This window comes from Phyllobates terribilis, unplaced genomic scaffold (genome assembly GCF_046119375.1).
Source record: "Phyllobates terribilis strain yellow unplaced genomic scaffold, ASM4611937v1 Scaffold_11__3_contigs__length_659146591, whole genome shotgun sequence".
NCBI classification, from domain to species: Eukaryota; Metazoa; Chordata; class Amphibia; order Anura; family Dendrobatidae; genus Phyllobates; species Phyllobates terribilis.
In genome coordinates this window covers 503,660,398-503,913,856 of record NW_027362771.1, presented here as the reverse complement: position 1 = coordinate 503,913,856, position 253,459 = coordinate 503,660,398, and the positions used below count along the sequence as shown (strand labels likewise).

The 253,459-nt window shown below is 44.1% G+C and overlaps 3 protein-coding genes across 3 annotated transcripts in view; 2 read left to right on the top strand and 1 right to left on the bottom strand.

Annotated features, from left to right (window-relative positions):
- The first annotated feature begins 44,130 nt into the window (after positions 1 to 44,130).
- Positions 44,131 to 170,815, top strand: SLC4A5 (solute carrier family 4 member 5). Its single transcript, XM_073653579.1, has 24 exons — positions 44,131 to 44,509; positions 64,769 to 64,898; positions 87,796 to 87,956; positions 88,108 to 88,263; positions 90,931 to 91,026; positions 91,663 to 91,718; positions 94,218 to 94,375; positions 96,856 to 96,943; positions 98,714 to 98,868; positions 99,067 to 99,210; positions 100,697 to 100,871; positions 102,593 to 102,726; positions 115,718 to 115,989; positions 119,789 to 119,850; positions 122,039 to 122,239; positions 137,886 to 137,999; positions 140,363 to 140,524; positions 142,330 to 142,508; positions 144,272 to 144,344; positions 147,352 to 147,420; positions 148,138 to 148,311; positions 161,956 to 162,111; positions 165,068 to 165,135; positions 168,805 to 170,815. The coding sequence occupies exons 1-24, from the start codon at positions 44,491 to 44,493 to the stop codon at positions 168,968 to 168,970; spliced, it is 3,168 nt and encodes a 1,055-aa protein (XP_073509680.1). The 5' UTR covers positions 44,131 to 44,490; the 3' UTR covers positions 168,971 to 170,815.
- Positions 170,816 to 199,103: 28,288 nt separating this feature from the next.
- MTHFD2 (methylenetetrahydrofolate dehydrogenase (NADP+ dependent) 2, methenyltetrahydrofolate cyclohydrolase) lies at positions 199,104 to 214,248 on the bottom strand. Its single transcript, XM_073653577.1, has 8 exons — positions 214,079 to 214,248; positions 204,233 to 204,417; positions 202,801 to 202,923; positions 202,231 to 202,383; positions 202,031 to 202,138; positions 201,423 to 201,515; positions 201,169 to 201,294; positions 199,104 to 200,548 (listed from the first exon to the last, which is right to left on the bottom strand). Exons 1-8 carry the CDS (start codon positions 214,156 to 214,158, stop codon positions 200,397 to 200,399), a joined length of 1,020 nt encoding a protein of 339 aa, XP_073509678.1. The 5' UTR covers positions 214,159 to 214,248; the 3' UTR covers positions 199,104 to 200,396.
- A 22,484-nt stretch (positions 214,249 to 236,732) lies between these two features.
- Positions 236,733 to 253,459, top strand: part of MOB1A (MOB kinase activator 1A) — a 40,086-nt gene continuing 23,359 nt past the window's right edge. Inside the window, exons 1-4 of the mRNA XM_073653574.1 lie at positions 236,733 to 236,899; positions 237,413 to 237,579; positions 246,497 to 246,590; positions 250,003 to 250,136. Coding sequence (XP_073509675.1) covers positions 236,886 to 236,899; positions 237,413 to 237,579; positions 246,497 to 246,590; positions 250,003 to 250,136 — 409 coding nt within the window. The 5' untranslated portion in view covers positions 236,733 to 236,885. The remainder of the gene's footprint in view (positions 236,900 to 237,412; positions 237,580 to 246,496; positions 246,591 to 250,002; positions 250,137 to 253,459) is intronic.

The following is a 253,459-nucleotide window of genomic DNA, read 5'->3' as shown; positions in this document are numbered from 1 at the left end:
GTGTGTGATGTCCCCACACGTTGGAACTCTACCCTCCACATGTTGCAAAGGATTTGTGAGCAGAAGAGAGCAGTTGTGGAGTACCAGCTGCAACAAGGCCGTCGATATTCAGGTCAGACTCCACACATAAGACCTCAGGAGTGGACCTGGATGTCTGACATATGTACCATCCTGACAAACTTTGAGGAGGCCACCAAGATGGCGAGTGGCGATGACGCCATCATTAGTGTCAGCATCCCACTTGTCTGTCTTTTGCAACGCTCTCTGCAGAGAATTAAAGAGGAGGCATTGCAGCCAGAGTATGATGAGATGGATCAAGAAGCCGTAGCAGGCGATTACACACACCCCAGCCTCATCTCATCCCAACGTGCATTGGGGGACAATGAGGGAGAGGAGGAGGAGGAGGAGGAAGAACAGGAGCTGCTATCATGCATTGTAGACGGTAGTACCTGTACAAGTGTCATACCGTCGGTTCAGCGTGGGTAGCCTGAGGACAGGGGGGAGGAGGAAAAGGAGGAGGAGGACAGCATGGTCAGTCGTCATCTTGGTGAGGACACGGAAATCTTGCCCGTTACCAGTCTGGCACGCATGGCTGACTTTATGTTACGCTGCCTTAACCGTGACCCTCGCGTTGTCAAAATGTTGGGTGACAGTCATTACTGGTTGGTGACACTTGTAGACGCCCGCTACAAGGAGAACTTTCACTCTCTTATTCCTGAGGTGGAGAGGTCTACAAAAATGGGGCAGTACCAGAAGGCCCTTGCTGCAGAACTCTTAAAAAAATTCCCATCTGAACACGCTAGCGGCAGAGGTCACAGTTCGTTGCCCAACCAAGGCGTAAGGCGAGAGAGATGCAACTCCAATCCAGCAGAGGCAGGGGAACACTGTCAACGTTCTGGGACAGTTTTCTGACACCCGCCCAGCTTACAGGCCCTGAGGCGCAGGGTACTCTCACAAGGAGTGGAAAGTTTCAAAAGATGGTGAGGGAGTACCTTGCCGACCGTACCAGCGTCCTCCGTGATTCCTCTGTGCCTTTTAATTATTGGGTATCCAAGCTGGACACTTGGAATGAACTCGCTCTGTACGCCTTGGAGGTCCTGGCCTGCCCTGCCGCTAGCGTGTTATCGGAGCGTGGTTTTAGTGCCGCTGGGGGAATTATAATTGATAAGCGCACTCGCCTGTCAACTGACAATGCTGACAAGCTGACCCTTATCAAAATGAACAAGGGCTGGATTGGGCCAGACTTCTCATCACCACCAAATGACAGCAGAGTAACATAAAGTCAAATTCACTGTGTTATTTCGGGAGGTGTATTCACATGCACCGCTTCACACCCACACATGGGTATACGCTTCCTCATTTCGGCTGTTTTATCTTCTTCTCCTTATCCTCAGTCTCCACCACCACTATACCACCAGGGTGCCAGCATTGCAAGTTCCTCCGTCCTTATTTTTGGCAGCTTTTGCTTGTAAGGCATAAGCAAATACTATGGGACACCCACTCCCCAATATTGGGACTTATGTTTGTAATATGCTGTACTGCATGGCTCTTGTAAGGGGCATTGCAAGTTGCTCCGTCCTAATTTTTGGTAGCTTTTGCTTGCAAGGCATAAGCAAATACTATGGGACACCCACTCCCCAATAATGGGACTTATGTTTGTAATATGCTATACTGCATGGCTCTTGTAAGGGGCATTGCAAGTTGCTCCGTCCTAATTTTTGGCAGCTTTTGCTTGGAAAGCATAAGCAAATACTATGGGAGACCCACTCCCCAATAATGGGACTTATGTTTGTAATATGCTGTACTGCATGGCTCTTGTAAGGGGCATTGCAAGTTGCTCCGTCCTAATTTTTGGCAGCTTTTGCTTGCAAGGCATCAGCAAATACTATGGGACACCCACTCCCCAATAATGGGACTTATGTTTGTAATATGCTGTACTGCATGGCTCTTGTAAGGGGCATTGCAAGTTGCTCCGTCCTAATTTTTGGTAGCTTTTGCTTGCAAGGCATAAGCAAATACTATGGGACACCCACTCCCCAATAATGGGACTTATGTTTGTAATATGCTGTACTGCATGGCTCTTGTAAGGGGCATTGCAAGTTGCTCCGTCCTAATTTTTGGCAGCTTTTGCTTGGAAAGCATAAGCAAATACTATGGGAGACCCACTCCCCAATAATGGGACTTATGTTTGTAATATGCTGTACTGCATGGCTCTTGTAAGGGGCATTGCAAGTTGCTCCGTCCTAATTTTTGGCAGCTTTTGCTTGCAAGGCATAAGCAAATACTATGGGAGACCCACTCCCCAATAATGGGACTTATGTTTGTAATATGCTGTACTGCATGGCTCTTGTAAGGGGCATTGCAAGTTGCTCCGTCCTAATTTTTGGCAGCTTTTGCTTGCAAGGCATAAGCAAATACTATGGGAGACCCACTCCCCAATAATGGGACTTATGTTTGTAATATGCTGTACTGCATGGCTCTTGTAAGGGGCATTGCAAATTGCTCCATCCTAATTTTTGGCAGCTTTTGCTTGCAAGGCATAAGCAAATACTATGGGAGACCCACTCCCCAATAATGGGACTTATGTTTGTAATAAGCTGTACTGCATGGCTCTTGTAAGGGGCATTGCAAGTTGCTCCGTCCTAATTTTTGGCAGCTTTTGCTTGCAAGGCATAAGCAAATACTATGGGAGACCCACTCCCCAATAATGGGACTTATGTTTGCAATATGCTGTACTGCATGGCTCTTGTAAGGGGCATTGCAAGTTGCTCCGTCCTAATTTTTGGCAGCTTTTGCTTGCAAGGCATAAGCAAATACTATGGGAGACCCACTCCCCAATAATGGGACTTATGTTTGTAATATGCTGTACTGCATGGCTCTTGTAAGGGGCATTGCAAGTTGCTCCGTCCTAATTTTTGGCAGCTTTTGCTTGCGAGGCATAAGCAAATACTATGGGACACCCACTCCCCAATAATGGGACTTATGTTTGTAATATGCTGCACTGCATGGCTCTTGTAAGGGGCATTGCAAGTTGCTCCGTCCTAATTTTTGGCAGCTTTTGCTTGCAAGGCATAAGCAAATACTATGGGAGACCCACTCCCCAATAATGGGACTTATGTTTGTAATATGCTGTACTGCATGGCTCTTGTAAGGGGCATTGCAAGTTGCTCCATCCTAATTTTTGGCAGCTTTTGCTTGCAAGGCATAAGCAAATACTATGGGAGACCCACTCCCCAATAATGGGACTTATGTTTGTAATATGCTGTACTGCATGTGACGCGCCCCCTGGGCCGTGTGTACACGTGTGTGGGATACCCGGTGCCGGGTCTCTGGGATCTGTAGTCTCCGTGGCGGTGACCCGGTCCCGTGGCTCAGGCTGGTCAAACCAGTGGCAGTCTTTCTTAGGTTTTGAGGTTAATTGTCCGACTGCGCCACCCGTGGATTGCGGTCAGGGAGTACCACCGCTGCGAGGCAGACCGCTGAGGCTGGTGTTGTGTGCGCAGCAGAGAATGGGATAACTCCCCACGGGAGGAGTATAGCCTCAGGGCAGTGAGTGTGGATGATGGGGGTGATGGTGCACGAGCGCAGCAGGAACGACTCAGAGTCTTTGCAGTGCAGTTCAGGGTCTTTACTGATGATTATAAGGTAGACCCTCCCGGGAGTACTGGCTAGCATAAGAGGCCTGGTCAGTCTGTGAGCAAGCAAGAGTTCCCCTGGCCAGGTGGAGTTGTAGACCTCCCCGTCTGTCTGCACTCTTCCTGGCTACCTTGCTGTAAGCGGGTAGAAGTAGCCCACGTCCCTGAGTGTACCGTGTAGTGCTCACCCGTATGGCTGGTGACTTGGGGCCTTCTGTTAGCCTCCGCTCCACGACGGCGGTGCTGGTCCCTTGCTTGTGACTGAGCCTCCGGGCTTCTATGGCCAGAGGACCTGAAATCCCCTGCCGGCTGGTTTCTGCTGCTGGATATATAAGTCCTCACAGCCTCGGACTCCTGTGTCCGGTTCCTATTGTCTTCTGCCAGGGCGAGCTCTGCTCAGCTTCCAGCCCCTGGTCTTTAGCTCCTAGCTCCTACAGAGCTCCTTGCTGTTACTTTCCCTTGCTCTCACTCTGACTCTCACTGTTCTCTGTTCTCTGACTCACTCAACCCCGCCCCAGATCCAGTTTATAAGGGCAGAATTCTCCCCTCCCAGGACTGGGGCAGGAGGATGTTGCATGTTTAAGGGATCCTGACCAGGAAACCTCCCACTTGCTCTCCGACGTAATATCTCTATTACTGTGGTGACCAGACCCCTGGGGTGCCACACATGGCTCTTGTAAGGGGCATTGCAGTTCCTCATAATTTTTGGAAAGCCTTCCATTCACTGCTTAGGCCAACAGTGCACAGGAGACCTAGTTGCTATAAATGGAAAATAAGGTTTAGTTAACGCCCTCTGACCTCCATGTCATTTCCAAGGGGCACTGGAGTGCCTCAAAATTTTTGGTAGGCATTGCACTCACTGTATGCCCTATAACTGTGTAGCCGAACCGCTCCTTTTGTTACAGAAACATATCCTACAAGACATATCTGGTTGACTGGCCTGATATTGATGTGAATGGTCCCTGTTCCTCCTGCTCTTTCTCCTTTGCCACTACCTCATCCATCATTATTCACCTGAAGCTTTGTTTTAACGGGAGTCATAGAATTTGGATAGTAGCAGGAAAACATCCAGAAATCCTCGGAGGAGGTAGGATATGCGCCAAAACGCTGACCACCTCAGGCCTAGCCGCTACTACATACATGCGCTTGCATTGCAACAAAACAAAGCAGATGCTAACTTCTATCATCCTCATCATGCTCCTTACCTTGGCACTCTCAACTCCAGTGATGGAGAAGCCAGGGCCCACCGGAGGAGTCTGATAGTCCGGTGGGCTCGGCCAATGCTGCCCTAAAGCTGGCCAGGCTAAGAAAAGTGTGGGAAAGGTTACCGGGACAAATAGGGGTGGCTGGGGACCGAGTATGGACACCCGGCCACCCCCTGGAGGCTGGGGAGCAAGCGGGGACACCCGGCCACCAGGCGGCTGCGGACTGAGTATGGATACCAGGCCGCCGACACAGCCATGGCGTGGTGGCCAGATTCCGCCTCCACATGCCTAAAATGCCCAATTTAAAGTGCAAGCAAGCAGTATGGTATTGCAGCCTGGGGGTGGGTGGGTGGCAGGCTGCATACTTGCGCTTGCATTGCAAGGAATGGGAGAGGTACAATTGAACACTGGCCTGGGACAAGGACTTGAATGGGGATAGTTGCAAGTCTGCAACGACAGGTGCAAGGTGGGAGGCATCTTCGCATGTACCATGAACAGGGGTTTGGCATGCACACACTACAGCGGAATAGGCTCTCCTTCCCACTAAATGCACTGGGGAGGGCACAGGTAATGTTTTGGTATACGCGCTTAATATTATGTATAAGGCACACCAGGACAAATAGGGGCGGCTGGGGACTGAGTATGGATACCTTGCTGCCGAAGCAGCCATGAGGTAGTGGCCAGCTTCGGCCTCCTCCAAACTAAAAGGCCCCATTTCAAGTGCAAGCTAGCAGTATGGAATTGCAGTCTGGGGGTGGGTGGGTGGCAGGCTGCACACTTACACTTGCATTAAAAGAAAACATAGCAGATGCTAACTTCTGTCATCATCATCATTCTCCTCACCTTGGCACTCTCAACTCCACCGATGGAGAAGTCAGGGCCCACCGGAGGAGTCTGGTTCTCTGGTGGGCTCGTCCAATGCTGCCTAAAGCAGGCCGGGCTAAGAAAAGTGTGTGGGGGGGATGTTCCAAGGAGAAATAGGGGCGGCTGGGGACCATTTATGGACACCCGGCTGCCCCCAGGCGGCTGGGGACCGTGTGTGGACACCCGGCCGTGGGGCGGCTGGGGACCAAGTATGGACACCGGGCCGCCGGGCGGCTGGGGACTGAGTATGGATTCCAGGCTGCCAACACAGCCATGATGTGGTGGCCAGATTCCACCTCCACATGCCTAAAAGGCCCAATTTCAAGTTCAAGCAAGCAAGCAGTATGGTATTGCAGCCTGGGGGTGAGTGGGTGGCAGGCTGCATACTTGCGCTTGTGTTGCAAGGAATGGGGGAGGTACAATTGAACACTGCCCTGGGACTAGAACTTGCATGGGGATAGTTGCAAGTCTGCATCTTCTGATGCGGCAAGGATCACTTATGATGGGCACACTTTTAGACAGTGACCTGGGAGTCAGAGATGCTTCCAGGGGTCTTCCCCATGCTGTTCCCATGTCTTTTCAGCACTTTATGCATGTGTCACACAGCACATGGCCAGATAAGGTTGTAAAATGTTAAAATGACATTTCCCGGTGAATGCATTTGTCATAGTTGAAAGCAATACAAAAGTGCAAAAACGCATAAAAAATGCTACTTGTGAACATAGCCGAAGGTGTGGAGGAGTATTTTTGTTTTTGGTGATTTATTTTAACTTATACACAAGTCTTTTCCCTGGAAAGGAACTTCCTTAACATATTTCACAGGAAAAAAGTTTCACTTTCGTTTTTGAACGTTTTATTGTGAGCCCGTAAAAGTGGCTTAATACCTCTGACCACGTTGTTGACAGCAGTGACCTGGGGGTCAGAAATGCTTCCTGGGGCGATCCCCATGCTGTCCCCATGTCATTTGAGCACTGTCACTATCGTTTTGGGCACTTGTTAGGCTTTTTAAAGACTGCCGGGGGTGCCACCGCAAAAATGCTCGAGTCTCCCATAGACTAACATTGGGCTCGTTGCTCGGGTCGAGCACCCGAGTATCACGGCGAGCTCGGCCCGAGCTTCGAGCACCCGAGCATTTTAGTGCTCGCTCAACACTATTCCTTACTAAAGAGTATTTGCTCATTTTGTTTTCATCTTAGGTTCTGCTTATTAAATGGCCACTGTGTGAATGCGCACTTATTGCACTTCTACCAACATGTGCTCTGGCTCAATTTTTTTAGGTTTAGGAGAGCAACACCATAAATAAAGGTAATTTTCGAATAATCGTCGCTGCAGGTATAAGTTCACCTCTGTAACAAATTTCTGTCATGAGTAAAGGATGAACATTTTACCTGATGCAACTTTCTTACATTAACTCACCTCTGAAGAATTTCTATTAGTCACTCTATTGAGCATTGCCTTAAAGGGGTGGTCTGAAACTAATACTGATTTAATTCTAAATCTTTCTCTATTTAACGTAATAATCTAATTGCTTTTCTAATATACTTTCATTAAAAATTCCCTACCATTCCCTCTCTACACTCTCTGTTTTTTTTAATCTACTTCCGTTTGGATGAAGTTTCATTTGAGAATCCCTAGTGCATCCCCAGTGCCGCCGCCTCTGCCCTAAGCCTCTGCCTTCACCCTGAGACAAAGTGTCATCAGTGATGTCAGTTTAAGGGGCTGGGTTAGTCCCTGCTCTACTGAGCATGTGTTGGTTGTCAATTCCGATGTATGCTCAGTAGGTTCTTGTCACTGTGCCCTATTCTTTTTAATGCACAGTGACAGTTCGCTCCCTAGCTGGCTCTTATGAGATATAATGAGCCAGCAAGAGAGCGCACTGGCAGAATGTATTGTAAGGAGATTACATTCAGGAAAAGCAAAGACCAGCCTCATCCCCGAAAGTGATGTCAATTGCGAGGGGGTAGTCTCTGCTCACCGGGTTATCGCCATACAATGCATACTGACAGTGCGCTTTGTTGGAACCGGCCCAACAAAGAACCAGAAGATCATCCCATGGTGCTAAGTAGAGATGAGCGTTGTTCTACTCGAACTGTTCGCCAATCTCAAATTCGAGCTGTTTTGGGCGGTGTTCGAGCCGTTCGGCGAACACGAACAATTTGAGAAAAATTCGGCTGTTCGAGGTTATGTTCGATAACTGTTCGTGCACCAAAATCATAACTGGATTTTTTCTCAGTAATGATGAAAATTAATGTTAATACGCAGTTTGAGTGTACAGCGGGGCGGGGGGAGGGGCAGGGGATGGATCTCTGCAGGAACAATGAAGATCTCCATTTTTTTTTCTCTTTCCCGCATTTGCAGTGGGGAGGTGCAATCTGTCAGCCTATCAGCAGCGCACACACGGAGCGAAGTGCTTTTTTTCACACAAGCAAGGGCATGTGTCATTGGCAGTGTATGTCACATGTCCTTGCCCTATAAGACCAAGCCATTTTCCCCGTCGCCACCATTTTCTCACTGCTGCAGCTGCGTGTTAGACGGCACCGCTGTTGCTGTGTGCGCTATACCTTGTTAATTTCAAGCCAATTTTCGCACAAATATACAGATAGCTTGGGAGTAGGGAATAGTTGTGATTGCAGTCCTTTTAAGGACTAGGTTACAGCATTTCCTACGACTTTTATCAGGGAGGTCTGTGCTCTTAAATAGATAGGTTGTGGGAGTAAAGACTAATTGTAATTGGGGTCCTTTTCAGGACTAGGTTACATGAGTTCCTATCAGTTTTTGCCAGGCAGGTCTGTGCCAGTGCTGTGCAAGTTTTTTTCACAGCATTTGGCTGAATCTAGCAAAGCTAATCCTTTTTGGCCTATTGCAGAGTGTGTTAGTCAGTGGAGTAGCCTATCTGTGTTGCAAGATATAACACCTGTGTATAGAATACCAATTTTTTTACTGCACCTAGTGAAGTAAAATCTTTTGGGCATAGCATCATTCTATTAGTCCATCTATACTGACCTCCATCAGGTTGCAAACTGAATATAATTTTTTTCTGCATCTAGCTCTGAAAAAATATTTGGGCTTCTAGCGGTGTGTGGGACTTGGTCTATTAGTCCATCTATACTGACCTCCATCAGGTTGCAAATTAAAAATAATTTTTTTCTGCATCTAGCTCTGAAAAAATATTTGGGCTTCTAGCAGTGTGTGGGACTTGGTCTATTAGTCCATCTATACTGACCTCCATCAGGTTGCAAATTAAAAATAATTTTTTTCTGCATCTAGCTCTGAAAAAATATTTGGGCTTCTAGCGGTGTGTGGGACTTGGTCTATTAGTCCATCTATACTGACCTCCATCAGGTTGCAAATTAAAAATAATTTTTTTCTGCATCTAGCTCTGAAAAAATATTTGGGCTTCTAGCAGTGTGTGGGACTTGGTCTATTAGTCCATCTATACTGACCTCCATCAGGTTGCAAATTAAAAATATTTTTTTTCTGCATCTAGCTCTGAAAAAATATTTGGGCTTCTAGCAGTGTGTGGGACTTGGTCTATTAGTCCATCTATACTGACCTCCATCAGGTTGCAAATTAAAAATAATTTTTTTCTGCATCTAGCTCTGAAAAAATATTTGGGCTTCTAGCAGTGTGTGGGACTTGGTCTATTAGTCCATCTATACTGACCTCCATCAGGTTGCAAATTAAAAATAATTTTTTTCTTCATTTAGCTCTGAAAAAATATTTGGGCTTTTAGCAGTGTGTGGGACTTGTTCTATTAGTCCTTCTATACTGACCTCCAGCAGGTTGCAAATTGAATATAATTTTTTTCTGCATCTAGCTCTGAAAAAATAGTTGGGCTTCTAGCGGTGTGTGGGACTTGGTCTATTAGTCCATCTATACTGACCTCCATCAGGTTGCAAATTAAAAATAATTTTTTTCTGCATCTAGCTCTGAAAAAATATTTGGGCTTCTAGCAGTGTGTGGGACTTGGTCTATTAGTCCATCTATACTGACCTCCATCAGGTTGCAAATTAAAAATAATTTTTTTCTGCATCTAGCTCTGAAAAAATATTTGGGCTTCTAGCGGTGTGTGGGACTTGGTCTATTAGTCCATCTATACTGACCTCCATCAGGTTGCAAATTAAAAATAATTTTTATCTGCATCTAGCTCTGAAAAAATATTTGGCCTTCTAGCAGTGTGTGGGACTTTCTCTATTAGTCCATCTATACTGACCTCCATCAGGTTGCAAATTGAATATAATTTTTTTCTGCATCTAACCCAGCCAATAGTTTTGGCCTAATACCACAGTTTGGCCACTCAGCTCTGCTCGGTTCCCATCCATTGTTTTTTTGTGCAAACAACTCCAGAATTGTTAATTAGTTAACCACCAAAATGAGTGGAAAAAGGCCTGCTGCTGGTGGAAAGGGGAATAGGCGTGTTGGGAAGGGGAAAAAAGGTTGTGTCCGTGGGGTAGGTGTTAAAGCAACAGTAACATCTGCAGAAGAAAGACCATCTTCCAGCCAAACTAAAATGTCTACTTCTTTTAGTGGACAATGTGATAAGATCCCTTTCTTACGGCCACGCCAATCGCTACAAATTCCAGATGAGGCACAAAAACAGCAGGTGCTTCAACGGATATCAAGTGCTCCTTTAAGTGGGCTCTCCTCCACATCAACTTCAACATCACAAATACTCCAGTCCTCAAAGGTGTCACCCAAATCGCACTTGCTTCCTCACAGCTCCCAAATCTCCAGCTGCCCGTCTGAGTATGAGGTAGAACAGATGGTTGAGTCTGCAGAGCTGTTTACTCATACTATAGCCTGGGAATCAGAGGTCGACTCCAGCGCTTCTGTGAATCCAGACGAGGAAATGATCTGCACTGATGCCCAGAATCTTTATGAGTCGGATCCAGGACCAGACGCAGAAGGTTCTGACCATAATGTAGACCCTCATTCCCAAACTGTAACTCCTGTTGGTGGAGACAATGAGGAAGACGATGATAAGACTCAAATACCTGATTGGAGCGACAACTTTAGTTTTTTGTCAGGGCAGGAACAGGTTGGCTCTGAGGACGACGGGTGTGATAACGCACAGGGTGATGATGATGAGGTCGGAGATCCCACTTACTGTCAACCCACAGTCAGCCAAGAGATGAGGTCAGCAGAGGAGGTGGAGGAAGATGCTAGTGACGACGAGGTCAGGTTGCGCCTTCCTGGACAGAGACGTAGTACTGGAAGCACGTCAACAACTGCATCCTCAAACACAACTCTGCCTCTCACCACAAGTCGTGGTGGCTCTTCAGGTCGCATGGGTGCTAAGCCTTGCATAGCCTGGGCATTTTTTCAGATCGATAAAGATGACCCAACTCGTGTTATCTGTAACATTTGTCAGCAAAAGCTAAGTAGAGGCCAAAAAATACATAGTTTGAGTACTTCATGCATGAACCGGCACATGGACATGAAGCATAAGTTGCAGTGGGAAGCTCAGTGTGCTACAATGCGGCCTAGCCGGCCGGGCCAATCACCGTCTGCCATATCTTGTGCATCCGCGGCCTCTTCATCCTCTGTGACTGGGGGGACAGCAGTCACACCTGTTTTGGGGCGCAGACCTGCCACCTCTTTACCCGCAACAGCCAGCGTGATTGGCAGGTCATCATTTTCTTTGGAGGTGGTAACACCAGCTGGTGTTGAGCGCTGTCCGACATCGATAGCACCACCTTTGGATCAAGGCAACCTAACATGTCCGCCTGCATCTTCCTCACAGACCGGCAGTTTGCCGGGGACACCCTTATCAACCCCGTCTAAGCACAATAGCCAGCCCTCGGTCCCTCAGATGTGGACAAGTAAAAGACCATTTCCTCCTAGCCATGAGAAAGCTAAGAGGTTGAATTTCACCATCTGCAAGCTCTTGGCTACAGAAATGCTGCCTTTCCGCCTGGTGGACACAGAGGATTTTCGAGACCTTATGTCCGTCGCAGTGCCCCAGTACCAGATGCCCAGTCGGCACTACTTCTCAAAGAAAGGTGTGCCTGCGCTCCACCAGCATGTCGCACACAACATCACCGCTTCTTTGAGAAACTCTGTGTGTGACAGGGTGCATTTCACCACAGACACTTGGACGAGTAGGCATGGACAGGAGCGTTACATGTCGCTGACTGGGCACTGGGTAACTATGGTGACAGCAGGACAAGGGGCTGCTGTCCAAGTCTTGCCGTCCCCACGAGTTGTGCGTCAATCCTCTTTATGTCAAAGTTCCTCCACTGCTTCTGCCTCCTCAACCTCCTCTCGGTCTTCCACCTGCACCCAAAGCCTGTCTGGTCATGCCACAAGCTTTCTAACTGCGCAGAAGGGATCCTGCACACCTCCTTACTATGCTGGCAGTAGGGCTCAACGTCATCAGGCGGTTTTTACATTGAAATGTCTGGGAAATGTGAGTCACACAGCTGAGGAGTTGTGGTCAGCTCTGGAGAACCAATTTCATGAATGGTTGTCTCCACTGGATCTGAAACCAGGGAAGGCCGTGTGCGACAATGCTGCAAACCTGGGTGCGGCCCTTCGCCGGGGCAATGTCACACACGTGCCTTGTATGGCTCACGTGTTGAACCTGGTTGTCCAGCAATTTTTAGCCCACTATCCCAGACTAGATGGCCTTCTGCAGAGGGCACGGTCGCTGTGTGCTCACTTCCGCCGTTCGCATCCCGCAGCTCAAAGACTTACATCTCTACAGAAGTCGTTGGGCCTGCCACTTCACCGGCTAAAATGCGATGTGCCTACCCGGTGGAATTCAACTCTGCACATGTTGCAGCGACTGTGGCAGCACCGACAAGCCCTGGTGCAATACGTTCTGACGTATAGCCTGGGCCAACGAGATTCAGAGGTGGGGCAAATCACGCTGGAGGAGTGGTCTCAGATCAGGGACCTATGCACCCTTCTGCACAGTTTTGAAATGGCGACGAAGATGTTTAGTGCTGACGATGCCATTATCAGCATGACTATTCCGGTGATTTACATGCTGGAGCACAGAATTCGGAGTCAGGTGGTGGCACAAGAGGAGGTGGAGGAAGTAGAGGATGAGGAGTTGTATGCGGAAGGGCTAACATCTGCAAGGTCCAGACGGTCGGCAGCACCAAGGCGGCAGGCATGTGAGGGTGGGGGAGATGGTTTTACCAGGGCGCATGGTAGCAGCCAAACTAGTGAGGAAGGTGCAGGAGCCCAGGAAGAAGTGGAGGACGAACTGATGGAAGACTCATCAGATGAGGGAGACCTTGATCACATTTCTGTTGTGCGAGGTTGGGGGGAGAGGACAGAGGAAGGAAGCATGATTGTTACCTCGCCACCAACACAACAGGGACTTGGTGTTCCTGGATGCGCAACACACATGAGTGCCTTCTTGCTGCACTACCTGCAACATGACCCTCGAATTGTGAGAATTAGAAATAATCCTGACTACTGGGTTGCCACACTGTTAGATCCCCGGTACAAAAGTAAATTTGCAGAAATTATTCCTGCCATAGAAAGGGATGCACGCATGCAGGAGTATCAGCAGAGACTCTTGCAGAATCTTACATGTGCTTTTCCACAAAATACCAGTGGTGCACGTAGTGAATCTCACAGTTCCAACTTGCCAACCGTGGGACCGTCAAGTGTTCAGCACTCAAACCGTAACAGAACCACAGTATCTGCTGGTAACATCAATTTTGCGGAATCATTTCACCACTTTTTTAGCCCATCCTTTGCAAGGCCACAGGAGACAAGAAGTCTGACACATAGTCAACGCCTAGAGACGATGGTACAGGAGTATCTCCAAGTAAACATTGAAGCCACGACTGTGTCACTGGACCCTTGCTCTTTTTGGGCTTCCAATCTGGATAAATGACCGGAGCTAGCCACTTACGCCTTGGAGATCTTGTCATGCCCCGCAGCCAGCGTTCTGTCTGAACGTGTGTTCAGCGCTGCTGGTGGTGTGCTGACAGATAAGCGCACGCGGCTCTCCACTGATAATGTAGACAGACTCACGTTCATAAAGATGAACAAATCATGGATCCGAAACGACTTTTTTACCCCTGTGTCATCCTGGGGAGAGTAAAAGCTTGATGATTGGTTAAAATCACCCTACCAACCGTTTTAAGCTTTCAAATTACTAATCATGTTTATCTGTATCTTGACTGGAAAATAATTTGGGCTTTGTAGCAGTGTGCAGCACTGATCCTATTAGGCCATCTATACTAAAGCTTCACCAGATTTAAAATTAAAAATAATTTTTAGCTGCATCTAGCCCGGAAAATAATTTTGGGGCTCCGAGATGCGCAAGGCACATAAGTGCCTTCTTGCTGCACTACCTGCAGCATGACCCTCATATTGTCAGAATTCGAAGTAATCATGACTACTGGGTTGCCACACTCTTAGATCCCCCAAACTTTTCGATCAACCTTTTCATTTTAATAAAGACCAAAAAAATGGTCATTTTTGAAATTATAAGCATTAGCAGGTTGTTAGAAACTGAAATCAAACAGTTTTCAACTCAAAACTTTATTCTAGGTGATGTTACATTTTCACATAGGACCCCTTGTTCGAAAGGAGCTTCTGAACTCTCTCGTCCATTGAATTTGTCAGGTTTTGGATGGTTTCTGCTTCAATTGTTTTGCATGAGGACAGAATACCCTCCCAGAGCTGTTGCTTAGATGTGAACTGCCTCCCGCCATCATAGACACTCCTTTTAATGATGCTCCAAAGGTTCTGAATGGGGTAGAGGTCAGGGGAGCATGGGGGTCACACCATAAGTTTGTCCCCTTTTATGCCCATATCAGCCAGAGATGCAGATGTTTTATGTGCAGCATGAGATGGTGCATTATCATGCAGAAAAATGATCTTGCTGTGAAATACACGGTTCTTCTTCTTGAACCATGGCAGAAAGTGCTGTTTGAGAAAATCCACATACATTATGGAGTTCATCTTTAGCGCCTTCAGGGATCCTAAAAGGGCCGACAATCTCTCTCCCCATGATTCCAGCCCAAAACATTACTCCACCTCCTCCTTGTTGGCGCTGTAGCCGTGTTTGCGTGGGGTGTCCATCAACCAGCCATCCTCCACTCCATCCATTTGGACCATCGAGCGCTGCACGGTACTCATCCGTGAACAAAACAGTTTTGAAATCAGTCTTCATGTAATGTTTGGCCCACTGGAGCCGTTTCTGCTTGTGTGAAGTGGATAGAGGAGGTCGACAGGATGGCGCATGCACAGCTGCAAACCTCTGAAGGACCCTGCATCTTGTTGTTCGGGGGACATTGGAGGCACAAGCAGCTTCAAAAACTTGTCTGCTGCTATGACAAGGCTTTTTTGCCGCTGCTCTTTCAACCTGACGTAATTGCCTGTAGGAAAGAGTCCTCAATTTGCCCTTATCAGCACGCACACGTGTGTACTGTGAATCAGCTACATACTTCTTGATTGCCAAGACACTTCATCCTGATCATCGCACAATGTTGATTGTAGTCATGCCTTGACCTAAACACTCCACAATTTGTTGCTTCTCAGCAGCCGACACATCCTTTTTCTTTCCCATTTTGGCAGAAAATGTAGGCTGCTTAATAATGTGAGAGAGCCTTCTTAAGTAGTCTTGCCTTTCATTGGACACACCTGCCAAACTAATTAGCACAGGTGTCTGCAATTGCTTACAGTGATATAAAGAGCCCTGACACACATCACCATCAATGAGTTTAACTGACAAACAAACAAATTCTTCCCTTATCACTCCTAAACACTTTTTGTATAATAATTTGGAACGCAGTGTACATGTGCTTTTCCACAAAACACCAGTGGTTCACGTAGTGAATCTTACAGTTCTAACTTGCCAACCGTGGTCTGTATGGAGTTGTTCAATAAAGGGCCCAAAATTAAGATAACATAGATGGGAGAGGTCTCTATGAATAGGAATTCCTAAGTATTTGATACCCTGTGAGGGCCAGGCAAAGGGAAAGTTGGACTGGATGGAATCCTATATGGATTTGGGGAGGGAGACATCGAGGGCCTCAGACTTCGCTGCATTGATTTTAAAATTTTACCATGTAACAAAGTGATCTATTTCAGCCATAACAGCATGGATGGATATATGTGATTGAGTGATATATACTAGGACATCATCAGCAAATAGAGAGCACTTGTACTCGGTGCCTCCCACCTCAATCCACCTAATATTGGGGTTATGGCGAATTGATGAGAGCAGGTGCTCCGTCACTAGGATGTATAAGAGAGGGGACAGAGGACATCACTGCCTTGTCCCATTGGTGATTGTGAAAGGTGATGAAAATGTTCTGACGCACCCCCTGGGCCTTGGGACACCCGGAGCCGGACCCTTTTTGGTGGATGCTGGTGGTTGTAGTCTTCGTGGCGGCGACCCAGTTCCGTGGCTCAGGGCGGTCAAACCAGTGGCGGAACTATTTATGTGGTTTTCATGTTTAAATGTCCGACTACGCCACCCGTGGATTGCGGTCAGAGTGAACCGCCGCTACAGGGCAGACCACTGAGGCTGGTGTTGTGGGTGCAGCAGAGCGTAGCATAACTCCCCACGGGAGGAGTATAGCCTCAGGGCAGTGTATGCGGAGGATGGGGGTGATGGTGCAGGGCAGCAGCAGTAACGACACGGAGTCAGTGATGCAGTCCAGGGCCTTTACTCACAGTTCTTATTATCCAGACCACGTCTGCAGGTAACGGCTGCCCACGTCGTACTGTGCTCACCAGGTGAGGGGCTCAGACAACTCCCAGATAACTTTGGAGCACTTCACAGGACCCCCTTTGTGTGTCCTTTGTCTGGCCTTTCTTACCAACACTTCTGTCCGGCTGCCTCGGGCCTCCTCTTGGTAAACTTGGCGCCAGTTTCCCTGACCCTATGTGGTGCCTTCCTAGCGGGTGTAGCGAGGGGCTGCGCCACATAAAATGTCAGAGCCTCCGGTTTCTAGCTGAGGGTCGTTTCCTGCCTCCACTAGTTCGGGGACCGGTCTCCCCCTTTGGCCTGACCCCTCCACGCAGGTGGATTCGGGCGTGCGGTGGCGACTCGCCCGTCCGCACCCCTGGGATCCCTTCATTCCTCGTTCCTGGAGCCTTCTCCGCTCCTCTTCCTTCCTTCTCCCTCTTCCAGGCCTGGGCCTCTGTTACTAGGCCCGCCTCCGGAGCAGAGCTCATGCAGAGCCCCTGCTCCCTGCCACTTCTGCTCAGACTTCTCTGCACTGAACTAAGATGGTGCCCACCTTTTATACTCCCTTCTCAATGCACCCAGGAACTGCTTCCTCCCTGCTCCTGCACTACAGGGTTCCCCTTCCTCAGTGTTCCCTCCCCCCACTCCAGCCAGGGACAGGGACTGTCGTGCCCATCTCAGGGGCATATTGGTCGCCCTGCCCCACGGCAATGTGGTGTAATGCATGCAGGTGTCGGGTCCTGATCCACACTCCATCCTTACCTGAGAGTGAGATATCACAACTCTGGGTGAGGTGCAATACGTCTGTAGCAACCGAGCCCTCAGGGTGCTACAGTTCCATTTATCTTCAGCCTAGGTGACGTATTGCGATACAGGGCCGTGATTTTGGCTATAAAAGGGTCCCCTAGACCCCTACCCCAAGCTTTTTAAGAGAATCATATATGGCGTGCCAGGAGACTCTATGGAATGCTTTCTCAGCATCCAACGAGAGTATCTAATTACAAATTTTTAACTGCATCTAGCCCAGGAAATACTTTGTGCCTAGTAGCAGTGTCTGCTAGTGAGCGGATTATCCCGGCTGTTAAGCAAGCTGCACCACCTGTAGTTTAGACACTTAATTTTTTCAAAGGAAATGCTTCGGGACCATGGGATACTTAGTGAAGAGCATCAGGAGGCACCCCAAGGCATAGGGGCTGGGACTGGCAGTAGGATGCCTTGCGGTGGACAGCCGAGCTCGATCCTTATAAAAGCTTTTTAACTGCAGCAGCTTTAGTGGACGCTACTGGAGCTGGAATTACCGCGGCTGCTGGCATGAGACTTGCCCTCCAATAGATCCTTGTAAATGGATTTAAAGTGTATTCATTCAAATTAGAGAGACAATTTAAATTAAAAAGCTTAGAGCTGCCTCCACCACAGGGGGGCTCGCTCGACCCACCAGCGGACAGGCACCAGTATTGGGAGAGGGGGGCTGGCCGTCAGGGTTCACCGCGGCTCTGGCACAAACCCGGCGACACGGAGGTGGCACGGGCAGGAGCGGACTGGCCGTGTCGGCTTCTCACTTTTTGGATTTTAGAAGGGCATGACATGCCTATATCTGTGTCTCCCCCTCCTTTTACTCCTCCACCTCTTTTATTTTCGCATGACTATATGTACTTGTCACTTTTCCATGTGTTAGTTGTGTCTTCTGAGCAGTTTGTCAGCTTTTGGACACCTTTGAAGGTGTTTTCTATGTGTTTCTATGTGTTTTTGTTTGCCTGCCATTGGTTTTAACGGTGTTCGAAGGTGTTCGACGAACAGTTCGACGAACAGTTCGGCGAACACACGGGTGTTCGACGAACCGAACCGAACTCGAACACTACGGGGGTGGCTCAACACTAGTGCTAAGCTCTGACCAAAAAATTGACCTCAAAGGCGCAGCTAGAAACAAGGTTTTATTTTTAAGTTAAAATATATGAAATGACTCCTATGACATGCATCTCCCATACAATAAAAAATGTCTTATTATTATTAAGGGCAATATTTAGGGCAGCAGTTTCCTGTTATTAAAATTTGACAGAGTGAACAGACTGCAGTTCAAGTGCAGGATGCAACAATGTTACATCATTATTTCTGTAAAGCGCTGTGGAATTAAAGAAGCTAAATAAGCAATACATAATAAATAAAATATAAAAATATAGTACAACATTGCTGAAAGAAACCGGATGTTCTTTGGATCTTGAGTATAAGTGCCTTGGAAGACAACAAGATCTGATATTGACCTATTATAGGGATTCTTCATGAGGGTAATTTTTTCTTAAGATGTCCGTTATGGTAAACAGCCTGAGAATTACTGATATAATGTATAATATGATGTTGGTTGTAAAATAATTGCAACCATATACTGTAGAATGTGTGAATTGATACATATTAGACTTTGGTGTGCAACCAGTGCCATCTTGTGGTAGATCTTGATACTACAGTTAAAAAAAAAAATACAAATAAAATATAGCACTGCAGCACCATGTGTGATATTCCTTGGTGACAGAAGCCTCCTATGAACTTTAGATAGCTGTCGGCCGAAACGATGGTTCAGCCAATTGTTCTGCTGGCAGCTATCTCTCCCGACTCGCTCTCTATACAACGGAGCACTCGCTCTGCTAAGCGCTCCTGTGCTTCTACCAGGGAGCCGCTATCAGATTCCTCGGTGATGGCTTATGTCTTTAAGAGAAAAAAGGATTGGCATCCAAAATAAGACATGTCGGATCCTTCTGTCCCTCAACAAGCAATTGTATTTCACTTTTCTCACCATGCACATTTGGAGAAGTAACTTAGTCAATTTGGTAGAAGGTGCGATGTAGCGGGAGGGTGCGTTATTTCTCTTTAAATGCCAAACTGAACAGGTGCATCTTAAATTATCATTTTAATGTGTCCAGGGATGAGATCTCTGATTGATCCATGTAATGATTTACAGACAGTGTGGACTGTGTATCAAACGGCTCTTCCTCCAAATGTTGTAAGCTGGATCCTGGGTCTTCAAGGAATGTAGGTCCATCAAATAACTGGGGCGTAAGTTGTTTGTGACTTTAAAGGTCATAAGGCAAATTTTATAGTGCTTCTCCATTTTACTAGCAGCCGTTGCAGCATGCAGAGGATTGGTGTTATTGGAGTATGACGAGGTTGATTGGTTATTAACCTAGCTGCGGCATTTTTGACTAACTGAAGTTGGTGTGTTGCTTTGTCTGGGAACCCCACATATAGGGCATGACAATAGCACAGCCGTGAGGTTATGAGAACATACAGTGGCAAGTAAAAACCCTGGTCAATATTCCTTTGCATTTTAGGCAAAAAAATATATATATTTTCATTTTTTACATTTTAAAAATTGCAAAATGGAAAATGGGCCAGTGCAAAAGTTTGGGCACCCTTGGAGATTTGTGTGCTCAGATAACTTTAACCAAGGTTTCAGACCTTAATTAGCCTGCTAGGATTATGGCTCATTCACTATCATCGGTAGGAAAGGCCAGGTATTGCAAATTTCTCAGCTTTAAAAAAAAAAACAACCTTCTCTAACCTTGTGCCCAAACTTTTACATGCCACTGTAATTCTTCTCATTTAAACCAAAGAAAGTTTTATCTAGCTTGTCGATGTGATCTTTAGCAAACTGCAGACAGGCCCGCAAAGAAAGCAGTGCCTTTCTCCTTGTAATCCTGTTGTGCACGCTATTCAGTGGCCTAACTAGAGTCCGATGGGTCCTGTCCCAATTCAAAATTTGAACCTGAGCCCCCACTTGCATATCAGATGTATGGGCTTTTGTAACAAACTAGATACAATAAAGATACGTGTTTGCCCCCTTTTTTGTAATAATGTCTCCCATCCTGTAATAACGTCACCGATCCTGACCTCTTCCTGTAATAAATGTCCACCATCATGGGCCCCTTTCTGGTATAATGTCCCCCATCCTGGGCCCCTTCCTGTATTAATGTCCTTAGTTCTTCTCCATCACATTTTAAACAAAAATAACCAATTCTTCTTACCTTCCCCTGCTCCCACAATGCGCGGCATAGTCTTATATAGCTGGTGCAGAGGACAGAAGTTGATATCATCATGCCCACCATGGGCGGCGCATGATATCACTGCCATTATGTTATGCGCCGTTTGGATCCTCAGACACACGTCCAGTGGAAATAGGCACTGGCATTGATTGGCCTCCCTCCCACACTATCCGTGTTCAGTGTCCTGCTGAAGGTGGACTCATGAACATTAATATTAGTTAATGTGAAATTGGCCTTTAGTTGCTTAGAGGTTACCTTGGGTTTCTTTGTGACCTTGCAGATTATTATCTACCTTGCTTTTTTCATTTAAAAACTTGTTTTATTTTGTTTTCTTTTTCTACTCATAGGAGAAAATCGGATGTAGTCTTAGGTCAAATTTAAGCAGAAATATGGAAAATTCTGAATGGTTCATAAACATCAATGCCAGATTATCAAATAAGTGTCATATTACATACAAACACACAAATGCAGCAGACATTGAATATGTAGCACCCTGAGGACTCGGTTGCTACAGGGGTATTGCACCTCGAACCAGAGGTGTGGTATTCCACTCCCGGGTAAGGATGGAGTGTGGAACGGAGCTCAGTTAGCTGCATACACTACACTCACCCCATTTCCGGGGGACAGATCAACGATACTCCCACCAGATAGATGTGCAGGTACGACAGCGTCTGTCCCCGGCTGGAGTGGGGAGGGGGGAGGAATATCCCTGTGGTGTAGGAGCAGACAGGGGAGGGACTCTGGGCATAGGTAGGAGCCCATTGGGTGCTGGTCACCTGGGCTCACACATAGAGGGAGGTATATAAGGTGGGCACCATCTTAGTTCAGGGTTCAGTTCAGGCAGGAGGAGAAGAGGAGAGGAGCTCAGCCAGAGAGGGCTGACGGGGAGCTGTGGCTCAGTCTGGGCCCAGCTCCAGAGGCAAGCCTAAAGTGAGACCTGAGACAGAGAGAGAGAAGGAACAGAAACACAAGGAAAGGCCCAGAGACGCAAGCACAGAGGGAACCCTGAGATCCCACAAGATACCGGGTGAAGGGTTGGCAGAACAGGGTGCCGGATCCCAAACTGGTGGAGGCCAATTATCCTTAGCCAGGAACCGGAGGTCGTGGTCAAGTTTTGGCGCGACCCCTCGCCACATCCACCAGGAAGGCATACCATATAGGGTCAGGGAAACCGGGAAAGGTTTCACCACCAGAAGGCCCGAGGGAGCCGGACAAAGGTGGGTCCCTGGTGGGGACGGCCAGTAGGAAGGAAGAGAGGGGAGCTCTGGACCACGCTCCGGAATTGCCTGGGAGTTAACCGAGTCCCTCACCTGGTGGGCGCGGCACGGCTCGGGTGGTCCTTACTGCGCACAAGTGACCTGATAAAGAACTGTGAGTAAAGCTGTGAAAACTGCAACCGCACGTCTCAGTGATTCCTTGTCACACCACCACTACCACCATCATTCCTCCCTGCCTCATTACCTGCCCTGAGGCTATACCCCTCCCGTTGGGGGTTATACCATCCACGCTGCACCACCGTACCACCGGCCTCAGCGGTCTGCCCTGCAGCGGCGGCTTCATAGCCGCAATCAACGGGTGGCGTAGTCGAACTCTATAACATCTTAATGCCGAGCACTGCCACTTAGTTTGACCACCCTGGGCACGGACCGGGTCACCGCCACGAGGACTACCACCCCCAACAGATCCGGCTCCGGGTATTCCCCGCGTGCGCAACGCTACAGAACATGGCCCAGGGGGCGCGTCAAATACATAAATTTTGAACTGTATCACTGCTATATAGGTAATACTTATAAAATGTAGGTACTTAGCATATAAGTGGGCCAATTTCATGTGTGCCCACCAACCACAACAGGCACCATTGTTGATGGGAACTTACTCTATCAGATTCAATTCTCCGGAGACCTAGAAATGTAAATGACTGGTTAGGATTTAGCACTAAGCAAAAACAGCCTAAAGGTATGTGCACAGAGCATCATTTAGATGCCTGCGCAGCCACTGCGTTTTCCTAGACAAAGTCAGCAGTCATTTTCCTGAGGTGGCTTTGCCAGCAGCTGTGCGCTCGTTCAGTCAGCGGCTCTCACTCTATTCTGTTTAGGTAGCAGGTGGTTTCCCAACAGAAGCCGCTCAAATAATTGGCATGAAACAGTTACAAGAACTGACATAAGACAGAATCTTACACTTTGTATTGACGAGATGCACTACCCCGAAACACAGTGTCTGCAAATTGAGATTTTGGTTTTGGCTATTATGCTACGTCATGTGACAAGGCTCATTAGAGAGTCGATATTGACTTTTAGAATTGCTACTGCCTGTAGGTAGCACTAGAGTTTTCGTCCTCTTCCTCTCTGAAGAGACAATTTGCATATTTCCCAGAGGAGCATAGCGTCTTAAAAGTCTCCTCACCTTGACATGTGAGGCTTGATATGTCACTCTCCGCAAGGAGAAACTTTACCCCTTGGATCCTGGTCAGACGCCTCTCCCCCACTGTTATCCTAAGTCATGTGACAAGGCTCATTAGAGAGTCGATATTGACTTTTAGGATTGCTGCTTCCTATAGGTGGCACTAAAGTTCTAGTCCACTTCCTCTCTGAAGAGACAATTTACATATTTCCCAATGGAGCATTGCGGCTTAAAAGTCTCCTCACCTTGCCTTGTCAGGCTTGACGTGTCAATCTCTGCAAGGAGAAACGGTACCCCTTGGATCCCAAATAAGCTTGAAAAACTCTTCAAAACCTCAGGAGACAAAAAACACCTCAATAAACGCCCAAAGGCTTTGTGGAAAAGCACCCCGTAACATGAACATAGTGCACAGCAATCTCAAGATGACATTGCTGTGCACATGTTCCGTATTATGTCTCTTCAATGGACGTCTTCAAACAGAGGCTGGACAGACATCTGTCTGAGATGGTTTAGTGAATCCTGCATTGAGCAGGGGGTTGGACCAGATGACCCTGGGGGTCCCTTCCAATTCTAACATTCTATGATTCTATGATTCTTCTGGTAACTGCTTCAGCGTTTCTGAAACCTGAAATCGTTAAAAGAATAGACATGCTTATTCACTGTATACAGTAAAAGAATGACAGTAAGACCATTGGTGAAGCTGCTTCAGAACAGCTACCGCCAGCACTTTCCTGAAGCTGCTTCGCCCTGAAAAACTTGGCGACTGCTCCGGTGTCTTAAGGATGCCATGTACACAATAGCCAAAGACAGAGGGTTTCCTGCAGTGGTTTCCACTATTAAACATGTTATTTTTGACCACCTCATAAAAAAACCTCTGTGTTCATATAGCCTTATGATATGTACACGCAACATCTTTTTTCTCAGGCAGGTACGCTCCATAACACGACTGAAAAAGCTCTACATAAACGTTATGAACATATGCAGTACAATGTTATAACGACTTGTTGTGCCTACGTTCGGTGTTTTGTGCTTCTTTCCACTACTTCAGGTTTCCAAAGAAGTTAAAAGGCTAAAAGAAGTAACCTGACCACTCTTCAGGTGGAAACACTTACTAGCTTATTTAATATAAGTAAAAAAAGGTGACAGTCAAAGATGTCTCAAAAAGGATCATAAAAAACGCCAATAAAGACGCTTCAGGACAAAAACACCATAATGTCTTCAAGCGTCTTCCTCCTGAAAAGCTTTCTTGGTTCATACATGTGTAAAAGACATCATGGGCACATACCCTTAGACTGATGTGTGGAGTGCTCAACTAACCGTGCAGGCAGTCACTATTTCCAATTGTATACTACAAAATATATATAAGCACAGTATATGGAGAAAAGTATTGGGACACTCCTCATAATCACTGAATTCATTCAGCCCTATTACCAGATACAGTGGGTACGGAAAGTATTCAGACCCCTTTAAATTTTTCACTCTTTGTTTCATTGCAGCCATTTGGTAAATTTTAAAAAGTTCATTATTTTTTCTCATTAAAGTACACTCTGCACCCCATCTTGACTGAAAAAAAAACATAAGTGTAGAAATTTTTGCAAATTTATTAAAAAAGAAAAACTGAAATATCACATGGTCATAAGTATTCAGACCCTTTGCTCAGACACTCATATTTAAGTCACATGTTGTCCATTTCCTTGTGATCCTCCTTGAAATTGTTCTACTCTTTCATTGGAGTCCACCTGTAACTGATAGGACACCTGTCTATATAAGACCTCACAGCTCACAGTGCATGTCAGACGAAATGAGAATCATGAGCTCAAAGGAACTGCCCAAGAAACTCAGAGACAGAATTGTGGCAAGGCACAGATCTGGCCAAGGTTACAAAAGAATTTCTGCATTACTCAAGGTTTCTAAGAACACAGTAGCCTCAATAATCCTTAAATAGAAGAAGTTTGGGACCACCAGAAGTCTTCCTAGACCTGGCCATCCGGCCAAACTGAGCAATCGTGGGAGAAGAGCCTTGGTGAGAGAGTTAAAGAAGAACCCCAAGATCACTGTGGCTGAGCTCCAGAGATGCAGTAGGGAGATGGGAGAAAGTTCCTCAAAGTCAACTATCACTGCAGCCTCCCACCAGTCGGGCCTTTATGACAGAGTGGCCCGACGGAAGCCTCTCCTCAGTGCAAGACATATGAAAGCCCGCATAGAGTTTGCTCAAAAACACATGAAGGACTCCCAGACTATGAGAAATAAGATTCTCTGGTCTGATGAGACGAAGATAAAACTTTTTGGTGATAATTCTAAGCGGTATGTGTGGAGAAAACCAGGCACTGCTCATCACCTGCCCAATACAATCCAACAGTGAAACATGGTGGTGGCAGCATCATGCTATGGGGATGTTTTTCAGCTGCAGGGACAGGACAACTGGCTGCAATTGAAGGAAACATGAATCCTGGATGAAAACCTCTTCCAGGGTGCTCTGGACCTCAGACTTGGCCGAAGGTTCACCTTCCAACAAGACAATGACCCTAAGCACACAGCTAAAATAGCAAAGGAGTGGCTTCAGAACAACTCTGTGACAATTCTTGACTAGCCCAGCCAGAGCCCTGACCTAAACCCAATTGAGCATCTCTGGAGAGACCTAAAAATGGCTGTCCACCAACATTCACCATCCAACCTAACGGAACTGGAGAGGATCTGCAAGGAAGAATGGCAGAGGATTCCCAAATCCAGGTGTGAAAAACTTGTTGCATCATTCCCAAGAAGACTCATGGCTGTTCTAGCTCAAAAGGGTGCTTCTACTCAATACGGAGCAAAGGGTCTGAATACTTATGACCATGTGATATTTCAGTTTTTCTTTTTTAATAAATTTGCAAAAATGTCTACATTTCTCTATTTTTCAGTCAAGATGGGGTGCAGAGTGTACTTTAATGAGAAAAAAAAAGAACTTTTTAGAATTTACCAAATGGCTGCAATGAAACAAAGAGTGAAATATTTAAAGGGGTCTGAATACTTTCTGTACCCACTGTATGTATAAAGTCCAGCCCCTCACCATGAATCTGCCTTCACTAACATTGTGGCTTCTTCTATAGAGCTCACTGATAACAGCGCTGTCCTGTAATGGCACTGCCCCATAGTAAAACATTGGTCCGAGTGCTATCCGATAGAACATCACATAGCACTTGGCCATGTTATATGCTCGTGTGAGCGAGCCCTAACTAGTAAGTTCATGACATTTCTGACTACTGTGGCAAGACGACTCCCTCGGCTCTCCGGAGGCAGACACAAAACACATGGTTTGGGTAAGCTTCCTGCGGGTTTATTGTGCGGCATAAACTTCAGCAGCATCCCAATAAAATAAACAGTCCCACTTGGGGTTAACGGGGAAACAAAAGATGAAAATATAACAGAGTCCTCTTAGCCAGCAAGGCCTTTGCCAGCTGCAGGTAGTCCTGTGAAGTGTCTGCAACACCAGTCCTCTGGTATTGCTTTCTGGTGAGAAATCACGGCCTAGTATGATGGGATTTATCAGGTCCTTAACCACCCCGACTTTGTGGGATTGGGCACCCCAGTTTGTTCCCACTGTCGCTGTGGCCACGGGATAGTCCTTGGCGTCGCCATGGATGCACCGAACGTCCACATTTTTGGAAGAGATCAACTTGTGGGGAAGGGTAGCTCTGATTAAGGTCTCCAGACTCCAAGAGTCTAACAGTCCAAGCATTTTCACTCCATTAATGGATATGGCACACGCCTGCAGCCCTTCGCCGGGTCGACAGTCCACACTGTAGGTTGGGTAAGCATAATAGGAGACCCGTCTGCCTAGGCTACAGTCCATGGGCTCAAGAGACATATAACACCTGGCGGATATGTGTCCAGGGTTGTGACACTGCCAACAGACTGTGTCCTTAACCCCAGTTCTTGTGGCACATTCAGTGGGAGTGGGACGCCCCCCAGTGGTGGCTCTAGACCCCTTCCATGTTGAACCGGCCCACTTTTGGGTATCCAAGTACGGAGAAGTAACTTTATCCTGTTTCCCGAGGGATTTCTCAACCACCTGGTACCTCTATCGGGTCGATGAAGTCATCTGCGTTCTGAGTATCACCTTGGGCAACCCAGATCTGTACTGGTTTGGGAAGGAAATGCACGAATCTGTCAATCACCACCCGCTCAACCTTCTGGGCCGGAGTGGAGGATTCTGGTTGCAACCACTTCTGAAAGAGATGCTGTAGGTCAAACATCTGTGAGTGAGGGGGTTTGTCGCTGGCATACGCCCAGTGACGAACTCGTTGGGCTCTCACTGCCATATTCACTCCCAGGCGTGCTAAGATCTCTGTCTTTAGTTTGGCATATCCCTTGGCATCCTGCAGTGCCAAGTCGTAATATGCCTTTTGAGGTTAACCAGACAAATATGGCGCCAGAACCTCTGCCCATTGTTCTGGTGGAAGTCTCTCCCGATCAGCCACCCGCTCAAAGACAGTCAAAAATGCTTCTACATCATCCCCAGGGGTCATTTTCTGCATGGCCCATCTTACCGCCTTTCTGACGTAGGAATCATCAGTTGGCCCTGGTGGTGGGCGGTCGCCCTGCCTTGAACGGCGTCCGCCAGAAGCTGTATCTGCTGTTGCGCCTCCTGCTGCTGCTGCGCCTTTTGTTACACTGGATCTGCTGAAGCAACAGTTTGGTCGTTTCCTGGTGCTGCTGCTGACTTTGCAAGTGTTGCTGGTGCATCTGTTGTTGGCTCTGCACCAAGTGCTTAATGAGCTCCTCCATGCTACCAGTCTTCTCTGGCTGGGTGTCGGCCTACACCCAGGACATCCACCGTTTCTTATAACAGGCACACGTGCTCCTGGGATCTTGCCCACATTCTCCACCAACTGTGGCAAGACGACTCCCTCTGCTCTCTGGAGGCAGACACAGGACACATGGTTTGGGTAAGCTTCCTGCGGGTTTATTGTGCAGCATGAACTCCAGCAGGGTCCCAATAAAATAAACAGTCCCTCTTGGGGTTAACGGAGAAATAAAAGATGAAAATATAACAGAGTCCTCTTAGCCAGCAAGGCCTTTGCCATCTGCAGGTAGTCCTGTGAAGTGTCCGCAACACCAGTCCTCCGGTGTTGCTCTCTGGTGTCAGCCACAAACAGCCTGGAGACCTCAATCTCCAGACCACACACTCGACCAGGAAACAAACTGACTGAACACTTATACCCTGTTCAGCCACACCCTGAGGGGAGGTATGTGGAATGACTTCCCTCCCATCTCTTCGTCATTCCCATAAAACCACATCCTTTTAAAGAGGTAACCCCCAGCATATAATATGCTGGCAGAAAATCTATTGGTTTCAATTTACACAGGCCAGCAACCTGCGTGACACATATCTCCCCTCGCATATAATACCAGTGATTCTGTCACACCTCCTAAATATTTTATAATCAACAGTGAGTGATATTAATGAACAGTTGAGAGAACTACAGCAGCTCAGCCATGAAGTAGACATTATGTAAAGTTACAGAAAGGGGTCACTGGGTGCTGAGGGACATAGTAAATAAAAGTCACCATTGGTCTACCGACCAAATAAACTGCAGACCGCAAATCTCCTCTGCGATTAATATCAGTACAAAAACTGGAGCTTTGTGAGCTTCATGTCATAGATTCCATGGCTGAGCAGCTGCATCCAAGCACAATACCAAGTGTCTGATGGATTGGTGGAAAGCATGACACAACTGGACTCTGGAGCATTGGAAATGTGTTCTATGGAATGAAAAAACACGCTTATCTATCTGGCAGTCTGATAGATCAATTTGAGTTTGGGGAATGCTAGGAGAACATTACCTGCCTGAGTATATTGTGCCAACTGTAATGTTTGGTGGTGAAGGGATAAAGTTATGGGGTTGTTCTTCAGGGTTTGGTCAAGGCCCTTTAGTTCCAGTGAAAGGAAATATTTATACTTCAGCATACCAAGACATTTTACACAGTTGTAGCTTCCAACTTTGTGGGAACAGTTTGGAGAATTGGAGAAAGCTTTTTTCTGTTTCAGCATGACTGTGCTCCAGTATCCTGACTATAATCCCATTGAATACCTTTGAGATGAACTAGAAGATTGTGAGCTTGGTCCTCTCATCCAACATCAGTGTCTGATCTCACACATGGTCTTTTGGATGAATGGGCAAAATTCCCACAGACACTTCCAAAATCTTGTAGAAATTCTTTCCAGAAGAGTGGGAGCTGTTATCTGTAAAATGAGGGACCCCGTATTAATGGCTATAGATTGACAATGAGTAGTCATCAAAGCTCCTGTAGGTGTAATGTGTAGTAATCTAGCAGAAATGTTTAGATCTCATAATATTTTCAGTGCTCTAAAATGCAAACTTGGTAACTAATCTTATTTTCTCACCGGCCCAGACAATGGACACGTTAGGTGATGACATCAAGGATATGATACCCAGTTTTGGAGTCATGGAGGTTTCCCTCACCATTCTCCTACTATGTATAAGAGCCTCTTGCTTTTTTATAGTCTCTCTAAATGCGATGCTGCCCAGAGGCATGACGGGATATGTTCTGAAAGTCAATGCCCCAAAACCAAATTGTAATCTGGGCAGTGACAGACCTTTGGCATCAGCAGTCAATTCTCACACTGCCTGAATCTATTGTCACCAGGCTTCCAACAAGTCCCTGCTCCACATGCCCAGAGCATCCAAACTCTCGGTGCCAGTGTTGTGATCGTCTGTTCCTCCCTACAGCGGGCACTGAGGTAAGTGATCACTGCTTTACATATAAAGATGCTCTACTTTATACTCTAAATGTAGATTTTCACTATTAATATACTTATCTGTCAGTGAACGAGCAATATCTTCTCAGAGACAGATATGAGCCTGGAGGGAATGGTGGAGAACAAGCTTGTCGGGATTATACGCGTGTTACATTGTAGCCATGGAATTTCCTTAAAGTTTCATCATTTACATTCATGAAGGAAATCTATTTATCTATGTTATTCTCTGAATATGTTAGATCCTAAAGCAGATTATTTATTTATCTACTATGATTAATCTCTGGGAAGGTCAATAATGGAGAGATTTACACACTCATAGTATAACAGGTTATAGTAGGAATTGGGAAATCAGTAAATAATGGCGCTGGTGTTCTGGTGTAATACCCTGCCGATATCATGTTACCGACACTTAATTGACAGGAATGAATCTTAAAGGCACATCTAAAGTCTTATGTATCTCCGTTTACTACGCGGAAGAATGCAGTCTGTTATTCTCTGTTATCAGTCATTTCTAGCTGGAGGGAGGCTATATCAATTTTTCCTGATGTGACGCAGGTGGAAATTCAATCATAGAGGTCATTTTGCCTTTTTGACCCTAAAGGGTTATATGATGTCTCCTTACAATTTTGCAAACTATGTTACAGCGACATAATGGCCAGGAAATCCCAGTCTCCAGAACTTCTACTTTGTTTCCTATTTTTAAAAAAATAATCCACAAAACTTTACATACTTGTGCAACAGATATTGGCAATTCTTTGAGGAATGTTATGGGCAAGAGTAGCTTTTTAGGTGGTGTTTAGAAACTTTTGGACACGTACTGGTTAAACCATCATCCCAGATGTGATTTACACTGTGTTCCAAATTATTATGCAAATAATATTTTCTCAGATTTTCTCAAATTACCTATATGAATTGCAGTCATTGTAATTTTCCAGTCAAATAACTATTAGAGTACAATTGAAAGGTTTTTGTACAAACTGCCTATGATAACAGTATATTTTTAAAAAAATTAAAAACTCAAACTGCACTCAAAATGCATGTTCCAAATTATTATGCACAGCAGAGTTTTCAACCTTTTCATTTTAATAAAGAACAAAAAAATGGTCATTTTTGAAATTCTAAGCATTAGCAGGTTATTACAAACTGAAATCAAACAGTTTTCAACTCAAAACTTTATTCTAGGTGATGTTACATTTGCACATAGGACCCCTTGTTCGAAAGGAGCTTCTGAACTCTCTCGTCCATTGAATTTGTCAGGTTTTGGATGGTTTCTGCTTCAATTGTTTTGCATGAGGACAGAATACCCTCCCAGAGCTGTTGCTTAGATGTGAACTGCCTCCCGCCATCATAGACACTCCTTTTGATGATGCTCCAGAGGTTCTCAATGGGGTTGAGGCCAGGGGAGCATGGGTGCCACACCATAAGTTTGTCCCCTTTTATGCCCATAGCAGCCAGAGATGCAGATGTGTTATGTGCAGCATGAGACGGGGCATTATCATGCATGAAATGATCTCGATGGTCCAGATGGATGGAGTGGAGGATGGCTAGTTGATGGACACTCCATGCAAACACGGCTACGGCGCTAACAAGGAGGAGGTGGAGTAGTGTTTTGGGCTGGAATCATGGGGAGAGAGATTGTCGGCCCTTTTAGGATCCCTGAAGGGGTAAAGATGAACTCCATAATGTATGTTGAGTTTCTCAAACAGCACTTCCTTCCATGGTTCAAGAAGAAGAACCGTGCATTCCACAGCAAGATCATTTTCATGCATGATAATGCCCCGTCTCATGCTGCACATAACACATCTGCATGTCTGGCTGCTATGGGCATAAAAGGGGACAAACTTATGGTGTGGCACCCATGCTCCCCTGACCTCAACCCCATTGAGAACCTCTGGAGCATCATCAAAAGGAGTGTCTATGATGGCAGGAGGCAGTTCACATCTAAGCAACAGCTCTGGGAGGGTATTCTGTCCTCATGCAATACAATTAAAGCAGGAACCATCCAAAACCTGACAAATTCAATGGACGAGAGAGTTCAGAAGCTCATTTCGAACAATGGGTCCTATGTGCAAATGTAACATCACCTAGAATAAAGTTTTGAGTTGAAAACTGTTTGATTTCAGTTTGTAATAACCTGCTAATGCTTATAATTTCACAAATGACCATTTTTTTGTTCTTTATTAAAATGAAAAGGTTGAAAACTCTGCTGTGCATAATAATTTGGAACATGCATTTTGAGTGCAGTTTGAGTTTTTAATTTTTTTAAAAATATACTGTTATCATAGGCAGTTTGTACAAAAACCTTTCAATTGTACTCTAATAGTTATTTGACTGGAAAATTACAATGACTGCAATTCATATAGGTAATTTGGGAAAATCTGAGAAAATATTATTTGCATAATAATTTGGAACACAGTGTATAATAATATCTGACTTTTTTAGTTGGTTAAAAAGTCCTGTAAAATTTGATATAGTTTTTAGGGTGTATTCACATGCGTCAAATTTGGTATAAAAAGTACTGTGACAGTTTCATTGTATAAATCCATGCACATGCTGCAGAAACAATCACATTCAGATGCATAGAATAGATATTTGGGTTGCAAAAACGTGTGTAATTAATCCTGTGTAGTGTTGAGCGAACATGCTCGGATAACGTGCTATCCAAGAATGCTCAGTCTTATCTGAGTGTCTTCAGCATGCTCTTTTAGTATGTTTGACTCCTTGCGGCTGCATGTTTTGTGGCGGTAGACAGTCACAACACATGCGGGGATTGGCTAACAAACAGGCAATCCCCGCATGTGTTTTGTCTGTCTACCGCCGCAAAACATGCAGCCGCAGGGAGTCAAACAGATTATCCGAGCACGCCGAAAATACTCGGATAAGACTGAGCATGCTTGGATAGCACGTTATCCAAGCATGTTCGCTCAACACTAATCCTGTGTCCTCAATTACTTTGCTGTAGGACGATCTTAAAAATACAGCCAGTGTCATTAAAGAGGTTGTCTACTACTTTAGCATCGATGAGCTATCCCGTAGGATAGGTCATCAATGTCAGATTGGTCGGGGTCCGACACACGGCACCCCCCATCGATCAGCAGTTATCGGTGTCGGCGAGCACTGGCCGGAGCTACTCTATTGCGTAGCTGGCCATCTTCTGATAGTGGCCGAGGCTTGGTACTACACATCCGCCTTCTATTCACATCAAAATAAGGCAGATGTGTAGTACCCTAGGATGTCATTGATGACTTGACCTGTGTGTAATGATAAGAACCAAGATTACAATGCACTGATAATGGATGTGAGCATGTTCTGCATAGATGGAAAATGGACGCTGATAATTATTTCCTTTAGTAAGCCCAAAGAACCCCATCCAACATTGCAAGGGACCTATGGCTCTTTTTTTATCTCCATCTGTTCTGATCTGTGTCTGTTACCTGTCCAAGAACATGCACTGCTCCATTATATTGCCGACCACTCCTTATTGTGCTTTTGGATTACCGGTCTGTCCTCTGGTCAGCGATCTCTATTCGAGATTTCTGAGAACTCCAAACTGGGGATTCACAGCATACTTGTATAGCAAAAACAATACCTACTTTTCCTCTCCAACAATTCAAGCCTTGAAGCCAAATACAATGGCATCCAAGCTATCTTGTCCACTACCAAAATAATGTTTCATTGCACAACAGTTATTTTTATGAAGATTATTAGTAGAGCGGCCGTCATCATTAGTTAACGACTTCCATCAATTCTAATCGCAGTCCAAATTGGAAGAATTGGAGAATTTCAAATTTCATAAAAATGGCATAAAAACCTGTCAGTAGACACACATCAGCCTGTTTCAATGTTTCTCTCTAACCCCAAACAAAATTTGTTTGCAAATTAATGATTTTGCAAATCTAATGTAATAATCACCTAATGAAATATTAAGGAAATTCTCAATACATGACCCCTTAGCTATTATAGAGAACCATGTGCTTGCATGACCTCTTTCAAATTTGGGTACATTCACACTCATTTTTATGAGGATTTAGAAGCAAATTTACTGCAAGATCCATGTTAAAAAATTGCTTTAAAATACTTTTTGACTAAGCTTCCAATTGATTTTTACTGGGAGATATTCAAAATAACATGTGAAAAAACAGCACTAAGCCAACTATAAGTGCTTTTACACATTAAAATCAGCCAGAAGCTTATTCAAAGAGTATTTGAAGTGTTTTTTGACGTGATTTCAAAATCCTTTGTGTGAACGTACCATTAGAGTGCTGACTGCTAGAGGTAAGAGTCCTGTAAGTAGAATTTGTACCAATCAGTTCTTAACGAGGTATTTCCATCTCCAAGATCCTATCCCAATATGTAGTAGGTGTAATAATAATAATAATAATAATAATATTAACTAATACCTCCATTTAGAAATGTAATATAGTTTTCCTGATAACCTGTCACTTACCCCATGTGCAGGGCATTGCAGCAGCTTAGGTATCCATGGTTTCAACCACTAGGAACTAACTGTCACTATATGAGTGGTCGTAACCATGGATACCTAAGCTACTGTAATGCCCTGCACATGAGGTAAGTGACATAGGTTATCAGGAGAACTACAGTATACTACATTTCCAAATAGAAGTATTTGCTAATATTATTATTATTATTATTACGTCTACTACATATCGGGATAGGATCTTGGAGATGGGAATACCCCTTTAACGGTATATACTTTTGATATGCCATAAATATCAGTGAAGGCAATACCCTCTTTAACTTTTAGTGCAGCCTTTAGGCTTGGCTCAGTATGTCAATGTGGCCATTGGACCAAAAGAGATTGTGCAGCCCTGGTCTGGACTCTGGAGCATGGAGTCCAGTTTGCAATCTGCTGATGGAGCATAGCACAGAGTATAGATATACATAGTTTACGATATCTAGCATATTTTGTGGATATACAGTAGTTTCTCGGACTGATTAAAAGCTATAGAAACACATAGACGTGATGGTTTTAATGGAGAGCAACCAAGTAAGGGAAATATGTTGTTTGGTACAGGTAACCATATATAGGTTAACGTGACTTATAAAAGTCATTCATGAGTTGTTCAGAAGCCTTTCTCACGTTCATTCATCCTCCCTCTTCAGGATCGGATTCTTCTGTGTTCCTCCGACTTCAATGAACACGTGAATTTTCTTTCAATGAAGACAGAATGTGATTGAAAATAAAAGCATGTGATGTCCGGCAGACAGGAACCCTTCAATGTCACCCTCAGGGACATTGATTGTGGTGCCGCAGCTAGTCAGCGTTATATACTGGCAGCCATGTGTGAAGGTCAATATACATTTTCCAGAATCTAATTACAAGTCCTGGTGAAATAAATAGGCAATGTACCAGTGTGGAAATCTGGATTGATTTTTACAGTACTACGTTCATGTACTTGGATTTCCTATATTACGTATGCACTTTGTTAACCCTTTTGTTTTAGTAAGTCGAGGAACACATCACACATTTGTGTGCATTTTCTTCTAACATTTCTATGAGAACATTTACTACGAGTCATTACATAGCGTAGGGCATCATCTTGCACAATCATGGTCATCACAAGATGTGTCAGAAGTCAGGCTCACCTGGGGCAGTAATGCTAAGAGCACAAATGACTTGTCTGTAGCTATAAAAAAAATGCTGCTCCTGTGGATACATCCAAGATCACCAATGGCCCAATTAGTTTGTAGATGCACCGTTGAAGAAAATAGAGATAGATGGATATCGCCATCTCAGACATGTATGGCATGTCCACAGGCACGCTCAGCAATTTGTTGATGGAGAGAACTGCATTTACTGCATTCTTTCCATTTTTAGTAGAGCACTACAGGTATCTTCTTGAGATAAACCAAAGAAATTATCCAAAATATATGTAGGTGTAAGTGCAATGATGTAGGAGCACATTCACACTGTGGTCATTTAACAGACAAAACCTAAGGTAAAAACAAAATGAGCAAATACCCTTTAGTAATAAAATGAGTAAATGCTAACAGTACATGTAAATAACATAAGGTACTTGGTTAACACTATTTGGATTAAAAATAAAGCGTAAAAGCCATCCCAACATGACAAGGTGTACCCAATTGAGATAATCTCTAACTTTTGTAGTTTGAAGAGCCACCGTTGAAGAAAATCAGAGATAGATGGACATCACCATCTTAGACATGTTGTCATGTAGTGACTAGGGACGGTGGGTGCCCACTTGATCCCTCAACTAGGTGGCACCCTATTCTATCTTTGTTCCCCGGATTACCCAAGAAGGTGGAGATGCCGGGATCATATACCTTGCTATTCTCCTATCTTAAACCTTATCTGCTCTCTCCCCCACCCAGGGAGGTGTGAGGCTGAAGTGTATAGAATTACAGTAACCAGATAGGCAAGGAAAGATAGACAGGGATGAAAGAAAACTACAATCATACAAATATACTCCCAAAACAACAGAATGGAACACAGTTGTGGGATAGGTAGGAGAAACCAAATATGAGAGGATGAGGATATGCATGCAAACCAACTCCATGCAGAAATCTCTTGAACAACTCTCCAACCGCCTACTCCAAAAACTGAATTTCTCCTCGAACACCTAACCAGGAAGTAAGAACTATCACTGGCAATTCCCAAGTGCCAGTGGTGAGCATATATACCAGAGGGGAGTGGCTAACACAGACATCTGAGGCAATTCAGGATGGAGAGCTCCAGGAGATCAACTGAACTGATTAACCCTTGCACTTATAGAGCAAGGAAAACCTTCACTGTTTAATAGGATGTTGAAGCAGTTCTAATCAGTGAGGGATTTCGTGTGACCAGATGCTGCAATCTTCTGGCCCCTCTCTGTCACAGTATCCCCATGACAGTACCTCCTAGGAGGGACCTCCAGAACCTCAGAACCAGGTTTATCTGGATGTGACACGTGAAAAGATAGGACCAACCTGATCGCATGAACGTCAATTACTGGTACCCACATTCTCTCTTCAGGACTGAAACCCTTCCAATGTACCAAATATTGAAGAGATCGGCGTACAAAGCGAGAATTGATCATTTTCGCTACCTGGAATCCCACATTCTCAGCAACAATGACTGGGGAAGGTGGTGGTGGAGATGGTTCAGAGGAAGCAATGTACTTTTTGATAAGTGATCGGTGAAACACATTATGAATCTTAAAAGTGAGTGGCAAAGCAAGGCCAAATGCTACTGGATTAACAACAGCAACTAGCTTATAGGGGTGATGAACCTGGGTCCTAGTTCCCATAAGACTAAGGATGAAAAAAAAACGGATGAGAATGAAGGAGGAATCCCCCAGCGAGCACAAAATGCTTTCTAAAATTTGGAAATAAATTGAACCCCCCTGGTCAGAAAAAATAACAAATGGAATCCCATGTAATTTCACGATTTCTTTAATAAAAATTTCCACCAAAATCTTGGCATTCGGTAAAACATGTAGAGCAATGAAAAGAGTCATCTTGCTGAATCTGTCCACCACCACCAATATCACAGTGTTACCTGCTGAGAAGGGTAGATTAGTGATAAAATCTACAGATAAATGAGTCCATGGTCTACAGGTAATCGCCAAAGATTGAAGACTGAAGAGCCCCAGACAGACGAGTATGCGGGATCTTATAACGTGCACAAATACTGCTGGCAGCTACATACTCCTGAACATCCTGGTGCACCCCAGATCACCAAAAACGACGAGTAAGAAGTGTGGAGGCTTTACTACCAGGATGTACAGCCAAGACCAAATCATGATGTTCACTCAAAATTTTAAGACACAAACAGTTTACCTAAAAGACAGGCAGCAGGGGCATCCCCCTGAGCCTCTATGATCTCCTTCTCCAGATCAGAAGATATAGTAGCAATAATTACCCCTTTTTGTAATATAGGAACCAGCTTAAAATGACTTCCTCCGCCGGAGAACAGCAAGATAAAGCATCCGGCTTAATGTTCTTATCCCCCGGCCTATATGTCACAAAAAAGTTGAATCCAGTAAAGAATAATGACCATCTTGCCTGTCTGAGTGTCAGACGTTTTGAAGATTCCAAATACAACAGATTTTTATGATCAGTGATTACCATGACCGGATGAAAAAAAAATGAAACCACTCTTCAAAAGCCCACTTTATTGCCAAGAGTTCCCTATTACCAATGTCATAGTTTTTCTTGGCAGACAACAGTTTCTTGGAAAAGTATGCACACGGATGTTATTTACTAGGCGATGAACCCTGCGACAATACAGCCCTAACCCACACCTCTGATGCATCAAGCTCTGCAAAGAATCTACAGCGATTATAGGTATAGGTCTAGACAATTTAGGACGTCAATAAGAATAAACCCCGCCCCACTGCACAAATTGACTGAAATAACCACTTTATTACTTTATTTACAATATTACTTTATTTACTTTATTTTCGCCAAAGTGGATCTCAGCCAGTAAAAAGAATTTTGACCTACCCACAGAGGAAATATGTACACCCAGGTTGCTAACCTTACCGCAACCCGGGCTCCTTAGTTTTCTGGCAGCTGTTTGCGGTTATGTATGGATGGAAAAGTACCCACAAAATGACCCTTCTTACCACAGAAAAAACACACTCCCTCTTTGCGCCGAACTGCAGGAAGACCGATAAAACGAGTCGTCCACCCCAACTGCATGGGTTCCTAGGTAGACTCAGCCCCAGTTTGCATTGACCCCTGACCCACCAAAAATTGAGGTGTCTCTTTATGTCTCTGATGTAGATGGTGGTTCACGAGGATAGTTAGAGACATGGCCGCCTCGAGAAAAAACGGGGTCTCATACAGAGCAAAGGCATCCTTTAACCTCTCCGAAAGCCCCTGACAGAACTGACTACAGAGGGCAGGGTCATTCCAACTAGTATCCTTAGATCTCCTACGAAACTCGGAGCAATACTCCTCCGCTAGCCGGTCTCCGGGCTGAAGCTGACATAGTTTAGACTCAGCCAGAGAGACATGGTCGGAGTCATCATAGATAAGACCTAGCCTGAAAAAATTCCTTATCCGTCTGAAGCGACTGGGAGTCAAATGGGAGAGAAAATGCTCAGGCTTTAGGGTCACCCTAGAGAAGAGAGATTATGATCCCCACCCGTTGCTCCTCTGGGAGTGAGGACGCAACCTAAAATAAAGTTTGCAGGCCTCCCTGAAAGTCACAAACATATCCGACCCCGAGAAAAACCTATCCAGCAGAGATATCTTGGGCTCAACCAGGGGTTGCCTGGGAGCCACAGGCCCTAAGCCTGGAGTTAATGGGCGCTGTAAAGCCACTGAGCGCAACTCTGCAACCTACAAGCTGAGTTGTTGTAGCTGCCCTGCCAGAGCAGTCACAGGATCCATAATGGATCCAAAAAAGTACGGCCAGTGATAATGTCACGTAGTGACTAGGGACGGGGGGCACCTACCTGATCCCTCAAACTAGAGGGCACCCTAGTTTATCCCTGTCCCCTGGATTACCAAGGAAGGTGGAGATGCCAGGATCACTTACCTTGCTATTCTATCTAAAACCTTATCTGTTCCCTCCCCCACTCAAGGAGGTGTGAGGCTGAAGTGTATAGGATTACACTAACCAGACAGACAAGGATGAAAGAAAACTACAATGATACAAATATACAGTTGTGCTCAAAAGTTTACATACCCGACATTAAGATTTAAAAAGAGAAAACACAGTAGTTTGACAATTAATGGCTTCACCCAACCAATAACCATGAGTGGGGAAAAAGTTTTTTTGTTATCATTCATATTCTCTGAAACAAGGCCAAGAAAGCAAAAATTCTGCTGGGGTATGTAAACTTTTGAGCACAACTGTACTCACAAAACAACAGAGTGGCACACAGGGAAGGGATTGGTAGGAGAAACCAAATAGGAGAGTATGAAGATAAGAATGCAAACCAACTCCACGCAGAAATCTCTTGAACAACTCAATCGCCTACTGTTACTTACTAATGAACTTCACCATCACGTGTCTCATCAGATTGAAATTTTCATTGTATACTTTTTTTTCAGAAATGTTGAGTTTTTTCCACATACTTTTCAAACTGTTTACTAGTGATTGGAGAACTTCGACAACTTCCAAAACATCGATTTCCACGTTTTGCTCACTTTGTGTAATCTGAGCCGCACTGTTCCCCAAAATTGTGCAATGAATGATCTTTCAAGACATCACAGCTTGATGAGAATACCTCTAGCTTCTGCTCAAGTTCCTAATTTTTGGGTTTCATTACTTCTGAGGTATTTTAGAGCATGTATGATGGCAGGAGATATGTAGAAGTCAAGCGATATGAGCATAATGAATCACTTGGAATCACTATTGTAACGTCAAATATGGAATTTTCCTTTAACCCCTTCAGGACATATGACATACATATGTCATGTCCCTGCCTTTGGTGCGGGCTCGCTAATCAGCCATCATGTGCCTTTAACAGCCGTGGGTGGAGCTGAGCTCCACCTGCAGCTGTTAACCTGCTAAATCCTGCTGTCAATCTCTAACAGCAGGATTTAACACGCGCCGGCAGGGAGTGCATCATTCCACTCTCCCATTGGAGCATCCGTAATTATGATCCTCCTGTGAATGCTGGCCCGTGATACATAACAGTGCTGATGGCCTGCTATTTATGGCACAGGGGGTCAGACAATTGCAGCTTCAAGACCCCTAAGAGGACCATTAAATACAGTGAAAAGTAAAAAAAAAAAGTTTTTAAAAATATGAAAAAAATAAAAAAACACAAAAGTTCATATCACCTTTTGCCCCATTGAAAATAAAACTAACAAAAAAATACACATATTTGGTATCGCTGCATTCAAAAATGTCTGATTTATCAAAATATAATATGAATTAATCCGATTGGTAACGAAAAAAAAATTAAAAACGCCAGAATTATGTTTTTTGGCTTCTGCAATGTTGCAATAAAATGCAATAAGAGGCGATCAAAACATCGTATCTACCCCAAAATGGTATCAATACAAATGTCATCTCATGGTGCAAAAAAATAAGCCCTCACACATCCCCAGATCCCGAAAAGTGAAAACACTATGAGTCTCGGAAAATGACAACAAAAGCTAAATTTTTTTTTCTTCCAAATTTCCGAATTTCTTTTCACCACTTAAATAAATAAAAAAAAAATAACTATATGTTTCATATCTTCGCATTCATATTAACCTGGAGAATCATATTGCCATGTCAGTTTTATCATACAGTGAACATAGTAAATAAAAAACGCCCCAAAAAATTGTAAAATTGCATTTTTTTTTCCATTTCACCGCACTTGGAATTTTTTCCCCGTTTGGTAGAATGAATGGTGTCATTCAAAAGTACAACTCATCCCACAAAAAAACAAGCTCTCATACGGCTATATTGACAAAAAAAATAAAAAAGTTATGACTTTTGGAAAAAGGGGAGGAAAAAACAAAAATAAACAGAAAACTTCCAGGGGTTGAAGGTGTTAACACACGGTTTACTTTGAGTGTGTAAGAGAGAAATAGCAAATGCCTTTTGCCTACGACTGAGTCCGGCAGTATAAGCTGTAGAGATGGGCAACGGAAATGTACTGCTCAATTTTTTTTTTTAAAAAAAGCATTTTATATGGCCTTTTCAAAATAACACTGAAATATTTGGAAATATTTGGTTGTTATTCCTCCTGTATATACACACCCCTGACTGATGTGCCCTAGGTCATGGCCTAGGTTGACCCTGAATGAGACAAAGTTCACTTCTGCTGTACTGTGTTAGTTCTGATCTCCCTGCACAGCTGTGTGTGATTATGAGAGCAGTCAGTCATTACCTGTCTCACACTGATAACTCCACCTGTCATTTAAAATAATCTCTGGAGGCAGACTCTCATGCAGATCAGTGCCCAGCCTATAAATCCTAGCTCATTTACATATAAGAGAAATTTGAATTTCTCTGGAATAAGACATCAGATCACAGATTTAAAGGTATCATTTTATTCCGTTTCCTATTACCTACATGCCCATATAGACGGCTTACTAGAGCTGATCCTACTGACAAATTCCCTTTAAGCGTGATGTGAAGTTCTTTGACTGACCACTGCATCTATAGTTCTCAACATTGCCCGTTTCTTGGTGCATCTTAGAAAGAACTTTAACTGTACATCTTGAAACCCCAGCCTGCTTTGAAATCCTTTCCTGGGAGAGACCTTGCTGATGCAGTATAACTACCTTGTGTCTTGTTGATGTGATCAGTCTTGCCATGGTGTATGACCTGGGACATGAAACTGTCATTCACAACCTAACCTTTGAAACAGACTATTGCTCACCCAGTATTAGGCCTCCAACACAGCGGTTTCTGTTTTCATTAATGTCTGTATTTAAACCTATATATTAAAATGATGATCATTTTCACCAGTTTGATATAATTCATTACTCATTCATCTGACTATAATCCTACAAAACCCCTGACTTTGTGTAAGTACACCTAGAAGAATTGATGCTGTTTTGAAGTCAAAGTCAAATATTAATTTCATTTAAATTTCTCTTTTGTTCACTCACTTTTGCATTTCATTAATTAATAAAAATAAGTTAGTATCAATCCTATTTGTTAAAGTATTCTTACTTTGCTGCATTTTTTCCAAACCTGTCTAAAGCTTTTGCACAGGACTGTATGTACTTTGTATTCTGCAATCTGGTAACAGATCTGCTTTCAGGTAATTTCTTACCTAGAAAATGCTTCTTTTGTTGCTTTTCCCAATTTGGTTACCACTATAATCTTCAAATCATAAAAACTCCCTTATTATACTATGCAAATTTAAACACTGTAACAAAACAAAAGTTAATAATATGATTCTGAAGCACATCCATCAGTCGGCTATGATGCCATAACTGCACATTTAGTGGTTTTTTATTCATACTCGTAGCAATTTAGTTTAGAAATAAACCCATCATACTTCATGTGTTTTCATTTTTAGCTTTTTGGATACAATGGATGATGATATCAGCAGCTCCAGGAAGAGATATGAAGATGAAGAGGGTATGAATACAGAATATTAGCCATTTAGTAAATGGTATATTGATGGCTGCTGAAGGTGATTTACATTCTTGCTCTGGCATCTCTCCAGATTACCACTCTATCTACATCGGAGTGCCAGCTCCAAGGAGCTACAGAAGAAAGAGACGTCGGAGAAGGTCTTTATCCAGCCGGGAAAGGAGCAGTGAAAATGAGAAGAGCTATAGCATGGATGAGCATTTAGATACAGATGAAGGAGGAAGACTCAACTATGACAATGAGAATTATAACATCAGTAGAACCAGTAAGTGACTAAATGTAGGAACGGAAATGTATCAGAATAAAATAGTCAAGTGTGGCTTCAACATAAGGCTAGCTTTACGTTGGATGGTTCCCTATGTTATGGCCTCTGTTGTTCCTACCCCCAATGTGGTGCCCAAATTACAGAGCCATAAATTATCCAAATACCTCTTCACTTCAGTGCCTAATTAAAGCTCTACTCCAGTGGGGTGTTTTTAATTTTACCGCTGGAGTGGTGCTTCTAATCTAAGTTCCTTGACCCTACTCTCATACTTACCTGCTATCATCTAAACCTTCTATCACCATCGCTCCTGTCAGTCTCAGGCAGTTTGTGACGTGCCGGATGGCTCCAGGGTTTCATGGAGCAAGCCGGAGGTCACTCTCCAATGCAAGTCTATGAGGGTCTTGTTCTGGCCTCATCCTGGCTTTCATAGACTTACATTGAGATTTTGTGACGTGACTTGAGACTTCCGGCTAGTCAGAATTTGCGGTTACAAAATGGTGCCGCGGGATCGGAGCGGCGCCAATAAAAGGTGAAGATGCCGGAGGATGAGTATAAGAGTAGGGGAAGGGACTTTAGATTAGCATGACCACTCCAGTGCTTAGAAAAAAAAACGCTGGAGTGGTGCTTTAACAATACTATATAGTGCTGCAGCCGTCACAATCCCTATAAAAATAATCTACAGTGCCTAAAGAGGCATTTGCACTGGAAGATAATTCTGAACGAGCGTTGTTAAAAATTCTCATTTCGCAAATATGTTTGCAAGTAAACAAGCTGCTGATCACCTGATGAATGAGCAAAACGCTCGCTCGTCAGGTGAAATGATCTTTTGTGCAGCATGAAAGATCATCTTTCTCGGCGGTGCATTCTCCTGTGTAACCAGGACTCTAGCTGCCAAGGACCATGGCAGCCTGTGTACACTAAGCGGTGTAGTCAGTGCGCATGGTTTACTTTGTTCTGCCTGTGGAAACTGGCATTTAATGTCCACCAATGGGTAAAACTTTACTGATGGAAGGTCGTATCATGCAGCCAGTCTGTCCACGATATAACAGGGTCAGACAAAGCTTTATGATTGCCATACACCTTTAATACCTGTCACCCCAAAACAATTATTTGCCTGACAACTTTCCCTTACAACACCCCACACACATGAATTCTCAGTTTGGCCGGACATGTCAGACTGTAGTCCCACCAGACGGAGCATGGTGACATTGCAGCCTCACCCATTGAGCTTAGACCATGCCCACATGTTTAGAAATTACTTCAATTTTACTTTTATTAACAACTGGGTGTTAGACCTGCAGGTACACTGGGATAATGGGCACTGAAGGCTGATTTTATCGTAGTACGGATCAACCTATAATGGCACAATACTTATCAGTTTCAGTTTAAAAACACATTTTATTCAGATAAAAGAGGACAACAAGAAGATTACATGTTCATTATTACATTGGTGCATAGAGAACGCTGAGCGGCTTTAAATTAGGCTCAGGTCGTATCACCTCTGGATACTGGATTTTGTGACCTCACACTATGAAAACCCCTGTCCATGGTAAAGCACTTGAAACGTTCTGTAATCTGCTCACTAAGCCGTAGCTGAAGTAGAGAAACTTCAGCCACTAGAGAAGAGGACGGCGGGCAGCATGCAGGTACCACCTCCAGGTAAGACCTGGGACCTTACATGGGGGCACGCTTCATTGCCACAGAGGCATGAGGCTGCGACATTACAGCTCACGTCACAACCATTCATTCTGTCTACATTCACCGCCATGTTCTGTAATCAGGAATTTAAAGTAAAGCGTTTAATCCTATCATCTATCTATCATCTATCTATCATCTATCTATCATCTATCTATATATCACCTATCTCTCATAGATCTATCATCTATCTATATATCATCTATCATCTATCTATCTGTATATCTATCTATCATCTACCTATCTATCATCTATATATCATCTATCTATCTATCAGCTATCATCTATTTATCATCTATTTATCTATTATCTATCTATCTAAAATCTGTCTCATATCTATGTATCTATCTATGCATATATCTATCAATCTATGTGTCTATCTATCCATCTATCTATCTCATATTTATCTATCTATATATCTCCTATCTATATTTCTATCTATCTCATAGCTATCTATCTATATATCTCATATCTATCTATCCATATCTATCTATCTATCTATCTATCTATCTCATATCTATCTATCTATATATTTCATATCTATATTTCTATATATCTATCTCATATCTATCTATCTATCTATCTATCTTATATCTATCTATCTATATATCTCATATATATCTATCTATCTTATATCTATCTATCTATCTCATATCTATATATCTATCTCATATCTATCTATTCATATCTATCTTTTATCTATTTTATCTCATTTCTATCTAATATATATCTGTCTGTCTGTTTATCTATCTCCATCCCACACCTATCTATCTATCTCATATCTATCTATCTATGTATCTAGCATAAATGTATTTAATATAACAAAAGTGACGTTTCTTTATGGAGAAAATTAAGCATTTAGAATAATGCACTAAATGGGACAGTATGTTCAACCCTAACATTGCATAACTTAAATGTGCACTAAAATTCTTTACAATTAGAGGGGTCCTACAGAAAATAACATATATGAAATAATGAAAAATGCATTAGAAATAAATTGTAAAATTCTTTTGAGTTTTCTATTTGTACCCTTTTTGTTTTGGGGCAATGGTTTCTGATAGAATAGTTACTAATAGTCCTAAATACAAAGTAGGACGGGTTGTGTCAGTACAGAGAGCCCCAGACCCTTGTGAGTCCTGACTGCTCTGTCAGTAAGGATATGTTCCCATAGAGTTTTTTTTTAACGTGGATTTTTATGTCTAAAAAATCCACTCTCAAAAATAAGCTTAATAAACAATGTTTTTTTTAGTATTTTTTGGTGTATTTTTTATGCCATTTTTAAGTATATGAAGTTTTTTTATACAATAGTAAAACGCCTCAAGAACTGACATGTTGCTTCTTTTTCAATGTGTAAATAAACCATGTGAACCATAGACCTGTTTTCCCATGGAAAAGAGTAGGACGCCTATTCAAAGAGTCCTTGAAGTGGTTTTTCGTGTAGATTTTGAAGCCGGAACCTCTCAAAAATTCAAGTCAAAAAACCATATGAACATAGCATTGTATATAGAGAGAGACAGAAGCCTCCTGACTGGAGTAATGTGTGAGTCTTGTCCCCTTCTACTCACAACTTCTGATGTGTCTGCCGGTGCCCCATTTGTGAATGTTATCTAATCTGTGATGTGATGTTCTCTCCTGTTGTGTTGGTTTTAAGGTAAGAAGCATGGCAAAAGTCCAATGGGAAAGCTGGAAAACAATAGCGCAACATAGGATTTTACCCAGTAGAAAATAGATAAACAAGAGGTGCAGGGATTTGCTCATCTGGCAGGGTTCTGAGACCACAACACCATATTAGCAGAAAAAACATCGGCTGCTCAGATCCACAAGCCAGATCGCACACTTCTTCATCAGGTGGTTGGTCCTGATGAAGAAGTCTATTAACTTTGAAAAGCGTAGACAATCAAACCGTAATTCTCTACATTTCACCTCCTGGATTCTTCCATCACTAGCTGTGGAAACCATTATTGGTGTCTTCGGCAGCGCAAAAAGAGGTCCATTTTTCCATTTCATCCTCTTCCAAGAGAAAGCAAAAGGGCTCACAGAGTTCTGGCTCTCTTTATTGACACAGTCCGTCCTGCTCTGTGTTTAGGAGGAATTTTCTGTTTACTAGAGATGAGCGATTCGATTCTGTGAGAATCAATTTTGGTGCACATTTTTTAGACAATGCAAATCTGAATAATTCTAGATTCCTCACTAGCGAATTTCCTAAACTAGCCGTCACTATGTTACAGATAGCATAAGACAGAGAAGAATGATTGCATTACCTCAGGCACTTCCCCATAATGCCTTGCATCAGGCACTCCACCCTATAGCACAGCAAATCACATAGGACTCTAGGTATGAGGTTCATAATAACTGCTAGCCACTAAGAGCCTAACCAGGAGCAGCTGCCTTTTTGTGGAGAATGTGGATAAGAGAGAGGACTCAATCTTTGCATCATGTGTCTGTGTGTGCCACACTAAGCATGGAAAACAGAAAGAGGAGAAGAAAACTGTCTGAGGACTTGAGAACCAAAATTGTTGAAAAATATATCAAAAATCTCAAGATTACATGTCCATCTCCAGAGATCTTGATGTTCCTTTGTCCACGGTGCGCAACATATAAAAGAAGTTTACAACCCATGGCACTGTAGCTAATGTCTCTGGACAATTAATGAAATTTGCAATGCAGAATAGTCCAGATGGTGGATAAGTAACCCCAATCAAGTTCCAAAGAAATTGAAGCTGTCCTGCAGGCATAGGGTGCATCAGTGTCAGCGCAAATTATCTGTTGACATTTGAGTGAAATGAAACGCTATCGCAGAAGACCCAAGAGGACCCCACTGCTGATACGGAGACATATAAGAGCTATACTGCAGTTTGCCAAAATGTACGTGCGTAAGCTAAAATTCTTCTAGGAAAGCGTCTTGTGGATACATGAGACCAAGATAGAGCTTTCTGGTACAGTTCATCATTCTACAGTTTACCAGAAACAGAATGAGGCCTACAAAGAAAAGAACACAATACCTACAGTCAAAAATGTTAGAGGTTCAAAAATATTTTGGGTTTGTTTTGCTGTCTCTGATACTGTGTGCCTTGACTGTGTGCAAGGCATCATCAAATCTGACTATTACCAAAGGATTTTTGGTCACAATGTAGTGCCCAGTGTTAGAAAGCTGAATTTGCGTCCTAGGTCATGAGTCTTCCAGCAGGATAATGACCCCAAATATACTTCAAGAAGCACCTAGAAGTGGATGGAAACAAACCGTTGGAGAGTTCTAAAGTGGCCAGCAATGAGTCCGGATTTAATTCCCATTGAACAATTGTGGAGAGGTCTTAAAATTGCTGTTAGGAGAAGGTGCCTTCAAATATGAGAGACCTGGAGCAGTTTGCAAAAGAAGAGTTGTTCAAAATTCCAGTTGAGTTGAGAGGTGTAAGAAGCTTGTTGATGGTTATAGGAAACGATTGATTGCAGTTATTTCTTCCAAAGGGTGTGCAACCAAATATTAAGTTGAGGGTGCCAACAATTTTGTCCAGCCTATTTATGGGGATTTGTGTGAATTCATGTCCAATTTGCCTTTTTTTCTCAGTTTTTTTGTGTTGTTCCATACACACAAAGGAAATAAACATGTGTAATTTCAATAATTTTCTGGGAGAAATACTTCATTTTCTGGGACAATTTCAAGGGTGCCAACACTTTTGGCAATGACTGTACAATACTATGCAAATCTTTTAGGCTGGTGTGGAAAGATGCTTCAAATTGAGAAAGCTTTCAAAAATAGAAGTGTTAATATTAATATTTTTTCAATAAACAAAGACCAAAGTAAATGAACAAAAGAGAAATTGAAATCAATATTTGGTGTTACACAACCCTTTGCCTTCAAAATTGCAATAATTCTAGGTACATTTGTAAAAAGTCAGGAATTTTATAGGATTATAGTCAGGCATATGAGTAACTAATTATACTAAACATGCGATAATGATCATCATGAAAAAGAAACAGCTGTCTAAGAAACTTAAAACTGGGTGAGAAATAGCTAAACTCTGTTACAAAGGTGAGGTTGTGGAAGACAGTTTCATGTCATAGACAATCGCAAGACTGAGCATGGCAACAAGACACAAGGTAGTTATACTGCATCAGAAAAGTCTTTCCCAGGCAAAGATTTAAAAGTAGTCTGGGGTTTTGAGATGTGCAGTTCAAGCTCTTTTTAAGATGCACCAAGAGATGGGCCATGTTGAGGATCATATACGCAGTGAACAGCCAAGGAAGTGTGGCGCCCCTGAGGGTTCGACCGCCACAGGGATGCTGCACTTCTCTAATGGAGTGTAGTGTTCCTCCTCTGAGGTAAGAACAGTGTGATAGTCGTGACCCAACATTTGCATCCAACACCACATTTCTCCACCAGAGGGGGCTAGTATGCACTAGGTTCTGCCCTCCTGGTTACAGGGAGACTGGGGAACCAAGAGTTAGGGGAACCAGTTAGTGGGTGTGGGTGGAGGACTTACAAGTTAGTTACACTTTAAATTTCATCTTTAAAGACCAAAAGGACCAAGCCATCTTTGGTCTTGGTCCTTTTGAGTCTAGTCTTTGGCAGTTAGTCTGTCCTTAGTAATGGTTCTTTGACTGCCTTCAATCGCTCTTTGACGGTCTCTATGCTGTCAATTGCTGAGTAGACTGTGATCCCCCACCCTAACGCGGATCCTGTGTGGGCCCGCACCGGATGGAGACACAGCCCTCGTGCCCCGGCCTTGGGACGAGGGGTAGGTTGTAGACAAGGAATGTCTCAACCCGGTCAAGGACCAGGACCAAGAAGGCGCGGAGCTTAAGAGTGTGGCTCCACAGCAAATGGATCCCAGGCAGGATGCAGACGGAGCGGTGTACGCCACCTGTCCTCGCCATGCTGATATATTCAGAGGGAGTCCGGCTGCAAAAGGGGTACCGGCCCCCGACACCCGACCTTGCTACTCCATGTCCTGGTCGGGAAAGCCCGGTAGGCCCTGAGGATCCCACCGGGTATCGGACGGAGCGGAGCTGCCACCCGTGCCCTTGTCCTGAGAGGAGCTCAGAGGGAGACCCGGCCTATTCCGCACCCACACACGGACAGGAAAGGATTCGGTCTGTAGTTCAGGAACACACTGGTGTAGGGTCCCGACTGAATGCTGGACTTACTCGGAGGTTGTCGGACCCCCGTCTCTGGTGACCGCAGGACTCCACGGGGAGCAGGGAGTCGCCTTCCTTCTGCCATCTATGTGAGTAAAGCCTTGGAAGTTCACCCCTATGGCCCCCGGACTGTTTATTCTGCGCCACTCCTCGCGACGCGGTGCCCGTACTCCTCTACTACTACCCCCTCCATCCTGTCCCTCTGACCTGAGGCCCTGCTCCGCCTGTGGGGAGTAGTAAGAACTTTGGCCGCCATAACACCATGCCTCAGCGGACTGCGGCGGTGCTGGTGGCCTTCACCAGGTGCCACAGGTGGCGTAGTCGTAAATCAGCCACTCAACCCGGACAAGCCCACACCATCTCTTTCAATGTGACGGCCCTGAGCACGGGTCGGGTCCGGGCCATGGCTGCACCCCATCTCTCCATCACTGGACTCGACTCCGAGTCCCCCATCTCCCAGGGTAAAGAAAAGGGCTTTTCGAGAAGAGGCGTCACAGAAGCTTGGTGCAGCAGATGAAAAGACACATCGTGCTTACTTCCCTATGAAATTAGAAATTGTCCAGCAGTGCCACCAGCTCAAAACTTTCAGCAACCAGTGGGATCCAGCTATATACCCATCTACTGTTCGGAGAAGTTTGGCCAGAAGTGATCTTCATGGAAGAATTGCAGCCATGGAAACAATGCTCAACTATGCATGAAAACATAGGAACTGGGGTGTAGAAAAATGGCAACAAGTGCTCTGGAGTGATGAATCAAAATGATACGTATTTGGTTAACAGGTCAACATCAGTGACTGTCTCACATCGTGTATGGGACACTTATAACTGGTAGGTCAAGCCTATATCACTGATACTTGGCTCCAGGGTCCTGATCATAGAAAACTCTCATAGATCATCATATTTTGTACTGTTAATATTCGGAAAACAAATACAAGATATGTCAAAGGACTAGGATCAAAGCGATAATTAATTTAATAGAATTGTAAAAGGTTATTAAATGCAAAATGTAAAAAAAAAATGACATACAAAAAATTCCAACATACAGACACAGAGACAAATTGGTGGACGAGCCACTGCGGCTACTCCAATAATAAAAGGTCCCAGTCGTAAATAAAGTATATATCAGGTAGATAATTAAGAATAAATCACAAATATATCAATGATTAAGATGTGATCATAGCTTAATTATAAGCATATAATAATAGGGATTGGGAACCTAAGTGACATCAATCTCGCAGGGAAAGTCCAAGAATAGTAAAAGAGCAAAGTGTAGTTGATATGAAGGAGCTCAGCCACCAAATATCCGACGCACGTTTCACAAAAGCTTCATCAGGAGTTAATATTCAGCACACTCACATGTGATATTAAGATATTAGATTGTCATGGATGACATTCTCAGTACAGCATTGCAGAACATGTTGCTTCTATATAATCAGCAGGAAATAAATACATAAATGCACATTGAGTTATAGTAGTTATGCATGAAAACTTCCTAGTAATATGTAGAAACCTGCTTTAAAGAGTAACCATCTTTTTCTTTTCACAATACAATAGTACACATGAAAATGAACCACTTTGTAATATATCACGTAAGATAAATTAGCTTCCTTCTCCTGGATTGATGTGCCACTCTCAGTTCATGGCTGAAATTTGTAAAATCTGTTTTCATTGAAGATAGATTTTCCCATTACTGAGATAGGAGGTGACAGTTGGTGCTTTTCAAACTCTATGGCTAGGGGAGGAGGAGCTAGAGGCAGACACAGGCATCATGCTGCAAGTGCTCCTGAAACAACCATTACAGTTCTTCACAGAACTTTATGAGCACCGAGTGTCATCTCCTATCTCAATAATGGGAAATTCAATGTTCACTGAGGACAGATTTTACCCATGAATTGAGAATTTTGAGAATGTATGATCAGTCCTGGGGGAGAAAGAAGCAGATTTATCTGATGACATATACAACATACAGTGGGTACGGAAAGTATTCAGACCCCTTTACATTTTTCACTCTTTGTTTCATTGCAGCCATTTGGTAAATTCTAAAAAGTTATTTTTTTTATCATTAAAGTACACTCTGCACCCCATCTTGACTGAAAAAAACAGAAATGTAGAAATTTTTACAAATTTATTAAAAAAGAAAAACTGAAATATCACATGGTCATAAGTATTCAGACCCTTTGCTCAGACACTCATATTTAAGTCACATGCTGTCCATTTCCTTGTGATCCTCCTTGAGATGGTTCTACTCCTTCATTGGAGTCCAGCTGTTTTTAATAAAACTCATAGGACTTGATTTGGAAAGGCACACACCTGTCTATATAAGACCCCACAGTACTTTAGCACCTGTACTTTAATGAGAAAAAAATGAACTTTTTAGAATTTACCAAATGGCTGCAGTGAAACAAAGAGTGAAAAATTTAAAGGAGTCTGAATACTTTCCATATCCACTGTAGTTTAGTATTTTCATGTGTAATATTGATGTATGGAAAAAAAATGATGGTTACTCTTTAATATATGACATGTAAAGTATTAAAGCGGTTTCCATTCAGATTCTCCTCAGAAATAACGCAGCTAGCCATTCTCGAATTTGTCCCTCTGAATGGGGACTTGCGGCAGGTTAAACTGCATACAGTATATCAAGTATCAAGAGAAAGAAAGGAGTTATATATGACTAAAACAATTAACTTTTTATTGAAATAACATTTAAAAGTACATTAAATAGTTAAAAACATATGAGATGACAAATACCAGCACGTTGGCGACCTGGTAATGCATATATATGAACTGGGATAAGTACATACAGGTTTATCAAATTTGCCTATTTCTATAATATAACATTTTCAGCACATTGACAGGTAATGATAAATATATGCAGTGCTGCTCACCATTATTGCCACCTCTTCATTTTTTTCATAGATTGTACAATATATTCAGAAATAAATGGAAAAGTACCAAAGTTATATCCTCAGGATTTTTAATTAGTAGTCCAAACTAATACAACAATAAAACCTTGTTTTTCTACTTCCATGTTGCAATTTCAAAGAAGAAACAGAATAAACAGCATGTGCAACAATAAAGCCACTCCTAATTAATACTTGGTTGCACACCCTTTGGCATTGCTGACAGCCTCCAAATGTTTCTTGTAGCCATCTATAAGCTTCTTGCACTTCTCAGCTGGAATTTTCTCCCACTCTTCCTTTGCAATTTGTTGAAGCTCTTGAATGTTTGCAGGTTCTTTTCCCAATGGCAGATCTCAGCTCGCCCCAAAGATTTTCAAGGGGATTGAGGTCAGGACTCATTTCTGGCCATTTCAAAACAGTCCATTTTTTCTTTTTCAACCATTCCTGAGTACTTTTGGATGTGTGCTTTGGGTCATTGTCTTGCTGGAGGACCAATGATCTTCGACTCAAACCAAGTTTCTTACACTGGGTAGGACATTTCACTCTAAAATCTCTTGATAATTTACTGATTTCATGATTCCTGTGATATGGTCAGGACCTCCAGTACCAGACGCAGAAAAGCAACCCCACAGCATTATGGATCCTCTACCATGCTTAACTGTTAGTAAGGTGTTCTTTTCTTATAAGCTTCATTGCGCCATCTGTAAACAAACTGTTGCATTGCATTACCAAAAAGCTCTATTTTTGTTTCATCTGTCCACAAAACATTTTCCCAGAAGGATTGTGGTTTGTTAAGGTACTCTTTGGCAAAGATCATTCGTTCCTTTTAATGTCTTTTCTTCAGCAATGGTTTCTTCCATGGCCTTTGCCCATAAAGTTCTGCTTGGTTTAGTGTACTGCTTATGGTACTCGTTGAAACTATGACCCCAGACCGTTTCAGGTTGGCCTTCAGGTCTTTGGATGTTTGACGTGGTGTTTTTTCCACCATTCGCACTATCCTTTGAAGACATCTGTAGTCAATTTTCCTCTTTTCCCCACGTCGAGGGAGGTTCTTGACGGTTCCATGCTTGGCAAACTTCTAAATAACATTGCGCACTGTTGAAACTGGGATACCAAGGTCTTTGGAAATGGCTTTATACCCTTTGGAAGTCCTATGTTTGCTAATAATAGCAGTTCTGATGTCCTCAGACAGCTCCTTTGTCTTCACCATTGTGACAAAGGAACAGGGCCTACCATGTGTCATTTTAAAACACTGAAGTCATCATTCATTGGCTAATTCATGTCACATGGGCACCGACAATTAATCACAAGAGAATCTCTTTTGTGATTTACCACAGGCGAGTCAAAATGTGTTTCCATACTAAATTAATGTAAAGGGAGCCAATCCCAGTGTCACAGTAAGCTTTAGGTTTTTATATCCCCCCCCCCCCCATTGTTTTTTGTTTTTCATTATTGTTTAGCATTTGCTCTTTTGTATTTAACACGAGTGCTCTATACAGAAAAACTGTTTCACTTGATTCATTTTTTTCAAGAGATATTCCACATTATGTACAGGACTCATTATGTAACAATGAGCAGGACTGTAGGCACAAGAAAACAACACATGGGGGAATGTACAAATTCCAAGTAATAGACATAATGGTCAGAACACTGATGGACACAGACAGAAAAGGGCCCCTGTGCAAGAATAATAAATGGGCCCTTTGCAGCCCAAGAGCTCCTAAAAATGCAAAATTGCACCTGCTTTGGAGGTATAAATGGGCCCCCTTACCTCTTGGGCCTCAGTGAAGCCACACAGGTTGCACCAATGATATGTCCGCCCCTGGGTCAGAAGAGACTACATCCCCATCATGTACCAGTTCACATGTATATGGCTGAAAAGCCACCTTTACCCATATAATGCACCTAGTCTGGTCACCAGAGATATATGCTCCCCAACTCACGTTTCGCATGTAGTAATCTTGCTTCCTCAGGGGGACAATACACTAAACTGGACCACAGTTCCTTATATATATCCTAAAGCATGCAATCACATGATTGCCCAGTAGCCAATGAGATCCGAGGTATCGGCACATGCACACAGCGCCGTGCGCCAACCACACATGTGGTTTGTGCATAGTCAGAGAGGAGGGACGCGTAAACTGCATGTATGCAGAAAATCCTAAGGGTCAGCCTCAAATTTCTGCCATGGTTTCTAGAGTGAATGCATGGTAAATTTTTGCACATGTACAAGGAACATTCAATGTGAACATTCCCTGAGAGAATTCTGAGAAAACAAAGTGTTCCCCTGTTCAGGCTAAGCGCTGGCACCAGTAATCAACACAAGGGGGGAGGTATTGGGGAGGGTTTAACGATGTATGCCGGTGCACTCATCTGGCGTTGGACCATCCACATAGTAATTGTAACCTAATTTGCACAAAGAATAAAACGTCAAGATGAATTACAATAAAGGTGTCTTAACAAATGTCTTTAGGTACACTACTCGGCACTGGCGTTAGTTCAGTAGTGTGACTCCATATACCTTCTGCCTCTGCACATTCGGAGGGTTCTCTCGTCATTTACAGTTTACAATTAGAGGGTCCCAGCTGTTTCGAGCTTATTTTAATGAGACTCTTGTAACAATAAGTGATTGTACAAAGTGAGCTCCCTCTTTAGGAGAAGCGACTTTCTTGTATGTCCTGCAGTTACATTCCGTATTGTTTTCTGGGTGAGTTGTGGCCACGTTCCCTTCAGCACATGATTAGTTACCAAGTGCTAGAATTTCAGGTGCCCCGGCGGGTACTGGATACATATCTGCCATCTCTGATTCTTTTTGTACAAATGAGCATTATTAGATTTTCCCTTCTGTTGTCAGTGTTTGGTGATTAAACCGCTCCAGAATGTAGGTATAAAACGAAGAGGAATTCTTCTGCAGAAATAATGTGGGATTAACTTTTGACATACAATGCGTGAAAACGGCATTTCTGAGTAAAGCCATCCAGAGAAACAAAGAGGAGACTGTTAGGTTTGTTCTTAATGGTTCTTTGAAATAATATGACCCCTGCTGGGAGTATGTTAGTTTTGTTTTTCTCGCAGACCTAGTGCCACCTACTGTGAGCAAATCATTCTGCAGTGGAGGGATTACTGCCAACATCCAGGAGTGGATCATACAGAGAAAAACTATCATTGAAAGATTGACACCTGTTCTGTGTTTTGGAAACATTTCGGGATTTGGAATGCAAATACTGATGAATTATTGATCAAAAATAGTGATGTGTGAATAAAGTCTTAGGGAAGAGTCAGACGTATAACTCGGACAAGGATCACAACGCAATGCTCGGACGGGCCTGCGGTTCTCCCGATCCGAACATAACAGCTGCATAGAGATACATGCTGTCACACTCAGGTTAGGAGAGCAGACACCCAGTCCAAGCATTGCGTTGTGATCCTCATCCAAGTTATACAGCTGTCTGACTTTTCCCTTAGGACACCTTTTTCTGCATGCGCAACTGGTGTTGAAAGAAATAGAACAATGTGAGTTTACTTTTGTGATTCTTCCATATTACGATGAAGTTTTAATCTCGGTCACATGGTACGGAGATGGAACACAAAAATTGATATGTGTGGTTTCATTGACCATCAAAAAGTATAGCAAAACTGAAATTCTACAATATTTGACAGATTTAGACGATCGTAAATAATTATTACAATTAGATGAATTCTTTACACTATTGCAGAGTATAAGGCATCATTCGGGTACATTGCCATGGAGCTTTTCCCAGTATATAGCAGTTAGAGTGTACCAATAGTGGTCTAAAGAAGGACAACCTGATGACCTTCAACATGGTAATGAGAGTCCAAGACACATGAGGCGTAGAGATGACCCAAAAGATCAGCAAGAAGTGAGATGAGAAAAAATAATCTTTTTGCTCCTCTCTAATGAGGTTTAGCCTGTAGGCTCTGATTCCACAGAAGAGCTAATATATAACAAATTGCTGAAATGCCTCAATGCGTCATTGCTGAAGTGAAGGCACAAGGGGAACCTACACAATATTAGGTACGTGGTTGTAATGTCATGGGGGAATTAAAAGAAGAGTGCATTAAAATGTTGCTTTTACCAGTTTTGCAGCAATTTTTGTTAGTTTATTTTTGCAAAAATGACAAAGAAGACAAATCATAGAGTTCAGGATAAAGTAAACTCTGGCCCTCATCAAACACTTAACCAGAGCCGGCTCCAGGTTTTTGTGGGCCCCGGGCGAAAGAGTCTCAGTGGGCCCCTTTAACACATACCACGATTCATGATGCACAGATACAGCTGAGAAATATAGGTATACAACATACGGCCCAGCCTGCCCCCTCATCTTTCACATATGCAAACATGCACACATGCACAGTAGGCAGACATGCACACACACACACAGCACACAGACATGCACACAGTACGCAGATATGCACGCACACAGTACACAGACATGCACACATACAGTACTCAGACATGCACACAGACACAGTACTCAGACATGCATGCGCACAGTACGCAGACATGCACGCACACAGTACACAGATATGCACGCACACAGTACGCAGACATGCACACACACACTACGCAGACATGCACACAGCATGCAGACATGCACGCACAGTATGCAGACATTCACACGCACAGTATGCAGACATTCACACACACAGTACGCAGACATGCACACACACATTATGCTGACATGCACACACACAGTACACAGACATGCACACACAGTACGCAGACATGCACACACACAGTACACACACATGCACGCACACAAGGTATGCAGACATGCACGCACACATGGTGCGCAGACATGCACACACATAGTACGCAGACATGCACACACTGTACACAGACATGCACACACACGGTACGCAGACATGCATGCACACAGTGCAGACATGCACACACACATAGTACACAGACATGCACATGCGCACAGTACGCAGACATGCGCACACACATGGTACACAGACATGCACACACACAGTACGCAGACATGCACGCACACTTGGTACACAGACATGCACACACACAGTACGCAGACAAGCATGCACACACGCACATGGTATGCAGACATGCACACACACAGTACGCAGACATGCACACACATACACACATGCACATGGTACAAAGATATGCACACATGCAATACGCAGACATGCACGTACACAAGGTATGCAGACATGCACGTACATACAGAACGCAGACATGCACACACACAGTACGCAGACATGCACACAGTACGCAGACATACACACACAGTACGTAGACATGCACGCACACACGGTACGCAGACATGCATGCACACAGTGCAGACATGCACACACACATAGTACACAGACATGCACATGCGCACAGTACGCAGACATGCACACACACACAGTACGCAGACATGCACACAGACACGGTACACAGACAGGCACACACAGTACGAAGACTTGCATGCACACACATACATAGTATGCAGACATGCACACACATACACACATGCACATGGTGCAAAGTTATGCACACATGCAATACGCAGACATGCACATACACAGATACGTACACATACAGACATACGTACATATTTGAACCCAAATTCTTAAAAAAAGGACATATATATATATATATATATATATATATATACAGTGCAGACCAAAAGTTTGGACACACCTTCTCATTTAAGATTTTTCTGTATTTTCATGACTATGAAAATTATATATTCACACTGAAGGCATCAAAACTATGAATTAACACATGTGGAATTATATACTTAACAAAAAAAGTGTGAAACAACTGAAAATATGTCTTATTTTCTAGGTTCTTCAAAGTAGTCACCTTTTGCTTTGATGACTGCTCTGCACAATCTTGGCATTCTCTTGATGAGCTTCAAGAGGTAGTCACCGGAAATGGTCTTCCAACAATCTTGAAGGAGTTCCCAGAGATGCTTAGCACTTGCTGACCCTTTTGCTTTCACTCTGCGGTCCAGCTCACCCCAAACCATCTCGATTGGGTTCAGGTCTGGTGACTGTGAAGGCCAGGTCATCTGGCGTAGCACCCCATCACTCTCCTTCTTGGTCAAATAGCCCTTACACAGCCTGGAGGTGTGTTTGGGGTCATTGTCCTGTTGAAAAATAAATGATGGTCCAATAAAATGCAAACCGGATGGAATAGCATGCCGCTGCAAGATGCTGTGGTAGCCATGCTGGTTCAGTATGCCTTCAATTTTGAATAAATCCCCAACAGTGTCACCAGCAAAGCAGCCCCACACCATCACACCTCCTCCTCCATGCTTCACGGTGGGAACCAGGCATGTAGAGTCCATCCGTTCACCTTTTCTGCATCGCACAAAGACACGGTGTTTGGAACCAAAGATCTCAAATTTGGACTCATCAGACCAAAGCACAGATTTCCACTGGTCTAATGTCCATTCCTTGTGTTCTTTAGCCCAAACAAGTCTCTTCTGCTTGTTGCCTGTCCTTAGCAGTGGTTTCCTAGCAGTTATTTTACCATGAAGGCCTGCTGCACAAAGTCTCCTCTTAACAGTTGTTGAAGAGATGTGTCTGCTGCTAGAACTCTGTGTGGCATTGACCTGGTCTCTAATCTGAGCTGCTGTTAACCTGCGATTTCTGAGGCTGGTGACTCGGATAAACTTATCCTCAGAAGCAGAGGTGACTCTTGGTCTTCCTTTCCTGGGGCGGTCCTCACGTGAGCCAGTTTCTTTGTAGCGCTTGATAGTTTTTGCAACTGCACTTGGGGACACTTTCAAAGTTTTCCCAATTTTTCGCACTGACTGACCTTCATTTCTTAAAGTAATGATGGCCACTCGTTTTTCTTTACTTAGCTGCTTTTTTCTTGCCATAATACAAATTCTAACAGTCTATTCAGTAGGACAATCAGCTGTCACCAGACTTCTGCACAACACAACTGATGGCCCCAACCCCATTTATAAGGCAAGAAATCCCACTTATTAAACCTGACAGGGCACACCTGTGAAGTGAAAACCATTTCCAGTGACTACCTCTTGAAGCTCATCAAGAGAATGCCAAGAGTGTGCAAAGCAGTCATCAAAGCAAAAGGTGGCTACTTTGAAGAATCAAGAATATAAGACATATTTTCAGTTGTTTCACACTTTTTGTTAAGTATATAATTCTACATGTGTTAATTCATAGTTTTGATGCCTTCAGTGTGAATGTACAATTTTCATAGTCATAAAAATACCGAAAAATCTTTAAATGAGAAGGTCTGTCCAAACTTTTGGTCTGTACTGTATATACAGTCAAACACACTGACATACACAGATATTCACATCATACATGCACACAGACACACACAGAGACACATTAGAAATATTTTTAATATGGGGTTTGGAGAAGTTGGCTACAAGCCTCGCTCACCTGCCCCCGGTCTGTGTCCCGTCCAGCTCCTCAGGCATTTGGCTGTGCAGGGCCCCTGGCGTGTCTTTGATAGCCATCACAGACATGGCCCTGGACCATCAGGGGGGCCCACTTGCCGTTGGGGCCCGAGCTGCTCCTCTAGGATCTGTACAGGACTTCTGGTGCTGCTTGATTGCCGGCATTTCACCAGACATGGCAACGCGACACACAAGCACAAGTAAAGGCGCAGTGCCGACCCTGTCGTGTGATTACTACCAGACACAGCCGCACAGCACACTGTGCGTGGCCATGTCTGGTGAAGTGCTGGCAGTCAAGCAGCACCGTCGGCCCTGCACAGATCCTGGGTGAGCGGCCCGGGCCCCAACGGCAAATGAGCCCTGCTGATGGTCCAGGGCCCTGGCACTTGCCCGGGTGTTGCTGCCGGCTCTGCGCTTAACTATATTAATAAGTTTGTCCCACAATTGCAACCTAAAAGGGTGGTCCAGGACTAAAATATTGATAACCTATCCTTACGATTGATCACCAATATCAGATTAATTGGGGTCCAACACCCGGCACCTTCTGTGATCAGAACACTGACAATGACTGACTGACACTGACACTCTCTGGATTTGAGGATTTTTATTTAACTTAAAGGGAGTACCTCCTCCAATTTATGTTGCTACATTGATTCTAGAACAGTTTTTCTTTTCTTTCTGTGCCCCTCCTTTCAAAGTTATGTCCACAGGAAATAATGGTGCATATTTTACCTACAGTCAACTTCTCTGTGGGCATTTGCTTTTTCTCGTCTGATTCTGGCCAATCAAAATACAGCCACGCCCACAGAAAAGTTCTGTGGTCTACGCCCAGTTGCTTGAAGGGAAAATTTGCATCATTATTACCAGGAGTGCATAACTTTCGAATGGAGGCGCACAGAAAAAAAAAAAAAACTGTTCCAGAATCAGTGGAGCAGTGCCAATTGGAGGACGTACTTGGTTGATATTGAAAAGAATCCTGTGAAAAGTCCTCTTTAAGTGGATACCGAGCAGCAAAACCAGAGAATTACAATAGTAATCTGATAAAGAAGAGTTATGCTAAGGATAAGTCATCAATATCATAGTCTAGGACACACATGGCTCGCGGGCCAATCTGGCCCGCAGAGCGGTTATATTTGGCCATCGACACCAGAACCACTACCCCTATATGGGGCCATCTGTATGGAGGACTATGTGGGGCCTATTATTCTGTATGGAGGACTATGTGGGGCCCATTATTCTGTATGGAGGACTATGTGGGGCAATTATTCTGTATGGAGGACTATGTGGGGCAATTATTCTGTATGGAGGATTATGAGAGGCCCATTATTCTGTATGGCGGACCATGTGGGGCCCATTATACTGTATGGAGGACTATGTGGGGCGTATTATTCTGTATGGAGGACTATGTGGGGCAATTATTCTGTATGGAGGCCTATGTGAGGCCCATTATTCTGTATGGAGGACTATGTGAGGCCCATTATACTGTATGGAGGATTATGTGGGGCAATTATTCTGTATGGAGGACTATGTGAGGCCCATTATTCTGTATGGAGGACTATGTGGGGCCCATTATACTGTATGGAGGACTATGTGGGACCTATTATTCTGTATGGAGGACTATGTGGGGCCCATTATTCTGTATGGAGGACTATGTGGGGTCTATTATTCTGTATGGAGGACTATGGGGGGCCATTATTCTGTATGGAGGACTATGTGGGGCTCATTATACTGAATACTGTTTGGTCTGCGACTTTGTCCAAGTTTTTCATTTTGGCACACTGTGCGTTTTAGTTTGACATCCCTGATCTAGGAAAACTGATTGGATCAATGAGGCTCCTTGTGTACATAAAGTAGTGATCACATATGCCACTTTATTAATTTCAGGAGACTATCTCCACTAGTCCTATAATAATCAATATAATAATAATCATTTAATCAATAGAGCGCCAGCTTGCGTGCGTAAGCCCCACTTCATTCAAATGGGGGAACACTGGAACCTCATTCATGATGCATCATTTTGGCTTGATAGAAATCTCTATTTTGATAGCACCTCTATTTTGGATGTGTTAATAAACGTGGATGCATGTATATCGTCACAGCTATTTATGTAACGGCTGTTTTGCCAGAATTTGAGATTTTTGGACTGTTGGTCCTATCATATGTATCTTCTTTCTTGCCGTGTCTAGAAGTGTGCTGCTGACAACTACATTAAAAGTAGCTCCCCTGACAACAGTGTGGTACTTTTCCTCCTGCCCATGTACAATTTATGATAATCAGAAGGAGAGTTAAAGAAAATACAATTATTCCTGTTTTAAGGATATAGTAAAATGTCAATGTATTTAAATTTGTTGCATATGTAATACACATGAACCAACATCGTCCTCCGTGTATGAGCAGTGAAGTGCCATACACAGCCATGCGGATCAGCCAGGCACTTGTGATACATTCTGTTACGTGCCCACAAAAGTGGATCCACATTCTGCGCTCACGATAAAGAGCAGAACGCTTAATCTTTTACAATCTGGATAATTCAAGGAATGTGGTAAATCCTGAGATTACACCATTCATCAATTCAGATACACAGAGTGTTACACTATAAGAATCTTTTGTAGATTGAATACAGAAAACATTATTCACATTTTCACTCAACTTTCTCCTCTAAGCTTTTTATCAGAACATTTATGTATACAGACCTAGGGATTCTTGGACCTATTGGAGAATTTGATCTTTTCATGTATACAGAACTCAAGCATGTATATTTTAGTTGCATCATAAACTTTGCTGCAATCATTACACACAGGCCCAGAGGTGTAACTTTGAATGTGGCACCATTCAAATCAGTAACAACCCTCCTCCCTACCGTATGCTATTTATAATATTGGTATATCATACCCCTAAACTTTTATGGAAAAGAAAGAGGGACAAATCATGTGGTGAGTAGCATGCAGCAGCATATTCTGACCATGACATTAGCCACACGCCATGTCGCACCCATTTACAATTTCTTTCTACCTTGGCAGGAGGAGATGTCAGAGGGGCAGCGATTATTGCTTTTTTGCTGCATTTTTTATGCCTTTTTCCCATTATTTTTTGTTTGTTTATTATGATTTTCATTATTTTTGGTAATTTTATAGGAAGAAAAAAATCTGACTTTTTATTTACTTCTAGAATATAGGTACAGAGAAATACACTGCTACATACAATGTATCTCTATGTTACAGTATAATATACTTGTGGGTTCAGAACCTGCAATTCAGCTTCAATTATACAAAACTCTCCCTGTTTTGTCAGGCTAGGCTATGGCTCATAGCTTTGTTGCCGCCTGCAATGACAGAGGTTGTGGGTCTGTTTTCCAAGGAGACCAGATAACAAGAGGATAAAATAGCATTTTTGTAATTGTTTTTCATTATTTTTTAGTAACTCTGATTTATTTTTATTTTCCCTCTAGAATACAGGGACATAGAAATACACTGCTATGTACAGATGTATTTGTATGTATCAGTATAACCTCACTATGGTTTCAGAGCCTGCAATGCAGCTTCAAGTATACAAAATTCTCTCATGTTGATGATTGTAGGCTGTGGTTCATATCTTTAGCAGCTGCCTGCAATGGTAGAGTTTGTGGGTTCAATTCCCAGGAAGAGCAGATCATAAGGAGAATTGTTAATTTAATTAATGCAAGTGTTTGCAGAGAAGAGATGCCGGCATCACCCCCAAGGAAGAAGAGCTACAGAGTGATAAACAACGCGTGAGTGTAAGTTGGGACAAAGCCCTGACCTGCCGGGAGAGCGGAACTGACCCCTCATATCGGGAGAGTCCCGCAGAATCTGGGACGGTTGAGGACTATGGTATCTTCCTGGCATAGGAATCTTTATGCCAGGTCCTAGTTTCTACTCTGCACCCTCCATGCCTCTGAACATGATGTATCATTAATCATCAAGGTCTAATAAGTTATTGGTGAATCCACCCATAAAGAATAAAACTTAGTTGTAAGTGACTTGCTCCAAAGTCGCCTTGAAATAGGGTATTCAGGACTGCTGAACCCTTTGGGTCCATTATTTTGTTAGAGCCCTTGCCCACTAAAAGATTACTTAGTACTCTGGTGGGCAAATAACTAATGTTCTTTTAGTGGGAGAGGGCTCAACTAAATATCAATTCTTGATAGCATACTAGTAGCACAATGCATTGGCACTATATGAAGGTGCTGTTAGCACTGATATGGGGCATTATAGCTGGTAATGTTATGGAGTATTGTGCCTGTGTCTGTAATGGTGGCAGTGTTGCAAGAAGTCTTAATGGGTTGTTTATATGGGGCAAAGTGGATTGTTGTTCTCCTTACACTATGGGTAGAAAAGATAAGGTAAGCTATGGAACCCAAAGAAAGGCCACTGGAAAAATGCTAAGATGTACTTTTATCCCCGTTTCAGATTGACAAAGGTGAAGAGGTCTAGTTACTTATGTGGGTAATGGTGGTGTGATATGGCAACTTCTTGGGTGTTATTTTTCTTTAATAAGCAACCCTTTATTTTGTGCTCTTACAAAAGAGTTCATATAACTTTAAAATATCACTCTAGGGTTTCAACATGGTGAAAACTTTTGGAATCTCCCCGTTGGATACCCTACCATAAAGACAATCCTTATCCATTATCCGAACGATAAGATGAATGATATTTTCTTGTATAATAATCCTGTTATGATTTCAGATCACATTGCAATAACTGATAATTCACAGAACAAGTCCATGGATTTTATGTTCTAATGATCAATGCATGTCACCCTTAGTGTCCCCGGCGGCTGAACGTCTGCGATATATTCTGGGAGAAGATGATGAAGTGCCAAATCCCACGTTATTTACAGAGATGGACACTCTGCAGCATGATGGTGATGAGCTGGAGTGGAAGGAAACTGCAAGGTAGTTCTCTATACACTATATCTATATCACCAATTCTAGAGAATTTACTGTCCCCTGGGCTGCCATTGCAATGACATGGACATACTGTATTTGAAGTACGATAGTATACAGTATACATTGAGGCCTTCATCATTCCACAGTTTGTAGGTATACATGAGGCTCTCCTGGGAATGTGGCCTAGATGTTGGGTGCTATTACACATCATCTATTTTGGTGGGACATGTTGGACTATATTAGGTATATAGAGTGTTTCAACATTCCCTTGATGGCAGATGTCAGGGGGAAATGGTATGAAGCATGTTTGATTTCAGTATGTCTGATCCTTTCTTCTTTCGAGAGATAAGCCCTATCAAAATGGAGACTTTGGTGAGTCTAGCATGCATGTACAAGTGCTTCTCACTAAATTAGAATATCATCAAAAAGTTAATTTATTTCAGTTTTTCAATACAAAAAGTGAAACTCATATATTATATAGAGTCATTACAAACAGATTGATTTATTTTTTATTTCTGTTAATGTTGATGATTATGGCTTACAGCCAATGAAAACACAAAAGTCATTATCTCAGTAAATGAGAATAATTAACAAAAAACACCCGCAAAGGCTTCCTAAGCGTTTAAAAAGGTCCCTTAGTCTGTTTCAGTAGGCTCCACAATCATGGGGAAGACCGCTGACTTGACAGATGTCCAGAAGGCAGTCATTGACACACTCCACAAGAAGGGTAAGCCACAGAAGGTCATTGCTCAATGGTTTTCCGCAGCCACCCACAAAGATGGCCACACACTTTACCTCATCTTCACCCGCTTCTGTTCCCTATCTAACCTTTCCAACTCACCTCTCCCTCTATCTGACCACAATCTACTCACATTCTCTTCCCTCTCCTCCCCAGGTGCACAGTCCCCACTGCACAAACTTGCATACCCTCGCAGAAATCTCAAACACCTCGACCTACACTCACTCTCTGAATCCCTTCTCCCTCTTACAGACATAAGTTCCTTACAAGATGCAGATGCTGCTGCTTTATATAACACCACGACAGCTGCAGCCCTCAATTCGGTTGCCCCACTCACACATACCAAAGCTCGCACAATCAACAGACAACCATGGCATACCAGCCTGACCAAAGAACTGAGACGGGCCTTCAGGGTTGCTGAGCGGAGATAGAAAAAGTTCCACTCCAATGAGCATTTCATCGCATTCAAACAGTCCCTCACTACTTTCAAGTCCACGCTCACTGCAGCAAGACAAACCTACTTCTCATCTCTCATATCCTCCCTGTCACACAACCTTAAACAGCTATTCAATACTTTCAATTCTCTCCTCCATCCCCCAGTGCCTCCTCCTCTCCTCTCATCTCACTTTGCCTCATTCTTCAAGCAGAAGACTGATAGCATCAGACAAAGCTTTTGCCTAAAGTCCCCACAGCCCCTCCTCATATCTACTCAATCCTTCTCCTCCAAAACCAGCTTCTCCGCCATTACGGAAGATCAACTTTCCTACTTACTCTCCAAGTCACACCTCACCACCTGTGAACTTGACCCTATCCCATCCCACCTCATCCCTAACCTTACTACAGTCTTCAGCCCAACCCAAACCCACCTCTTCAACCTGTCACTAACAACTAGTGTCTTCCCCTCATGCTTCAAACATGCCAAGATCACAACTATCCTCAAAAAACCCTCCCCTGACCCATCCTCTCTGACTAGCTATCGCTCCATATCACTTCTCCCCTATGCCTCAAAACTACTCGAACTACACATCTATTTTGAACTGTCCTCCCACCTCTCCTCTTGCTCCCTCTTTGACCACTTACAATCTGGCTTCTGACTGCACCATTCTACTGAAACTGCCCTGACTAAAGTCACTAACGACCTACTGACCACCAAATCCAAGCGACACTCTTCTGTCCTCCTCCCCCTGGACCTGTCATCTGCCTTTGACACAGTGGACCATTCTCTCTTACTACAGACTTTCTCATCTCTTGGTATCGAAGACTTGACCCTATTTTGGATCTCTTCATACTTAACAGACCAGACAATCAGTGTCTCCCTCATCTCGCCCCCTATCTATCTGTCGGTGTCCCCTAAGGTTCAGTCCTAGGACCCCTGCTCTTCTGTATCTACACCTTCGGCCAGGGAAAGCTCATAGAGTCCCACTGCTTTCAGTATCATTTCTATGCTGACGACACACAGATTTACCTCTCTGGGCCTCATATCACCATTTTACTAACTAGAATTACGCACACTGTCTGCCCGCTATGTCATCCTTTTTCTCTGCTAGATTTCTAAAACTTAACATGGATAAAACAGAATTCATCATCTTTCCCCATCTCACTCAGCCCCCCCATCTGACCTGTCCATCAAAATCAATGTCTGTCCACTTTCCCCAGTCCCACAAGTTCGCTGCCTCGGGGTAACCTGGACTCTAACCTCTCCATCAACCACATATCCAAGCCCTTTCCACTTCCTGCTGACTCCAACTCAATAACATCTCCCGGATCCGCACATTCCTCAACCACAAATCTGCAAAAACACTAGTGCACGCCCTCATCATCTCCCGCCTCGACTACTGAAACCTCCTGCTCTGTGGCTTCCCCTCTAACACTCTCGCACCCCCCAATATATCCTAAACTCTGCTGCCTGACTAATCCACCTTGTTCCCCCGCTATTCTCCGGCCTCTCATCTCTGTCAAACGCTTCACTGGCTCCCCGTTGCCCAGAGACTCCAGTGCAAAAACCTAACCATGGCATACAAAGCCATTCACAACCTGTCTCCTCCATATATCTCTGACCTAGTCTCCCGGTACACACCTACACGCAAACTACGATCCTCACAAGATCTCCTTCTCTACTCCCCTCTTATCTCCTCTTTCCACAATCACATACAAGATTTCTCCCATGCATCCCCCCTACTCTGCAACTCTCTACCCCAAAGCATCAGACTCTCGCCTACCTTGGAAACCTTCAAAAGGAACCTGAAGACCCACCTCTTCCGACAAGCCTACAACCTGCAGTAACCATCGCTCCACCACACCGCTGCACGACCAGCTCTACCCTCACCTACTGTATCCTCACCCATCCCTTGCAGACTGTGAGCTCTTGCAGGCAGGATCCTCTCTCCTCCTGTACCAGTTTACCGCTGCGTTTTTGTTCAAGATATTTGTAATTGTTTTTGCTATGGATGCACCCTTCTTCACATGTAAAGCGCTATAGAACTAATGGCGCTATAATAATAAATAATAATAATAATTGCTAAAGAAGCTGGCTGTTCACAGAGTGATCCAAGCATATTAATGGAAAGTTGAGTTGAAGGAAAAAGTGTGGTAGAAAAAGGTGCACAAGCAACTGGGATAACTGCAGCCTTGAAAGGATTGTTAAGAAAAGGCCATTCAAAAATTTGGGGGAGATTCACAAGGAGTGGACTGCTGCTGGAGTCATTGCTTCAAGAGCCACCACACACAGATGTATCCAGGACATGGGCTACAAGTGTCACATTACTTGTGTCAAGCCACTCATGACCAATAGACAACGCCAGAAGCGTCTTACCTGGGCCAAGAAGAAAAAGACCTGGACTGATGCTCAGTGGTCCAAGGAGTTGTTTTCAGATGTAAGTATATTTTGCATTTCATTTGGAAATCAAGGTCCCAAGTCTGGAGGAAGAGTGGAGAGGCCACAATTCAAGTAGAGGTCTAGTGTGAAGTTTCCACAATCAGTGATGGTTTGGGGAGCCATGTCATCTGCTGGTGTAGGTCCACTGTGTTTTATCAAGACCAAAGTCAGCGCAGCCGTCTACCAGGAAATTTTAGAGCACTTCATGCTTCCCTCTGCCGACAAGCTTTTTGGAGATGGAAATTTCATTTTCAGCAGGACTTGTCACCTGTCCACACTGCCAAAAGTACCAATACCTGGTTTATAAACAACAGTATCACTGTGCTTGATTGGCCAGCAAACTCGCCTGACATTAACCCCATAGAGAATCTATGGGGTATTGTCAAGAGGAAGATGAGAGACCCCAGACCCAACAATGCTGACAAGCTGAAGCCTGCTATCAAAGCAACCTGGTCTTCTATAACACCTCAGCAGTGCCACAGGCTGATCACCTCCATGCCACGCCGCATTGATGCAGTAATTGATGCAAAAGGAGCCCGACCAAGTATTGAGGGCATTTACTGAACATACATTTCAGTAGGACAATATTCCGGATTTTAAAAACATTTTTCAAGTTGTTGTTATAAAGTATTCTAATTTACTGAGATAATGACTTTTGTGTTTTCATTGGCTGTAAGCCATAATCACCAACATTAACAGAAATAAACACTTGAAATAGATCACTCTGTTTGTAATGACTCTATATAATATATGAGTTTCACTTTTTCTATTGAAGAACTGAAATAAATTAACTTTTTGATGATATTCTAATTTAGTGAAAAGCACTTGTATACGGGGATAGTAATTGTCAGGAGGAAAAGTTGTCATCGTAACAAGCATTGAGCCAACAGCTATCTAAGATGTGTGGAATGAATTTTCACCTTTGTTTGTTTACCCCAGTCCACCCTTATGCCCCTGGGATCCTGTCTGCTAGTTATGGATTTCAGGTGCTGTCCAGTGAGGTCTGTTGTGTGTCCCACTGCCCCCCTTAGCCCTACGCCTGTGCTGCCAGTGTGAGCATGTCAGCTGTGTTCCTTTATGCCTGCTCCCCTTGCCCTTGTGGTACATTTTGTCGGGGGCAACAGGGAGACAATTTGTGGTTACACCATGGTCCTAGTAACTTGTGCTGGGTCACTATGGAGGCAGGCAGACCGCATCATACTGTGCTGTAACGACATGTACACTGTGCTCTACTGCCCACGTGTCCCTGAAGTCCTGCCTTTTCCACATTATTCTTCCTCTGACTTTTATCTGCGACAGTGACAAATAGAGCAAGATTATGAATTATGTCCCATTCCACCATAACAACCACGAGCAATTGTTGTAGAGATAGAAAGGTTATGATCTTTATAGTTGGCACTCCATCGGTTATTACCGCTCCACTTTCTCGACTGTTCCACAGAAAGTGTGCCCTCTCCTCAAAAAAACCCTTTAACATAGTCCCTCGGCATGCTACTCTTGGTCTATGCATACACCAGGAAGGCCATTTATTTTACCTCTGGATATGTGGGATGTAGGATGGCCCCTTTAGCCACTGGGATCCAAAACAACTGCCCTGTTACCCTGGTAGTTACACCCTTGAGAAGTGGGAGCTATTTACTGTTAAATGAAATACTTTATGTGTACATGATATCAGGCACAGACTGGCCCACAGTGGGACTGGTAAATCCTCCGGTAGGCCTCTATGCAGAAGTGGGCCCCCAACCCCCTCATTCTACATGAGTAGTCCTTGGCACAGAACACTTGATGCACTGTATGCATATAGAGGCAGACTACAGCATCTTATCGTTTATTATTATTATTATTATTATTATTATTATATAGATGCATAAGCTGATATGACAAAATAGAGCAGTAGCAGACCACTCAATATCCACACTCCATCTTGCAGCCTCTTGTTGTTGCTTAAAGGAGTTATCGAGGACTAATATTAGGGCCTATCAGTAGCATAGGTCCTCAATATCAGGCCAATTGGAGTCTGACTGATCAGTTGTTCCCGTTGCCCAAAGTGCACACTATACTGAGCCAGAACAGTACGGCCGTGTATACTGTGCAATGGCTGTTCCTAGGTACTGCAGTTCCGCAAATTAAAGTGAATAGGAGCTGAACTTCCTTAACCCAAAATGGCCATTACACCGCTTACAGAGCTGTGCTATTCTGGTTCTGTACACTGTACAGCTGCCACCAGACTTGCTAATGACTCAGGAGTTCAGTTTTTTATTAAAACTGCTGTCGAATTACAATTACAACACCGATCCTTTAGTTAGTACCAGTGTTGTCTGCCATCAGCTTACCACTCTCTCCCTACTTAATGGAAGTAAACGCTTGGCTGAGCCGAGAGTCGATGTGTATTGGAAGTTATTGGAAAAGATTGATGTCGGCTGAACCAGCTAATGGCCAACTATTATCTAAGGTGTAGGGTACGGATTGTAGTGATAATCATTACACATAGTTCCCATCATCTGACCTCCAAACCATGGGACATTTAAGGCCAAAGTTCTGATCCCTGAGTCAATCAGTGTTGGGACTTAAAATGTCCCACAGACACTCCAGGAAAACTCCAAAAACATGAACCATGTGTTTTATCGTTCTGAATAAAAGTTTCACATTATGTTTCCACCTCCTTCTGAAGCTGAGAAAAACGAGATTTAGACAAAACCTCAACAAAACCTAATTTTACATACTTATATAGCGCCATTATTTTGTGGCACCCCGGGGTCCGGTTGCCACAGTGGCATTGCCTCCCTCACAAGAGGTGATGCCATGCCTGGAAGCAAGCAGGGGTCCCCTAGTCAGGTATACCAGCATACAACACTTTCCTGGCTCCAGACCAGCAAGGGGAGCTCCTCCCCTTAGCAACTGGAATATGGAGGCGGGGTTAGTTAGAGTTAGTGAGAGGAGATGAAGTCAGGACAGCGAAGAGGAAAGACCTGGGGAGTGGAGCTGCACGGCAGCTCACCCCAGAGAGGAGCGTAGAAGAACTGGACACCGGAATCCGAGGTTGTGGGGCACTGAAGGCCCAGCAGCAGAAATTGGAGGGCAGAAGACTGCAGGTCTCATGGCCCCATCAGACGCCCGGAGGCTCAGCAGCACATAGGGCCCAGCACCGCCACGTGGGAGCGACACTCCAGAAAGACCCGAGCTGCCTGCCATATGGGTGAGCACAGAGATGTTTTACTCAGGGACGAGGGCCACAGCACAGCTATAAGCAGCAGGGCCAAAGAGATTAGCGCAAAGGGAGGGCCTACAACATCATCTGGCGAGGTGGATTCCCAATTTGCTTCCAGGCCGCCCGGACCTCTACTACAAGCTAGTACCCGTGCCCCGGTCTGCCTAACCACCGCAAATAAAGATAAGAGGAAACCGCCATTAAGTTGTGGACTGGTTATTATCTGTGCCATCCCCTGCACTACGCTGCACAGCAACATCTATAACATCACCATTTCCTGCCCTGGAGCTAAGCTCTGCCTGTGGAGAGCTGTCCCAACTCTGCTGTATCACCATCAGCTCCAGAGGATCTGCACCGCAGCGGCAGCTCCATATAGCCGCATACCACAGGTGGCGTCACGAACATTAAACTATAAAAACTATAATCCCCTTTTATTGACCGTCCTGGGTCACGGACCGGGTCACTGCCACTGTGACATCCCCTGCACCGACCGGCCCGGCACCGAGTACCCCACGGCCCAGGGGGCGCGTCAACTTGGCGTCACGAACAGGATTAACGAAGCCTGGTATAATCGGGTACAGGGTGCCATAGACTTTACTGAACTGAGTCATCACGTCATTTGCCGTCCGCCGAGGGGAAGCAGGAGGCCCCGATCTGGAACCGCCGGGTAAGTGATCCTTCCCACCTGCAGAGCAGCATACTGGCACGTCAGCAGAAACCCAGGACCTGGCTGAGGTTCACTAGGGGGGAGGAAGATGCCCAACCTGGGAGAGGATTCGGCCGCGGGCACAGCCGCCACTGTAATGCCGTTATCAATGCCATATATACCAAGGGCGGCGTGGTTGCCCCAGTACTCAGGGGAGTCGCACACCCTGACCGACTTTGAGGAGAGGCTGCGCAGTTTGTTTAAAGTGTACCCCCTGTCTGAGGAGCAAAAATTCAGCATCCTCATAGGCCAGCTAATTGGTGCAGCCCAGAGAGAGGTGAAGTCCTGGCCGGGCAGAGACAAAGGTACTGTTAAGGAAATACTGGCCCAGTTGAAAGATACCTTTGACACACACACCGCGGAAGAAATTATAATGAAGTTCTACAGGTGCAAACAAAGGGTGCCGGACAGTGTACGGGACTATGCTCTAAACCTGCAGGAGGCGCTGTGGGCCATTAAAAAGGTAGACCCCGACAGTGTGCGAGATGAGGACAGATTGCTAACTGAGCAGTTTATTGAGGGACTCCTGTCTAACACTCACCGGACACAGTTGCGCATTATGGCTCTGCAAAACCCTGATCTGGACTTTGCACAATTTAAAGACCGAGCCATCCGGGTGCTACGAGAACCAACCCCAGGTGGCACTGCATCCCTCCGGCGTCCAGCTATCACCTACCACCAGGAGGTGGCGTCCTTTTCCCCAGCACCTGTGGAGGCTGACGCGCGGACCCTAAATAATGACCTGTCTGCAGACCTACGCCTTCAGGTCCAGGAGCTGACCAAAAGTGTGGCTACACTAACCAAAACTGTGCAGGCCATGCAAGTGTCTCCAAAGGAAAAGATCCAGCTGGCTTCCAGTCCAGATGAAGTCCAGTGGCGACGACAGAGAAGAATTCCACCAACCAGAAGGAGGAACAGCGATTGCTACGACCAGGATGGACAACCCATCTGCCGCCGCTGTCACAAGGCGGGGCACTACGCAAGATTCTGTAATTTAAACGAGGAACCCCTGGGGCAGAGGGCCAACCCCGAGGAGTAAGATGACCAGGCCCACAAAGCTGGAGAGACAAGTACTTGGGAGGACGACCGGTCCTACCTGTCGTGCTTGATGGCATCCCGATGAACGCACTGATGGACACTGGGTCCCAGGTGACAACGATGCCATATATCCTTTATAAACAATACTGGACTGATTCAGACATTACTCGCGAGGTGACCATAAAAGTTGGCCGAGTAGAATTGCCATCACAAGGAATGATTATTGTTGATATAGATCGCCGAGAAAGTCATCCTATGATAACTATAGGCACCAATGTGATAGAGAATTGTCTTGGGGAAATTATTCTTTTGTTGCAACAGGTCGCAGAGACTGCCAGTTCCAGTCAGCAGCGAGTTCTGCAGAAGAAAATCAGAGCCCTGATGAAAAGGCAACAGGTAGAGCTGTCTGGAGGAGAAGTTACATAGTTACATAGTTTATAAGTTGGCAGTGTCAGAATGAGTGATCCATTCCCCATTGCAATGCCCCCTAGGAGTGAAATGTTAATATGGTGTCGGGCAGCAATCGGTCTCAGGGGTCAAGATTATCAGGCCCTGGTAGAACCCGTGTACTCTAATAGTAGGCCCACCATCTTGACAGCCAGGGAGGTAGTCAATGTCCGCAAGGGGAGAGTACCGATACGCATCCTGAATTGTGGGGAGAAGGGGTCCATTTACCCCGGTATGCTACCCTTGCTAAGCTATTCACTGTCAGTAACAACGCAATAAAGACAGTGGAACCCTTGCCTCCATCCAAACCGGCAGAGGATAATGGCTCCAAGGGGCAGATGGAGGATTTGTGTCAGAAGCTACAAGTGGGCACTGACTCCACCCCTTTGCACCAAAAGCATAGAGTATACCGGGTGGTCCAAGAATATGAGCGAGTCTTCAGCAAACACCCACTAGATTTTGGGCAGGTAAAAGGGGTCCAACATCACATCCCCACAGGAGATCATCCGCCTATTAAAGAGAGGTACCGGCCTGTACCCCCAGCTCACTATCAATGTGCCAAAGGAATGTTACGGGAGATGAAGGAGGTAGGGGTGATCAGAGATAGTTGTAGCCCCTGGGCAGCTCCATTAGTTCTCTTTAGAAAGAAAGATGGTACAATGAAGATGTGTGTTGATTACAGGCAGATTAACCGCATTACACATAAGGATGCCTACCCATTACCCAGGATTGAGGAATCATTAGCAGCATTGAGATCAGCTAACTATTTCTCCACTTTGGATTTCACCAGTGGGTACTGGCAGGTTCCTGTGGCAGAGGCGGACAGAGAAAATGCCACGTCTGCAATACCAATGGCAATGGGCCTCAGCGAGTTCAACTGCATGCCATTTGGGCTCTGCAACGCCCCGGGAACCTTCCAGCGGTTAATGGAGTGTTGCCTAGGACACAAAAACTTCAAAACCGTCCTGCTGTACCTAGACGATGTAATCGTATACTCAAAGACATATGAAGACCACCTGGAGCACCTGGCCGAGGTGTTCGAAGCCCTATCTGGTTATGGCCTGAAAGTAAAGCCGTCCAAGTGCCACCTGTTAAAGCCCAAGGTGCAGTACCTAGGTCATGTAGTAAGCGCCGAAGGTGTAGCACCAGACCCTGAAAAAGTCACTGTGATCAAGGACGGGCCAAGATCCTCCACTATCAAGGAAGTGCGGCAGTTCCTCGGGCTCGTAGGCTACTACAGGAGATTCATCAAGGGTTTCACCAAGATAGTGGCACCCATACAGGACCTCTTAGTGGGCCAGTCCAAGAAGGCCAATAACCCGAAACCTCCGTTCAAATGGGGTAAACCAGAAGACGATTCTTTCACTCGACTGAAAATGGCTCTTACTGGAGACGAAATCCTGGCCTACCCCGACTATGGCCAACCCTTTGTACTTCATACGGATGCCAGAAACGTGGGATTGGAAGCGGTGCTGTCCCAGGTACAGCAGGGCAGAGAGAGAGTGATTGCCTATGCCAGCAGGAAGCTCCGTCCTATGGAAAGGAACCCCGACAACTATAGTTCCTTCAAGTTGGAGTTTTTAGCCATAGTCTGGGCTGTAACAGAGCGCTTCAAGCACTACCTCGCCTCCTCCAGATTTACAATCTTCACAGACAACAACCCGCTGACGCACCTGGAGACTGCGAATCTTGGTGCCCTAGAGCAACGATGGATGGCCCGACAGTCTAGCTATGAGTTTACCATCAAGTATCAGATGGAGCATAAAAACACTAATGCTGATACGCTGTCCAGGATGCCCAACTTGCCAGATGGGGGAGAAGGCCCGGAAGATCTGAAGGAGATAGAGCTACCTGTTTTCCATCGTCACAGGGTGATCCAGTGCTCCCACTGTGTGAGGGACAAGCGCTCCACCAACAGTGAGGCCACGTTCAACCCATTGTCCCACCGTGGATGGGCAGAGACGCAGGATAGCGACCTGGCTGTCCGCCTGGTAAAGGAGTTGCTGACACAAGCTGATTCGCAGCCTGATCCAGATGCTCCACAGGAGGCCCAACAGTTGTGGAAGGAGAATGGCAAACTGTTCATCTACGAGGGAAAGCTGTGTCGAAGAAGTATCAACTCCCGGACACACAAACTGGTTTGGCAGGTGGTAGTCCCGAGGCGGGATACGCCAATGGTCTTAGAAGCATACCATGATGGAGCAGGACACTTTGGGTGGAAGAAGTTGGAAGTCCTGCTACGTGAGCGATTCTACTGGGTTGGCATGAGGAAAACAATCGAGAGATGGTGTCAAGAATGTGGTCCATGCAACCTGAGATGGAAAGACCGGGACAGCCAGAGGGCTCCCCTGCAGCCCATAATTACCAAACAACCACTTGAACTGGTAGTCTTGGACCATGTGAAGCTAGCCCCAAGCCGGTCAGGCTATGTCTACTCTCTCACCATAGTAGAACACTACTCCAGGTTCTTGGTTGTAGTGCTAGTGGAAGATCAGATGGCTCAGACGGCAGCCAAAGCTTTTCAACAACACTTTTGTCGCCCGCACAGTTACCCTGAACGAGTGCTAACCGACCATGATCCAGCCTTTGAAGCAGAAGTGTGTCAAGAATTCTGTAACTTGTACGGCAAGAAAATAAGGATGACGCCGTATCATCCCCAGACCAATGGGTTGTGCGAGAAAATGAACCAGGTGGTAATAGACCTGTTGAAGACGTTGCCCCTTGAAGAACGTAGCCTGTGGCCTGAGAAGTTACCAGATTTGGTGGACCTAAATAACCACATCCCGGTGAACTCCACCAACTGTACACCCGCTTACCTGATGAAAGAAAGACCTGGCAAGTTACCCATTGACTTAGACAGGGAGTCTTAACACCAGAGACGACATCACCAGATGCAGATTAGGATACAGAACGGCAGCAACAATACCGCAAGGTGCAAGAATGTGTGGAGAGAAGTTTGTCCCAGATGAGACAGAAGCAGGAGAAAACTTACAATCAGCACGCACCTGCAGTTCCCTTGTCACCTGGAGAACAGGTACTCAAGAGAAAGAGACGAGTCCATAAATTAGATGATCAGTGGGAGGTTGAGCCATACACCGTCCTACCCTCGAATTACAATAACACCAAAGTGTGCCTCATCAGTAAAGATGGAGGGGAAACTTCAGCGGCAGTCTCAAGACACCACCTGAAGATATGCCCTGAACAGGTGAAACACAAAGAAGAAGACGAAGACAGCCCTCAGCCCATAGAAAACGTGGAGGAAATCGTCCAGACAGTCCTTGGAGCATTTCGCCAGTCTTGGACGCAGGTGAACAGAGCAATTGTGGTACCGGTCCTGACCTTTCTCCAAGCTGCCTCACCAGAAGCTACAGAGGCTCCAGAACAGCAGAGAGACAAATCGGCCCCAGAGACAGATGCTTCATCAGGAGCAGATCAGGAGAATCTACCCTCTGCTAGCAGTGAACCTGTCGTACTCAGGGTGAGCCAAAGAATTCGTAGGAGATTACCCAGCCTACCGGTGTTACCAGCCAAATTTCAATTATCCGGAAAAAGACAATCCCCGGATTGTGGCTTAAAGACTAAGCGCCGCAGTGACTGCTATAAATTTTTGGTTGGGTTTTTTGTAATTTTTGACTTTGTAAACTATTTGTAATGTGAATTGTTATTATTGTTGATTGTTAATTCAAAAAGGTATCCTCAGTCCGGGAGTACTGAATTTAACTAGAGGAGAATGTGGCACCCAAGGGGTCCGGTTGCAACAGTGGCATTGCCTCCCTCACAAGAGGTGATGCCATGCCTGGAAGCAAGCAAGGGTCCCCTAGTCAGGTATACTAGCATGCAACACTTTCCTGGCTCCAGACCAGCAAGGGGAGCTCCTCCCCTTAGCAACTTGAATCTGGAGGCAGGGTTAGTTAGAGTTAGTGAGAGGAGTTGAAGTCAGGACAGCGAAGAGGAAAGACCTGGGGAGTGGAGCTGCACAGCAGCTCACCCCAGAGAGGAGCATAGAAGAACCGGACACCGGAGTCCGAGGTTGTGGGGCACTGAAGGCCCAGCAACAGAAACCGGAGGGCAGGAGACTGCAGGTCTCCTGGCCCCACCAGACGCCCGGAGGCTCAGCAGCACATAGGGCCCAGCACCGCCACGTGGGAGCGACACTCCAGGAAGGCCCGAGCTGCCTGCCATACGGGTGAGCACAGAGATGTTTTACTCAGGGATGAGGGCCACAGCATAACTATAAGCAGCAGGGCCAAAGAGATTAGCGCAAAGGGAAGGCCTCCAACATCACCTGGTGAGGTGGATTCCCAACTTGCTTCCAGGCCGCCCGGACCTCTACTACAAGCTAGTACCCGTGCCCCGGTCTGCCTAACCACCGCAAGTAAAGATAAGAGGAAACCGCCATTAAGTTGTGGACTGGTTATTATCTGCGCCATCCCCTGCACTACACTGCACAGCAACATCTATAACATCACCATTTCCTGCCCTGGAGCTAAGCTCTGCCTGTGGAGAGCTGTCCCAACTCAGCTGCGTCACCACCAGCTCCAGAGGATCTGCACCGCAGCGGCGGCTCCATATAGCATACCACAGGTGGCGTCACGAACATTAAACTATAAAAACTATAATCTCCTTTTATTGACCGCCCTGGGTCACGGACCGGGTCACTGCCACTGTGACATCCCTGGCACCGAGTACCCCACGGCCCAGGGGGTGTGTCAATTTCTTAACTGATTTCCAGATATTTTCATCACTGTTCCCATTGGGCTCACAATTTAGATCCCCTATCAGCATGTCTTTGGCAAAGTCTGCAGCTTTGGACTCCATTTGTCCTTTTTCCCCCACTCTGCCTGACTTTTATGTTCGAAGCACTAGTGCAGTAGACTACGCTATTGTGTCCGGCATAAAAGACTCACCAAACGTATGTTGCCCAATAATATTTTTGACATTTGCCGCCATTGCATAGTTGGCATCCTCATGGGCAATTATTGTTTTAAAGCTTCGGAGGTTCTCTATCATTAAATTTTAATTGACCTAATGTATATTTTTACTTCTGACCATGCTAAATTGATTGATGATTGATGTTATCGCTGCAATTATGTCATTTAAATTGTTATTGGAAAAGCATCGGGAAAATCTTTTATGGGAAAATGAAGGGATTCATTTTGCTAATGTGAGCATATTAATATTGCCACCTTCATAGTCATATTTTTTGGCCTTTGTGGGTAAAAATCTGAAGAAACGAGGTTTAGAGCTTTTAATTTAGACAGTATCAGCATTTAGGGTTGTTTTAATTACTGGTGTGTAATCATGGAAGGAGTGACATCAGTAAGTAATATGTGTCAACCTGAAACAAATTAGCGCACTAATGAAACAACCGCATGCATTCTTATTAGGAGAGCACAAACAAATCCCGCTTTAAAGTCTAATGAAAGAATTACATGAGCCCGGAGAAATGAAACTTATTAAAGTGAGGCGATTAACAAGTCAGAAGCTAAAATCCACAAGGAATTTTCTCTCTAGGCCACATATCCACATAGGGCCTTATTGTGCTCACATAGTCCTTCGACAATCCCACCCAATGCCGGACAAAAATAAACTTACCTATTGAACTACATTCATATTATTATATTTCCCATAAGTATATGGCTTCACTTTTTTTCACCTCTAGTCAAAGCAAAGATAACATGTGGGGTCAATAGCCAATTCCATCATCTTGAGCCACGGGGGTAGGATTAAGTGTCAGGTGGTGTGCAGGATAGGCATCAACCAGGGCAAGTTAGTAAAACCAATTATCACATGGCTATAAAATTGGAGTGAGCCTATAAAACCATGTATTACCGTAATCTCTCCATTTGCATCCAGATAATAGGAATTTTGGAAAAAAAAGATAATCTACTAAGAATTTTGATATCTCAGAGTTACCTATCATATCATTCTTTACATGATAGGTACTACCCAAAATATGTAGCAAATCGTTGGGGGTCTGGTTCCTGTGAACCCCATCGATTGCTCAAAAAGCCACTCTGGTGTGCTCTACTTGGAGTAAGGGCTCCTAGACTTTCTATTAAAGCTCACAGATTCAGCATGAGTAGCACGCAACAGAGCAACTTTTTAAGTGATTGGTGGGGATCTCAAGACTTGGAGCCTGGATTTGCTAGACACTAGGTAATACTTTTCAGGAAAAAAAGTATTTTACATGATAGGTACTCTTTAAGACCGGGTCACAGGACCCCCACCGATTATTCAAAAAGCTGCTCAATAGCTCTCAGAGATTCAGAGCAACTTTTTAAGTGATCAGTGGGGATTGCAAGACCTGGAACCTGGATCTTCTACACGTTAGGTATAACTTTCATTAAAAAAATAATTTACATGATAGGTACTCCTTAAAGCTGGGTTCAGATGAGCATATTAAAAATTGTCCATTGGTCATCTACAAGGAAAAAAAAGCAAAGGATTTTTCTCCAGTATTATTCATTACGACCGTTTTTCATACCATATGTCATCCGAATGTCCATTTTTTGCATTCGATTTAATATTCGCAATTTTAAAAAAAAGAATAAAAAGCCTAATTTTGTTTCTTAGGTGTTTTTTGCTATGGATCCATTAAAAACAAATGCCATAAGGGTGGTGACTGTATGGCATCCATATTTTGTGCACATATTCAATTCTAAGGGTGAGTCTCTGCAGAAAAACGGAAAGGACTAGCGAATGCTGCGGTTTTTTTGCACAACTACTTGGTTTGTGTGGAGAAAAACTAGTCCATTCACTTTGCCAAAAAGAGCCGCTTGCCGGGGTAGAGAGTAGACAGATTTGGAGCTATCGGTTGGGTACTATGCTAGCTTGATTTTAAAGAGGGGTTGCTTTATGATCTAACCCCTTAAACTTTGGATAGTTACTTTTTATTAGAAGGGTCTCCAAAGGTAAGCTCAGGAGTATTTTATTGCTCAAAACTTTTAAAAATCAGATGTAATCTGCCAAAAAACTTTACACAAGTGATTGATCTTCAGGGAAAATAAAGAATTGAAATCTGAAATAGGTATCTTTTGATATTTCACAAAAGTCCTTTTTCCTGTAGTCTGGTGTGTAGCTTCCACACTCTTCCTCCTCATCTATTGTAAGGCTACTCACTCGTAAAGATGAGGATGGCAAGCAATGCAGGCCTGAAAGGTTAAGGAAGCTTAGGATTACGAGGCTTGTTTGATTGTACATCTGCTTAACAATAATTTTTTTCTAAGAAAATCAAACTCTTAAGAGAGTTTCTTAAAGCCTCCCCTTGTTTTAGCTGTAATCCATAATACAAGTCATGCAACTTTTAGTAAATGAAGGAAGAGGAAAACAAACTGAGCAGGATTAGCTTAGTGGGCAGAAACGTAACATATGAACATTCTTTGGTTTCTCGTTTTTTGTAATTTACCAGGCTTAGAATAAGTCCACAATGCGTCTGTACAATTAGCTGAATGTATACAATGGAAAAACTCAGATCATACATGTTAATGTTTTCAGTAGCCCCATTCACCAGATGGAGGCCAAAAGAATGACCTTTAAATCTCTCCATGTTTCGGCATAAAAGACATTGGAAGGGGAGAACAAGCAATCATAATCATCATGGGGTAGTTTCCAGGATGGGGAAGAGATGCATTAACATTAGCCCACTTTGGTGTAGGGACTAGGGATGAGCGGACCCGTGGATGTTTGGGTTCTGGTGCTCGACCTGAACTTTATTCCAAAGTTCAATTCGAGTTCCAGAACTGTACCCAAACTTGAATCAGAACCTGAACCATATTGAAAACAATGGGGACCCAAACTTGTGAGCCGGAAAATTCTCTACCTCTCAGACTTCCCCTGGAACTCCGAACATTGCAATGGACTTCCGGGAGAAGTCGGTGTTTGGCATTTAGCGCCGGACACTAACTCATCTCTAATAGGGACCCATTTTCAATTCATTAGACCCTCAAATTGTAATATTAATTTGTTTATTTCAGTAACATAGGACCTACTGATTGGTTATATCTATCCCAATATTTACTAGAGAAATGCCTACTATGGCTGGAACTTCCTGCCCGTCACATGCACCACGGATCGACCCTGCCTCTGGCCATGTATATTGAATGCACTGATGGCCCAGATCCAAGAACATTGTAAGCCGAGAATATTGTAATCTAAGGCCATTGTTATTTGTAGCCATCGATTTATACTACAAGGCCTGCTATCCCCACAAAGACGTCAGCTTTCTGCTGCATGCATGATGAATAAAGGAAAGGTCTAAAGGAAAGGGTTGTTTTACATATTCCAATGAAGATCACATGTAGACTTGTTAATGTATTTTATTCACATAATAGTATGACAAAAGGTTTGGACATCTTATTGCCATGTCACTCTGCCAATTATGTGACACACAAATCTTTTGATGGGAGAGAATTTATGAACTGCAAAACAAAATAGGTTATCGAAAAGACCACAAGTATCTTTGGAAAATAATATATAGGGAAGACTGTGAGTTCAGAAGAAGAGTGAGAAGCACATTGGGGACATCACTAATTCCAGTGATACACCTATTGCTCGGCATGTGATCAATGCCCATGAGGGGAATACTCTTAATGGGCACTGATGTTGTGAAATCACCTAGAAGAGGTGGAGATTTGGACTAGAAATTTCTAAAAAAAAGAAGCATGGTGGATATTTACTTCAGTGTCAACAGATGGCCTTAATTATAGCTGCTTCATATAGGCCAGTGGCCATCATGAAGTCCACTTATCGTTCCCGTCCCTTCTTCTCTCACCAGCTACTCTTCTAGTAAGACATATTATTGTTTCCTCCATGATCTGGCCCAATTCAGTCATATTTTTGGTCTGGTCCCTCTATGGTTCTCTGCATAAAATATGTTCCTTATTATACTTATCCATGCCACCATCTATAGCTGCGCTAGATATAGTCCAGCATGTATTATCTGCTGTTCCTATATAGTGCTGATATGCGGTACTTTGTACGCTGACGTTACTAATGTGATATAGTTGAACAACGCACTGCTCCTCTTTATATCCTATTGCTTCTAGATGTGTTTTATACGACTACCATTACTGCTCTGTGTCTGGCTCAGCAGATCAGAATCTACTGAGTAATGGCTCTTTGTATATTGATATCACTATGGCGACACTTTTGCAAATCACACTGCTCTTCTCCCGAGTCCGGCTGTATAGAGCTATGATTCTAATTCCAGTTCACATCTGACATCATATACTAAAAGTGAGAAAGTGGTGCTCATAGTCCCGTGTTCAAACACTCCCTCGCTGCTAGTGAGACACGCACCATTCTTATGCTGCTCAGTATGTACCACCATGCTGAGTTACTGATTCCTCATATTGTTTATTAATTTTGCTGAGATGCGTTAGATCGAGAGGTGGGGGTTATTCCGCCTAAGTTAGTACTACACTTGGGTACTGCCCATTTCAGGGCGAGAGTCTTTCCAGGACCACAACAAGGGTAGTGTTAGGAATCAGCACTGTCATGCTTACCCCACAAGTGATGACCTGGTTCTATGGTGCACTATTATCAATTTTATATTGACTTATATGGATCTCATACCAGTTTTTTGGTGACAGTATTACCAGGTTTGGTTTGGGCAAATTACTGTATACTAAGACTCATAGACTATTTTACTATTTCATTACTAAAACTTCATATAATCCAGTTGTTGGAGAGCATTAACTGGATTTTCGCCTGTATTACTATGTGTAGTGTGGAACAAGTACAGTATATGGACCATTTGAACTTACTATTCACTTACTTCTATAGCTCATAGGCATTTTAGCAGATTCAATATCGCATCATATTCTATGCCATCAGTTACAGTGTATGAACCCCCTTTTTTAGAGATATGTCAGCAAACTTTAATATAATCATTAAAAGTCAAATTTTAATAGTTTGCCTCCTTAAAAAAGCACTCCCATCAAAGTTTTTATCCTCTTAATATATTGCAGTCATTATATTATATACAGTGCTGGCCAAAGGTATTGGCACCCCTGCAATTCTGTCAGATAATACTCAGTTTCTTCCTGAAAATGATTGCAATCACAAATTCTTTGGTATTATTCTCTTCATTTAATTTGTCTTCAATGAAAAAAAACACAAAAAGAATTGTCCTAAAGCCAAATTGGATATAATTCCACACTAAACCTAAAAAAGGGGGTGGACAAAAGTATTGGCACCCTTTGAAAAATCATGTGATGCTTCTCTAATTCGTGTAATTAACAGCACCTGTAACTTACCTGTGGCACCTAACAGGTGTTGGCAATAACTAAATCACACTTGCAGCCAGTTAACATGGATTAAAGTTGACTCAACCTCTGTCCTGTGTCCTTGTGTGTACCACATTGAGCATGGAGAAAAGAAGGAAGACCAAAGAACTATCTGAGGACTTGAGAAACCAAATTGTGAGGAAGCATGAGCAATCTCAAGGCTACAAGTCCATCTCCAAAGACCTGAATGTTCCTGTGTCTTCCGTGCGCAGTGTCATCAAGAAGTTTAAAGCCCATGGCACTGTGGCTTACCTCCCTAGATGTGGACGGAAAAGAAAAATTGACAAGAGATTTCAACGCAAGATTGTGCGGATGGTGGATAAAGAACCTCGACTAACATCCAAACAAGTTCAAGCTGCCCTGCAGTCCGAGGGTAAAACAGTGTCAACCCGTACTATCCGTCGACGTCTGAATAAAAAGGGACTGTATGGTAGGACACCCAGGAAGACCCCACTTTTTACCCCGAGACATAAAAAAGCCAGGCTGGAGTTTGCCAAAACTTACCTGAGAAAGTCTAAAAAGTTTTGGAAGAATGTTCTCTGGTCAGATGAGACAAAAGTAGAGCTTTTTGGGAAAAAGCATCAACATAGAGTGTACAGGAAAAAAAAGAGGCATTCAAAGAAAAGAACATGGTCCCTACAGTCAAACATGACGGAGGTTCCCTGATGTTTTGGGGTTGCTTTGCTGCCTCTGGCACTGGACTGCTTGATCGTGTGCATGGCATTATGAAGTCTGAAGACTACCAACAAATTTTGCAGCATAATGTAGGGCCCAGTGTGAGAAAGCTGTGTCTCCCTCAGAGGTCATGGGTCTTCCAGCAGGACAATGACCAAAAACATACTTCCAAAAGCACTATAAAATGGTTTGAGAGAAAGCACTGGAGACTTCTAAGGTGGCCAGCAATGAGTCCAGACCTGAATCCCACAGAACACCTGTGGAGAGATCTCAAAATGGCAGTTTGGAGAAGGCACCCTTCAAATATCAGGGACCTGGAGCAGTTTGTCAAAGAAGAATGGTCTACAATTCCAGCAGAGCATTGTAAGAAACTCATTGATGGTTACCGGAAGCGGTTGTTCGCAGTTATTTTGGCTAAAGGTTGTGCAACCAAGTATTAGGCTGAGGGTGCCAATACTTTTGTCCGGCCCTTTTTTTGGAGTTTTGTGTGAAATGATCAATGATTTGATTTTTGCTTCATTCTCTTTTGTGTTTTTTTCCTTGCAAGCAAATTAAATGAAGAGAATAATACCAAAGAATTTGTGATTGCAATCATTTTCAGGAAGAAACTGAGTATTATCTGACAGAATTGCAGGGGTGCCAATACTTTTGGCCAACACTGTAGCACTGTGTACTTATAATTGCTCATTTTGCCTTCTACCCAGTTAATTATTTTCTTTCCATTAGGTCTATGACATCACATGATTAAAAACTGACTAGCTGAATCCTTCTAAGCTCCATGTAGAAACAGGAAGTCTCTTGTCCCTGCATGAGTCATCCCCCTGTTCAACTCCTCACCCAGCTGCTCCCTCCTCCCCCTGACTTCTTATTTCTACATAAAGCTTAGAAGTTTTTAATCACGTGATGAGCAATTGTAAGTACACAGTGCTATATAATATGATGACTGCAATATATTAAGAGTATACAAATTTTGATGGGAGGAGGAGTGCTTCATTATTATTGCCTCTCTCCTACTAAATTCATCATAACTATTGAAAGTGTTCTTAGAACCTTTATATACAGTGCCTACAAGTAGTATTCAACCCCCTGCAGATTTAGCTGGTTGACACATGCGGAATTAACTTGGCATTGTGACATTTGTACTGTAGATCAGCCTGGAAGTGGGAAATGCACTGCAGCAAATATTGTTTTTTTTTTGTTGTTTTTTTTTTTTTTTTAAAACGTGAAAAGTTAATTCAGAGTGTCATTTATTATTCAACCCCTCAAACCACAAGAATTCTGTTTGGTCCCCCTAAAGTATTAAGAAGTAGTTCAGGCACCAAGAATAATGAGCTTCACATGTGTGGATTAAAGATCTCTTTTGCCAGCCTTTTCTGACTATTTAAGACCCTCCCCAAACTTGTGAACAGCACTCAGACATGGTCAACATGAGAAAGACAAAGGAGCATTCCAAGGCCATCAGAGACAAGATCGTGGAGGGTCACAAGGCTGGCAAGGGGTACAAAACCCTTTCCAAGGAGTTGGGCCTACCTGTCTCCACTGTTGGGAGCATCATCCGTAAGTGGAAGGCTTATGGAACTACTGTTAGCCTTCCACGGCCTGGACAGCCTTTGAAAGTGTCCTCCCGTGCCGAGGCCAGGCTTGTCCGAAGAGTCAAGGCTAACCCAAGGACAACAAGGAAGGAGCTCTGGGAAGATCTCATGGCAGTGGGGACATTGGTTTCAGTCAATACCATAAGTAACGTACTCCACCGCAATGGTTTCCGTTCCAGACGAGCCCGTAAGGTACCTTTACTTTCAAAGCGTCATGGCAAGGCTCATCTACAGTTTGCTCATGATCACTTGGAGGACTCTGAGACAGACTGGTTCAAGGTTCTATGGTCTGATGAGACCAAGATCGAGATCTTTGGTGCCAACCACACACGTGACGTTTGGAGACTGGATGGCACTGCATACGACCCCAAGAATACCATCCCTACAGTCAAGCATGGTGGTGGCAGCATCATGCTGTGGGGCTGTTTCTCTGCCAAGGGGCCTGGCCATCTGGTCCGCATCCATGGGAAGATGGATAGCACGGCCTACCTGGAGATTTTGGCCAAGAACCTGCGCTCCTCCATCAAGGATCTTAAGATGGGTCGTAATTTCATCTTCCAACAAGACAACGACCCAAAGCACACAGCCAAGAAAACCAAGGCATGGTTCAAGAGGGAAAAAGTCAAGGTGTTGGAGTGGCCTAGTCAGTCTCCTGACCTTAACCCAATTGAAAACTTGTGGAAGGAGCTCAAGAATAAAGTCCACATGAGACACCCAAAGAACCTAGATAACTTGGAGAAGATCTGCATGGAGGAGTGGGCCAAGATAACTCCACAGACCTGTGCCGGCCTGATCAGGTCTTATAAAAGACGATTATTAGCTGTAATTGCAAACAAGGGTTATTCCACAAAATATTAAACATTGGGGTTGTATAATAATTGACCCACACTTTTATGTTTAAAATTTAATAAAATTCAACTGAGCAACATAACTTTTTGGTTTGTAAGATTTATGCTTCTGTTCATAAAACCTACTCTCGTTTGCAGTTTGAAGGCTCTAACTTATTTGCATCTTATCAAACCAGCTAAATCTGCAGGGGGTTGATTACTACTTGTAGGCACTGTAAGTAAGGGTTACTAACATTGTTATTTCCATGTTATTCTGTGTATAAGATTTACTGTGCATGAAAACAGTCTCAAAGTGATCATAACTTTCGTACAGTCCAGTTGACCTGCCATTTATTTACGTTAAGGACAAAGATTTAGTTACTGGAATTAGTAGACAGGAAACCTGCTGCCTATGTGAATATCTTTCCTCTGATTGCAAGATTCATGGTAATACCCTTATGGAAAGTTATCAATTGTACCATTATTTTTTTTTGTTGCTTTCATTAGGTGGATAAAATTTGAAGAGAAAGTAGAAGAAGGTGGAGAGAGGTGGAGTAAGCCACATGTGTCAACACTGACCCTACACAGCCTATTCGAGCTGAGGACATGTCTCCAGACGGGAACTGTGTTGCTGGATTTAGATGGTTATTCCCTCCCACAGATCATAGGTACAAAATATTCACTTGTTCATAGAAAAGTCTTGGTTGGGAAATGTATTGGCAAACTGAAAGTGGCCCTTGGTGCCAGGTTCAAGGTGACAATACAAGACAAATAAAATGTTTTGTGCCATCATGAAATTAATAATTTTTCTTTCTACAGATGACATAATTGAAAAGCAGGTAGAAGATGGGATACTCATGCCTGACCTCAGGGAGAAAGTTAGTTTTGTTCTATTAAGGAAACATAGGCACCAAACCAAGAAACCCATTCACCGATCTTTGGTGGACATTGGAAAATCTGTCTCCACCACTACCAGTAGGTTGAAGAGATTGTTCATGAATACAGCTTGGAATATTCCTTTTTTATCTTTTTTTGTTGTTTATTAGTTTTTTTTTTGGGGGGGGGTTCCTTAGAGAAGATATGTGTGAGTAAAGGATCATGATCATGAGTATTACACACAGTAAGGTTCTGCAGATCAAGGGAGAACAAACTTGATTAATATAGAATCTACTTTTGTTGAGCATGAGTTATGGTAGGTGATTAAATAAAAAACTAGAGATTGGTACATGTTCACATGGAGGATCCATTACTGTATGCCCCATAGTGGTGTACATATGGCATAGCTCCCAACTGTCCCGGATCCAGTCTTGCTTTGTGGGAGCTGTCCCGGAAGTTCAGGGCTACATCTGTGTCTGCAACGTCAGGAATGCCGGAGTTTTAAAGCTTTTCATATATTTTTTTCATGCATTTTTTCAGGCTCCCCATAAAAAGCAAAAGAAAAGCAAAGGAACCAAAACTATACAGTATGTATGTCAATCTCTGACAGCGGCATTTAACTCATGCAAGCCGGAAGCGCCTCATAAGACACGCCCATTGGCACCCCTGTCACGTGATCACGGGGTGCAGATGGGTAGTCATGACAGCCAGGGGTCTGCAGAAGACCCCCGTGCCTGTCACTGTAAATCTCCTCGGGCCGGCGTTCATAGACCCTGCTATGTGTAGCACAGGCAATCAGACGATCTACATAGGCAATCCTAAGGGGACTATTGAAGTAAAAAAAAATATTTTAAAAAAATTTAAAAAACATAAAAGATCAAATCGACCCACGTTTCCCCCATTCAAAATAAAACGTTAAAAAAAAGAATTTACTCATATTTAAATAAATTAACTTAAATTAAAAAGAACCTATACATGTTTGGTATCTGCACACTTGTACTGACCTCAGGAATCATATTGCCAGGTCAGTATTAGCATTTAGTGAACACGGTAAATAAAAAAAAACAAAAAACAATTGTGGAATTGCACTTTTTTTTGCAATTTTACTGCACTTGGATGTTTTTTTCCCCTTTTTCCAGTACACTGTATGGTAAAATTAATGGTGTCAATCAAAAGTACAACTTATCCGGCAAAAAATGAGTCCTCATATGGCTATATTGACAGAAAAATGAAAACATTATGGCTCTGGGAAGAAAGGGAGCTAAAAACAAAAGGAACATATAACTGTTCAATCTCCTTGCTTCCTGGTTTCTGGCAGGGTGGGCCCTCCTCTTTAAGTGACAGTTCTGGTGAGTAGTAGAGCTATAGTATTAGTAGAAGTATAAAACTAAGCGCAAGTTCTGCTATAACACATTCAGCTATGAGTGGTTTGCTCTGGAGTGTACACTGTTATCAATACATTTACACATAGAGATAACAGGGCATTTGAACAAGCACACTGGTCTGGACAGTGAGAGTCATGATTAAGAGAACTGCTTCTGAACCAGCCAATGCTGGGGGCTGGTGATTTTGCAAAATTTATAACAGCAGCTTGTCTGGAGCTGTGAGGGGGATGCAGCTAAGCAGTTAACTGCTGTAATTAAAGAGATAGCTGACTGGGATGTTAGGAATTAACTTCTTTCCTGGAATGTAACAATTTTTCACTGTAGGCCAGGGTATGGGCAGGCAGTAGTAGTCAAGCTCCATGGAGACTAGCTGTACACTATTCTTACAGTAGGATGACAGGAGAAAGAAAAAGCAATTCAGTTGCAAACTTGCTTATTCTCATACTGTCTAACAAACTTAAGCAATGTAATCACATAAAAATACCCCTTTAACTGGCATTGTAATCTGGTCTCTGGGGATAATGTGCATGAAAAAAGCTCTTCATAAAAAAAAAAAATATATATATGGTTCTAAAATAGCCTCAGTGCCCAGTGTGAAAATTGCAAAATAACTAATTTTGTTGTTTTGTTTTTTTTAATAAAGACTGTGATATGAAAAAATGCCAACATACATACATACAAAATGCATGTAACACAAAAACTTGATTTAATCAATAAGTCATTTCTAATGACACATTATTTTTAAATTCCTCATGGTAGGGTTTTTCTTCCCTCTTGAGATTTCAAACAGTGTGAACGCGATCCTAGAAGGCAGGTATTGTAGTAGAATATTGGGGTCCACTAGTGATATGGCAATACTTTTGAAAATGATCAGTGGTCATCAATTATTCCCATGGACGATGCTATAGTAACAGGTAGAGAAGACCACAGTGAGAACAGTGCCATCCACACATTTGTCACTTCTTTTCCACCTTGAATTGGTTGAGTGCAACTGGTAATTAACCCTTGGTACTGGTTGAATGCACCTCCGTGGACCTCCTTTTCCTTCTTTCTTATGTTTCTAGTAATACATTTGTAGAACATGTTATGTAATTAAATATAGGGGAAAATAATTTGGTAGGGGTATTGCAGGGATTTACTGTTAAAATCATACCAGGTAGGTAGAAGATCCCTTTAACTACAACCAAAAACTATGGTTAGAGATACAGACTTTCTCTATCACCCAAGTTTTTCTGCTATATTATAAAAAACCCTAAATGAGGCCATAGAAACACATTTCTACTTACATTTCTGTTTTTATGATTCTCGTTTAGAATATATTGTATCTATGTATATTTTGTCACAGATTTCATCTGTATAAATTTCTCTTAATCTCCTGTAGATCGAATTCCTGCCCCAAGTGCCCCTGCCGGTAATCATCTCCATCGCTCTACGGAGGATCTGAGAATGAGACAGAACTGTAACTATGGAAGATTGCGTAGGTTTCCTCTTCTTTATATGCATGTATGTAATGTATGGGGCTGTGTTCTGGGCAGAGCACATCGTAAACCACTGAGGGGTTCTGAAGGCAGAAAGCTGAACTATTTCCTAATAACACACAACGTGACTTCATCATCTTCAGCAAGGATTGTGTTATCCCTGTGATAAATGCTTCCGCCTTGTGCATTTAGACTTTTAGATATCTAATTTTCCATCTTGTGTTTCTTATATTTGCTTTGTAGACTTTTTTCTTGTATCCACTATTTGAATGTAGTTTTGGATCATTGCGACCTGTACTTTTCATTTTCTAGTTTAACACGGTCTAGTATATACATTGATCCAATTTAATTTCCACTTGATATCAGGAGAGAATTTTTCTTCTTTTAGGGCAGATTGGCTCATGCCTTAGATATTTTTTTTTTTTGCCTTCCTCTGGATTAATGAAGAGAAACAAAGTTTCCTTTCTCCCTTCATCCACTATGGCGGATGGACATGTTTTTGTTTCCAAAAAGCTATATAATTTTTTACTATGAAAAGAAATAATGTTCAAAAATTAAAAAGGTTGTGATGCTGAATGGTGAAAATAAAATGGTATTTCAGGTTTTTACCAATCTGTATGTGGTCTACATCCTAGGTCATGCACAAAGCAGAAGTATGAATGACATCTCTGAGACCCCAAGTTCTGACCAGGTATTGAGCTGTGATTATTTCCTTACTGATTAATTATTGAGCAGTCATAGAATCCAGACAATCAAGTTCCACTATATGTAGACATATGGTATGTATGTATGCAGAATACTGTACATACATACTCACCAAATATAGGATAGCCAGATAGACAGATGATAGTTCAATACCATTACACGTCAGCTTTTATATACTTTATTTTCACTGCCTGATTATCTACAGAGGAAGAGTATCTGAAAAAAGGTAAAAATATTGAAATATGCATGCATAGTTAAAGAGAATCTGACACCAGGTCAGAAGTGATCAGTTTTTGCTCTTATTTTATTCTCGCTGCTCCCCTGAGTATTCCGGGTTTTTTTCGTTTTGTTTTAGAACCATATGGTTCTAGAGATAAGGGCCCTTTTATTTACTCCTAATTTTATGTTCTTTTCCTAGGGGGTGTGACTCAGGATTCTCAGGGGAATGTCTTTAGGCTGCTCTGCATTATTACACTTTAAGTCACACCCCCTTGAAAGATTCTGAAAAGTTAGGACTAAATAAAAAGGCTCGTATCTCTGGAACGGTGTGGTGGATTAAAAAAGAAATGAAAAAAAAAACTGCATATGTAATGCAGGTGCCAGAATGCAACTCACAGAGACACAAGGCAAGGACAGTCGGAGATGATTATAAACAGTTTATGTATATATAAAACAGGTATTTTGAACAAGGGGATAACAACAAGGGTATTGAACAGTAATTTGAAATATTAGCAAAATATGAAGTCTCTCAAAGTAATGTGGTGCACCCAGTCAGGGGAGTCACCACGTCAGTTCTTTATCTCTGTATATGGCTCTAGCGGGGGTCACCGGTTATTCCCGCTAGGCCGCAAGTCTTTTCCGGACAAAATCAATTAGAGCAAGTTTAGCTTCTTTCGCCCCAACTGCTCCTCTCCCAACCTGAGTATCTAAACCCAACTGGCCCCGGTACCGTGAGTGAACAGTAGAAGTGACGGCCCTATTCACGTATGCAGCTCTTCTGCTTTCGCTGGCATGACTTTCTTGGCTCAGTAGTCTCTCAACTCCTCTTTTCTTGGCCGTTGGAGGCAGTCTCTCAAGCCATAGATAGGGGGGTCCAGACCTCGTCTGTCGGCGGGCGACGTCGGGTTCCGCAAACTCACTCAGCACCGCAAGCAGGTTCCGACTCTCTTCAGTAGGCAGAGCACTCGAGTCACATCTGTGAGGGATCCGGAGCTCATTCACCGGCGCCCGGCTGTGGCACCTCGCAGGCCTCCGGCTTAGACCTGCCGCGAGGGGCTTCTCAACACGCAGGCAGCACGTCTGCTCCTTTCTGCTGCTTGGCGCCAAAAACCCCTCAGGCTTGGCACGCTGGCCTCTTGTACCTTGGAACTCCTTCCTGGAAGTCACCTGACTGGGTCCAGCGTCTAAATCTGCTCCCCCTTAAACTTCTCGGTTCCGCATGACTGTGCCTGAGCAGCAGATGGCAATCTCTCTCTATCTTTGAAGCACCTTGTAAGAATCCTCTTAGAGGCCCTTTTGTCTCCATTACACATACTCAGGGGAGCAACAAGAATAAAATAAGAGCAAATACTGGACAATTTGGACCCGGTGACAGCTCTACTTGAAAGGAAATGTCTGATCTCAGCAAAATCTTTGCGGATGGTTTATACAATGCCCAATTTAGGCATATTCGCCTGCTTTCATCTCGGGGACCAGAAGCTATGATGCTGAGGTCTGTGATTGGCTGCAGCGGTGAGGTGACTAAAACATTGCATCATTGAATATGTTACTGATGACATGCCCTTATAGTTACCTGACCACTGTAGCCAATCATAGTCCTTAGTGGTCAGGTGATCAAAGAATGGGCCATTATCGCTTCTGGTCCCAATGCAGACCACCATTACGGCTGACAAATATGGGGAGATAGGGAGCTGGTGAATTTGCCTAATTGCGTTACTTGTAAGTCATTTATGCCAAGTTTAAGCTAAGTGTCTGTGGGGGCCGGACCTATCCTAATGTTAATAAAGTGTTCACAGTGGTGGACCGAGAGGGCAGCCAGGAAGGGACAATTTTGAAGTCACAGTGGCAACTAATTGAGAAATGCACCACAATTCTCTACTTTATTTTGTAAGAGCAATCATTTTAAAGCTATTGATGAATTAAATGGGTCCTTTTCTTTAGCCGTACGTGCGAGAAAGGGCCCTGGGCAATAAGTTGATCATGAAGTGTCCAACTGCTGGGATCATCAGTGATCAGCTGTTATCTGTGAGGAAACCTGGCAGTAAGTCTTTAATTTCCCTGCAGCTCCACCACAGGAGAAATGAAGTATTACACGGTGCATATTCAGATCAATCAGTTGTCTGTGTAATGCAAGACAGGACAGGACCTCCAAAGAGAAAGACACTCTTTGGATTCGGCCACTATTCTGGTAAAAGGGTGAGAATCCTGAGCAGTGGCCCCTGAGTTGTCAATGTGATGCTGATCTTGTCCCTCTTTGTTCTTCCAGCTGAGAAATAAGTTTATAAAGAAAATTCCTCGGGATGCAGAAGCTTCCAATGTTTTTATTGGAGAAGTAGACTTCTTAGACAAACCATTTGTAGCATTTGTACGACTGGTCCAGTCTTTAATGCTTGGAGGCGTCACAGAGGTTCCAGTGCCCACCAGGTAATAGCTAAGATTTATATTAACTTAAAGGGAATCTGTCAGTATAATCCACCCTCCCAAGCCGTCTATATGGGAATGTAGATCATAGGAAGCTGAGTAAAATGATACCTTGATATCTGTGATCCGAGGTTTTATTCCAGAGAAATCCACATTTTTCTTAATATGTAAATGAGCTGTTAAGATCTATTGGCCGGACATAGATCTCCCTGAGAATCTGCCTTCAGAGCTTATTATAAATGAAAGAAGGCATTACCAGTGTGAGACATATAGCTCAGGAGAGAAGACTGTCCATCATTACATGTCTAACACTGGTAACATCCCCTTTCATTTCAAATAATCTCTGGAGGCAGATACTCAGGGAGATCTATGTCCGGCCCATAGTCCTGAACAGCTCATTTACATATTAAGAAAAATGTGGATTCCTCTGGAATAAGACATCAGATCGCAGATATCAAGGTGTCATTTTATTCAGCTTCCTATGAGCTTCATGCCCATATAGACGGCTTAGCAGGGTTTATCCTACTGACAGATTCCCTTTAAATCGCTCATAAGGCATAAATAACAGAGTCATATATCAATAGTGTTATTTCCATGACACGTTGTCTCAAAGGGGTGGCCCGATTTTAATTAACACTGAAGAAAGTGCTGTAAAATACCTCCCCACTGATTGCATAACCAAACTTAATGCCTTGCTTAGTGAATCCACCTCTGATTAATAATAACTTTATTGAGTATCCAGCCTATTGACACATACAATAACAGCACTAGCCCTCATTAAAGGGGCTGTCCATGAAAGATAAGTTATCACTTATCAGTAGGATAGATTATATCTCCTAGCTCGGTGGGGGTCCAATCACTGGGAGAACGAGGCACTTCTATGCTTGTTAGAACAGTGTCCTAGCTCGACCGCTTCTCCATTCATTCCCTATTGGGCTGACGAATGCTGCCGTCAGGTTTTTTCGGCTATTCTGAAAAGAATTAACGGAGCGGCGGTTGGGCTTGCACAATCCTATTCTAATAAACTGCCCCGTTTTGTCGATTCATATGGGTCTCAGCATTGAGACCCCCAAGACCTATAGGTTATCACCTTTCTTGTGGATAGGTGATAATATATATTTAAGAAACCTGACTACCTGACCCTATAAACTTCATGCACTGATGTGTGGACATGATGTGGACGTATTCTCATCCAGCAGTAACCGAAGTAATGCATTGTCTTAGGGAACATGCTACATTTTTTTCCAGCAAGTACATACAGATTTTGTCACAAAATTAATCTCTATAAAATTGGAGTCATAGAGTGGAAAATAAAATAATAATAATAATAATAATAAAAATAAAAAACAACACCAGATTTTGGGGAACAGTGACATTTATAAGATTATCTCAGCACAGGAACATTATTTTTAAACACATCCAATTGTGGAACTTATTATTCCAAGATGTATTGATTAAAATATACTTTTTTATATTTACATCAAGTAAAAAATGACATATTTATAGCAAGAAACAAGTCCTCTTTAGAGGGGTCATCCAAATTACTGTATCAAATTCTTTTACAAAGAGCAGCTACCTATATAATGAAAAAAAAAAACACTGCGCACCTACTCTTTCCCTTGATTATCCACCTCCATTGGTTTATATGTGGCTGACACATGGCCACGGCAGCATCATGGCTTCTATTACTTAACATTGATGCTCATAGTACAACACGTGACCTCTGCAGTCACTGATTGTGTCGGCAGCAAGTAAACAAGACGGAAAGCATCGCTGGATCGTTAGTGCGGGATCATCACGAGAAAGAATAAACGAGTAGTTTCTTATTTGTTCTTTTTTTTTCATTATGTCAACAGCTTTTGGAAAAATGGATTTGATCATTTGCATAGCCCCTTTAATTCTTGTTAGAGTGGTATACTGTCCATCTATTTTAGTTTTGAAGAATAGTACAGAAAATACATGGGCTGAAATCTTTAATAATAATCTACAAATACTGGAAGCCATGGCATGCTGCATTAGAGGACACTCAAAATATTCAGTAATTCTGCATTATCTCAAATCACATACCCGAGAAGAAAATTTAGGAGATAAAAAAAAAATAAATAAATAAAAAGAACTCATAGTTAAATGGAATAGGAATAATGGAAGCAACAGAATGACATATCCTAGGAGTGCACTTCTATTTTTGCACATTATTGCAGGAGTCTGAAGTCAATTGCTCCAGTACTGTGGATTTCCTTTTTCCTTTTATACAATTCCTCTAGTAAAACTCAGTGCTTATATTTCTTAAAAATAATAAAAATGTGAAAACTGGATGAAATTATTATTTTTTTTTTACTTTTTGGCCTGAAAAGTTATATAATGTTTGAAAATATTAGTTTATTGTAAGCAGCTTTTCTTCTACAATAGGTGTAAGCATGCGATATATAGAGTAGAAGGGGTATTACTGTTACTAACTATATTATTCCTCCCACCTTTACTAGGTTCCTCTTTATTTTACTGGGTCCAATGGGTAAAATCAAGTCCTACATTGAAATTGGCAGAGCCATTGCAACCTTAATGGTAGATGATGTAAGTAATGAATACTACATAGGTGATTTTAATGTAGATATACTAGTGCCCCAATTCGTTAAAACTAGCGTTTTGCATGCCAGTCATGATGAACAGTGCGGTGGAGTAAAATGCACCATATTCGTTAAGAGGTGGGCACTCCTTAATGAATTTGTCACACCTTTCAGTTGTAAAGGGCAGGTTGGCCGTGGCCGAGGGCTGCATCCACACCCCGCCCCACTACAGGAAGGTGGGGATCCTGGCTGGGTGGGTGTGCTTTTACCTTAGTGATACGCCAATGCAGACCGCATGCTGCTGCTTGACATGACAGGCCGGGACCCAACAAAGCCGACCCAACAAAGCAGAGATGAATGAGGGAGACCAGAAACCAAAAATAAACTTTTCTTTACTGAGCAAACTGATGAGAAGTATATACATCAGATAGCAGATATAACACTTATCTTCTGCAGAAACCAGTGACGGTACATTACTCCATCTACTCACTATGGGAATCTCCATCTTCCCTTCATGTGAGGACCTCACCGACTGAGATGCGTCTGTACGACTCCTCACTACTATTCTCAAAGCCCATTCGATGTGGGCCGCAAACTCCTTGCTGTGCCACTGCATTGTCAGTTCCCATAGGAGAACTCATGTCCCAGCCTGGACATCTTCTCCTTCTATAACCCTAGGGTCTGGCTACACTTCACCTTCTTATCTAGTATAGATAACATTTGCTGTAGGCCCCACTTGCCTGAGATAAGGATTCCTTCTGCAACTTAATACGCGTTTACTTCAAGACATGCTATCTTGGTATGGTCTCCCTTCTTCGCACACACCACTACTTTTCAATGCAGGTCTGCTAATATTAAGACCATAGGTCTTTCTCTTTTCAATATTTTTCCTTATATGCCTAACACCAAGAAACTGCATTTCCTATGCCCACTTTACTTATCCCACCATGGGTTGGTCCAAATAGTTAACCCTATCCACAGGTTAGCTAAATGCTGCGGGCCACAAAATAGATAATACAACATTCAAAACATGGTAATGGATTATATAACTATATGATCTTCAAGTGGGGTGTTGATAGCTTCTCCATTCCTTTACACAGCGGCCATCCACCACCCCAAGAAATGTACATCAGTCTGGGATTGTTTTACAATTGTATCATTATTTACACCATTTTTATGGTATTTTTTCAGCCATGCCTTCTCCTAGCCGTGCTCTACCTACTTCTCAAAAAGTTGGTGGAGCTGGCCTAGACTGACGTAAAACCACCAAAAGTCACACATTTTGCCAACGGAGTTCTGCAAAAATTTTGCATAATTTTAAGCATTTTTATTCCCGAAAACTGATGTAAACAGCCTAATGAATCAGCCCCATAGTGTCTGTTTAAAGAGTCAATTCTAATCCCATCATTTCCACTTTCGGGGGATTATTTCTTCACTTACTAACAATAATTTTGCTTCAGCTGTAGCTGTGTAGCTGAGTTGCAATGTCAGCCGGAGCCCGTGGAAAACTGTTGCTAAATATATAAAAAAAGAAAATAGACTTTTTTCTAATCTAATATACAACCATTGAATGCATAGTTGCCAACGTTTCAAGGAGAATTAAGTCCCACCTTAACTCCACCCCAGTCCTCCCGGGAATGCCTCCAACCAACTCCAAAGCTCCCACTGTTTGGCAAGGTTTTCATAAACCCATCCCATGGTGACAGTCATAATACAATCTTACCTACCAGTGGCACCAGTGGCTCCATTGTATTATCCTACAATCTACTTGTTTTAGTTGTTCAGTGATGTCGCTTACAAAGCCAGAGATCGTGAGGATCTGATTGCAGGAATAGATGAGTTCTTGGATGAAGTCATTGTCCTTCCACCAGGAGAATGGGATCCTACCATCAGAATAGAGCCTCCCAAAAAGATCCCCTCAGCGGATCAGAGGTAGGTATATACAAGGTACATACACCGATCACTGTATCACTAATTCTTTCCAGCAAGACTTCCTTCTGTGGTGGTCTCCATAAATAGAGCCAGCCCACCCCCCTACCTTTCCATAGCTGTTCCAAGGTTCACGCCACCGTTTCCTCCAATGTTATATGATTTAATGAAAGTCAACAAGCTCATCTTTGTCTTCTGCAGGAAGTCAGTGTTCTCAGTTAATGAAGCCGGACAAATGAATGGGTCAGCCGGTGGCGGAGGTGGCGGGAGTGGTGGAGGCGGGAGTGAGGATGGAGAGATGCCTGGTGCCCATGAGATTGGAGAAGAACTTTCATGGACTGGAAGGTGTGGAGCAGACAAAAACATTTAATGTTCTTCAAAATGATTTCTAGTTTTTCATAGTTTTCAAACTTCCATATAAAAAAATGAAATCAATTAAGCGCCATACATGATCACCAGGGGGCAACTCTCAAAGGGTTAAAGCTACCACCACAAAATAGAAAGAAAACAATTCCCCAATATGTATAAAAAAAACGTTGATTTATTGAAATCAAATAACTCGTTTTTCAGAATATACTAGAAAAGAATGGCCTAGTGATGCAGAAGGCTGGTCTCATACTCCTTAGGAGCCATATAAAACATATTCATATTCACAGCAGTCATATCACATATAAAAAAAATCAAAATATTAAGCACTATATAGGTGGCAGGATAGCCTTACCACCATGTTCGTACCTATGAAGGCAGCTCACCAGTAAGTATAGCTCCTTTCCATTAAAACTATAAATGTGGATGATATTCAATGTTATCGTAAGCTGCCCCTAATGGGGAGATAGGATTTGATCATTGTACTCTATGGCATCAAAGGGAATCTTTCATCAGGTTTTGTTATGTAATCCAAAAACAGCACAATGCCCGTTATTCCAGTGCTGTGTCACTTTCTGGGCTGCTTGCTATCATTTTGATACAATCACAGTTTTTTCTGCTGCTGATCTAGCAGAGCTCGGAATGCTGAGCTCTGTATAACCCCGCCCACACTATGATTGGCAGCTTTCTGCGTACGCTCTGCATAGGCATAAAGCTGCCAATCAGTGGTGGGGGCGGGGTTATACAGAGCTCAGCATTCAGAGAACGGCTAGATCTGCAGTAAATAAAACACTGAGCAGCTTAGTAAGTGATACATCCCTGGAATCAGGGTCTTGGCACCTACATCATGCTACTCTCAGATGGGGTAGCAAAAAGCTGGTGGTAGATTCCCTTTAATCTAATCCACCCCTGATGTCATTAGTATGTACATACATATGTGCATGCATTGAAAGGAGTGAATGTTGCATTGTGTGCGTATTGTATAGTGATCCTATATGAGCCTCTTGGTGCGGGGTCACATCGAGCAGGAGGACACGGAGGCACGAGGCACCTAGTCTTGTAGTGATAATCACCACCTGATAAAACACTGATTTTATCGACATAGCAACGCACAGCCTAGTACGAGATACATCACTGGAATCAGGCTCTCAGTCCCCACCCACATCATGCTGATCTCAGATTACATACCAAAAACCTGCTTACAGATTACATACAATAAGGCAATCAATACATTCACAATAATATCACAAAATAATAATAATGCTAAATTCTTCAATTAATCAGCACAGAACATTGGACCTATAAACGACATGGATGGCAATGAAAAGTGGAGATTTACTTTAATTGAAGATAATAAAAAAAAAACATAACTTTGTGACTAAAAGTGAAAATCAAGTAAAAAATATGCAAAATCGGATCACAGGTTTCTTGGTGACCTCAGCTGATGTCAGTATTTGCCCCGCAGGTTCTGTGGAGGACTTTATCTGGACATTAAAAGAAAACTGCCATGGTTCCTGAGTGATTTCTATGAAGCCTTCCACATTCAGTCCATTTCCGCCATTCTTTTCATCTACCTCGGTTGTATAACAAATGCCATCACATTTGGTGGGTTGCTGGGAGACGCTACAGACAACTATCAGGTATGAGCCAGGATGGAAGCCTGGAATGGGGTCAGAGGCGTCTTTAAGGCTGAGGTCCACCACCACCTAGTGTGATCCGATATTCTTGGATGAGGGGAAGATGGAGAAAAAAAACTGCGAAAGTCAGACTGCACTCAGATGACATCCAAGTGCAGTTAGATGGTTTCCCACGCACTCATTGACTTGCATGGCCGAGTGCGATCTGAATATTGGATCAAGCTCGGGCATGCTACGATTTTTTTCTCGGACCACTTTTGTCCTAGGAAAAAAATCGGACATGTGCATTGCCCCACAGAATACCATTGAGTGTGATCTGATGTTTTGTCGGATCGCACTTGGACCGAAAATACAGTCGTCTGCACGAGCCCTTAATGGCATGAAAGTCACAGCTGACCATTAGCTTGCTGTCACGCATTGCGGCCAATGTGTTTTTTGCTGCAACTATGATAAAAATCCACTGTCTTCCGCGACAGTAACAAAAAACAGCAATGTGTGAATGCAGCCTTACAATTAAGAGGGCTACCCACGATTATAGAACTGCACCACTGCCCCTTTCAAGTGCACTGCAGCTGTTTTGGGGTCCGCAGCATAGTGGGTATCCAGAAATGCCACTGTCTAAAAAACTGCTCAGAGGGAACCACTGCGTTTTGCTGATCCGACTTTTCATTTGACGTATTTTCAGGCAGGTCCTTTACGCAGTAACACAGTATCTACATTGTTGTGCCACTGTGCCGAACTGCGTGCCCTCCAATACTGCCAGCAGAGACAACTTTTCCTCTGGAGCATCAGAGGAGCGCAGGGGCACTGAAGCTGCAGAACTGAGCGGGTCGGCCAGCCTCAGAGCAGCGCTTACAAGCTCTATATCACACAGCTTTCAAATGATGCACTATATGCCAGTGAAGACCGGCCACTGCTGATAGTCTGCACCGGTGCCTGGTAACCTAGGAAATGAGCTGTACACTATAGAGTAAAAATCCCTCCATTCATGATAACAGAGAGGATTTTTAATAACAAGTGAACTTGAACCTTTACAAGCACTTTTAACCATTTAACCTGTCGAGACCACCTCATTAAATGGGGTTGTCTAACACTAAAACTCTAGTTAAAAATGGGCCGATGGCATACTGGAAGAGGAAGCCAAAAGACCAGCGGAGGACAACCGGCAGCAGTCAGGTGACCACTGTAAGGAATCAGCAGCCACTGATTGTCTGCAGTGGTCTTCTAGGTAAGTTTTTTTTATTTTAGCACTGCCATGGGCCCATTTTTAAAGAGTGTTTTTTTAAGTTGTGGGAAACCCCCAGAATTACTTTATAGCAATTTGGGCAGTAGTTACAGCAGGGATGTAAAACGTGATCTTTTGCTTCTTTATGGCCACAGAGATTGGAATAAAACTATATACTAAGACACAAGTAATAGAACCGGACCTGTCCGTGATGGAGACCCTTCCTGATCTATAATATAGGATTTGGCGCCATCTAGTGGATATGGAGCTCACAGCATAGACAAGATACATAGCAAACATAATATTCATCTTCAGCTGGATAGGTGATAACTTATCTTCACTGGACAACCCCTATAACATCGATGCTCTTAATCACGTGACTCCTTCTCTATTAACTCTGTTTTCAAAGTCAGTATATGAAAATGGCTTTTCCAGACAAGACAATCTGTAATGTTGGAAATGAAAACTGACTATGACTGAATGTCTTTTCTCCTCTCAGGGTGTGATGGAGAGCTTCCTAGGTACCGCAATGACGGGCTCTGTGTTTTGCCTCTTCGCTGGACAACCTCTGATCATCTTAAGCAGCACCGGACCCATTCTCATCTTTGAAAAGCTCCTGTTTGATTTTAGCAAGTATGTATGACCATGCTGCTGCTGACCGTGCCATGCGCCAGCAATGCCCATAAATCATTAGTGCTCCAAATCCAAAGTAATAATTACCATAGAGACTATATTCCTTTTCTTTGCTGATCACAAGCCAATCATTATTAAATAGACCTGATGAGGCTTGTGTACTTATGTTGAAAATGCATGTTAGAGTGGCTGTATAATCCTGATAGTAAGATTATCATTGTGCGAGTGCAGCTAAAGAGTGAGAGTTCTCATGAATCTCTGCCCACCCAGCCTGACTAACAGGTGAAGCTTGTACTGAGCAGTGTGAGACCTCAGCAGGGAGGAGGGACACTGGTGAGCGGTCAATCAGGCTAGGTGGGAAGTGGCTGAATTTAGCTTTTGATAAAAGATTATACAGTCATTCTGCCATTTATTTTCAAAGTAAGTACAACAGCCTCACCAGTTATTGGAAATCTATCTAATAATGTATTCCTTTTGTATTGTGAAATCATATTGTAAATTAAAATTCAGGTTTCAAGGCAATTAATCCAGATCTGCCACCACAGAAAGTCACATTCATGTGCAGGGCTGGCCTCGGGCTGTGCAATATTCCCTTATAATTAGAGATGAGCGTTGTTCTACTCGAACTGTTCGCCAATCTCAAATTCGAGCTGTTTTGGGCGTGTTCGAGCCGGTCGGCGAACACGAACAATTTGAGAAAAATTCGGCTGTTCGAGGTTATGTTCGATAACTGTTCGTGCACCAAAATCATAACTGGATTTTTTCTCAGTAATGATGAAAATTAATGTTAATACGCAGTTTGAGTGTACAGCGGGGTGGGGGGAGGGGCAGGGGATGGATCTCTGCAGGAACAATGAAGATCTCCATTTTTTTTTCTCTTTCCCGCATTTGCAGTGGGGAGGTGCAATCTGTCAGCCTATCAGCAGCGCACACACGGAGCGAAGTGCTTTTTTTCACACAAGCAAGGGCATGTGTGATTGGCAGTGTATGTCACATGTCCTTGCCCTATAAGACCAAGCCATTTTCCCCGTCGCCACCATTTTCTCACTGCTGCAGCTGCGTGTTAGACGGCACCGCTGTTGCTGTGTGCGCTATACCTTGTTAATTTCAAGCCAATTTTCGCACAAATATACAGATAGCTTGGGAGTAGGGAATAGTTGTGATTGCAGTCCTTTTAAGGACTAGGTTACAGCATTTCCTACGACTTTTATCAGGCAGGTCTGTGCTCTTAAATAGATAGATTGTGGGAGTAAAGACTAATTGTAATTGCAGTCCTTTTCAGGACTAGGTTACATCAGTTCCTATCAGTTTTTGCCAGGCAGGTCTGTGCCAGTGCTGTGCAAGTTTTTTTCACAGCATTTGGCTGAATCTAGCAAAGCTAATCCTTTTTGGCATATTGCAGAGTGTGTTAGTCAGTGGAGTAGCCTATCTGTGTTGCAAGATATAACACCTGTGTATAGAATACCAATTTTTTTACTGCACCTAGTGAAGTAAAATCTTTTGGGCATAGCATCATTCTATTAGTCCATCTATACTGACCTCCATCAGGTTGCAAACTGAATATAATTTTTTTCTGCATCTAGCTCTGAAAAAATATTTGGGCTTCTAGCAGTGTGTGGGACTTGGTCTATTAGTCCATCTATACTGACCTCCATCAGGTTGCAAATTAAAAATAATTTTTTTCTTCATTTATCTCTGAAAAAATATTTGGGCTTCTAGCAGCGTGTGGGACTTGTTCTATTAGTCCATCTATACTGACCTCCATCAGGTTGCAAATTAAAAATAATTTTTTTCTGCATCTAGCTCTGAAAAAATATTTGGGCTTCTAGCAGTGTGTGGGACTTGGTCTATTAGTCCATCTATACTGACCTCCATCAGGTTGCAAATTAAAAATAATTTTTTTCTGCATCTAGCTCTGAAAAAATATTTGGGCTTCTAGCAGTGTGTGGGACTTGGTCTATTAGTCCATCTATACTGACCTCCATCAGGTTGCAAATTGAATAAAAAAAATTTCTGCATCTAGCTCTGAAAAAATATTTGGGCTTCTAGCGGTGTGTGGGACTTGGTCTATTAGTCCATCTATACTGACCTCCATCAGGTTGCAAATTAAAAATAATTTTTTTCTGCATCTAGCTCTGAAAAAATATTTGGGCTTCTAGCAGTGTGTGGGACTTGGTCTATTAGTCCATCTATACTGACCTCCATCAGGTTGCAAATTGAATAAAAAAAATTTCTGCATCTAGCTCTGAAAAAATATTTGGGCTTCTAGCGGTGTGTGGGACTTGGTCTATTAGTCCATCTATACTGACCTCCATCAGGTTGCAAATTAAAAATAATTTTTTTCTGCATCTAACCCAGCCAATAGTTTTGGCCTAATACCACAGTTTGGCCACTCAGCTCTGCTCGGTTACCATCCATTGTTTTTTTGTGCAAACAACTCCAGAGTTGTGAATTAGTTAACCACCAAAATGAGTGGAAAAAGGCCTGCTGCTGGTGGAAAGGGGAATAGGCGTGTTGGGAAGGGGAAAAAAGGTTGTGTCCGTGGGGTAGGTGCAGAAGAAAGACCATCTTCCAGCCAAACTAAAATGTCTACTTCTTTTAGCGGACAATGTGATAAGATCCCTTTCTTACGGCCACGCCAATCGCTACAAATTCCAGATGAGGCACAAAAACAGCAGGTGCTTCAACGGATATCAAGTGCTCCTTTAAGTGGGCTCTCCTCCACATCAACTTCAACATCACAAATACTCCAGTCCTCAAAGGTGTCACCCAAATCGCACTTGCTTCCTCACAGCTCCCAAATCTCCAGCTGCCCGTCTGAGTATGAGGTAGAACAGATGGTTGAGTCTGCAGAGCTGTTTACTCATACTATAGCCTGGGAATCAGAGGTAGACTCCAGCGCTTCTGTGAATCCAGACGAGGAAATGATCTGCACTGATGCCCAGAATCTTTATGAGTCGGATCCAGGACCAGACGCAGAAGGTTCTGACCATAATGTAGACCCTCATTCCCAAACTGTAACTCCTGTTGGTGGAGACAATGAGGAAGACGATGATAAGACTCAAATACCTGATTGGAGCGACAACTTTAGTTTTTTGTCAGGGCAGGAACAGGTTGGCTCTGAGGACGACGGGTGTGATAACGCACAGGGTGATCATGATGAGGTCGGAGATCCCACTTACTGTCAACCCACAGTCAGCCAAGAGATGAGGTCAGCAGAGGAGGTGGAGGAAGATGCTAGTGACGACGAGGTCAGGTTGCGCCTTCCTGGACAGAGACGTAGTACTGGAAGCACGTCAACAACTGCATCCTCAAACACAACTCTGCCTCTCACCACAAGTCGTGGTGGCTCTTCAGGTCGCATGGGTGCTAAGCCTTGCATAGCCTGGGCATTTTTTCAGATCGATAAAGATGACCCAACTCGTGTTATCTGTAACATTTGTCAGCAAAAGCTAAGTAGAGGCCAAAAAATACATAGTTTGAGTACTTCATGCATGAACCGGCACATGGACATGAAGCATAAGTTGCAGTGGGAAGCTCAGTGTGCTACAATGCGGTCTAGCCGGCCGGGCCAACCACCGTCTGCCATATCTTGTGCATCCGCGGCCTCTTCATCCTCTGTGACTGGGGGGACAGCAGTCACACCTGTTTTGGGGCGCAGACCTGCCACCTCTTTACCCGCAACAGCCAGCGTGATTGGCAGGTCATCATTTTCTTTGGAGGTGGTAACACCAGCTGGTCTTGAGCGCTGTCCGACATCGATAGCACCACCTTTGGATCAAGGCAACCTAACATGTCCGCCTGCATCTTCCTCACAGACCGGCAGTTTGCCGGGGACACCCTTATCAACCCCGTCTAAGCACAATAGCCAGCCCTCGGTCCCTCAGATGTGGACAAGTAAAAGACCATTTCCTCCTAGCCATGAGAAAGCTAAGAGGTTGAATTTCACCATCTGCAAGCTCTTGGCTACAGAAATGCTGCCTTTCCGCCTGGTGGACACAGAGGATTTTCGAGACCTTATGTCCGTCGCAGTGCCCCAGTACCAGATGCCCAGTCGGCACTACTTCTCAAAGAAAGGTGTGTCTGCGCTCCACCAGCATGTCGCACACAACATCACCGCTTCTTTGAGAAACTCTGTGTGTGACAGGGTGCATTTCACCACAGACACTTGGACGAGTAGGCATGGACAGGGGCGTTACATGTCGCTGACTGGGCACTGGGTAACTATGGTGACAGCAGGACAAGGGGCTGCTGTCCAAGTCTTGCCGTCCCCACGAGTTGTGCGTCAATCCTCTTTATGTCATTTTTCCTCCACTGCTTCTGCCTCCTCAACCTCCTCTCGGTCTTCCACCTGCACCCAAAGCCTGTCTGGTCATGCCACAAGCTTTCTAACTGCGCAGAAGGGATCCTGCACACCTCCTTACTATGCTGGCAGTAGGGCTCAACGTCATCAGGCGGTTTTTACATTGAAATGTCTGGGAAATGTGAGTCACACAGCTGAGGAGTTGTGGTCAGCTCTGGAGAACCAATTTCATGAATGGTTGTCTCCACTGGACCTGAAACCAGGGAAGGCCGTGTGCGACAATGCTGCAAACCTGGGTGCGGCCCTTCGCCGGGGCAATGTCACACACGTGCCTTGTATGGCTCACGTGTTGAACCTGGTTGTCCAGCAATTTTTAGCCCACTATCCCAGACTAGATGGCCTTCTGCAGAGGGCACGGTCGCTGTGTGCTCACTTCCGCCGTTCGCATCCCGCAGCTCAGCGACTTACATCTCTACAGAAGTCGTTGGGCCTGCCACTTCACCGGCTAAAATGCGATGTGCCTACCCGGTGGAATTCAACTCTGCACATGTTGCAGCGACTGTGGCAGCACCGACAAGCCCTGGTGCAATACGTTCTGACGTATAGCCTGGGCCAACGAGATTCAGAGGTGGGGCAAATCACGCTGGAGGAGTGGTCTCAGATCAGGGACCTATGCACCCTTCTGCACAGTTTTGAAATGGCGACGAAGATGTTTAGTGCTGATGATGCCATTATCAGCATGACTATTCCGGTGATTTACATGCTGGAGCACATGTTAAACAGAATTCGGAGTCAGGTGGTGGCACAAGAGGAGGTGGAGGAAGTAGAGGAGGAGGAGTTGTATGCGGAAGGGCTAACATCTGCAAGGTCCAGACGGTCGGCAGCACCAAGGCGGCAGGCATGTGAGGGTGGGGGAGATGATTTTACCAGGGCGCATGGTAGCAGCCAAACTAGTGAGGAAGGTGCAGGAGCCCAGGAAGAAGTGGAGGACGAACTGATGGAAGACTCATCAGATGAGGGAGACCTTGATCACATTTCTGTTGTGCGAGGTTGGGGGGAGAGGACAGAGGAAGGAAGCATGATTGCTACCTCGCCACCAACACAACAGGGACTTGGTGCTCCTGGATGCGCAACACACATGAGTGCCTTTTTGCTGCACTACCTGCAACATGACCCTCGAATTGTGAGAATTAGAAATAATCCTGACTACTGGGTTGCCACACTGTTAGATCCCCGGTACAAAAGTAAATTTGCAGAAATTATTCCTGCCATAGAAAGGGATGCACGCATGCAGGAGTATCAGCAGAGACTGTTGCAGAATCTTACATGTGCTTTTCCACAAAATACCAGTGGTGCACGTAGTGAATCTCACAGTTCCAACTTGCCAACCGTGGGACCGTCAAGTGTTCAGCACTCAAACCGTAACAGAACCACAGTATCTGCTGGTAACATCAATTTTGCGGAATCATTTCACCACTTTTTTAGCCCATCCTTTGCAAGGCCACAGGAGACAAGAAGTCTGACACATAGTCAACGCCTAGAGACGATGGTACAGGAGTATCTCCAAGTAAACATTGAAGCCACGACTGTGTCACTGGACCCTTGCTCTTTTTGGGCTTCCAATCTGGATAAATGGCCGGAGCTAGCAACTTACGCCTTGGAGATCTTGTCATGTCCCGCAGCCAGCGTTCTGTCTGAACGTGTGTTCAGCGCTGCTGGTGGTGTGCTGACAGATAAGCGCACGCGGCTCTCCACTGATAATGTAGACAGACTCACGTTCATAAAGATGAACAAATCATGGATCCGAAACGACTTTTCTACCCCTGTGTCATCCTGGGGAGAGTAAAATCTTGATGATTGGTTAAAATCACCCTACCAACCGTTTTAAGCTTTCAAATTACTAATCATGTTTATCTGTATCTTGACTGGAAAATAATTTGGGCTTTGTAGCAGTGTGCAGCACTGATCCTATTAGGCCATCTATAATAAGCTTCACCAGATTTAAAATTAATAATAATTTTTAGCTGCATCTAGCCCGGAAAATAATTTTGGGGCTCCGAGATGCGCAAGACACATAAGTGCCTTCTTGCTGCACTACCTGCAGCATGACCCTCATATTGTCAGAATTCGAAGTAATCATGACTACTGGGTTGCCACACTCTTAGATCCCCCAAACTTTTCGATCAACCTTTTCATTTTAATAAAGACCAAAAAAATGGTCATTTTTGAAATTATAAGCATTAGCAGGTTGTTAGAAACTGAAATCAAACAGTTTTCAACTCAAAACTTTATTCTAGGTGATGTTACATTTTCACATAGGACCCCTTGTTCGAAAGGAGCTTCTGAACTCTCTCGTCCATTGAATTTGTCAGGTTTTGGATGGTTTCTGCTTCAATTGTTTTGCATGAGGACAGAATACCCTCCCAGAGCTGTTGCTTAGATGTGAACTGCCTCCCGCCATCATAGACACTCCTTTTAATGATGCTCCAAAGGTTCTGAATGGGGTAGAGGTCAGGGGAGCATGGGGGTCACACCATAAGTTTGTCCCCTTTTATGCCCATATCAGCCAGAGATGCAGATGTTTTATGTGCAGCATGAGATGGTGCATTATCATGCAGAAAAATGATCTTGCTGTGAAATACACGGTTCTTCTTCTTGAACCATGGCAGGAAGTGCTGTTTGAGAAAATCCACATACATTATGGAGTTCATCTTTAGCGCCTTCAGGGATCCTAAAGGGGCCGACAATCTCTCTCCCCATGATTCCAGCCCAAAACATTACTCCACCTCCTCCTTGTTGGCGCTGTAGCCGTGTTTGCGTGGGGTGTCCATCAACCAGCCATCCTCCACTCCATTCATCTGGACCATCGAGCGCTGCACGGCACTCATCCGTGAACAAAACAGTTTTGAAATCAGTCTTCATGTAATGTTTGGCCCACTGGAGCCGTTTCTGCTTGTGTGAAGTGGATAGAGGAGGTCGACAGGATGGCATATGCACAGCTGCAAACCTCTGAAGGACCCTGCATCTTGTTGTTCGGGGGACGTTGGAGGCACAAGCAGCTTCAAAAACTTGTCTGCTGCTATGACAAGGCTTTTTGCCGCTGCTGTTTCAACCTGACGTAATTGCCTGTAGGAAAGAGTCCTCAATTTGCCCTTATCAGCACGCACACGTGTGTACTGTGAATCAGCTACATACTTCTTGATTGCCAAGACACTTCATCCTGATCATCACACAATGTTGATTGTAGTCATGCCTTGACCTAAACACTCCACAATTTGTTGCTTCTCAGCAGCCGACACATCCTTTTTCTTTCCCATTTTGGCAGAAAATGTAGGCTGCTTAATAATGTGAGAGAGCCTTCTTAAGTAGTCTTGCCTTTCATTGGACACACCTGCCAAACTAATTAGCACAGGTGTCTGCAATTGCTTACAGTGATATAAAGAGCCCTGACACACATCACCATCAATGAGTTTAACTGACAAACAAACAAATTCTTCCCTTATCACTCCTAAACACTTTTTGCATAATAATTTGGAACGCGGTGTACATGTGCTTTTCCACAAAACACCAGTGGTTCACGTAGTGAATCTTACAGTTCTAACTTGCCAACCGTGGTCTGTATGGAATTGTTCAATAAAGGGCCCAAAATTAAGATAACATAGATGGGAGAGGTCTCTATGAATAGGAATTCCTAAGTATTTGATACCCTGTGAGGGCCAGGCAAAGGGAAAGTTGGACTGGATGGAATCCTATATGGATTTAGGGAGGGAGACATCGAGGGACTCAGACTTCGCTGCATTGATTTTAAAATTTTACCATGTAACAAAGTGATCTATTTCAGCCATAACAGCAGGGATGGATATATGTGATTGAGTGATATATACTAGGACATCATCAGCAAATAGAGAGCACTTGTACTCGGTGCCTCCCACCTCAATCCACCTAATATTGGGGTTATGGCGAATTGATGAGAGCAGGTGCTCCGTCACTAGGATGTATAAGAGAGGGGACAGAGGACATCCCTGCCTTGTCCCATTGGTGATTGTGAAAGGTGATGAAAATGTTCTGACGCACCCCCTGGGCCTTGGGACACCCGGAGCCGGACCCTTTTTGGTGGATGCTGGTGGTTGTAGTCTTCGTGGCGGCGATCCGGTTCCGTGGCTCAGGGCGGTCAAACCAGTGGCGGAACTATTTATGTGGTTTTGATGTTTAAATGTCCGACTACGCCACCCGTGGATTGCGGTCAGAGTGAACCGCCGCTACAGGGCAGACCACTGAGGCTGGTGTTGTGGGTGCAGCAGAGCGTAGCATAACTCCCCACGGGAGGAGTATAGCCTCAGGGTAGTGTATGCGGAGGATGGGGGTGATGGTGCAGGGCAGCAGCAGTAACGACACGGAGTCAGTGATGCAGTTCAGGGCCTTTACTCACAGTTCTTATTATCCAGACCACGTCTGCAGGTAACGGCTGCCCACGTCGTACTGTGCTCACCAGGTGAGGGGCTCAGACAACTCCCAGATAACTTTGGAGCACTTCACAGGACCCCCTTTGTGTGTCCTTTGTCTGGCCTTTCTTACCAACACTTCTGTCCGGCTGCCTCGGGCCTCCTCTTGGTAAACTTGGCGCCAGTTTCCCTGACCCTATGTGGTGCCTTCCTAGCGGGTGGAGCAAGGGGCTGCGCCACATAAAATGTCAGAGCCTCCGGTTTCTAGCTGAGGGTCGTTTCCTGCCTCCACTAGTTCGGGGACCGGTCTCCCCCTTTGGCCTGACCCCTCCACGCAGGTGGATTCGGGCGTGCGGTGGCGACTCGCCCGTCCGCACCCCTGGGATCCCTTCATTCCTCGTTCCTGGAGCCTTCTCCGCTCCTCTTCCTTCCTTCTCCCTCTTGCAGGCCTGGGCCTCTGTTACTAGGCCCGCCTCCGGAGCAGAGCTCATGCAGAGCCCCTGCTCCCTGCCACTTCTGCTCAGACTTCTCTGCACTGAACTAAGATGGTGCCCACCTTTTATACTCCCTTCTCAATGCACCCAGGAACTGCTTCCTCCCTGCTCCTGCACTGCAGGGTTCCCCTTCCTCAGTGTTCCCTCCCCCCACTCCAGCCAGGGACAGGGACTGTCGTGCCCATCTCAGGGGCATATTGGTCGCCCTGCCCCACGGCAATGTGGTGTAATGCATGCAGGTGTCGGGTCCTGATCCACACTCCATCCTTATCTGAGAGTGAGATATCACACCTCTGGGTGAGGTGCAATACGTCTGTAGCAACCGAGCCCTCGGTGCTACAGTTCCATTTATCTTCAGCCTAGGTGACGTATTGTGATACAGGGCCGTGATTTTGGCTATAAAAGGGTCCCCTAGACCCCTACCCCAAGCTTTTTAAGAGAATCATATATGGCGTGCCAGGAGACTCTATGGAATGCTTTCTCAGCATCCAACGAGAGTATCTACTTACAAATTTTTAACTGCATCTAGCCCAGGAAATACTTTGTGCCTAGTAGCAGTGTCTGCTAGTCAGCGGATTATCCCGGCTGTTAAGCAAGCTACACCACCTGTAGTTTGGACACTTAATTTTTTCAAAGGAAATGCTTCGGGACCACGGGATACTTAGTGAAGAGCATCAGGAGGCACCCCAAGGCATAGGGGCTGGGACTGGCACTAGGATGCCTTGCGGTGGACAGCCGAGCTCGATCCTTATAAAAGCTTTTTAACTGCAGCAGCTTTAGTGGACGCTACTGGAGCTGGAATTACGCGGCTGCTGGCATGAGACTTGCCCTCCAATAGATCCTTGTAAATGGATTTAAAGTGTATTCATTCAAATTAGAGGGACAATTTAAATTAAAAAGCTTAGAGCTGCCTCCACCACAGGGGGGCTCTCTCGACCCACCAGCGGACAGGCACCAGTATTGGGAGAGGGGGGCTGGCCGTCAGGGTTCACCGCGGCTCTGGCACAAACCCGGCGACACGGAGGTGGCACGGGCAGGAGCGGACTGGCCGTGTCGGCTTCTCACTTTTTGGATTTTAGAAGGGCATGACATGCCTATATCTGTGTCTCCCCCTCCTTTTACTCCTCCACCTCTTTTCTTTTCGCATGACTATATGTACTTGTCACTTTTCCATGTGTTAGTTGTGTCTTCTGAGCAGTTTGTCAGCTTTTGGACACCTTTGAAGGTGTTTTCTATGTGTTTCTATGTGTTTTTGTTTGCCTGCCATTGGTTTTAACGGTGTTCGAAGGTGTTCGACGAACAGTTCGACGAACAGTTCGGCGAACACACGGGTGTTCGACGAACCGAACCGAACTCGAACACTACGGGGGTGGCTCAACACTACTTATAATATATTGTTTAGTATCCAATAATACTGTCATAAATTAACATTGCCGTAAGGTGCCCATAGATCACTACCAGACAGCTGCCAAAATAATACTGCCCAGTGAGGAAACTAGGGAATGTGGATGTATCCTGAACAACTGCCCTTCTATATATGGAAAGTATGCATCACTGATCCAGATTACGCAATGTCAATGTGGATGAATGAGGATTAATGCCATTGGGTAATGTGATACTTGCAGGACGCACGGACATGAGGTGTTCTGTCCCGTGATACCCGTGCCCTGGATATTATATAACGAACATTATATCCATATATTGCAAATACAACCTACTGGCCAGGGGTTATGGATCAGTGATGGTCAGTTTACTTGAAGCGCATATGCATTTTGCTGGTGGTACTTTATATGACAACATATCATTTGTAATTTGAATAAAGCTTTTGATTAAAGTATATAAATTTTATAGACATTTTTTTAAAAGATTTTGCTTCTATGGTTTGAGTGTTTGACATTAGCCTAATATTTGTGTAGGTGTTCTCTGTGGGTAACTTGTATTCTCTGAATTGAAGTCTCTGCTCTTTCAGGGCTTAGCAGTCAAGGGGGCGGTCCTTATCAGTGATTGACAACCTTCCTTGCGCACAGAGATAGGTGTCAATCACTGATCAGGAACATCTGGGTGTGGAAGAAATTACCTTTTGCGATTTCTAAAAATTAGTTAATCTTTGACATATGCAAAAGAGCTAAATTGGGGATGTGCTGTGTCTCCTTGGGTCTGCATAGCTTATATGTAACATTATGCAGTTTTGTGACCACATTCATTGAGACATCTTGACTTGAATTTATCCTCTATCTGAGGGGTGGGGAACCGCAGGCCCACGGGGCCCCCGGGCTGATTCCTGGGGACCACAGTGCTTGGGCCAGCAGCTGTGTTTTGATGGCCACCGGCCTTTTAATTTCTTCTTGCTCTGTGAGAACGCATGGGCAATGAAAGATTACGTCCTGACCCCAGTGCCAGCTTCTGCAGAAGTAACAGCAATCAGACATTTGTGGAGATACCACATTTTACTTATCCTAAGATGGCTGCTATACTAGGGAGGGACAGTTTAAACAAGAGAAACAGTTAAATATACTACATATTATTAAGCTTCAACAGATACAACAGCGCCATCTGCTGACACTGCAATGTAACTCCTCCAACGTATAATAAGTCTGTAGCTTGTCGCATGTATTTTAACACCAGTGTCAAGACTTACTTTGTGGGTGGAATTAGTGCACAATCTGTACGGCCCCAGAAGGATGGTTTAAATACCCCAATGGCCCTTGGCAGGAAAAAAGGTTCCCCACCCCTGCTCTAACTGTACAAAAATGAACAACTACACTGCTCCAAAAAATTATGGCCCACTACTGGACAGTCCCCTGGTCTGTATATCTACCTCTCGGACCGATACCGCTCCTGAGCTACATGGCACTGGACTGTGAGCACAGGTCCTACTACAGGACATCGGACCTCCCCTCATGGAATCTGTTTCTGAAGGTTTGGTTAGACGCATACACAACAGTAGCCCGATAGAGGTCATTTTATATGGCTCTGGCAGTGCTCCTCCTGTTCCTCTGAACCCAGAGGAGAACATAGATGTCCTGCTGCTGGGCTGATGCCTTTCTACAGCCCAGTCCAGCTTTCCTCATCTAATTAACCAATCTGACACAATCTACCTAACTTAAAGGGGTTGTTCAGTACTTTATATTGATGGCCTCTCCTTGGGAAAGGTCATCAATGTCAGATCAGTGCGGGTGCGACATTCGGCATTGTCAACAATCAGCTGTTCATGGGTCAAAAGTGATGAGTTGCGGAGCGGGTGCTGCATCCATGCCTGCTCATTTGAATAGGGTCTGCAGAACCCCACCGCGGCCACAGAGCTGTGTAGTTCCACACCACAACTGATCAATTTTGGCCACCAACAGCATCGAGAACAGCTGATCGTTGGTGGTGCCGGGTGTCGCACCCCACACTGTTCTGATATTAATAAGAATAAAGTACCAGACGATCCCTTTAAGGGATATTGAAGGAGACCATTACTTTAAATAATGACCTTCTAGCAAATTTTGGAATGGGGCACAGGAGCTTCAAGTTACCCCTCCCTTTAAGGTTAAACAAATTGAAACTCAATATAGGATGTTTAGTAGCTAGGCATAACTATCGGGGTGCAGTCACACTTGAATTCCCTTTGCCCAATATTGAAGGAGACCATTACTTTAAATAATGACCTTCTAGCAAATTTTGGAATGGAGCCCAGGAGCTTCAAGTTACCCCTGTATTTTGTAGCCTTACTGTTAGCTTTCTTTACCAGTAGCCTTATCTACTTGCAGAAGCAATGAAATCGACTACATGGAATTCCGCCTGTGGATCGGCCTCCATTCAGCTCTACAGTGCCTTATCCTGGTGGCCACCGATGCCAGCTTCATCATTAAGTACATCACACGTTTCACAGAGGAAGGCTTTTCCACCCTCATCAGCTTCATTTTCATTTATGATGCTGTTAAGAAAATGATTGGAGCCTTCAAATATTACCCCATCAATTCTGACTTCAAGCCCGACTACGTCACCACCTACAGATGTGAATGTGTGGCACCTGACCCAGGTCAGTGGACACATTAAATTGATGGTGACAAATGGGAGTATGTATTATCTGGTTGGAGCCATTTTATATAAAATATTGAGAATTATGAATCATGGGGTTATTGGGGTAAAGTTTTAACCTCTTCACGATGGGGCCAATTTCCATTTTTGCGTTTCCGTTTTTCCCTCCCCTTCTCAGAGCCATAACTCTTTTATTTTTCTGTCCATACATACACATTTGGGCTCGTGTTTTTGCGGGACGAGTTGTACTTTTGATTGACACCATTCAATTTACCACATAGTGTACTGGAAAATGGAAAAAAATTCCAAGTGGGGAGAAATTGTGAAAAAAAAATGCAATTCCGACATTGTTTTCTGGGAATTGTTTTTACACTGTAGATTTTGTGGTAAAAATGACTTTGCAGTATGATTCTGGTCATCAGTACGATTGTGGCGATACCCAACATGTCCATTTTTTTTATTATTTTAGTGGTGAAAGAAAAATCAGAAGCTTACAAAAAAAATTTGGGGTTGTGTGGCCATTTTCTGAGACCTGTAACATTTTTATATTTCAGTTGATGGAGCTCTGTGATGGCTTATTTTTTTGCGGGACAAGACACCATTTTTCTTGATACCGTTTCGGGATAGCTGTCATATTTTGATAGTTTGTGACAGTCTTTTTTGTGGAATTGCAGAGACCAAAAAAAACATAATTTTGGCGTTCTTGATTTTTTTTCCTTTACGGTGTTTACCGATCAGGTTTAATTACTTTTATATTTTGATAGATCGGACTTTTCTGGATACGGCGATACCAAATATGTGTATTTTTTTAATATCTTTATTTTTAATAGGGGGAAAGGGACATGATTTGAGACGACAATAAACAGTAGGTTCCTATCGCCATCCGGGACATACCCAGACCTTCGTATAAAGGAATTCTCCCTTATATTTTGCATTTCTTTATGCAGATGCCTGGGTCTGGATCAGAGCAGTGCTGTCAACATTTCTGCATGAAAGTAAAAGAATAATTGCCAAGAATCCCAATCTTACTGGGACATTCCTCTTAAAGTAGTAGGCTTAGTAGGACCACGCTCAGTTTGGGGCATTCCTGGTTTTTTTTGGGCATTCTTCTATTTATATTTCTATCTTTTTCATCTATTGTAACTGATATCTGCCACATCTCTCCTTATTCTCTGCACTCTTTTCTCTGGCTGCCCTTCAATCCCTGTAAGTATTAGCTTTTCACCTTTTGATATTTTTTTGGGAATTATAATAATCCTATTTTTTTACTTTTAATTTACTTTGTTGACTAAAAAGAGTTTTATTCCATAACCCGTGTAGGTTCAGATTTATAAATTAAGTAATAAATCAGTACGAGAACGACGCATGCTCCTTTATGTGAAATGACATTTTTTGTATTTAGAAGTAAAGGCAAGTCCTCTACTGTGGTGACCTGCTGGGTTCAGATTTAAAGGGGTTGTCCACTACTTGGACAACCCCTTATCAATTACTATGTTTTTGATTGTCGGTTGGTATATAAAATGAGAATGCTTGGTCTGGGGGATAATGTGGGTAAATAGCTGGCTGAGTGATAGAAAGCAGAGGGTGGTTATCAATGGAGTAAGCTCAGGGGGTGTCAGGGTTACTAGCAGGGTGCCTCAAGGGTCTGTCTTGGGCCCTATATTATTTAATATATTTATTAATGATCTAGTGGAAGGGTTACATAGTAAAATAGCAATATTTGCAGATGATACTAAACTTTGTAAAGTAGTTAATACAGATGAGGATAGGGCACAGCTACAGGAGGATTTAGATAAATTGAGGAGTTGGGCCAAAAAATGGCAAATGGGGTTCAATGCCGATAAATGTAAGGTCATGCACATGGGAAAGAAAAACAGCAGTCACCCATACATATTAAATGGGAAACCGTTGGGGAAATCTGACATGGAGAAGGACCTGGGCGTCTTGGTTAATAGCAAATTAAATTGGAGTGCCCAGTGTCAGGCAGCAGCTGCGAAGGCAAATAGAGTCATGGCATGCATCAGAAGAGGAATAGGGGCATATGATGAGAACATTGTTCTTCCTCTGTATAAAGCGCTGGTAAGGCCGCACTTAGAATATTGTGCACAGTTCTGGGCTCCGGTGCTCAGGAAAGACATATTGGAGCTAGAGAGGGTACAAAGAAGAGCGACTAAGGTAATAAAGGGAATGGAGGGACTAGAATACCCAGAGAGGTTGTCTAAATTAGGCCTATTTACTTTGGAAAAGAAGTAGAAAGATAGGGGCGCAATAGCGCTGTTATCCAACAACAACCACGTGGGTAAAAAGAAAATGTGCTCACCTTAATGAGTTGTGAAATGCACAACTCATGTAAGAATTAGTGACGAAGGGCTGCAGCCAGCACAGAATCCCTAGGGTTATAAAACATTTGGATCATTACATTTCAGAGGTCATTTTAATTATTTGTTCTATGGTTTTCATTTTATCTGCATAAGAGTGTAATTAGTCGACCAATAATTTTATTTAATCTATTTATAAATAATTTCACTGTCTCTCTGTAAACCGTTGGTTGGTCTTGGCGCCAAGAATAACAGCGGGCTTTTCTCTTTTTTTTCACCACGTGTAGTTTTATGTATATAAGACCGTTTGATAAATCGGTCTACATCAGCTATGTACCTGAGGAAGTGGACGGGACGTCCACGAAACGCGTAGTAATCGTAGCTTTTAACAATAAACCATAAGATTGTTTAATTATACAATCTCTCGTCATATTTCTTCACTACGGAGGAGCGCGGATTTTTTACCAGCACCTACTTCATCCTACTTTGGAAAAGAGAAGGCTTAGGGGAGACCTCATAAACATGTATAAATACATCAGGGGGCAGTACAGAGATCTCTCCCATGACCTGTTTATACCAAGGATGGTGACAAAGACGAGGGGGCACACTATGCGTCTGGAGGAAAGGAGGTTCCTGCACCAGCATAGAAGGGGATTCTTTACGGTCAGAGCCGTGAGACTCTGGAACTCTCTGGGAGAGGAAGTGGTAATGTCCAACTCACTTAATGAGTTCAAGAGAGGCCTGGACGCCTTTCTTGAGAACAATAAAATTACATCTTATGCTTAATGATAGTTAATTAATCCAGGGATTTAATCTGACTGCCAGATTGGAGTCGGGAAGTGAATTTTTCCTCAATGAAGTAAATTGGCCTATACCGCATGGGTTTTTTTTGCCTTCCCCTGGATCAACGCTGCGGAATAGCTGCAGTGCACAAGAATTAGGCTGAACTGGATGGACGCTTGTCTTTTTTCGGCCTTATAAACTATGTAACTATGTAATTATGTATGTTTCCCCCAGTAAAATAATGGCACCTATACTCACATCCGGTGCCAGGGCTGTTCCAGTGGTGTCGGCACTGGCTCTACAGGAGATCACGTGACATATCAGCTGCTGATCTGTCATGGGATCCTAGGGAGAACCAGTGCCGATACTGTTGAAACAGCGCCAGCACCGGAGGTGAGCATACGTGTTATTATTTTATTGGGGTAAAAAATAAGGATTGAGTGTGGACAACCCCTTTAATCAATGGATGAGTCTAGCAATAAGTGTTCTATATCCCTACAGCACCACCGCAGGTGAAATGAAGCATTACACAGTGCTACCTTAATTAGTGAGCTGGGTATGTAATGATCCTCCAGAGCAAAATACCACCTTTTTGATGAGGGTCTGACAACCTTAGAGATCCTTCCTATTTGTTATTTTTTTATTGTGTTTTATACCTGTATACATGTAAGCTAAAAAACAGAAATCTTTGTCTTGCAGTGAACATGACTTCATTTAATGCTTCAGCTCTGTTTGCACCAAACAACACTAACATTTCTTTGGTAAGTAAAGTATAGTAAATCTGATCCCTGATCCAAAAAATACCCTAAATGTATATTATATGGCTAATGTGTGAGTCTAAACTATATCCCGGAAATGTATGAATAAATTGATAACTAGTCGGGGGATGGGGTGTCACTACATAATCTGCCACTGTCCATTCAGTAATGACTGTCGAGTGACACGCCCTATGGACAAGTGGAATGGCAACGCCTATGTCACAATGTATTAATGCATTTCAGGAGGAATAACAGAGGAGTGGAATAATGCAGTACATAATGTACGTTTGCAAAATTTATTAGATGTTTGCAAACTTTTTACACCTACTTTGACACTGTGAAAAGGAAAATGAAGTATGAATAGCAATAGACATAGATTGTGCCAAATTTTTTGAAGATGTCTGTTTTTTTAGGAGGACTTATGGGTGTGCAGTACCAGTCAAAAGTTTGGACACACTTGCTCATGCAATGTTTTTCCTTGTTCTTGTTGGAATGTGCACTGAAGGCAGTAAAACCACAAAGGAACACATATAGAATCAAGGAGCGAAGAAACTTTTGGGAAACAAATATGTGTTAAAGAGAACATGTCATGTCCGAAATCATTCTTTACCTTCAGATTTAGGGTTAATCTGCAGGTAAATAGCTTTAAAATCCTGCTTGGCTGCCTTACTGCAAGTGCGGCTACAGGGAGAAAATGATCTTATATCCTCTCTGTAGCCGCTCATTTCCAGTCATTGGGGTGCTATAACAGGCTATACTGTGAGAGCGGCTGTAATAACTCCCCTGTACTTTGACAGCCTCTACTGAACACAAACACTGCACAAATACACTGCAAAGCAGGCTGTCAATCAAAGTGCCGGATAGTTTTGACAACGGGCTTATTGTAATGTGAGCAGTGACTATAGCTGCTCCCTGCACCACCCCAATGAATGGAAGGATATCAATTCATTTTCTCCCTGTAGCTGGTTCTCCAGTAAGATAGGCAGAATTTACCTACAGATCAACCTTATATATGCAGGTAATTAGCATTTTTGGACATGACAAATTCCTTTTAAACCTTAGCGTCTTAAAATTACCACCCTTTTACACTGACAACAACTTTACACCCCCTTAGCATTCACTCAAGCAGCACTCATTATGTAGTCAACTGCAATGGCCTCCAATGGACAGGTATTGCCTCATCAAGAGTTGATTTGTGAAATCACTAGCTTTCCTAAAGTGTTTGCGACCATAGGGTGTGTTTTGCAGAGGCAGCGGTGATATACAGTTCCATACAGTACAGAGCCATATACACCTACTATTCTAAGACAAAATATGACCGAATTACTCAACTAAGTAAAAATAAATAACACACCATCATTACTTTAAGCCATGAAGGTCAGTCAATCCTGGAAATTGCTAGAACCTTTAAGATATCCTTAATTGAGTGAAGTCACAAAAAACATCCATCGCTATGAGGAAACTTGCTCTCATGAGAACCATCACAGGAAAGGAAGAAAAAGTATTATCTGCGCTGCAGAAGTTAGGTTCACCAAAGTTACTGCAAAATAGGAGATTTGAAAAAAGGAAAGTGGCACTCACCACTGGTATGTGAAAAAACGGCAACTTTATTTGGTCATCGTGTGAGGAGATGAGAAGGGAAGGGATGACTGAGCAACAGTTGTTTCGCGTAAATACTCTTCTTCCAGCTTAAGAAGTGTAGTTACGCGAAACAGCTGTCGTTCATTCATCCCTTCATGTCTCCTCTCTTCACATGATAACCAAATAAAGTTGTCGTTTTCTCATACACCAGAGGTGAGTGCCACTTTCCTTTTTTCAAATCTCCTTTTTTACATTGAATATTTTTCTACAAGCTTTACACCACCTTATCTGGTTACCCACTATTTTTTCTACCAAATCTAAAACCTTACGGACTAAAATTGTTAAAACACTGTAGCAGTGCCATTATCTTGGTAATTGTTTTTAAAATAATGTTGGTGACTACTAAGAAAAGTTGTGTGTGCGTATATTAGCTGAATTCAGGCCGGATGCAATAATACTAAGTAGAGATATCCTACAAATACCCAATAAACCATTATATTATGCGCTAACTGCGAGGCATGAATTGCTAGAAATTATTTACTGGCAGAAGAAAGGAGTACTGCTGTTCTAAAAATATGTTGGTTATCATCTTCCCTACATGAATTCCAAGTACAATGCCATGAATAACACAGCGTTGGACTGGAGCCAGCTTAGTATGAAGGAATGTCTGAAATATGGAGGAAGCCTGCTGGGAAACTCATGCAATTATGTGCCTGACCTGGCGCTAATGTCCTTCATCCTTTTCTTTGGAACTTATTCTATGACCTTAACGCTAAAGAAATTCAAGTTTAGCCGATACTTTCCAACCAAGGTAAGGAGACTTATACATCCACTTTTTCATCACAATTGTGACTCCAGTAGGCCCTTTTGGGAACCGCCTGGCCACCATACTCTAAATCTCATTGAATGTGTAAAGTCCACGATCATCTAAAGGATCTCTCATTAAAATGGAGACAAGGCCAACATGGAAGAGGGATCGTCTATACTCAAGCCCATAGTAGACTGCCATGGTATGCACACTCTTCATGTAGGTGGGGGATTTAGGAAAGTGCCACATGAACATAATAAACCTGCATATATACATGAGATAATAGTCAGCCGAAATGGTGGACCATTTTAAACATTTTGCCCACCATTGTTTGAATGACGAAATGTGATGTTAGTTTGGATTTTTTTGAGAGATTGTTGGATGAAAATATAAGTGTGTGGTATGATCATCTGAATTTGGCTGAAAATTTGCAAATTTTGGTACAAAAGCTTCAGCAGGCAATGCAGTGATGTCCAAAAAATATACTTAAAATAAACTTTTTTTTAACATGTGGCCAATAGCAGATGAAGAATCCCTTTGTTTGCAGGGAATTGTAGTTGGGACATGTTGCCCACTTTTTTGTTGGGTGTACTGCCCCTTTGTTATGTTGTGCACTGTATTATATATTTACAGTGGGGAAAATAAGTATTTGATACACTGCCGATTTTGCAAGTTTTCCCACCTACAAAGAATGGAGGGGTCTGTAATTTTTATCGTAGGTACACTTCATCTGTGAGAGACAGAATCTAAAAATAAAATCCATTTTACATAATTAGTTTGCATTTTATTGCATGAAATAAGCATTTGATACAATATAAAAACAGAAGTTAATATTTGGTACAAAAACCTTTGTTTGCAATTACACAGGTCAGAGGTTTCCTGTAATTCTTGACCAAGTTTGTACACTGCAGCAGGGATTTTGGCCCACTCTTCCATACAGATCTCCAGATCTTTCAGGTTTCTGTGCTGTCGCTGGACAACATTGAGTTTCAGCTCCCTCCAAAGATTTTCTATTGGGTTCAGGTCTGGAGACTGGCTAGGCCACTCCAGGACCTTGAAATGCTTCTTACTGAGCCACTCCTTAGTTCCTGGCTATGTATTTCATGTCATTGTCATCCTGGAAGACCCAGCCATAACCCATCTGCAATGCTCTTACTGAGGGAAAGAGGTTGTTGACCAAAATCTTGCAATACATGACCCATCCATCCTCTCTTCAATACAGTGCAGTCGTCATGTCACCTTTGCAGAAAAGCACCCCCAAAGTATGACGTTTCCCCTACAATGCTTCACGGTTGGACGGTGTTCTTGAGAGTTGAACTCATCCTTATTCTTCCTCCAAACACGGTGAGTGGAGTTGATACCAATAAGTTCTATTTTGGTTTCAACTGACCACATGATTTCTCCCATGCCTCTTCGGGATCATCCAGATGGTCATTGGTGAACTTCAAATGGGCCTGGACATGTGCTGGCATGCGCGCCCTGCAGGACTTTAATCCATGACGGCGTAGTGTGGTATAACGGTAATGTTTGAATCTCTGGCCCCAGCTCTCTTTAGGTCATTGACCAGGTCTTCCCATGTAGTTCTGGGCTGATTCCTGACCTTTCTCAGAATCATCCTTACCCCACAAGGCGAGATCTTGCATGGAGGCCCAGACCAAGGAAGATTTACAGTCATCTTGTTTCTTCCATTTTCTAATAATTGTGCCAACAGTTGTTGCCTTTGTGACGCTCACAGTCCACCCTGGGAGATGGGGAACTCGGAGCCGGGTCAGATGTTGGGGGGGAAGCAGTCGTGGCCTAGACCCGTTCCGTGTCCAGGGCCGTCACATTTAAAAAAAAAGAGGATGGGCTATCAGGGTTGAGTGGTTCTTATCGACTACGCCACCTGTGGTACCTGATGAAGGCCACCAGCGCTGCTGCAGTCCTCTGAGGCGGGATGTTGTGGCAGCCGACGTTGATACTACTCCCCACAGGCGGAGCAGGGCCCCAGGGCAGAGACAAGGATGGAGGGGGTTGTAGTATAGGAGGTCTGGTTCTACGTGGTGCGGTGCAGTGAAGAAATAAAGAGTCCGGAGGCCATAGGGGTTGACTTCCAGGATATTTACTCACGGTGGAGAGTACAGCTGCAAGGCTTCTCCCTGCTCCTCACGGAGTTCTGCGGTCACCAGGGACGGGGGTCCGACAACCTCTGAGTAATTCAAGTGCTCAATCAGGACCCCGCACCAGAGTGTTCCTAGACTTCATACCGGGTCCTTTCCTGTCTGTGTGTGTGTGTGTGTAGATAGGCCGGGTCTCCCTCTGGACTACGCTCAGAAAAAGGGTACGGATGGCAGCTCCGCTTCTTCCGTTACCCGATGGGATCCTCTGGGCCTGCCGGGCTTTCCTGACTAGGACATAGAGTAGCAAAGTCAGGTGTCGGGGGCCGGTACCCCTCTTGCAGCCGGAATCCCTCTGACTAGGCCAGAATAGCGAGGACAGGTGGTGTATACCGCTCCGTCTGCATTCCCCTGGGATCCTTTTGCGGTGGAGCTACGCTCCTAAGCTCCAGGCCTTCTTGGGTATGGTCCTTGACCGGGTTGAGACATACGTTAACGCCAACCTGCCCCTCGACTCGAGGCCAGGGTACGAGGGCCGTGTCTCCATCCGCTGCAGGTTCACCCAGAAGCCACGTTCAGGGATGGAGATCACAATTAGTGTTGAGCCACCCCCGTAGTGTTCGAGTTCGGTTCGGTTCGTCGAACACCCGTGTGTTCGCCGAACTGTTCGTCGAACTGTTCGTCGAACACCTTCGAACACCGTTAAAACCAATGGCAGGCAAACAAAAACACATAGAAACACATAGAAAACACCTTCAAAGGTGTCCAAAAGCTGACAAACTGCTCAGAAGACATAACTAACACATGGAAAAGTGACAAGTACATATAGTCATGCGAAAATAAAAGAGGTGGAGGAGTAAAAGGAGGGGGAGACACAGATATAGGCATGTCATGCCCTTCTAAAATCCAAAAAGTGAGAAGCCGACACGGCCAGTCCGCTCCTGCCCGTGCCACCTCCGTGTCGCCGGGTTTGTGCCAGAGCCGCGGTGAACCCTGACGGCCAGCCCCCCTCTCCCAATACTGGTGCCTGTCCGCTGGTGGGTCGAGCGAGCCCCCCTGTGGTGGAGGCAGCTCTAAGCTTTTTAATTTAAATTGTCTCTCTAATTTGAATGAATACACTTTAAATCCATTTACAAGGATCTATTGGAGGGCAAGTCTCATGCCAGCAGCCGCGGTAATTCCAGCTCCAGTAGCGTCCACTAAAGCTGCTGCAGTTAAAAAGCTTTTATAAGGATCGAGCTCGGCTGTCCACCGCAAGGCATCCTACTGCCAGTCCCAGCCCCTATGCCTTGGGGTGCCTCCTGATGCTCTTCACTAAGTATCCCATGGTCCCGAAGCATTTCCTTTGAAAAAATTAAGTGTCTAAACTACAGGTGGTGCAGCTTGCTTAACAGCCGGGATAATCCGCTCACTAGCAGACACTGCTACTAGGCACAAAGTATTTCCTGGGCTAGATGCAGTTAAAAATTTGTAATTAGATACTCTCGTTGGATGCTGAGAAAGCATTCCATAGAGTCTCCTGGCACGCCATATATGATTCTCTTAAAAAGCTTGGGGTAGGGGTCTAGGGGACCCTTTTATAGCCAAAATCACGGCCCTGTATCGCAATACGTCACCTAGGCTGAAGATAAATGGAACTGTAGCACCCTGAGGGCTCGGTTGCTACAGACGTATTGCACCTCACCCAGAGGTGTGATATCTCACTCTCAGGTAAGGATGGAGTGTGGATCAGGACCCGACACCTGCATGCATTACACCACATTGCCGTGGGGCAGGGCGACCAATATGCCCCTGAGATGGGCACGACAGTCCCTGTCCCTGGCTGGAGTGGGGGGAGGGAACACTGAGGAAGGGGAACCCTGTAGTGCAGGAGCAGGGAGGAAGCAGTTCCTGGGTGCATTGAGAAGGGAGTATAAAAGGTGGGCACCATCTTAGTTCAGTGCAGAGAAGTCTGAGCAGAAGTGGCAGGGAGCAGGGGCTCTGCATGAGCTCTGCTCCGGAGGCGGGCCTAGTAACAGAGGCCCAGGCCTGGAAGAGGGAGAAGGAAGGAAGAGGAGCGGAGAAGGCTCCAGGAACGAGGAATGAAGGGATCCCAGGGGTGCGGACGGGCGAGTCGCCACCGCACGCCCGAATCCACCTGCGTGGAGGGGTCAGGCCAAAGGGGGAGACCGGTCCCCGAACTAGTGGAGGCAGGAAACGACCCTCAGCTAGAAACCGGAGGCTCTGACATTTTATGTGGCGCAGCCCCTCGCTACACCCGCTAGGAAGGCACCACATAGGGTCAGGGAAACTGGCGCCAAGTTTACCAAGAGGAGGCCCGAGGCAGCCGGACAGAAGTGTTGGTAAGAAAGGCCAGACAAAGGACACACAAAGGGGGTCCTGTGAAGTGCTCCAAAGTTATCTGGGAGTTGTCTGAGCCCCTCACCTGGTGAGCACAGTACGACGTGGGCAGCCGTTACCTGCAGACGTGGTCTGGATAATAAGAACTGTGAGTAAAGGCCCTGAACTGCATCACTGACTCCGTGTCGTTACTGCTGCTGCCCTGCACCATCACCCCCATCCTCCGCATACACTGCCCTGAGGCTATACTCCTCCCGTGGGGAGTTATGCTACGCTCTGCTGCACCCACAACACCAGCCTCAGTGGTCTGCCCTGTAGCGGCGGTTCACTCTGACCGCAATCCACGGGTGGCGTAGTCGGACATTTAAACATGAAAACCACATAAATAGCTCCGCCACTGGTTTGACCGCCCTGAGCCACGGAACTGGGTCGCCGCCACGAAGACTACAACCACCAGCATCCACCAAAAAGGGTCCGGCTCCGGGTGTCCCAAGGCCCAGGGGGTGCGTCAGAACATTTTCATCACCTTTCACAATCACCAATGGGACAAGGCAGTGATGTCCTCTGTCCCCTCTCTTATACATCCTAGTGACGGAGCACCTGCTCTCATCAATTCGCCATAACCCCAATATTAGGTGGATTGAGGTGGGAGGCACCGAGTACAAGTGCTCTCTATTTGCTGATGATGTCCTAGTATATATCGCTCAATCACATATATCCATCCATGCTGTTATGGCTGAAATAGATCACTTTGTTACATGGTAAAATTTTAAAATCAATGCAGCGAAGTCTGAGGCCCTCGATGTCTCCCTCCCCAAATCCATATAGGATTCCATCCAGTCCAACTTTCCCTTTGCCTGGCCCTCACAGGGTATCAAATACTTAGGAATTCCTATTCATAGAGACCTCTCCCATCTATGTTATCTTAATTTTGGGCCCTTTATTGAACAACTCCATACAGACCACGGTTGGCAAGTTAGAACTGTAAGATTCACTACGTGAACCACTGGTGTTTTGTGGAAAAGCACATGTACACTGCGTTCCAAATTATTATACAAAAAGTGTTTAGGAGTGATAAGGGAAGAATTTGTTTGTTTGTCAGTTAAACTCATTGATGGTGATGTGTGTCAGGGCTCTTTATATCACTGTAAGCAATTGCAGACACCTGTGCTAATTAGTTTGGCAGGTGTGTCCAATGAAAGGCAAGACTACTTAAGAAGGCTCTCTCACATTATTAAGCAGCCTACATTTTCTGCCAAAATGGGAAAGAAAAAGGATGTGTCGGCTGCTGAGAAGCAACAAATTGTGGAGTGTTTAGGTCAAGGCATGACTACAATCAACATTGTGCGATGATCAGGATGAAGTGTCTTGGCAATCAAGAAGTATGTAGCTGATTCACAGTACACACGTGTGCGTGCTGATAAGGGCAAATTGAGGACTCTTTCCTACAGGCAATTACGTCAGGTTGAAAGAGCAGCGGCAAAAAAGCCTTGTCATAGCAGCAGACAAGTTTTTGAAGCTGCTTGTGCCTCCAACGTCCCCCGAACAACAAGATGCAGGGTCCTTCAGAGGTTTGCAGCTGTGCATGCGCCATCCTGTTGACCTCCTCTATCCACTTCACACAAGCAGAAACGGCTCCAGTGGGCCAAACATTACATGAAGACTGATTTCAAAACTGTTTTGTTCACGGATGAGTGCCGTGCAGCGCTCGATGGTCCAGATGGATGGAGTGGAGGATGGCTGGTTGATGGACACCCCACGCAAACACGGCTACAGCGCCAACAAGGAGGAGGTGGAGTAATGTTTTGGGCTGGAATCATGGGGAGAGAGATTGTCGGCCCCTTTAGGATCCCTGAAGGCGCTAAAGATGAACTCCATAATGTATGTGGATTTTCTCAAACAGCACTTCCTGCCATGGTTCAAGAAGAAGAACCGTGTATTTCACAGCAAGATCATTTTTCTGCATGATAATGCACCATCTCATGCTGCACATAAAACATCTGCATCTCTGGCTGATATGGGCATAAAAGGGGACAAACTTATGGTGTGACCCCCATGCTCCCCTGACCTCTACCCCATTCAGAACCTTTGGAGCATCATTAAAAGGAGTGTCTATGATGGCGGGAGGCAGTTCACATCTAAGCAACAGCTCTGGGAGGGTATTCTGTCCTCATGCAAAACAATTGAAGCAGAAACCATCCAAAACCTGACAAATTCAATGGACGAGAGAGTTCAGAAGCTCCTTTCGAACAAGGGGTCCTATGTGAAAATGTAACATCACCTAGAATAAAGTTTTGAGTTGAAAACTGTTTGATTTCAGTTTCTAACAACCTGCTAATGCTTATAATTTCAAAAATGACCATTTTTTTGGTCTTTATTAAAATGAAAAGGTTGATCGAAAAGTTTGGGGGATCTAAGAGTGTGGCAACCCAGTAGTCATGATTACTTCGAATTCTGACAATATGAGGGTCATGCTGCAGGTAGTGCAGCAAGAAGGCACTTATGTGCCTTGCGCATCTCGGAGCCCCAAAATTATTTTCCGGGCTAGATGCAGCTAAAAATTATTTTTAATTTTAAATCTGGTGAAGCTTTAGTATAGATGGCCTAATAGGATCAGTGCTGCACACTGCTACAAAGCCCAAATTATTTTCCAGTCAAGATACAGATAAACATGATTAGTAATTTGAAAGCTTAAAACGGTTGGTAGGGTGATTTTAACCAATCATCAAGCTTTTACTCTCCCCAGGATGACACAGGGGTAGAAAAGTCGTTTCGGATCCATGATTTGTTCATCTTTATGAACGTGAGTCTGTCTACATTATCAGTGGAGAGCCGCGTGCGCTTATCTGTCAGCACACCACCAGCAGCGCTGAACACACGTTCAGACAGAACGCTGGCTGCGGGGCATGACAAGATCTCCAAGGCGTAAGTGGCTAGCTCCGGCCATTTATCCAGATTGGAAGCCCAAAAAGAGCAAGGGTCCAGTGACACAGTCGTGGCTTCAATGTTTACTTGGAGATACTCCTGTACCATCGTCTCTAGGCGTTGACTATGTGTCAGACTTCTTGTCTCCTGTGGCCTTGCAAAGGATGGGCTAAAAAAGTGGTGAAATGATTCTGCAAAATTGATGTTACCAGCAGATACTGTGGTTCTGTTACGGTTTGAGTGCTGAACACTTGACGGTCCCACGGTTGGCAAGTTGGAACTGTGAGATTCACTACGTGCACCACTGGTATTTTGTGGAAAAGCACATGTAAGATTCTGCAACAGTCTCTGCTGATACTCCTGCATGCGTGCATCCCTTTCTATGGCAGGAATAATTTCTGCAAATTTACTTTTGTACCGGGGATCTAACAGTGTGGCAACCCAGTAGTCAGGATTATTTCTAATTCTCACAATTCGAGGGTCATGTTGCAGGTAGTGCAGCAAGAAGGCACTCATGTGTGTTGCGCATCCAGGAGCACCAAGTCCCTGTTGTGTTGGTGGCGAGGTAACAATCATGCTTCCTTCCTCTGTCCTCTCCCCCCAACCTCGCACAACAGAAATGTGATCAAGGTCTCCCTCATCTGATGAGTCTTCCATCAGTTCGTCCTCCACTTCTTCCTGGGCTCCTGCACCTTCCTCACTAGTTTGGCTGCTACCATGCGCCCTGGTAAAACCATCTCCCCCACCCTCACATGCCTGCCGCCTTGGTGCTGCCGACCGTCTGGACCTTGCAGATGTTAGCCCTTCCGCATACAACTCCTCCTCCTCTACTTCCTCCACCTCCTCTTGTGCCACCACCTGACTCCGAATTCTGTTTAACATGTGCTCCAGCATGTAAATCACCGGAATAGTCATGCTGATAATGGCATCGTCAGCACTAAACATCTTCGTCGCCATTTCAAAACTGTGCAGAAGGGTGCATAGGTCCCTGATCTGAGACCACTCCTCCAGCGTGATTTGCCCCACCTCTGAATCTCGTTGGCCCAGGCTATACGTCAGAACGTATTACACCAGGGCTTGTCGGTGCTGCCACAGTCGCTGCAACATGTGCAGAGTTGAATTCCACCGGGTAGGCACATCGCATTTTAGCCGGTGAAGTGGCAGGCCCAACGACTTCTGTAGAGATGTAAGTCGCTGAGCTGCGGGATGCGAACGGCGGAAGTGAGCACACAGCGACCGTGCCCTCTGCAGAAGGCCATCTAGTCTGGGATAGTGGGCTAAAAATTGCTGGACAACCAGGTTCAACACGTGAGCCATACAAGGCACGTGTGTGACATTGCCCCGGCGAAGGCCGCACCCAGGTTTGCAGCATTGTCGCACACGGCCTTCCCTGGTTTCAGGTCCAGTGGAGACAACCATTCATGAAATTGGTTCTCCAGAGCTGACCACAACTCCTCAGCTGTGTGACTCACATTTCCCAGACATTTCAATGTAAAAACCGCCTGATGACGTTGAGCCCTACTGCCAGCATAGTAAGGAGGTGTGCAGGATCCCTTCTGCGCAGTTAGAAAGCTTGTGGCATGACCAGACAGGCTTTGGGTGCAGGTGGAAGACCGAGAGGAGGTTGAGGAGGCAGAAGCAGTGGAGGAACTTTGACATAAAGAGGATTGACGCACAACTCGTGGGGACGGCAAGACTTGGACAGCAGCCCCTTGTCCTGCTGTCACCATAGTTACCCAGTGCCCAGTCAGCGACATGTAACGCCCCTGTCCATGCCTACTCGTCCAAGTGTCTGTGGTGAAATGCACCCTGTCACACACAGAGTTTCTCAAAGAAGCGGTGATGTTGTGTGCGACATGCTGGTGGAGAGCAGGCACACCTTTCTTTGAGAAGTAGTGCCGACTGGGCATCTGGTACTGGGGCACTGCGACGGACATAAGGTCTCGAAAATCCTCTGTGTCCACCAGGCGGAAAGGCAGCATTTCTGTAGCCAAGAGCTTGCAGATGGTGAAATTCAACCTCTTAGCTTTCTCATGGCTAGGAGGAAATGGTCTTTTACTTGTCCACATCTGAGGGACCGAGGGCTGGCTATTGTGCTTAGACGGGGTTGATAAGGGTGTCCCCGGCAAACTGCCGGTCTGTGAGGAAGATGCAGGCGGACATGTTAGGTTGCCTTGATCCAAAGGTGGTGCTATCGATGTCGGACAGCGCTCAACACCAGCTGGTGTTACCACCTCCAAAGAAAATGATGACCTGCCAATCACGCTGGCTGTTGCGGGTAAAGAGGTGGCAGGTCTGCGCCCCAAAACAGGTGTGACTGCTGTCCCCCCAGTCACAGAGGATGAAGAGGCCGCGGATGCACAAGATATGGCAGACGGTGATTGGCCCGGCCGGCTAGGCCGCATTGTAGCACACTGAGCTTCCCACTGCAACTTATGCTTCATGTCCATGTGCCGGTTCATGCATGAAGTACTCAAACTATGTATTTTTTGGCCTCTACTTAGCTTTTGCTGACAAGTGTTACAGATAACACGAGTTGGGTCATCTTTATCGATCTGAAAAAATGCCCAGGCTATGCAAGGCTTAGCACCCATGCGACCTGAAGAGCCACCACGACTTGTGGTGAGAGGCAGAGTTGTGTTTGAGGATGCAGTTGTTGACGTGCTTCCAGTACTACGTCTCTGTCCAGGAAGGCGCAACCTGACCTCGTCGTCACTAGCATCTTCCTCCACCTCCTCTGCTGACCTCATCTCTTGGCTGACTGTGGGTTGACAGTAAGTGGGATCTCCGACCTCATCATCATCACCCTGTGCGTTATCACACCCGTCGTCCTCAGAGCCAACCTGTTCCTGCCCTGACAAAAAACTAAAGTTGTCGCTCCAATCAGGTATTTGAGTCTTATCATCGTCTTCCTCATTGTCTCCACCAACAGGAGTTACAGTTTGGGAATGAGGGTCTACATTATGGTCAGAACCTTCTGCGTCTGGTCCTGGATCCGACTCATAAAGATTCTGGGCATCAGTGCAGATCATTTCCTCGTCTGGATTCACAGAAGCGCTGGAGTCGACCTCTGATTCCCAGGCTATAGTATGAGTAAACAGCTCTGCAGACTCAACCATCTGTTCTACCTCATACTCAGACGGGCAGCTGGAGATTTGGGAGCTGTGAGGAAGCAAGTGCGATTTGGGTGACACCTTTGAGGACTGGAGTATTTGTGATGTTGAAGTTGATGTGGAGGAGAGCCCACTTAAAGGAGCACTTGATATCCGTTGAAGCACCTGCTGTTTTTGTGCCTCATCTGGAATTTGTAGCGATTGGCGTGGCCGTAAGAAAGGGATCTTATCACATTGTCCGCTAAAAGAAGTAGACATTTTAGTTTGGCTGGAAGATGGTCTTTCTTCTGCAGATGTTACTGTTGCTTTAACACCTACCCCACGGACACAACCTTTTTTCCCCTTCCCAACACGCCTATTCCCCTTTCCACCAGCAGCAGGCCTTTTTCCACTCATTTTGGTGGTTAACTAATTCACAACTCTGGAGTTGTTTGCACAAAAAAACAATGGATGGTAACCGAGCAGAGCTGAGTGGCCAAACTGTGGTATTAGGCCAAAACTATTGGCTGGGTTAGATGCAGAAAAAAATTATTTTGAATTTGCAACCTGATGGAGGTCAGTATAGATGGACTAATACAAATAGTCCCACACACTGCTAGAAGCCCAAATATTTTTTCAGAGGTACTGTAGATGCAGATAAAAATTATTTTTAATTTGCAACCTGATGGAGGTCAGTATAGATGGACTAATAGACCAAGTCCCACACACTGCTAGAAGCCCAAATATTTTTTCAGAGCTAGATGCAGAAAAAAATTATTTTTAATTTGCAACCTGATGGAGGTCAGTATAGATGGACTAATAGACCAAGTCCCACACACCGCTAGAAGCCCAACTATTTTTTCAGAGCTAGATGCAGAAAAAAATTATATTCAATTTGCAACCTGCTGGAGGTCAGTATAGAAGGACTAATAGAACAAGTCCCACACACTGCTAGAAGCCCAAATATTTTTTCAGAGCTAAATGAAGAAAAAAATTATTTTTAATTTGCAACCTGATGGAGGTCAGTATAGATGGACTAATAGACCAAGTCCCACACACTGCTAGAAGCCCAAATATTTTTTCAGAGCTAGATGCAGAAAAAAATTATATTCAGTTTGCAACCTGATGGAGGTCAGTATAGATGGACTAATAGAATGATGCTATGCCCAAAAGATTTTACTTCACTAGGTGCAGTAAAAAAATTGGTATTCTATACACAGGTGTTATATCTTGCAACACAGATAGGCTACTCCACTGACTAACACACTCTGCAATAGGCCAAAAAGGATTAGCTTTGCTAGATTCAGCCAAATGCTGTGAAAAAAACTTGCACAGCACTGGCACAGACCTGCCTGGCAAAAACTGATAGGAACTCATGTAACCTAGTCCTGAAAAGGACTCCAATTACAATTAGTCTTTACTCCCACAACCTATCTATTTAAGAGCACAGACCTCCCTGATAAAAGTCGTAGGAAATGCTGTAACCTAGTCCTTAAAAGGACTGCAATCACAACTATTCCCTACTCCCAAGCTATCTGTATATTTGTGCGAAAATTGGCTTGAAATTAACAAGGTATAGCGCACACAGCAACAGCGGTGCCGTCTAACACGCAGCTGCAGCAGTGAGAAAATGGTGGCGACGGGGAAAATGGCTTGGTCTTATAGGGCAAGGACATGTGACATACACTGCCAATCACACATGCCCTTGCTTGTGTGAAAAAAAGCACTTCGCTCCGTGTGTGCGCTGCTGATAGGCTGACAGATTGCACCTCCCCACTGTAAATGCGGGAAAGAGAAAAAAAAATGGAGATCTTCATTGTTCCTGCAGAGATCCATCCCCTGCCCCTCCCCCCACCCCGCTGTACACTCAAACTGCGTATTAACATTAATTTTCATCATTACTGAGAAAAAATCCAGTTATGATTTTGGTGCACGAACAGTTATCGAACATAACCTCGAACAGCCGAATTTTTCTCAAATTGTTCGTGTTCGCCGAACGGCTCGAACACCGCCCAAAACAGCTCGAATTTGAGATTGGCGAACAGTTCGAGTAGAACAACGCTCATCTCTAATCACAATCAAAGAAACATGAGTCCAAGATGGCTGTTTATTAAATATGAAATATTAAGTGTAACTAGATATGCGTCTTCCACCCTCACCCACTAAATGGTTCCCCCTATCTTTTGGTTCCCCAGTCTCCCATTTTCCCAGTAGGGGCAGCACACCAGTGCCTACTAGCCCCCTCTGGTGGGAGAAGTGTGGTGTTGGATGTGGAGGTGGGGTCCTGACCATTGCACCGTTCTTACCTCGAAGGAGAAACATCACACCCCATTGAAGAGGTGCAGCATCCCTGTGGCGGTCAAACCCTCAGGGGCGCCACACCTTCTCACCAAGCTACTTGCCTATTGTCTTGTAGTCCATACCAGCCTTGTGCAGGTCAACAATTTTGTCCCTGGTGTCCTTAGACAGCTCTTTGGTCTTCTTGGCCATGGTGTAGAGGTTGGAGTGTGATTGATTGAGTGTGTGGACAAGTGTCTTTTATACAGGTAACAATTTCAAACAGGTGCAATTAATACAGTCAGGTAATGAGAGCAGAGTAGGAGGGCTTCTTAAAGGAAAACTAACAGGTCTGTGAGACCCAGAATTCTTGCTGGTTGGTAGGTGATTAAATACTTATTTCATGCAATAAAATGCAATTTAATTATGCAAAAATCATACAATGTGATTTTTAGATACTGTCTCTCAGGCTATGTGCCCACGATGCAGAAATTAAGCAGAAAATTTCTGCAGCATTTCTGCATCTCCCTGGCAGAAAAACGCATGCAGATTGTGCATGCGTTTTTCCTGCAGAATACATGCGGAATACATGCGGATTCACATGCGTATCCACATGCGTTAACGCATGTGTTTCCACATGCGGACTGACAAGCACTTTCCAGGCGATAGCATCACTTGGAAAGTGCTTGACAACTAGGTCACACTGTATAAATCCATGCAAACAGCATGAATTTATACAGTGTGACCGTAAAAATAAAAAAATAAAAGCTATACTTACCCCCAATCCCCCGCCGCGTGTGCCGTCGCGCTCCTTCCTGGTTCCTTCCTGGCTTGCCGGCATCTCGCGAGACAGCCTGCGGTCACATGACCGCGACATCATCTCAGGTCCTGGAAGGAGAAGCGCTGCAGGAGCCGCCGGACAGGTGAATATCAACTTTATTTATTATTTTATTCTTTTTTTACAGGTACAATGGTACCCAGGTCTGGATGAGAGTCTTCTCTCCTCCAGAACTGGGTACCATCCGCACATTGAACCGCATATAATCCGCTTGTACAAATGTACAGACACGGATTCTATGCGTCTTAATGCAAGTCAATGGCGGCGCTTCCGCAAAATTAATGAACATGCTGCGGATTTATGAGCGCTGCAGAAACGCTGCGGAAAAATCCGCAGCATGTGCATTGACATTGCGGAATGCCATTGGGGACCACGGGGTGTGGATTGCCATGCGTTTTTGATGCGTTTCCACTGCGGAAATTCCGCAGCATAAACGCATGAAAAAAGCATCGTGTGCACGCAGCCTCACAGTTGAAGTGTACCTACGATAAAAATTAAAGACCTCTCCATGCTTTGTAGATGGAAAAACTTTCAAAATCAGCAGTGTATCAAATACTTATTTTCCCCACTGTATATATCTTAGTTTTTGCTGCAACCTATGGCTCCTTTTGTGTGTAGGAATGAATGCAGAGCCAGTGAGTTTTTGGTGCCAGTTTAGCTGCTGTCTGACTATGAGAGCCCCGGGCAGCATGCCTGGCAGAGTGGTAGGGTGACTGTCCAGTTATGACCAATGGATCACTTGAATGTAGGTGTGTAATAGGTTAAACTCCTAAAAAGAAATTACAGAGCAGGAGTCAGCATGGGGTCAGTGTTAGCAGACTGTCTTAGCAAAGCAGAAGATATGTTGGCTACTGTTTTCCTACCAGTAATAATGAGACCCAGGGGATGGAATAGTGGCATAAGCTGTGTAGCTGTCATGGAAAGACCCTGCATCCTACAAAGTGCTGGAAAAGTAGCATTTGCCAAATTGTGTGCTACGAAAAAAACTAAGTTAGAAACAAGGTGGTGCCAAGAGTCCTGTGAGTGAAAAAGTGGGTGACCACTGCAAGAGTGCTTACCCCTTACACATCGAGAGTGCTTACCACTTACACAGCTAAAGGGCTTACCCCTTACACATCGAGAGTGCTTACCCCTTACACATCAGCAGTGCTTACCCCTTACACATCGGCAGTGCTTACCCCTTACACATCGGCAGTGCTTACCCCTTACACATCGGCAGTGCTTACCCCTTACACATCGGGAGTGCTTACCCCTTACACAATGGCAGTGCTCACCCCTTACACACCTAGAGTGCTTACTCGTTACACATCTAAAGTGCTTACCCCTTACCCATCGGGAGCACGTACCCCTTTCACTTTCACATCGGGAGTGCTTACCCCTTACACATTGGCAGTGCTTACCCCTTACACATTGGGAGTGCTTACCCCTTACACATTGGGAGCGCTTACCCCTTACACATCGGGAGCGCTTACCCCTTACACATTGGGAGCGCTTACCCCTTACACATCGGAAGCGCTTACCCCTTACACATCGGGAGCGCTTACCCCTTACACATCGGGAGCGCTTACCCCTTACACATCGGGAGCGCTTACCCCTTACACATCGGGAGCACTTACCCCTTACACATCGGGAGCGCTTACCCCTTACCCATCGGGAGCACGTACCCCTTTCACTTTCACAACGGGAGTGCTTACCCCTTACACATAAGGAGCGCTTACCCCTTTCACATCGGGAGCACTTAGCGCTTACCCCTTACACATCGGCAGTGCTTACCCCTTACACATCGGCAGTGCTTACCCCTTACACATCGGCAGTGCTTACCCCTTACACTTCGGCAGTGCTTACCCCTTACACTTCGGCAGTGCTTACCCCTTACACATCTGGAATGCTTACCCCTTTCACATCGGGAGTGCTTACCCCTTGCATGCACAGATCTGGGAATACGCTGTTGTATCTGTATTCTATGATGTTTTCTCTTGGGGAATAACTACAATATTTTCCTTTTACGTGTACCATGTAGAGCCCGTAGGACGTTTTGTCGTGGTATTCTTGTTAATCATGCCTTTTACCTGTTTCCTTAGCTTCGCACCTTGGTGTCTGATTTTGCCATTGTCGTCGCCATCCTCTTCTTCTGTGGTGTGGATGCATATTTTGAGCTGGAGACACCTAAATTGCATGTTCCTAGCGAAATTAAGGTTGGCCTCTGGTGTCTATATCCTTTCCTTTCATCTATGTCAATCCTAAACTGTCACAATCCTCTTGTACCCTGGAACTGTAACCTTACCGTAACATGTCTTATGCATCACCTTGCTCATAGTAGAATGGTAGACAGATATGACATTTATTGCACAGAACACATTGCATATTTATGGCCTTTTCTAACTTTTTCTAACTTTCTCTTTTTACATGCTGCTTTCTTAAGCTTCGTAAACTTATTAGCGACTTCTCAATTTTTGTGTCTATTCTAATGTTTGTTGGTCTGGACATGCTCTCTGGATTAAATACTCCTAAACTTCAAGTGCCTACTGAGTTTAAGGTAAAGCATATGATAAAATAGACAGTAATGTGCTGGCAGATGGAAACCTAAACTTTAATTCATACCAAAATCCCTTCTTTATGACTCTGCTCAATTAATCACATTGGGAACTTTCCATCAATTAAGAAAATATGGCCCTACTGTAGTTGATTTTTGACAAACCTTAAATAAGCTGGTAAAAAAACAAGGACTTTTAAATTAGCCAAGCATAATCTTAAAGAGAATATGTCAGCAGGATTTCACCCCCCAAACTACATATATATGTATGAAGCTCTTTCAAAGATAAGTCTAGCAATACCTTTACATGACCAGTATGTTCCTCCGTTACTGAGAAATCATTGCTTAAATTCATATGCAAATGGCTATGGTAGATCTGTAGCCTCTGTCACTCCAGCTCTATTTCCCACCCAGCACCATCTCCTCCTGCTTGACTTATGACTCCTTTGCCAGAATTCACACAGCATTGCAGCTGGCAGTCAAGCAAGAGGAGGTAGCACTGGGCGGTGAATAGAGCTGGAGTAACAGAGGCTTCAGATCTATAATAGCTATTTACATATCAATTAAAATGCTGATTTCTCAATAATGGAGAAAAGGTTTCATTGTTTATAAGGTTGACAGAAGCTTATTGTAGAGAAAAATGCTTTTAGCAGATTGGCCTTTACTTTTGAGAAGCCCAGCATTGTAAATTCTGAGTTTCTTACAGTCTATGTAGTTGAAGAATATTTTTGGATTATTTTTAATTTTCTTGTCAATGTCTCTCCCCATCTCAATCTTTGGTGCCTTCATTTGCTTTTTACAATATTTATTTTTTTCTCTATAATTATTTAATGCCTCATCACTACCCTCTTGCTTTAATTCCCTAAACGCTTTCCTTTTGTTATTACTTGCGCCCCTTAATATAGGAAAGAGACCCTGATTCCAGCAAGTTTTTAGATGTAGCATGCAGCAGAGCTGAGAAAGCTGCCCCCGCCCACAACAGGCTCTGTATGTACATTGTCTATTGACAGTGAGCTGCTTATCACAGGAGGGGGTGTGGTCGGTTTAACAGTCGCTTGAGACTTTAGCCCTCTGGCAGTGATAATATCCTGGTGATAAAGCCTTCATTGTAAGTAAAGAACAGCACACAGCCTAATAAGTGACACAAAGCTGAAATCTGTGTTTCAGTTCCTATTTCCACTGTTTTCAGATTACACAGAAAAAACTGCTGACAGATTCCATTTAAATAAAGTTTATTTTCCTTGCAATACAACCTGCAATTCACTGCAATCTTCGCAAAGGTATTGCTTGACTTGTCTTTGAAAGAGCTGCATGCACATATAAATAGTTTGCAATGTGAATTCCTGCAGACATGTTCCCTTTATGTACACGTAATAACAGGGTTATAATCTTGTATTATTTATGTAAAGTTGGATGATGACTTGTTTGTCCCAGACCGATCTCAGAAGCTATCTCCCTATTGTTGGGCGAATGTAGCACCACCAACATGATCAGAGAAGTAGCAGAGGTCTTCCAATAGGTTATACTAAGCCAATGTAAGGTCTTATTTACAGATTATTATTATTATTATTTATTTTATATAAAAAAAAATAATCATGTATAGACTTATATGTATTGTTGAACTAAGGTTTTATAGGGCCACCATCCTTCTATACGGAATATATGGTTGCATTGTCTCACTTTTATTGACATCTTTGTAGTTATCATTGCACACACAGGGCATATCTTCAATAAAATCGAACAGGTTATTTATGAATCTACCCTAAAAAGATGAACCATAGTGGTAAGTTATTGACTGTAATGGGGTAGTCTTCTGGACCTTTAGGACTTATATTGTGTTGGAACCTTGTCCCTCCTGAAGATCTTCTAATCTTTATCTACTTATATGTCAGTATAATATTCAGTCTTAAATGTTTTCTTCTTTTACCATCAAAGCGCAAAAACTTTCACATCTTCAGAAATTCAGCTCTAAATACTTAAAAGTGAATTTGCGTTGAAAATCTGTATACTTTAATATATTCCTAGCCAACGCGACCAGACCGAGGCTGGTTTGTTTTTCCATTTGGGAAGAATCCTTGGTGGATTTATCTGGCCAGTGCACTGCCTGCTCTGCTGGTGACAATCCTGATTTTCATGGACGAACAAATTACAGCAGTCATCGTGAACCGAAAGGAGCATAAGCTGAGGGTATGGAAAGAAGAATTTCTCTTTTCTATTGCCGTTTTCAACTGGAGGTACTGCGTATATCAGCAAACTACAGTGGTATAAAAAAGTGTTTGCCCCCTTCCTGATTTCTAATTCTTTTGCATGTTTGTCACACTTTAATGCTTCAAATCACAAAACAAATTTAATTAATAGACAAAGATAACACAAGTAAACACAAAATGCAGTTTTTAAATGAAGGTCTTTATTAGTAAGGTAAAAAGAAATCCAAACCTACAGGGCCCTGTGTGAAAAAGTGATTGCCCCCTAAACTTAATAACTGGTTGGGCTACCCTTAGCAGCAACAACTGCAATCAAGGGTTTGCGTTAACTGGCAATGAGTCTTTTACAATGCTCTGGAGGAATTTTGGCTCACTCATCTTAGTAAAATTGTTGTAATTCAGCCACATTGTAGGGTTTCCGAGCATGAGCTACCTTTTTAAGACCATGCCACAGCATCTCAATTGGATTAAGGTCAGGACTTTTCTTCAGCCATTCAGAGGTGGACTTGCTTGTTTCTTTTGGATCATTGTCCTGCAGCATAACCCAAGTGTGCTTCAGATTGAGGTCACGAACAGATGGCCAGACATTCTCCTTCAGGATTTTTTGGTAGACAGCAGAATTCATGGTTTCATTTACCACAGCAAGTCTTTCAGGTCCTGAAGCAGCAAAACAGCCCTAGACCATCACACTACCACCATATTTTACTGTTGGTATGATGTTCCTTTTCTAAAAGGATGTGTTACTTCTACGCCAGATGTAATGGGACATACACCTTCCAAAAAGTTAAACTTTTGTCTCGTCAGTCCACAGAGTATTCTCCCAAAAGTCTTGGCGATCATCAAGATGTTTTCTGGCAAAACTGAGAGGAGCTTTTATGTTCTTTTTGCTCAACAGTGGTTTTCATCTTAGAACTCTGCCATATATGCCATTTTTGTCTCTTTGTTATGGTGGAGTCTTGAACACTGACCTTAACTGAAGCAAGTGAGGCCTGCAGTTGTTTGGATGTTGTTGTGGGGTCTTTTCTGACTTCTTGGATGAGTCTTCGCTGCTCTCTTGGGGTAATTATGGTCGGCCGGCCACTCCTGGGAAGGTTCACCACTGTTCCATGTTTTCACAATTTGTGAATAATGGCTCTCACTGTGGTTCACTGGAGTCCCAAAGCTTTAGAAATGGCTTTATAACCTTTTCCAGACTGATAGATCTCAATTGCTTTGTTTCTTATTTGTTCCTGAATTTCTTTGGATCACAGCATGATGTCTAGATTTTGAAGAGCTTTTAGTCTACTTCCCTTTGTCAGGCAGGTCCTATTTAAGTGATTTCTTGATTGAGAACAGTTGTGGCAGTAAACAGGCCTGTGTGTGGACTGGAGAAATTGAACTCAGCTTCTCAAAGATGTGATAAACCACAGTTAATTTATGTTTTAAGCGGGAGGGGAGGCAATCACTTTTTCACACAGGGCCCTGTAGGTTTGGATTTCTTTTTCCCTTAATAATAAAGACCTTCATTTAAAAACTGAATTTTGTGTTTCTCTGTGTTATCTTTGTCTAATATTTAAATTTGTTTTGTGATCTGAAACATTTAACTGTGACAAGCATACAAAAGAATTAGAAATCAGGAAGGGAGCAAACACTAGTTCTCACCACTGTATAATAAATATCTTATAAGACTTATCAGAATGTTAAGTGTAAACCAAATCCAAGCTAACAAATAAATATAGGGACTATTTCCCATACTTTGTTTGGGACAGTGAATGCCATGTATTGGGAAAAAATCTTTTGTCTTTTCAGAAAGCATGTGGTTATCATCTAGATCTCTTCTGGGTTGGCATTCTTTTGGCCATATGCTCCTTTATGGGTCTGCCTTGGTATGTGGCAGCAACTGTCATCTCCATTGCTCATATTGACAGCTTAAAAATGGAGACAGAGACCAGTGCCCCTGGAGAACAGCCACAATTTTTGGGAGTGAGGTACGTGGAAATCTCTAGTCTGACTGCATACATATAAACGTCATTAATTGCGGTTAATTTAATAATGATAACATGTCAGTCAAGAGTCAAAAAAGTCTGAAAAATTTTAGTCATGTGCCCAACTCTAAGTCTACTTGTAATGTCAAGATAATGCTGTGTTCTCAAACCCCAGAGCCAAAAACCTCAAATGATGTCCCTGGATTGCACCAAATAGTCCTCAGAGCAGACTTGTCCTCACACTAGCATCTTAGTACCTACACAGTGGTGTCACCTTGCAAGTTCAAGTTAGATCTTAATCTGTAAAAGTACAAGACTAGACAAGTCAACTCAGGGTAGATGTCCCTATCGGAAGTTACCAGTAATGCATCATAAAGATGTTCTTCTTTCGATCACTTTTGGCCAATGATTGATTGAGAACTTCAATATTGCAAGTTTTGTGTGACACTTAGCCATAAAGTTCATCTGCCATCATCTTCTCAAAGAAAGGTAACCAGGTGCAGTCATAGTCAGGAATAGTGGCTTTGCGACAATAGTGACCATAAAAGAGGAGATCAAGATGGTACTCCATAGGTTAGTACGACAGTACCGGTGTGATGGTACATAAGAAAGTGGTATAAGGAGGCCCAAATTAAAGTATTCAGCTACGTCTAGGCACAACACTATTGAATAGCATCAAGCATGGTGGATTGCAGCCAAGGACCTCATCAAGGAATATCAATTCACATGAATTATAGGCATCCGAATTGGAGACCAGGTGAAAAAATCCAGACACCTGTAATGGGGCAATATATCTTCAATTCCATATATGCAGAAGTCAATGTTGAGATTAATTTGAAGTCTCAGGGTTTGACAACGTGCTTCAGGACTGTAGTTTCCCTTTCTCATATCACAGAGATATTATCCGAGAACGGGATGCTATAGTTCTAAAATGTGTTGTCAAACCCTAACACTTCAAATGAAGTTCGTCATTGACTTCAACATCTTTGGAGTTGAAGGTGTAGTGCACCATTATAGGTTCCTGGATTTATTTTCCTCTGGTCTCCAATTCTTCCTACAATTCAGGCTCAGTTAAGATTTTGACTTCCCTGAAGAAGCTTATGCGAAACATGCATCGGAGTGAGTAACGGAGGAACAGCTCAGCCTCATCATGCAATTGGGTCTGTATGAATTTTGCCATTTATATATTTCTTGGGCTGGCACAATATTTTTTATTCCGCTTGTTACTATTTTGCACATTTTTATTTTATTTCTACTTCTTTTTTTAACATACAGTGATTTTAGCAACTAACAATTATCATGTTTGGGGTTACCTTACAACATCATATAAAACTATGAAACTGGTTACATTTAAGACTTGCTGCTAATTACATTTCATTACATAAACCAATATGTGTCCCTGCTAATTTAATTTGCCATTACATACTGTACATTAATGAATTTGGTTTCTCCTGTTCTCCTGCACTTTGTATTTTAATCTGTATTGTATGATTTATATGTTGTTGTTTTTTTTTATTGTAGCCTTTTTTGTAATAAAGTAATCTATTGATTATCAAATTTGTCATTTTATAATTGCCATTTGTCAAAACTTTTTTGGGGCTATTTGGATTTCACAGATTCCAGGATTTCTAAATACTGAGAATTTCATTTGCACTCCTCTTTTTTTATTAGTATAAGTTGACCATTTCCGGAGCACTCAGTAAAAGCTTCTGAATCTTCTGAACCACAATGTTAGGACTGAACACATCATTTCCTTTATATTACAGGGAACAAAGAGTGACCGGAATTATCGTATTTGTTCTCACTGGGATCTCAGTCTTCTTGGCTCCAGTGCTCAAGGTACATTTTATTGTCTACCCCATCAACTGCTTAGACGTTTACTGAAAAAAGAAATATGAATAGAGATGAGCGAGCATGCTCAGATATAGTGGTATCCAAGCATGCTCGGATGTTATCCGAGTAGCTCCGTTGTGCTCAAATAATATGCTCGAGTCTGCGTGACTACAGGTGTCGCTGCTGTTAGACAGCCATAACAAACACGGGGATTGCCTAACAAACAGGCAATCCTCTAAATCAGCCACAAGGACTCGAGCATATTATTCGAGCACGCTGGAGCTACTCGGATAACACCCGAGCATTCTCGCTCATCACTAAAAATGAACAAAACCTGAGAACAAAATTAACAGAGCCAAAAATATTCAAAAAAGAAGAGAACAGAAAATATAACATTTATGCCGACTGTTTTGATGTCAAGCATACTTTTCAGCCATTAGTTTAACTATTTGTGGATATAAAGTTTAAAGTTGTATACTGCTGTTTTGTTAAAGGGAATCTCTCTGCAGTTTCAACCACCCTAAGCTGTCTATAGAGGTGTCAGGGACGACACCGGCAGGATCATACAATATCCCACCGCTGCCACCAATTTGTCAGGGGATACCCAACACACACAGTCAGGACGACACTGGGGAGATCATACAATATCTCACCGTGCCGTCACGCTGTCCGTATTTCGTCCGGAGTCGCGAGCACGCGATCCAGACTACTCTCTACGTAGGTATCGGTAAGCGACCAGTGAGCGTATGGCTCAACACCCTGGGTTCCACAGCCTGGAATCCGTGTTTAACGCCTTCCGTACGGTCACTGTCAGCTTCACGATAGCCCAATTATTAATACTCTCTGCCACCACCGGCCGAGTTTGAAATATAATACAGGCCTGGCCGGACGCCTGCGTTTTGGTAGCGTATATGGCTTCGGGGAAGGGAACGATTACAGAACAAAAGAAACAGAACTATTAAATTTTATATTTAATCCAAAAGGGAGGCAGTGTTTAGGAAAAATATATACAAGGATGTTACAAAGGGGACATTAAAATACATAGGCAGTTACATAAAATAAAACAGGATAAAAAAGTGAAACTTACACTATAAAGTTCGCTGCGACGACTCAATATAGGTGGAGGAGGGGCTCCCCGGTTGGAATATGCTGTTATTGAACAGGACCCGTTGCTTATAATTCTTATTCCCCCCTGGCAATGAGTGCTCCTGTCTTCTCCATAGATTCTTTTATACCTCAGGTGAGATCTGGCCACACGCCCCTTGTGGTGACATCATGTGGGCCGGTCTCCAGCCTGTACATTTTTATTAGAAACGCTAACTTCTGCGATAACTCATCGCTAGTTGATCGCAGAAGCTTGCAGACTACGCCATTTTTTCCCTTATGATTTTATCTTTATTTTGATATCACACTTCGCATAGCTGCAGTCTGCTATTCTGGTATTTTTGCGCTGCAGCTCCCTGATTTGGGTTACAGCTCTGGAAAAGTAGCTATACATTCCTGGGCTGATTTGGTCACTACACATATGGGTCCCGTCACTGTCGGACCTATGGAACTCATAATATCTCATAATTCATATCGGAGTCATCATGTCTGCAAATTCCCCTTTGAAGCGCGGGAGCAGCTTCAACAGTTACACGCAAATTAGTGCCAGCCTGCGTTTTAATTACCTCCTGCGTCTTTCAGGGACAAGATGCTTACTTCCTAATGAAGTTATAACACTCCTTGGCTGGTCGTATTTGCATAAACTATTTACCAGGCGTGGACTAATTGGGGCTTTTGTGCTGAGCAGAAGGGGAATAAGGGAGGGGGGTGAACATCTGTGTCAGGCAGATATGGAAGAACATTTTCCTGATATTAATGTTCCTGACAAGAGGCTTGTCATAGAAAGATAAATAAAATGGTACCTTCATATCTGCAATTCGATCTTATTCCTAAGATAGCCGTGTTTTTTTTAATGTGTAAATGAGCTAAGATCTATGGGTCGGACATAGATCTCCCTGAGAATCTGCCTCCAGAGATTTTTTTAAATGAAAAGAGGCGTTACTAGAGTGAGACATGTAATGACTGACAGCCCGCTTTCCTGATCTGCATATTTCCTAGTGGTAATGCATTTGATCATTTAAAATAATCTCTGCAGGCAGATTATCAGGGAGATCTATGTTTGTCCCATAAATCTTTAGAGCTCATCTACATACAAGAGAAATATGGATTTTTTGAGAATAGGACATTGGATCACAGATATCAATGTATAATTTTATTCAGCTTCCTATGACCTAGAGGCCAATATATAGACGACTTAGGAGGGTTGATCCTACTGACATTCCTCTTAAAGCTACCAAATACAAGCGATCCCAATAAAAGAAAAAAAAAACATACTTACAAGATACTTCATGTCCTGATGACCAGTCAGCTGAGCTTTCAGCCAATCGGTGTCCTAAGGGGTCAGGTCACTAGTAGTCATGATGCCATTACTTCGGGTTCAGCAGAGACCATTAGAGCAGCAGCGCTGGAGATGGATCAGATTCTGGTGTTAAGTATGGCTTTATTTTTTGTAGCAACGGCGTTCCACTGGTAACTTTAGTAACATAGCAGAAACCATCTTTAAAGTCTCATAAGAGGGCTGCCTTAAAGTAATATCTATTTGCATATGCATTTGAGGCTCTGTCGGAGATTTTGTTATAAATACTGGATAAAATAGCATAGTTATTCTGAGCTGATTTGTCCGGCAATAGGACGGACACCATGCTAGAAGGCCAACTCATCCCATTATAGTCATTGGCTTTTATTTGGCCTTGTTTGTGTCAGTCATGAAACAGAGCCAGTACTGCCCTCATTTTCCGTGTTCTGCTCCTATGACTTAACAAAATAATGAAAGTGAAGAATGCCAAGGTGAATGAAGCCAAAAATGTACAATGAAAAATGTACAAGATCTTGAATATATAAATGATGCAGTTATGTTCATTGCGTATGTAATTGTTAACTGAAGCTTATTTGTGACCCTATTCCGTAGTACATCCCAATGCCTGTCCTCTATGGCATTTTCCTGTACATGGGTGTTGCTTCACTCAATGGAATCCAGGTAACAATCAGGATTTGTAACTTTACATACCGAAATGTTGGCTAAAGCATGTTAACCTTCAGGAGAGACACATTGAGAAATTACGAAAAGTAGTATCTGCAGCTATGGAGCCAAATAGCCAAGGGAAAGGGGGCAATTTCCATATAATGACAAATATGAAATGACTGCTTTATTCCTAGGACTCAAGGGAAATGACTCCACATGGAACCTCTGTAGTTAGCACTGTTACCTTGATGAATGTAAACATGGAGAACTTCTGCAAGATTGTATGGTCTCCTTATGTTTGGATGCATTTCCTTCAGGTTCTATGGTTTCAAAACACACTGAGAAGTTAATTGGCTTATTATGAAATTGTACTTTTGTATTTGAGATAAGGAAATTAAATTGTATTTGGGAAAGTGACTAATGAGAGGGACTACAACATTTCTATAGCTCTGAAGAATATTTTGGCTTGCCGCTCAGGTGTGGCACTTTATTCCCTTTGCTATCTCTGCACAGAGAACCAATACTTCACCACCCCCTCGGCCTCTTAATTTCAGGATCGATAAGGGTCCTTACTGATCACAAAGTGACAGCCTGCCCTAGCAATATGCCATCACTATTTTAGATGGGAACAGCCCTTTTAGAATTAGAACGTGTGATTGTAATCTATAAAGGTATAGAAAACATTGCAATATTATTGAAAAACAGAATATAAATGATTTCACTTCTCACCAGTTCTGGGACCGCTGTAAGCTATTCATGATGCCCGCAAAGCACCAACCTGACTATGCATATCTCCGGCACGTTCCTCTACGTCGAGTTCATCTCTTCACCCTCGTCCAGATCGTCTGTCTTGCTGTTCTGTGGGTTCTTAAGTCTACGGTGGCTGCCATCATTTTCCCAGTCATGGTGAGAAACAACTTTGGAATTTATAGATGTTATATAGTACAGACCAAAAGTTTGGACACACCTTCTCATTTAAAGATTTTTCTGTATTTTCATGTCTATGAAGAATGTACATTCACACTGAAGGCATCAAAACTATGAATTAACACATGTGGAATTATATACTTAACAAAAAAGTGTGAAACAACTGAAAATATGTCTTATATTCTAGGTTCTTCAAAGTAGCCACCTTTTGCTTGGATGACTGCTTTGCACACTCTTGGCATTCTCTTGATGAGCTTCAAGAGGTAGTCACCGGAAATGGTTTTCACTTCACAGGTGTGCCCTGTCAGGTTTAACAAGTGGGATTTCTTGCCTTATAAATGGCATTGGGACTATCAGTTGTGTTGTGCAGAAGTCAGGTGGATACACAGTTGATAGTCCTACTGAATAGACTGTTAGAATTTGTGCTATGGCAAGAAAAAAGCAGCTAAGTAAAGAAAAACGAGTGGCCATCATTACTTTAAGAAATGAAGGTCCGTCAGTCCGAAAAATTGGGCAAACTTTGAAAGTGTCCCCAAGTGCAGTTGCAAAAACCATCAAGCGCTACAAAGAAACTGGCTCACAAGAGGACCGCCCCAGGCTTCTGAGGATAAGTTTATCCGAGTCACCAGCCACAGAAATCGCAGGTTAACAGCAGCTTAGATTAGAGACCAGGTCAATGCCACACAGAGTTCTAGCAGCAGACACATCTCTACAACAACTGTTAAGAGGAGACTTTGTGCAGCTGGCCTTCATGGTAAAATAGCTGCTTGAGTAGAAGCACAATTTTGAGCTAGTACAGCCATGAGTCTTCTTGGGAATGATGCAACAAGTTTTTCACACCTGGATTTGGGGATCCTCTGTCATTCTTCCTTGCAGATGCTCTCCAGTTCCATCAGGTTGGATGGTGAATGTTGGTGGACAGCCATTTTCTTTTTTTTAAACCAATTATTTTTATTTAGGTTTCAAAAATTTACAGCAAACAGTTATCAATATACATATAACAATTCACATAACATGTAGTAATACAGTCAAAACCCTCTCCCCCCTCCCCCCTCCCTCCAATACTCCTTATGCCGGGCATACCTGGGAACATTGACAATCATATTACCGCCATCCATGCGGACCATATTTTCCCAAAAGTTCTCTCTCCATGCCTCCGCCTGTAAATGCTTTCCTCTAAATGCATTACCGTACGTGTCTGAGCAATAAATTCCCTCCAAGTGGGGGGTTCCGAATCTGTCCATTTTCGTGCTATTAGTTTGCGTGCCACATATAGCAATCGCGCTATCGCCACTTTGTAATGTTCTGAGACAGGTATTCCATCCACCTCCCCCAAAACACACAGCACCGGGTTTCTGTCAATTGTACATGTATAAGCCCTCTCAATTTTGTTAACAACGACCAACCAATAAGCCACTAGCCGCGAGCATGACCATAGCATGTGTAGCAGTCCGGCCTGGTCCGTGCCACATCTAGGGCAATTGGAATCTCCCCTCAAGCCCGCCTTGTACAGGCGCAGCGGTGTTTTGTATGTCCTATGTATTATGTATAATTGGGAGATCCGTGCCTGCTCGCTTAGAGAGATCTTCGGGACATATTCTAGAATTGCCTCCCATTGTTCTGTTGTGAGGGTACCCACCTCCCTTTCCCATTTACTCTTTGCAATGAAGTGATTTCCCCCCAGATAGGAGTGCAGTAGGTCATGATATAGGCTCGATATGACTCCCCTCGTCCCTCCCTTCATGCACACAGAGTCTAGTACAATATCACCCTGAACCGTCATGGCTCCCAATCCACACTGTGCCCTCTAAGCATGTCGAAGCCTATAGTATTGAAATCCCCACACCAAAGGCAAATCAAATTCTTCTCTCAATTTCTCAAAGGTCTTCAGGTCTGTTCCACTCTGCAGCTGGCACACATATCTCACTCCTTGCGCCTTCCAATTGCCCATTTGACACAGCTTATTAAGTTCCGGCAGATGTTCATTGCCCAACACCGGTGAGTACTTAGTCAGCCCGTCCACCCCCCTGATCTTTTTAATAGTGTCCCATACCTTCTGAGTCAAGCCTAATGTAGGATATATTGCTCCCAATTTCTTAAAGGTACCATCCTCTAACGCCTGGACCAGTGGGCGTCTCCCCGACACATGTACCAGCACCCGGCAAGCTGCCCCTCCACAATCGGGTTCTCTCCATCCCCTGACATGCTGGCCCTGTACTGCCAAGAAATAGACCCAGGGATTGGGTGCGGCCAATCCTCCCTCCTCCTTCCCATTTTGCAGCGTTCCCAATTTAATCCTTGCCTGCCTCTTGCCCCATATCAAGGATCTGAAGATAGAATCAATACCCTGAAACCGTTTTTTTGGTAGCCATATCGGTGAGTTGTGCAAAACGTACATTAGTTGTGGCATAAGGACCATCTTAATCAGGTTAGTTCTACCCGTCACCGTCAAAGCCAATTGGCACCATGCGCCTATTTTCTTTTTAAATTTCTCTAGCAGAGGAACTAAATTCAGATCCATGAATCGAGTCAATGGAAGCGCCACCCATATCCCAAGGTATTTAAATTGTGAAACCAGCTGGAGCTGCTTCCCCCTCTCATCTATCTCCTCCGCTTTTATTGGTCTATCTACAGCCATGACATAAGACTTGTGCCAGTTTATCTCCAGTCCCGAAATGCTCCCAAAGTGTTTAATTACATCCATCGTGCACCCCAATGTCTCTCCTGCATTTTCCAGAAATAACAGGATGTCATCGGCATACAGTGATATTTTTTCTTCCAGCCTCCCAAATTTAAATCCGACCACTCCTCTCTCAGCTCTTATTTTGGCCGCCAGGGGCTCCACTGCCACCGCAAACAATAGCGGGGACAGCGGGCACCCCTGCCTTGTGCCCCTATGTAAGTCAAACATCCCGGACCGTTCACCATTCACCTTAACTACCGCCCTTGGGGATGAGTACAATAACTTCACCCAGGCCATGAATGCGGGGCCAAATCCCATTATTTCCATGATTTTCCATAAATATTTCCATTCCACGCTATCAAATGCTTTTCTAGCGTCCAATGACATCACTATTCTCCCGCCACCATTATCAGCAGGCAGCTGCATATTAAGAAATAATCTTCTCAAGTTAACAGCCGTGGAGCGGTTGGGCATAAAGCCCGACTGGTCCTCGTGAATAACAGTATGCGCAACCCCGGTGAGCCGGGTGGCCAGGATCTTAGCGAGTACTTTGACATCCGTTGTCAACAACGATATGGGCCTATACGACTCTGCATCCATGGGGTCTTTCCCCTCCTTTGGCAGAACCACTATCACCGCTTCCTCCATTGATCTCGGTAACGCCCCCTTCACCAAAGCCTCATCAAACACAGATTTCAATTTTGGAGCTAGCAGTTCCACCAGCTCCCTGTACACCTCCCCAGGTAGACCATCAGCACCCGGTGATTTGTTATTGGGCATAGACAGAATTGCACATTCCACCTCCTCCACACTCACAGGTTCATCCAACCTCATCCTATCTTCCTCAGACAATTTAGACAGTGAGATGCCTTCCAAAAATTCCTCTACGGCCCCCTCCGTGTCCCGTACTCTTGAATTGTACAGTGCCATGTAATATTCCTTGAAGACCTCCAATATGTCCTTTGTGTCTGTCAGAGTCGTCCCCGTTTGGTCTCTCAACCTGTACACCCTGGAAGACTCCCTCTGTGCCGCAGATATCACCGCCAACAAGTGACCCACTCTCTCTCCTTCCTCAAAGAATTGGGCTTGCTGAAATGCCCTTTTCCTCTCAGCTTGCATCATGTGCAGTTTATTAACTGCCTCCTGTGCCAATTTTAGTCTATTGTGAGCTACACTCGTTGGCGCCAAAATCATGTCTGCCTCTGCCCTTGTCAAGTCATCCTTTATTTGTTGATCTGCCAATTTAGTTTTGGTCTTACACCGTGAGATCTCACTTATAAAGAGTCCCCTCGTAAATGCCTTCATAGCCTCCCACACCACTGTGGCCTCAGCACTCCCTTCATTCACTTGGAAGAAGTGCTCTAGTTCTTTGGTTATGCCACCCATATCCACCACTTTAAGCCACGTCGGGTGAAGACGCCAACCTCCCCTCTGACCCTGAGCAGATCCCACTAGAAGCGTGACAACCATAGGACTATGATCCGATAGAGTCCTCTGTAGGTATTCCACCTCCCCAACCATCCCATCCATAGCAGTATCCCCAAAAGCCAGGTCTATCCTTGACAGTGTTCCGTGTGTAGCCGAGTGACACGAGAAGGTCCTCTTACCCTCATTTCGTACTCTCCACAGATCCACCAGCCCCAGCTCCCCCACGTAGGTGCCAAATGCAGTCATTCCGTCCCGTCCAGCTTCCATACCTGCCGGACGTACTTTATCCCAGTAATCATTCATGGTGTTGTTAACATCTCCCATAATCAACATCGGAGCCTCCCCCCATCAGGCTGTCAAGTCCATTACTGCTTGAAGTTCCTTTTTAGAATAAGGTGGAGGGATATATAAAGCCACTAAAATCATTTTGTGTCCATACAATCTGCACGCAATCCATACATACTGCCCTTCACTGTCTACTTGCACTGCCAGCTCTTCATAATGTGCGTTTTTGTGTATTAGGACTGACACCCCCCTGGAGTACGAGGAATAAGTGGAATGATATGTCTTTAACATCCACCCTCTCGATAGCCAGTGCCTAGTATCTCTAGTAAGATGGGTCTCCTGTAAGCACGCAATCATAGGATCACAAGATCTGATGTGATTCAGAACTGCTGCCCTCTTAATCCTGTCAGATATACCACGTACATTCCAACTTAAAATCCGAACCGTACGGTTACTCATTGTGCATTAGAAAAAACAATCCACCATCATCAAGTAACATCTTTCCATTTTGTTCCCCAGCATACCAGGTCAAACAGCATAAGCAACCCCATTTTCCCGCAAATCCAACCCATCCACCTCCCCTCCCCCCACCCTTCTCTTGTCACTCTCTTCCCAACGTGAGAGTGGGAGCTCAAAGAACCTGAGCAACATCGTAGTATACCGCATATCAACATGCGCCGTGTCCTCCTCCAGCATTGGCAGTCTCTCCACCACATAATCAATAGTATGCATAGTCCCGAACCATTAATCAAACAAATTAACTATAAAACTATAAAACGTAGATCCCAGCGGGGGTTTCTCCCCCTCCTCTGCGGTTTCGCAGAGCAATGCAGAGCCACAACCCTGTCCAGTGGTCAGGATAGCAGGGTCGTGCATTCACCGTGCCGAGTCCTCAGCTTCTCTCAATTTGCTCCGGTTCCGCTCCAACCACGAGGCGGCCTCTACCGGTGACGGGAAAAAATTGACCTTTCCAAAGGCTTCCACTCTTAATTTGGCAGGATAAATTGTAGAGTATTTCACATTCAAAGAGCGGAGCTGTTTCTTCACTTCACCATACCGTAGCCGCAGCTTTTGCACCTCAGCCGAGTAATCCGGGTATATTTCAATGCGTTTGCCCTCCAGGGTAAGATCTGTCAATTTTCTGGCCTTACGTAAGATAGTGTCCCGGTCTCTGCAGTTCAGGATTCTGGCTAACATCGTACGAGGGCCCTCTCCAGGCACTGGGGGTCTCATGGGCACTCGATGGGCACGCTCCACAGCAAACACCCTCGACAGGATATTAGACCCAAACTTTCCCAGCAGCCAGGTTTCAACAAAGGTCGTGGGGTCAGCACCCTCAGCTCTTTCAGGGATGCCCACAATACGCAAATTGTTCCTGCGTGACCGGTTTTCCAGGTCATCGTTTTTGTTAGCCACTACCGTGATCCTCTGAGTGTGCTGTTGCTGCGTCTTTTGCACTGAGGTTAAATGATCTTCTGTTACACCAACTCTGCCCTCCACCTCAGTCAATCTGGCTGTAACTTTCTGCATAGAAGCCTCAATGCCTCCCATGTCGGCTTTCAGACCGTTCACCTGCTTTGTCAGAGCAGTTAAAGCAGTCTTGCAGTATAAGACAGCCTGAAATACATCTCGCAGAGTCGGCTCTGCCTCATCTGAACTTTCAGCTGCCAGCACAGTGTCACCATCCCCCTCCTCCTGCTGTTCATTATGTAGCACAGGCACAGGCAGCTCCTCACCATCTTCCTCCTCATCTCCATGCTTCTCACTGCCTTCACTTCCTTCTTCATCTGCCTTCATGCCCCTCGCATACCTGTGCAGCCGTGCTGAAGCCTCCAGCCTCCGTGCATAGGCTGTGTTCCTCCTTCCCGCCTCTTCCTCTGTCTCGGTGCCATCTTGGGCTGAGGCACTGCTGCAGGCCCCGGCATCCTTCTGCCTTTTGCGGCCCATGTTGGACTCTCTGAGTCTGGCAGAAGCTCGCCTCTGACTCCCGGGACCCTCAGACAGCAGTTCCTGATAAGGGATTTGGCTGGTTCGGGCTCTGTGCAGGATAATTGAAGCTAATGGTGGTGGAGAGGCACTGCCACCCGACCTCTCACATCAAGAGCTAGGCCACGCCCCCGGACAGCCATTTTCAGGTCTCTCCAGAGATGCTCAATTGGGTTTAGGTCAGAGCTCTGGCTGGGCCAGTCAAGAATGGTCACTGAGTTGTTCTGAAGCCACTCCTTTGTTATTTTAGCTGTGTGCTTAGGGTCATTGTCTTGTTGGAAGGTGAACCTTCGGCCAAGTCTGAAGTCCAGAGCACTCTGGAAGAGGTTTTCATCCAGGATATCGCTGTACTTGGCCGCATTCATGTTTCCTTCAATTGCAACCAGTCGTCCTGTCCCTGCAGCTGAAAAAACACCCCCATAGCATGATGCTGCCACCACGATATTTCACTGTTGGATTGTATTGGGCAGGTGATGAGCAGAGCTTGGTTTTCTCCATATATACCACTTAGAATTATCACCAAAAAGTTCTATCCTCGTCTCATCAGACCAGAGAATCTTATTTCTCACAGTCTGGGAGTCCTTCATGTGTTTTTGAGCAAACTCTATGCGGGCTTACATATGTCTTGCACTGAGGAGAGGCTTCTGTCGGGCCACTCTGCCATAAAGGCCCAACTGGTGGAGGGTTGCAGTGATAGTTGACTTTGTGGAACTTTCTCCCATCTCCCTACTGCATCTCTGGAGCTCAGCCACAGTGATCTTGGGGTTCTTCTTTAATACTCTCACCAAGGCTCTTCTCCCATGATTGCTCAGTTTTGCTGGACTGCCAGGTCTAGGAAGACTTCTGGAGGTCTCAAACTTCTTCCATTTAAGGATTATGGAGGCCACTGTGCTCTTCGGAACCTTGAGTAATGCAGAAATTCTTTTGTAATCTTGGCCAGATCTGTGCCTTGCCACAATTCTGTCTCTGAGCTCCTTGGGCAGTTCCTTTGAGCTCATGATTCTCATTTGGTCTGCCATGCACTGTGAGCTGTGAGGTCTTATATAGACAGGTGTGTGCCTTTCCAAATCAAGTCCTATCAGTTTAATTAAACACAGCTGGACTCCAGTGAAGGAGTAGAACCATCTCAAGGAGAATCACAAGGAAATGGACAGCATGTGACTTAAATATGAGTTTCTGAGCAAAGGGTCTGAATACTTATGACCATGTGATATTTCAACTTTTCTTTTTTAATAAACTTGCAAAAATTTCTACGTTTCTGGGGTTTTTTTTCAGTCAAGATGGGGTGAGAGTGTACTTTAATGAGAAAAAAAATGAATTTTTTAGAATTTACCAAATGGCTGCAATGAAATAAAGACTGAAAAACTTAAAGGGGTCTGAATACTTTCAGTACCCACTGTATGCTGTATGTATACATATATTATCATCTATAAACACTGATATACAGTATATGGACAAAGGTATTGGAACATCCACATATTTAACCTAATGGAGCTTTCATTTTAAATGCATAGGCACTTTGGAAGTGCATTGAGGTGAAGGATGCATTGCTGGAAAAGGGAAAAAAAAAACTCTTTAAATCTCTTAGTTTGCGAGTGTGAACGAGCTGCGTGTGTCCGGAGCGTAAGTGCGAATGAAAGTAAGTGTGTGACTTGTTTTTCAGTGACTTTGGATTCAGGGAGTTTGGAAGGGAGGACTTTGGACTGAATTGCTGACTGTATTTCAATAATTTCTTTACTTTACTTTTTACTTAACATTCTGTATATTGCAATCCCCATTAGGAAATGAGCTCCATTATTGACAATGCTATCCAGTGTACATCTTGCCACATGTATGTATTCCTTGAACAGCCGGTCGAGGTTGCTTACTGCTGCGCGAGATGTGTGCACGTTGGGCGTTTGAAAGCCCAGATACTGGATCTAAATGAGCAGCTGGCAATACTGAGATCCATTGACAACATGGAAAGGAGTCTGCTGCTCACTGAGCAGCTGCTCACTGGGGTAGATGTGGGGGAGGGTGGTAGTCGGGAGCTGCAGGACAGTGAGGTCGCTAGTTGGGTGACAGAAGGGGAGGTAGAGTTAAGAGTGCCAGGGAGGCTAGTCCTGATCTGGCACACCCCAATAAGTTTGCAAAGTTGGCAGATGAGGGGAGTGACGGTACAGGGGTAGCACTACTGCAGCAAGGCATGTCCCCTGAAAGCCGGAGGAGTGTCAGCTCCAGTAAAGAGGGAAATAGGAGAGTAGGGCAGGCCAGGCAGGTGCTGGTAGTGGGGGACTCAATTATTAGAGGAACAGATAGGGCAATCTGTCACAAAAAGACAGGGATCGTCGAACAGTGTGCTGCCTACCGGGCGCTCGAGTCCGGCACATCGCTGATCGGGTTGACAGATTACTGGGAGGGGCTGGTGAGGACCCAGCGGTCATGGTGCACATTGGCACAAATGACAAAGTTAGAGGTAGGTGGAAGGTCCTTACAGATGATTTCAGGGAATTAGGCTGCAAGCTGAAAGCAAGGACCTCCAAGGTGGTATTCTCTGAAATACTACCGGTACCACGTGCCACGCCAGAGAGGCAACTGGAGATTAAGGAGATAAATAAGTGGCTTAAGAACTGGTGTAGGAAGGAGGGATTTGGGTTCCTGGAGAACTGGGCCGACTTCTCAGTTGGCTACAGACTCTACGCTAGGGACCGGCTGCACCTTAATGGGGAGGGTGCAGCTGTGCTGGGGGAGAAAATGGCTAGAAGGTTGGAGGAGTGTTTAGGGATTGTGGGGGAGGGTATTCATTTTATAGGTGGGGAAGATAGTGTAGATAGTGACCTAGGCACAAATAAAGAAATTGGGGGTGGGGTTAGAACAGTCAATAAAGTAAGAAGGAATAGAAGTACAGAGTGATACATAAAATGCATGTACACTAATGCCAGAAGCCTCACCAACAAAATGGAGGAATTAGAATTAATTTTGTTGGAAAATAATTATGACATGGTAGGGATATCTGAGACGTGGCTGGGCGAGAGCCATGACTGGGCAGTTAATTTACAGGGCTATAGTCTGTTCAGAAATGACCGTACAAACAAGCGAGGGGGGGGGTGTTTATATGTAAAATCATCCTTAAAACCTGTCTTGCGGGAGGATATATGTGAATCTAATAAAAATGTAGAGTCCCTGTGGGTGGAGATAAGGGGAGGGGGAAAAAATAATAAATTACTGATAGGAGTTTGTTATAAGTCTCCAAAAATAATGGAAGTAGCGGAGAATATCCTCGTAAAGCAAATAGATGAAGCAGCGACTCAAGGAGAAGTCATTATTATGGGAGACTTCAACTACCCTGAAATACATTGGGGGACAGAAACATGTAGTTCAAGCAAAGGAAATAGGTTTTTGACTACTATGAGAGACAATTACCTTTCACAACTGGTTCAGGACCCAACAAGAAGGGGGGCACTGCTAGACCTAATATTAACCAATAGGCCAGACCGCATATCAAATATTCGAGTTGGGGGTCACTTGGGTAATAGTGATCACAAAATAATACGTTTTCATGTAACCTTTAATAAGATGTGTAGTAGAGGGGTTACAAGGACACTAAACTTCAGGAAGGCAAATTTCCAACGGTTAAGAGATGATCTTAGTGCAATAAACTGGGACGATATCCTGAGACATAAAACTACACAAAGCAAATGGGAGACATTTATTAACATCCTGAATAGGACCTGTGTACAATATATACCCTATGGGAATAAACATGCTAGAAATAGGAGGAAACCACTATGGCTAAATAGAGCTGTAAGGGGCGCAATAAGTGACAAAAAGAAAGCATTTAGAGAACTAAAGCAAGTAGGTTGTGATGAGGCATTAAATAAATATAGAAAATTAAATAAATTATGTAAAACCCAAATCAAGGCAGCAAAGATTGAGGCAGAGAGAATCATTGCCAGAGAAAGTAAAAATAACCCCAAAATATTCTTTAACTACATAAATAGTAAAAAACTAAAAAATGATAGTGTTGGCCCCCTTAAAAATAGTCTGGGTGAAATGGTGGATGAGGATGAGGAAAAAGCCAATATGCTAAATGATTTTTTTTTCAACCGTATTTACACAAGAAAATCGCATGACAGAAAACATGATTAGTGATAACAAAAATTCTCCAGTAAATGTCACTTGCTTAACCCAGCAGGAAGTACAGCGGTGTCTAAAAATCACTAAAGTTGACAAATCCCCGGACCCGGATGAGATACACCCGCGAGTACTGCAGGAATTAAGTAACGTCATAGATAGACCATTCTTTTTAATCTTTAAAAATTCCAGAATAACAGGGTCTGTACCACATGACTGGCGTATAGCAAATGTGGTGCCAATATTCAAAAAGGGGACAAAAACTGAACTTGGAAATTATAGGCCGGTAAGCTTAACCTCTACTGTGGGTAAAATCCTGGAGGGTTTCCTAAGAGATGCTATACTAGAGTATCTGAAGAAGAATAACCTCATGACCCAATATCAACATGGGTTTACGAGGGACCGTTCCTGTCAAACTAATCTGATCAGTTTTTATGAGGAGGCAAGTTCTGGACTGGACCAAGGAAATGCAGTGGATGTTGTGTATATGGACTTTTCAAAAGCTTTTGATACGGTTCCACACAAAAGGTTGATACATAAAATGAGAACAATGGGGATAGGGGAAAATATATGTATGTGGGTTAAGAATTGGCTCAGTGATAGGAAACAAAGGGTGGTTATTAATGGAAAACACTCAGACTGGGTCTCAGTTAACAGTGGGGTACCACAGGGGTCAGTATTGGGCCCCCTTCTTTTTAACATATTTATTAATGACCTTGTAGGGGGCATACAGAGTAATATTTCAATATTTGCAGATGACACTAAACTCTGCAGGGTAATCAATACAGAGGAGGACAATTTTATATTACAGGAGGATCTATGTAAACTAGAAGCTTGGGCTGATAAATGGCAAATGAGCTTTAATGGGGATAAATGTAAGGTAATGCACTTGGGCAGAGGAAATAAAATGTATAATTATATGCTTAATTGTAAAACACTGGGCAAAACTGTAACTGAAAAAGACCTGGGTGTATTGATGGACGACAAGCTCACGTTTAGTGGCCAGTGTCAGGCTGCTGCTGCAAAGGCAAATAAAATAATGGGATGCATTAAAAGAGGCATAGATGCTCATGAGGAGAACATAATTTTACCTCTATACAAGTCATTAGTGCGACCACACTTAGAATACTGTGTACAGTTCTGGTCTCCGGTGTATAAGAAAGACATAGCTGAACTAGAGCGGGTGCAGAGAAGAGCGACCAAGGTTATTAGAGGACTGGGGGGTCTGCAATACCAAGACAGGTTATTACACTTGGGGTTATTTACTGTGGAAAAAAGAAGGCTTAGGAGTGATCTTATTACTATGTACAAGTATATGAGGGGACAGTACAAAGACTTTTCTACTGATCTTTTTACTCTGAGGCCTGAGATGGGGACAAGGGGGCATCTTCTACGTCTGGAGGAAAGAAGGTTTAAACATAATCACAGACGGGGATTCTTTACTGTAAGAGCAGTGAGACTATGGAACTCTCTGCCGCATGATGTTGTAATGAGTGATTCACTGTTAAAATTTAAGAAGGGCATGGATGCCTTTCTTGAAAAGTATAATATTACAGGTTATAAATACTAGATTCCTTGATAGGGCGTTGATCCAGGGAACTAGTCTGATTGTCGTATGGAGTCGGGAAGGAATTTTTTTCCCCAATGTGGAGCTTAGTGTTTGCCACATGGGTTTTTTTTTACTTCCTCTGGATCAACAAGTTAGGCTATGGGTTGGACTAGATGGACTTAGTCTTCCTTCAACCTTAAAAACTATGTTACTATGTTACTATGTTGCTATGGAGTTGGTCCTTCTTTTGAAGCTATAACAGCTTCCTCTCTTCTTGAAAGTCTTTCTACAAGAGTTTGGAGATGTCTGTGGGAATTTTTGCCCATTCATCCAGTGGAACATTTGTGAGGTCAGACACTGATGTTGGAGGAGAGGACAGGGCTCACAATCTCTGTTCTAGTACATGCCAAAGGTGTTGGATGGATTTGAGGTCAGGGCTCTGTTCTTCCACACCAAACGCCCCCCAACAATGTCCTTTAAAGACCATGTGCACAGGGAAACATTCAATGGGAAAAGAAAAGGGCCTTCCCCAAACTTTTCCCACAAAGTTGGAAACTAGAATTGTCCAAAATGTCTGGATATGCTGAAGAAAACGATAGCATTTTCCCTCCTCCACCAAACATTACAGTTGGCACAATGCAGTGAGACAGGTAACGTTCTCCTGGTATTCACCAAAGTCAAATTGTTCTATCAGATGCCAGATAGAAAAGTGATTAATTTCTTGACATAACACATTTCCACTGCTCCATAGTTTAGTAACCATGTGCTTTACACCAGCCTTATACCACTTCATCTGCCTCCTGGCACTGTGCTTAGTTGTGTACGGCTTACATACAGCTGTTTGGCTATAGGAACCTGAGCATAATTTGGGCAGAAGTCTATTCCAGAGGAGATTTGGGCTCTGCAGATATGGAGTCAGCAAATCGATGGTGAGTTTTATGCTCCTCAGCACTTGGTGACCCAACTTTTTAAATTGACGTGGTCTCTACTTTGCTCCTGAGTTGCTGTGGTTCCTGAATGCTTCCATTTTTCAATAATATCACTAACAGGTGATTTTGGAATATTTATTAGAGAAGAAATGTCATAAACTGACTTGTTACACCACTGGCTCCTATTAATGGACCGCGCTAGTGTCAGTGAGATCTTTTGAACCAGCCATTCTGTCACAAACGTTACTAAATGCAGACAGTATGGTGAGGGGCCGGATTTTATACACCGGGGTGGCAACGGGACTGAATGCAAAACCTGAAACCAATGATTAAGAGGTGCACCTTGTATGTATAGCCATGATCAATTCACATGAAAGATAAGATTGTACCTTTATATATTTAATTGTTTAACGGCCTTCAGCTTGATCTTGAGCCATGGCAACTTAATGGATGAATGATCTGCAGGAAGATTGATCTTGTGCAAGTCTAGATAGGTCAAGCCATCGGGTTGCTGGTTTTCCTCGTCGCCTTGTCCCTTCTATTCTTTCAACAATGATGTCCTTCTCCAGTGACTGCTCTCTTCATATATGTCATGTATGATCCATCAATTTAGTTAATTTAGGTTGGGTTATGTTTCCGATGTCTTCCAGATCCTTGGCCTAATGATGGTGAGGAAGATGCTGGACTGGGTGTTCACCCAACATGATCTTGCCTGGTTGGATGACATATTACCAGAAAAGGAAAAGAAAAAGGAAGACGACAAGAGCAAAAGGAAGAAAGGGAAAGATGAAGTGGATAGTGATGATGTAAGAAAGCTGTGATAGTACGAGTCATGTACACTCTGACATGGCAACAGAATTACTGTAGATATGTGTCAGCAGGACCAATCAAATCTGGAAGGATCGGCTGATCATCTATAGTCTACTACATATCAGATGACTGATCTTTTGACAATATTTGATGTATGTGACTACTTTAAGCTTTTTTTCTTGCATATAACACGTATCTTCTAAAAAAAATCAAATGATAATAAAATACTTTACTAAGTCTTGAACAGAAGACTGCTTTAATGAAATGGGACAAATGTATTAAGTGGCAGAAACTTCTTAATAAAGTCTCCAAGATCTAGAGGTGTTACATTGGAAACATCTATAAATTATGGTCCCAATTCATCAAGCAATTTTTACTAGTTTTCTGGTGCAAGCCTGCAAACAGTCACAAAATTTTTGTATATACCCCATAACTGCCCAAAAATATTTCAACTTTTGCCGTTTTTACATCACTCATGGCCCCTTCTGTAAATTTTTACAAAGTATATGGAGCTATGCTAACATAGGACGTGGTGGAGCGTGGCCGTCAAAGTTGTCATAAATTATGCCAAAAATGTTGTATAATTTATGTACACCAGTCTAGACTGGAGTACATTTTTTGCACGGCGGCTGAAAGATGTACGAAATTCATCAAGAGCCTCACACCTGTTAATGAATTTGGCGCATCTTACTCCAGCACATCCTTCATCAAGACTGGTGAGCAAAATCCCCTTCAGGGCCTATATATTTAGTAGAGCATGAGAAAATTGTGTTTCTCTTCCTGCAAATTGCCACCAGATGGAGCTTTTGTAAAGAAAGAGACATACAGTAGGTAGTCACAGTTCAAGGATCGCATTGAAGGATTTAATTTAATTCATTTTACAAAATTTGGAACATTAAAGTAGGCTTTAATCCAAACCTCGGCACTGAAAGTGAAACTTCCCATTTTCTTGCAAATATACTTTCCCAAAGACTTACAAGTTACAAAACTGCATCTGATGCTCTCTCTCTCTCTCTCTCTCTCTCTCTCCTCTCTCTCTCCTCTCTCTCTCTCCACAATAAACACATGTGTATATACAGTATACAGTCATGACCGAAAGTCTTGGGACCCCTGAAATATTTGAGAAAATGAAGTATTTCTCCCAGAAAATTATTGCAATTACACAGGTTCTGTTACACATGTTTATTTCCTTTGTGAGTATTGGAACAACACAAAAAAACAGAGGAAAAATGGCAAATAGGACATCATTTCACACAAAACCCCAAAAATGGAACAAAATTGTTGGCACCCTCAACTTAACATTTGGTTGCACACCCTTTGGAATCAATAACTGCAATCAATCGCTTCCTATAACCATCAACAAGCTTCTTACACCTCTCAACTGGAATTTTGGACCACTCTTCTTTGCAGACTGCTCCAGGTCTCTCATATTTGAAGGGTGCCTTCTCCCAACAGCAATTTTAAGACCTCTCCACAGGTTTTCAATGGGATTCAGATCTGGACTCATTGCTGGCCCCTTCAGAACTCTCCAGCTCTTTGTTTCCATCCATTTCTGGGTGCTTTTTTGAGTATGTTTGATGTCATTGTCCTGCTGTAAGACCCATTGCCTAGGACGTAAACCCAGCTTTCTGACACTGGGCACTATATTGCAATCAAAAATCCTTTGGTAATCTGCACACAGTCAAGGCCAGAGGCAGCAAAACAACCCCAAAACATCTTTGAACCTCCACCATATTTGACTGTAGGTAATGTGTTCTTTTCTTTGTAGGCCTCATTACATTTTCGGTAAACTGTATGATAATGTGCTTTATCAAAAAGATGTATCTTGGTCTCATCTGTTCAAAAGACACTTTCCCAGAAGGATTTTGGCTTATTCAAGTACATTTTGGCAAACTGCAATCTAATTTTTTTATGTCTCTGTGTCAGCAGTGGGGTCCTCCTGGGTCTCCTGCCATAGCATTTCATTTCATTCAAATGACAGATAGTTCATGCTGACACTGATGCACCCTGAGCCAGCAGGACAGCTTGAATTTCTTTGGAACTTGATTGGGGCTGCTTATCCATCTTCCAGACTATCCTGCATTGCAACCTTTTATCAATTTTTCTCTGCCGTCCAAGGAGATTAGCTACAGTGCCATGGGTTGTAAACTTCTTAATTTTGCTGCGCACCATGGACAAAGGCACATCAAGATCTCTGGAGATGGACTTGTAACCTTTAGATTGTTGATATTTTTCAACAATTTTGGTTCTCAAGTCCTCAGACAGCTTTCTTCTCCTCTTTATGCTCTCCATGCTTAGTGTGACACACACAGACACACAATGCAAAGATTGAGTCAACTTCTCCCCTTTTCATCTTGTGATTTTCAGGTGTGATTTTCATATTGCCCACACATGTTACTTGCCACAGGTGAGTTTGAACGAGCATCGCATGCTTGAAACAAAGTGGTATACCCACAATTTTAGAAAGGTGGCAACAATTTTTTCTGGCCCATTTTTGGGGTTTTGTGTGAAATTATGTCCAATTTGCCTTTTTTTTCTCAGTTTTTTTTTTTGTGTTGTTCAAATACACACAAAACAAATAAACATGTATATAACAAAACATGTGTAATTGCAATAATTTTCTGGGAGAAAGATAGAAATTTTTAAGTACATAAAATAAAAAATGTAATCATGGAGACCTCTTTAAAACAAATTTTATTTATGCAACTACTATTGGCAAATATAGATATCCAGCAATTTCAAGCATCCTTTTAATTCTTAGTTCACGATGATTTATGATGAATTCTGAGTTTATTATTTAACAATGTACAAGTCGTATTATATTATCATATGTGGTGCAAAGACAAGAGTCAAGCCCAAAGTGATACTATTAAAACACCTCCAGAGGGCAGCATCACTATATGAGTCATGAAACGTAGCACGCTAACTTGAAATGTTGTCTCTTTTAAATAGGAAAGATCTGGCCACCCGGGGGCGCTGCATTCAGATTCCTCTGCAAATGGATCTGATATGGATCGCAGGTGGGTATATAATACTTTGTAGGGTTATTTACTCTATAGTCTGACATTTTCAAGTATGTTTTCACTGAAATGCTGCACATAAATGTCTGTAATAACGGAGCCAGGTTCTGATTGGGCAGCGTGAATCCGCTGGCGGAAGCGTAATAGTTCTAATACTCAGATGTCACGAGCAGTCTGATGCCTCACTCACACTTTACTGAAACTTGGCATCTGTCTCCTTCATAGTCCCCACATTTAGGGCTTGTCTCACCGATTCCTGCGATTCCTGTGTCTCTGTCAGTGACCCTGAGTGTTCGTGTGTTATCTCTGTCACCCAAGCTGTCAAGGATTTGGCCTTAAAGGGCTCCATCTCTCAAACATTCTTCCCTTGGACTTGTCACCAGTTCTATAGTGATCTGTTTTTTGCTCTTATTTTGTTCCCGCTGCTCCCCTGAGTATTCCGTTGCGCCATACGATTCCAGAGGTAATGGCCTTTTTGTTTAGTGCTAATTTTTATGGTCTTTACCAAAGTGGTGTTATTTTCTCCAGTAACCAGAACATTCGCACATCGGGGCCACAGGGCACTATAATAATCCTAGAAAGCAAGAACATATGTACAGTAAAATATATATAGATCATACTTGTCAACCAAAAAATAAATGAGGCTTCCTGGACTCCTAGAAGAGTTGCCACATAAACCTACCACAAAGCAGTGTGACACAATCAGAGGGCAGAAGGGGACGCGGATGAAGTGCGGCTTGTCAAAAAGAGGTCTTGGTCTGAGAAAACCAGTGTTTATGCAAATAAAATGTAGTCATAGTTCTCCCGTAAAATAATTCCATATCAGTTGGCAGATGGAATATACTTTAATGTACATTTGTAACGCTATGCCCGGCCCCCCTGCACGCTGTCCCCTTCTCCCCCTGTGCAGGGATACCGGTTTACTCACCGGCCCACAACGCGGACTCGGCGTGCCCCTGCCTACAGTCATGGCCAAAAGTATTGAGAATGAGACAAATAGTAATTTTTCCAAAGTTTACTGCTTCATTTTTTGTAATGGCAATTTGCATATACTCCTGAATGCCAAAGAGTGATCAGCTTAACAGCAATTACTGTACTTGCAAAGTCAATATTTGCCCAGAAAATGAACTTTAACCCCCAAAACACATTTCAACATCATTGCAGTCCTGCCTTAAAAGGAGCAGCTAACATCGTTTTAGTGATTGATCCATTAACACAGTTGTGGGTGTTGATGAGGACAGGGCTGGTGATCAATCAGTCATGATTAAGTAAGAATGACATCACTGGACACTTTAAAAGGAGGCTGGTTCTTGGTATCATTGTTTCTCTTCTGTTAACCATGGTTATCTCTAAAGAAACACGTGCAGCCATCATTGCACTGCACAAAAATGGCCTAACAGGGAAGAGTATCGCAGCTACAAAGATTGCACCTCAGTCAACAATCTATCGCATCATCAAGAACTTCAAGGAGAGAGCTTCCATTGTTGTCAAAAAAGGCTCCAGGGCGCCCAAGAAAGACCAGCAAGCGCCAGGACCGTATCTTAAAACTGTTTCAGCTGCGGGATCGGACTACCAGCAGTGCCGAGCTTGCTCAGGAATGGCAGCAGGCTGGTGTGAGTGCTTTTGCACGCACTGTGAGGCGGAGACTCTTTGAGCAAGGGCTGGTTTCAAGGAGGGCAGCAAAGAAGCCACTTCTCTCCAGAAAAAACATCAGGGACCGACTGATATTCTGCAAAAGGTACAGGGAGTGGACTGCTGAGGACTGGGGCAAAGTCATTTTCTCTGATGAATCCCCTTTTCGATTGTTTGGGACATCTGGAAAACAGCTTATTCGGAGAAGAAGAGGTGAGCGCTACCACCTGTCTTGTCTCATGCCAACTGTAAAGCATCCTGAAACCATTCATGTGTGGTGTTGCTTCTCAGCCAAGGGAATCGGCTCACTCACAGTCCTGCCTAAAAACACAGCCATGAATAAAGAATGGTACCAGAATGTCCTCCAAGAGCAACTTCTCCCAACCGTCCAAGAGCAGTTTGGCGCCCAACAATGCCTTTTCCAGCATGATGGAGCACCTTGCCATAAAGCAAAGGTGATAACTAAATGGCTCATGGAACAAAACATAGAGATTTTGGGTCCATGGCCTGGAAACTCCCCAGATCTTAATCCCATTGAGAACTTGTGGTCAATCATCAAGAGACGGGTGGACAAACAAAAACCAACAAATTCTGGCAAAATGCAAGCATTGATTATGCAAGAATGGACTGCTATCAGTCAGGATTTGGTCCAAAAGTTGATTGAGAGCATGCCAGGGAGAATTACAGAGGTCTTGAAGAAGAAGGGGCAACACTGCAAATATTGACTTGCTGCATTAACTCATTCTAACTGTCAATATAACCTATTGGTACTCATAATATGATTGCAATTATATTTCTGTATGTGATATAAACATCAGACAAACACTAATAAAAACCAGAGGCCAGCAGATCATGTGAAAATATAATTTTGGTGTCATTCTCAAAACTTTTGGCCATGACTGTAGTTCCTCCTCCGTGCATGCCGCACGGTGTCTCGGCGGCATTGCTTTGGCACATGGTAAATTTAGTTAATGTACGTTCACCTGCAAGGTGTCTCCCAGCCAATAGCTGGGAGACATCTTGTATTAAAGGTACCCTCCCCAATTAGGTGGTTTGGTGTACATGCGACTGTATGTTGCCAGGTCCCCGCCCCTAGTATATTTTCCTGTATCCGGTATCCTGAGTCCCTTAGTCTAGTTTGCCCTTGCTCCTGTGACCGCTTCGGTGGTGTCCGTATCCGGAAACGGCATCTGCAGCACCTTTCTGCCACCCTGGGGGCTGAGTACCCAGGCCAGAACTCTCAACCTGAAACCGCGTCGACGGTATCTGTACCCCGTTGCTGCATCGGTGGTACTTGCCTGTTACATGAGACCAGTGACTCTACACAGTCCATCCAGTCTACACAGTCAATCCCTGTCCCAAGTGGTCGTCCTGTCTGAACTTGTCCCAAGTGGCCGTCCTGCCCTGAATTAACGTTGTTGGCCTTTGGGGTTAGCAGCTACAGCCAGACGTCACCCTGGAGTGGTACCTGGCAGCTACCTGCCGCACAAGCCTGACCTCACCACTAGAGGCTCCAGTGATCACTAATGTAGCTGCTTAGTCACGCCATTCCAGAGTAAGTCCGGTCTGTGCCACAGTGGGTCCACGAACAACGTGCGCCACACAGCAGCATAACAGCATTAGTACAAAAAAAAACAACTGAGCATTGTCTCAGCAATTTTCTGTTCCTTAAAGAGGTATCCTCAAGCTTGGAAGTTATCCCCTATCAATGGGATAAGGGATAACTTCCTGAACCCTGAGACCACCACCGATCCAGAGAACAGGGGCTCTGAAGGCTCTGTGTGAATGGAGCAGTGGTCATGGGCACTGCACACTGTTCTCAGGATTGGTGAAGGTCCAACGGTCAGACCCCAGCGACCTGGAAGTTATCCCCTATCTTGTAGGTAGGGGATAACTTCCAAACTTAAGATTACTCCTTTACAAGGACATGCAACAAACAAGATACAGAATAGTCTATCATCTTTTTCACCCTACTTACAAGTGTTCCTTAAAGATATCCACAACTTCTAATCTTTCCAATGACCTTCCTTACTACAGCATTACCCTGCATCTGAAGATCTCCTGCCCTTCCTCTCCAGCTATCACCTATCCTAGAAATGTGGCCAGTGCAGTTCCCCAAGTGAAGATCGAGATGGAATCAGAGTATGATGACTCCGACCTAGAGAAGAATCCTAGAGATCGAGGCAGTGAAACCACCTTATAGCAATCATAACAGATGCCGTCTGGACTAAGTCCCCTACATCCTGGAACTGTGTTGGGATGTGACACCAGGACATCTGGGTCTCCTTCCAGATGCTGTGTATAAAGGACAATTGTGATTTATATTTTTTTCCTATGAGGTCAAAAGCAAACAAATCCACTAGCTGCAGCCACTGTTCTCTGCCGCTGGTCATTTGAGGTTCACAATCACTCAATCAGAACTGGTCTTTCTGTAACTGCAATATAGGCACCTGCCTAGGGCAGCACTGATCATGGGTCTCATAGAAATTCTGTTATGTTGACTTATTTATTTCTTTCTACTTATTCCCTTATTCCAGTCCTCAGTTCTTGCTGGCTTTTTTCGGTACAAGAAGAGACGGGAGATTAGTGTATGGGGTTTGAGTGATTTCATTTTGGAGGTGCTGACTCACAATGTCCAGGACTGTCAGCTACTAACACAGTCCTGCATATATAATATGACATGGAGGGTAATGTTATCTTGCATTATGTTATAGTTGTGTCTCCTTCCTATTAGTTCACTTGCTATGATGATAATTGATGGCAGGAATAAATGTATTTATGATACAAATGAATGATTCTGCTCAAATATGTGACATCCACGGTGATCTTCTTGATTTGACTAGTTTAGTGCGCATTATGATGGTGACTAATTCTACTTTCTGCTAATATTGGCATTTAATAATAAAGCAGGTGATTCACCAGAAGCGTCATCATCAATCATTCTGGATTTGTGCAGGACTGGACAGGATTTTTATATAATTCCTCTATATTCACCAATCAGCAGGAGTGCACAATTCGCTAGGTAATATGAGAAGTAAACTTCAGGCTCTACCTTTTAGGGCTCTAGGGGACAGCATTTTGGTAAATGAAAGATCTATCCTTACATTTTTTTTACATTTTCTAATTTAGACATGGGCTTAGGTAGACTTCACAAAATTAAGTATCATTTAAATCAGGTTTATATTGAACATGTATTTTTTTTTTTAAATGTTAGAATTTTTTTTTTCATATCTTTATTAAAAGGCAAAATGAGTAATCTTGCAATTTTCACACTGGTCACTGGACATAGGATCCATTAATCACATTAGGTGATGTGATAACTGTCTGTGTTCCCCTCGTTTTACAGTGACCTCCCTACACACGCTCATTGGTTGCTTCAGTACAAAAAATAAGAGTTAGGGCAGAGGCAGACTGTCATATTTCTCGTACGAGGATCGCATCGTAAACCTCGTACTGGCCGGCACCTCTCCTGACCTGACGTTGGCAGCTGCATAGAAGAAATCCATCACGCTGTCATGCTCAGGTCAGGAAAGGTGCCGGCCAGTCCGTTCAGTGCGATGAGATCATCACACGAGTTATACGACGTCTGTCTCTGCCCTTAGAGTCTAACCACTGCCGCTATGTGCATGTGTTGTTTCCTGACACTACAGGAAGTTAGTCTTAAAAATCCCAAGTGGTTAGAGTGAAAAATGCTAAATTTCTATTTTATATTATTTTTTAAACGTTACACAAAAATCTGATTTAAACAGAAGATCATTTTCTGATAATAGCTTGCCTTCAATGAAAAGTACATTGGAATAACATGCAATCATTTTTTTTTTTACATGACATAGGACTTTTAATAAATTTGTTGGCTCTTTTGTGCGTGTCTGTGCACAGCAAATCTACGTCAGTTAAGGATTAGACATTGATGACCTATCCTAAGAATTGGTCATGAATGAAAAAGTAGTGGACAACCTCTTTAATTATCAGTCCAGTAAGGTCTTGTATATGTATATAACCAGTTCCCCTTTATAAGCCTAAGCCTCCACATTCACACTTTTCTGACTGATAACTAACAGAAATCCTTTGTACTGACACTAAATTGATAAGATAATTTCAGCAAATGGATCATCACAGAATTCAGTATTTGTACTGTGTAAAATAAAAAAAATAAAAATAAGTGTAAAAGTATTTATCAGTAATAAAATGGTTCTGGATATTTTTTGTGTTTCACCTTAAAGAAGTATTCCAACATGCATCTCACAGTCTCAGATTGGAGTGATGGATGGCAGAGCTTGCCTGGTCTGGACTTAAAGAAGCACTCCTCCTCCCATCAAAGATTTTATCCTTTTAACATATTGCAATCATCATATTATATAGTACTGTGTACTTACAATTGCTCATTTTGCCTTTCTACCCAGCTAATTATTCTCTTTTCTCTGCTCTGTGTAGAAACAGGAAGTCTATTGTCCCTGCATATATCATTCCCCTCTTCAATTCCTGACCCAGCTGCTCCCTCCTCTCCCCTTGCCAGGGACTTTGCAGTGACTTATGAGTCATGCAGGGAAAATTGACCTCTTGTTTCTACATAGATCTTAGAAGGAATTAGCTGGTCAATTTTTAATCAAGTGATGTTAACAACTTAATGGAAAACAAGACTTAACTGGGTAGAAAGGCAAAATGAGCAATTGTAAGTACACAGTGCCATATAATATGATGATTGCAATATATTAAGAGGATAAAAACTTTGATGGGAGGAGGAGTGCTTCTTTAATAAAACATTATTTTTGATTCAGGATTTTTCACATATGTAGACAGAGCAGGGAGCAGCTCCCTACATTATACCAGTGTATTGTCCCCATGCCATCGATAACTATAATCCAATTTTAGGGGTCGTGCATACAAACGGGAAAATCAGAGTGCTATCAATCATTTTGACGGATAGCAATCTTCCCCATCTTATTCTACGGAGCCATGCATACGTCCAAATTTTTCCTCAGATCTAGTGGGTCCGAGGAAAAGATCGCAGCATGCCTGAGTTGCACCCGATTATCAGATCGCATTCAGCCATTCATGTCTATGGGTCCGTAGAAAAAAATCAGACTGCACGTGGATGACATCCGTGTGCGGTCCAGTTTTCACGGACTGACAATGGAGAAGGGTTTTTTCCTTCTCCACATCTGAGAGAATCAGATCAAACTCTGATCAGAGCGTGATTAGCATAATCGGACCGATTTTCTCGGATGAGAGAAAAACGGTGGTGTGACCCAAGCCTTGATTGTAGAATTCATTGTCTGCAGGGAGTAGTTCTGGTAATGTCTCATGGTGGCATGTATCCAGTGACCCTACAAATCAACAGTCACTGAACAGCTGCTTCCATCAACTTTTTCAAAGTTGCTTATATTCACATCAGATGTATAAAAAACACCTTATTCCACTTTATTCCATGTGCAATAACTAATAAATACTCAAAAAGGGTGATCACCTAAGATAATGTGCTTGGATACTTTATGGATCCACAGTAGTGATGAGCGAGCGTGTATTGTTAACCCTTTCGGGTACTTGCCGAGGTTTTGCGGCGTGTTCGGCATCTATGTTAGTGTCGCAGCGGCTGCATGTATCATGTGTTAGACAGCTGTGACACATGCAGGGATTGCCTGTTTGTTAGGCAAGGGTTAACAATACACGCTCACTCATCACTAATCCACAGTCATGCAGGGACCATCCTCAGAGTAAACATACACAGCAAACATACAGTTATAAGGTGCTCGCATGAAAACAAGTAAGCGCACCTTATGACTGTATGTTTGCACTGCATATTTATTACTTTTTGCATTTGGAGTAAACTGGAGTGAGGTGTTATAGAGGTGGTCCACTACAATGTATAATGTGCCCATCATTTTACACCTTTTAACCCCTTTACCCCCGAAGGTGGTTTGCACGTTAATGACCAGGCCAATTTTTACAATTCTGACCACTGTCACTTTATGAGGTAGTTACTCTGGAACGCTTCAACGGATCCCACTGATTCTGAGATTGTTTTTTCGTGACATATTGTACTTCATGATAGTGATAACATTTCTTCGATATCACTTGCGTTACTTTGTGAAAAAATCGGAAATTTGGCGAAAATTTTGCAATTTTCAAAGTTTGAGTTTTTATGCCCTTAAATCAGAGAGACATGTTACACAAAATATTTAACAAATAACATTTCCCACATGTCTACTTTACAGCAGCACAATTTTTGAAACTTTTTTTTTGTTAGGAAGTTATAAGGGTTAAAAGTTGACCAGCGATTTCTCATTTTTCCAACAAAATTTACAAAACCATTTTTTTAGGGAACACATCACATTTGAAGTGACTTTGAGGGGTCTATATGACAGAAAATACCCAAAAGTGACACCATTCTAAAAACTGCACCCCTCAAGGTGCTCAAAACCACATTCAAGAAGTTTATTAACCCTTCAGGTGCTTCACAGGAATTTTTGCAATGTGGAAGAAAAAAAATGAACATTTAAGTTTTTTTCACAAAAATTTTACTTTAGACCCAAATTGTTTTTATTTTCGCAAGGGTACAAGGAAAAAGTGGACCTCAAAATTTGTTGTGCAATTTCTCCTGAGCATGCAGATACCCCATATGTGGGAGAAATCCACTATTTGGGCTCACAGCAGGGCTCGGAAGGGAAGGAGTGCCATTTGACTTTTTGAATGTAAAATTTGCTGGAATAACTAGCTGGCATCATGTTGCTTTTGGAGAGCCCCTGATATGCTTAAACAGTGGAGACCCCCCCACAAGTGACCCTATTTTGGAAACTAGACCCCTTGGGGAACTTATCTAGATGTGTGTTGAGCACCCTGAACCCCCAGGCGCTTCACAGAAGTTTATAACATTGACCTGTGAAAACAAAAATTCACATATATCCCACCAAAATGTTTTTTAACTCCAAATTTTGCATTTTTCTAAGGGTAACAGGAGAAATTGCACTGTACAATTTGTTGTGCAATTTTTACTGAGTACGCCGATAACCCAATATGTGGAAGAAAACTACTGTTTGCGTGCACAGCAGGCCACGGAAGGGAAGGAGCGCCATTTGACTTTCTGAACGCAAAATTTGCTGGAATAATTAGCGGGCGCCATGTTGCATTTGGAGAGCCCCTGATGTGCCTAAAAGGTGGAGACCCCCCACAAGTGGCACAATTTTGCAAACTAGACCCCTCAAGGAAGTTATCTAAATGTGTGGTGAGCACCTTGAACCGTCAGGTGCTTCACAGAAGTTTATAACATTGAGCCGTGAAAATAAAATTTTCATATTTTTCACCCATAAATGTTCTTTTAGCACCAATTTTTTTATTTTCACAAGGATAACAGGTGAAAATGGAAAACAAAATTTGTTGTGAAATTTCCACTGAGTATGCAGGTAAACTACTGTTTGAGTACACTGCAGAGCTCAGAAAGGAAGGAGTGGCAGTTTGGAACACAGACTTTGATGGAATGGTCTGTGGGTGTCATGTCGCGTTTGGAGAGCCCCTGATGTGTCTAAACAATGGAAACCCCCCCACAAGTGACAACATTTTGGAAATTAGACCCCTCAATGAACTTATCTAGATGTGTGGTCAGCACCTTGAACCCAAAGGTGCTTCACAGAATTTTACAACGTTGATCTGTGAAAATGAAAAAAATATATATTTTTCCCACAAATGTTGTTTTAGCCCCCAATTTTTAAATTTTCCCAAGGGTAGCAGGAAAAAATGGACCACAAAATTTGTTGTGCAATTGTTCTTGAGTACGCTGATACCCAATGTGTGGTCAAAAACTACTTTTGAGGAACATGGGAAAGTTCAGAAGGGAAGGAGCGCCATATTGGAGTTCATATTTTGCTGGACTGGTTTGACGGTGCCATGTCACATTGGCAGAGCCCCTGAGGTGCCAGAACAGCAGAATCCCCTCATAGAGATCCCATTTTACAAACTACACCTCTCAATGAATTCATCTAGGGGTGCAGTGAGCAAGTTAACACCACTTGTGCCTCAAAGAATTTTACACCACTGGGTGGTGAAGAAAGAATAATTACATTTTTACCACCAAAGTTTTGTTTTAGTCCCAGATTTTACATTTTCAAACTAGGAAATGAGTAAAAAATTGCACCAAAATTTGTCACACAATTTCTGCTAAATGTAGAAATACCTCATATGTGACTGCTTAATCACACGGCGAGACTCTGGAGGGAATGAGCGCTATTCGCCTCCTGGAGCACAGATTTTCCTAGAATAGTTTGCGGACTCCATATACAGAGACCCTAAGTACTAGAAGAACAGAATACCCCCCTCAAGTGACCCCACTTTGGAAATTATACCCCTTTGGGAATTTATCTACAGGTGTGGTGAGGATTTTTAACTACATGGGTGTTTTCCAGAAACAAGCAGCAGCGAATGTTGCTGAGTGAAAATTGCACACTGCCGTTGTATTGACCAGTAGGTTATGCCCAGCTCGTGCTTCTGGAGACGTGCACCCCTAAATTAGGCAGCCTTTCATCGCTACAGAAATGCAAAACATGTGGACGCTAACTGCGGTTTAAGCACACTGTGTGGCTCTGAAGCAGGGCCGGCTCCAGGTTTTTGTGGGCCCTGGGCGAAAGAGTGTCAGTGGGCCCCTTTAACACATACCACGATTCATGATGTACAGATACCGCAGAGAAATATATATATAGTACAAGGCCAAAGATTTCACTTCTTACATTATATGAGCAATATTTATTGTAAATTCCACAATAGCTCAGAAACTGGCAAATCGCTCCATACAGAATACTGGCCCCCATAATATGCTCCATACAGGATACTGGCCCCCTTATAACACTCCATACAGGATACTGGTCCCTATATAACGCTCCATACAGAATACTGGCCCCCATATAACGCTCCATGCAGGTTGTGCCCCCACATAATGCTCCATGCAAGATGTCACTCCCCCCCCATATAATGCCCCATGCAGGTTGTGCCCCCACATAATGCTCCATGCAAGATGTCACTCCCCCCCCCCCATATAATGCCCCATGCAGGATGTCATCACCCTACCCCTTCATATAATACCCCATGCCTCCATACATTAAAAAAAAATCAAATACTCACCTCACTTCTCCTCGCCTGCTGCCTCTTCTCAGCTCTAGACTCCAGCGTCGCCGGCGTCTTCCCACTCTCTGCGTTGTGACAGCTCAGGAGAGGGAGCAGTGGAAAGACGTGACAGTCAAAGGACGCGGAAGAGATCGGAGCTCCTGCGGAGGCACGGGGAGGGGTAAATATTGTGCCGGCTGCCGGAGCCCTGAGCAAGCAGGCGGGAGCGGGCGCTGACACCGCTCTCCTCTGCTCATGAGTTCCATAGCGCGGTGGGGAGCCCGATGGCGAGTGGGCCCCCCTGCCTGCTCAGGGCCCCGGCACTTGCCCGGGTGCGCTGGGTGCTGGCGCCGGGCCTGCTCAGAAGGGAGGGGGGAATTTGGATTTGGGAGCACAGAATTTGCTGAATTTCTTTTGGGTGGAAAGGGCCATTTCGCTTTTCCAGAGCCTTTGTGCTATCAGTAACGTGGAAGCCCCATATATTTCCATTAACAGATGGCAGACCTGAGTGGGGACTTGCTTTTTTTTTGGATTGAGTTGAACCTTATATTGTAATCCAAAATGTTATGGAAAATTTTCCCATTTATCCTGTGCTCTACACTGAGCACTGATTTAGGGGTTTCCATTTAAATCTCTGAGTGATATAATTCAGATGAAACCCTGGAGGGATCCATTCACTATAATGAGGCACCAAAGTTACTCTGGACTCTGTATGGCCTCTGTTCAGCGGTGTCCTTTTTTCAGAGGTGCACAAAATTGCAGCCAACAGCGCTTTTATGCACGCCTAAAAAAACAAACACCGCCGGATCATATGCCAGACGGTATCCACAGTGCTTCCATCTGCCTCGTTTTAGGGAATCTTCTACGGGGTTTCTGTCAGAATCATGTATTCCAGAGATTTACACAGAAATCCCAGAGTAAGCGCTCAGCGCAGAGCGCAGGATAAATATGAGTTGGGCAGTACTGCGATCTTTGAGAGGCAGAATGAACAAATCAAGAGCAGGTGAAGAATTGGTTTTATATATTTTTTACGCTGTTCCTTGTGCGGTATAAGTGATTTGACGACTTTATTCTTCGGGTCAGTGCGATTACAGCGATACCAGATTTATATCAGGTTTTATGTTTGGCTGCTGTCACACCCTAAAAGATGTGTGCATAAACAGTTTTTTGCATCACCATATTATGAGAGCTATAATTTTTCCATATTTTGCCCGACAGAGTTGATGTTATTATTGGTACCATTTTCGGGCACATGACATTTTTTGATTGCTTTATTTTCCGACTTTTGGGAGGCAGAATAAACAAAAAACAACAATTTAGGAATTGTTTTTAGAGGTTTTTATTATGACGTTCTGCGTGTGGTACAATTGATAAGGGTGCGCACATTCAGGATTTGAAGCAGAAATTTCTGCAGCGTTTCTGCATCTCCTTGGCAGTAAAAATGTTGCGGAAGAAACGCGCGGTTTGCCACGATTTTGACCTTTTTTTAAGGGTCTTTTAATGCGTATTTGTACATCAATGAATGTTTTTTGCTAAATAAAGTTATTTGAAAAGGAACATGGGATGTTGCTTTCACCCGTGGATTACCGTCAGAACTGGAGTGAGTATGTTGGTTAATTTAAGAATGTGTCTGTTGTATTACAAATAAAGTTTTTACTCTGTGTCTGTGTGTTTACTTAACTCTTTACTTTACTTTAATTAGGTTTGGTAATGAAAGGGTCTGATTGACACCTTGCCATCACCAAACAAAAGAGCTAGGTGTCAGCTAATCCCATCTTCCCAATCTTCATTAGCATTCCCATTCATGTAATTTCTGGGGCAGCTGTGAGCTGCTATTTTTAGTCTAGGAAGGTGCCATTAGCCCCTTTGCAGCCCAGGGCGTACCAATATGTACCTATGCCTTGGGCTTTAAGAGCCAGGTATGTATTAATACCCCCTGGCGATTGCGTTGTGGGGGCGCGATCGGCGCCGGGTGTCAGCTGATTGTCACAGCTGACACCCAGTACTATGTGCTGTGAGCGGTGCTGCACCGCTCTCGGCAGATTAACCCCCGGAATGCTGCGATCGAAGTCGATCGCAGCATTCCAGAGGTAAGCGCCGATACTCACCTCTTCCCCGGCGTCCCCCGCTGTCTGAGGCCGGGTCCCGTGGTTGTCATGGTGACCAGGATGTCGTCATGACAACATCCGGGTCACCAGACAGCCGGAAGATATTTTGATCATGAATAGTGCACTGTAGCGTCGGCGTCCCTGCCTCCTGCTAGGCAGGGACGCCGTTCCCCTCACCTCTCCGCTCCGTGCCCGGCGTCTTCCTCCCGCTCTCCTGGCAGCACGCGCTGCTTCCCGGCCTCTGTGCTTAGGGCGCGCGCGCGCGAGCTTCCCCTCTCTTAAAGGAGCCGCGCGCGCCGTCCTAAGGAGTCCCCGGCCAATGGCCGGAGGACCTCACCATATATAAGGCACCTCCTCCAAAATGGAGGTGCCCGAGCAATGTTGTTGCAAAGCCTTTCAACTCTGCTTCAGCCCTCAGGTCCCGTTACCAGTTACCTGCCAGTCACCTGCCAGATTCCTGCTTGATACCTGCCTGATACCTGCCTTATATCTGCTTACCTGCTTGCTATCCTGTGGTCCGACAGTCTGCCTACCAGCACCTGCCAGTCTGTCCATGGATCAGTCCGCCTGCGGACCAGAAAGTACCTGCCAGATACCTGCCTGCCTGTCCAGAGACTCTTACTCGCTCACCTGGGAGCGCTCACCTGCTACCTACCTGCTAGCCTACCTGGAGGCTCCGCCGTCACTTGCTGTGACCACCTGCCTGTTCAGAGACTCTTGCCCGCTCACCTGGGAGCGCTCACCTGCTACCTGCCTGCTAGCCTACCTGGAGGCTCTGCCGTCATTTGCCGTGACCACCTGCCTGTCCAGAGACTCTTGCGCGCTCACCTGGGAGCACTCACCTGCTACCTGCCTGCTAGCCTACCTGAAGGCTCTGCCGTCACTTGCCGTGACCACCTGCCTGTCCAGAGACTCTTGCCCGCTCACCTGGGAGCGCTCAACTGCTACCTGCCTGCTAGCCTACCTGGAGGCTCTGCCGTCACTTGCCGTGACCACCTGCCTGTCCAGAGACTCTTGCCCGCTCACCTGGGAGCGCTCACCTGCTACCTGCCTGCTAGCCGTCTAGAGACTCTTTCCCTGCTGTCACTTGCCGTGACCACCTGCCCGTCTAGAGACTCTTACCCTGCTGTCACTTGCAGTGACCATCCGCCTGTCAAGAGACTGTCCCCGTCACTTGCCGTGACCTCCTGCCCTTCTACCCAGAGACTGTCCCTGTCACTTGCCGTGACTACCTGCCCGCCTTCCCTGGGAGCCACCCGCTTCCTTACAAGGACTGCCCCTTTGTATAGTTGCTCAGAGGTTCCACCTCCCAGACCCGTTACATGCACCATCAAAGTGTCTTCTGCCTCTGCAGCGCTGACAGCCTGTATAGCAGAGGGATGGTGCTCCATCCCTATGCTATACAGGTGATCAGAGTAAAAAAAAGTGAAAGTCCAATAGTGGGACAAAGTATAAAAGTAAAAAAAGTGTTAGAAAATGGGTTAGGGTTGTGCTAGGTTGAGGATTGTGCTAGGGTTAGGGTTAGTGTTGTGCTAGGGTTAGTGTTGTGCTAGGGTTAGGGTTGTGCTAGGGTTAGGGTTGTGCTTGGGTTAGGGTTGTGCTTGGGTTAGGGTTGTGCTAGGGTTGGGGTTGTGCTAGGTTTGGGGTTGTGCTAGGGTTAGGGTTGTGCTAGGGTTGGAGTTGTGATAGGGTTGGAGTTGTGCTAGGGTTGGGGTTTTGCTAGGGTTAGAGTTGTGATGGGGTTGGGATTTTTTCGAAAGTAAAGAAAAAAAATGATGATTATATGGCGACTAGTGTTGAGCGCAAGTGCTCGCTACTTGAGTTTGCATCGGGTGCTCAGGTATGCACCGAGTATCCCGGGTGCTCGAGTGACATGCTGGAGTCTCCGCCTCATATGCTTTGCGGCCAAAAAAAACTCGCTGGGATTGCCTGTCATGCACGAGCGATCCCCGCATGTATTTTTGGGGATGTCTGACAACATTGAATAATGTGGGGCGGGGACTAGAGCGTGTCACTTGAGCAACCGCGATACATTGTGCATACCCGAGTACCCGATGCAAACTCAAGTAGTGAGCACTTGTGCTCAAGACTGACAACTTATTCAATATGATGACCTAATGTTATCAAATTCTGTGTCGTACCTCTGTGTTCAAAATGTTCACTATACCCCTTGATAAAATCCTTGAGGGGTCTAGTTTCCAAAATGGGGTCACTTGTGTGGGTTTCCACTATTTAGGTGCATCAGGGGCTCTCCAAACGTGACATGGCGTCGGTCCGCTCTCGATTCCAGCCAATTTTGTTCAAAAAGTCACACAGTGCTCCTTCCCTTCTGAACCCTGCCTTGCGCCCAAACAGTGTATTTTCCCCACATATGGGGTATCCGCATACTCAGGAGAAATTGCACAAAAGTTTTTGGGGTCTATTTTCTCCTTTTACAGTTGTGAAAATAAGCAATTTGGGGCTAAAAGATCATTTTTGTGGAAAAATTTTGATTTTTTTTATTTTCACTGCTCCGTGTTATAAACTTCTGTGAAGCAGCTGGGGGTTCAGGGTGCTCACCACACATCTAGATAAGTTCCCTGAGGGGTCTAGTTTCCAAAATGGTGTCACTTGTGGGGGGTTTCCATTGTTTAGACACATCAGGGGCTCTCCAAACACAACATGGCGCCCGTTAATTATTCAAGCAAATTTTACATTCAAAAAGTCAAATGGTGCTCCTTCCCTTCCGAAACCTGCCGTGCGCCCAAACAATGTTTTTCTCCCAGATATGGGGTATTGGCTTACTCAGGAGAAATTGCACAACAAATTGTTTGGTGCAATTTCTCCTGTCACCCTTATGAAACTGCAAAATTGGGGTCTGAAAAACATTTTTGTTGGAAAAATGTGAAAATTTTATTTTTACAGCTTAATGTTATAAACTTCTGTGAAGCACCTGGAGGTTCAGGGTGCTCACCACACATCTAGATAAGTCCAAAAATTCCTGTGAAGCACCTGAAGGGTTAATAAACTTCTTGAATGTGGTTTTGAGCACTTTGAGGGGTGCAGTTTTTAGAATGGTGTCACTTTTGGGTATTTTCTGTTATAAAGGCCCCTTAAAGTCACTTCAAATGTGATGTGGTCCCTAAAAAAATATTTTTGTAAATTTTGTTGTAAAAATTAGAAATCGCTGGTCAATTTTTAACCCTTATAGCTCCCTAACAAAATTGGTTCCAAAATTGTGCTGATGCGAAGTAGACATGTGGGAAATGTGGAAAATGTTATTTATTAACTATTTTGTGTGACATATCTCTCTGATTTAAGGGCATGGAAATTCAAAGTTTGAAAATTGCAAAATATTCAACATTTTTGCCAAATTTCCATTTTTTTCACAAATAAATGCAAGTGATATTGAAGAAATGTTACCACTATCATGAAGTACAATATGTCATGAAAAAACATTCTCAGAATCAGGGGGATCCGTTGAAGCGTTCCAGAGTAATTACCTCATAAAGTGACAGTGGTCAGAATTGTAAAAATTGGCCTGGTCATTAACGTGCAAACCACCCTCGGGGGTAAAGGGGTTAGGCAAACATGTTCCCTGGCTATTATTAACAGTTCACAGCTGTTTCGTTAGCCCCTACATCCCCCGATCAGCAACAAGTAGCTCTTTGGATGCAGCGTATTTTTGCTGCGTCCAAAACGCAGTGTTCTAATGCCGCACCTTTTGTTGTCGGTACACATATAATGACATATCAATCCGTAAAAATCTGCAGCAGAGACTAGCGTGTCTGCTACAGAAATTGACATGCTGCGGGTGTGTTTGGGTACTTGGCCACGATCAGGAGCCGCTGCAGGTTTGACGCTGCGTGTTTATACAGCATCAAACCCGCAGCGTCCAGATGTTACAGTATAGTGGATGGGATTTCTTGAAATCCCATGTCCACTATGCATGCATCAGAGGCTGCGAATCACCCGAGGACACTAACATACGGCGTGTCTTTCAGGACAGCAGCATGTCAAATTCTCTTGCGGAGTCGCTAGTCTCCGCAACAGAAATTTGACCACTAGAAAGTACTGAATGCGATAAATCTACATGGTTCAGTGAACACATGTGGATTTACCTGCGTTCAATAGAATGCAATGTTTTGGATGCAGCAAAAATATGCATCCAAAGTGCGGCTACATCCGGATCGTGGGCACAGAGCCTAAATTTTTTTTAAAAAATGACGTGGGCTCCCGCATCATTTTTATAACCAGCAGAGGGAAAGCCGACCGCTGGGGGCTGATATTAGTAGCCGGGGAAGGGGCCATTAGCCAACAATGTTCCCTGGCTATTAACATCAGTCCACAGCTGTTTTTTTAGCCTTTACTGGCTAGATTACAGGGGGAACCTCAGAAAAAAATTGACGCAGTATCCCCCTATAAAATCTAACCATAGAAGGCTAAACAGACAGCTGCGGGCTGATATTAATAGCCAGAGAAAGAGCCATGGATGCTAGCCCCCTCCGTGGTTAATAATATCACCCCTCAACAGTCCCATCTTATGGATGTGCCAAATCTGGCACTTAGCCTCCGCTTTTCCCACTGCCCTGTAGCAGTGGCGAGTGGGGTAATGGGATTGGGGTTCATGTCAGCCTTGAATTGGCGACTGACGTGAAGCCCAAGTTAGTAATGGGGGTGTCTTTAAGACGCCCCCATTACTAACTACGTAGTAAAGTTTTCGCCGCTTTTTCAATAAAAGACACAGCCAGAATAAAGTATTTTAATTAAATAAAAATACACATGGTTTTAATAATTTTTTTATTATACACTCAGTCCCCGAAGCCTTCATCTCCTGAAAAAAAATGTAAATAAAAAACAATCATATCCCTCACTTGTCCGTCGTCATGACGTAGTCCCTTCGAGATCCGGGTCACTTCTACAGCAGTGACATCAGCAATCACTGATGTCACTGCTGTAGAAGACAGCAATATACACTGACAGGGGTGTAAAATCACTCCTGTCAGTGTACATGCTGCTGAAGGAGTGAGGTCACTGGGGTTCATCAGCTGAAGATCAGTTGATCAGCCCTGGTGATCTCAGCACCAGTACTGGTGGGAACATTCTTGAGAATGTTCCCCCGCAGCACCGGTGCCGTAAAGTGAACTCACGTGACCGCAGGTCCTGGCGGAGCAGCGATATACATTGCTGGGAGCGAGAGCGCTTCCAGCAGTGTACCACTGGCCGCCAGGAGGATGACATCGCCGGGGGACATTTGGAGGACACCGGGGGGCGCGGGACAGGTGAGCATAGTGTTTTGTTTTTATTTTTACTTTTTTTTTTTTTTTTTACCACAGCGCGCAGTCCCGGCTAGGCTGAAGAGACTACTACTCCCCTCAGCCGCTGTTATCAGGGGGAGCGGTAGTCGGATAAGGGGAGTAGTAGTCCTCCCCAGCCGTCCCGGGTACCACTCGCAGCGTTTATGCAGCGTTTCCGCAGCCCATTGACTTTAATTGAACAGCAGCAAATAAGCAGGTATAAATATTATACCTGTGGATTTGCTGCAGTTCAATTAAAGTCAATGGGCGGAAAACGCTGCATAGAAAGGACATGCTGCGTTTTAAAAAACAATGGTAATCCTGCACAGCACATCAGGATTACCATTGCAATAGCTGGCAGACAGATTACCAAGCGTTTTCGCGTGGAAAAACCGCCACGAAAAAGCATCAAAAACACTACGTGTGCACTTAACCTAAGGCAACTTTATTCTTCTGGTCGGTACACAGTTACAGCGGTACCACATTTATATTGTTTGTTTATGTTTTAGCGCTTTTACACAATAAAAACTGTTTTGTAGAAAAAATTATTATTTTTAACTTAACTTTTTTATTTTTCGGCTGATGGAGCTGTATGGCAGCTTGTTTTTTGCGAGACAAGATTACGTTTCCAGAGGTACCATTTTTAGTTACATTCGTCTTTGTGATCGCGTTTTATTCCACTTTTTGTTTGGCGGTATGTTGATAAAGCATTGTTTTTTCCTTGTTTTTTTTTTTCTTTACCGGTGTTTACTAAAGGGGTTAACCAGTGGGACAGTTCTATAGGTCAGGTCGTTCCAGACACAGCGATACCAAATATGTGTACTTTTATTGTGTATATTCTGATTTGGCTTTTATCCTAAGTCATACTGCGCGACTCGTTAAAGGGTTGATTGTGACTTCCAATAGGTGACGCTATGGAGTTCAAGTCCTCTTTTTCTCTGAAGATCCAATTTCCAAATTGTGAGAAACTCAGATGCCAAGTGTAAGCAGAGAGAAGGCACATGAGAGGCTACAGGTTGTGCTCCTGTGCAGCAGAGAGAAGTCAAGGCTAGAAGTACACTTGCTACTGCCATATAGTCACCTTATAGTGGACCAATACTAGGAGCCTACCATTAAAGGGGTTGTCCACTACTTCTTATCCCCCCCAATGTATCCCCCGAGCCCATAAGTGTTTTTATAATTACCTTCTGTTGCAGTTTCTGCCTGTGAGCGGCGCTATCACTGGCCGCTCAGAGGCATCATGTGACCCCCGGCTGCAGACAGCTCTGACATCCGCTGACGTCACGAAAAGTTGCGGCTGCAGCCGAGGGCCCCTCTTCCGCGTTCCACCGGTGGATGCTGGGTTGTGGGCGGAGTTACCCCGCACGTCACACACGGCGCGCTCTGCCTCTCCCCATTCATCGGGAAGGCACGCGGTGGATGCTGGGTGTGACGTGCGGGGTAACCCCACCCACAACCCAACAGCCACTGAGGGGGCCCCAGCGCTGAGTCACGCCTCACTTGTCGTGACGGCAGCGCGGGGTCACAGGCAGAACCTGTGAGCGGCCACCGATAGCGCGGCTCACAGGCAGAACCTGCAACAGAAGGTAATTACAAAGACACTTATGGGTCCCGGGGGGATACATTGGGGGCATAAAAAAAGTTATGGCCAACTTCTTTAATCTTTCCTTTACTTTTTATCTCGATCTAGTCCGAGATCATCATGACGACCTCTGAGAATCACTGGGATCATTGGCTCCTCTCTTCTGTTGCCATCCATATCCTCTAGCATCACAAATTAATCAGACCTCAGTCTAGACCAGGGGTGGGGAACCTCCGGCCTCCGATTCCCAGGGCCCGCAGTGCTTGGGCTGGCAGCTGTGTTTTGACGGCCACTGGCCCTTTCATTTCTTCTTGCTCTGTGAGAACGTGCACACAGTGTTCACTACTGATTGCTGAGATTCATGCACACTAGTGCCAGCGTCAGGACATACTTTGTGGGCAGAGTTAGCGTGCGATTTGTACGGTCCCCGTAGGATGGTACAAATATCCAAGTGGCCTTTGGCAGAAAAAGGGTTCCTCACCGGTGGTCTACACCCTGAAAATAAAAGCAGATGAGACTTTACTTTAAAATAAATCCAGACCCTAGATTATCCTCTTGCTCCCAGGGACAGACATAGTATTAGTGTAACCTATACATGGGCCCAAAAAGTAAGGGGGGCCCCACTTCCAACTCCAAGGCAGCAAGCAGCTTGTCTTACACACAGACATGTTAGTGCAAAGAACTCATGTATGGTTCTTGCATAAGTGGCCTCTTCGGTCTATCTGCCCCTTCTCCCAGGCATTGTGCGCATTTCCGCACCAAGCATCAAGACACCAGATTTAAAAGGAAAAAAAGACCACACTAGCTTGGGTGGGGCAATTGCCTCCATTGTCCCTCAGCCAAAAGCTGTAGCAGCCATGTCCAGGAGTCCAAGGTATCAGAGATAGGTTAAAATTTAGCATGCATTCATTCCATCAGGTCAAAAGACATAAATAGCAGCAAAAGAATGAAACGATATTTCAGCCACATACCATAGTCTTTTTCAAGCATGACAAAAATAAAAAGCAGGAGTAAGGAGTTGTCCACTACGTTTCACCATTTGCCTTCTTCTGACTCTGAACTAAGGCTTGAAAATGGAAGCTTTTTCTAAATACAAATACTTTTCTTACACTATTTCTGCTGTGTACGTAGTGGTCTCGTGATCCTAGCTATCAGTTTTGCCCTGACTTCTTCTCACCTTACGACCAATGGTTTCTTCTCCTCCTGCCCTGGGCAAACATCACATTGTCACACATGAGGCTGTCTCAACCAGGCATACATGGACGGGCTTCCACAGTCCTGTCTCAGGTGACATCTCAGAGAACATGAAACCATTGGACGGAACGTCAAAGGAAGCCAGAGCAAAGCTAAGGCCACGGCCCCACTATCAGTATTTGGTCAGTATTCGGTCAGTATTTTTTCTCAGGAGTGGGAGCCAAAACCAGGAGTGGGTGATAGGCTATGTTCACACTAGGCATTTTTACAGCATTTTTTTATGCAATTTTTCAGCTGCGTTTTACAGTACCAGCAAAGTCTTTGAAATTTCAGAAATCTCATGCACACAGCATGGTTTTTGTGTCATCAGAATTGTGTGCTTTGCATGTTTTTATGCACAATAGAGCATGTCACTTCTTTCAGTGTTTTTTCCCCCACTGAAAGTAATGGGTGGTGAAAAAACGCCTAGTGTGAACATAGCTATCAGGTTTTGCTGTGTTTTTAGTGAAAAAAAAATAAGTACAGAAGCATGTGAAACATTTATTATTGTGATTTTACCATCTTGTTTTGGTCACCTGGCAGTTTGGATTAGGACAGTTTAATTGAATTAGTTATGTGCACAATATAAACATTGGCTCACCTAGGTGTGAGATTGAACAATACCTGTGGCCCACGAAGGTGTGAAATTGAACAAATCTCTGAGCAATTCAATGGCAGACCATAGTGTGCAAATAAATAGTGTCCTACAAACTCATTGCTCTGCCAATGTCTTAAGCCCCCGTCTCACATAGCGATATCGCTAGCGATATCGCTGCTGAGTCACGGTTTTGGTGACTCACCAGCGACCTCACCAGCGATGTCGCTGTGTGTGACACTTTGCAACGATCAGGCCCCTGCTGTGAGGTCGCTGATCGTTGCAAAGTGTCCTGGACCATTTTTTGGTCGTTGGCCTCCCGCTGGCCAGCACACATCGCTGTGTGTGACCAGCGGGACCAACGATCTGGCTGGTAACTATGGTAAACATCGGGTTACTAGGGGCACGCGCGCACTTAGTAACCCGCTGTTTACCATGGATACCACTCTGCTACGGTGCGCGGAGGCTCCCGCGCACCGTAGCAGAGTGGTATCCATGGTAAACAGCGGGTTACTAGGGGCACACGCGCACTTAGTAACCCGATGTTTACCATAGTTACCAGCCTGCTCCTGCTTGCAGCAGGCTGGTGACGGGAGCAGGACATCGTGGAACGATTCTTTCCACGATGTCGCTGCTCCCCTGATCGCTGGTGAGCCTGCCTGTTTGACAGCTCACCAGCGATGTATTAGCGATGCAGCAACGATCCCTGACAGGTCGTATCGTTGTCGGGATCGCTGCTGCATCGCTTAGTGTGACGGGGCCTTTAGAAAAACTATTCCTGAACAATTCACCACCCCCACTGTTACATTTCAATTCTGGTTAATATGGTTGCACATATATGTTGCATTGGTGACCTGTGTTCATGTTTCTGTGGTGGAAGCAAAGCAGAACTTTGTGGGTTTTTGAGGCAGCTTCTTTCCTGCAAAGAGATCTGGTTTTACTGCAGAAAAAAAAATGCTGAAAAAAATGCCTAGTGTGAACATAGCATTAAATGTAGAATTGGTGACTTGTTCCTTTTATACCTTTCTCTGATTGTTCCTCACCTGGTTTTGGTTCCCACTCCTAAGAAAAAATAATGACCGAATACTGACCAAATACTGATAGTGGGGCTGTGGCCTTACAGGCAAGATCACAGTGGTATTGGGAGATATAAAAAATAAAGATTAGAAAAAAGTACTCGGAACACTGGCAATTCTTCTCATGCAGCTGCCCCCTGTCCCCCTGTATAAATGCATGTTTCGTTTGGAGCATACAAAAAATACAATTGTTATAATTTGTTGTTTTTCCCTTTAACCTAAAACAATTTCTGTGGGAAAATAATTTGTGATATTTTTGCATGGTATTGTCAGGGGAATATTCCCCTATTGAAATAACAGTATAAAACATTATTTTTTCTACTGTAAAACATACTAATATTAGACCCTATTAGATAAGAGAAGCTGTGCGGCCGTGCATGCGTGTACTTAAATGACTAAATATTAAAATGTAAACACCCGTTATGTAACATGTAAATGATTGTTATATAAGGAACACTACATATGTGGTGTAAGATAAAATATCTGCAGACGTGGGTTGTGCAGTATTTACATAGCAAAGCAATATCTAGATCAACCGGTTTACTAAACTGTAATACGCAGATGTGTGTTCACATTGCTGTCTATTACATTCCCTGGCTGTTTAATCAGGGCATAACCTCTACTATACATTACAGGTTGTGGCCTTATTAATTTTGCTTCTTTTTTTGTGCACGAAAAAAAGAATAGAGAGGTTCATGGCCCTTAAAGGGATTTCTCAGCAGGATTTCATACCCCTAACTATTTATATGTACATGTAGCCCTTTGAAACACAAGTTCATCAATACCTCTGCATGGCCAGTTCGTTTCTCCATTACTGAGAAATTGGTGTTTGAACTTATATGCAACTGAAGAGCTATGGTAAATCTGAAACCTCTGTCACTCCAGCTCTATTTCCCACACGACACGGACTTCTCCTTTTCTCCTTTTCCCACACAACACTGACTTCTACTTTTCTTGCACTATTCCTGCTGTGTACGTAGTGGTCTCGTGATCCTACCTATCAGTTTTGCCCTGACTTCTTCTCACCTTACGACCAATGGTTTCCTCTCCTCCTGCCCTGGGCAAACATCACATTGTCACACATGAGGCTGTCTCAACCAGGCATACATGGACGGGCTTCCACAGTCCTGTCTCAGGTGACAATCTGCTTGATTGACAGAAGCTATGCTGTGTGACTTCAGGCAAAGGAGCCGTCGAAATAGAGCTGGAGTGACAGAGGATTCAGATCTATACCGTAATTTTCCTTCAGCCTCATTTGTATATTAATTAAAGCACTGATTTCTCAGTAACGGAGAAACAGACTGGACATGTAAAGGTATTGCTGGATTTGTCTAATTTGCAATAATGAGCGCAGCGCAGTATTAAGCCTCATTCAGAAGTCAGTGTTGTTCACATACACAAAAAAATGGTGTTGGTGTCATCAGTGCTTTTCTCGTATGGATGAGTAAATAAAAAAATTACACAGCTTGTAATCCTTGTTTTATAAGGAACCATAGACTTGTATTGGCACTTTTCGTCCGTGCTGCTGGGAAAAAAAATGAGCATTTCTGAGTTTTGCATGGAAACACAGTCTGTGAAAAAAACATGGACATGTGAATAGTGTCATTGGTTATAATCTATCCGTGAAAAATAAGGATGGAACACATACGTGCAACACAGACGTCTGGATGAGGCCTTAGACTTAGTTCAGATGAGAGTATGAAATAGCTTCTATTTTTCATCCATAGTGTAACCTGTTTTAATACATCAACAGTTAAAATTTTTTTACAAGACCAAATAAAGTTTTCTATGTTAATAATTGCAATGGATCCATAAAAACGGAGGCCGTATGGATTGTGTCCATATGACATGGTTTTTTATTAACCCCTTAGTGACCAATAGTCGTCTTTTTACTGACCTGCGATATTAGACTAGCGTTCCCCGACAGGTGACAATCCTGTAACTGTCACCTGTACACTATATCTGACAACTTGCTGCATCAGCCACCATCAGTGTTGGCACCGACCATGGACGTTTAACCTCTTAGATTCTGCTGTTAATAGTGACTACAGAATCTAAATAGTTAACAGAGTGTGGGGTCTCCCTCTTTAACCTCATCGGCACTCTGAGATCTTGATCATGTGGTCCTGATGTTTGCCATGGCAGTTGATTGCCAAATAATGGCCTTAGAGTCTACCGGCTATAGTGGCCTATTCAGAAGTTATCAAAATTTAGGTGGTAAAAATAAACTTTTTCATTCTTGTCAATGCACTTTCCATTACTTCCTGAAAAGAACCAGAAGGGTTAATGAACTACCTGAAAGCAATTTTAAATATGTTGAGGGCTGATGTTTCTGTTGAAATGGTTTGGATAATGTATCTGCAGATGGTGCAATGTTCACAAAGTAACAAGATACTAGAAACCTAAAATGCCTAAAAGTCAAAGCTCTGAAACTGAATAAAATGTAGTGACTGCTAAAATTAAAAGAGTTGCAGCTTACTTATACTTCAGGTCTGAAAGGTGCTGGTTGTCGGCTACAAGCACCGGTCTCAGCAGGTCGTCTTCCAGTTTGCGTCTGATACAGGACAGAGTTCTCTTTCGGATGTGACCAGAGCTGTGTGAAGGGGGCTGGCTGACTAATCAAAGCCGATATATAGAAAGAAGCAGACTGGCTTAGCTATTAAAATGATCACCAACCAGCCTCCTTCACACAGCACCGGTCCTTTGTCAGATACAAACTGGAAGAGAACCTGCTGGGATCCAAGACTGGAGCTTGAAAATGAAGATTGGGAGGCATTTCAGGCCAGCAGTATGTTAGGAAATTGCATAATTTACAAATTTAATTAGATTTTATTTGGCTGGAAAACCCATGAATTTAGTAATAATTTTACTTGAGGTTGAGTGGTCAGGGAGAGAACAGATGAAACATTGACTAAAACCAAGGAAAGCACTTGAAAAATTGTTGGACGTGTTTCCACATTATGATACAAGGTTTCAATTTTCCTTCTGCTGCCTTTAAAAGTGTATGCAGGCATATCCATAAATGTGTACAGTTATATGAAAAAGTTTGGGCACCCCTATTAATCTTAAGCTTAATGTTTTATAAAAATTGGTGTTTTTGCAACAGCTATTTCAGTTTGATATATGTAATAACTGTTGGACACAGTAATGTTTCTGCCTTGAAATGAGGTTTATTGTACTAACAGAAAATGTGCAATCTGCATTCAAACAAAATTTGTCAGGTGCATAAGTATGGGCACCCTTATCATTTTCTTGTTTTAAATACTCCTACCTACTTTTTACTGACTTACTAAAGCACTTTCTTTGGTTTTGTAACCTCATTGAGCTTTGAACTTCATAGCCAGGTGTATGCAATCATGAGAAAAGCTACTTAAAGTGGCCACTTGCAAGTTGTTCTCCTGTTTGAATCTCCTCTGAAGAGTGGCATCATGGGCTCCTCAAAACAACTGTCAAATGATCTGAAAACAAAGATTATTCAACATAGTTGTTCAGGGGAAGGATACAAAAAGCTATCTCAGAGATTTAACCTGTCAGTTTCCACTGTGAGGAACATAGTAAGGAAATGGAAGAACACAGGGACAGTTCTTGTTAAGGCCAGAAGTGGCAGGCCAAGAAAAACATCTGAAAGGCAGAGAAGAAGAATGGTGAGATCAGTCAAGGACAATTCTCAGACCACCTCCAGAGAGCTGCAGCATCAACTTGCTGCAGATGGTGTCACTGTGCATCGGTCAACTATACAACGCACTTTGCATAAGGAGAAGCTGTATGGGAGAGTGATGCGAAAGAAGCCGTTTCTGCAAGCACGCCACAAACAGAGTCGGCTGAGGTATGCAAAAGCACATTTGGAGAAGCCAATTTCTTTTTGGAAGAAGGTCCTGTGGACTGATGAAACCAAGATTGAGTTGTTTGGTTATACAAAAAGGCATTATGTATGGCGGCAAAAAAACACAGCATTCCAAGAAAAACACTTGCTACCCACAGTAAAATTTGGTGGAGGTTCCATCATGCTTTGGGGCTGTGTGGCCAATGCCGGCATCGGGAATCTTGTTAAAGTTGAAGGACGCATGGATTCCACTCAGTATCAGCAGATTCTTGACAATAATGTTCAAGAATCAGTGATAAAGTTGAAGTTACGCAGGGGATGGATCTTTCAGCAAGACAATGATCCAAAACACCGCTCCAAATCTACTCAGGCATTCATGCAGAGGAACAATTACAATGTTCTGGAATGGCCATCCCAGTCCCCAGACCTGAATATCATTGAACATCTGTGGGATCATTTGAAGAGGGCTGTCCATGCTCGGCGACCATCAAACTTAACTGAACTGGAATTGTTTTGTAAAGAGGAATGGTCAAAAATACCTTCATCCAGGATCCAGGAAATCATTAAAAGCTACAGGAAGCGACTAGAGGCTGTTATTTTTGCAAAAGGAGGATCTACTAAATATTAATGTCACTTTTCTGGTGAGGTGCCCATACTTATGCACCTGTCAAATTTTGTTTGAATGCAGATTGCACATTTTCTGTTAGTACAATAAACCTCATTTCAAGGCAGAAACATTACTATATCCAACAGTTATTACATATATCAAACTGAAATAGCTGTTGCAAAAACACCAATTTTGGTAAAACATTAAGCTTAAGATTAATAGGGGTGCCCAAACTTTTTCATATAACTGTATTTCTCTTACAGGATTATTTAAGTTAGGCCTCTATTGTGGAGCCTCCCTGAGCGGGGCTGTCCCTTATCAAGCTCCCTAGCACTGATATTACCGTGTATCATCTCGAGACCTTCCATCAAGATGCAGACAGAGGGTGGCAGTGTGGCACACATGCAAGTGGCGAATTTGATGTTTTATTTGCAACATGTTAGACATTTATCTGTTGAACCTATGCATGTTACTGGGACAAAGTCTATGAGGGAACATTTCCCCTTGTGGAGAGTGCCAAGCTGGTGTAATTAGACGTATAGGCCGTGCAATGCTCATCTGGGAATTTAAATATGCAAATAGCCTCTTCAGAGAAGAAGAGGACTTGACCTCTAAGCCTTTAAGCCTCCTTACACTGGTTTGGTAATCTCCACAAGGAAAATAGTTTCCCTCTTATATCTCCAGGCAGAGGCCCTCTCATACAGCAAAATCAGATCTCCAGCTTTGCACTGATGAGGGGCAAACCCCAGAGAAATGTGTCTGCAAATGACGTTTCTGATTTGGCTTTGTTATGGTATATATTTATACTTTCCTTTGATTATTATTTACACAATTCATATATATCTTTGATAATTTTGTATTTTAGTATTAGCTTTATAATTGTTATTGATAAAATGCACAACTGAGTCCGCTCACCATTCGGAGTGTGGAGCCAAATCGCCTCACCCGGATCTGGTCAGAGAAAAAAGGAAAGGATGACCCAGTGTATCAGGCTAGTTTCTTAAGATAAAATATAGCTTTTATTGTGCCCATTAAAACACTGCGCCACACCAATTGTCCATATGGTGCACTACAAGGATCAGGACCGACGTTTAAGTCTTAATCATGGTCTCAGTGACCCAAGTGCTGACCGACATATAAATATAGTTAATGAGGGACATTCATTTGCCACCTGTTCACCAGCACATGAGGTCACCGTGATGGGCCTGTATGCATCCAAAATAACACCATTATTATAATACATATGACAAGCATTACACATACCACATACAAATATACAAACATAAAATATGATAGGAACATGACAAGTGGAATATTTATATATATATATATATGTATATATATATATATATATAGGGCTATGTGTACACTGTGCGTTTTTGGTGCTTTTTTTGTGCGTCTTTTCTGCGCAAAAATTATTATAAACCTATATCCCATCATCTCCCATGACATTTTGCACGATCTGTGCGCATGATCAGGATTTTTACTGACTGAATTTCATGTGCAAAAAAAAAAAGAAGCAGGATGTCCTTTCTTTATGCATTTTGGCCGGCGTCTTTCCAATACAGTGCATTGAAAAAAATGCATGGTAAATCCGAAGGCAAAAACCCATGAAAAAACATTGTGGATTTTCCGCAGCGTTTTTACTGCAAAAAAGGTGCAAAACCTTGCAGAAATTTCTGTAAGCAATTCCTGATAGTGCGCACGTAGCCTTAATATTGCAGTATTAAATCTTGCCTGTGATTAAGTCCTGAAGGTGGGCGAGTTTCCAACATTAAAATCTAATTAGATTCCCTATTCTCCTTTATTCACTCCTGAAAAATGTTTTGAAACTGCGGATGCATTAGTTGCTAGTGGATTTTCTGCATCCGAGATGTACCTTCTTCTGCGGACCTTTAGAGCTCCCGTGGTACAACCTATGTATTGCACTTTACATTGTGAGCATTCCACAAGGTGAATTACCCAGGGAGTGTTGCAGTTTATAAAATCATGTATTTTGTATGTATGTTCATTAAGTATAGATGTAAAATTATCTTTTTTTATTACATGTGGACATACTTTGCAATGATTAGCACATTTGAAAAAAACATTAAATTCAAGCCATGTACTCTATTTAGAATGACTGGTATGTTCGCTCTGAAAAAGGCTTGGAGACAGTGTCATACCCAGTGTAGGTGATTTCCTAGCCACAAATCTGATATCATTACTGAGTATATTGCTGAGATAAGAATCCTGATGTAACATTGGAAATTTTTTTTTGGGCTAAATTTCTCTTGTTACTTCTCTTATTGTTTCTAAGAAGATCCTTGCGATCCAAATTTGTTGCTGCTAATAAGCCTAAGTGTCCAATCTGGATACCCTCTGGCTTGCAGTCTCCCACAGACTTTGTTACTTTTCAAAAGTAATCCTATCTGTGAAATTACGTCTAGCCCTGATTAGTTCAGCATAGGGGATATTCTGTTTGATATGTGGGGGATGACACGATTTTGCTTGTAAAATGGTATTGCTGGCCATACTCTTTCTAAAAGAAGCTATATTCACTGAATGGGTGTATTTATTTCCAATCAATTTAAGATCTAAAACATTAATAGAATAATTGTCAAAACACCGAATAATTGTCAAAACACCAAGTAAAAATTTGAGATTAAAATCATTGCAATTTAGGATTTTCATAAAGTCCGACGCCTCCTCCTGTGTGCCCCCCCACCCTAGGAGGAGATCGTCAATAAATCGACCATACCATAAAAGTTTAGAACTATATGTGTCATTATAGATGTAAAGCGCCTCCCATCTAGACATGACGATATTGGCTAAGGAAGGGGAGACTTTGCTGTTATGTTATTCATAAAAGTAATAAGACAGGGCGTTGTCTCTGATATTGAGGGATCTTTGTGTTAAGTTTTCTTTGTTACAGAAGACATTGCAAAAGCTGGGTAGAATAGTTTCAAGGACTTCTGCAGCAGTTTTCATAATTTACGACTGTTATTCCCAATTGACATTGTTTCTCCGTTAGGTAATGTAAAGCCATCCCCCTTTTCATATCTCGGTGGTTGTAATAAAGACTTGTGGCTGGGCATCTGAGAGCAGACAAGCCTTGTACACAGACAGAAACTGGTTGTGTTGTGTACTCTGGTCTCCAATCTATCGACTCCCTGATTCGATCAAAACTGGCAAACGTGTGAAACTTTTTGAGTTTCTCCTAAAACTTTCCACATCAGCTTCTTATCCCAAGTCATGTGGCAAGGCTCGTTAAAGGGTTGATATTGACTTTTAGGATTGCTACATCCAATAGATGTCACTAGAGTTCTAGTCCTCTTCCTCCCTGGAGAGGCAATTTGAATATGGTACAAAGAGGGGACTTTATAAAGGAGATACACAGCTCCTCATGTAATGGAGGAGTTTAGACTACATGGACAGATTTGTTGCCACACCAAAGACCATGTATTTATCATTTGAGTGGTGTATCACCACCTCCACAGTGTATCTCACCAACTACAGCTTCAATAAAAGTAACCGAAGAGCCATGGTGCAATACCCCACTGTAAGTGCCCACCCTGCTCAGATAGGCAGCAATGGCCTAACGGCTCATTCAGACGATCGTATTAAATGTCTGTGTATTATTCATGCGCAATACAGGTAGCATACAGACAGCTCACTGACCAATGCAAATCAACATGGTAGTTCACATGAACATTTTAACACATGGATCCAAAAATTGCAGCATGTGATACTTTGATCTGTATAAGACTCACCCATTGTAAGTCAATGGGTGCCGAAAAAAAAAAAAGTCACATACGAGTTTCCACATAGAAAGAAAAGACAGAAAATCTTAATCGTATTTGACCTTTATTATTAGTTTGTGTAAAAAAATGGATGCCTTACATGTGTAGAAAACAGACATATGGATGGCACACGGACGTACAGATATGAACACCGGACACCCTGAGCACAATATGGATGTTAAACTTGAGTTTTTCAGGAGAAAGCGACGATTTTGCGTACACTTTGAATCCAGTCTAAACATGGAGGATAAATCAGGAGTGCAGTCAGGATCCATCAGGAGGTCCAGGAGTGCTTCACTGCACAATTGTGCATAGGAAAGACATGGAAGTGCAGAAATCTGTACATGCCCCAGATATGTTGACACAAGAAAATCATAAGAAATCAAACAGTAATTTAATCCAAGTAAATTGTTTAAAATTTTTTTAAAAAACACAAAAAGGAGCCTGTCTGGTCACCAACCACAGAAGTTTGCAGTTAGTAAAGGGCATTGAGGTGACTAACTTTTTTTATGTCGCCTTCAAATAGTGAAGGACCCTTTTTCAATCCTATCTTACAATAAAGGACTGTGGCCATCTGATTTTTCTGCCACCTTGCGGAGCTGCCCAGAGCGGTGTAACCTTTGCTGGCTGCCATTGACCATATGGTGGAGATACAGGAGCTTCAGTAACCAGTTTGTATTACTGTGCAAATTTTAAAGTAGTAATATGTGCAGTTTTGCATCATGCAATATGAGGTTATGTGTGTATGCTGCAACACATGTAATGAAGTTCTGTGAGTTAGGATCCAATATATTATATGCCCAAGGTCCAAATATGCCCTGATAGGGAACCACCAAATAACAGTGAAGTCTAAATACCAAGCATGAAGAGTTAATACACTAAGCTTGTTGTGGAGTGTGGTTCGTATTACCATGCATTCCCTGTCCTCCTGAGTGTACAGAGATTAGATGTGCTTGTATGCTGTAGTGTATGGTAGGGGTGAGTAATACTTACCAATTGGTGCGCCACTATAGGGAACCATTTAGAGCGAATGGGGAGCATTTAAAGGGACTGTCAGCACAGAATGACTGCTCAAACCAAGTACAGGCACTCGGTGCTTCATGGTGGGGCCAATCATTTATATACACCTTCACACCTGCTTGTTTTCCCTATATCCTTACCCCCTCTCTCTTTGATTGACAGCTCTGGTTTTATATAGAGAAAACAAGCATATGGGAAGGTGTAGTTAAATATTTGGCCCTTTGCTTGTACTTGGTTTGAATGGTCATTCAGTGCTGACAGTCCCTTTAAATCAGTGAAATCAGCCTCTGGCACAGCTTATCCCAGGTGAAACAATAGTTCCATCCTATCAAGTCTTACTGAACATTGCCCTTTCAATTAAAGTCCATCATACTCCAGTTCCAACAACAGTCTAGTGGGTACCAATTACCAATCAACTTTTGGGGCCCCCTGCACATTAGACCGTATAATGTGGGATCTTTTAATTGAAAGGGAAATACGTATCCGGCCTGCTCAATGTCAGACTGCAGATCTTTTTGTGCTTTAGAGAGGAGCAGCCCCCAGAGATGTCCGGCAGCGGCTGGCAGAACACATCGACGCTCGGCCGAGTAAGCGCTCCTGTGTACGGGAGAAGCGGAGAAGATGAGCGACAGCTGGACCAGTGTTCAGCCAACAGCCATCTAAAACGTAAGGGGACATAAGATTGCAGAGATACCTCCAAGAAACAGACACATTTTTACTGACCCCACATACCTTATAAATGCAGTGTAATAAGTATATAAAGCTTGGTTATGCTTCTATCATTCTAGGTGAATGGGACAAAGGCGTCTTCCCAGTGTAAGGGGTATTCAATATTATAGTAAAGGGCATTGACCTGTAGGGGAAATTCAGTTTATCATAGTCTTAAAGGGAACCTGTTGTGTCCAATAACACTATTAACCTGCAAATGTAGGGTTAATCCGCAGGCTAACAGCATTATGAAGGTACCCGACTGCAGTACGGAAAGTGCAGCACCCGGGAGAGCATGGATGTTACTCCTCCTGGGAGCCGCCAGCCTTTAGTCATGCAAGCGTGCTGCCTGGAGCAAGTGTAGTCACTGTTCACACACGCCCCGGCAGTGACCGCTCACAGCGCATCAGTATAGAGCTGAATAATCAGAGCAAATGTGAGAAATCATTTGATCTCCAGTTAGTCACACCTCTGCTGTTATGTGCTGGGAAAACCCACAGACTGACTGGTATTGATGCAACAGAGGAAATATTGCACTTCTAGGAAGGAGGAACAGCTTGGGGAAGGTGCATACGGCAGTGCCCCCGATACGCGAGGCGGAAATGAGAAGTGTGCCAGAATGTATTACTTCACCATACACGGTCTGCCTGCTTTAATAAAGAATTTTGATAGCATTGTTCCAAAATCAAACTCTTCTCATCCACAAGACAGGAGATAAGTTTTTGATCGTACAAAGTCCTAATGCCATAAGCAGATACCGTGATCGGTCCCATGGAGAATGATTAGGGGGGCAGCACACATGAGCAACCTGGGCTCCATTCACACACAAGACCTCTGTTCTCAAGATTGTTGGGTTTTGCAGCGCTCAAGCCCTCCACAATCAGAAACTTCACTTCTCCTGCAGCTAGGGGGTAAATTTTTCATTTTGGGATATCACCTTTAATCCCACAGATGCATAGGGAAGAAAAGCAAAGCTGATGAACTGGACTTGTCTGTGTGCATATAATGCACATATTGAATGCAGAGCATAAATAGAGGCAGAAAATAGAGGCGATCCGATGCCCATCTGCCAGCCAGACGCCCTACCTGGATGACTGCCCACAGCAAAAAAAAAAGCCATTTAACAATCACCATAAAAAGGGTGGTACGAATAAACATCCCCTTTAAAGGACATACAACATGTACAACATTTGGTTTAAAAAATATATATATCAAATTCATTTAATAATCATTGGAAAATACGTCAAGTCCCAGTCATTCACGTTTTCCCGATCAGGGTCACCAATGTGGTGTTCAGACCTGATTTTTCTGTGGAGCAATTCCAAGGAAAAAATTAGAAATGGCAAAAACTCATTATCCCACTACTGAAAATGATGCGTTCGAGTTTCCCCACATTCAGAGTGTAACAGATAGTCATTACAATACAGACACAAAGGTTGGGAATTGAGTATTTTAATTCATGTGACAATAGCGCCTACATTTCACTCACATGGTGGTAAAATTAGACAGCAGGCACATCTGCATAACACAAATTACAATTCCCAACAAGGAGTTGGAACAGATTCTCCTATCCGACCTCCACAGCGCTCAGGTCTCGCTGCTCAGGGCTGAACCCTCTCCATTCACAGCGACACATCGTCCATAAAAACCTGTAAAAAGCAGCATAAGCGGACGAGTTTCTAAAACAAACCCTCACAGCCCATGATGGTGCACAGCTGGGTATATGGGCATCTTGTTGTGCCAAATGTCACCCGCTGTACCTAAATATTCTGGTCACCGGTTGTCATTTAAAAACAATTAACTCTGAAGAAGAGGCCAAATTAATATAGATGGTGTAGAGCTCCCAGCACATGTATCCACAAGGGACACAACCATCCATTACATTTAAAAAAAAAACCTGCAAAACTGGGTTTGCCTCAGTAAGAGGAGACGGTATAATGGGGATAAGCAATACTAATAAATAAATGACCTATCAACCCACCGGCTAAGCCAGTGCAGTTACTCCCACCCTGCAAATGGTGGCTTGTGAAAATCCATGAGCAGTGATTCTGCCATTAGCGCCTCCAATGGGAATGCACGGCACCTGCATCGGATTACTTTGTGCATGACCAAGAATCTGGCGCAGGTGCAGTAGGATTCAGTGGGGGGCAGAACAACGGGATGAATCACATGCAACTTGCAGGAAAAAGAGTACACAGAGAAGTACTTGCATGGTAAGATGGTGCCTCTTTACAGAATGTCTGAAGACTTAATTACCAAGTTGCCTATATCCCAATCAGCCATTCCTGTACCCAACCCCTTTAATATTAACAGAATAAAAAGGATGCCCAGTTGAGAATGATTTAAAAATCAAAATCCCCTACATGGAGGATTGTAACGCAGAACTGTGACCATGAGACGGGTCAAGAGTGGAGGGCCGTGTCCTTCCAGCACTGTAGAGATCTCCATGTCGGACCCTGGCTTCTAGCATCCAAGATGCAGTACAGGGTCTGTAGCTTTGGCTTTATCATGCACCGGTCACAGTAACCAGTATCAGCACATGTGAGAAGTATGCATTCAATGCAGAGGACCGGCCCCCGAGGACCCTACGTTCTTCTTGCTCTGTATGAGCACGAACGCTCCTTTAATAAATAACGCTGCCTTCTCTATAATAAATACAAATATTGCATTTCTTCTTCGGCCTGTTCATGGGTGTGGAATGTAAAAACAGTTCTTGGACAGAGTGCGTGTTACATGGCGACAGCTCGGACGGCCGGGAGCTGCTCTGTGGGTTTCAGCAGTTTCTTTGCAGCAATGATTGTGTTCTTCATCAGCATGGCAACAGTCATGGGGCCGACTCCGCCAGGGACGGGTGTGATGTAACTCGCCTTCTTTCTCACCTCTAGAGAAAAAAAAATATATATATATATTCAGTGAACCCATCTCCACGGATGGATATTGGCAGATCCTCCATAGATTAGAGCTGACTCCCAGCACACAGATTACCTAATTAAAATGGACCACAGCCATGTCCCCTTTACCAGCACAGCCCTTTCCCTTTTACATCGGCACGGCCCTGTACCCTCTACATCGGCTGTATCCGCTATTGCAGCTCTCTGCTGCTTAGTACCATTCAAACACATAGGACTAAGCTCCAATACTATACATACAAAATATAATGTATGGAGCTGTGGAGAGGAATCGGCTCTTGTAGTGTCACAATCAGTCACCTGATCGATGGAGGTGGCAGGAGTCATGTCTGGTATTGATGGTCCATACGGAAAATATGCCATCAATATCAAAGTCCCGGAAAACCACTTTCATATGTATGCAGAGACTGACGACGGTGCACACATTGTAGTTTTTACCCCAATTTTTCTAAATCATGGCAAGCGTGAATAAACCCTCAAATACACAGGGCAGCCAATTTATATAAACGGGACAAGATCAAATTCAGGGGAAGGAAGATGGCGGGGAGGTGATACAAGAAATATACCCTAAAATGTATTCCTAGATGAATACCTTCAAAATCCACATCTCCCACAAGTTTCGCCTTTCCGGTGATGGGATCCTGGACCCGGTTGATGCCAACATCAATAACTGCAGCTCCTTCTTTGATCATGTCAGCTGTAATGAGATTGGGAATTCCTAGATGGGGGAAAAAAAAAAAGGATTGCATAAGATTGTCATTTACTGTAGTCATTGTCCATTCCTGTCTGATACCATAGGCCGCGCCGCCCAGCCCACACCATGTGCAGCAGGTCAAGAGAACTCACCTGCAGCCGCTACTACAATATCAGCTATTATAGTGTGCATCTTGAGTTGTTCCTTGGGGGTGTACCGGTGGGAGATGGTAACAGTGGCATCACCTGCAATATGAACACCAATTTTATCGAACTTGTCAATGGATACAAGTTACTTAAACCCCCATTATTCTGTTATCCCAACTACGTTTCAGAATTATCTAGAATATGAACTTCTAATGTACCGTAAGTTGTATGCCAAAAACCACAAAACAATCGTGTAGTTTGGCCTTCAACCCTTCACTCCCAGCTTCACCAACAACCTCAATCTCCTCCAAGTCTTAAAGGATGTGCTGCTGACTTCTTGTACAAACTCACTCAAGTCTTGGAGTTGTCAATCAAGTTGGAAGACTTGGCTGACTATGCAGTCCATTACTATCCAACCCAAAGTGGCACAGAGCATGGTTCACTATAATCTCATTTCATCCACCATGCTGAATGAGCAATTATACAGAGGCATCTTTCTAAAGCCAGTCATAGGCTATACTACGTGATGGTGGGGGTTAAAGGTTATTAAATCATGTAATCACTTCTCATTAAATGCCACCTAAGAAACAAATACAGATGAAGAAAGCACTGACCTCCTGGACGCTCGTGCCGGCCGTCTGTGTGTAGCAGCATAGCTATGGGCATTCCCACATTCTTAGATCTTCCAGCTACCACTACATTTTTGCCAAGAGTGGGAATTCCTATACAAAAAAAATCACGCCAGTCAATTGGAGATAATCTGCGACCACAGCTGACCGAACTGTTTACAAGGTGAGGGGGCGAGGGGACGTACCTGTTCTCTTGATGATCTCCCATACACCCCAAGGAGTAGCTGGTAACATGGAGTCTTGGTCAAGGCACATTCTGCCAACATTCACCACGTGAAAGCCATCGACATCTTTATCTGGGATGACCGCATTGCAGACTTCTCGCTCATCAATATGTTCTGTATTAAATACATGTTGATCAGATTTCAGGCCAAAATTGCAAATCAAGAAATGTATGTACATGCAAGTGCATATACCAAAACACGATCAATAGTGAGGAGATGCAGACACTGATATATGTATATACAACACGTAGATGCAGACAACATCCCCGTGTATGGGTATGTGGAGGCCATGAGGATGAGTCCTCTAAATGCTAAAGTAATCAGAAGTCACTTACACCCCACCCGGTGGGCAGTCACAGGCCAATAACCGCTTACATGTTACATATATTTGTGCTGCGGCAGAGCCTCCGTCATATTACATAACAGGAATACATATCCGTTCACCGTGAATAGATTGGATTTAAAGCTGGGTTTACACTGGTGTCATGGCGAGAGGAGCACAACCCTGCCCATTGTCGAGGCAGCATTTACCTGGCAGAGGGAGCTGCACCAGGAGACCATCCACGTTGCGGTCACTATTCAGCTTGTTGATTAAATCGAGAAGTTCGTCCTGGGAGATGGATGAGGACTTGAGAATGGTTTCACTGCTGATTCCTAAGAAGAGAAATGTGACATTTTTTCATTAGAAACAGAACAGGAACTGCTACTTCTCTTATGACCGAAAACATACATGTCTATCTAGACAGCAATTCTGGTCATTTTAATATGGTGACATTTTTATCCCGTTTTAATAATATACTTATCCTTAAAAGCAAACCCACATGGCAAAGCTTGACATTTAATACCGTCCTAGCAAAAGAATAGATAGATAGAGATGCAGATACCAAGACCCTCACCGATTACTGGAACAAAAGTGTAGAAGCGATCAGCCGAGCACTGTGCAACTACTGATGGCCCCACACAACCAACATCAGACAGATGTCGAGGAATAAAAGGATTGGGCATGTGATCCCCCATTCCCAAGGGATTGAAGCTCCCACTAGAGGTCTGGCAGCAGCGGACGACTCCCCTATACTTATGAAGAACACCTGAAACTCTGGTGCTTCCATGTCCAATGGAGCTCTGGAAAGAGCGGCCATCTATGGTCTGTGGCCAAAATAAAGTGCAGCATTCAGCCAAACATTTGTCCTTATCGTGTACAGATTGGTAGGGATCTCAACCAAATCTTTTCTCTAACATCTCCAAAGGTATAGGAAATGATTATGACCCTTTAAAGGGAACCTGTCCATTTGACTATTTCTGAAATCAGTGGTATACCTCTACAGATCTGATGTGCCAGCTTTGAAGCCACATGGAAATTAGGCTGGAAGTGAATTAGGGGCAAGTCAATGTACTCAGTGCATCAGCGCCTTCCCATCACCCCCAACACATTTGCAGGCCAACTTGTATGTGGCTTCCAGGCTCGGTTTCTCAGTGCTGGCACATCAGATTACTACAAAACAAGTATAATTTTTTATTGTTGTGTTGGGACTGGTGCAGCCATTCCACTTAAAAAAAAAAAAAAAGTACTGACCGGTCCCTTTCATATAAAAAAAATCCAGGCAAACTTTCAAGTCTATCCAATACAATTCATTGCAGTCAATCTTTCATCATTTCCAAAAGGTTCAGCAGACTTAAAGAACAACTCTTACAAGGCTCAATGGGAAATAAACCATTAATGTTTCAGTATACGGCTTACTTATACTGGACACTGTGCAATGTGCCTGCCATTGCAGATCAACCTCATTTTAGTGATCAGAGCTGGACTGCAATACCAGGCACAAACGAGAACATGCTTGGGAAAAACCACTTTAATGATCAGCAGAGTTCCTCTGTGACCAAATACAAGTAACTTTACTTTCAGAAGTAACAGAATAGAAATATCAGACAGGTCAGAAGGAAAGCATCGGTGGGGGATACATACCGACGTCAGCGGCAGCCCTGGTCTTGTTGAGCACGTAGGAATGACTTGCAGGGTTATCCCCCACCAGGACCACGCTGAGATGTGGCCTTTTGTTGCCAGCAGCCACCCACTGTTCCACCTCTTGCCGAGCCTCCTGACGGATCTGTCTAGCGAGCTTCCTTCCCGAGATGACAACAGCGTCATTTCTAAAAAAGAAAAGCAGAAAATAAAGTAAATTGATATAAAACCACGAGTAGCTTATAATCCTAGAATATGATATGAAATGCAGAAGTCTGTGTGACCACCTCTCCTGGCTAGTATTACTGGTGGTCCTCCAGCACCCAAAAGGCCTCCACACTGCATTGTGCACTGTACACCCTGGGATAGCGCCTGCCACATGCGTTAAAGGAATTTTCCCCTTTCAACTTTTTTGGTTCACATTCATGCTTATTCATTCCTCATGACATCCATCATTAGTTTTGAGCAAACAGAAAACCGGTGAGTACAAACATGTGCAGGATCAAATCAGCCGTTTATTGCTGGTTTGCTTCTCCACTTGCAGCAGCTAAACTACATATACGGCTTTCTGCTATGGAGACAGACGGCCACCCACAACTGTGTTACTATGGATCATACTATTTTTCATGCAGCTATTTATAATGGTCATAACAGATGCAATACAAATGGGGTGTAGCAAAAGCTATGGCCTTGATTCATCAAAGCAATTTTGCCAGAATTCTGGAGTCAATTGCTTTGAAAAGTCGCAAAAATTTTGGTGCAAAAATTGTGACTTTTCTTCACTGAGCTGGGGCGGGATGGGGGCATGTCGCCACAGCTCGACTACCTAATGATAAGGTGTGGCGTTCTTCATGCTAAAAATCTTACTTTAGTCAAGGACTGGAGTAAGATGTCTGTTGTGGAGCATGCCACTCGTTAGTTGTTCCTGATTCATTAAGAGGCGTGCAGATCCTAATGAATCTGGAGCATTTGACTCCTCCACTCCCCCTCGTCACTGGCGAGAAAATTACCGGTCTTTATGAATCGGAGCCTAAGTATTTTGTATAAGATGGAAATAAGATGTCCTAAGATGGAATGCATATATAATATCCAGGTTATAGGGTTATTAGCCGTTTGTTCCCTTGCAGTAAAGCACCACTCAGTGCCCATAGAGTTCTCCATTTTAGCAGTAGGAGCGATCAGTTAGCTACAATATGTAGGACTATGTGTGGCCCGGAGCCACAGTCAGGGGGCCCGGAGCCACATTCAGGTCTAAGGAAGCATTTGACTTTCCAAAATTTTCCAAGGCTTCCGTGGCTAGAGGAAAACTTACCGTACGTGTTATTAAAGTGTCCAATTATTATTTATTTTTATGCAAGTCTGTAAAAGCTGGACAACCCTAAAATGATCGTCATAGCTGTTGATTGTTTCTACACTGCGCACCACGAAGCTCGCACACCAGAATTGCCTAGATTCTCAGAAGTCCATGAAACCCAAAGTGACATTTTAGCACCCCAGATCTATGAACCCAAACTAAAGATGCATTTACACCTGCCCAACGATGCTGCTAAATGACCGCTGATCAGCTATAAAGTCAAATCGGTCAACACTTCTCATCACCACCTTTTACACAAGCCGATCATCGGCAAAAGAGTGATCTAACGAATGTAGTGTTTAGATCAGTGTTTCCCAGACTCCAGACCTCACGGACCCCACAGGTCATGTTTTCAGGATTTCCTTAGTATTGCACAGGTGATGGAAGTATCATCAAGGCATCAGGAATTCTCTCACCTGTACAACACTATGGAAATCCTGAAAACAAGACCTGTGGGGTCCGTGAGGACTGGAGTCTGGGAAACACTGGTTTAGATGAAGACCATCTAAATGAGGCCTGTATACATTTTACAAGGTCACAGAAGTACTACTGAAGGATAGTATATGTATTTTTAGGATCCCTGGAAAAATTGCAATTTTCATTTCTACTGTATATTTAGGAGCTATTCAGACACACTTGAGATTCCACGATCAAGTGTCACCTCTACAAGTTTTTCCCCAGCCCTTTCTAGGCATTGGCCTCTGCAGCCAAACTAAATTTAGAGGGAATTGATAGGGTCACGTCTCGTTACAGGCCCAGATGAACCGAGAGGCACTAAACTATTCACGTACCGGAGTATAAGAATACAAACTGGAGAATGGAAGAAGAAGCAAAAAGGCAACAAGCGAGAAGTGCTCTACAGTAATCTCCACGGTCAGCAGGCTCCATAGACACTACACAGACGGCAGCTGCCGACTCCACACAATGCAAATAACTGCGAGCGAGGCAGCAACAGACGCAGAGTGTAGTGTCCCGAGGGGAGAAATATCTGCTCACGTGGAATAATCCTACACAGTAACCAGTAAATCGACCAAAATATACACAAGATCTATTCACAAATGATGAGTGTCTAGAAGACGCGACCTTGCGAGATCCATTGAAGCTTGAGTATACAGGAAATTTATTACTCTCATTTCCTAAAAATTCAAAATGTCTCTTCAGAGAGGAAGAGGACTAGAACTCTAGCGCCACCTATAGAAAGTAGCAATCCTAAAAGTCAATATCGACTCTCTAACAAGCCTTGTCACATGACTTAGGATTAAAGCCAAAACCAAAATCTCATTTTGCAGACAGTGTGTTTTTCGGGGTACTGCTCCCCGTCAGAGCAAAGTATGAGAGTCTGACCGGGGTTCAAAGGGTAACTTTCTCCTTGCAGAGAGTGACATGTCAAGCCTGACATGCCGAGGTGAGGAGACAAAGGGCTTTTCCCATGAACAAAAGTTAATTTTTAAAAATCGTGTCTGACCGTGTACAGAACATACCACAGCTCCTGGGCAGGGGGGAAGCAAAAGACAATACAGACATTACAGCAGGGGATCGCAAAGGATTCATTTTGGGAGGTAAAATATTTAGGCAGTGAAAGGTTTTACCTCACAAAATGAATCCTCTCTCTGCAGTAATGTCTGCATTGTCTTTTGCTTCCTCCCCTGCCCAGGAGATGTGGTCCCATGTAATGTCTGTATGGTCTTTTGCTTCCTCCCCTGCCCAGGAGCTGTGGTCCCATGTAATGTCTGTATACTCTTTTGCTTCCTCCCCTGCCCAGGAGCTGTGGTCCCATGTAATGTCTGTATACTCTTGCTTCCTCCCCTGCCCAGGAGCTGTGGTCCCATGTAATGTCTGTATACTCTTGCTTCCTCCCCTGCCCAGGAGCTGTGGCCCCATGTAATGCCTGTATACTCTTTTGCTTCCTTCCCTGCCCAAGAGCTGTGATCCCATGTACTGTCTGTATACTCTTTTGCTTCCTTCCCTGCCCAGGAGCTGTGGTCCCATGTAATGTCTGTATACTCTTTTGCTTCCTTCCCTGCCCAGGAGCTGTGGCCCCATGTAATGCCTGTATACTCTTTTGCTTCCTTCCCTGCCCAGGAGCTGTGGTCCCATGTAATGTCTGTATACTCTTTTGCTTCCTTCCCTGCCCAGGAGCTGTGGCCCCATGTAATGCCTGTATACTCTTTTGCTTCCTTCCCTGCCCAAGAGCTGTGGTCCCATGTAATGTCTGTATACTCTTTTGCTTCCTTCCCTGCCCAGGAGCTGTGGCCCCATGTAATGCCTGTATACTCTTTTGCTTCCTTCCCTGCCCAGGAGCTGTGGTCCCATGTAATGTCTGTATTGTCTTTTGCTTCCCCCCGTGCCCAGGAGATGTGGTATGTTCTGTACACGGTCAGACACAGACAATTTTTAAAGTTAACTTTTGTTCGTGGGAAAACCCCTTCAAGCCGCAATGCTCCTCTAGGAAATATACAAATTAGTCCTCTTCCTCACTGAAGAGACAATTTGCATCTTTCCCAGAAGAGCATTGCGGCTTAAAAGTCTCCTCACCTCGGCATGTCAGGCTTGACATGTCACTGTTTCTAAACATTGACACGATGTCCTGATGCTGAGAATACATGGCCATTCTCAGTACACTGACAGAATACAGACCGCTGTAAACAGCCTGTGTTCAGGTATGTGAACACGTCATCTTTAGATGGCGGTGTAAACGCATCGTTGTTTAAGCAGAAGACACTCCTGGTGCCGGCTTACTTCATGTAGAGGAATGGATCGGTCACTTTTAGCCATTTTACAGTTTTTGAAGTCTGAAACAGTTAAAGTGAGAAGAGACTGAGCATACGCACGGCAAGACATTATGACGTTGCTATGCATGTCCGCATTCTTTTTAGTGTCTTTTTTAGGGCTTTTTCCAGCGAGTTCCAGACAGGACAGAATACACCTGAAAACTACTTTGAGACAGACCAGTTGTGACTTTTTTGTGCCAGCTTTGAAAAACATATGTAAGCAATAAATATATATGAATTTCATGGACTTTTTTAAAGATTATGGTGGAATTTTTCCGCGCTCCACAAAAAAACGCTAAAATTTATATAGAAGTATAGAAAAAAAATTAGGTTTTCAGCCAAAAAAAATCCAGACAACACCTGACTTTTCGGCATGTTTTCTTATGCAGTTTGTGTACGGGATATATTCTCTACTTAAATTGACTCAGTAGTCAAACTTGCAGCTTTTACTTCAAGCAGCATCATCTTAAGAATTCAGGTCTTTTCCCCCCAGAGTTTAAAGTACTATAAAATACTCTTAATGGAGGTGGTTTTGGTTTTTAATGTGTGCTAAAAAAATTGCCCATCCATTGAGATGAGGATAAGCCGTGATAAAATTTGAGAAGTCACAAAAAGTTTCAAATTCTAATATACCATCACTGCAGATAGTCTAATATGGTTAGAAACCAATGTCAAGGTCGCATTTTTCCCATAGAAGGGGCTTTGTGACCAACGCTGACTTTCCGTGTGCTTTAGGGGAGATCTCATTCATCCATTAGTTACCAGAAAAAGAAAAATCTCTAATACTTCCATGGATCATCTCCATCCTAAACAGCGTGAAATCCCAGTTAATTATGGTCAGAATTAATTAAATTCAGTTATTTCTGTGGAGGGGATGGGCTGAGGCACAACAAGGTCACACCTGGTGTGAAGCTCTCCCGGTAAAGCCCCTCATACACAGACAAACATCAGCAGAACCCACCGATCGCTATAGGCTCAGCAGCCAGTATAATGTGTATGAGGTCCATGCACAGGGGATTGTCAGAGAAGGCAAGTCCGAAATGTCCAATTTCAGACTGCCGATTCCTTTATTCTCCCTGAGACATCTCTGGCAGTGGCCCTCTCACAGAAAACAGGTGGGAGCGCCCCAGAGCATTGGGAGACAAAATCTGGAATACTGTGTCTAGTTCTGGGCACCATATTTAAAAAAAGAAGACATTGTAAAACTGGAGCAAGTTCACATAAGAGCTACCAGGATGATGAGCGGACTGAAAACTATGTCCTACGAGGAATGGTTAAAAGGATCTGGGAACGTTTAGCTTGCACAAAAGAAGGCTAAGAGGAGTCTTAATAGCTGTCTACAAATATCTGAAGGGCTGTCACAGTGTAGAGCCTAGTGCCCACAAAGCAGAAATGCTGCTGATTTTTTCTGCATCTCCCTGGCAGGAAAAACGCATGCGGATTTTACATGCGTTTTTCCTGCCAGGTAGAAGCGTTTGTCAAGCGTTTTTGCATGCGGGTTATCAAGCGCTTTTCCAAGCGATATTAGCATCACTTGGAAAAGTGCTTGACAACTTGGTCACACTATGTAAGTCCATGCAACCGGCATGGATTTATATAGCGTGACCAAGTTAATAGTTAAAAAAAGAATAAAAATGGTAAAAAATAAAATAATAAAAAAAAAACAAAACATTATACTCACCTTCCGATGGCCCCCGGTCTCCTTCTCCGGTGAGTCCGGTGTCTTGGGCGGCTCGTGGTGGTGTCAAAGGACCGTCCATGACCTCATTTAGTCATGGGACAGGTCACGCGACTGCCGACGTCAGCGGTCGCGTGACCTGTCACATGACTAAATGACGTCACGGAAGGTCCTTTTACACCATTGCGAGCCGCCGGGGAGCCAGGACGCACCGTACAGGAGACCGGGAGCCCATCAGAAGGTGAGTATAATGTATATTTTTTATTTTAAATTCTTTTTTTTTTTTTTTAACAGGTACTATGGTACCCAGGTCTGGAAAAGAGTCTCCTCTTCTCCAGACCCGGGTACCATCCGCACATTGAATTGCTTAATATCCGCATGAGCACATGTAGTCATGCGGATATTAGAAGATTCAATGCAAGTCAATGGCGGCAATTATGCTGTGTGTCCGCAAAAATAATGGACATGCTGCGGATTTTTCCGCATTGATAATCCACAGCGGAAATTTCCGCAGCATGTGCACAGCACATGCGGATCATCATTGGGGAACATGGGGCACGTATTACCAAACGTTTGTTAAGCGTTTTCGCTGCAAAAATTCCACGGCAAAAACGCTTGAAAAACGCATAGTGGGCACGCAGAGTAATTCTTATTTGAACATGGAAACACGAGAAGCAATGGGATGAAACTGAAAGGGAGAAGATACAGATTAGATATTAGAAAAAAACTTTTTGACAGTTAGGGTGATCAATGAGTGGAACAGGCGGCCACAAGAGGTGGTGAGTTCCCCTTCAATGGACGTCTTCAAACAGAGGCTGGACAGACATCTATCTGAGATGGTTTAGTCAATCCTGCATTGAGCAGGGGGTTGGATCAGATGACCCTGGAGGTCCCTTCCAACTCTAACATTCTACGATTGTAAGCAGCCGAACCATCCTTCGGCCGACCACCATCTATAGAGTATTGGGGAGGAGGTAAGAAGCATAGCAGGCGATGCCAATGTCTGAGGTAACATCAGCTAGGTCTCTGATCCCCTCCATGAGACCCCATCCTAGCCTAGTATATGAGGTGGTTTCTAGATTTACAGGGCTCCATCACAATAATCTTTTCGTGGTAGGGGGTCCTTCTAGAAATATCTACATGGCTCCCTATGCTTGGTGCAGCAGTTTAGCAGCGGGCTCCTTGCGTCATCTTATGTATAGTCTCCGGTGTAATCATTAACCGATCGTACTCCATCACTCGCTGATAGACAGCAGCGAACAACAGCAAGATTAATCGTCCTTTTACAAAAAGGAATCCTAACATATCACATACTGCAGAAACATCCGATGTGGATGTGTAACCAATGATGCACAACGTGGTACTGGAAAAGCACAAGCACGGTCCGGCTACCTCCGCTGCCATACAGACTGCACACAGATAAGCAGCTGACAGCAGAGGCGAAAGTACAGGACAGGAGATGGATTATTCCAGCTACACCCAGCAACCTGATCTCAGGAGATTACATAAACGTGCCTTGTGTACTGCAGATATTACCACTGTAGTGTGAATGAGCATTTATACACCAAAATTCTACATATACGGACAGCTAGGCAATCCTAATTTAGCAGAATAATGAACATTGACAGTAACTGGTCAGCGAAGGGTGCACACTATAAGCCTGATGTACTAAACTCATAAAGGAAATGGAAGCAGACAGAAAAAAACACCAAAGTCAATGTTTCCATACTGCGCTACATACATAATTGCTGAATTTTTGCTATGCATTTTGTGCACAAAATCTATTACATTGAACAATTCAAGCAAAGTGGATGTGACTTCATGAAAACTTGCACCCACTATGCGTTTAAACATGCTGTCGAGCTTTGATTTTTTTTTGGTGCATTTTTTCTTTTATAAGCTTTTATGGGGAACTTGCAAAAAAAGGAAACCGTTGCATTTTTAAAAGCAGAATTTCAGCATTTCTGCATTAAGAGGCATTTAGAAAAAAAACACCACAAATGGGGGGAAATTATTAAGAAATATGTAACAAAAACACAAATCATAAGATTGCTATTGCATGTTCTAATGCAGACACCTGTAGAAATAAAAAAAATAACAGCACATAAGAACACAGCGTCAGATAGGACCAAGGCTCCTAATCATGCATTGTAGGATATGTCCATAGGCAACTCATGTTCTGTAGGAAATGTCCAGAACAGATCTGCACCAAAAAGTGTTGATTTTTACTAGGAGAAAAAAAAATAAAGTAGTAAAAAATATATGAAGACTGTACTCAACCGAGTTACCCCCTGCCCTGGTGAGTCTCCGTACCCTCTGCTGCAGTCCCTGTCTACAAGGCATCACAGCTGGAGACCAGGCTCCACCAAAGAGCCAGCAGATTGTAAAGTGGCACTATTATAAATGAGCATTGGTAAAAATAGGATTACATTGTGGATTTCTTCTTCCCTAGTGAATTCAATAAGGAAAATCTATCAGAAGTTTCTGCAGATGTAATATTCCACGCAACAGGTCGACTCATGCGGGAAATTTCTGCAGCATGAGGATGAGTTGGTAAAATCTTACCACATCTGGTACCGTAATCTGCAGCAGTTCTGCCCCACGTGTAATCAGCTTCAGGCTACAAAAAATAGTCGGTTTCATCCAGAAAACTCGGCCAATGTTTTTCTCACTTGACATCTGTGTGCAATCCATTTTTTCTGCTCCTTTTTTTTTTTCCTCCCAGCAGAATTTAATTTTACAAGACCGTTTGTTATTTTTGCCCTGTGTTAAACATTGAATGTTTTTTTTGTACCAAATCCTTCAAAATGGCACAGGTGGTTCAGAAATCAAGCATCTCAAAAAATGCTCAATTTTTCAGCAAAAAAATATAAGTGTAAACTGCTTAAAATGTGCAATATTTGTGCAAAAAAAAAAAAAAAATATATATATTTTTTTTTTTTTCAGACGTATATAGAAGTACACCGGTGAGGAATTCTGGAGTAGACATGAACAAAAAAAACAAAAACGTTGCAACTTTTTAAAAAGTCATAATTAAAATCAGCCGAAAGTATCTGGAAACCAAAACCAAACAAACACCTACAATGAAATACAAAAAAAAAGAAAAACTGCCCCAAAAAAACAAAACTTAGGTAAATTAATAAGAATAAGGCAACTAAGAAGCAGGCAAATAACAGCAGAAACAAAAAAGGCACAAATGCAATAGTGATCCAGTGACAGCAGAACAGGCAGGTGGACCCCGCACAGCTCACTGCTTAATGGGGGAGAGGCGCTCCGAAGGCTGGCCCGTGCAGAAGAAAAGAATTGACACAGTAGGGTTAAAATCCCCCTTTTTGCCTCTTACTTTGGGTTTATGTAGTGAGATTATATATATATATCTCAAACTATTGTGAGAACAAGACGTAAAGATTACAAAAATTATATTTGTAGGGCACCGGCCACATTACAGTGGAAGAGGTGATAGGAAAGTCTCTGTATGAGGAGCTACACAAGGGAGAATTTAGATAATTGTATACTGAGCACAGAAAAGCGTGTGTATATATATATATATATATATATATATATATATATATATATATTACACACACACACTCTTATGTGCCATTTCCAGCCTGTACTCAGCAGCGCAGTGACATTACGTCCCCGGAGTCTCCCCGCCCCCCATGTGCAGCCGAGGAGGGGGCGGGGATCAGCGGCCAAACGCAACCAGAGCAGGAGATTTCATCAGCCGCAGCACTTCCTGCATCCTCCGCTAGGTGCAGCTGTGTACACTGCCGGCCGCACACGTGTGTACACGGACAGACATGTATACACCGCACACACACACATATATATATATATACATACACACAAAGCACAGGCATAGCATGTAATGACAGGTACATGACATGCATTATATACACACAGAGCAGACACTGCACATAGATGGCATATCCTATATACACGGAGCACAGACACGTCACGCTGCACCGTACATGGTGCTGTAGTAGCCCCCCGCACACCCGCGCTATATCCAGGCCCGTGTCGCTGACAGCAGCCGTACTCACCGGGCAGCAGAGCAGTGCACAGGCCGGACCTGGCACCTGACTGCGCAGTAGATGGAGCGCAGGGATCTGCCGGTTGCCATGGTGAGCAGAGCACAGGGAGGATTTTACTTCTGCAACCCGAACTGCTACCTAAACTAAAGGGGCAGGAGCCGTGGCCGCGCCGGCCTTATATACACTCGCTGACGTCACGGAGGGGGCGCGGCCTGGCGATGACGTCAGGGAGTGGAGGTTGGCTGCGGCTCGTCATCCTCAGTGCGGCGGGTGACATATGTCTGTAGGATGATGCGTTTAATACAGGACGATCGCCCTGCACGTAACATCAGCGCTGTGTGTCTGGGGAAGAAGAAAGTAATCTCCAGCCCCGCCCCCAAGTCCCGTGGACACGCCCCACTTGTCATGGTCGAGCCCTTGAGCTGTGCCTGTAGCGCCTAATGAGCGAGTGTAACACAGAAGTGGCTATAACAGAGCCCTATGGTGTGACTGCAGCTCCAGCAGCTGTATGTGCCGTGGTCATGGCATGCTGTGCAGTGTGCGCAGCTCTGTGCTATGGCGCCGTGTGGACAGGTCCATACTAGGGCTGGTGCTATGTCTGGCGTGGTCTGGGCAGCTCCACACTGCACCAGGCATACCACGGAGCCACCACTTGTGTGGCACACATTATCTCTTAGCTGGGGCAGGATCCGTTCTGTCTGGTGTAAGGAGGTGGAGGTGTTGCCCACGTTCCCCCTTGAAGACACGTGTATGGTTACAATATATTTGGATGTGCAATGTGTTTAGTGATGGGCGTTATTAGTAATGGAGTTGTGTTCTGCCAGCCACAGGTAGTTGATAGGGACAGGTAGAGTTTATGGTTGGGACTAGCCCAGAGTGGGAGGGGCTAAAGTGAAGGGACAGAGGGACATTCCTGTCAGGTGGGCAGATAGGGCCAAGCATGCAACAAAAGCAGACCTACGGTCTATCTAGTCAGCAAAGCTGCCTGAAGTGGCTACACATAGCGTGATCCAGAGTGGAGGCGAGAAAGTGATAGGCGTGATTAATTCTCCGGAGACGAGGTCTGGGGCAGGAAGCCTAGCAGGATGATTCTGTGTTCCCAAGTCAAAGAGGTAACAGAACAGATCGGAACAGGGAATGTGAGACGAAGACAGTGCCCCGAGCGGTACTGCTGAGGTGTCGGCAAGCAGAGAAGCTGAGTGACGGCCATAGTGGCATAAGTAGCTCCCCTAAGGGGAAAGAACCCAGAGCCGCGGGTGGACGTACAGGACTCTCACCTACTGGACTGTAGTGTCGTTATTGGGGATGAGGAAAGCCCCCAAAGTACTGTGCTGGGCTGTGGTGAAGGCAGAGGAACTGACTGAGGCAAGAATGAGTGTGTCAAGGAAGGAAAGAGAGAATGTGTATGATGATGCTGTATGTTTTAAGAGAACCGTCCATGAAGTTACACACCTGCTATCCCCTGTACACCCCCCCCCCACCACCACCACCACCACACACACACACACACACACACACACACACACACACACACACACACACACACACACACACACACACACACACACACACACACTTTATTATTCAGTAAAAGACAGTTTATTTTTGAGTGGTGGTCTCCCTCATTGATCTCTACAATATCTGGTCCTGGCCAGCCGAAGTCAATGGCATTATATGGTCTGCAAGGGGCATAGCGCCCCCACAGCTAAAGTCCACACACCCAGCCAGGATCCCATTTTCCTGTAGGGTACCGGGGCGTGAAGCACGAGTACCTTGCCCACGGCCCCACGCCACGTTACGCTGGTACTTTGCCCACTCCTTTTTACCCGCCAATATTATATTTGTCTATCGTATTAATAAAGAAATGGTTTGCAATGTGCAGGTTTTCGTTGTTTCTAGGTGTCTCCTTATAAAGTAGTAATGCACCAAGTGGCCATTATCACGCATTATTGTCCTGAGTGCCCTCTACAAAGTAATAATGCCCTTGACAGCCCCCATAACAAGAAATAAAGTCCAAGTGCCCTCATAATAAAACAAAGCCCTCATGGACGCTAACACAGTTGAGTGTGTCACTCGCATGAGCAGCGAGCTGTAAGCTGCACATCAGGTTGGGATCCCATACTCTGGAGATGGTGTTTCACCTGTACAAGCAGTATGAGCAAAAAATGCCACAATTGCAATAATACATGTGGGTTATCCTGCAATTTTCACCCGTGTGGCACACTACTGGCAGGGGCGGATACAGCCAGAAGACTGCTCCTGTGAAAGAACAATATATGGGCCCTTTGCAGTCCAATAGCTCCTCATCATGCACAATTCCACCTGCTTTGGAGATAGATGTTTTTACCTCTTGGGCCCCTGTGTGGCTGCACAGGTTGCACCAATGGTGTGTCTGCCTCTGACTGGCCCTTTATAGCACCAGACTTCGGAAATCACCAGTGTAGTTTATTGTCCTGACATCTAGTGGTCATTTTGAAAATTGCAATTGACTTTGTCTTGGAATTCTCTTGTAAAATGAATATTTACATTAGTACATTGTCTAGGTCCTGAAGCAACAAAGCACCCTAACACCATCGTACTACCACTATGTTTGTAACATAATAGTACTGGGTTACCTGAAATTTCATGTTTGACTCTTCTGTCCAAAAAAATAATGCCCAAATTAGTGGTTGGGGTAACTTAAAATGGATCTGTCACTAGACTTTACAGTGCTAACTGCATACATTACTAGATGGATCTTAGAACTGATGAGGTTGGTGTACTTTCTTTGGAAAGCCAGGCCAGAATTGCTGTATGACCCTGTTATTAAGTTGAGTATTTTATAATTCCAGTCAAACTAAAAAAAAAATGCTTATTCCACTTACTCAGCCATTTCACCCATGCCACAAAGCTTCTGCCTGTCACGGTTTCATCATTGACTGTGGGGAGACAGGCTAGTCAGGAGGTTAGAGGTCAGATACCAGGAAGACACGTAGTACAGAGGGGCAAGACAAAGGTGTGGTTAGGTAACAGTCCGGGGTCAAATGCCAGGACGGTACGTCAAGGAAGGGGAGTAAGACAAAGGGATAGTCAGAGGCCAAATCCGGGGTCAGGTACCAGATGTCAGAGAGAGTTAAGAGCAGAAGGAATAATCCACACGAATAGTCAACAAATCCTACGTCCGGCAACAAGATCAGAGAAACAGACACAATGCTATGCACACACACTAAACAAGACTAAGCTACAACTGACCCTGGACTGCTGACAGCTAGCTAGCTGAATAACTTGCAAATCATTAAGGACGGGAGGCACCTGGGAAAGACCCGCAGATCAGACCATATTGGGAAGCAGGGCAGTCAATAAAATTGCTGAAAGCCCAGTACCCCCCAGGATCAGATTGTATGACTGGACTGTCACTCACAACACTGACGGTCCATAAAACTCCAGATTCCTTAGGGCAGCTGATCTGTCACAGCTTCCCTCAGCCACAGTTAATGATGAAACTGTGACACGGCCTTATTTTGATGCCCAATCATCCACTGTTAGGGTATTTTCGCTGCGTCCAATCATGCAGGTAAATCCACATGTGTTCATTGAACACATGCGGAGTTTACCGAACCCTATACATTCTATTGAGGAAATTTCTGTTGTGGAGGCTAGCGTCTCTGCAACAGAAATTGACATGCAGCGGCTCGTAAAGCTGTAGCGTTAAATAGAAACACAGTGGGCAAGGGATTTCTATGAATCCCATCCACTGTGCTTCTACTGTACAACGCAGCATTTTGGACCCCTGCGTCCAAACCCCTGCTATTACAGATCGTGGGCACGCAGCCATGCAGTTTCTTCACAATAAGCCGATGGCCCCGCTCCCTGCAGAGTGATCAAAACCAGAAGGAGCTTGCCTTCCCTCCTGACCCCTAACTGGCTCGCTTTTGATCATATTTTTTGTTGTTTAAAAATTGTAACAAGACACTATAATTATTTATTAATATTAGGAGGTATAAACCAATCATTTTATCATGCCCTTGTGGGCATGAGTGACATGATTTGAAAGAGGGGTGTCACTGCCGGCTCTGTGTGAATCTCTGCCTCCCGGCCTTTGTGTTGGTATAAGTGCAATGTGTAGGTGCACATTCACACAGTGTTTACTAACAGATAAAAACAATGAGCAAATGCCTGGCAGTAAGTAAATTATTAGTAATACAACGCGTTCCAAATTATTATGCAATTTGGAGTTAAGTGTCATAAAGATGTAATTTTTTTGTTTTTCACATAAACTCATGGATTGTATTGTGTCTCAGGGTCTTTGGATCACAAAAATCTTGCTCAATCACCTGTGATAATTTGCCAGATGAGCCCAATTAAGGGAAAGCTACTTAAGAAGGATGTTCCACATTATTAAGCAGCCACAGGTTTCAAGCAATATGGGAAAGAAAAAGGATCTCTCTGCTGCCGAAAACCGACAAATAGTGCAATGCCTTGGACAAGATATGAAAACATTAGATGTTTCATGAAAACTTAAGTGTGATCATCGTACTTTGAACGGATTTGTGGCTGACATAGAGCAGAGACAGATTTGTGCAGATAAAGGCATAGTAAGGAAGGTTTCTCCCAGACAAATTCATCAGATTAAGAGAGCAGCTGCTACTATCTCACTTCTTTAATCTCATCTAAACTATGTCACACGTAGAAGCAACCTAACTTACACCTCTCGCTGGGAAACAGATATTGGTACCACCTTAACCGACTCAGAATGGACTCAAATCTGGTCCTCCACCATGAGCAGTATACTGAATACTTTGATGCTAGAAACAGACAATAAATTCATGATGAGATGGTATCTATCACCAGACAGAGTTGCTAAAGCTGTTCCTAACAGTGCTTCTGAGGCTGCTAATCCACTGGTGACTTGTACAACATATGGTATCTCTTCCCCAAAGTCCGCAGGCTCTGGATCAGATATATTTTCTCATCTGTCACAGATCATAATCTTAAGAAAGATCCCTGGGAAGCCTTGCTCAACAAACATCTAAACAAAACTATAGCCTCAGCATGGAAAAAAATGGGCCTAGATTTCTCAGAAGTCAAAAGGCGAATTTTTTGGTATATGATCAATGAAAAATTATCGGTTATACTTACAGGTAAGGTACATGTGAGAAAATATAGTTACCCTGATCAGAATATACTAACAAACCCCTTTAGTCTCACCACCAATACGTCTAAAAGCTCCAACAATTCTGACTCCCCTTGAGGTACTCTTATCCACTAGCGGACACAGACAGGAGTGGACCCCTGTGCAAGAACAATATATGAGCCCGTTGCAGTCCAACAGTACATGGTTTGGAGGTGGAAATGGGCCCCCTTACCTCCTGGGTCCCTGTGCGGATGCACAGGTTACACCAACGATACCTGGTCTCCCACTAGAGCCTCTGCCACATCCCCCTTCCCAACCTCATCTCACCCCATGACATTTCCCTCTCACTGTTCCTCCTTTTATGTTCCTGCTCAATAGTTTGTATTACTACAATTTGTTGTATATCTACTATGTAGATATAAACCTTCAATAAAAACATTGTTTTTTAAAAAAAAATAAATAAAGCAGCAGCTCAAATACCATTACAAAGTAGCAAGCAGGTATCTGAAGCAGCTGGTGCCTCTGGAGTCCTGCAAAAGGTGTAGGATCCTCCGGAGTCTTGCAGTTGTGCATAAACCGACTGTTTGACCACCCCTAAACAGTGCTCGCAAGCAGAAATGGTTGCAGTGGGCCCAGACGTACTTGAAGACGAATGTTAAAATAATCTTCTTTACTGACGAGCGCCGTGCAACCCTAGATGGTCCAGATGGATGGAGTAGTGGACGGTTGGTGCATGGCCACCATCTCCCAACAAGGCTGCGAGGTCATCAAGGATGTGGCGGAGTTATAATTTGGGCAAGAATCATGGAGATAGAGCTTGTAGGCCCCTTTAGGGTCCCAACCTGTGCCACACAGGTGCACACGGACATCTCCGGTACTGGTTTTCTAGTACCGTCAATATCCGGACATCTGAAAAGTGCCTAACAAAGTATATAGAGTTTCTGACTGACTACTTTCTTCCAACCATGCCATCCGGAGCAAAATCATCTTCCTGCATGACAATGCCCCATCTCATGCTGCAAAAAGTACCTTTGAGTCATTGGTTGCTATTGTCATAAACGAAGAGAAACTAATGGTGTGACCACCATCCTCCCCTGACCTCAACCCTATTGAGAACCTTTGTAATATCCTCAAGCAAAATATCTATGAGGGTGGGAGGCAGTGCACATCAAAACAGAAGCTCTGAGAGGCTATTCAGACATACTGCAAAGATATTCAGAAACTATCCAAAAACTCACAAGTTCAATCTATGCAAGAATTATGAAGGTGGTATCAAAGAAGGGTTTGTATGTTAACATGTAACTTGGCCTGTTCAGATGTTTTTGATTGAAAAAGCTTTTGATTTCAGTAAATGTGACCTCTTTACGCTGCAAATTCAATACATGACCATTTTCAGTTCCTTACAAGCTATAAAATGTTAGGAAAAACTGTTGTGCTTAATAATTTGTAACAGTGCATCCTGATTTTTTTGGATGATATGAACACTATACTGACTTATTTGCATTGACCATTTAGTAAAATTATTGAAAAATAGCATTTACATAATAATTTGGAACGTGGTGTAGTACTAAATATCATAGGGTACTTGGTTGACACTATTTTTAGCAAAAAAAGTGTAAAAGCCACCCCACCGCGACAAGGTGTACCCAATCAGGATGGCCCTATCTCTAGTATTTCACCTATGTGCCAGCAGGCATCCAGACGGGGCAGAGCAGGACCCAGGTGTGACTGTTTTGCACCTGTCCGTGGAAAGCTTGCTTCATCGGCGCACTGCACATGCTCAGGGAGGCAACGGTGACATATGACACAGCCAGTCGCAAGATTTTCATAGCCGGCGGTAATGACAGGCTGATTCCCACAGGGGCATGCTAACTTGATTAGTGGGACAATTAGTCCGAGGATAGAAAATGCCGCCTCGACTAGTCGCCCATTGATTTGCATATTCCTGGCTATATCAAAGGTAACCTGACAGCTGATACATGCTGCCCAATCCAAAAGCTGATTTCAGCCATGTATGTTTAACTCCGAAACGTTGCGACACTTCTCGCTGCCATTAAAGAAATGGGCATGTTGGAAGCATTAGAAAGAGTGGGATAAAGATATGGAGTTGATTCATAGGGAAACAGTCAGGTTTCCTGTAAGATTCCTCTTGTCATAGAGGTGTGTCACACTGATTGTCAGGGACAGACCCCCCCAATTGGTGACACTCAGTGGTCGACTTATTCATAAATTTCCAGAAGTAATAACTGAGGAATGGCAAAAAAGAAATCCAAAGAAAGATGCCGATCTGTCATACTGGAGGGAAATACAAGCATTTCCTATAAGTAACATGGTAGCAGAGCAGACTGCTCCTCTTTACCAGCTGCTAGTTGCAGGAATTCCACCCTGCGCCTGTGTGTCCCGATAAGAACCGCTGTGCGTAGTGCTCCGACAGATAAAGACATTTTTACACTGGTCCGTGCTGGTTTTTGCTTACTCAGTACAACTCTGCAGAACCTGAGCTCAGCTAAACTCTGGTTGACCAGTAGAGGGCAGCACGGGGTTGAATTGCATTTCCACAGATCTTACAAACCCTTATCATGCGCTAATACTAACCTAGCTACAGTATATGTAATGAATGATCATACCGCTCAAATATACAGAGCCGACAGAGGGCCGAACAATGCAGATATGGGATTAATCTGCAGGTTAATAACACTCTGAATCTGCCCAGCGCCCGCACTTAGAGACCCACTGTCAAGAGGAAATGAACTTTATTCCTCCCGACAGCATTTGGTTTTAGTCATAGGGGCGTCACCGGCACAGTTTCAGTCACCGTTCTTTGTATAGAGAGCAGCGGCTATAACCGCGGCCCCGGCACTGACTGACAGCCATCTCTAATGTTGAGCATAGTGTTAGTGGTGGGGGCATGGTTATAGCCTGCTCTCTATACACAGAGCGGTGACTGAAACCTGGGAGGAATAAAATTAATTTTCTCCCGGCAGCAGGGTTCTAAGTGCTGGCGCCGGGCAGGTCCAGAAGGCTATTACCTGCAGATTAACCCCATATCTGCAGGTTAATAGCATTTTTCACGTGACAGGTTTCCTTTAAAACTGTACCCAACAAACATCAAATTGTCATGGCTTGGTTTGGGATTCGATCCAGTGATCTGTTTGTTCGTGGTCAGTTTTTCTGTATACTGAGCTATTGCTCTTTTGTTTCCCTGTCCAAATTCTGATTGTTCCTATTGTCTTTATTCTTCCTTCTTAGTTTGCTCCTCTCTAGGTGTTTTCCATTTTCCCATCTTGGTTTGCACTATCATGTTCTGAGTGGGGCTTTATACATTATCCCTTCACTACACTTCCTTGCTGGCTATACTTCAAGATGGATTTGTGTTAAGGAGTTCAAGCTTTTGAGCAGAGGGATTTTCCTATATATTCTTGCTGTGTGCCTGTTCGCCTACCTTCACAGCACCTTTTCCTTTTTCCACTGTTAGCTTTCTGGAAGGTTATACTAGTTTCAGTAATTCTTTGGTTCTCCTTACTATTTTCTCTCTCCTCTTTTACAAACCTAAAGTTTCTCACCCTGGGTCTTCGTGTCCTGCACACCTTCCTTGTTGGCGGTGTATTGTGGCGCCCCCTCTGCTTCCTCAGGAGACATGAGAAACTCCTTGATGGCCTTTTAGGGAGTCAGGTCCAAGGTGGTGTTTTTAGTTGCGTGGCCATGTATTGACTAGTCTGTACAGGGAGCAGTTGGGTATAGGTGCGGCTTCTCTCTATAAGTTTTCCTTACTACCTTTACCCCTGGGTGAGTGTGGTACATGCATAACATAAGTGAAGGGAAAAGGTATTAAAAAAATGCAGCAAAAACTAAGTAATCAGAGAAGATTGTTATTGAGTAGAGTGTTGCAGAGACGTGCAGATAAAAAGCAGCAGAAAAAAAGCAGTATTTACACTGTGTGAACACAGTCTTAGCGTTATGTTTTTATTAAATTTGTTACGGGTTTATTGGGAGAAAAAAAATCAATCACGCCATTTATCGATCACTGGAAATAACCAGTTTACTGTGTTGTACGGGTTTGTTACCATTACAGGGGTACCAGATATGTCTGTGATATCTGCTGATTTGTGATATTTATTTTTGTCCAAATTATTTTGTAGTAATTTTATAGGAAGAAAAAAATTCTCTAACTTTTATTCTACCTGTAGAATACAGGTATGCAGTGACGCACTGGTATATAAAGATGTATCTCTATGTACCAGTACAATGTGCCTGTAATTTAGGAAAATACAGTGCACATTCCAGTAAAGAAAATTTTTTTAGCTGACGGCTGTTTTGGAGGTAGGATTTGTTCCTGCCTCCAATGATACACGTTAAGGGTTCAAATCCTGGTGAGATCAGCTATCAAGAAAAGAAAAGAATGAGTTACTTGCTTACATTCAATTATGTAGAGAGCAGATAGATGCCGACCCTCCATCGGAGTCAGAAGAGGCGGTACAACGGAGCTGTGAAGACAGCAACACAAACATCGTAAAGAGCGAGACAAAATCAGGACACTGTCCTGACCTTGCAGGACAGCTCCCCCAAATCAAGACTGTCCCACTGGGTCCAAGACAGTTGACAGCTATGGTGTATGTGATGTGAACCCGGTTTTTAGCTTTCAATCCCATAGATCTGTTCCCACTTCATAGTGTGCCTGCATCCTGAAAGGGACAATTCTGAACTCATCATCTTTTCTTCATCTCGCGTATCTTCCCCATCTGATCTATTACAATAAATGACATCACTCTTTCTTTTGTACCAGAAATCCGCTGCCTCGGCGTAACCCTTGACTCTGCCCTGTCCTTCAATCCCCACATACAAGTCTTCGCCATCTCCTGTCACCTCCAGCTCAAAAATATTTCCAGAATCCGTCCTTTCCTCAAGCCTCAATCTACTAAACTGCTTGTGCATGCCCTCATCATCTCCCGCTTCGACTACTGCAACATCCTCCTCTGTGGCCTCCCTGATAACACTCTTGCACCTCTCTAGTCTGTCCTTACTCTCAGCTGCCCGACTAGTTCATCTCTCACCTCGCTACTCCTCTGCTACCCCCCCTGCAAATCCCTTCACTGGCTCCCAATTGCCCAGCGTATCCTGTTCAAACTACTAACACTGACCTACAAAGCCATCCATAACCTGTCTCCTCCATACATCTCTGAAGTAATCTCCTGATATATTCCCTCACGTACTCTCCGGTCCTCCTCCTCTCCTCCACACTTATTAGTTCCTCGCCCAATCGCCTCCAAGATTTCTCCCGAATATCCCCCATCCTTTGGAATTCTGTGCCTCAACACGTCCAATTATCTGCCACATTCAGATCCTTCAGATGGAACTTGAAAACCCATCTCTTCAAGAAAGCTTACAGCCTGACATGACCCCGCTGCCTCCTCCACACCACTGGAGCTGCTGCCGTACCAACACCGGACCTGCGCCTCACCACCACCAGAGCTGCTGCAACCCCCCAACCCACTGTCCCCTTCCCCAACATCCTGTAGAATATAAGCCCGCAAGGGCCGGGTCCTCTTCCCTCCGTACCAGTCTATAATTGTTTATTTGTTACTGTAAGTGATATCGGTATTTGGTATGTAACCCCTTCTCATGTACAGCACCGTGGAATCAATGGCGCTATAAAAATAAATAATAATTCTGTAATTTTGAGTTTTATTTTGTTTAAAGGGATTTTGTTACAATTTTTTTAAAATGTTTGGGCTTTGTTAAAAAATGTATTTAGAAATTTATAAATTAAATGGTGTAAAAAAAAAAAACTTTTTATACTTTGCCCGTTTTCAATTGATGAAATTTTTTTTTATGACAATTTCATTTTAAAAAAAATCTAAAGATGTTGAGCCTTATGTCTCAAAACTGAAAAAATAGCCATTCTGACCAACCACAGCGCAGATAACATTTTCTAAACTACTATTTAAAAATTTAGGCTGTCCTGTAATTGGTAACTATGTGAAATGTTTTTTTTTTTATACATTTTTATTAGATCCAAAGTCTCAAGACAGTGACATGATGGATAGAACTGGGTAATGTGGCATTGTGATGTCACCCCTGGATATATTATGCTTGGATCTAATTGGTCAAACCATGATACTAAAATTTATACCAAAACGTAACTATTTTCATTTTGATGGCCGCTTCTATCTTCAGATACAAGGTATCGCGATGGGAGTGGCTGTAGCACCTACGTTTGCTAATTTATATTTAGGATGGTGGGAGAAAGAACTGGTCTTTGCTGAAGGGATGTCCGATTTTGTTGATAACATCTTAATGTGGAAACGTTACATTGATGATATCCTGATTATCTGTAAGGGTACAGAGAAGGACCTGAGGAACTTTCTTGATATCTTTAATGATAATAATCTGAATTTAAGGCTCACATGATTATATTCCCTTTCTGGACATTATAGTCCAAAGAGATTTGGATGATGACATCCAGACCGATCTATACAGAGCCCAGAACACCAAAACCTAGAACATCAGAGCTGAGAGCACCACATCCGAAAACACCAGTGCCTCGAATGCCCTCAAAACGTTAAGAAGAGATTTTCCTGCAGACGTTTACGATGAGAGGAAGATTGAGGAGCAAAAAGCCTCGTGAAGTTCCCATCGCTCATTTCTCACCTGTTCCAGATCCATCATGGGTCTGAGTGACACCTCCTAATGTCTTCTGCATCTCACCTCCTTCCCTCCTCTTGACAACACTGTTGGGTTAGGATATTCTTTAACATCAGCAAACTTGAAAATCACATCCTTCAGATGCCGAGAAGCCTGAGGTTTTAGACCTGTGAATGGCTGAAGGCCAGAGGATGATGACCTGTTGATGGCCCAAAGCCAGAGGGTCATTACCTGTTGATGGCACACAGCCGCAGGGTCAAGAACTTTTGATGGCACAGAGCCAGGTCCCTCCCTGATAAAAGGGATCCTGGTGAATACCAGTCATCCTGAATCATACACTGACTATATAATTATTCCAACTTACTATTAGGGGAAGACATTTCCATCAATGTACACATGTCAACATTAATCTTCCATGCCCAATGCTGGTATACTGGGGGCATGTGTACCGTAAAACTCCATACAGGCATGGACAAACACTGCCACATAAGCTTCTGGCACACTTTGATTGTCCCCACTCAGCAATAACACAACTTTTTCTGCTTCTTCCTGTAAGCCGCAGAGATATATCCATATCAATAGGGTTTAAGTGAACTCCATCACTCAATAATAAATTTCCACTATCTCATTCAAGATCCAGATGGCGAAGCACTAAACCACCTGTTTGACGAACCTGTTTTGAGATTCTAACATTCAGGAGCCTCTTGCACCTTTCAATTGCCTTTGGATCCCATGCTTTGAGCCACACTCTCCTGAGCACCACCTCTGATCTCATCCAGACCATATGGTGAAATATCTGATAAAAATGTGTAGCATCCTGTTTAAGTAACAATGTAAGCTTGCCAATTTTTTACTTGCCATGGCAATGTCCCCCAACCTGTAACACTAAGACCAACTGAACTACCATTTCAAACATTTCAACTGAGCAAAGGCCCCTAACCTTCCTCTAGTGAACCTGAGAGCACTTGAAATCCAATTTCAACCCATAGGGGTGTCCTGAGACTTTCTTTTGGCCCAGAAAATAAATGAGGAGGAACTAAAAACAAAAAGTGCCAAAGAAAAAACTGCTGTACAAAGTAAAGTGATGTTTCAAAAATTGTCACTACAGTCATGGCCAAAAGTATTGAGAATGAGACAAATAGTAATTTTTCCAAAGTTTACTGCTTCATTTTTTGTAATGGCAATTTGCATATACTCCTGAATGTCAAAGAGTGATCAGCTTAACAGCAATTACTGTACTTGCAAAGTCAATATTTGCCCAGAAAATGAACTTTAACCCCCAAAACACATTTCAACATCATTGCAGTCCTGCCTTAAAAGGAGCAGCTAACATCGTTTTAGTGATTGATCCATTAACACAGGTGTGGGTGTTGATGAGGACAGGGCTGGCGATCAATCAGTCATGATTACGTAAGAATGACATCACTGGACACTTTAAAAGGAGGCTGGTTCTTGGTATCATTGTTTCTCTTCAGTTAACCATGGTTATCTCTAAAGAAACACGTGCAGCCATCATTGCACTGCACAAAAATGGCCTAAGAGGGAAGAGTATCGCAGCTACAAAGATTGCACCTCAGTCAACAATCTATCGCATCATCAAGAACTTCAAGGAGAGAGCTTCCATTGTTGTCAAAAAGGCTCCAGGGCGCCCAAGAAAGACCAGCAAGCGCCAGGACCGTATCTTAAAACTGTTTCAGCTGCGGGATCGGACTACCAGCAGTGCCGAGCTTGCTCAGGAATGGCAGCAGGCTGGTGTGAGTGCTTCTGCACGCACTGTGAGGCGGAGACTCTTTGAGCAAGGGCTGGTTTCAAGGAGGGCAGCAAAGAAGCCACTTCTCTCCAGAAAAAACATCAGGGACCGACTGATATTCTGCAAAAGGTACAGGGAGTGGACTGCTGAGGACTGGGGCAAAGTCATTTTCTCTGATGAATCCCCTTTTCGATTGTTTGGGACATCTGGAAAACAGCTTATTCGGAGAAGAAGAGGTGAGCGCTACCACCAGTCTTGTCTCATGCCAACTGTAAAGCATCCTGAAACCATTCATGTGTGTGGTTGCTTCTCAGCCAAGGGAATCGGCTCACTCACAGTCTTGCCTAAAAACACAGCCATGAATAAAGAATGGTACCAGAATGTCCTCCAAGAGCAACTTCTCCCAACCGTCCAAGAGCAGTTTGGCGCCCAACAATGCCTTTTCCAGCATGATGGAGCACCTTGCCATAAAGCAAAGGTGATAACTAAATGGCTCATGGAACAAAACATAGAGATTTTGGGTCCATGGCCTGGAAACTCCCCAGATCTTAATCCCATTGAGAACTTGTGGTCAATCATCAAGAGACGGGTGGACAAACAAAAACCAACAAATTCTGGCAAAATGCAAGCATTGATTATACAAGAATGGACTGCTATCAGTCAGGATTTGGTCCAAAAGTTGATTGAGAGCATGCCAGGGAGAATTACAGAGGTCTTGAAGAAGAAGGGGCAACACTGCAAATATTGACTTGCAGCATTAACTCATTCTAACTGTCAATATAACCTATTGGTACTCATAATATGATTGCAATTATATTTCTGTATGTGATATAAACATCAGACAAACACTAATAAAAACCAGAGGCCAGCAGATCATGTGAAAATATCATTTTGGTGTCATTCTCAGTACTTTTGGCCATGACTGTACAGCCTGCGTCTAACTCCCACAGCAACCTGCACAACAAGGACAAAGATACTGGGAGAAACCTATAAATTGTAATGAGCTCAAGTTTCCATAACTTCAGCAGCTGTTGGACTACAAAGGGCTTATTACATCTGACAAACCATATAATTTCAAGACGGCCACTCCCGACAGACCCTTCTGCAACTTGCTCGCCAAATCCACATTGCAGGCCCACGTGAAGCAGATTTTGCTCAGGAGGATCTTATAGCTGCATGTCACCTCCAGGTCTGTGGAGTCAGTAAGCCAAACCTCCGACTCGGACTCAATTTCCATGACACTGACTCCAACTTCGAATCCACGACTCCGACTCCCTCATACATGGCTCATGTTTAAGTGATAAACTTACTGTACCACAGATTCATCTCAGCTAAAAGTCTAGACCCTTAGATCAGGAATAGGACAGACATTTATAGGACATTTCATAACTTTCCCAAATTCTTATGAAAAAATATTCCCCACAAACTGCATTGAACTACTGTACCCAATTTATTATATATTTTAGGAGTTGGAGTCACTCCATTTTATACCAAAATGGACACCGACTCAGACTCCACAGCCCTGGTCACCTCCCCAGTTTATTGGCAATAACAAGGGAACTTGGTGAATACCAATGATCCTGAAGTATCCACTGACTATACAGATACTCCACCTCACCCTATACCATCATGGAGGACACTTCCACCAGTGTTCACGGTAAGGTTGGACTTTCTTTTTTAATAACAGCAGATTAATAAATCCCATAAAGCTCTAAAAAGTATAAAGTCTCTTATTTAAAAGAAATAGTAAGTATAATATATAGCTATAGAGGGTGCATAAGATATCACCTGATATTTCTGTATAATCTAGATCAGTGCTTCCCAAATTCTAGTGCTCAAGGCCCTCAACACATCATGTTTTCAGGATCACAGTGGCAATTTCCGATGCCTTGATAATAATTCCATCACATATGCAATACTAAGATGATCCTGAAAATATGATGAGCCAGGAGTGTACACAGGGCTGTATTTAGCGCACTCGCTGGGACGGCGTACACCTTTGTCTAGTTGCGTTCTACTTTTCCTGGCACAAACTATGGACCAGATTCATCATTTGCATTTTTTAAGTCACTTCTTTTTTGTGTCTTGTGGCATTTGTTGATCTTTCTTGCCCCAATTTCTTTAAAAATGGCGCAATAGGTTCATGAATTTTGCGCAAAATAAAAAGTGTCTTTACCTTTCTTGCACCTTTCTAATGTAAAAAAAATTATGTTACACTAAAATGCAGAGAACTTTGTGCAAACAAATTCAGGCATACATAAAATCACTCCGGGGGAGGTGAAGTGGGGTACATTTGTTCAAAAACTTTTTAAAAAGTTGCAATTGATAAATCAGCTGCAACCATCTGGGAAACAAAAACCGCGTCCACATTGGAGTACAGGACAGACAAATGCTTATCAAGCAGACTTCAAAACAGAAGTGAATTAATCCTTTTCCGACATGGAACATACCATTTGTCAAATGTCAGGTCTCTGTCTTTGATACAGGTTCAGGAGCTGTGCCCGCATGTTTTCCGGCAGATGATGGCAGTGTTACACAGCCGGCATCTGCCTTTAGCAGCCATGGGTGAAAGTGAGCGCCACCCTCTGCTATTAACGTATTAATTTTTCTTGCTTATATAGCGCTATTAATTCCACAGCGTTTTACAGGGATCATCATCACTCTCCTCATTGGGGCTCACAATCTAATGTCCCTATCAGTATGTCTTTGGAGTGTGGGAGGAAACCAGAGAACACGGAGGAAACCCATGCAAACACGGGGAGAACATACAAACTCCTTGCAGATGTTGTCCTTGGTGGGATTTGAACCCAGGACCCCAGCGTTGAAAAGCCACCGTGCTAATCACTGAGACCCCACAAGTGACGTCACTGGTTTCTGAACGCTGGGTATTCTGACACCGCGCTCTGAGCCGGCAACAGAGCGAGGGCCGTCATTGTGCACATCGCACAGGCTATTTTTAATTAAACTGTATTAAAAATTGTTTAAATTATGGTATTAAATAGATAGGGGTTTAGGATGAAAATTACTTTGGATTTCAGATCACTCCATTATCATATTTTATAAAGATTTTGATAAATTTCCCCCTTCATGTCACGATGGTACACCCAATTAACCATAAGCTTTAGTTCAGAATCCTAGTAGGTCTTCTTACAGTCTGTGCCCGATCCAGTAAAGTGCTAGAAATGTATGCCAGTGGCACCACCTTGTGGCATAAACAATGATGAATTTTTTGTACTGTTTGGCCAAGCCATGCTAGCTCTGAAGCTAGGACCATTTTTCAAAAACTTGGAGGAACCAGCGGGGACTGGCGTAAAACATTAAGAGTCGCAACATTTTAGTCCCACTTCTAACAAAAACTGCTTTATGAGCCTTGCCCTGTGTGTGAATCCAGCCTAACACCTCTCTGTTGTATATTGACAATGTTTTTGACAATTGTCATTTTTAATCACTTTCTAAAGGACATGTTCATAAACAAGTGTCCATTGGCAACAAAGTATTGTATGACCTGATTTAAGAAGAAGCACAGAACGAATGAAATAGAAAAAAAAATACTTTTTGAAAGATTATGGGATGGACAAGCCAGGTTTGCCACAGATGAATGTCCCCATATGTTATTTGTGTGGCATGCCTGGGTTGCCTGGATGGATGGACACAGAACTTAAACACTTGCTAAAAAGGAAAAAAGAAATGTATATCAAATGGAACGAGGGGGCAAATCTAAACAAGAATATAATGCTGTCTGCAGCGAATGCAGGGCAAGCATTAGAAGAGCTAAAGCCAGTAATGAAGTGAGGCTTGCAAGGGGGACCATAATCAATAAAAAGGGATTTGGGGGTATGTCAAAAGCAAAAGAAAAGTAAAAGATGCTATAGGAGTTTTACAGGATGAAAAGGGTGAAGTGGTCAAAAATGATGTTGAGAAGGTCAAACTTAAATTCCTATTTTGCATCTGTGTTTGCTAAGAAAGCAACTGTAACATCAACAGATCTTCACTGTGTTATTGCAGGAATAAAAGAATCCACACTATCTATAAACAGAGAGATGGTGAGAGAACACTTAGCTAATTTAAATTTTCTGGTCCAAATGAATTACATCCTAGGGTTCTAGCCAGAATTTTTTGAAAATACCTGGAGAACAGGAAAAGTCCCAGAAGATTGGAGAAGGGCAAATGTTGTCCCTATCTTCAAAAAAGGAAAGAAGATGGAGCCAGGAAATTACAGGCCAGTGAGCCTTACTTCTATACCAGGAAAGATCTTTGAACAAATTATTAAACAGCATATATATAAGTACTCAGATAATAATCCTGGGTAAAGGCAGCGAAAACATTGAAAGCACAGTCTAAAAGCATGGATGAGCTTGTTAAACAGCTGGTCTAGCCCAATCTGCAGTTGCAGCAGCAGCAGACCCAACAGGAAACTAAAACTCCTGATTGAGCAGTTTTTATCAGCAGCATGAGGTAAAGCAGCAGCAGTTTCAGCAACAGTTGCAGCAGCAGTTACAACAGCAGAAGCCTCTCCTTGCACAAACTGTATGGGCCAGGGAGATGGCTTCATCCGCCAACCAAAGTGATGGTGTCCAGGTGAGGAGAACGGTACAGGAGGCCTTACAGAAGAAGACGTCGAGACTTTCCTGACTATATTTGAGAGGGTGGCAGAGAGAAACTGACCCCAGAGCAATGGACAGATGTCCTTGTTCCATTCTTTATGGGAAAAACGCAGAAAGCGTACTACAACCTTGCTTTGCAGGATGCCAAGGAGTACAAGTAGCTGAAGGCGGAGATTGTAGCATGTTTGGCCTCAACCTGGCTTTCCAAACACAATGGGTACTCCTCTGGCGCTACCAAAGGAACAAACTCCCCGGTCCCAGGTGTTTGACTTGTTATAACTGGTGCAAAAATGGCAGCAGCTCGAGACCTGCTCTCAAGCAGAGGTGGTGGAAAGAGTGGTAATGGACTGATTTATCCACTCACTACCGAAAGCCGTGCAAAGTTGGGTTGCTCAAGGAGATATCCAGAATGCAGATGACCTTGTGAACTTCATGGAAAGATACTTGGCAATAGAGAACTCCCTGAGCAAACAAGAGAGCATGAGTGTCATGGTGCTGGGTTGGAACTCTTGAGCCTGTGCTTTTTGGTCGACTTCTCTGCCGATCCACAACAGATACACCTTTTCTCCAGGTGGTTCGCTTCTGTTATCCTTACATCAATATTTTTAGGGTAACAGGTATTTTCATTTACTCATTTGTCTGTATATAGGGAGGGTTCTGGGTTAGCGTCCGTATATAGGGAGGGTTCTGGGTTAGCGTCCGTATATAGGGAGGGAAATTACAGGCCAGTGAGCCTTACTTCTATACCAGGAAAGATCTTTGAACAAATTATTAAACAGCATATATATAAGTACTCAGATAATAATCCTGGGTAAAGGCAGCGAAAACATTGAAAACACAGTCTAAAAGCATGGATGAGCTTGTTAAACAGCTGGTCTAGCCCAATCTGCAGTTGCAGCAGCAGCAGACCCAACAGGAAACTAAAACTCCTGATTGAGCAGTTTTTATCAGCAGCATGAGGTAAAGCAGCAGCAGTTTCAGCAACAGTTGCAGCAGCAGTTACAACAGCAGAAGCCTCTCCTTGCACAAACTGTATGGGCCAGGGAGATGGCTTCAACCGCCAACCAAAGTGATGGTGTCCAGGTGAGGAGAACGGTACAGGAGGCCTTACAGAAGAAGACGTCGAGACTTTCCTGACTATATTTGAGAGGGTGGCAGAGAGAAACTGCCCCCAGAGCAATGGACAGATGTCCTTGTTCCATACTTTATGGGAAAAACGCAGAAAGCGTACTACAACCTTGCTTTGCAGGATGCCAAGGAGTACAAGTAGCTGAAGGCGGAGATTGTAGCATGTTTGGCCTCAACCTGGCTTTCCAAACACAATGGGTACTCCTCTGGCGCTACCAAAGGAACAAACTCCCCGGTCCCAGGTGTTTGACTTGTTATAACTGGTGCAAAAATGGCAGCAGCTCGAGACCTGCTCTCAAGCAGAGGTGGTGGAAAGAGTGGTAATGGACTGATTTATCCACTCACTACCAAAAGCCGTGCAAAGTTGGGTTGCTCAAGGAGATCCCCAGAATGCAGATGACCTTGTGAACTTCATGGAAAGATACTTGGCAATAGAGAACTCCCTGAGCAAACAAGAGAGCATGAGTGTCATGGTGCTGGGTTGGAACTCTTGAGCCTGTGCTTTTTGGTCGACTTCTCTGCCGATCCACAACAGATACACCTTTTCTCCAGGTGGTTCGCTTCTGTTATCCTTACATCAATATTTTTAGGGTAACAGGTATTTTCATTTACTCATTTGTCTGTATATAGGGAGGGTTCTGGGTTAGCGTCCGTATATAGGGAGGGTTCTGGGTTAGCGTCCGTATATAGGGAGGGTTCTGGGTTGGCGTCCGTATATAGGGAGGGTTCTGGGTTAGCGTCCGTATATAGGGAGGGCTCTGTGTTAGAATCCGTATATAGGGAGGGCTCTGTGTTAGAATCCATATATAGGGAGGGCTCTGTGTTAGCGTCCGTATATAGGGAGGGTTCTGGGTTGGCGTCCGTATATAGGGAGGGTTCTGGGTTAGCGTCCGTATATAGGGAGGGCTCTGTGTTGGCGTCCGTATATAGGGAGGGTTCTGGGTTGGCGTCCGTATATAGGGAGGGTTCTGGGTTGGCGTCCGTATATAGGGAGGGTTCTGGGTTGGCGTCCGTATATTGGGAGGGCTCTGGGTTGGCGTCCGTATATTGGGAGGGCTCTGGGTTGGCGTCCGTATATAGGGAGGGCTCTGGGTTAGCGTCCGTATATAGGGAGGGTTCTGGGTTAGCGTCCGTATATAGGGAGGGTTCTGGGTTAGCATCCGTATACAGGGAGGGTTCTGGGTTAGCGTCCGTATACAGGGAGGGCTCTGGGTTAGCGTCCGTATACAGGGAGGACTCTGGGTTAGCGTCCGTATACAGGGAGGGTTCTGGGTTAGCGTCCGTATACAGGGAGGGTTCTGGGTTAGCGTCCGTGTATAGGGAGGGTTCTGAGTTAGCGTCCGCGTACAGGGAGGGTTCTGGGTTAGCGTCCGTATATAGGGAGGGTTCTGGGTTTGCGTCCGTATATAGGGAGGGTTCTGGGTTTGCATCCGTATATAGGGAGGGTTCTGGGTTAGCGTCCGTATATAGGGAGGGTTCTGGGTTAGCGTCCGCGTACAGGGAGGGTTCTGGGTTAGCGTCCGCGTACAGGGAGGGATCTGGGTTTGCGTCTGTATATAGGGAGAGTTCTGGGTTAGCGTCCGTATATAGGGAGGGTTCTGGGTTAGCGTCCGTATATAGAGAGGGTTCTGGGTTAGCGTCCGTATATAGAGAGGGTTCTGGGTTAGCGTCCGTATATAGAGAGGGTTCTGGGTTAGCGTCCGTATATAGGGAGGGTTCTGGGTTTGCGTCCGTATATAGAGAGGGTTCTGGGTTTGCGTCCGTATATAGAGAGGGTTCTGGGTTAGCGTCCGTATATAGGGAGGGTTCTGGGTTAGCGTCCGTATATAGGGAGGGTTCTGGGTTAGCGTCCGTATATAGGGAGGGTTCTGGGTTGGCGTCCGTATATAGGGAGGGTTCTGGGTTTGCGTCCGTATATAGGGAGGGTTCTGGGTTTGCGTCCGTATATAGGGAAGGTTCTGGGTTAGCGTCCGTATATAGGGAGGGTTCTGGGTTTGCGTCCGTATATAGGGAGGGTTCTGGGTTTGCGTCCGTATATAGGGAGGGTTCTGGGTTGGCGTCCGTATATAGGGAGGGTTCTGGGTTGGCGTCCGTATATAGGGAGGGTTCTGGGTTAGCGTCCGTATATAGGGAGGGTTCTGGGTTGGCGTCCGTATATAGGGAGGGTTCTGGGTTGGCGTCCGTATATAGGGAGGGTTCTGGGTTGGCGTCCGTATATAGGGAGGGTTCTGGGTTGGCGTCCGTATATAGGGAGGGTTCTGGGTTAGTGTCCGTATATAGGGAGGGTTCTGGGTTGGCGTCCGTATATAGGGAGGGTTCTGGGTTAGCGTCCGTATATAGGGAGGGTTCTGGGTTTGCGTCCGTATATAGGGAGGGTTCTGGGTTGGCGTCCGTATATAGGGAGGGTTCTGGGTTGGCGTCCGTATATAGGGAGGGTTCTGGGTTGGCGTCCGTATATAGGGAGGGTTCTGGGTTAGCGTCCGTATATAGGGAGGGTTCTGGGTTGGCGTCCGTATATAGGGAGGGTTCTGGGTTAGCGTCCGTATATAGGGAGGGTTCTGGGTTGGCGTCCGTATATAGGGAGGGTTCTGGGTTTGCGTCCGTATATAGGGAGGGTTCTGGGTTGGCGTCCGTATATAGGGAGGGTTCTGGGTTAGCGTCCGTATATAGGGAGGGTTCTGGGTTGGCGTCCGTATATAGGGAGGGTTCTGGGTTTGCGTCCGTATATAGGGAGGGTTCTGGGTTAGCGTCCGTATATAGGGAGGGTTCTGGGTTAGCGTCCGTATATAGGGAGGGTTCTGGGTTTGCGTCCGTATATAGGGAGGGTTCTGTAGACAGCAGGATCCTGCTCTGGGGTCTTTAGCAGGGGTGAGGCCGGGTGGTGGTCGCTGCACAGGTGTGTAATGTCCTTGTTTCTTCCTATAGTAATGGTTACAGATCATGTTTAGGGTTTGTGTCCTCTGGTTGGGGATTATTAAGGCCTCTCATACACACAGCTTGGCTGGTTGTGCTCTGTGGTGTGCGGCCGGCTGTAAGGTGGGGCTGAGTTGGTGGTCTGCACTGTCAGTCTGCAGGTTGGGGGGTCCTGTACATTGGAGTACACCTATGTTGCCCCTCACCACAGCTGCTGACGCCCGTGCTCCATATTCCGCACACTATCCGCCTTCACACAAGGCGTCAGTCACACCCTGAGAGCAGCCTCGGAGCCCCGTGTTCCCGTCCTGCCGGTCTCCGCCATCTCCCGGGGCCGCTGCACTGTAATCGCCTTGTCTCCCACTTATGAGAAAGGTTCTCACACACATAGAAGCTCTCGTGAGGCTCCGCCCAGTGTTACATACTGACGCATCACCCAGCCAATCGTTGCTCCCTAACAACGAGTAAGGTCGGGCACTACTGGTGATGTGGGCGCGGCCTATTGAGGAGTAGGGGTACTTTCTATCGCACTTCCCGCGAGATTTGGCTTCTGGGCGGGCTCGGCCGGAAGTGGCTTCCAGTGCTCGGTGTTCGCGTCTTCCCCGTCAGACAGAGAAGCGGCCGTAGTGGAGCGGGGCGGAGATCTCTGTCTCCTTCCCCGGCATCATGAGCTTCCTCTTGTAAGTGACGGGCGCCCGGGGATGGAGGGATGGAGGCTGCGGGAACGGCGTGCTGCTCTCAGTGTGGAAAGGGGAAGTGAGGGGAGGCCCCGCCGTCAGGCCTGCGGTGTCCCCCTCCTGGGGCGCAGGCTGTGCGGTGTGCAGGTGGGGTCTCCATCCCCGGTATACACAAGTCATAAATACTCATGTTATATCTAAGTGAGCGCTCTGCATAGGCGTGCGAGATTAACTCTCCCCGTGGGCAGGCAGTGGGGCGAGAGGAGCTCTCCGCATGGGTTGGTGGGTGGCTAGATTATTGCTACCCTGTAGGCAGATGGTGGGGTGAGAGGAGCGCTCTGCACGGGCGGGCGGTGGGGCGAGAGGAGCGCTCTGCACGGGCGGGCGGTGGGGCGAGAGGAGCGCTCTGCACGGGCGGGCGGTGGGGCGAGACCAGTGCCGCCTGTCTTGTCTGCTGACGTCCTCCTCACATATTATTGCTGCCCTCCTATAACGTCGCTCCATTCTCTTCCTCAGTGGTAATCGATCTTCAAAAACCTTCAAGCCCAAGAAGAACATCCCAGAAGGATCTCACCAGTACGAGCTGCTGAAACATGCGGAGGCCACGCTGGGCAGTGGGAACCTGCGGCAGGCGGTCATGTTACCGGAAGGAGAGGACCTGAATGAGTGGATCGCTGTAAACAGTGAGTATGTGGCAGGTTGGCACAGCCCGGACTGGGCAGGAGGCGTCTGCCGGTGTTTCACCGTTAGTGGAGGCCACTACTCTTTGGCTTTCAGTTTCTTCGTCTGCGTCAACATCTCGGTTTATGGGGGGTTATCCTGCTCTACTCACCGGGCAGGTGTGTGGGTCTTGACATTGTTGGCAGTGCAATAGCAGTGTAGCGGTTTTGCCCCCACCATTAAAGCCTTAAAGGGAACCTGTCACCAGAAATAACGCTGTTAATCTGCAGGTTAATAGCATTATTATGCTGCCCAGTGCCTGCGCGCCGGGCAGTATAATAATGTTAACCTGCAGATTAACCCCATATCTGCAGGTTAATAGCATTATTTCTGGTGACAGGTTCCCTTTAAATAAGTACTTGGACAACCCCTTCGCATTCCCCACGTTTGGCCCTGATTAAGAAAAAATAAAAAGTTTATACTCCCCTCCCGACGCTGTTCCAGCGTTGTCAGCACTCGAGCACTCGCGTTCCCCAAACATCAAGAGGAAGTCAGGGCTGCGGCTGTTCTGACTTCCTTTTGATGTTTGATTTGTCCGAAGGCAGGGACAGTGACGCCAGCCTTGATTGGGCTCCCGGCTCACCTGTCATAACAACCGCACAAGAGCCCTTGACCGCGAATACGGACAGCACTGGCACAGGAAGGGAGTATAGGCTTTTTTTATTTTATCGCCGCCTAACATTTAGATCGAGAAGGTCTTGTCCTAGTAGTGGACAACCCCTTTAACCATATAACTAGAGATGAATGAATTCATTTGCAGGACCCTGATTCAGCAGCCGGGGCAGTATTGTGCTACCAAGGACAAGAGACCTGCCTCCTACCTTTAGGCTATGTGCCCACTTAGCAGATTTGATGCAGAACATTTTTGCCTCTCTCTGGCAGAAAAAAACGCACGCAGATTTACATGCGTTTTTTCTGCCAGAGAGAAGCGTTTTTCAAGCACTTTTCCAAGCGATTTTGAGCATCACTTCGAAAAGTGCTTGACAAGTTGGTCACACAATATAAATCCTTGCAACCGGCATGGATTTATAATGTGTGACCAACTTAGATGCTTTAAATGCAGCATCTATAGTAAAAAAAAAAAAATTAAAAAGAAAATAAAAAAAGCCTGTATACTCACCTCTCCGGTCTCCTCCCGGCGACAATCCTTTCTAGTCGGTGTCCTGCGGTGTACTGGCAGGACCTGCGGTGACGTCATTTAGTCAGCTGATGGTCACGCGACCATCACCTGACCGCTGACGTCAGCGGTCGCGTGACCATCAGCTGACTAAATGAACTCACCGCGGGACGCTGAGGAGAGAGGACACGGCCGGGAGCAGACTGGGGGCTGCTGGAGAGGTGAATATACAGTTTTTTTTTTTTATTTTAAACTTTATTTCTTTTTTTCAGTTGTAGTCTCCTCTTCATCCTGGGTACCACACGCACCATGCGGGTTTGCTGCGTTTCAATGTTCCTCAATGGCCGCGAATTTGCAGTGTAATCGTGGTAGAAATGGTCATGCTGCGTTTTGCAACGCAATGCGAATTCGGCGGCCAAATTTTTCGCGGCCGTAAAAACGCCGTGGAAACGCTACGTGGGCACATAGCCTTACAGCCTCCCCGACTCTTTTGTTAGCTGGCCTTGGGTGTCGCGCACAAAACATCGCACCAGTTCAGCACAGAAGAGCTTTGGATGCTGTAAGGTAGGAAGAGATACGCCCGGTTCCATCCTACAGTTACGGGATACAGATGTGACTGCTAGACCTGGGTCCTACCATTTTATGCGCTCAACTTTACATATAACTAATCAATGTTGTACAGGTCTACTATCCTGTGCATACAGCCGCCATGGCCCGTCCTGTGCCCATAGCCGCTGTGTGCCCAGTACCTCCACATCTCCAGTTTCTTTATGGTCATACAGGGGTTGTTGTGTGAAATCCATAAGGAAGCATCATGTTCTGTCTTCTGTGGTGTGTGATCATTTAGTAGTAGACAGCGCCTCCCTGAGTGTATGGTCAGCAGTGTCACGTGCGCGGTGCCTTGTATACATGTATTGAAAGGTGATGTCTGACAACCAGTAATATTGGACCTTTTGGACCATGTACCTAGAGAACTGCATTAGGCCATGTGCACAAAATGGCAGAATTTATTATGAGTCAGTGGTGTCTGTCAGGCATCTCCTCCTAGGTGTTTTGTGCTTTCTGTTAACCCAAGTGTGAACTGAGCTTTAGATGACAGCTGGTCGGCAGCAGAGGAAATGGCAGGCAGCCCTCATTTTGTTTTAAATCTGTAGCAGGGCAGGTTCAGATCGCGATTATCCCCATATCTGCAGGTTAATAGTTTTTTCATCTGACAAGTTCCCTTTAAAGTACCACTTTGTCCTTCCTTTTTTTTTTTATTTCACGGCTAGAGTTGTGCTGCTAATGTAAGCTCCCTGCCTCTAGTGTTAGCTGAGTCTATGAGAACCAAAACGAGGATCCCATAGACATACCGAGCAGATTTATATATAGTTTTGTGGGAAAGGCTTCAGTATAAATTGTATTTTGTGTATTGAAGCCCTTCTCATTCGGGGCTCTGGAGTCCAGTGGGCGGTCCTGATTGGTAATGGACGGCCTTCCTGTGTAGGACTGCACGCCTGCATAGCTGTCAGTCATTCTGTAGAGCTGCCTTCAGGACTCCAAAGCAAAGAGCAGGAATTACCATCCAGGCTGTGCTGAGTATTTTCCCACAGCGCTATACATCAGTCTGCTCCCCTCCCCCTGCTTTATAACATGGGGCTGCAGACTGGACAATTGTAACATGACTAATGGAAAAGGGGGCAGAAAAGACCCCCTGAATTCCCATAGAAGCCCCTCACTATTGGCCGCTGCCTGTGTCCTCATGTCACTTATGGAAAGTTGTATAATGTCAGGGAGCACTGGTGTTGGGTCCAGGGTCTGACTTCCCTTTAACATCAAGACTTTTTCCTCCCTTTGTGACCAGGAAACATTTCCTTTTTTGTGTTACGTTGAGCTTTATGTTGGTCACCGGTGGTCTTATGTGGGGGAAGGTCTGCAGGTTGGCCCCCCCTGCAGAAGGCCGGAGACTCTCAGTAGTGCCACCTATAGGTAGCTGTCCTGTAGAACTTTGAGATGTGACTAGAGATTTTGGCCACATCTGCAAACTAGGGAGCATTGCCTGAGACTCCATCCGCAAGGAAAACTGGAACTCTCAGTGAACTACAAGACGGTAGTAGCCAGAATCCATATTTATTTCTTTTTTTAGCTTGTATGACCCTTTTGTGTTTTCTTTCCTGAGTCGGTGCATTTGTAGCCGTTGTAGGTTGTCTGTGAATCTAGGAGAGGCCGGGAGTGATGCTCGCTGCTGTGTTCTTGGTTGGGAAGTTCCAGTGATGTCATCATGATGTCATGGGGTTTCCATGGTAACCATTGGTGTGGCAGCATGACGTCAGCATTGGGGAGCGCTCCTTGTGTCTTGGCTCCCTGTTACAGGTTATACATGACGGGCTGATTTATCGGGCCTGGCGGTGTGCTCAGTGCTGACAGGTGTGGGCGGTGCACCCCGGGGTGCAGGAACCAGTGTTAGTCACCCAGGGTGGTCAAATCACAGGTTATTGCCATGGTTACCACAGACATTGCTGCCCTTTGTCAGCTGTAATATAGCATCGAATCCTCTGCATCTTGCTGCAATTTATCCACAGCAAGGAGATGTTTGACAATTTGATCTTACGTTTGCTTTACTATAGATTGTTGTTTTTTTTGCACCTAAAGGGTAATTGTTTCCTGCCCGTCTCACTTCTCAGGATCTCTGTGACTCATAAAGGGAACGGTTATACAGGGATTTATGCCTCAGGGCAGTGCTGTACATCCAGCTTTCTAATCGAAGCTTTAAATATTGAGGTCCTATGGATGACTATAGCACAGGGCCACTCCTGGACAAAGATACAATTACATATTGTGGAAAATATTTTGATCTTAAATTATACTGACAGTATTGGCGATATTTTTAGTATGTATGTGTATGCATGCGTTCCAGCAGGGATTTTGTAACTCCTACCTGTCTTTTTCTGAGCTCCTTTATATCCACATCATAGTTGAGCTAGACTTGGATGTGGTCATATACCATATTTTTCGGACTATGACGCACTGGACCATAAGACGCGCCTAGGTTTTAGAGGAGGAAAATAGGATAAAAAAAATGTAAGCAAAAAATGTGGTCATGATGCACTGTTAAGGGGGAGGGGGTCTGCTGCTGACACTGGTATTGGGGTAATGTCCCCCCACCACCCTGGTATATATGGCCCCTTCCTTCTTATAATACGTGACCCTCATTCCCATCCTGTTATGCATGGCACCCCAATCCACCATCCTGGTATGTATGCCCTCATCCCTGTATGCATGGGGGGGCCCCCCTCATCCCTGTATGCATGGGGGGGCCCCCCTCATCCCTGTATGCATGGGGGGGCCCCCCTCATCCCTGTATGCATGGGGGGGGGCCCCCCTCATCCCTGTATGCATGGGGGGGGGGCCCCCCTCATCCCTGTATGCATGGGGGCCCCGCCCCCCTCATCCCTGTATGCATGGGGGCCCCGCCCCCCTCATCCCTGTATGCATGGGGGCCCCGCCCCCCCCCCTCCTCATCCCTGTATGCATGGGGGCCCCGCCTCCCCCCCATCCCTGTATGCATGGGGGGGGTGTCACCCCTGTATGCATGGGGGGGGCGCCCCCCCCCATCCCCCCCCCCCCCCCATCCCTGTATGCATGGGGGGGCCCCCTGTATGCATGCCCCCCCTCATCCCCGTCACGCCGAACACAAAAAAAAATAAACAATCATACTTGCCTCCTCTCTCCTCCAGCGCTGTGTCCAGCTCTACTGCCAACAGGGTTCACACTGAGAGCCACGCATGGCGTGAGTGCCAAGCGCCCTCACACAGTGATCTGCTGTGCCGTAATAGTCACTGCTTCCCACGCCGGCACTGCGTGCGTGGGGAGCAGTGACCATTCATTCTCCCTAATAGCGCGCACACTGTAGGTTCAGCGCGGCTCCTGCTGCTGCTCTGCGGTCATGTATGTCTTCTATTAAAGACCATGAATAGTCACTACAATCCACTCCCATGAGAGTGGTGAATATTCACACAGTGCCGGCATGGGGAGCAGTGACTATTCCGGCACAGCAGAACACTGTGTGATGGCGCGTGGCAGTCACGACATGCGCGGCTCACACAGTGTGAAACCTATCGGCAGCAGAGCGGGACGCAGCACTGGAGGAGAGAGGAGGTGAGTATGATTGTTTTATTTTTTATTTTTTTTGTGTGCATCATGACAGGGATCGGGGGGGGCATACATACAGGGATGAAGGGTGCCATATTTGCCAGGAGCCTCTCTGCAGGCAGTGTGCCAGCTATTAAGGAAAATTAATATTCACTGCTCCCCACTCCCATTGGTGTGGGGAGCAGTGATTATTCATTCTCTTTAGTAGCGGGCACAGTGTAGGCTGCAGAAGGTGGCTGCTGCCTCCCGTGCCAAGCTACTCCGCTGCTGTCTCTCCCCCCACTTCCCGCAACAGCCACCGTATTTATGTATATCGGACTGCAAGACACACACACACACACACACACACACACACACACACACACACACACACACACACACACACACACACACACACACACACACACACTTTCCTCCAAAATTTTGGAGGAAAAAAAGTGCATCTTATAGTCTGAAAAATACGGTATCAGTAGCCTGCTATATAGATCAACACATAGGTTGTAGGAAGGCTATCCTTGCAATATTGTTTGTCTCAAATACATGCATTTAGTAAAAAACAAAGTCCCCAAAGATGATTTTGTAGGCATAGCCGCGACGCTTGTCATTTGACCAAAGATCACTATATTCCACTGCTACATTGCAGCGTAGGGCAAGTGAGGTCGCATTGCAATTTGCCCAGGACTGCCACTAAAAGTAACACAAAACCTAAGGGATTCTGACTTTTTGGGACTTTTGTCCTGGTGGTGGTACCTTGTGGGTCACAATGTGATGTAGGCACAGCATACAGCTCTCTTTGGTCTCGTGATCTGCATTGCAGTCAGTCACCATAGAGCCAAACTAAACCAGAAAGATGCAAAGTTGCTGTATGTATGGCTGCTGGAGTCGTCAGCGATCATTACAGGTAATGCAGGTATATAATGCATGTCTGTGCTCTGTGTATAGACCAGGCCTAAAGTTGAGGACTGTCATCTGTGAGGTCTGTATTCAGCCATAGGGCCAATCTACTATGGTGGCCCAAGTGTGTTACTTGCATTTTTTGAAAATTCAGAAGGATCAGCTCCTGGTTCTGCTGTGGCAGGTATAGGCAGGTGTCAGATCACAGAAGCAACAGATATAAAATCTATATACCCCTATGTACATGCATATTCAGTGTGTTAGTTATCAAATCCATAGATGGTCATTATACGCTATAGCTTCAGCTGCTATCATAAGAGACATTGTTCCATATAGAGATATTTTATGTTTAAATTATAGTACATATCTCACATAGATGATCCTAGAGATAGAGGTGAGGAAACACCACACCACATGCTCTAGCACCGTGCATCTACATATACAATGATATCAGGACCTCCTGAAGAAGCCGCATGTTTTAGCGGTGAAACGCGCGTCGGGGCTGTTCAGTACCCCTATCATTGGTGCGCACCATGACAACAGGTAACAAATTATTTTAATTACTGTTAGATATCTATTAAATCATATGATATATTTGTATCTTTAAATACATGGTGCTAGAGCACGTGGTGTTTCCTCATTTTTTTCACCTGTCTCTAGGATCATCTATGTGAGATGTGCTATAATTTATACATACATTGTTCCATATAGAGATATTTTATCTTATAATAGTAGCTTAAGCTATAGTGTATAATGACTATCTATGGATTTGATAACTAACACACTGAATATGCATGCACATAGGGGCATATAGATTTTAGATCTGTTGCTTCTGTGATCGGTCTATATATTTGTCTATTATGTACAGTACAGACCAAAAGTTTGGACACACCTCATTTAAAGATTTTTCTGTATTTTCATGACTATGAAAATTGTACATTCACACTGAAGGCATCAAAACTATGGATTAACACATGTGGAATTATATACTTAACAAAAAAGTGTGAAATAACTGAAAATATGTCTTATATTCTAGGTTCTTCAAAGTAGCCACCTTTTGCTTTGATGACTGCTTTGCACACTCTTGGCATTCACTTGATGAGCTTCAAGAGGTAGTCACCGGAAATGGTCTTCCAACAATCTTGAAGGAGTTCCCAGAGATGCTTAGCACTTGTTGGCCCTTTTGCCTTCACTCTGCGGTCCAGCTCACCCCAAACCATCTCGATTGGGATCAGTTCTGGTGACTGTGGAGGCCAGGTCATCTGGCGTAGCACCCCATCACTCTCTCCCTTGGTCAAATAGCCCTTACACAGCCTGGAGGTGTGTTTGGGGTCATTGTCCTGTTGAAAAATAAATGATGGTCCAACTAAACGCAAACCGGATGGAATAGCATGCCGCTGCAAGATGCTGTGGTAGCCATGCGGGTTCAGTATGCCTTCAATTTTGAATAAATCCCCAACAGTGTCACAAGAAAAGCACCCCCACACCATCACACCTCCTCTTCCATGCTTCACGGTGGGAACCAGGCATGTAGAGTCCATCCGTTCACCTTTTCTGCGTCTTACCAAGACACGGTGGTTGAAACCAAAGATCTCAAATTTGGACTCATTAGACCAAAGCACAGATTTCCACTGGTCTAATGTCCATTCCTTGTGTTCTTTAGCCCAAACAAGTCTCTTCTGCTTGTTGCCTGTCCTTAGCAGTGGTTTCCTAGCAGCTATTTTACCATGAAGGCCTGCTGCACAAAGTCTCCTCTTAACAGTTGTTGAAGAGATGTGTCTGCTGCTAGAACTCTGTGTGGCATTGACATGGTCTCTAATCTGAGCTGCTGTTAACCTGCGATTTCTAAGGCTGGTGACTCGGATAAACTTATTCTCAGAAGCAGAGGTGACTCTTGGTCTTCCTTTCCTGGGGCGGTCCTCATGTGAGCCAGTTTCTTTGTAGCGCTTGATGGTTTTTGCAACTGCACTTGGGGACACTTTCAAAGTTTTCCCAATTTTTCGCACTGACTGACCTTCATTTCTTAAAGTAATGATGGCCACTTGTTTTTCTTTACTTAGAATTTGTATTATGGCAAGAAAAAAGCAGCTAACAGTCTATTCAGTAGGACTATCAGCTGTGTATCCACTTGACTTCTGCACAACACAACTGATGGTCCCAACCCCATTTATAAGGCAAGAAATCCCACTTATTAAACCTGACAGGGCACACCTGTGAAGTGAAGACCATTTCCGGTGACTACCTCTTGAAGCTCATCAAGAGAATGTCAAGAGTGTGCAAAGCAGTCATCAAAGCAAAAGGTGGCTACTTTGAAGAACCTAGAATATAAGACATATTTTCAGTTGTTTCACACTTTTTTGTTAAGTATATAATTCCACATGTGTTAATTCATAGTTTTGATGCCTTCAGTGTGAATGTACAATTTTCATAGTCATGAAAATACAGAAAAATCTTTAAATGAGAAGGTGTGTCCAAACTTTTGGTCTGTACTGTATATTGGTCAACTGTTTTGCAGGTGTTACAGTATTTGTAATTGTAATATATATCTTTAAAGAAACTTTTGTACCATTTTTGAAGATATTATATTCCATTACCTCTTGTGTGTGCTTGGTTGGTTACATGTGTTCTGTGAGGGGGATTCTACTTGTATAGAGGATCATTGTTTGTTCTATAGGTCGGCGGCAGGTATAGGTTGGTGTGAGGATTCGGCATCATCAGTCATTTTTCTTTCTCTTCAGCCGTTGATTTCTTCAATCAGATTAACATGTTGTACGGGACCATCACTGAATTCTGCACCGAGACCAGCTGCTCCGTGATGTCGGCCGGGCCCAGGTATGTCCCTACTGTTACTGTGGTAACACAAGCATTGGTCGGGTGTGGGATTGTGATCGTGGGGGTTTCCAGTCTGGTATTGGACACCTCTTCTGTAGCTTCACCACCACCTGTCTGAGCTGCACAGTCTGACTCTTTATGGTTAACTATAGGGCTTGTTCATACGTTGTATTTTGGGTTTTTTGGCCATTTTTTTTATTTTTTTGTTTTGTTACAAGTAAATAAATGCGCATCAAAAACAGCCATATTTTATGCAGCCGTTTTCCTACCAATATGACTTTTGTTGCAGAAAAATCTGCTGCAAATACTGAACGTGTGCACCTATGAGCCCTTACACCTGATGAAGGCTTGTTATAACATCCCTGGCAGTGATGAACAGGCAGCACTGAAGTAGCAGGGGGCAAATAAGGTTCACTTTCTTATTTCTACACTAAGCAAGTCTCTGTAGTCCCTGACTCCTTGTGCCCCCCTCCACTCCCCCCACTCCTGGCTTTTCTGTAATTCTGCCACTAGTCCTGGTCAGGGAGAAGTAATATAGTACAGGATGCATAAATGTCTCCCTGCAGTATTCACCTGAAACATGGTGGCCTTGTGTAAAAGCGACCAAAGTCAGAAAATGTTTGCGCCTTAAAGGGGTTTTCCCACGAGCAAAAGTTGATTTTAATGAATAGATCTTGGAATAATAATAACTTCCACAATTGGATGTGTTTTAAATAAAATGTTCCTGTGCTGAGATAATCTTATAAATGTGCCCCTGCTGTGTACTGTGTAATGGCCGTGTCTGACCGTACAGGAACATGGTCTGATCATACCACAGCTCCTGGGCAGGGGAGGAAGCAGAAGAGTATACAGACATTACAGCAGGGGATCACAGCGGATTCTTTGTGAGGTAAAACATTTCTCTGCCTGTTTTTAAACAATGTTTTACTTCAAAGAATCAGATGTGATCCTGTGCTGTCCTGCCTGTATACTCTTTTGCCCCCCTTCCACCTCCTGCCCAGGAGCTGTGGTATGATCAGACCATGTTCCTGCACAGTAAGACACAGCCATTACACAGCACACAGCAGGGGCACATTTATAAGATTCTCAGCTTAGGAACATTTTAGTTAAACACATCTAATTGTGGAAATTATTACTATTCCAAGATCTATTGATTAAAATGTACTTTTGTTCGTGGGAAAACCCCTTTAAAGGTTTGAGGCACTAAATCGTATACAGTTAAAACTATGGCTTCCATGTGCGCTGAGAAAGCATCAAGGGCCTCTGCTACCTCCAAAACTGGAATTAATCTACTTGGATATTCATATAGGTGACTTAGCCATTTTTAATCACTGGTGCTGTAGACTCTAGTAACTTAGTTGTATGTAAAATGATTACATATGTAAATCGGGCGGCTTCGGTGCACCTTTTCGTTACAAAGGACCCAAAACTGCCCCCTCAAGTAGCATCTTTCGCCCCTCCCCTTATGTTGATTGACACGGCTAGGTTTTAGCACTGCCTGATCTGTTTATACAGACCGGCCAGCAGCACAATATGACTGCCGGTCGGTAAACCTATGCCAATAGGTTGTCATTTGGATGGCTGTGTACATGGGCAGACCAGAGCAAACGATTAAACGATGTGTAATCGCGCGCTGGCGCTCTCTGCCCCTGCGCGCGCTGGCGGGGCAGAAGATAATTGAGAGGCAGAACGGTGCACAGTGCCCTTGGCAACCCAGGGGTGCACCGAAGCCCCCTCATCTACATATGTAATGGTGCTGTTTTTATATAAAACATAATTACTAGGAGCTACAGTACCGCTGTGATTTTCTATGAAGGTCTAAATAGTTCTAATAGTTTTCTATTTCAGTTTTGGAGTGACAGACTCCCCTCTACTTATGTATCCATAGGACATCACTGACCCTCTGCATACCAAGGGTTTTTTTTGTTTTGCTTTTCACTCTGTGAACCTAGCATACTGTACTATATAATTGTATACAGATGGATCCACTTGGTATGTTTTTATTTACAATGGGACCATATGGAAACTTATGCCTGGACTTCATTCTGTCTTCCTCAACATTTTTTGCTTAGCTGATTTAAAATGGTCTTGGTGGATTCAAACGTATGAAAATTGTTATATGGAGAGGATGTGGTTTGGCCATTTCATATTTGCTACTATTGGGAGAGGCAGAGTACAGGAGCCCCTGTGCTGGGGGGACCTGCCCTGTGCTGGGGGGACCTGCCCTGTGCTGGGGGGACCTGCCCTGTGCTGGGGGGACCTGCCCTGTGCTGGCGGAAGCAGTGATGGTTTTTCAGCTTTTGTAAAGGTGGACAATAGACTTATATGCAGCCTTCTTTATTGGCCTTTACACATGAGGTTGCAGGTTTGTAGAATATGGGTTCAGACATACATGTCCTAGCCGTGTTTTACACAAATATATCAAGTACCCATTATAGCATATCGGGCTGTTCACGTGTCTGTTTTTGCGGACTGAGGGCCAAATCTATTAACACCTTCCTGAATGGGTGATTTTCCGTTTTTTGCTCTTTAATTTTTTTCCTCCACCTCTTCAAAGAGCCATAACTTTTTATTATTATTATTTTTCAGTCGACATAGCTATATGAGGGCTGTATTTTGCGGGACATGTTGTACTTTTGAGTGATCTCATTCATTTTATCATGTGATGTACTGGAAAGCGGAAATAAAATTCCAAGTGCCCCGAAATAGCAGAAAAAGCTAAATTCTTCAGTTCTTTTTTGGCTTTTTCTATCTACAGCGTTCATTATACTGTATAAATGACCTGAAAATGATTCTCCAGGTCAGAATAATTACAGCAATACCAAACATGCATCATTTTAAAAAAAAAAAATGTATCTTCAAAATCACTTTGCTTATTTCTTATTTCTGCGAGGGCTTGTTTTTTGCACCATAAGCAGAGGTTTTTGATACCGTTTTGCAATAAATATGATGTTTTGCTTCTTATTACATTTTTATGCGCTGTTGTTGAGGACAAAAAAAACATAATTATTGCATTTTGAATCTTTTTTTCCACATTACGCTGTTTACTGGCCGGATTAATTAATTTCATAGTTTGATTGGACTTTTACCAACATGGATATTTGGATAAAATTTTGCATTTTATTAAGGTTTTTATACCAGTAAACTGGTGAGAACACCTTAATGTTTTGGGGCCTTTGTGTCTCACTAGACATTTTTGTAGGGCATCTATCTGCCAAAATTTTTGTTAAAAAGAAAAGTCAGCCACCCTTGATCTGCCATAAAGAATAGAAAAAGCATCTAACGTGTAATCCTACACCGAGCATTGTGGTGACTGTGGCTCATCTTAAGACTGCTTGGAATAGGTTTATGCTAAGTACACGTGTGTCGATACGATAGACTGGAGTTATGGGCTGTTTTTGCTATTTTGCAGGTATGAATATCACTGGGCAGATGGCACAAACATAAAAAAGCCCATCAAGTGTTCTGCTCCCAAGTATATTGATTATCTGATGACCTGGGTCCAAGACCAACTGGATGATGAAACTCTATTCCCCTCCAAGATCGGTAAGTGAATGTGATTGATGTACGATGCATCTAGGTAATGAATCTACTTTGCCCTTCAATATGTGACGGGTGACCATGTTGCCAGTGGTGTGCCCACCTGCTGCGTTGGGCTATTGGGTTGGCTTGTACACAAGTCACTTTGAGGAGTGTGGCCTGGCACCCTGTCCCACACGCCTAGTGCTCAGGGGATGATCGAGGTGATGAGGCAGCTGTCAGACGGCTGGCAAGTATTGTGGTCACGAGTCCCATTATCTCCTTAGTAATGGGGCAAATTCCAGTTTTTGTTTTATTCCCTCCTTTCAAGAGCTGTAGCTTTTACTTTTCCAATATCATAGCGGTATGACGGCTTAGTTTTTGGATGAGTTGTAGTTTGGAATGACGCTATGTATTTGATGTATTGAAAAATGAGGATAAAAAATTAAAAATGCAGTTAAAAGAAATTCTAGAATTCCCCTATTGTTTTTCAAGTATGTATTTACCACCTTCACTGTGCTGTAAAAATGACCCGGTAACGTTACTCTACAGGTCAGTGCGACTACAGCCGTACCGGGTTCATAAGGTCGTTTTGTTTTGTTTTTTTGTTTGTTTTTTATCTCTATATAAAAAAAAATCATACCTTTTATATTTTGGCAATTTCTTTTAAAACTTTTTTTTTTTTTTTTAGTTAAATCTGTAGTCATTGGATCACATATACTATCTACTGCAATCCCAGAGTGTTTTAGTGCATAGTGTAATTGTGATTCTCTTAGAGCCGAGCCGCAGCTGGGCTCCATAGGAGTGATAGGATGGCAGTGGGGGGCTTCGGTGGGCCCCTCATTGCCATGGTAATTCATCAGCTGCCCGAAATCACTTAGCAGAGGGTCTCAATGGGAGTCGGACCTTGAGTGCAATGGCTACCAGTACATTTACAGACCACTGTATTTGATTGACATTTAAGGTGTTAAACAGCAGCAATCTGCTAGTCCCAGTCACTGCTGTTACAGGCAGGTGCCGACCGTGTAATACAGTCGGCATCTGCTCCTAACCCAGCGCCATACATCCAGGCACGGCGCCTGTGATGAAATTATACTTGCTGGGTGTCTCGTGTGCGAGGCTCCCGGTGCCTATACTCCTACCACAAGCCCGCAGGACATCAGCGAGCAATTGTCACCTAACTGGTAAATTAAACATTTGGAGCGAAAGCTGATTATTTTTTAATGGGCTTTTTCTTTAATATCCATGACGCCTTCATGTACCCAAGACCCATGCACCGATCTATCAGCTTCCTTCATTATGGCTACTTATCTGTATTTTATGATTGTTTATAGTGCCAGTGCCAGATTGTCACAAAACCCAGGTGCCATCCATCTTCCCACAGAGTTAATCATTATAGGTTTATTACACGGCTCTCTTGATGGCGTGGTCCACACTTCCCTGTTTGCTGTCATGTGGCCTCTCCTGATAATTGCACAGTACGTTGTGATCCTTAATGCAAACATTAATAGGTAAAACTTCCTAATTTTTGCACGTACAGCCCTGCTTAGTGTAGGCTCCATGTGAACGAGCTCGTGGACCCTAATGATAAATGCGAGCTATGTATCTCCGAGACCCATGATGATGGCTAAAAGCTGATTTTTAGTGACATGTTTCTAATAATGATACAAGGCCAAATAATCAGGCTGCCATCAGGTGGTGATCATTGCTAGAGCAGCCCTGGGGATGCGAAAATGTTCTGTAATGTGAAGGCAAAACTGCAAGAGCCCAAGCACCGCCAGTACGATCGCACAAGAACGGTTCAGCATGCCGACCTGCTTCAGCTGGTGGAGGCCTGAATGCTCATACAAGGCAACTTCTGCTGACATGCTCCATAATAATGCGGTAATGGTCATGCCATCACGCTGGCTGGGAGAGGTTGTAAACAAGAGACCCCAGCAGTGCTGAAGATTAAGTGACCCCAGTCTTCCTTCTTAGTAAGGAAGCGATCAGTCTTTATATAAAGTACCTGTACACAGACAGGTGCGCTGTCCATTTATGTTACCTTATTCTAAAGGCCCCACACATTAGATAGGTCGGCAGCTATCTTCTCCATCTCTCCCACACCAGGCTCCTCGGTTGGTGACTTATTTTCTAGGGCAGTGGTCCCCAACCTTTTTTGCACCAGGGACCGGCTTGAAGCAAGATCATTTTTCCATGGCCCAGCAAGGAGGGGGTGGGGTGGGCGGGGCTTTGGTCATATGGGGGCGGGGTAATGGAGGGATTTGGAGTTTAGTGCATACTTATCATATAGTGTAGACCAGGTCCCCGCCAGGAGCTATGCCAGGAGCCCCACATAATGTGCTGTGCCAGGAGCCGCATCACTGAGGCCCCATCACGCCCTGCAGCAGGACAGGGCAGCTGTCCTGACAGCTGCCCTGACAGCTGCTGTTCAGCTGCATTTACTTCATCCCAGGGGTGGACACAGACTGTAGTGGGCCCCTGTGCAAGAAATTTTTGGGGGCCCCCCCCGCCCTTCATAAGGCAACAAAGTTATGTAAACATAACCCCCCCATGTGCATCTCTCACCCCCCCATGTGCAGCTCACCCCCCCCATGTGCATCTCTCACCCCCCCCATGTGCATCTCTCACCCCCCCCATGTGCATCTCTCACCCCCCCATGTGCATCTCTCACCCCCCCATGTGCATCTCTCACCCCCCCATGTGCATCTCTCACCCCCGCCATGTGCATCTCTCACCCCCCCATGTGCATCTCTCACCCCCCCATGTGCATCTCTCACCCCCCCATGTGCATCTCTCACCCCCCCATGTGCATCTCTCACCCCCCCATGTGCATCTCTCACCCCCCCATGTGCATCTCTCACCCCCCCATGTGCATCTCTCACCCCCCCATGTGCATCTCTCACCCCCCCATGTGCATCTCTCACCCCCCCATGTGCATCTCTCACCCCCCCATGTGCATCTCTCACCCCCCCATGTGCATCTCTCACCCCCCCATGTGCATCTCTCACCCCCCCATGTGCATCTCTCACCCCCCCATGTGCATCTCTCACCCCCCCATGTGCATCTCTCACCCCCCCATGTGCATCTCTCACCCCCCCATGTGCATCTCTCACCCCCCCATGTGCATCTCTCACCCCCCCGTGTGCATCTCTCACCCCCCCGTGTGCATCTCTCACCCCCCCGTGTGCATCTCTCACCCCCCCGTGTGCATCTCTCACCCCCCCGTGTGCATCTCTCACCCCCCCGTGTGCATCTCTCACCCCCCCGTGTGCATCTCTCACCCCCCCGTGTGCATCTCTCACCCCCCCGTGTGCATCTCTCACCCCCCCGTGTGCATCTCTCACCCC

What these genes read in the sequence shown, in the direction of transcription:
- SLC4A5 (XM_073653579.1), top strand. An exon ending in TTCCCTCCCACAGATCATAG is followed by an intron (nt 87,957 to 88,107) that starts GTACAAAATATT and finishes TTCTTTCTACAG; the next exon opens with ATGACATAATTGAAAAGCAG. An exon ending in TCTTGGCTCCAGTGCTCAAG is followed by an intron (nt 144,345 to 147,351) that starts GTACATTTTATT and finishes CCTATTCCGTAG; the next exon opens with TACATCCCAATGCCTGTCCT.
- MTHFD2 (XM_073653577.1), bottom strand. Translation starts at nt 214,158, where the DNA reads ATGGCAACCGGCAGATCCCTGCGCTCCATCTACTGCGCAGTCAGGTGC. An exon ending in GGTGCAGCTCCCTCTGCCAG is followed by an intron (nt 202,384 to 202,800) that starts GTAAATGCTGCC and finishes TATTTAATACAG; the next exon opens with AACATATTGATGAGCGAGAA. An exon ending in GGGAGATGTGGATTTTGAAG is followed by an intron (nt 200,549 to 201,168) that starts GTATTCATCTAG and finishes TTTTTTCTCTAG; the next exon opens with AGGTGAGAAAGAAGGCGAGT.